The sequence below is a fragment of the Eptesicus fuscus genome, chromosome 23 (genome assembly GCF_027574615.1).
Source record: "Eptesicus fuscus isolate TK198812 chromosome 23, DD_ASM_mEF_20220401, whole genome shotgun sequence".
In the NCBI taxonomy this organism is placed as follows: Eukaryota; Metazoa; Chordata; class Mammalia; order Chiroptera; family Vespertilionidae; genus Eptesicus; species Eptesicus fuscus.
In genome coordinates this window covers 12,108,954-12,355,140 of record NC_072495.1, presented here as the reverse complement: position 1 = coordinate 12,355,140, position 246,187 = coordinate 12,108,954, and the positions used below count along the sequence as shown (strand labels likewise).

At 49.3% G+C, this 246,187-nt stretch overlaps 7 protein-coding genes, 1 non-coding gene and 1 pseudogene across 19 annotated transcripts; 4 read left to right on the top strand and 5 right to left on the bottom strand.

The window, feature by feature from the left end:
• The first annotated feature begins 5,085 nt into the window (after nt 1-5,085).
• LOC114231898 (uncharacterized) lies at nt 5,086-12,504 on the top strand. Of its 2 annotated transcripts, none has more exons than XM_028147067.2 (6): nt 5,086-5,419; nt 5,726-5,849; nt 8,409-8,626; nt 9,246-9,316; nt 9,579-9,683; nt 12,273-12,504. In XM_028147067.2, exons 1-6 carry the CDS (start codon nt 5,255-5,257, stop codon nt 12,445-12,447), a joined length of 858 nt encoding a protein of 285 aa, XP_028002868.2. In that variant the 5' UTR covers nt 5,086-5,254; the 3' UTR covers nt 12,448-12,504. The 2 variants fall into 2 exon arrangements, with proteins under 2 accessions (XP_028002868.2, XP_028002867.2); XM_028147066.2 differs by having other exon boundaries at nt 5,086-5,476.
• Nucleotides 12,505-14,375: 1,871 nt separating this feature from the next.
• On the top strand, nt 14,376-42,714 carry PPIL2 (peptidylprolyl isomerase like 2). 4 transcript variants are annotated; one of them, XM_054712362.1, is made up of 22 exons: nt 14,376-14,431; nt 16,535-16,584; nt 22,848-22,893; nt 25,146-25,208; nt 25,936-25,987; nt 28,585-28,636; nt 31,471-31,562; nt 32,375-32,464; nt 33,424-33,499; nt 34,237-34,397; nt 36,143-36,218; nt 36,760-36,866; nt 37,250-37,339; nt 37,660-37,693; nt 38,276-38,393; nt 39,671-39,727; nt 40,276-40,348; nt 40,442-40,504; nt 40,593-40,732; nt 40,929-41,021; nt 41,847-41,972; nt 42,138-42,714. In XM_054712362.1, the coding sequence occupies exons 1-22, from the start codon at nt 14,400-14,402 to the stop codon at nt 42,712-42,714; spliced, it is 2,268 nt and encodes a 755-aa protein (XP_054568337.1). In that variant the 5' UTR covers nt 14,376-14,399. The 4 variants fall into 4 exon arrangements, with proteins under 4 accessions (XP_054568337.1, XP_054568338.1, XP_054568340.1 ...); XM_054712363.1 differs by lacking the exon at nt 41,847-41,972 and having other exon boundaries at nt 40,929-41,050; nt 42,138-42,203; XM_054712365.1 differs by lacking the exon at nt 41,847-41,972 and having other exon boundaries at nt 42,138-42,202.
• Nucleotides 42,715-43,119: 405 nt separating this feature from the next.
• Nucleotides 43,120-62,216, bottom strand: YPEL1 (yippee like 1). 4 transcript variants are annotated; one of them, XR_008555243.1, is made up of 6 exons: nt 62,031-62,216; nt 50,397-50,679; nt 46,829-46,872; nt 46,284-46,392; nt 45,280-45,503; nt 43,120-43,176 (listed from the first exon to the last, which is right to left on the bottom strand). XR_008555243.1 is itself a non-coding variant. In XM_008142645.3 (5 exons), exons 2-5 carry the CDS (start codon nt 50,511-50,513, stop codon nt 45,414-45,416), a joined length of 360 nt encoding a protein of 119 aa, XP_008140867.1. In that variant the 5' UTR covers nt 50,514-50,679; nt 62,031-62,216; the 3' UTR covers nt 43,592-45,413. The 4 variants fall into 4 exon arrangements, 2 of the variants coding, with proteins under 2 accessions (XP_008140867.1, XP_054568341.1); XR_008555242.1 differs by lacking the exon at nt 43,120-43,176 and adding an exon at nt 43,592-45,198; XM_008142645.3 differs by lacking the exon at nt 43,120-43,176 and having other exon boundaries at nt 43,592-45,503.
• A 7,278-nt stretch (nt 62,217-69,494) lies between these two features.
• Nucleotides 69,495-156,110, bottom strand: MAPK1 (mitogen-activated protein kinase 1). Of its 3 annotated transcripts, none has more exons than XM_054712691.1 (9): nt 155,763-156,110; nt 121,449-121,631; nt 115,928-116,117; nt 109,327-109,443; nt 107,175-107,289; nt 106,750-106,881; nt 85,749-85,858; nt 82,233-82,358; nt 69,495-69,584 (listed from the first exon to the last, which is right to left on the bottom strand). In XM_054712691.1, the coding sequence occupies exons 1-8, from the start codon at nt 155,879-155,881 to the stop codon at nt 82,242-82,244; spliced, it is 1,083 nt and encodes a 360-aa protein (XP_054568666.1). In that variant the 5' UTR covers nt 155,882-156,110; the 3' UTR covers nt 69,495-69,584; nt 82,233-82,241. The 3 variants fall into 3 exon arrangements, with proteins under 3 accessions (XP_054568666.1, XP_008140865.1, XP_028002869.1); XM_008142643.3 differs by lacking the exon at nt 69,495-69,584 and adding an exon at nt 76,096-80,022; XM_028147068.2 differs by lacking the exons at nt 69,495-69,584; nt 155,763-156,110 and adding exons at nt 76,096-80,022; nt 130,075-130,128.
• Nucleotides 118,309-119,163, top strand: LOC103287000 (dehydrodolichyl diphosphate synthase complex subunit NUS1-like; annotated as a pseudogene).
• An 11,886-nt stretch (nt 156,111-167,996) lies between the features above and the next one.
• PPM1F (protein phosphatase, Mg2+/Mn2+ dependent 1F) lies at nt 167,997-194,745 on the bottom strand. 3 transcript variants are annotated; one of them, XM_008142642.3, is made up of 8 exons: nt 194,699-194,745; nt 188,624-188,871; nt 183,708-183,853; nt 178,571-178,773; nt 177,921-178,109; nt 175,982-176,125; nt 173,336-173,429; nt 167,997-172,065 (listed from the first exon to the last, which is right to left on the bottom strand). In XM_008142642.3, exons 2-8 carry the CDS (start codon nt 188,818-188,820, stop codon nt 171,686-171,688), a joined length of 1,353 nt encoding a protein of 450 aa, XP_008140864.2. In that variant the 5' UTR covers nt 188,821-188,871; nt 194,699-194,745; the 3' UTR covers nt 167,997-171,685. The 3 variants fall into 3 exon arrangements, with proteins under 3 accessions (XP_008140864.2, XP_054568664.1, XP_054568665.1); XM_054712689.1 differs by lacking the exon at nt 194,699-194,745 and adding an exon at nt 194,620-194,670; XM_054712690.1 differs by lacking the exon at nt 194,699-194,745 and adding an exon at nt 194,631-194,665.
• A 12,848-nt stretch (nt 194,746-207,593) lies between these two features.
• Nucleotides 207,594-207,679, bottom strand: MIR9304 (microRNA mir-9304). Its single transcript, NR_129047.2, is given in 1 exon segment — nt 207,594-207,679. It is a non-coding gene; the product is annotated as a microRNA mir-9304 (primary transcript).
• Nucleotides 207,680-222,955: 15,276 nt separating this feature from the next.
• TOP3B (DNA topoisomerase III beta) lies at nt 222,956-243,195 on the bottom strand. The gene is made up of 18 exons (XM_008142640.3): nt 243,149-243,195; nt 238,645-238,795; nt 237,195-237,326; nt 235,607-235,713; nt 234,899-234,973; nt 233,361-233,557; nt 232,778-232,934; nt 231,474-231,587; nt 229,900-229,990; nt 228,430-228,584; nt 228,145-228,250; nt 227,316-227,462; nt 227,030-227,203; nt 226,679-226,807; nt 226,055-226,204; nt 225,395-225,495; nt 224,517-224,718; nt 222,956-223,520 (listed from the first exon to the last, which is right to left on the bottom strand). The coding sequence occupies exons 2-18, from the start codon at nt 238,712-238,714 to the stop codon at nt 223,039-223,041; spliced, it is 2,589 nt and encodes an 862-aa protein (XP_008140862.2). The 5' UTR covers nt 238,715-238,795; nt 243,149-243,195; the 3' UTR covers nt 222,956-223,038.
• A 1,686-nt stretch (nt 243,196-244,881) lies between these two features.
• Nucleotides 244,882-245,425, top strand: LOC103287211 (immunoglobulin iota chain-like). Its single transcript, XM_008142890.3, has 2 exons — nt 244,882-244,927; nt 245,013-245,425. The coding sequence occupies exons 1-2, from the start codon at nt 244,882-244,884 to the stop codon at nt 245,423-245,425; spliced, it is 459 nt and encodes a 152-aa protein (XP_008141112.1).
• Nucleotides 245,426-246,187: the final 762 nt, after the last annotated feature.

Here is a 246,187-nt window from a genome sequence, read left to right as displayed (position 1 = left end):
TAGGCCCATCACTCCCCACCCTCTCCCCTATGAGCGCCTGCTCTGCTCAAACAGACCCCTCCTGGCTGACCTCTCCACTGCCAAACCTCTGAAGCACTGTCTACAAGTCTGCGTTCCTCTCCCATCACTCGCTGACCCGAGGCAGGATTGGCGTCCAGGCCAATTTCAGTGGGGTCACTGTGAGAGAAGGAAAGGCAGCCGGTGAAGGTTGCATTGTCGAGCAAGTTACCCTTGTGGGCAACTGGAGCTCAATTCTATGGGGAGTTCTGGGACTCAGTGTGGAAGAAGCATCAACGTTACCCAACCAACGTATCTGCCCGCATTGGCTGAGGCTGCTGGTGGGTGGGGATTATTCTGCAGTATTTCCCACTTGCCCTGGACACTGGGAAGTTTACCTGAGGGCTCTATTCTACAGCCAGAATAAAGTCCCCGGCAAGAGTCTGACAGGGAGCATCCTTTCTGTGGTGGTAATTGCCAAGGGGCTGTGGGCCAGGCACCAATAGTGTGGACCACACTTTGCCCATCCAAGGGGGCACTCTGGTCCATCCCTGGCCCCTCCTGCCTCTGAGAGTCCCCTTCTGCCTCTGCTTATTACCTCCTTACCACCGCACAGACGTAAGTGCAGAATATTAATTAAGAGCAGAATCAAAATGCACACAACATATAGTAATCCTTGGGAAACCAAGGTGGGAGCAGGTAAGGTCGCTCTGGGCAGAATTCAGGACAAGACCCAAAATGAACAGCGCAGCAGCAGCAGAGTTCTCATTTATTGAACACTAAATGCCAGACGCTGGGCCCACGAATATTGTCTGATTATTGTCTTAATTTTGCAGAGGAGGCAACCGAGGTTTGCAAAAATTCACACCTAGCTCTGCCTGCCTCTAAAACATTTGCTCTCAGCCACTGGGTTGGGAAAATAAAACAGGAGGGGGTCTAAGCACCCTGCCTCCTCCCTGCTGCCCCCCTCCCCTCCCACTGCAGCTATGTGAGGCAGTCGGGGTAGTATATCTTTCCAGGCCATCAGCCCAGGGGCGGCACTTAATGGATGCTTATTCACAAAGCGGATCGCAATCACGCAGGGATCCAAGCCGACACCCCCTTCCCCCGTACCTCCCCCAGGTCCACAAGGCTCCACGGGCTCCAGGACCCGGTCTCCCGCAGCCTAAGCCAACCCGGGTGGCGTCGGGCAAATTCCACTTGGGTCAAACCAGGCGGTGCGAGGGGGTGGTGGGAGGGGGCTATCCCAGCCAGAAAGACCCCCGCAGCCGAGGATCCCGTCTGCGAGGCGCAGAGAGCAATGTCGGCCCGCAGAACGAAGCGCACCTGCAGCTCTGCGCCCCCGCAGGGATTTTCCAAGGGTGGCAGACCCCTCCTCCGGGGGCTCAGCCGCGCGGCTGGCGCCCCCCACCGACTTCCCTGTGTTCTTGTCCCCGCAGCTAGAAAACTCGCCGACAGTGGAGCTAAGAAAAGGCGGGCGAGGTTCCTTTTGATAAGTTGTGAATGGGTGGGAAGTGTTTGTAGGACTCATTGTTAAAACCACGGAGCCCGGGGCTCGCCGCCGCCCCGCCAATCCGGGCCCGGAGGCTGTTTTGAAATCGCTCCCGCATCAGCCAATAGGTGTGCGGGAGGCGCAGCGCCGGCGCCGGCCAATGAGCGCGGCGTTAGGCTAAGAAGCTGGGGGCTCGGCGGAGACGACTGTCAGCGGGTTAAAGATGGAGCTGGTGGGCGAGAGGGCGCCACGAGGTGCGGGGTCGGCCTGGTGGAGACGACAGGGACGGACGACTACCGGGACGCCTCTCCCGCTAACCTGCCGCGTCCTGCCCCGGCCAGGGGCGGAAGGGGTGTCCCGTCCCGTGAGTAGCAGGGTCCCACGCGAGGGGAGCGGGCCGGGCGCCCCGACCCGGCGAAACTCTGCGGAGGGGCGCAGCCCAGACTCCAGGCGCTCTCTCCGGGCTGGGGACTCCAGAGGGCGGGAACCCCCCCCCCCCGGGCGGGAACCTCACCCCCCTCCGTTCCTCTGCGCCGCGCTGGGCCTCGGGGCAGCGAATCTTTTAGGACAGAACGCGGAGCCCAAGTGGGGGCCAGGGGCCAGGGATGGGGGCCTGAGCTGGCAGGGGCGTGTCGGACCTAAGTGGGGCCACCCTTATCCCGGGCCGCGGGCTGGTGAGGGCGCAGGGTCGTCGGGCTGAACCACCCTCGCTTCGAGCGCCAGTGGGCTTCGGACTGTGGTGGAGCACGGGCCCGTCTTTGTGTGTAAGCCCCCTCCCCTGTCCGCTCCCGCTCCGGATTTGGAGCTACCCCTTCCTTAGTTTGGGGGTCTCTCGTCCACCCCTATCTGGAGCGGGCTGAGTAAGGTTCGGGTGCCCTGGGATCCTGAGGACCCCGAGGACTGAGGACTGCAGTCCCGCTGAAATCCCCCCTCCCAGCCCTGAGGTCCAGGACAGGCCTCTGACCCCACCCTCCCACGACTGAGCTTCCACCCTACCCATATTGGGGGAGGGGGTCCCCCCCTGCTGGCCCCAGGTGCTCTGACGAGGTTGCACTACTGTGCTCTGAGAAGCAGTGCAATGATATTGTCAAAGCATCTGGGACCAACCTTGGGGGCCCCCATCCCCCACACCTCCACCTCCTCCTTCCAGGCCGGTCCCCTTGGGCCCGCAGGTTCTCCCCTCCCCCCTGCCCTGCTGGCTCCCTTCTCCATGGAAACTTGAGATCCTGGCCAGGCCTGGGCCTCTGGGGTCAGAGGGCACCCTTCCCCCAGGCAGAGGCCCCGCCCCAGTGGGCCTGCATTCCTGGTCTGAGATCCCCACCGACAGACCACCGGGAGAGGCTAGGCAGGCGCTGGCAGGCCTGCCTGACACTCTTTCCCTGTTGCACTACTGTGGGCTGCTGGGAAGCAGTGCAATGATGAAAGGGCATCAGTCAGGTCTAGTCCACCACACACAGCAGCTGGGGGGAGGGAGTTTTGCTGCCTCAGTCCACTTCCCAGTATTAGGTCGTCGTTCAGGGCTGGCCTGGACCTTCCATCAGAGGATTAGGTGAGTGCAGAGCTGGGGAATTGCCCCACAAACTCTCCACCTGCTGGCTGGATAGGTGCAGAGCCAGAGGCCCTGATTAAGAAAAGCTCTGGTTTGAAGAGGATCTTTCATCCTAGCACCCTGGGTAAGACTGGGTCAGGGTCTTGTAGAAAAATCGAGGCCACTGCTTTGCATGGAAGGTCTTTCTGGGCCTGGCTCAGACCCAGCTCACCCTTGACCACGTGGAGGCGAATTGGAACAAGCCCTCCTTGAAGGCTTGGGGAGGACCAGTCTCTGGAGAGAATGATCTCCTGGGTTCTCAGCAGGAAAAGCGCTATTTGGGGTGGGTGGGTATCCTTGGGATATGAAGCCCACAGGTGATGGCCACCAACTGCACCATCTTGTTCTCTTACAGGGAAATATGCTGCCCTGAGCCTGCAGGAGGGACTATGAGGTGCCTGGCATGCCCACCCTCACAGCTGGAATTGGGGGGATTGGAGCTGAACTGCCAAGGAGCCTGGCCCATGCTGGCAGGGCCATCTCCACCGTCAGGACCTGACACAATGCACAATGACAGTCATGTGCCCTAGGACTGTTACTCAAGCCCATCTCCTTAAGAGGAAGCCCAGGTTCCAGATGGGTGTTTGGGAGTTCCTCTCAACCCTAGCTGAGTACATTGGGGTACCGGTTTCACCCCCATCCTGGGGGTAGAAGCCCTTGCATCCAGGGGGAGGATGAGGGGCTATAACACATGGAGGAAGCAAGTCGTGGAAGAAGTGAGCCAGCTGGGCTGCATGGACTCAGGAAGCAAGTTACAGAGACAAAAGAAGGACCCTTGGAGCTTAGGAGAAAGGCAAAGAAAATGCTCCTGGGGGAGGGAAGGGGGGAAAGCAAGGTGTGCTCTAGAGAGAAAGCTTGAGCTGGGTCCTTCATCATATATATATATATTTCAGAGAGGAAGCGAGAGATAGAAATATCAATGATGTGCCCTAACTGGGAATTGGTTCATAGGTCAACATTCAACCACTGAGCCACACCAGCCTGGTGGGTCCTTCTAATTAAGGGCTTTTATTTGGAGGTTTCAGGGAAGGATCTCAATAGAATATCAGGAGTGTCCTTAGGGTCCTGGTCTCCACTGATTGGTCGGCCCCCACCATTCGTCAATAAAGCCAGTCCTCGGCCAGGTTTGGCTGCATTTCTGGGCCTGGAACTGAAACACAACTGAGGCCTAGATTTTATCCCTAGTTTGATGGAAACTCTTGTCTCTGGTCCACAGACCCCAGGCTTTGTTCCTAAGATTATTTGATTCAGGTCTTCTCATTGTCTTGAGGGATTAATGCTTAAGGAAGTGGTCATGCAAGGTCTTGTATGGGAGTCCACTCTCCACCCTCTTTTCCTCCTCTAAGGGAGTCTACCACATGACTAGCCACATGCATAACCAGCTGCATAACCAACAATACGCTAGGAGAAGAAAGGTCACCCTGGGGGTGAGGTTCCACCCCACAACTGTCTTTTCTAGGCACCTGGGACTTTCCACTCTGGGGACCTTGTGTACCTGGCCTATCCTTCCTACTCTGCTCATGTCTAGCTGCCTACCATTTAGGGTGAGAGGACAAGCTGGAGAAGGGTGGGTTTCATGCCGGAGAGGAAGAGGAAGCGGGTGAAAAGTGCGGGGCTGGAGTCGGGGCAGAGTGAAGTCCTCCGGCAGTTGTCTGCAGAAGAAGCAAGGCTCCGGCTGGAGGCCTGGGAGGCTACACACTATGAGAAGGGGGCGCAGCTGAGATGGGGTGGGGCTGGAAGCTGCCCAGCGGGTGTGGGCCTTAAAGAAGTCGGAGGGTTCCTGCGCTTACCACGTTCTTGGTGTGGCCCTAGGCCAGCCCTGACCCAAGCCCTGCCGCCCGCATGGGGATCGGGGTCTAGTCCAGCGCCGTGGCGTTCGCACCCTCGAAAGTGCAAGAGCGCATGCCCAGAGCTGCGGGTATTGTCACGTGCGGCCCTCGCGCGACTTGGCCCGTCAGCGATCTCGGAGGGGATTGGCTGGAGGGGGTGGGCGCGGCGCTGAGGCTGTCGGGAAGAGAGCGGATGTGTTCCGAGGCCCCCACCGAGACCTGAGCGCGGGCCTTGGGAGCGGCCCTTCTCCCCCAGCCTGCAGCGGGTGGGGTCGGCGTGCCTGGACCCTCGGTGACCCCGCCCCGACGGCCGCCGGAAGCCCCGGGCCAGCCCGCAGCCCCACCCGGATGGAGATCCTGGACGAGTTCGACAACGAGTTCCCCCAGAGTGTGATCTTTTGCCAGCGCATATCCGAGGAGGCCTTCGAGAGGCAGGCCGCGACCTACACGGAGCGCGCCCTGCGCCGCCTCTTCCGCAGCCTCGACCGTAACCCGGCGCTGGCCGAGCGGGTGGTGCGAAAGGGCAAGCAGGCCGAGTGCGAGCAGCGCGGGCTCCTCTCCTTCCTCTGGGTGCGGGATGCAGGGGGGGCTGCGGGAGGGTGGGGTGGAAGTCACTGGGTGGGAAGTCCTGCTGCCCTCTAGGGCGGAACTCTGGGCTTGGTGGGCGGGGAAGGAGGGAGGGTTTGGGCCTAGCTGGGTTTGCAGAGTTGGGTCTTGGAGAAGCCTGAGGCAACCCAGCTTGGGGAGTGCGGCAGGCAGGCAGGCGTCTCACCGGTCCAGCTTCCTTCCTCTTGCCCTACCTCTCCCGCTGTGTCGCAGGCGAAGTTCTTCTGTGCAGTCCAGGGGGAGCTGAACTTTTGCAACAGCATGGGCGCCCTGGAGATGCACCAACGCCTGGACCACCTGAAGAGGAGCATCCAACGTGTGCACCTCTACTCCCAGAGTGAGGCTCAACCTTTGTCTGCCCCAAGTAACCCAGAAAATCTGACGCAGGACCCATTGTCCCTGAAGTCCTCATTATGAAAATGAACATACGCAAAACTAGAGACTACGGTGAACACTTTAGTACCCGTCACCTAGCTTCAGCAACTCTCCCTGTCTTGCCATGCTTGTTTTACTCTCTATACCTCCTTTAAGGGAAATCTCAGACATCACTGTATTCCTGAATATTTTTATTTATTTTACTTTTTTATATATTTTATTGATTTCTTACAGAGAGGACAGGAGAGGGATAGAGAGTTAGAAACATCGATGAGAGAGAAACATCCATCAGCTGCCTCCTGCACGCCCCCCACGGGGTATGTGCTGGCAACCAAGGTACATGCCCTTGACCGGAATTGAACCAGGGACCCTTCAGTCTGCAGGCCGACCCTCTAGCCACTGAGCCAAACCAGTCAGATTCCTGAATATTTTTTAATGTTTCTTTTTTTTTTTTTTTTCTTTAAATATATTTTATTGACTTTTTACAGAGAGGAAGGGAGAGGGATAGAGAGTTAGAAACATCGATGAGAGCCAAAACCAGTTTGGCTCAATGGATAGAGCGTCGGTCTGCGGACTGAAAGGTCCCAGGTTCGATTCCGGTCAAGGGCATGTACATTGGCTGCGGGCACATCCCTGGTAGGGGGTGTGCAGGAGGCAGCTGGTCGATGATTCTCTCTCATCGATGTTTCTAGCTCTCTATCCCTCTCCCTTCCTCTCTGTAAAAAATCAATAAAATATATTAAAAAAAAAAAAAAAGAAAGAAACATCGATGAGAGAGACACATCCATCACCTGCCTCTTGCACACCCCCTACTGGGGATGTACCCGAAACCAAGGTACATGCCCTTGACCGGAATCGAACCTGGGACCCTTGAGTCCGAAGGCTGACGCTCTATCCACTGAGCCAAACCGGATAGGCTTTTTAATGTTTCTTAGTTAAAAAAAAAAAAAAAAAAGACAGCTCCTGACATAATCACAGCGTCAATCCTGATACAATTAACAACAGTTCCCTAATATTAACTAATACTTAGTCCATAATAAGGTCTCCCAGAAGGTCCGTAAAAGCCTTCCTACACTTGCTCTGTCATTTTAGAACCCAAGAAGGCCCACACATTGGCTTGGTTGTTAGCTCTCTTAGGTTCCTTTTCACTAGGGTGACCATCTAATTTGTGTCCACATTGGGGCACTTGAGAGGGTAGAATGAGGGGGTACCATATTACTGACCACACAGGGATGGCAAATGAGGGTGGGTGGCCACTGCTGCTGAAGTCCCCTTGGAGGTGGAAGGGAAGCCCTACTCCCTCCCCTCCCGGCTATGGGCTTGAAGAACAACAGTGTTGTCCTTTGGGGTATCCCCCATCATGGGTTTATATCTGTTGTCTTGGTCATCCGCGATGTTTGTCCCCCTCTGCCTTTGTTCCTTGGACAGTCCCTCTAGCGCCTTGTTTGATTTGGGTTCAGTTTTTGGGGTGTGTTTGTATTCAGCACTAGACTGTGCTGGTGGTGGGGCTACTTTCTTCTGCGTCACCTGGCTGTTTCCCTTTCCGTGATGCTGAGCGTGAGTGCTCCGTGACACCATTTCATCTGACGGCAGGATGCCCAGCATGTGTACCTTTTACCACAGCCTCCTGAGGTAGCGTGGATGTTATTTTATCCTTGTTTTTACGGAAGAGGAAACAGGTCCAGGGAGGCTAGGTCACATAGTAAGTCATGGAGTCTGGACTTGAACTCAGGTCTGGATTGTTCCGGGGTACAGGCTCTTAGCCTCCAGGACAATGCTCCCTGGTATTGGTTATCCTCATTCTAGATGATCTGATCTGATGGGCGGTCTGGGGAGCTTGTTAACCCTCACTTTGCTGATAGTCTTCAACTTTGAACAGTAAATATAGCCAGACTTGTTGAAGTAGGAAGACCTAACATGGAGAGAGGAGAGGGATCAGACCCCAAGTTCCTTCCCCTCAAAGATTTCCTCCCTGAGCCCCTTCTGCAAGACCGCCTCCTTGTGGGTTTTCTCATAGAAGGGTCTTTTGCACACCCCAGGACAGCCCTGGGGCTGGGTATAGTCCGTGGGCTCATTTTCCAGGGCCTGGATCCCCAAGGGTACTGGTGGATTCAAGGACTTTCCTCTTGCCCTACCTGTTGGGGGTTGGGGAAGCAGCAGACCAACTTGCCCAGGTCAAGCCCAGCCCTTCTTGGCAGTGATACTCGATCCCTTCCCATGAGATTCTGCCCTTGAAGTCGGGCAGCCTGATCGTGGATCCTGCCTGTGCCTTGTACAGTTGGAGTTTCTGGTTCCTCTTGAAGGTGGAGACAAAAGTACCCTTTCCATGAGGCAGTTGTGGTGTCAATGAGATGGTGCATGTTGGTGCCTGTCAACAGTGGGTCTAGGCATTGCTCTGACCCACCCTTTGGGGGCCTGCCTCCCCTCTCTGTTGGAGAAACTGAAAACACCATCGTGTTTGGCCCCACTCGACCCTGTCCTGGCTGAGGGGTAGGCACCCACTGGTACCTTTTTGTCACAGGTGCCAAGAAGAAGAGAAGGAAACCAAAAGTAAAGAAACTAGAACCCATCCTCTTGCGCAACCGGTCAACCTCCCCCTGCCTGCCACCAACACTGCTGCCACCTCCACCACTGCCACCACCTGTCACCACCATGTCCTCTGTGGTGGTCCGGTCGTCACCCTCTGTCTACACTATGCCCAGGGTCTTTGGCCCCTTTCCTCCGCTGCCTAGCAAGTCGGTCAGTGGGTGTATTGCCCCCCCCCCCGCCCCCTTACAATCCTGGGAGGGGCAGCCACTCCCACAGCTCTCGGGCCCACAGCAGTGATTCTCAGAACTTTGTTTTTAAGCTGCAGAGCCCCTTTTTAAGAATATAGGCAAAGTCTTGGGTGGAACAGCAGTGGATAAAGCAATAAAAGGGGGGCTACTCTGATTGAATGATTGGGGTAGGAGTTGAAGGCTACCTGCTTGGCTTCAGCTGAGCAAGGCGACCCCAAATGCACCGGGCAGAATCCTAGGGCTGCCAGAGGACAAGTGGAGGACCACAGGCCCCCCTGCCATGACTCTCTGAGGCTGTTCTCCTGTAGTGCCCTTCCTTACCTTCTACCCCCACCTGACTCCCACTTATCCCACACACTCTCTCCAGCAAGCCCCTCCCCTTAGGACCTTCTCAGTTGGCTCCTAGCCCCTATTTCCTGTCTCCCTAGCACCAAGTTCAAGATGAGCACAGAGGATGAGCCTGACATATTTGCTGATTAAATGAAAGTCACATAGTTTTCATAGTTCTCGTATAGGTAATTTTTTTTTTTTCACGGTCGAGGCCCTCACACTTGTCCTGACATTGCCTTTGTTTCCTACAGACGGAGAAATTGGAAGTTTCAAGTTCTGAAGTGAAATTAAACTGGCCTGGCCTATCATCGAACCCAAAGAGGTAAAAGGAATTTATTTTGGGCTTGAGGTAAGTGACCCAGGGAGTTTTGGAGAGCATGCTTTGTGCCAGGCTGAGCTATTATTTCCTCCCCACCTCTAAGTTAACCCTCGCCACAGTCCCGAGTGGTTATTCTCATTGTTCAAGGAAGGAGTCTGGGCTCAGCAGTCCCTGTCCCCAGGTCAGAGTGGTGCCCACCAAGACTGGAGACGCCCCGCTTAGGAGGATCCCAGAGCTGACAATGACTCTCTGCTCTGTCTTGCAGACGCATGGTTGATCTGACCCCCTTGGTCCTCACTCCTGGAGGCTTCCATTTCTCGTACCTGCCCAGAAACAGTGTGCACAAGCTCCACTACCCTGGCTTCCCCTGGTAAGAGTGCTTCTGAGCCGCCCCGGGCCAGTCACCATTCTGGCTCAGCCGCTGCTTTGCTTCTGACCAGCATTGTGGTGGCGTGGCCAAGGGCTAGACAAATGGTCTTTATGACGATGCCTTCCACTTCCAGGAAGGACCCTTATGTAATCAGGAGTGCTGGAAAAGTCACTCCCTACTGTGTGTATTGGTGAGAAATTAGAAACAGCCCAGAGGCCAAGCGAAAGGGAAGGATTACATCAACCGTGGGCAGTCCTGTCTATGATTTATATACATGCTTGTTTTGCAAAGCAGGGTTTTAAAAATCACCTGTGTTTTCACTTAGGGATATTAAGTATTTCCTATATCATTGAGTGTTATTCTAAAATATGATTTAGACTGTCTGTTTCATTGCATCCGATAACTTTTTAAAAATATATATTTATTGGTTTTAGAGAGGAAGGAAGAGGGAGAGAGAGATAGAAACATCAATGATGAGAGAGAACCATTGATTGGCTGCCTCCTGCATGCCCCCCACTGGGGATGGAGCCTGCAACCCAGACATGTGCCCTTGGCCAGAATCGAACCTGGAATCCTTCAGTCCTCAGGCCGACACTTCATCCACTGAGCCAAACCAGCTAGGGCCAGATAAATTTTTTAACAGCCTTATTGATATATTATTACTTACATATTACACTAGAGGCCTGGTGCATGAAATTCATGCATGGCAAAAAATAAAAAAATTCATGCATGGCGGGGGATGTGTGTCCCTCAGCCCAGCCTGCACCCTCTCCAATCTGGGGCCCCTTGAGGGATGTCTGACTGCCCGTTTAGGCCTGATCCTGCCTGGATCGGGCCTAAACGGGCAGTCAGACATCCCTCTCACAATCCAGGACTGCTGGCTCCCAGCTGCTCGCCTGCCTGCCTTCCTGATTGTCCCTAACCGCTTCTGCCTGCCAGCCTAATCACCCCCTAACCACTTCCCTGCCAGCCTGATTGATGCCTACCTGCTCCCCTGCCAGCATGTTTGCCCCTAACTGCCCTCCCCTGCAGGCATGGTCACCCCCAACTGCTCTCCCCTGAAGGCCTGGGTCCCCCCAACTGCCCTTTCCTGCAGGCCTGGTCACCCCCATCTTCCTTCCTCTGCTGGCCTGGTCACCCTTAACTGCCCTCCCCTGCAGGCTTGATCATCCCCAACTGCCCTTCCTTGCAGGCCTGGTCCCTCCCAACTGCCCTCCCCTTCTGGCCTGATCACCCACAACTGCCCTCCCCTGCTGGCCATCTTGTGGCCATCTTGTGGTGGCCATCTTGTGTCCACATGGGGGCAGCCATCTTGTGTGTTGGAGTGATGGTCAATTTGCATAATACTCTTTTATTAGATGGATAATTAACTTATATTAAAGTATACAATTCAGATCCAGCCGGTTTTGCTCAGTGGATAGAGCATCAGCCCTTGGACTGAAGGGTCCCAGGTTTGATTCTGATCAAGAGCACGTACTTGGGTTGCAAGCTTCATCCCGACCCTGGTTGGGGCACATGCGGGAGGCAACCAATTGATGTGTCTCTCTCACATTTATGTTTCTCTCTCTCTGTCTCTCCCCTTCCCTTCCACACACTTTCTAAAGATCAATGCAAAAAAATATCCTTTAGTGACGATAAAAAACACACACACACCCACCTTTAAATTCACCAATAATAATAGATGCAAATACTCCATTGTATGGATGGAACATCATTTACTGAACCATTCTTTTAAAAAAATAAAGATTTTTATTGATTTTTAGAAAGAGAAGGAGAGGGAAACATCTATCTGCTACCTCCTGCACATCCCCTACTGGGGATAGAGCCCGAAACCCAGGCACGTGCCCTGAGAGGGGAATCCAACCAGCAACCTTCCAGTGCATGGGGCACCAATGCCCAACCAACTGAGCCACACTGGCCAGGGCTCAACCATTCTTGCTTGTTGAAATATTTCACTAATGGGGACAATTTTTAGGCTCTTGTTAACGTATTGATTTCTGAGTGAGCTGTGCTCTCATGATGCCACCACCAAAAATAAGTTATTTTTAATTGGTTTGAAAATTTCACAAAAGCAGAACATATTCCATGGGGAAAAGTTAACAATACAGAAACGCATACACAAAATATGAGTCCCATGTTGATAAAAGTCCTGCTGCTAAGAGTTTCATGTGTACCCCTTCAACACACACACACACACACACACACACACACACACTCAGGTTAATTTTAAACCAAAGCAGGGTTGCATTTTATGTACTTCTCAGCAACTTGCTTTTTTCCATTACTGTAGCATTGGGGTGTCTTCACTTGTTGGGATATACAGACCTTCCTCATTCCTTTAACGGCCCCAGAATAGTCCACTGCATGGCTGTACCTTGTTCCCTAATGGATGTTTAGATTGTTTCCAGGTTTTCACAATCACAACATTGCTGCAGGGAGCAGCCATGAACAAACATTCTTGGGAGAGATTTTTGGAAGTATAAATGTATTTAGAGTCATCCTACCACTTGGGAAGGGGGTTTGTCATGTGTACCCCTGATGTTGTTGATGTCCCATCTCATGGACATATCTTGGCTGTCTCCTGCACAGGACTTCAGCCTGTAATGACTCCCCCAACACCAAGGAGACACCATCCCCTCCTGTGGAGACCCCCGTTTTCACTCCACCTGTCCTGCTCAAGTTCCAGCCTGTGCCCAGACCTAAAGATGACTCAGAGACTGACCATGGCAGTGCAGAGTCTGTGCCCCACGAGCGGGGCCCATAACCTCTTCCCTGCAGACTGTGGCGGAGGAATGAATAAAGTTCTCATGGAGGTGCCTTTCTCAGGCTGGGCTTCTTAGGGGCTGTGCAATCCCATGGGCTCCCTGCACCCCGAAGAGGTTGTCAGGGAAGTGCCATCCTGAGGCCTTGAGGCCTGAGCTTACTTTCATTAGGTGGTCAGGTCAGTGCTACTGCGAACTCCCCTCGCTTGCAGTCTAACATGGGAATTCAGCCACGTGCATCTTGAAAGAGAAATGAGTGAGGAGAGAGTGATGCCTTTCCCTGCAGTGACTCTGTGGCCCCTCACTTGACCCCACTGACTTGCAAGTCTACCTTTTTTCTTCCTACACCTGGCCCCTAAACACAAGCCTCATCTGGGTACAAGTTTAGAAACAGTGATCTCTTCCCTCCCTAGAGTAAAATGAGCTGGTGAGTCAGTTTCCAACTTGGCACCTTCCTAAGGAATTTCAAAGATAGTGACTCTAATTGTTGCTTCACACCCTGACCTCAGAAACAAACCTGCATGTGAGATGTGAGCCTTCACAAATGCTTGATGACTGATGGGCATTAGCAGATGTGCATTGAGCCTTTGTGTATGTTCCACAACTTGCTTGGGACTGGAGATAATAAACCAAGCAGGGGCCCCTTCCCTTAAGGAACTTACACCCATCCCATCCTCCGTGAGTGTGTGTGTGTGTGTGTGTGTGTGTGTGTGTGTGTGAGTGAGTGAAGGGGCCAGCCATGAGATGAGATAAGGGCAAGGACAACTGGGTTTGGGTAACTAGGTGGAGATTGGTATGGTGGGGGAGAGTGGAGACAGGGGGTGAGAGATGGAGTATTCTGCTTTGAGGAGACGTTAAATTGGAAATCAGTGGGTACCCAAGTAGAAATCGGGAGTCTGGAGCACTGGCAATTTAGTGTTGGGAGTCAGGGGTTACAAGTGGTACTTAAAACCACGAGACTGGGCAAGGTCACCCAGTACTTGAGTGTAGACAGATGTCTGGGGCTCTGGGTGGGGCACATAAACGTGATCTGGCCAAGGGAAGGGTGGGTCAGAAGATACTCAAGGGATCAGTGAGGGCTTTGGACCTTCTGGCTTGGGTAAGGTGACCAGATCGTCCCGCTTTTGGCGGGACAGTCCCGATCCTAACCCGCCAAAAGCGGGACGATCTGGTCACTTTAGGCTTGGGCCACTCAGAAGGCCCTGGAGGCTGTGGAAACCAAATGGGTGGAGAGAATGGGAGGTGAGTGGGTACATAGCAAATGTGGACGTCGCTTTGGAGACATCTGTCAAAAACCCATTGAGGGGAGCAAAAATGGAGCGGAGGCTGGTGGAACTTTAGGCTCCAGGCGGGCTACTTAAAAGAGCTGAGGCCTGGCTGGTGTGGTTCAGTGGTTGAGTGTCCACCTATGAACCAGGAGGTCACAGTTCCATTCCCTGTAGGGGCTCATGGCTGAATTGCTGGCTCCAGCCCCAGTGGGATCTTGTGGGAGGCAGCCAATTGGTGGTTAGCTCTCATGGTTGATGTTTTTGTCTCTCCTCCCTTTCTGAAATCAATAAAAATACATTAAAAAATCCCCAAAAAACCTGAGGACCCAGGTCAAACCAAGATGGGTTTGAGTGGGGAGGGCACTGAGTCGGGCTGGCGAGGCGCTTGGGAGAAGACTGAGTCAGAGGCAGCTCAGCTCTGACGGAACAAGAGCCCAATTGGGAAACGTCTTAGGCGCCGGCTGCGATAGCGGACTGGCGCGCTTGCCTCCAGGGACCACAATTCCCGGCATGCTCAGCGCCCGCTTCCGTGGCGGGACCCGGAAGTACTTAAGGATCTCGGCTGGGAAGCGGCGGACGCGGCTGACTGGGTCGTGTGTTGACGACTTTCCGCGTTCGCTGGTCCTGCCGCCGCCACCGCCACCGCCACCGCCACCGCCACCGCCACCGCCACCGCCACCGCCACCATGGGGAAGAGACAGCACCAGAAAGACAAGATGTAAGTTGAACCGCAGCCAGGCGTTCCTGGCTCTGCCTGAACCCCCCCTCTGCCTCAGTCTCCGCCTGTTCTGCGCTCTGCGGTGTCTCCCGCTCCCGCTTTCAGAGTGGACCCCGGAACCCCCTCAGGTGTCGCATCCTCCCAGAAGCTTCCGTCCCCTCAGGTGGAGTAATACCTTCCCTTCCCCCAGCCGCCCAAATCTCCCGCTTTGGAGGCGTCTGCTCTAATAGACCGTAAGTGCCCTCACCTGGGCGCGGCCTTCCCACCGCCTCGGCGCTCCTCGGACACAGCCCCCTCGACTTCGCTTTGGCCTTGCCCACTCGCGAGCTCTGCTCCTGAGTTAGCCCCTCTCCTGCGCCTCCTGTCTCCCCCAGTGTGCTGGTTCCTGCCCATCAGCTTACACATGAACAGAAGCTTCCAGTTGAAAGCAAACCCACCTTACCCATATTTCCCTTCAGCTGCCACCGTGTTTCTTACGTGCAAGAGCTGTGTCTGCTGGCTCTTTTCTGCTGTCTCTTGAAACTACTTCGACTTCAGTCAGGCTTTCGTCTCCAGCACTGCTCTTGTCAGGAACCCAGTAACTTCCATGTTGCTAAATCTCGTGGTCAATTCCCAACCCTCATTGTGTTGTGCTCCTCAACAGCATATGACACAACTGACCACCTCTCTCCTTCTAAGCCCTTCTTGGGGATCCTCCTCCCCATCTCCCAGTGGGTGATCTGTCTAGTCTTGCAGTAGTCAGCTGCTTACTCGACAGCTTCACTTGGAAGTCTAATGGAAATCTCACATTTAGTATGCTTCAAAGGGAACCTTGTTTTTCAGTGCCTGAGCCTGCTCCTCCCCCATTTTCCCTAACTCAGTTTGCTCAGGTCAGAAGTCTGGGGAGTTAGCCTTGGTACCTCTTTCCCTCAGCAGTTTTTTTTTTTCTCCAGCCCATCAGCAAGTCCTGCTGGCAATTTCAGGCACTGACCACTCTCTCGCCCACCAGTTCCCACAAAGGGGAGTTTATGTCAACTCCTTGGACCTTTGTAGTTCTCTCCTGATTGGATTTCTGCTGCCTCTCTTGCTTGTCCCGCTATAAGCAACCAGAGTGATGCTTTGAGGACTTACGTTAGGCATGTCAGAGCTCTGCTCCAAACCCTCCAACAGCGTTCCATCCTGCTTACAGCAAATCCGGAGTCCTCACGTGGCCTGCAAGGCCCCTGGTGCTCGGACCAGCGTCTGTGTCTCCTTCATCTGCTGCCACAGGGCTCCACGCAGTTTGTCAGTGGCTTCACCCTTTTTTTAAAAAAAATATATTTTTATTGATTTCAGAGAGGAAGGGAGAGGGAAGAGAGATAGAAACATCAATGATGAGAGGGAATCACTGATCGGCTGCCTCCTGCACGCCCCCTACTGGGGGTCGAGCCCGAAACCCAGGCATGTGCCCTTGGCTGGAGTCGAACCTGGGACCATTCAGTCCACAGGCGGATGCTCTATCCACTGAGCCAAACCAGCTAGGGCGGCTTCACCCTTTTTTGGGAACACAACAGCTTTTCCTGCTTCGTGGCTTTTATATGTGACATGCCTGCTTGGTCCTTCTGCCTGGAAAGCTCTTCCCCCAGATCTTCATAGGCTAGCTCCTTCTCATCATCAAGCCTCTGTTAAGTTCAGTTCATTTTCTTCAGAGCAAAGCAGGACTGTTTGTATTTTTTAAAAAATATATATTTTATTGATTTTTTACAGAGAGGGAGAGAGAGGGATAGAGAGTTAGAAACATCGATGAGAGAGAAACATCAATCAGCTGCCTCCTGCACACCCCCCACTGGGGATGTGCCCGCAACCAAGGTACATGCCCCCGACCGGAATCGAACCCGGGACCCTTGAGTCCGCAGGCCGACGCTCTATCCACTGAGCCAAACCGGTTTCGGCTGGACTGTTTGTATTTGTTACTTGTTTGTGTATCCCCATGCCTATTGTGTTTATCAGTATGTGCCTTTCACATAGTAGGTATTTAACAAACATTTGCCGACTGAGTAAAATGATTCAGTCATCCATTACTTCCAGAGACTCTGTCCTCTTTACAAAGGGGGTGGAAGTAAGATTTCTCTTTCTCTCCTTCAGGTACATTACCTGTGCTGAATATACTCACTTCTATGGTGGCAAGAAACCAGGTAAGGCATGAACTCTTCCTCTTCCCCTTGGTATGTGTGGGGGTGTAATTAAGGAATGATGTCTTTGCTACAATGAGCCTGTAAAAAATAATGGCCCTAGCCGGTTTGGTTCAGTGGATTAGAGAGTCGGCCTGCAGACTAAAGCATCCCAGGTTCGATTCCGGTCAAAGGCACATGCTGGGTTGTGGGCTTGATTCCCAGTAGGGGGTATGCAGGAGGCAGCCGATCAATGATTCTCTCTCATCATTGATGTTTCTATCTCCCCCTCTCTCTTCCTCTCTAAAATCAATAAAAATATATTAAAATAATAATAACAATGAACAAGAACATGGAAACTTAGAGTAGACAAATGGGCTGAGGACACAGACAAGTCAGAAAAGAGCAAGATATATGAGAAAGTGTCTAATACTGGTGTGTGTGTGTGTTTTTTAAATATGTTTTTATCGCCTGACTGGTATAGCTCAGTGGATTGAGCATCATCCCATGGAACAAGAGGTCCGGGTTGGATTCCCGATCAGGGCACATGTCCAGGTTTTGGGCTCAATCCCAGTAGGTGGCGTGCAGGAGGCAGCCAGTCAATGTATCTCTCTCATCAGATGTTTCTGTCTCCTCTCTTCCTCTCTGAAATCAATAAAAATATATATTTCTTTATTTATGTTTAAACTCTTTATTGTTGCAAATATTACATATGTCACCCTTTCCCCCCATTCACCCCCTGCAGCCCACCCCACCACCATAAAATTGCATACGGCAATTTTAGTTGATTACCTTCCACCCACCCTCCCCGCCTTCCCTCTGAGATTCCGCACTCTGTTCCATGCTTCCATGTCTCTGGATCCACTCTGTTCATAAGTTTATTTTGTTAATTAGATTCCATATATGAGTGAGATCATGTGATTCTTGTCTTTCTCTGAATGACTTATTTCACTTAGCATGATGCTGTCCAGGTCCCTCCATGCTGTCTCAAAGAGATTCTTCTTTTTTACTGCTGCATAGTACATGGTGTAAATGTACCACAGTTTTTTTATCCACTCATCTACTGATGGGCACTTGGGCTGTTTCCAGATCTTAGCTATTGTAAATAGTGCTACTATGAACATAGGAATGCATACATTCTTTCTGATTGGTGTTTTGGGTTTCTTAGGATATATTTCTAGAAGTGGGATCACCAGGTCAAATGGCAGTTCCATATTTAATTTTTTGAGGAAACTCCATACTGTTTTCCATAATGGTTGCACCAGTCTGCATTCCCACCAGCAGTGTACTAGGATTCCCTTTTTTCCACATGCTCGCTAGCACTTGTCATTTGTTGATTTGTTGATGGCAGCCATTCTGACAGGTGTGAGATGATACCTCATTGTCGTTTTAATTTGCATTTCTGATGATCATTGACTTCGAGCATTTTTTTCATATGTCTCTTGACCATCTGTATATCCTCTTTGCCAAGTGTCTATTTAGGTCCTTTGCCCATTTTTTAATTGGATTGTTTGTCTTCCTTTTGTTAAGTTGTTCATTATATATGTTGGATATTAATCCTTTATCAGATGTAGCATTGCCAAATATGTTCTCCCATATAGTGGGCTCCCTTCTCATTTTGTTGATTTTTTTTTCTGCTGTGCAGAAGCTTTGTTTTGATGTAGTCCCATTTGTTTATTTTCTTCTTAGTTTCCTTTGCCCTAGGACCGTGGTTGGCAAACTGTGGCTTGTGAGCCACATGCAGCTCTTTGGCCCCTTGAGTGTGGCTCTTCCACAAAATACCACGGCCTGGATGAGTCTATTTTGAAGAAGTGGCGTTAGAAGAAGTTTAAGTTTAAAAAATTTGGCTCTCAAAAGAAATTTCAATCATTGTACTGTTGATATTTGGCTCTGTTGACTAATGAGTTTGCCGACCTCTGCCCTAGGAGATATGTAAACATATTGCTATGAGAGATGTCTGAGATTTTACTGCCTATGGTTTCCTTCTAGGATTTTTATGGTTTCCCGACTTACATTTAGGTCTTTTATCCATTTTGAGTTTATTTTTGTGTATGGTGTAAGTTGGTGGTCTAGTTTCATTTTTTTGCATGTATCTGTCCAATTTTCCCAGCACCATTTATTGAAGAGGCTGTCTTGACTCCATTGTATACTCTTGCCTCCTTTGTCAAATACTAATTGAGCGTAATGGCTTGAGTCGATTTCTGAGGTCTCTTTTCTGTTCCATTGATCTATATGCCTGTTCTTGTGCCAGTACCAGGCTGTTTTGATTATGGTGGCTTTGTAGTATAACTTGAAATCTGGTATTGTGATTCCTCCAACTTTGTTCTTTCTCAAGATTGCTGCAGTTATTCGGGGTCTTTTTTGGTTTCATAGAAATTTTTGGAGTATTTGTTCTAGATCTGTGAAATATGCCGTTGGTATTTTAATAGGGATTACATTGGATCTGTAGATTGTCTTGGGTAGTATGGACATTTTAATGATGTTGATTTCTGCCAATCCATGAATATGGAATATTCTTCCACTTGTTTATATTTTCTCTTTTTTTTTTCAACATCCTGTAGTTTTCCGAGTACAAGTCTTTCTCCTCCTTGGTTAAGTTTATTCCTAAGTATCTTAATTTTTTTGTTGCAATGGTAAATGGGATTGTTTTAGTTTCTCTTTCTGAGAATTCATTATTGGTGTTTTAAAAAAAAAAACCATTGCCGAAACCGGTTTGGCTCAGTGGATAGAGCGTCGGCCTGCGGACTCAAGGGTCCCAGGTTCGATTCCGGTCAAGGGCATGTACCTTGGTTGCGGGCACATCCCCAGTAGGGGGTGTGCAAGAGGCAGCTGATCGATGTCTCTCTCTCATCGATGTTTCTAACTCTCTATCCCTCTCTCTTCCTCTCTGTAAAAAATCAATAAAATATACTTAAAAAAAACACACACAAAAAAAACCCATTGATTTTTGGGTGTTGATTTTGTATCCTGCTACATTGCCAAATTGATTTATTAAATCTAGTAGTTTTTTGGTGGAGTCTTTAGAGTTTTCTATGTATAATATGATGTCATCTGTGAATAATGAGAGTTTTACTTCTCCTTTCTAATTTGGATTAAAAAATCAGTAAGTATTTTATTGATTTCAGAGAGGAAGGGAGAGAGAGAGAGAGAAACATCAATGATGACAGAGAATCATGGATCGGCTGCCTCCTCCATGCCCCACACTGGGGATCAAGCCTGTAACCCGGCATGTGCCCTGACCTGGAATCGAACCGTGACCTCCTGGTTCATAGGTTGATGCTCAACCACTGAGCCACACCGGCTGGGCGGATAAAATATTTTTTAAGAAATATGTTTTTATCGATTTTTAGAGAGAGAGGAAGAGAGAGGGATAGAGAGATAGAAAGAAACATCATGGATTAGTTGTCTCCTGCATGCCCCCTACCAGGAATTGAACCAGCAACCTTTTGGTTCTTGGGTTAACACTAAATCACACCGGCTGGGCAATCTTGGTGTGTTTTATTAATGTAGGTTAAAATAACCTTTTTTTTCTCTATCAAGATAATAAGGTCAGGCATACCTCATTTTATTGCTCTTCACTTTATTGCACTTTGCAGACATTATTTTTTGAGCAAGTCTGGGGGTGAGTTTTCCAACAGCATTTGTTCACTTTGTATCTCTGTGTCCCATTTTGGTAATCCTTGCAATATTTCAGACTTTTTTAAAATTATATTTGTTATGGTGACTTGGGCTTTTGTTTGTTTGCTTTTTTTTTTTTCATAGATTGTTTTAATACATTAGCTCATCTTTCCTTTGAGAAAAATCATTGTCTTGGTTTCTATAATTGAAAACAATAATATCTTCTGTTGGGTCAGTAATATCTTCTGAAGGCTAAGTGTGCTAAGGTCTCTGAAAGTTCAATGTGAGTATGAATCACCTGTAGATCTTGTTAAAATGATGCAGACTATAATTCAGAAGGTCTGGGACTGCATGTCCAACCAGCTTCCAGGTGATGGCAGTGCTATTACTTGACACACCATACTTACATTGGAAAAAAATGCCATCTAGAATTTTAATAGGCAGAGAGGAAAAGTCAGTGTCTGGCTTCAAAGCTTCAAAGGTCAGGCTGATTCTGTTTTTAGGGACTAATGCAGCTGTTGACTTGAAATTGAAGCTAATGCTCATTTACCATTCTGAAAGTCCAAGGGTCCTTAAGAATTATTCCACATCTACTCTGCCTGTGCTCTGTGAATGGAACGGCAAAGCCTGGATGACAGCACATATGCTTACAACACAGCTTACTAAAGATTTAAAGTCTACTGTGAGTCCTTCAGAAAAAAAGTTTCCTTTCAAAATATCACTACTCATTGATAATGCACCTGGTTACCCAAGAGGTCTGATGGAGATATACAATGGCATTAATGTTGTTTTAATGCCTGCGAACAGAACCTTCATTCTGCAGCCCATGGACCAAGAAAGTAATTTTGCCTTTCAAGTCATTATTTAAGAAATACAAGTCATAAGGTTATAGTTGCTGTAGATGGTGATTCCTCTGATGGATTTGGGCAAAGTAAATTGAAAACCTTCTGGAAAGAATTCACCATTCCAGATGCCATTAAGAATACTCATGATTCATGGGAAGAAGCCAAAATATCAACATTAACAGGCATTTGGAAGAAGTTGATTCCAGCCCTCCTGGATGACTTTGAGGGCTTCAGGACTTCAGTGGAGGAAGTAGCTGCACATGTGGTAGAGAGAGCAAGAGAACTAGAATTAGAAGTGGAGCCTGAAAATGTGACTGAATTGCTGCAATCTCATAATAAGACTTTATGGATGAGGAATTGCTTCTTGTGGATGAACCAAGAAAGTGGTGTTTAAAGTGACAACAGGATTTAGAATATTACATGCCTTTAGTTGATAAAGCGGTGGCAGGGTTTACGAGGATTAATTTCAATTTTGAGAGAAGTTATGTGGGTAAATGCTGTCAAATAGCATTGCAAGTTACAGAGAAATCGTCATGAAAGGAAGAGTCAGTTGATGAGGCACACTTCACTGTTGTTTTATTTTAAGAAATTGTTACTGCCACCCCAACCTTCGGCTACCACCACCCTGATCAGTCAGCAGCCATCAACATCAAGACAAGACCCTTGCCGGAACCGGTTTGGCTCAGTGGATAGAGCGTCGGTCTGCGGACTGGAAGGTCCCAGGTTCGATTCCGGTCAAGGGCATGTACATTGGTTGCGGGCACATCCCCCGTGGGGGATGTGCAGGAGGCAGCTGGTCGATGTCTCTCTCTCATCAATGTTTCTGGCTCTCTATCCCTCTCCCTTCCTCTCGGTGAAAAATCAATAAAATATATTAAAAAAAAAAAAAAAAAGACAAGACCCTTTACCCGGTAAAAGATTATGACACGCTGAAGGCTCAGATGATGGTTAGTAATTTTAGCAATAAAGTATGTTTTAATTAAGGTATATATATCTACAGTACATTTTGCTATTATACACTTAATTGACTAGTATAGTATAAACATAACTTTTATAAGCACTGGGAAACCAAAAACTTTGAATCCCTTTATTACAATATTCGCTTTATTGTGGTGGTCTGGAATCGAACTCGCAGTGTCTCTGAGGTATGCAGTGTGTACTTTTATCTCTTTTTTTTTTCTTAAATATATTTTATTGATTTTTTACAGAGAGGAAGGGAGAGTGATAGAGAGTTAGAAACATTGATGAGAGAGAAACATCTATCAGCTGCCTCCTGCACACTCCCCACTGGGTATGTGCCTGCAACCAAGGTACATGCCCTTGACTGGAATCGAACCTGGGACCCTTGAGTCCGCAGGCTGATGCTCTATCCACTGAGCCAAACCGGTTAGGGCACTTTTTTCTCTTAAGTTCTTTCCTGATGTGTCCCATGTGCTTTGGTTCTATCTATTGAAAGTTTTTAATCCGAAGCAATTGCTGCAGTAGGTAAATTACATGAATTTTTTCTTTTTTAAAAAATATATTTTTATTGATTTTAGAGAGGAAGGGAGAAGGAGAGAGAGAAACATCAATGATGAGAGAGAATCATTGATTGGCTGCCTCCTGCACACACCCCCACTGGGGATTGAGCCTGCAACCTGGGCATGTGCCCTGACTGAGACTTGAACTGTGACCTCCTGATTCATAGGTCAACACCCAACCACTGAGCCACGCAGGCTGGGCTACATGAACTTTTTCTTAAAATGTAATTGAATTGTTGATAGGGATACATAGGTGAAATTTTTACAGAATAAATTTTCTGTCTCTTATTTTTGTTTTAAACAGATATCCCACAAACAAATTTTCGTCGTTTACCTTTTGACCACTGCAGGTAAGAGTTTTGAGAGTTTACTCTTTCCCTTGTAATAGTTCTCCGATACTCAGTTATTTGACAGTGAATCTGATCCTTGGAGATGCAGCTGTGGGTTTTGTCTGTGTCCCTCCGCCTCCCTCTCCCCAGATCGTCCCTGAACTGGGAGAAGGTGACTCAACAATGATAAGAACTAATGATTCTTTTCTGTTTATTCTGTGTCTGTGTTTACAAGTACAGTGTTACCTTCCAAGGTGGGCAGGCTCTGTTGTTAAGCCTGTTTTACAGTTGAGAGAATCAGTGCTTAGAAGAGCGAAGTGCCTTGCCCAGGTGTCACATCCAGGCAGTGGTGCCACTGAGGCGTGAGCCCAGTGGTCTACTGTGGACCTGTGCCTCTCACACTTTACCTTTGGTTCAGAGTCCAAGTGGTAACGACAGCTGCAATAGTCATGATACTGTGAGCCCCTTTCCCCTTCCCTGGGGAATGCAGGTCACTGGTGGGAGTGGGGAGGGACCCAGCTTTAGAGCCACTCAGAGGCTTCTTCCCACCCCAGTTGGTATGTGTATGAACAGAAGCTGGGTGTGCTGAAACAATGGGACTAGGATTGTTGAACCCCAGCACATTGGGGGCTGTGGGGTGGGCAGGTCTGGTGGTCCTCTTGGGCCTGCGTTTCCTAAATTCGAGCCATGGTCATCTCTGCTCTGGACACATGCATGTCTGCACAGTATTCCTCCTCATCCCCCGAGTTCTGATTCCATAGGACAGAGTGATCCTTGAGAGCTGATAAAGCTCTCCTGGTGATCCCCGTGCCCAGTTGAGGCAGGTCAGCCAGACACCACAGGGTGCCAGGAAGGTCCAGGGATGCAGCCGCTGGGTGTGCCCAGGGCCCCCCAGGAGGCTCCCATGCTGTGGTGAGTGAGGGCTTTTCCCGCTCATAGCACTTACTCAGGAGGGTGAACAAGTGAGACCCAGGTATCTTTGGCTGCATTTCTCTCCCAACCCACCAGATTTTGTCATCAGCCCATGAGAATGTCTTACTCAGATTGGGTGTGAATTGGTTTTATGGAAATGCTTTCATCCTTGGTTCCCAGTTCCTGTAAGAGGTCTCTGATCTGTGTCGCGCTCATTTTTAACTACATTGGGTTCTGGGTAAAAATGCGCTTTGAGAATGTGCCTTTAGGTTGTGTCTGGGCGAAGCTGTATGTACATTTCGGGCTGCTGGGAGCTTGATTTGGTGTCAGGTCCTGCTCTGGTCAGCCCCCAGCAGCACCGGCAGCACCATAGCTCGAATTTAGAAAACTCAGGCCCAAGGGGACCACCAGACCTGCCCACCCCACAGCCCCCTATGTGCGGGGTTCAACAGTCCTAGTCCCACTAGGTTAGAGTAGACTTTTGGGCCAGAGAGAAAGGGGTGAGATTACCCCATGAGGGCTTCTGGGGCAATATCCATGGAGGTATCCCCCATGCTGCCAGGCTGACTAGGTCCTGGGGGCCGCTGTGCTGACCAAACTTACAGGTGACCAGTGTGTAAACAAGCCAGGGCTTTTGATGGCTAGTGACAGAAATCCCATGCAGGAAAAAGGGTATTGGCCCAAGGAAGTCCACCAGGTGTGGTCTCCCTTCATCGGTGGGCTCTGCTTTTCTTAAGGAGACCCTCCTGGAGGTGGCAAATGGCCTGTGGTAGTCTGGGCCTCTGCAGGCCCCTCTACCCCACATCCACATATTAGAACTTACCCTGGGCTCCTGGGGCCTCAGGTCTTGCCTGAATCATGTGAAATATGGGGAGAACTGTGTGCACAGTCTGTGGTCAGGAGCAGGCAGGCATCCCCAGATCATGAGAGCCCACCAGAGCTTCTTGGGATGGGAGAGGGCAGTTCTCAGTAGGAAAGTGTGGCCTGCCTATGGCTGCTATTCCAGTCCTGCCTCTCCCAGGACACCTCCAGGGAGCTCCTTTGGGGTTGAACATGATCTCACGTGTATGACATCACAGCACAGGGTGTGGAGAGCACTAGGCTGCAGTTCTCCCTAAACCCTCTCCTCAACTGCTGAAATTCTGGCTTTGTACTTACTGGTTTGTCCTGGGAGCTTCTGAGGGGCAGAGATGTGGGGGTCTCCTCTGTGCTGGCACCTATCCCAGGCTGTGCAGAGGAGCACCCGAGTTGGTGGAGGAATGACCGAAGGAAGGAGAGGCAAAGGGAGAAGTCATAGGAGCCATGTGGGAGTGGCCCGGCCAGTCCATTGCATGACCAGGAGTGACCATGTCCTTTCTCAGTCTCTCTCTGCAGCCCTTCAGCTACCCGGTCTGCACCCCTGAAGGCGTCGTCTTTGACTTGCTGTGAGTTCTCCCTTGACTTTTGAGCTAACAAATGGGGTGAGGTTGTTGATATCTGCTCAGGTAGGGGATGTGGGGCCAGCTGGGGGTTTATGGTTCCAGGCAATGCAAGGCAGGCCACGCTGAGGTCCTGGGGGTTTGGGGGGCCTGGGCAGGTCTATTGGGGACCCAGGAGGGACTGCCAGGGCCTCAGAGATGAAGCAGCAATGCTGCTGTGACCCCTGGCAGGCACCTTTGTTGGCAGGTGCTCCTGTCTTCCTGGAGTGGCACTGACCTCTCCCCTTCCCCCCAAGTGAGGTCCTAGTGTTGTAGTTGCCACTCATGTACTTGTTTTGGAATATTAATGAACTAAATCCTTTTCACTTATCGAACCTGGACCTTTCAGTCCGCAGGCCGATGCTCTGTCCACTGAGCCAAACCAGGTAGGGCTGGAAATTATAATTTTGATGGTGGTCCAGTATCTCATTTTATGGACCTATCAACATATGTGTACATCTTTGTTTGCTAGTTGTGTTGTTTATATATAACTGCAGTAAAAACCCTGAATGTACTCTGAACCACATTTCCAGAAATAGCCCCTGTTTCCTTTGATGAGGCAAGGCGCTCCTCTCCTTGGCTTCTGCCCCAGAAGTGAGCGGAGCAAAGCCCCTTCGCAGCCGTCCCCAGAAGCAGCCTCCTGGCTGTGCTGTACCTGCCCATCACGCCGATGCTCTCTGTTCTCTTCCCTCAGGAACATCATTCCTTGGCTTAAGAAGTACGGGACCAACCCCAGCAACGGCGAGGTAAGGGTCGTGCAGGAATTTAAGTGATGCCAGTGGACGCTGTCCTATCGCCTGTCCTTTGATTCTGTGGTTTTCATATACACACAGGTGAGGTAGAGGACGATGGAGGGGGCACAGTGAGGGACTGTGCTTCTCCCTGTACACGCATTCCTTTCCAGAAATGTTTCCTACATGCACACACGTGTGTACAGGTGTACATCTTTCTTTGGGCCATGGGTGCGCTCACAGGCGTGAGTTCCTCTGTACCTTGCTTTCTCATCCTGCAGTGTGTTGGGGATCTGAGTGTGTCAGTGCATAAAGCCCTGCCTTGTTCTGTGGTGGCTGTGTTGTCCTCATGCGGGGGTACTGCAGGGATTTGAGGTCACCTGCTGTTGTAAACAGTGGTCAGGGCCACCCTTATGCATGCTTCTTTGGGCATACACATGAGTGTTGTCTTGGGACTGCTGGGTCATGGGGTGGATGCATTTTCTGTTTTTGTAGCTACTGGCAAATTTCTTTCCAGAATTGCACCATTTTATTTTTATTTTTTGTATTTTAATGTTTTTATTGATTTTTTAAATATATTTTTATTGATTTCAGAGAGGAAGGGAGAGAGGGGAGAGAGAAACATCAGTGATGAGAGAGAATCATTGATTGGCTGCCTCCTTCATGCCCCCTACTGGGGATCGAGCCCGTAACCCTGGCATGTGCCTTTGACCAGAATTGAACTTGGGACCCTTCAGTCCACAGGCTGACACTCTATCCACTGAGCCAAACCAGTTAGGGCTGTTTTTGTTGATTTTTATAGAGAGAGGAAGAGGGAGGGATAGAGAGAAAGAAACATCCATGAGAGAGGAACATCATCTGAATGGCTGCCTCCAGCATGCCTCCTACTGGGGGATGGAGCTACGCTGACCAAGTGAGAAGGGCTATCTTATCTGGTGGGAGCAGCCTTGGAGCAAGCACCCCATCATCTGTCCTGGAGTCTAATGCTCACCTGCACAGGTGTGTGGGAGTCAATATATATATATATATGTATATGTATATGTATATGTATATGTATATGTATATGTATATGCCTAATATGCAAAGTGACCCCTCGGGAGTTCGACCGACCAGGAGTTTGATCGTTTGCTATGACGTGCGCTGACCACCAGGGTGTGGCGTGGAACGAAGGAAGGCCCCAGCCGGCAGCCAGGGAAGGGAGGCCCCTGCCCACAGCCGGCAGCCACTAGGGACCCTACCCATGCATGAATTTCGTGCACTGGGCCTCTAGTAGTTGAATAAAAGAGGTGTGATGCTGGTGGACTGGCCACTGTAGGAGAGGGAGGACACAGGGTTGGAGCTTGGCTCAGGGGCCCAGTCCTGGAACACCCACCCAGTGTCTCGTTTGGGACCTGTGCAGGGCTGGGCCCACCCCACCTGGGTGACAGTGGCTACAGGAACATGAGCCTTGAGTTAGGTGCTTCCAAGGGGCAGCTTTGCCTGTCTGTTCCAGGGTCTCTCCACAGCCCCCTTCAGTACCCCAGCTGAGGCCTACCCCCCAGGGCTGCTGCTTTCCTCTGGCTGCCTGGACTTTGTTTTATTGTGAAGTTTCCTGTAGAAGAGGCAAACTGTAGACACACAGAAATGTTAAAAAATGGAACATCCCACCAGTCCTGGGTGGTTCAGTTGGTTGGAGTGTCATCCCATACACCAGGAAGGTTTTGGGTTTGATCCCTGGTCAGGGCATGTATGGGAGGCAACCGGTGGATGTCTGTCTGTCTGTCTGTCTGTCTCTCTCTCTCTCTCTGTAGAATCAATAAACATCGGTGAGGATTAAACAAAAATAGAGATCCCATCACAACTGCTCTTAGCATTTGGGTATATTTATTCTTTTTCCCTACTTTTTAAAATATTTCATCTTTCTTAAATAGTTACACAACAGGAGAATAAGGTAAACACCACCCAGCTGAAAACAAACTAACATTTGTGTGTTTTTTAATCCTCACCCAAGGATTTTTTCCCTCCATTGATTGTTAGAGAGACTGGTAGGGAAGAAGAGAGGAAGGGGAGACAGAGAGAAAGAAACATCGATGTGAGAGAGACACGTAGATTGGTTGCCTCCTGCCCACGCCCCAATCGGGCCGGGGATCAAACCAACCCAGGTACGTGCTCTTGACTGGGAATGAACCCATGACCCTTTGGTGCAGGGGCCAACACTCTAACCACTTAGCACCACTGGCCAAGACAAAATAATTCCATTTCAGAAATAATCAGTGCTTGCCATGAAACTGTCTAAACCTCACAGAGTGTAAAGAAACCTGCCCCTCAGGCTCGGCCTCCAGGCTGGATGTCGGCCCCTTGGCTTGGGGCCGGTTTGCTGGCTCAGAGGCTGGGCTTCCACTGTGCAGCCCCCTTCTCTGGGTTAGTCACTGTGTCCTGGGGCCCTCGGTCAGCACCTGTGCCTTTTCCTCTTCTGAAGGCTTGGATGGTCAGACGTTTCCAGTCTGTCTGTGTCACCTAGCCTCAGCAGTGACCCCTGGCAGGCAGCTGTGTTGGCAGGTGCCACTGTCTTTCTGGAGTGGCATTCATATCAGCCACTTATTATTATTAATTATGAATTCTACTTCTTCCAGAAACTGGATGTGCGGTCCCTGATCAAACTGAACTTTGCAAAGAACAGTGAAGGTAAGAGACCTCTCACAGCCAGCTCAAGGACCGGCCGCAGAACCTGGCCGCTGCCTCACGCCGCGTTCTCTGCACAACCCGTCATTCCCTTCTGGTCAGGCTAGACACTTGCTTTTAGTTTCTGAGGCAACATAATTTTTTCCTTTTTATTTATTTTTTTATCCTCACCTGAGGATATTTTCCATTGATTTTTAGAGAGTGAGGAGGGGAGGGGGAGAGAAAGAGAGAGAGAGCAACATCGATGTGAGAGAGACACACAGATTGGTTGCCTCCTGCACGTGCCCCGACCGGGACCAGAGATTGAACCTGAAACCAAGCTACATGCCCTTGACTGGAGATCGAACCCTCAACCCTTCGGTGCACAGGCTGATGCTCTAACCACAGAAAAACCAGCCAGGGCTAACATTTTTTCTTTTTCTTTTTTTAAAAAAATATTTTATTGATTTCAGAGAGGAAGAGGGAGGGAGAGAGAGATAGAAATATCAATAATGAGAGAGAATCATTGATCGGCTGCCTCCTGCACACTCCACACTAGGGATTGAGCCCACAACCTGGGCATGTGCCCTGACTGGGAATCGACGCTCAACCACTGAGCCTCACCGGCTGGGCTAACACAATTTTTTCTTAAAGGTCCAGGTAGCTTTTAAAGCTCAGGGTGAAGGAGTGAAACCTTGGGTTTTGGGTATTTCTTCCCACAGAGGCAGTTGGGCCAGGGGGGCCTCTGGGGGCCTTTGTGGGCACAGATGGGCCCTGTGTATCAGGTCTGCTCATGGCTGGAGGCAGAAGCTGCGCAGGCTGAGAGGCCAGGGAAGGCCGCTGGGCAGGGCTGTGCGGGTCTGACAGGTTTGTTGAATGGCTCTTAGGCTGAGCTGCTCACCACTGGTCGTAAAGCCCAGCCCAGCCAGGACCCTCCTGCTTTATCTCGCTACACACCCTCTCACTGGCCAGATGCCCTCGCTGAGGCAACCCCTGAGGGCACTGACCTTGCTCTCGGTTCTTGGTTGGCCTGGCATGGTTCTTTTGGCCCATGCAGATGCCATGGTCAAGGCTGGTGCCCATGCTCACTGGGTGTGTACATTCTAGAGAGATGCTGAAGTAGCTGAGGCTGGGGCCCGTTTGACACTCTCTGACCCTAGAGCCTGGCTTATAGTAGATGCTGGTTCACAGTGATGAGTGAAAGGCCTTGGGAAAACAGAAGCTTAGCGATTCAGGGACAGTCCCTGGGGTCAGAGAGCTCCGTCCTGATGGCGGCGTGTTGTGGGCCTCCCTGCTCAGAGATCAGCTGATCTGGGGAGGTCTACAGTGTATCTCATTCAGCAACTATTTACTGAGTGCCTGCTTAGGTGATTTTTATTTACTTATTTATTTAAAAAAAAAATATATATATTTTTTTAATCCTCACCTGAGGATATTTCTCCATTGATTTTTATTATTTTAAAAAATATTTTTATTGATTTCAGAGAGGAAGGGAGAAGGAGAGATAGAAACATCAATGATGAGAGGGAATCATCGATAGCCCAAAACCTGGGCATGTGATTAGTAATCGAATTGGTGACCTTTTGGTTCGTGGATTGATGCTCAACTGCTGAGTCACAACTGGCTGGGTTCCATTGATTTTTAGAAAGATTGGAAGAGAGAGGGAAAGGCAGAAATATATATAAATGTGAGAGAAACACATCAATTAGTTGCCTCCTGCACGAGCTGCAACCAGAGCCCGGGCCAGGGAGGAGCCTGCAACTGAGGTGTGTGTCCTTGACCGGAATCGAACCTGGGACCCTTCAGCCCACAGGCCAACGCTCTATCCACTGAGCCAAACCAGCAAGGGCTAAAATATATTTTTGTTGATTTCAGAGAGGAAGGGAGAGAGAGAGAGAGAGAAATACCAGTGATCTGTTGCCTCCTATACGCCCCACACTGGGGATTGGGACTGCAACCCGGGCATGCATCCTGACCGGGAATCGAACCGTGACCTCCTAGTTCATAGGTCCATGCTCAACCACTGAGCCATGCTAGCCAGGCTACTTAGGTGATTCTAAAACAAATTTGAGACATTGTATCATTTCATGCTTAAATACTTAAGTCTGAAAGATAAGGACTTAAAAAAATAGTTATCACAATACTATCCTAACTACTCTAACGTCTAAAAAATTAACAAGCCCTAACCGGTTTGGCTCAGTGGATAGAAGACTGAAGGGCCCCAGGTTCGATATCCGTCAAGGGCATGTACCTTGGTTGCGGGCACATCCCCAGTAGGGGGCGTGCAGGAGTCAGCTGATCGATGTTTCTCTCTCATCGATGTTTCTAACTCTATCCTTCTCCCTTCCTCTCTGTAAAAAATCAATAAAATATATTTAAAAAATAAAGTAATTAACAAGAATTCCTTAATATTATTGACTGTCTAGCCAGTGATCAAATTTCCAGAATGCTCTCATAATTATTTTCATATAGTTTTCAAATCAAGATTTTTAAAAAGTTCACACAAATAGGTAGTTGATAATCTCTAAGTCTCTTAATCTAGAAGTCTTCCTCCCCGCCTCTTTGCAGTTTATTTGTTGGGACTTATTTGGACAGGCTCCTGGCTACCTGTAGGGAGTTGGTGGGGCAGTGGAGCAGCAGGAGTTTGTTGCAATATCCCAGGCGACAGGGTGAGGGACGTGGCAGTGTCTGCAGTGGAGGAGGAGGCCAGGGCAATGTTGCCAGTGGTGGCCTGGGCTGATGAGGCAGATACCTCTGAGGAAGGCCATGTGGGGATTGGAGGAGGGGGGTTAAGCAGCTGGCCAGCCCTCTGGGCCCCACTCTGGGCATACTGATGCAGGCTTCTGCCTTCTCCCTAGAGAAGTACCACTGTCCAGTGCTGTACACCGTGTTCACCAACAACACCCACATCGTGGCCATCAGAACCACCGGCAATGTCTATGCCTACGAGGTAGGTTCTCGGGAACTGTGTCCCCTACCGGCTCTTTAGGTGTCTGCTCCTGGGAACCCTGGTCTGGGCTCGGGGATTGCACAGCCTTTCCCTGTGGTGCCGACACTCTGAGAGCCATCAGCACAGCCTGGAAAAGGCAGGCCTTCCTGTGGCCTCTGGACCTGATGCCTGGGAAGTTCTTTGTACCCAGGGGTCTTCCCCACAGTCGTCTTCAGCAGACTCTTACTGGTCAGGCCCTGGGAGGGACCCTGTGCTCTGAGGGCACTCCAGGGCTTCGAGGGGGTCTTGAGCCCCCCGCCCCAGTTCCTGGAGGAGTCCCCAAGAGGAGCAGATGTGGCTGGTGGGCAGGTGTGGGGAGAGGAGGCCCTGCGTGCCAGCAGAGCACAGACGCAGGGCTGTGGGCTCCACGTAGCAGGGAGGCCTCTCAGCTGTTGTCATGCCTGTCCCTGGCCGCTGGCAGGGTCCAGGTGGCCAGCGTGGCTCTAGGGACTCTGGGTGTGACACCTTGTCCGAGTGCTCCGATTTGAGGGGCTTGGTACAGATGGGTGGCCTTGCTGAACCTGTTTGCTGATGTGTAAGACGTGTCACGAGAGAGTCCTGTGAGGTATCTTGCTCAGAGGGTAGTCTTCGAGTTTCTGGGGCTCAACAAGCTTCCCCCTCAGTGGCAGGGCCATGGCTCTGAGCCCGTGGGGGGTGCCTGGTGGTTCTGTCCTTTTCCTCATGCTGGATGGTGCCGTCGTCCGGGCGGGCTGTAGGCTCCTGATGCCGGGCTGGGGACAGGCACGGTAACAGCCGCTTCCTTTTGGCCACAGGCAGTGGAGCAGCTCAATATCAAGGCCAAGAACTTCCGAGACCTGCTGACTGACGAGCCCTTCTCCCGGCAGGACATCATCACCCTCCAGGTGCGGTCCCATCCCCTGTGTTTTCAGGAGGGGCCAGAGAACCTGGGCACGGCTGCCCTCTGCCAGCCCCACCTCTCCACCCAGGTTCAGTGGCTTCCTCCTTGCTACCTGTCTGGTCGAGGTTCCCAGCTGCCACTGACAGTGCCCCCACCTCCTGCCCTCCTCACCCTCAGTCACATGGGCCTTCGCACACGCCGCTTCCTCAGTCTGGTTCCCACTTCTCCTCTGATGCCTGTCCCTGCTGTCAGGGCCCCCAGAGCCATCTCGGCACAGAGTGGCCTCTTTGCAGGCCTCGCTCTCCACCTGCCCTCTTGAGAGTGGGGGCAGGTGTGTGCTTTGTACCTCAGCATTGGGCACAAGGCACCTCTGTGGTGTCAGAGAATCCTGGGTGAGTTCATGAAAAACATGGACTTAGAAAATCCAGGAGTGACTTAGATGGCGACAATCCCTTCTGTGGCTTGTCCCATTCTAATTGGAGGTCAGTACACATTGCTTCCAATGTAGTGGGCTCACTGTCCCCAAGGCCCGAGCTCTGTGGGGTCTGTCTGGCAGCCAGGCTGAAGGGAGTACGGGGTAGCATGTGGGAGTCCTGGAGGTGGGCACGGCATATCTGCTCACCTTCCTCCGAGAAGACCCCATCCGTCTTGTGGCTGTCTAACAGCAAAGGGTGCTTGTCAGCCTTGTGCCAGAGAGATGCAGATGCAGTTTGGGGAGCAGCCAGCCATTTGTTGCAGTTTCCACCCCACCCCTGTTCATGGCCCTGCCCGGGACAGAGCCCTCTCCCTGGCTCCCTTGTTCCCTGCTTGACCCCCAGGCTTCCGGGCAGCCACAGGCCTCTTCCCTCCTGGCCCCAGGACCCTCATGCCACTCACCTGTCCTTTGCTGCCTGTTGTGGCCACATGGCCACAGCCTGGAACCCAGCTGGGCTCACTCTGCTGCACGTGTTCTTTTTGCTCTAGGACCCTACAAATTTGGACAAATTCAACGTCTCCAACTTCTTTCATGTTAAGAATAACATGAAAATAACAGACCCAGGTATGAACATCCAGGGGTGGTCTGGGTGCCAGGGGTTAGGGGAAATAGGTCCATGCTCCCTGGCCAAAGCCCCCGCCCTCCTGGGGCCAGAGTCTTGATCGAGCTGAGGCAAGTTTGGAATTTCTCAAGCTGGCGTTCAGCTTCTCCTGCGCTGAGATTGGCAGGATCACCTTGGCCCACGCCTGCCCACAGGGCCTGATGTGGTGGGTGCCAGCCAGGCCTTACGCCTGAGTGCCCACAGCCTCCTGCGGGAGAGGCCCACACACCTGGGCCTCCCCTCTCAAGACTCTGCTCCAGGGCCCTCGGGGCTGCTTCCTCGCCCAGGCCCTCAGGTGCCTGGATGGGGCCGTCTTTGCTCCTTAGAAGTTGTCTCTGTTCTCACTCCAGGGACAGGAGGTCAGGCAGGTAGGTGGTACTGCTGAGCTAGCTGGTCACCAGCTGTGGTGTGGGCTCTTTCTGAACACCATTGGGACCAAGGCTGGGCCAGGGACAGACCACGGCCGACTCCAGCAGAAGCCCGGCGGGTGGTGCTGCCCTTCTGGGCTGTTCCTTCACTCTCTGCCTACACTACCTCCCTGGGTTTGCAGCGGCTACGAAGATGTCACTGTGAGGGAGGCTTGGCCTGTGTCCTGGTCCGGGACCTGCTGGGGTAGCCAGCTCTGGCCTTTTCTCCCATCACGCACATCTGGGGACATTCCTGGGGCTCAGCTGCTCAGGGCCACCATGCTGTTTTGTAGATGAAGAAAAGGCCAAACAGGACCCATCTTATTATTTGAAAAATACCAATGCCGAGACCCGAGAAACACTGCAGGAGCTCTACAAGGAGTTCAAGGGGGATGAGGTCCTGGCGGCCACCATGAAAGTCCCAGAGAAGAAGAAGGTGGACAAGCTGAATGCGGTGAGTAGGTGGCGGGGCGCGCAGCTGCCAGCTCAAGCCACCCGCCCATCAGAGCACCTAGGAGTGGTTCTGGATACAGTCGGAGGGGAAGCAGCTGGGACCCCGAGCCAAGGCACCCCTGGAGGCCCAGAGGACAGCAGCACTGAGGAGGCTGGGGCCGACAGATGTGGGTACTGGGAGCCGTGCAGGGAAGGTGTCCCCCAGCCATGTAGGGTCTATTTCTTTTTCTATATATATTTTTATTGATTTCAGCAAGGAAGGGAGAGAGAAACATCAATGATGAGAGAGAATCATTGGTCAGCTGCCTCCTGCATGCCCCCTACTGGGGACAGAGCCCACAACCTGGGCATGTGCCCTTGACTGGAATCGAACCCAGGACCCGTCAGTCCGCAGGCTGATGCTCTATCCACTGAGCCAAACCAGCGGGGCCATGTAGGGTCTATTTCATGCTCTAGCCCAAGCTGGGGATCCTGGGACAGACATGCTGGTGGACAGTGCCTGGGGCTTTGGTGCACATGACACAGTAGCCTCAGGCATGCAGGCCTGTGGGAGGGGATGCCCCGTGGGGTGCGGAGTCACTGCCCTACAGAGCTGGTCCTTGGTGCCCAGAGCAAACCCAGGGAGAGAGGGCGGGTGTTTCTGGGGCACTGTAGTGCTGAGGTAGGGACAAGTGGTGCGGTGCCCGTCCCTCCTGGGCAGTCGGGTTTGCTTCTTACAATACCCAGTAGTTGGCTCTGAGGTGCTCACTTGGCAGTGATGGCACCAGGATTTGTGCCACGGTCTGTCAGGCCCCAAAGCTGCCTCTTCCCCTCTTCATTTTGGAGAGCTGGGGCTGTGGCGGTGGGGAGGTGGGGCTCTGAGGCTCCCTCCTTAAAGAAGTATTTGGGAAACTTTGCAAAAGAAAAGTTTGTTGTTCATAATTCCACCACGCACACACAAGCTCTTAGCATTTTGGTGTACTTCCTTCTGATGGGGAGAAATCCCTCTTTTTATTTTTCCCTTCTGCCTAGGATGAAAAAATATTTATTGAGGCTTATGTTTTCCTGATTTAAAATGTGTTTATTGTAGACACTGAAAACTATTTTTTAAAACATATTTTTTATTGATTTTAGAGAAGAGGGGAGAGGGAGAGAGAGAAACATCAATGATGCGAAAGAATCATTGATTGGCTGCCTCCTGCACGCCTCCTACTGGGGATCAAGTGCACAACCCAGGCATGTGCCCTTCATCAGAATCGAACCTGGGACCCTTCAGTCTGGAGGCTGACGCTCTATCCACTGGCCATACCGGCTAGGGCAGCGGTCGGCAAACTCATTAGTCAACAGAGCCAAATATCAACAGTAGAACGATTAAAATTTCTTTTGAGAGCCAAATTTTTTAAACTTAAACTCCTAACGCCACTTCTTCAAAATAGACTCGCCCAGGCCGTGGTATTTTGTGGAAGAGCCACACTCAAGGGGCCAAAGAGCCGCATGTGGCTCACGAGCCGCAGTTTGCCAACCACGGGGCTAGGGCAACACTGAAAACTTTTAAAAGGAAAGTAGAGTCCCTCGTTCCTTGGGGCCTTAGGGAAAGGCCAATTCGGGCTGGGCCACCCTGTCCCCAGGAGGTTCCTGGTGTATCTGGGTGGTGGCCACGGACGCCTTCCTGGAGGAGAGGCACGAGCAGGGGCCTAAGCTGCTCCCACGTCCTCGGCCTCCGGGCCTCCCAGGCGCTGCTGATGCGCCCGCGTGTTTTCTCCGCAGGCCCACTATTCCACTGGGAAGGTTAGCGCCTCCTTCACCTCCACTGCCATGGTTCCAGAGACCACCCACGAAGCAGGTAGCTGCCTTCCCTCCTCTGTCACCAGTGCTGCCTCATAGTGGCCGAGGCGGGTGCCCTCCCTTCCTGTCCTCGGCATCGCTCCGTGGTGTCTGGGTTTTGTGGGCTCTTAGGCAGCTCAGGAATGGTCAGGGCACAGGCCCTTTTGAAGGTGTGCTTGTGTCTGCAATGGGGGACGCTGTAGTAAGAGCTAGGCCTGTGGCAGGAACCCTCTCCATGCCGTGTCCTGCCTGTGAGCGAGCCCCCCCCCCCCCTTTTCCTCTTCCCAGGCTGCCCATGGGCATCCTAGCCCTCCACCAAGCTCTCTTCCTCTTATATTTTCAGGTCAGGTCCCCAACCCTCTCGTCTCCACCCCCCTCCCGCCCTGGGTCCAGGCCTTCCCAGCGTCCCCGCCTTAACTGCTCAGCCTCCCCGTGCTCAGCCAGGGCACCCCCTTGGGCTTTCCTCGGAGCTGGGCCAGTTCCAGGCCTTGTGCCTGGCGTGGGGTGCGGGTCTTCAGGGCGAGGGAAGGCACAGAGCTTGGGCCTCTGCTTGATTGCAGCCGCCATTGACGAGGACGTGTTGCGCTACCAGTTTGTGAAGAAGAAGGGCTACGTGCGGCTGCACACCAACAGGGGCGACCTCAACCTGGAGCTGCACTGCGACATGGTGGGTGTGGCAGCCGTCCCTCCCCTGCCCAGGGTTGTCCCCGGCTCTTAAGCATGGAGCTGCACTCTGGGTGTGCTCGCAGTAGAAAATTCTGTGCTCTAGGGGTGTGCCCCATTGCCCTCCCCAGAAGGGACCCTGTCTGTGTGCTGCGTTTCCTCAGCCCCAGTCTGGGCGGTGAACACACACCTGGCACCCCCCGCCCCCGCCCCTGCTGCTCTGCTGGCGTCTCCCTGTGGGCCTCGCACTCAGGCTGGGCAGCTTGGTCCTTACTGTGTTCACGCTGGGCAGCTAACCCTCTGCCACTGCATGGTCAGGGCTTGGGGGGCATTGGCGAGCCCCATTGGCTGCTTCATGCCTCACAGAAGTATCTGGTTATTTTGCAGACTCCAAAAACCTGCGAAAACTTCATCAAGCTCTGCAAGAAGCAGTATTACGACGGCACCATCTTCCACAGGTCCATCAGGAATTTCGTGGTGAGTGACCTGGGTCAGCACTGGCCTCCGAGGCCAGATGCATCCTGGAGGTGACTTCTGCCATACGTGGGAGCCCCTTCTCAGAGACCGGGAAACGGCAGACTCACCCCTTGAGCACCCAGCCTGGCCACACTGGGCTTGTGCAGAGACAGGCCCTGGCAGGGCCTCTGCCCTCACCAAGAGCTCAGACACCTCTCAGTCCATCTGGCCGGTGGGGAGTTGCTTCCGGCTGTGGGCAGTGGGGGCTGTGGGCAGTGGGGGCTGTGGAAGGGCCAGCGGGGTCGCGGGCATGGCTTGCTCACTGGCTTTTGTTCTTGCAGATCCAGGGAGGTGACCCCACTGGCACAGGCACGGGTAGGTACGGGTGCTGGGGTTCCCTGGGCAGCTGGCTGCCCCATCGGCCATGAGGGGGTAGGTGGGTGGGACATGCTGAGTTCCAGATGTGGCGTAGGTGGCCTTGGGCACGTTCCTGTTTTCTCATTGAGATGGAGGGGAGCATGTTGCCTCCTCCACAGGCCTCTAGGCACCCGTCTTTGTCAGTGGACCAAGGGATGCTTCAGGGGGCCCACGGCAGAGGGAGGTTATCCCCCTAGTCCCCAGGTGTCTGGTTGCTCTCTCAAAGGTCTCCCCCCCACATACACTCTCAGCTTGTCAGCTGCTGGGGCTCAGGCCCACTCCCTTGCCCATGGCCTTCACCCTTTACTTCATTCTCAGGGCCAGAACCCACGTAGAGGTTTCAAGGGCCCTGGGGGCTGGTGATGAGGGGCCCTCAGCGCCAGGGCTGCCCTCTAAGGTGCCCCAGATCCAGACCCAGTCCCAGCAGTGCCCAGTGCCCCTGCAACTGGCATAGATTTCTGGAGCTGGGCTGTGTCCTGCTGGCTGCACCCAGCTAGGCCCCAGCCGTGCTTGCTGCCAACCATGCTCCTCCTCTTCCAGGCGGGGAGTCTTACTGGGGAAAACCCTTCAAAGACGAGTTCCGGCCCAACCTCTCGCACACGGGCCGGGGCATCCTCAGCATGGCCAACTCGGGGCCCAACACCAACAAGTCTCAGTTGTGAGTTGCTGGGTGGCTAGGGGATGGGCCGGGGAGGCGGCTCGGGCTCCCTGCAGGTTCCCCCTCAGCCCTGCCCTGAATCCAACCAGGGAGGTGTGCAGCACCCCACTGGGGAGGTGGCCTTCCACCAGGCCTGCCATTATCCTGGTCCCCAAGCCTCTCGGTTTTCTCTGGGGAGTGGCTTCGTGCACTGTAAGCAGCCCTGGAACACTCTGCCTCATGTCTTGTCTGATGTCTTCTTCCATCTTTTACTTTTAACCTTTCAGCTTGAAGTTTTAAGGCTTTTTAAGGCACACACCTAGATTTTGGTTTAATTTAACCTGAGAATCTTAAGTACTTAACTTTCCAGTTATACTGCTAATATCTGTGTGCTTTCTGATGACCCTTTTAAAATTTTTTATTTCTTCCTTTCCCCTTTCTCCTGGTTTGAAGTTAGATGTTTTACTTCTAGCCTTAAATCAAGTACATCTATTTAAAGTCTAAAGTTATTAGTTCATATCTCCACCTCACTCCCAGACAAGACCCTTCTAGTCACATCCTCCCCCCACCATCCATGTTAGTGTAGTTGGGAATTTAATTCCACCCATTAAAAACGTTTTTTAAATCCATTTGTTGATTTTAGAGAGAGGGAGGAAGGGGGGAAAGAGAGAAACATAGATTTGTTGTTCCATTTGTCTGTGCGTTGGTTGATTCTTGTGAGTACCCTGAGATAGCAGGATGATGCTCTAACCAACTAGCAACCCGGCCAGGGCCTAATTCTACCCATTTTAAAAAAAATTACCTTTATTATTGAAAGTGTTACAGATGTCCCCTTTTTAATTCCACCCATTTGTATGCCAGGTCGGAAGTGAAATGTTCTAGGTCAGTGTTGTTTTATGTGCACCTGCGTCTCTCTTGACTCCCTGTCCTGCTCGTTGCCCCCTTCCTGCTGGTTCAGAGTCCTTGGTCCTCTGGTCTCTCGGTGGATGGGCTCTGGTCTTCTCCTTGCGCCGTCTCCAGCGCAGCCTCTGCCTCCAGGCTCTGGACATCGTGCCTGGGCCTGAGCCTCCCCTGCCCCTTCCTGGCGGCTGTGCACTGGGATCTCTCCCCAGTCGCCTGGTGGCACCGTGGTGGACAGCCTGCCCTAGATAGGCAGGTAGGGGGCCGTGCACACAAGTGAGCAGCTTCCAGAGCAGGCTTGGGGCAGGGTGTGTGTGTGTGGCCTGGTTTGTGCCCAGCGGCCTTGGGGGCCAAGTGGGGAAGCTCTCTCTTCCTGACCTTCCTGTCCTCTTTCCCAGCTTTATCACCTTTCGCTCCTGCGCTTACCTCGACAAGAAGCACACCATCTTCGGGCGGTAAGAGAAGTTACTGATGAGGTCGGGGGTGCTGGGAGGGCGGCTCCTTCCCCAGCTGGAGCCTCTCACTGCCTTTTCCCAAGGCCTGGCCCTGCCAAGGTCACAGCCATGCAGAACTGGGACTTGGGGCTTGTGTTGGCCAGGGGACCTTGGCTAAGGAGAGCGCAGCTCCAGCCCTGCCGGTGGCTGTCCTGCCCAGTCAGCCCCTCAGGCTCCTTTGGAGATCCCGAATCACAGGTCTGGGCACCACCTTTCTCCCCATCCTGTAAGGCCCAGGTGGAGCTTCCAGCGTGGTGACCTTACGGTCTGTCTCACTCCTCACTCAGCTTTGTGGTTGTAGCAAAGAGCAGCCACGCAGTGTGGAAGCAGCGGGGGCTGTGTCCTAGTAAAGCCTCACCTCTCAGGCCCGCGGGTCTTCCTGAATCGGCGCCCTTGCCCGTGAGGCCGTCATGGGCCTGCAGCCCCTCTTCCTGGCACGCTGTGGGGACTTGGCCTTTGGGGGTGCCCTGAGCAGGGCATATTCAGAGGCACCCTTCCCTCTGCTGCAGGGTTGTTGGGGGCTTTGACACACTAACAGCCATGGAGAATGTGGAGAGTGACCCTAAAACTGACCGCCCTAAGGTATGTGTGCCCTAGGAGAACAGAGAGGCTGGGCCGGGCAGGCATGGGGTCCTGTCTCCTGCCAGCCCTGCTCACGGGTTCCCTTTGCTGTAGGAGGAGATCCGCATCGACTCCACCACGGTGTTTGTGGACCCCTACGAGGAGGCCGATGTTCAGGTGAGGAGAGTGGCCCCATGGGGAGGGCTTCGGGGAGCCCTATGCAGCCTGAGGGGCTCCGGGTCAGCCACATCCCGCTCCACCACAGATCGCTGAGGAGCGGAAGAAGACACAGCTCGCGGAGGCAGCCCCCGAAAGCACAGCCAAGAAAAGCCAGTCCAAGCCTGGGAGCCAGGGCCCCCCCACATACCGCCAGGGGGTGGGCAAGTACATCAACCCGGCAGCCACGTGAGTGGGGGGAGCTGGTGTCCGTTTCCTGGGTGCGTCCATGTGCTTGCGATCGGGGATTGAGCAGTGAGCGGGAGCTGGGAGGCCTCGGTGCAGCCGAAGAGATCAGACTCGGGGTGGGGGTGATGTGGAACACGTGGCTCCCAGCTCGGGCCTGGCCCCCACAGCAGCTGGCGCCTGCCTCTTCCCTCCCCAGGAAACGTGGAGCTGATGAGGAGCCATCCACCAGCGCAGCCGTCCCCGTGGCCAAGAAGAAGCCCAGCGGAGGCTTCAAGGACTTCAGCACATGGTAGCCGCAGGCCTGCTGCTCGGACCCCGGTAGGGACGCAGGCTGGGCTGCTTTCCACCCTGAGGTTTCTGCCCGCACACGCCGGCCCCTGCCTGTTGCTTGGGTTCCCTTTCCTGCCCCAGGAGCCCATGGGCCTCCTCATCCCTCACCAATGCAGTGTCCTGGCCCCGGCCAGAGCCCACATCTGGGACCACTGGGTCTGGGTCGGGAAGGGCTGTTGTCTCCTGATCCCAGTTTTCTTACCATCACCTCCCACTTCCATCATCTTCTCGGGACTATTTTTACTCCATGTGGTCCCCGCCAAGCGGCCTCACCCCGAACCTTGGTAGAGGCTGACCCGGAAGCGGGGCTCGGCTCTGAGATCTGTGTCCATGGGGGCTTCTGATGCCGGTGATTTGAGGACCCTGGACTGGAGCCTAGATTTTATGTCCAAACACCTTTCTACCCCTCTTGCTTGGGTTTGCTGGGTCCAGCTCAGCAAGGACCATGGGCAGTCACAGCCATGCCCAAGGCACGCCGGCTCTGGGTTCTACCCCAGGACTGCACACCTCTCTGTCTCAGGCTGGTGACAAGACCACACCTGGGTGAGGGCAGCTGGCTCCTGAAGGACGTGCAGAAGACCCCAGCCAGCTGCTGTGCCCATGCCCCCACCTCCTCCCACCCTCACGGCCCATCCTTGAACTCAAACCTGGCCATCGGTCCCAGCTCTTAGGGCTTCCGGGCAGCCGTACCAGCATCTCCTAACCTAAAGGTCCCTTCCCTGACCCTGTTTTTCCAAAAAGCTTCCTCTTGCCCACCCACCCTTGTTTTCTGTTCATTCTGCAGCCTGTGCTCGCCCGGCTTCCCTTCTCCTGACCTTGACACTACCTCAGCTCTCCTCAAGTGCCTGCAGAAGCCGGGGACAGCTGCCTCCTCCCGGGAGCCGTCTCCTCTACCCTGGGGCTCTGAAAGGTCCCTGTTCCCCTCACCTCTTCTCAATGCTGAGGTCCTCGGGTCGGCACAGCCCACCACCACCACCTCCCGCTCAGCATGCTGAAATTCTGACTCCCTTCCATCCTTGGTTTCTCACCCTAAACCTCAATTCCGTCAGTAAGTCTCGACGGTTCTTACTTCCAGAATGCACCCTGGCTCTTCCCCGAGCTCTGATGCTGAACACCAGGCCCAAGCTGTGTCTCACCTGCCTCATCTGGCCCTCGTGCACGGCCACACCGACGCCGAGTCACCTTCCCACAGCTGCTGGCCTGACGGTGGCTCCACTGTGCCCGTCCCTCTGCGGTCTCCCTGCCCGTCAGCTGTCTCGCTCCTCTGCGCCTTTGGTCACAGTGGTCCCTCGCTTCTTCACGACCCCTTCACCCCACCCTCCGAGCTACAGACGTCTGCGAACTCACTCGGGAAAGGCCGCACCAGCATGGTCCCCAGGAGGCGGCAGCGGCAGGTGGGGTGTGGCAGGAGCACAGGGCCCGAGCTGCCTGAGACCCTGTGCTGTGGCAGCGGCGTGGCCCCAGGCCTGTCCCTCAGCACCTGCTACTGCAAAGGAGACACCGGACATGGAAGCTTTATTTCTGAGCCTCACACAGACACAGGCGGAGGGGCTGTGTGCTCGCGCCTGGCGGTCCAGCTCCGAGGGGGGACTCCGGGCGAGGCCGGGCTGCGGCCCCACGGAGCGGCCCCCAGGTCGGCCCAGAGCCTTTGACAAATGAGGTTTACATTCTGTAGGTTATTTTGGAGCTTAAATTGTAGTTTTCCAGAAATTAAAAGCACTTGGATTTTTTAAGTACCTGGTGAGGTCATCAGGTAAATTAAAGGACTTTTGAAAAATTCCCATTTCTGATCCTTGCTAATATCTGACAGATGCCATCAAGAATAAGTGTTAAGGTATAAAAATATTATATATGTATATATAAAATGGCAACAAGACTAAACCACGTTTCTAAAGCAAATGTACTGAGCCAGAGGACATGGCACAGTTTTAAGTTAAATGCATTTATAATCCTGGCATCACCTCCCACTCAGGGAAAAAATACTTTAAATAAATAAAAGTCGGGATGACATTTACTGTTGAGGCATTTGAGAGGGTGGAACATACCAGCACGTAGTTGTGGCTCGTGGATGTCCTTCCCGGAAGCCAGCTCAGTTCATTTGGTTTCAAAAGGAGCTTGGGTTTTGCAGAAGACCAACAAAAAAGTGGTGAGAATATTTGTACCAATTATATTTTTAAAAAAACAACGAAGAAAAAAAAAAGTCATAAGACGACCAAGAAAAAGGTTTCGATGCCATCAAAAAGACGATACAAAACCAAAGTGCTCAAATCGAAGGAGCAGTAAAATTGCCCAGAACATATAAAAGCTTTAAATATAAGTTTTGTATATACAAAAACTGCTCAGAAGAACTTTAGATTCAGTTGCAGCCAAGACCTGGAGACGCGCAAGAGCCGCTGCCCGGGCCAGCGGTGGGGGCCCGGCGCCGCCCACTTCCCCGGCCCGCGGAGCCTCAGGTGCAGCAGAGGCTTGTAGAGGAACCAAAACGAGAAGGCGTGTCCGTTTCGGCCCGATTTTCACAGGAGGACTCACTCGGAAGGCTCCCTCGGTCCCTCCATGGGTCCCCTAAGGACCAGCTGCAGGTGTTTGCCGTTTCACGTGCCACTGCTCGCGGGAGGCCTGAGGCTGCACAGCCGAACCCCGTCCTTGGGTGCACGGCCGTGCTGGGCCGCCGAGACCTCTGGGCGCCAGCTCAGAAGCAGCGCCAGCTGGAGCACCTGCGCGTGCAGAGGCTTCCACAGCTGGACCAGGACCGTCCTTCGGCCGAAGCTACGCGGCAGAGGCTCCTCGGGCATCGGCCACCCTGCTGTCCGGCTGCCACGTTCCCCGTGTTCCAAGGCTTCGAGACTCAGGCAGAGATGGCGCCCAAAGGGAAGCTCCAGGTGAGCAGCTGAACCAGAACCGGGCAGGGAGCCCGGTGCCTGCACGGCCAGGGCTCTGGGCTAAGGGGAGGCTGGCGTCGGGGCAGGGCTCATGCTCGCTGCCACTGGACTAACCATGCCTACAGGCCGAGAAGCGCCCGGGCACACGGCTCTCCTCTCCCTGCTGCCCCGGGCCCCTTTCCTGCCCTTGGCGCCGGGATGCGGTGAGCCTCAGCCACGGTGCCACACAGGCCGCCCGCACCCCTGAGCAGCAGGCGGCCCGCAGGCTGCAGTCGGGTTTGAACATGGAAACAGAAAACTTATTTGGGAACATTTTTGACCCAAATTCTTTACAAACTGGCCAAAACCTGTGCAGTGCCCACTCCTTGCAGAAGCATGGGTGGGTCAAAACTTAAAACCAGTGGCGGCTCCTCAGGACCTAGGACACTGCCCAGGCCCTTCTGTGACAGCCCATGGGACAGAGCCAGGCAAGGCAGGGTGACCCGCTGAGCAAACCAAACATCTCATTTACAAAGTTTAAACCTGTCTTGCAACTTTAACCTTTTTTGAAAACATTAAAAACAGTCTACCAAATCTCAAGTTTGAAAGTTTATCCTGTTAGTTCGGGCCTCTTTCATATGCAAAAATAATTATTTTTCTTCAAGTACATCAGAGTAGAAAAGGAAGTCCGATTTACTCGGTCCAGTGTGTTAAACTGGTACTCCATGGACCAGCGCTCAGTGCCTGCCTCACGTCGGCCCCACCTCCGGAGCCTGGGTCCGGGACTTGGCCCTGGCACAGCTGCCCGCAGGCCCTGGGTCAGTCTCTGCTAACAACTGGTTCACTTGCTTCCTAGATAAGGAGGCTATTGGCTTAAACAAACAGGATGTTCCATTAAACACATTTCTCTATTTCTAGCTTACGTAAAATGTTACCCATGGTGTCTTCTGGTTTTGAGCAAGGCTAAAAAAACACCCTCGGTGTATAGATTTGACTGCTTCTGGAATGTTCTGAAATGAGCACTGCGACTGAACAGCTCATTTGCAAGAGAAATAACCAATTTGTAATTTTGCAAATTAGAAAGAAGTGGGCTGTAACACTGTCCTTCTCAACAACAGGGTGAACCTGCTCTCCAAAGAGACCCTGTCCCTGTGGTCTGTAGATTCGGCTTGTTTCTGTCAAATGTGAAAGAGCAGCCAAACTTGGTCTTAAAGTCAGAGTTAAAGAAGGTATTAACTAGACAGATCAGCCATCGGTTGGTTAATTCTTTCTCTGGAACTTGACACGAGAAAAAGGTCATTGGAACATTTCTGAAACGACCACATACATGAAGAGGACATAGACCAAATGGAGCCTTACCCACGGGAGCGGCCGGAAGAGGCAGGCTTGCAAGGTTCAAGTTCAAGAAATAGTCATCCAGGACGCTCCTATGTTTCCATTCCATTCAAGTCTCTCGCAAAACAGGATTCGGAAGAGAACAGGAAGTCTTCGCTTTACTCCCAGCCATTGTCTTTGATCATGTGGGCAAGCTCAATGATAAATTTCCCTTCCTTATACTTCTGACTGCTCTCGAAGGCGTGTTCCTTGGGGGGAAAGTAGAAACAGAAGGTTTCAGGAAAGACTGTTTCATTTTCAACTTCGTTGTACTCTGAGCAGAGAAAGTAAGCAAGTGTATGGTAGCCTGTCTCCCCAGAAGCCCCCTGCACCGCTCGCGGCTGGGGGCTGTCTCGGGGACAAGCGCATTGAGGGCAGTGCAAGGCTGCCGTGCGCGTGTCATCAGGTGACAGTTAACTTGTAGGGAAATAGGAATTCCGATTTGTTACTGGGCACCTGCCACGTGCAGGGCAATTCGGAAGGAGGAAGAGGAGCGAGATGCCCCTTCCAGGGACTCCAGGTGCAAGGAGGGTGAAGGTGACGGCACTGGGAGCCCGGGCGTAGGTCAGAGATGCTGTAGGGACCTCGGGTGGGGAAGGACGGGGCCGGGGGGAGGATGTGGAGGCCTCACTAAGCTCGTCTCTGTGAGCTGGGCACTGTGTCTCCTATCTGATGGGGACGTGGGACACAGCAATGATCGAGAATTCCAGGAGGGAGAGCTGGTCGGTGCCCTGACGAAGAAAACCAGAACGGCATGCAGGAGGCAGCCAGCCAGTCAATCATTCTTATCACTGACGCTTCTACCTCTCTCCCCCTCTCCCTTTCTCTCTGAAGTCAATAAAAACGTATTTTAAAAAATGAACTCTGATAGGATTATACTTCCGGGGGAGATCTACGCCTTTGCAAATTTTGTTTCCATTTGTAAATGTTTTATTGGTCATAGTACCTCTGCGTGTTCTCTGGAATGTCAGAACAAGGTGGTCACTCACATATTTCCACCCGAGCGTGGTTTTGCAGTTCTCACAGTAGATGTCTGCCACAGCGTGCAGGCCGGTGAGAAGGACCCTCTCCTCGGCAGGGCCGCAGCCCACGTTCACCCTGCAGGGAGGGAGGAGCAGGTGCTGGAGACCTGCCCCCGAGGGCCTCCGGCAGCAGCCTTCCCCCCACCACACACCGCCCCCCACCATCACCACCACCACCACCTAGATGTGACCGTCCGCCTTCCCCAGCCCTGCCCACCGCCTCCTCTCAGGAGAAGGCACCACCTTTTATCTCCCCGGACCGCGGGCTCTGGGCGGGGAGCACTGCTGCTGCGGCAAAACTCACCCCGCCCCGCCCCCCAAATGGGAAGGAATCCACAGCACGTGTGCAGCGAATCCCTCGCTCAGTGAAGAGCCTATGCCTTCCCGAAACTCTTAAGACTAGAGAGAGTTCATTCTAGACCCGGGAGCACTCAATTCAATGGGCACAGACGAGACCCCTGGGATCTGACACCGAGCACAGCCGTCTCCAGGCGAGTGGCCGCGATACTCACACAGAATTGAAGAGGTAGGCGCGCCCCTGGCTTCCCTGAAAGGACTGAGAGAAGAGCAGAGTGTTACCGATGAGGGTGACGCGTTTGGGATGGAAGTGGGGGCTCTGTGCTTCAGGTCACGGGTCTGCACACGAGCTGCAGGGCTGCCTTGCAGAGTGTGAGGGGCTGCGCTCAGGGCCCGGAGCAGGACAAGATCTTCCCAAAAGTAGGGGCGGGAGTCACGGCCGCCGAGAGCCCCACAGGGGCACCAGGGTCCTCACATGCACCACGTCTGTCCGATATCAGGGGCAAGGGGACGCTCTCATGCTTTTCCACTGAAATAAAGTCACAAGATGCCCCCCCCCGCCCCCCCGGGAGGAAAGGACAGCTCACCCCAGGAGTGTTACAAGCTAAGGAGCGGCTCGCAGCATGTTTATGCACCCTAAGATGACTTAAGCGGAGTGGGTATCCGTGCCTCCCGGATACAATCAGGTCAGTCCCAGACTCCGCTTGAGGTTCGTCTGCTCTGGTGCCAGGCTCAAATGACCCAACAGAACAGATGGACCACAAAAGTAATCAGCGAAATGCAAACCCAAGCAAGAACAGGTCTTGGTTTCTCTGCCTGTCACTCGGCACTCATTCAAAAGACTGAGGAAGGTTGACTGCAGCACAAGTTGACAACATCAAGATGTGGAAGGCACATACCGAATGGCCCAGCAATCCCCTTCTCAGGACGGACTGTAAAGAACAGATCAGCTTGAGTGTGCAAGGAAATGTGACAAGAATGGTCACCATCACCGTGTGTGTAATTGCAAAAAAAAAAAAAAAAAAGAAACCCCACCAATAAGCGAGCAAACAAATGAATTCATTTCACACCCGGGCTCATGCACTTTAAAAGGGTGACAGGAACAGATCGGGATGAGTGGGCTGGAAAGTAGTCATAGAATACTGTTAAGCAAAGAAAGAGCTGTGAAATGACGTGTCGTGAGCTCTATTTTAAAGTGAAAATGTGTTGTCATGGACACACACACAACAAAGAAAAACAAAACCACCCCCCCCCAAAAAAAAAAACCAAAAACCAGACAACAATACATACCAAATTACTAAGTGATTACTCTAAGGAATGGAGTTGGGATAGGAAGGAGGAAAAAGAAATTCTCTTTTTTTACTTTATCCATACACATCACTTTAATGTGTGATTACAGAGTCCTGGCTGGCCCATGAACACCTCACCTGAGCAAGAAATAAACCCTCCTTTAGCCCTGGCTGGGGGCCTCAGTGGGTTGGAGTGTCCCGTTCACTAAAGGATGGTGGGCTCAATTCCCAGTCAGTGCGCATACCCAGGTTGTGGGTTCAATCTCCGAGTGCACAGGGGAGGCAACCAATTAACGTCTCTCTCTCCCTTCCTTTCTAAAATCAATAAAAAAACGTATCCTCAGGTGAGGATTAAAAAATAATAATTCTTCATTTTAAGCCACAGATTTGGGGTTGTTACTGAAGCAAAACTGAGCCTGAGACTAGCAGTTTTGATTTAAATATACAGCTTTCAGACTTAACAAGGGGTCTTCCCTTAAGTAGCTTCTTAGAATGAGGAATATTATTTATGTCCAATTAAAGATTCATCAGACAAACTTTTCACACATCCCTATCGGCTTTCAATTTTCTAGACTGATTTCTGAATTTTCACCTATTCTGTGAATCCTCATTTTTTAAAAAATACTATCCTCAACCTGACTGGTTTGGCTCAGTGGATAGAGCGTCGGCCTGTGGACTGAAGGGTCCCAGGTTCGATTCCGGTCAAGGGCATGTGCCTTGGTTGCTGGCACGTCCCCAGTGGGAGGTGTGCAGGAGGCAGCTGATTGGTGTTTCTCTCTCATCGATGTTTCTAACTCTCTATCCCTCTCCCTTCCTCTCTGTAAAAAAATCAATAAAATATGTTTAAAAAATAAAAATAAAAATAAAAATACTATCCTCTTGTTTTTTTTTTTTAAAAAATAGATATTATTGATTTCAGAGAGGAAGGGAAAAGGAGAGAGATAAAACATCAATGATAAGAGAGAATCATCGATCAACTACCTCTCCCCCCTCCCCCACTGGGGATTGAGCCCCAACCCAGGCATGTGCCCTTGACCGGAATCAAACCTGGGACCCATTAGTCTGCAGGCCGATGCCCTATCCACTGAGCCAAACCAGCTAGGGCTGAAGCCTCATTTTTGACACAGGATTTGGATCAAAGGTGTGATCAGATCTGTGGTTCAAATTAAAGCCACAGTCTAACTACAGCAGGACTCTGCAAACTGCTGTAAATTAGAGCCAGATAAATATTTCGGGCTTTGGGGGCCATACACACTCTGTCGCAACTACTGTGTGGTGGCACCAAAGTAGCCGCAGATGACACGTAAAACCTGACGAAAGCAGTGCTCTGCCCGCCCGATGTGGCTGCAGACGGGGTTGCCTTCTGACAACCGGACCTGCCTCCCCGGGAGGCTTCCCGGGCCGCGTTGCTTGTGAGCGCACAGAGGGACCCAGAGGCTGTGACCCTGCAGGACCGCCCTCCAGCCTCGGGGGAATTCGGTTCTGCTCCATGTGACCAGTGCCACGGAATAACATGTAAGACAGCGACGTCCAACCGTGTGCGGCAAGGACTGTTAAAACACGCAGCACGCCGAAACCGGTTTGGCTCAGTGGATAGAGCGTCGGCCTGCGGACTCAAGGGTCCCAGGTTTGATTCCGGTCAAGGGCATGTACCTTGGTTGCGGGCACATCCCCAGTAGGGAGTATGCAGGAGGCAGCTGATTGATGTTTCTCTCTCATCGATGTTTCTTTTTTTAAATATATTTTGTTGATTTTTTACAGAGAGGAAGGGAGAGGGATAGAGAGTTAGAAACATCCATGAGAGAGAAACATCGATCAGCTGCCGCCCGCACCCTCCCCCACCTCCCCACTGGGGATGTGCCCGCAACCAAAGTACATGCCGTTGACCGGAATCAAACCTGGGACCCTTCAGTCTGCAGGCCGACGCTCTATCCACTGAGCCAAACCAGTCAGGGCTGATTGATGTTTCTAACTCTCTATCCCTCTCCCCTCCTCTCTGTAAAAAAAATCAATAAAATATGTATGGCTGATCTTGTCACACCTCCCCGGCCTCTCGGGTCCTGCAGAGGGCGCCAGAGCTCCCCTCCTGGGCATCTTCCTGAAAGATCCCACCTCCCGCACGGCATCCTCTTCTCTTCTTAACCACTCTAACTTTTAAAAAAGTCTTACTTCTCTTTTTATTAAACTGTTCCCACAGGTTTTCCGGACTTCCTTTGCTCCCTCAATGCGTCTGGTTTCACACCGAGTTCACTGCTCTGACAAGGGACTCATCTTGGTCTTGGTGATCCCGGGAGTCCCAGCTGTCGGCCTTCCCACCCGCCCGCCCACGGCGTGAAGACCACGAGCCCGTGGCGTAGCCACACAATCACGCACAGACCCGCCATCAACGCCGCCCTGCAGGCTCCGACTGCCGGGACACAGCACACCCAGGAGGCCATGTGACGGCCGGTGCCCGCGGCGCAGGGACCCACCCACCTCCACGCGCAGCACTTGCCTTGGAGATGAGCTCGTCGTGGTTGGCCAGGTGGGCTCTGCAGTGGACACAGCTGTACGTCCGGTGGCAGCTGGGCAGGTAGGCTTGGAAAGTTTTGGACTTGGTCATCTTCACCATGTCTGCGGGGCTCTCCTCGCTCAGCGCGGGGCTGGCGCCGAAGGCGCGGCGGCTCTGCGGGGCTCTCTCACAGAAGCAGCACTGGAACACGCACGCCAGAGCCGTGGTGGGTCAGGAGGCGTGTGGCACTGTCCACACAGCCGGGACCAGAGAAAAACGCCGCAACCTGGCAAAAGTCAGGACACGCGGTGCGTTAGGGAGCGAGTGGAACACAGCAAGGAGGTGTGTTCACGATGATGCATTCGGAGGGATGGGGGACGGCCCTCGCCCGTTTGGCTCAGGGGATAGAGCAGTGATGGGCAACCTTTTGAGCTTGGTGTGTCAAACTTCGCCAAAAAACTGAGCATAACTCGGGTAGTGTGTCACTTTGAGGAAAAAACATTATTTCGCAAATGTTTCATCCTCAGAAGCAGCAAATGTTTCATCCTCGGCATGCGGCCGCCTCAGCGGCTGCGTGTCATCAGAAATGGCTACACGTGTCAGTGCTGACACGTGTGTCATAGGTTCGCCATCACTGGGATAGAGCATCGTCCTATACACTGAAGGGTCCCGGGTTCCATTCTAGTCAAGGGCACATGCCCCGGTTGTGGGCTCGATCCCCAGTTGGGGGCGTGCAGGAGGCAGCCGATCAGTGATTCTCTCTCATCATTGATGTCTCTCTCTCTCTCTCTCCCTCCCTCTCCGAAATCAATAAAAATATATTTTAAAAAAAGAATGGGGGACGGGCAGGACCAGAAGTTGAAGATCTAGTCCTGCCATATTAATTGTACATAAAAAGAATACTAAGCCCGGCCGGCCTGGCTCAGTGGGTGAGTGTTGATCTATGAACCAAGTGGTCACGGTTCGATTCCTGGTTGGGCCACATTTCCAGGTTGCGGGCTCGATCTCCTGTGTGGGGCGTGCGGGAGGCAGCTGATCCATGATTCTCTCTCATCATGGATGTTCCTGTCTGTCTCTCCCTCTCCCTTCCCCTCTGAAATCAATAAAAAAATATTTTAAAAGATACTAATACTTAATCACTGTTTGATCATTCTAAATTGAGTTGAGTGGCAGGTGAACTACTCTGACACACAAAACACTTGAGGAAAACAGCTCTACTGTGTTTGCTTCAGGAAAAGTGAGAAAACAGCAGCCACCTAGGTTCCCGTCCGAGTGAGGCGACAGCAGGAACCATCTTGTCCCAAATCCCGGAATGAATGACGCAAAGCACCCCGACATATATGAATAAATGATGGACCCACTGTTTTTTAAAAATATCTTTAAAATTAACTTTTAGAGAGAGAGGAAAGGAGAGAGGGCGGGAGAGAGAAACATCAATGTGAGAGTGAGACTCTGACCGGCTGCCTCCTGCACCAGCCCTGCCGGGGATCGAGCCTGCAACCCGGGTCCGTGCCCTGACGGGGAATCACACCAGCACCCTGCAGCGCACAGGAGGGCGCCCCGCTGGCCAGGGCTGGAGCCACCAGGCATTCGTCTGCATCCGTCCAGAAGGAAACCGTGAATACGGTCAATGACTTTCGACAAGGACGCCAAGACCGTTCAGTGGGGGAAAGACGGTCTTTTCAACAAATGCGCTGGGGAAACTGGACACCACACACAAAAGAACGAGGTTAAACCCTCCCCTTACACTGTATACAAAAATGAACTCAAAGGACGTCAAAGACAGAAATGTAAGCCCTAGCTGGCTTGGCTCAGTGGATTAAGCATCGGCCTGCAAACTGAAAGGTCCCAGGTTCGATTCCAGTCAGGGCACATGCCTGGATTGTGGGCTCAATCCCCAGTGGGGGACTTGCAGGAGGCAGCCAATCCAGTGATTCTCTCTCATCATGGATGTTTCTATCTCTCCCTCTTCCTTCCTCTCTGAAATCAATAAAAATTAAAAAAAGACATACATGTAAGAAATAAAACTGTGAAACTCTTAGAATAAAATATAGCAAGAATTTTTATGACATTGGATTTGGCACTGACTTCTCGGATGACACCCAAAGCACAGACATGCCTGAGGATTTACAGAAAGTAAAGTGAGAAGAAATGGGGCAGAGGCGTTACGTGTGAACAGGGAAAGATGGAGGATTTTTCAGAATTGAAGACACCAAACCACAGACCAGAAGTCCAATAATTCCAAGTAGAATAAAAATAAAGGCACATCTGGCCACATAATAAAACTGCAGAAACCCAAAGAAAAAGGAAAAGAAAAGCCTTATTAGTATCCAGAAGAGGAGGGAAAATTACTTTTCAGCAGAACAACTTCCCAGAGAAACCCATGGAGCCAGGAGGCAGCAGGGAAAGGGGCCTTTAAGGGTCTGAAAGGTACCTGCAATCCCAGAATTCCACATCCAGCGAAATCATCTTTCAAGGATTTGGGAAATGACATCTTCCGACAACTAAAAAGCTTGACCTCAGCAAAATATCACTAAAGAAGTTCAAGGATGTGCTTCAGACAGAAGGAAAACAACTCTAAAAGAAGGAATGCCAAGTATACAGACCGTTAAACCTCCGAGGGCGGGGGGTGGTGGGGTGGGGAGATCAACCAAAGGACTTGTGTGCATGCAGGTAAGCGGAACCAGTGGACACGGACAGTAGGGGGTGAGGGCCTGTGCTGGGGGGGGGGGGGCGGTGGGGAGAGGTCAATGGGGGGAAGGAGACATATGTAATACTTTCAACAATAAACAATTTACATTAAAAAAAAAAACTAAAAAAAATTTTCTGTTGTTTAAGTCACCCCCTCCCCCCACCAAAAAAGGAAAAGTGTAAACATGTGGGTAAACAGAACAATGACTTGGGGAGCTTCAAAAAGATAGGATTATGATACATGACAACAGTCAGAGGAAAATGCTCCCGAGTCCTTGTACTGCCCCCCAAAATACTTTAGATTCCAGTAAATTCAGGAGAAATGTAATTTCTGATGAAACTTCTAGAAGAACAAAAGTGTCTTCTAACTTCCAAACCTGTGAAGGGAAATACGAGGGAACGAGAACACGTGAACCTCAGGGAGGCAGGAAGAGCGGGAAGCCCCGAGGAGGGAGCGAGAGCCCCCCACCCCCCCGACCCCTGGTGCAGCGCTCACGGGAACCAAGTGCACCAGGGGTCAGGGGTCAGGTTCAGACCGAGCAGAAAACAACTCACCCCGAGGCTGCTCGCAAGGGACACACGTTAGACACCAGGACAGGAGAAGGAGGGAAAGGTAAGGCTGGACTGCGGGGGTGGATCACCCACAGATGAACGGTCTGTGAGTCTCTGCTAACAGGGTACTGTTTTATGGATTTCTTATATCTATGTGATTCACAGCAAAGAAGTTAAAGCAGTGGCCCCGGCCAGGCAGCTCAGTTGGTCAGAGCGGCGTACCGATACGCCGAGGTTGCAGGTTCGATCCCCGGTCAGGGCACATATAAGATGTAACCAATGGCCGAAACCGGTTTGGCTCAGTGGATAGAGCGTCGGCCTGGGTCCCAGGTTCGATTCCAGTCAAGGGCATGTACATTGGTTGCGGGCACATCCCCAGTAGGGGGTGTGCAGGAGGCAGCTGGTTGATGTTTCTCTCTCATCAATGTTTCTAGCTCTCTATCCCTCTCCCTTCCTCTCTGTAAAAAAATCAATAAAATATATTAAAAAAAAAAAGATGTAACCAATGAACGGCTAAGTGGAACAAATCCATGTTTTTCTCTCTCTCAAATCAGTCAATTAAAAAAAAAAGTTAAAGTAGTAAAAGCAGAGAAAGATATACAGGGTGGGGCAAAAGTAGGTTTACAGTTGTGAGTACACAGAACAGTTTATTCTGTATCAGTTATTAATTATTGTGTTATTTGTCCTGCACCCATCATATCAAAAGGCCAGAACCGGTGAAGAGCAAGGTGGACGGGAGCATGTTCTCTACCAGAGTCGGCCAGAGAGCCAGGCTGTCACTTCCCAGCAGAGTCATCAGGAGTGTGGTCCTGGCCCCGGCCGGCGGCTCAGGCGGGTGGAACGTCATCCCGTCTCGTCCACCGAAAGGTTGTGGATTCAGTTCCTGGTCAGGGCACATACCTAGGTTGCAGGTTTGAGTCCCAGTCAATTCCCAGTTGGGACGTGTACAGGGGGCAACTGATCAATGTTTGCTTTTCTCTCTCTCTCTCCCCCTTCCTTCTCTCTCTCAAAATCAATAAAGAACTATCCTCGGGTGAGGGTTAAAAAAAAAAAAAGAAGAGTGTGATACTGGCTTGGGTTAGTTAGAGCATTGTCCCAATACACCAAGGTTGTGGGTTCAATCCCTAGTCAGGGCACATACAAGAAGCAAACAATGAATGCATAAAAAAGTGGAACAAATCCATGTTTCTCTCTGCCTCTCCCTCTCTCTCTAAAATTAAAAAAAAGAAAGTATGTGATACCAGAGGCCTGGTGCCTGACATTCGTGCACTGGCGGGGGGGGGGGGGGGTCCCTCAGCCCAGCCTGCGCCCTCTCGCAGTCCAGGACCCCCGAGGGCTCCTTAGTGCTGCCCAGGAGGCGGGAGAGGCTCCCGCCCCCGCCACTGTGCTCGCCAGCTGCAAGCCCGGCTTCTGGCTGAGCGGCACTCCCCCTGTGGGAGCGCACTGACCACCAGGGGGCAGCTCCTGCGCTGAGCGTCTGCCCCCTGGTGGTCAGTGTGTGTCATAGCAACCAGTCGTTCTGCTGCTCTTTGGTTGATATTAGGGGTTTCATTATATAGGATTGGCTCAGGACAAAACCAGGTCATGTGACATAAAAGAAAGCTCAGAAGCAGATCTATGTATATCCTAGAAGGACACCAGCTATAGCAGAAGGGACACTGTGGCTCACTGGGAAAGAACAGATTTAAAAAATGGTGCTGGACAATTGTGTATCTAGGAAAAGAAAAAGTTAGATCCCAATTCATGCCCTAATAAAAAATTAATAGCTTATCGCTCTTTCCAACAGAGAAAACCAGCTAACAAGACGGCAGTGGAGGAAATTCCCACACAAGGGCTCATGCCCACACCCACACCCACCCTCTAAGATGAAGCCTGTTACACCGGCCGGTGTGGCTCAGCGTCATCGCCTGTGAGCCAGCAGGCTACGACTCGATTCCCGGTCAGGGCACATGCCCGGGTTGTGGGCTCAATCCCGTGTGGGGCGTGCAGGAGGCAGCCAATCAATGATGTTTCTATCTCTCTCTCCCTCTCCCTTCCTCTCTGAAATCAATAAAAATATATTAAAAAAGAAAATAAGCCGAAACCAGTTTGGCTCAGTGGATAGAGCGTCAGCCTGCGGGCTCAAGGGTCCCAGGTTCGATTCTGGTCAAGGGCATGTACCTTGGTTGTGGGCGCATCCCGAGTGGGGCGTGTGCAGGAGGCAGCTGATCGATGTTTCTCTCTCATCGATGTTTCTAACTCTCTATCCCTCTCCCTTCCTCTCTGTGAAAAATCAATAAAATATATTTTTTTAAAAAAAGAAAAGAAAATGAAGCCTGTTTCCTTCTCCAATATATGGGCTTCACAACCAAGTTAAGGTATTTCTGAGCAATCCTAATTTACATTGGATATTCCCAATTAGTAATTCCAAAAAACACTCCCCATCCTTCCACCCCATTGGCTGCCATTGACTCAGGTGCCCTTCCTGAACTTTTCCCTTGGGTTTCTCAAGAATCAAGGACAAGGTGTTACCAACTCAAGGGGTTCACCACTTGGGGTGTCCTAGTGAAGAAGGAAACCTGGCCCGGCTGGTGTGGCTCAGTTGGTTGAGCATCGACCTATGAACCAGGAGATCACAGTTCGAATCCTGGTCAGGACACTTGCCCGGGTTGCTGGCTCGATCCCTCATCATTGATGTTTCTATCTCTTTCTCCCCCTCCCTTTCTCTCTGAAATCAATAAAATAAAAAAATATATATATATTTTTTAAATTTTTTAAAAAAATATACTTTATTGATTCTTTACAGAGAGGAAGAGAGAGGGAGAGAGAGTTAGAAACATCGATGAGATAGAAACATCAATCAGCTGCCTCCTGCACACTCCCCACTGGGGATGTGCCCGCAACCAAGGCACATGCCCTTGACCGGAATCGAACCCGGGACCCTTCAGTCCGCAGGCCGACGCTCCATCCGCTGAGCCACACCGGTCAGGGCCAATAAAAATATATTTAACCCTTTGCACTCGCTTGCTTTTTTCTCGATTCCTTTATTCTAATGCTAACCGTGTCACCAGGCAGTTTTATTACTGCACTTGCAGCAAATGAAGGTCGCGGGATTCATATCCAAACCTGTCCCGCCAAGGGAGGCTGAGCCATCGCTTATTCATACTATTTGGCTAATCACACATGGATTTCTTCTCTGCCGTTGGCTACATTAATCTGTTAGGTTCCTGTCCAGCTCATCCTGTTTACAGCTGGTCTGCAAAATACTGCACTACGTTAAAATACTGTTACATCCTAACATTTCGCAAGAGTGACACTGAGTAATAACACTTAGAACTGCCCAGACCTTGAGATCTTCTTCTAACATAAGCCCCAACACATCTGATCAGATTTTCTCTGCTGCTCCAGCCCACGGACCCGTTATGGATTCTCTCCGACCAGCTCCCGAGGGCCCCCGGGAGGGCACAAAGGTAAGCGTCACCTCGGACACCATCTGCCCCAGCCCCGCTGGCGAAGCCCCAGCCACCCTCCGCCCGCCCCCCCCGTGTGCCCACTGTCCACGCGGACACTTAAGTCCACCCCCGCTCCACCGCCAGTGTGCCCAGTGAGGAAGGAGCAAACTTGTTCTGACTTCACTTCTTTTTTTAAAATATATTTTTATTGATTTCAGAGAGGAAGGGAGAGGGAGAAACACCAATGGTGAGAGAGAATCACTGATTGGCTGCCTCCTGCACGCCCCGCACTGGGGATCGAACCCGCAACCCAGGCATGTGCCCTCGACCCTCCAGTCCACAGGCCGACGCTCTATCCACTGAGCCCAACCGGCCAGGGCGGACTTCCCTTCTTAGTGAACTCGTGTCAAGTCCGTTTTAACATCCTCACCCAAGTTCTTCTTTCTAAGGAAAGGAGCCTTAAGTACTCAGCTGTTTGACCCCCTCCTTTCCTCACCTCCTCCCACAGCCGGAGGTGAGGGGCCGAGAGGCAGGGATCTGGGCTCAGCCAAAGGCGCCCCCTCGGGTCCCGGACCCTCTGGTGGCAAACTCTGCTCCTGGCTTTGGAACCAGCGCCTCCCTCCCGGGCTCGGGCCGCCGGCACGTAACCGAGGGCCAGCCCAGGACCGGACGCCGTGCAGGGGGGGAGCCCCCCGCCCCCCAAAGAGATCCGTGTGGGGTCAATTTTTAGAGCAAAAACAATATTCTGCTTCCAGAAGTTTCTCTCCGAAAACAAGCAGGTAGAAATATCTTAAGAGAACGTGAGTCAGGCCTGTGTCCATTGTGCCGTCACCAAACTTCCAAAGACAAAAACACTGAGAAATGAGCCAAACCACGGAGCTCTGGCAATTCCAGGACAGAATGGAGGTGCCCACGGGCTGAGGGCTCCCTTCCCTCCCTCCACCTGCCAGGTCCTCACGCCCATAGGACACAGGCCCCAAGGCCCCCCATCTCTCTATTCCCCCCCCCCAGGCCCTGAGGCCCCCCATCTCTCTATCCCCCCCCCACAGGCCCCGAGGCCCCCCATCTCTCTATCCCCCCGCCACAGGCCCCGAGGCCCCCCATCTCTCTATTCCCCCCGCATTTACTCCTCCTGCCAGCACAGCGTCACCAGGCCCGGCAGGTGAGGGGCCCCAGGCCTCCACCTCCCCGTGAGCAGGAGGAGGCGCCAGGCAAGGAAGCGGGCTCGGGGAGCGGAGACACGGTGCTGCCCGCCTCCCCCCTCCCCCCCCCCCGCCCGGCTGCGGAGTCCGGCAGAGCCCAGCCCGGGGAAGCAGAGCGCCAGGCCAGGCCGGTGCACGCGTGGAGATCACACCCGTCACCGAAAAGGAAACGCAGACTCCCCGCAAGAGCCTCCGGGCCAAGGCCAGCCCCATCCTAAGCAGATGACTTCACGGAAACCAAATGAATTAACAGCAGCCCGAAGAGATGAGTGTTCTCAGTCCCACTCCGCAGCCAGGGAAACTGAGGCCCAACGGGGCCCCGTAAGCAAGCGGAGGGGCTGGGTTCAAAGCCAGTCTACCCCCTGGACCACAGAGCCCTAGACAGGTGTGAGCTCTCCTCATCGATGCAAACCAAAGGCACCTGGCACTGCCTTCCCACCCGGTAGAACAGGCTGCGATGCAGCCAGCTGGGTGCTCCCGGCACACCCCCGCGCCCGGTGTCCCCCCGGCATTCACCTCCGGCCGGGCACGCCTGCAATACAACCGGGTAACGGTGCTGCTGAACACGAACCAGGAACAGATGCAGAGTGGGGCTCAGGCTGGGGGCAGGGAGGGCAGGGACGGCGACTTCCTTTCCCCTGTCTCCTCTCGTAACTTCTGGTTTTTAAAAAAATACATTTTTATTGATTTCAGAGAGGAAGGGAGAGGGAGAGAGAGAGAGAAACATCCGTGATGAGAGAGAATCACTGACTGGCTCCCTCCTGCACGGCCCCCACTGGGGATGGAGCCCGCAACCCGGGCAGGTGCCCTGACCAGGAATCGAACTGTGACCTCCTGGTTCATAGGTCGACGCTCAACCACGGAGCCACGCCGGCTGGGCTGGTAACTTGTGATTTTGATACCAAGTGTATACACTGAACTCACAGGCCTGGGAAGGCCGGGAAGGATTTACATCAAAAGGTGCAGACAGCACAGGCACCGCTCGCCTTTGGTGCAGACTCCCTTCCTCCTTGTTGTGGATAAAAAGCTTTTCTCCACATTCCAGGAGCCAGCGCCTTGGACCCCTGGGCCGGGGGAGGGAGAGGACGCCTCCTCCAGTCCTCCCACCTCCGCGCTGTCCTCAGATACAGCCCCTCAGCACCCGCTGCCCCGGCCTCTCCCGGACCGAGGGGCGGGGTCCCTGCAGCCCCCAGCTCTCCTCCCACCGTGGTCGGGTCCTGTCTCCCCATCTCCCACGAGACTATGATTCACGAGTTTGCACTGAGCCTTCCTTTTGGAAGAACCTTCAATACATTCCCTTCCATCCTCCCGCTAGTAACAAAGTTTCCCATCACGGCCTCGGGTCATTCCAGCAAAGGCTGCTCGTGTCCTTGCGAAGAAGGGGGGATGCAGGGACTAGGCCTGGAAGGCTGGACTGAAGCGAGAGGAAAGAGGCTGGTAATCGTGCACTATCAGTCACAGGCTAAATAAAACCCAAACACCCAAAGCCCTGCGTTGTGCCAGGGACGGGGAAAACCAAAAATGCAAGGAGGGATGGGAAGGGGGCGGTGCTTGGGGGAGAGTGTGCTGGCTGGGGGGGTGGGGGTGGGGGGGGACGGACAGGTGGCATCCAGGGAGCCAGCAGGTGAGGTTTGGCGCTGGGGCCTGGGGGGTGGGGGCAAGGCTGAAAGAAGGCTCCACTCAAACTGTGGCACGAATTTGGTGGCCAAGCTGCTGCCTCACCTGTGAAACGGGGTTACTATGCACTTCCCACCAGGGGGTCCAGAGAATCCCACAAGCTTGGCAGAGTCAGCAAGCCCGGCTCAACACCTCACACCCCACAGGGAACCCTGGCTCTGGGGTCCCTTCCCCGGGCAGTGGGGTCGGTTGGCTCCAGGATTTCCATTTTACTCTCAGCCGTGGCCAGGTTTTCCACAGTGCCCCCCCCCCACCCCCTCCTCCCCGGTCTCTGTCACAATGTCTCCCAGCAGCCCCCAGTCCATCTCACCCTCTTGACTCCTTTCCAGACCCGAACTCACGCTGCCCTCCCCGGAACCCTTGGCCCCCCAGTGACTTGGCTGTTGGGAACTTTCTCCAACCTCCGCTGAAATCTCTTGTCAAATTCCCACTCTCGAGAGGTTTTGCTGATTAACAGATCTAACTACGTTCCTAAAATTCAAAACCAAATGAACCTGGGTGAAGAGTGTCAGAGAACCGCTCGAAAGCAGGCAGACTCCTCTTATCCGTCTCCCGGGGAGAAAAGCCACGGGAGGGCCCCTGCCCTCCGCACTCCTGCCCCTTGACACACGGTCCCCGGGGGGGCTGCGTGAGGACAGACACACGGTCCCGGGGGAACCGCGTGAGGACGGACACGGGATCACTGCTCTCCTCACAAGGAGCTCTGCACACCTCAGTGCTTGGAAAACAGAAAGACTGAATGTCTGGAATTGACTTAACGCACCCGTGTCAGTGGCTAATCGTGGCAAATGTACCCTGGCCATGGAGGATGGTAACACTGGGTGTGGGGCACATTGGGATTGTCTGTACTATTTTTGCAACTTTTATGTAAATCTAAAATGATTCCAAAACGAGAAGTTCATGTAAAAAGCAGAAAGACCATTGCTAAGATTACTAAGTTGTGTGTGTGTGTGTGTGTGTGTGTGTGTTTTAAGTGCCCAACGCAGGCCAGACCCAGTGCTACACGGTCGTTTTAAGACATGGGTTTGCCCGGGTCCTAGCTCTGAGGGGTTCCCACAGGGAGAGCCCCCTGACCCTGCGATGCAAGGGGCGGCGGCACCAAGGTCCAGGAGAGCGGCGGGCCGCAGCCGGGGCTGGGGAAGCCAGTGCGGGATGGCGCAGCTCAGCCGCCCCGGGATCACGCACAGCACCTGGCTCCGCCAACACCCACCAGAGCAGGGGCGGGAGGGCGCACAGGTGAGCGGGGAGAGGCAGCCGGGGCAGGTGAAGCCACTGAAAGGGTCCCCAGGGGAGGCAAGCCTTGCTCGGAGGCTTGGGGACTTGAGGTGAGGGCCTGGTTGGTGGAAAAAAGAAAATAACATTCTTGGCAAAGGCAGCATCGGCAGGTTAAGGTGTGTGTTTTGGATACAAAGAGAAAGAAGCAATGCAACAGAACGGGAAAGGCTTGGGGGTGGGAAACGGATGTGTTCCCGGGCCACCGTCCACCTAAAACGGAATTTGCCTTCTTTCCATCCTAGAACTCGGCACACAACGTGGACAGCAGACGATGCCAATCGCAGGCCGGGCTGGGGGAGGGGGACCCTGCCGAGCAGGTTTCCGAAGCGAAGGCGTTTGCGAGCTCGGCTGGGGAGCCTCGTGCCACAAGTGGGGAGCTGACGCGGAGCCACGATCTTTGTGTGCGCAACTTGAAAACGCCCCCCTTTTCAGCCAACCTCGGGACCTCTTTGTCCTCCCTTTCCTCCCCAACGGCGACTTATTTTTTTTTAAAAAAGAGGGAAAAGCCTATTATGATGCGGTCCATTCCCTCTGCACATATTTTCCTGGCTGGGGTGGCTGGGGAGGGGGGAGCGCGGGGGCCAAATCCAAGATTAGGCTTCTTGGTCTGCTCCAAAGCGGAGCGAACCAAACACCGAGAAACCCAACAATCCAATCGGAGGGAAAACACCGGCAGGTGCGGCCGTTCGCACCCCGTCTGCCCGCCTGGACGCCCAACAGGTGCTCCGGACCCTGCCCGCAGCCGCAGGCTCCTCGGGTCGCCACAAGCAGCCGCCCGCGCCACGGAGTCCAGGCCCGCCCGTACTCACGGCCGCTCGGCGGTCCGCGCCCCAGCCCGCAGCGCCCATCCGGCCCGGGCCTCGGTCAGCGCGGGCTCGGTTCTCACGCGGCCCCGGCGCGACCCGGGGCGCGCCGCGGCCGTTGGCACCTCCGCAGGGCGCGAGGCATCCTCCCGCCGCCGCCGCCCCGCGGGCCGCCAGCCCTTTGTTTTGGAGCCCCGGCCCCGCCGCGCCGCCGTTAACGGCCTCGGAACGCGGTGCGGGCCAATCAGCACGTAGCCCCGCCCGCGCCCCGCCCGCACCCCGCCCCGCCAGCGCGCCCCCGCCCCGCGCGCTCTGCGCCCGGGAGCTCGGCGGCTCGCGCTCGGCCCCAGCTGGGCAGGGGCGCACGTGCCGCGGGGCGCGCCGCGCTTCCATTGGCCGGTCCTGCGAGCGCGGCCGCGGAGCCCGCCCGTGAAGGCGGGGGGCGCAGGGGCGGGTCGTGCGGGGCGGGGCGGGGCGGGACTCGGGCGAGCTCCGCGGTGAGCGCCGCGCGCAGGCGCCTGCGGGCCCGGCCTGGGCGCCTCCCCGCTGGACTCTCTGGCCGCGTGGAGCTGCGCCCCAGGAAGTCCACTTTCTCCGCACGCGTGGATCGGCCGTGGGCGTGATGGGCTCACAGCTCCCGGGGCCGACGTGGGGCGTGCGGGCCGGGGCGTGGTGCCCGGTTTTTCCTGGCCAGACCTCCCTTGGCCTTGTCCGCAGAGGACGGGGTCTTGCGCGCTCCCCTGTCCCCCTGATCCTCCTCCTAGAACTCTCCAAGCCATTCTGCCTCTGGATCTGCACCTGGCCCCTAACTCTGTTCTGGAGCCCCCAAATCGGACCCACAGCGCTCTCGGCCCCCCAGGCAGCCCGCCCTCTCGCGCTGTCCACACTTTGTTCCCCAACTCCTATCGTGTCATTATTTTGTTGGTCCCATAGCCGTTCTCTATAGATTGGTTTGTCAATCACATAGCACTTTTAAAACCCCACACTGTTGAGGTCACAGTGTATACATTTTTATATGTTGGCATCCTTTAGCTCTTGCTTCTTTTTTTTTTTTTTTAATATATATATATTTTATTGATATTTTACAGAGAGGAAGGGAGAGGGAGAGGAGAGTTAGAAACATCGATGAGAGAGAAACATCGATCAGCTGCCTCCTGCACACCCCCTACTGGGGATGTGCCCGCAGCCAAGGTACATGCCCTTGACCAGAATCGAACCTGGGACCCTTGAGTCCACAGGCCGACGCTCTATCCACTGAGCCAAACCGGTCAGAGCAGATCTTGCTTCTTTTGTGCCATGCACTGTAAAGATCTGTCTTTGGGTGTCACCGGGTTTATTACGTAGAAGGCAGCTGGATATCGCCTCTTAAACATTTGTGGGAAGGTCGCCATTCTTCTAACGATGTCCTCCGCGTTTTCCAGAGATGTGTTAGCCTCTCCATTAACTATTAAGCCTTGCCCTGGCTGGTTTGGCTCAATGGATAGAGCGTCAGTCTGCGGACTGAAAGGTCCCAGGTTCCATTCCGGTCAAGGGCACATGCCTGGGTTGCAGTCTCGATTCCCAGTAGGAGGCGTGCAGGAGGCAGCGGATCAATGATTATCTCTTATTGATGTTTCTATCTCTGTCCCTCACCCTTCCTCTCTGAAATCAATAAAAATATATTTAAGAAAAACACAAAATATTAAGCCTTTCAGGCCTCCTTCAATTTCCAACTAGGTTTCCTTTTTCTTGGGAATTGTCAGGATTACTTTGTCTTAAATATTAAGCTTTCCTTGTTTTTGCTATTGCAAATATCTTTTCTCAGCTAGTTCTTTGTGTGTGTGTGTGTTTTAATTTTTATTTTTATTGATTCCAGAGAGAGAGAGGAGGGGAGAGGGATAAAAATATAATGAGAATGATTGGTCAGTTGCCTCCTGCACGCCCCCTTCTGGTCATGAGCATGCAACCCCACCTTGTGCCCTGACCAGGAATCCAACCCTGACCTCCTGGTTCATAGGTCTGCACTTAACCACTGGGCCACACGGGCTGAGCTCAGCTAGTCCTTTGTTAAAAGCAACTTAAAATTCTGATATGAACCAGTTTACATACTTTTGTATTCTGCTGTTTTTTAAAAAAATATTTTTTATTGATTTCTTACAGAGAGGAAGGGAGAGGGATAGAGAGTTAGAAACATCAATCAGCTGCCTCCTGCACACCCCCCACCAGGGATGTGCCCGCAACCAAGGTGCATGCCCTTGACCGGAATCGAACCTGGGACCCTTCAGTCCGCAGGCCGACGCCCCATCCACTGAGCCAAACTGGTTTCGGCTGTATTCTGCTTTTTGAAGGGGAATTTTTCTGTTGTTGCAGTTTTTTATAAATATTTTTTAGTGGCTGCACAGTATTAAACCTACCTGCATATCTGTGTGTGGTGGTTGGGCACTTCGATTATTTCTGCTCTATTTCTGCAGAGCCCTTCATTCTCTGAAAATCTTAGCACCAGACTCACTATTGTTCTTTGCACCATGGTTCCTGGCTTCATTCTTGGAGACACCGCTTTCCGTTAAAATGTAAGTGATTGCAGTATGTATGTGAACTGTAGGTGACCTTCCGGCATCCTGGCCTGTCAGCTCCCTGGCCCCTGTCCTGCCAGGATCTTGTCCCCTGCATGGCCACACATATGAACCGCTCCTGACCACGGACCAGCGCCTTTCCAACTACGACTCCAGTATAAGATACAGCTTATGGGTATGAAGTTTCTGTTTGGGATAATGATCATTTTGGGACTAGACATAGTGATGGTTGCACAGCAATGTGAATGTACTTAATGCTACTTTATTATACACTTAAAAATGGTTAAAATAGCCCTGAGTGGCGGGGCTCGGTTGGTTGGAGAGTCATCCCGTGCCCTGAAGGGTTGCCTGTTCAATTCCCGGTTAGGGCACATACCTAGGTTGCTGGTTAGATCGCTGGTCGTTGGAGCACTTATGGAAGGCAGCCAATCAGTGTTCCTTTCTCCCTCTCTCTAAAATCAATAAAACATATATATATATATTTTTATATATATTTTATTGATTCTTTACAGAGAGGAAGGGAGAGGGATAGAGAGCTAGAAACATCGATGATGAGAGAGAAACATCGACTAGCTGCCTCCTGCACACCCCCTACCGGGGATGTGCCCGCAACCAAGATACATGCCCTTGACTGGAATCGAACCTGGGACCTTTCAGTCTGCAGACCGACGCTCTATCCACCGAGCCAAACCTGTTTCGGCAATAAAACATTTTTTAAAAAATGGCTTAAATGGCAAATTTTATGTTATTGTGTTTTACCACAATAAAAAACAGTAATGGCTCAGTGGATAGAGTGTAGGCCTGCAGACCTAAGGGTCCCCAGTTTGATTCCAGTCAAGAGCACATGCTCAGTTGCAGGCTCGATCCCCAGTAGGGGGCGTGAAGGAGGCAGCCAATAAACGATTCTCACTCATCATTGATGTTTCTATCTCTCTCTCCCTCTCCCTCTCTGAAATCAATAAATTTTTTTTTAAATAGTAAAAAAAAAAAAAAAAAAAAAAAAAGCCCTGGACCGTGTTGCTCAGTTGGTTGAGCGTCATCCCATGCACCAAGAGGTTGCTGGTTTGAGTGCCAGTCAGGGCACATGCCCGGTTGCAGGCTTGACCCCCCGTGTGCAGGGGGGTGTGCAGGAGGCAGCTGATTGATGTTTCTATCCCTCTCCCTTCATCTCTCTAAAATCAATCAAAATGTAGTTTTTAAAAGCAGTAAAAAAAAATATTTTTTTTTCATGATGATCCAGCATACACAGTTTCATGATTTAAAACATACTTATTTTATGCAATGCCCTGATGTTTTCTATACTTCCGTTTATTCTTATTAACGACTCCATGTGGTTTCACAAGGCACCGTCCGTAGCCTGTGGTCTGCCACGCATCCCTGTCCTCACCTCACAGCCTCAGGGCTGCGGCCTGGGCTCCCCCGCCCCCACTGGGAGCCACAGTGCACTGTCCCCTCCGCCGACCTGCTGGCTGTCCCCCCTCCCACGCTCACCTCCTCCCGAAGCCCCTTTCTCCCACCGCGCACTTGCCCGGCAGGCCCCGTCCCGGGGAGCGGCTGTGAGGCCGGAGAAGGGCTTTACCCGTGGAGGCTCGTTTCCAGGGCAGCGCAGTCCCCGTGGCAACCCTGCACCTGCTCCACCTCTGGTGTCCATTCAGTTTCCCACTTTCCTGGAAGACGATCCTACACCTCCGCCCCCGCGGGCTCTGTGTCCTACTTTACTGCAAACTTCCACACCAACAGGAAGTCTGATGGCTCCTCTCCCACCGCTGACCTTCCTTCTGCCCGCCCCCCCAGGAGGACTCCTAGGTCACTGATGTCCTCTCCAAGGCCCCGAGGGCCACTCGTCCATGTGGTCCACCCCTGTGCACGCTGAAGGGTCACTTCAGTCACGGCGTCCTCGTTCTTCTGCACCTGCAGTCCGCTCTGTACCGGCCGCTCCATCGAACGAGCCCGCTGTCATCTCAGGACGCTCTGTGCACTGGAGGCAGCACTGAGAGGTGTCACACGGCTGGGGCCTCCCTCGGGCCAGCATGGGTGAATGGAGCAGGTCACACATTTCCAAAGCGGACGAGAAGATGGAATCCCGGGCCTTGCAGGTGGTGCCATGGGCCGAGACTGCAGCCCCCGCAGCGCCATGGCGTGTGCCGGCTGGCACGTGCTGGAGCCAGGCCCACCTGGGGCTCACGCACAGAGATGGATGCCTGAGGGCTAGGCCAGTCATCCCCGAGGACGAGCCGGGGTGGGTGGTACAGGCTGAATTGTGTCCCCCCAAACGTGACTAGATTTGGAGATGGGGGTCTTCGAAGAGATGATTAAATTAAAATGAGGCTGTTAGGGTGGGCTCTGATCCAGTCTGACCGGTGTCCTTGTGAGAAAAGACACAGCGAGAGGACACAGGGAGATGGCTGCTGCAAGCCTGGGAGGGAGGCCTCCGGAGAAACCAGCCCTGCTGATACCTTGCTCGGGAACGCCCAGCCTGCAGAACTGGCAAGAAAAAACTCTGGCCCTAGCCGGTTTGGCTCAGGGGATACGACCCACAGGTTGAGAACCGCTAGCAGGGTCGCCTAAGACCATCGGAAAACACAGATATTTTTTTTTTTTAAATGTATTTTATTGATTTTTTACAGAGAGGAAGAGAGAGGGATAAGTTAGAAACATCGATGATAGAGAAACATTGATCAGCTGCCTCCTGCACACCCCCTTCCGGGGATGTGCCCGCAACCAAGGTACATGCCCCCGACCGGAATCGAACCTGGGACCCTTCAGTCCGTAGGCCGATGCTCTATCCACTGAGCCAAACCGGTCAGGGCAACACAGATATTTACATTACGATTCGTAACAGTAGCAAAATTACAATTATGAAGTAGCAACGAAAATAATTTAATGGTTGGGGGTCACCACCACATGAGGAACTGTATTCAAGGGTCGCGGCATCAGGAAGGTTGAGAACCATGGGATAGAGCCTCAGCCTGAGGACTGAAAGGTCCCGGGTTCGATTCCTGTCAAGGGCACATGCTGCAGGAGGCAGCCAATCAATGCTTCTCTCTCGTCGTTGATCTTTCTTTCTTTCTCTCCCTCTCCCTTCCTCTCTGAAGTCAATAAAAATAGATACATTTTTAAAAAAGTTTTTTATAAAAAAAAAAAATTCTGCCGAGCTATCCAGCCTGTGGTACTTCGTTTATTGATTTCAGAAAAGAAGGGAGAGGGAGAGAGAGATAGGAACATTAGTGATGAGAGCAAATCATTGATCAGCTGCCTCCTGCACACCCCACACTGGGGATCGAGCCTGAAACTCAGACATGCCCTGACCGGGAATCGAACCCTGGTTCATAGGTCAATGCTCAACCACTGAGCCACGCCGGCTGGGTGCCTGTGTCCTGGCAGGCCCAGCAAGCGAATACACTGGGTTTAGTGTAGGTGTCACCGAAAGCAAGTCTCCTAAAGGGTCTGCCAGGCGGCCTCTGTCCACATATTCTCCCTAAAACCCTCTGGGTGGGGAGAACAAGCAGCCGGCAGGCAGGGACTCCCGCCCTGGGCCGGGGGCTCCGCCTGGCCACGTCAGGGATGAAGGCTCTTGGTGGCCCCTGGGCGTCTGAGTTCCTGTGAGTTGCTAAGTTTCCTTTATGACAGTCAGGCCCATTAGGAAGTGTGCCGTTACTGTAGGCATAGCAACCACAAGCCATTTTATGTTCTTTCCAAATTAAAACATTTCCAGCTTCAGGATTAAGGAGAGAAAGATGGAAAAGCAGAGATGAAATTAAGTTACTGATGGAAGCGGTTGCCATGGCATCATGCTGCCCTTGGAGCCTGCCAGCTGCCACTGTGATTTCTCCCTTCATCCCACAAATGAAAGAGAAGAGAAATAGAAAAATAAAATATGTCTTAATTAGAATTAGTAACTAAAGACGGGAATTCATATTTTAATAGTAACTATATACCAACATATGGCGTTTCTCAAAATTTAAACAAATCCCCTGGCATCTTATTAAAATGATGTTGAAATGCATGTATGAGGTGGGGCCCGAGATTCTGCATTTTAATTTTTTTTTTAATTTATGAATTTATGTATTTATTTCTTCTATTATACAGGAATACCTGCTTATTTACATACACATATTTCTCTAACTGGAAGACACTTGGTAAATGGAGCTTCCTAAGTCAAAATATCTTGGGAAGTATTTTTAGTTTTTAACATAAAAGTTGCAAGCTATGGAAAACATTGCTGTGGTACAGAGATAGGAGGGACTTGCCCAAGGTCACATTGTTAATATGTGGGGGCCCAGGATCCAGACCTAGGCAGTCTGGCATCAGAGTTCATCTGCTTAACCAGTGTGCTAAATAACCTACTTGTGCATGCATTTTAATTTTTAATTGTAACAAAATATACATAAGATTTACCATCTTAAACCACAGATGCTGCATTCTCAATGGGCTCTGGGTGATGCTGATACAGGGGTTCCCTGGCCCACATCCTGTGCGTCAGGCTTTAAGAGCCTTTCTTTGTACGGGAGCCGAGGTAGGTGGTGCGCATGTCAAGGTGAGCAGGCCACACGGCGTGCTTTCCAGGAATTTCCTGGCAGGGGGGCCAGAGAAGGGGCAAGGTCACGCCAGAGGAGTGGACAGAAACGTGCCTGCTTCAGAAGTGTGGCTGGGATCTGCGTGCTGAGGATGGAAGCTGGAGGAGGTAACAGTGAGACACTTAAAACTCGGCCAGTGCCGGACTGACCATTCCCCGGTGCTGGGCTCGGCCGAGGCTGCTCTCCCTCGCTGTTGCCATCACAAAGGATGCTGGTGCAAACGCTCTGTACACGTGGCTGTTTTCTCTACAATTCTTGTCGAGGGGGGAAAAAGGCCCAGTAATGGAATTACTGAGTCAAAACACATCTTCTGATTGGCTCCAGTCCCTCCAGATTCCACTGTATTAATTTAAAGCACTACTGGCAATGCCTAAGGCGACGTACTTCCTTATAACTTCACATGGGGCTTTTATATGGTAATTTTGCTTTTGCTGAAAAACCCCCAGAAAGTAGGGTATGCACAAAATGGCATCTTTTTTTTTTTAAAAAATCTTCACCAGAGGATGGATACACATACACACACATATATATCTGAGTGTGTATGTACATATATGTGTGTGTGTGTGCGTATAAACTTCAGAGAGGAAGAGAGAGAGAAACATCAATCGGTTGCCTCCCACATACGCACACTGAAGGGGGATCAAACCTGCAAGTGGCGCATGGAACCGGTCACCTTTTGGTGCGTGGGACAACGCTCCAATCCACTGAGCCACACTGGTCAGGGCTCTTCATTTTAATCTGCATTTCCTTATTTATTAATGGCCCCAGGGTTTTCCCTCATGGAAGCAGACAACATTCTTTGATTGGCTATCAGTTGGGAATGAGGCAAAGTGTCTGTACTTTTGTGATTCATTTTTTTAAAAACAGACTTAAAAAGTGTATTTTTATTGATTTCAGAGAGGAAGGGAGAGAGAGAGAGAGAAACATCAATGATGAGAGAATCATTGATGGGCTGCCTCCTGCACACCCCACACTGGGGACTGAGCCCACAACCTGGGCATGCGCCCTGACCGGGAATCGAACGGTGACCTCCTGGTTCATAGGTGGACGGTCAACCATTGAGCCATATGGACTGGGCAAAAATAGACTTTTATGATGGGTCACCCACGGCAGATGTGCCTCCCACTCCGCTGTTGTTCATATTGGCCTGTGTTGAAAGTAGATGAGAAGATAGTTCCCTCCAGTCCTCCAGTTTGTTCAAGTCACTGGATTTAACTAGCTTTCTCCAACCACACCTGCCGAGCTAACACCTGCCCTTCTAGATGCATTCGTTAGGAACGGCCTAGATAGGTAGCAAGCATAACAAGAGGGGTGACTCATTTTATCTTCAAGATGTAAAGAACTTCGAAGTCATCACTCAAGAAAAAAGATGATTAAACTAGAAATCAGTGACTTCCTGGATCCATCAGAGGATTGAGGTCACAGGACAAACCCCACACCCACAATTGCATGGGTTTTATCTCCAGGGAGCTCAACAGGTCCTCACAGTGACGATGGGAGCAAAATGCCCTTGGTTTTGACTATGGGGAGAGGAAGAGCTAGCATCTGAAATATGCCCAGGTTGTTCATTCTCCATAACGAAGGCCGGCCAGCAAGGGAGCTGACCTCCACAGAGCTCAGCCACCGGGGAAAGAGCTGGCCGGACGCCAGCCCCTCGAGCCTGCCTGTCTTACTGAGCGGGCCGAGTCCCAGAGGAGCACTATGAAGGCCACAGCCCAGCGCCACAGGCCCCCTCGAAGACGGAGACCCACTCGTCAGTAAACAGAAGGCACCAATGGGAACAGGTAAAAATGAAAGATTTTTGTGTCCTGGAATTCTCAGGCCTACATGCAGCCTCCCCACTTTGTGATATGACATCTCCCATAAAATGCTTGTTAGTTCTAATGATTCCTTTACCGCAGGAATACCAAGTTTTAAACCTCTTGACATCCCTGTCTGTCAACTGCACTATAGAAGTTCCCGGGTACCAGGACGTACCTGGCTCTGGGGACTCCGGGACCGACCCCCAGGCCCACCCGAGCGGCAGGGCTGCCAGCGGTGGGGGCCTCTGGCCTCCCCTCCATCCTCGTTTGCTCTGCACTGGAGCCTGAACACCAGCGGCAAACCCACCCTCAGGATGGGTGCGAAGGGCCGAGCCCAGGACATGGGGGGAGTGGGCTGTAGCCGCGGGTGGGGAGCGAGGCCAGGGCCGCCCACAGGGAGATGGCTGTGACCTGACCTGGCGATTCGATTGCCTGTGGCTGCTGCCCAGGAGGGACACAGGTGGGGACGTGGTGCAAGGCCCAGAGAGTGGTGGTGAGTGGGGGCTCCCTTAGAGGCCTGACAAGACATCCAGAACCAGAAATGTGCATCTATTACCTCCAAGGAAAAACAAAACGCAAGGCCAACACACAGAAAGCAAACGCACTGTTTGCACATCGCAGGCGAGTAGCTACGTATCTTTTCCGGGAATGAACTTTGCCGGCCCAGCCCGTCCTGCAACTCCTCCTTGCCCTGTGTGCCCCTTGCACAGGCCACCGCCCGGCCTTCCGGGGTTGGGACCTGCACACACTGTCCCTGCGGCTCTATTTTGCTGGGGAGACCATCAGGGAGAGATCCACTCTCCTTTCTGAAACCTGCTGCGGCCCAGCATTTCCTTCTTAACCGAGACAGTCGCACTAATGCGGCGTTAGGCAAGGCCAGGCCGGGTCCCAGTGATCGCCCTGTGAAGCCCCGGGGTGGCCCTGGCCTCGCTGGCAGGGACAGTGCCTTTTCTAAAGCCACAGCAGTGGTGCCTTAAGCACCTGGCACGTCGCACGTCTGTGTAACTATTCACTGAATGCACCATCCCTTCCAGTTACCAGCACCCCGCGGGCAGTCCTGTTCCGTTTAGGGCGACGCCCACAGCATGCAGTGGCGCCTGACACTCGCCCCCTACAAGCATCATACTGAATCGCCTTAGAAGTTCATCCTTGTTGTTGTGAATCCTCACCCGAGAATTTTCCCCGTTGATTTTTAGAGGAAGTGGAAGGGAGGGCGGAGACAGAGAAACAAACATTGATGTGAGAGAAACACATTGATTCATTGCGTCCCACACGTGCCCCGCCCGACCAGGGCTGGGGATCAAGCCTGCAACCGAGGTTCGTGCCCTTGACCAGAATCAAACCCAGGACCCTTCAGTCCACAGGCCGACGGGCATAAGTTCATCTTTCTTAAGTACCATCTGTTGCCCCACCCCGACCTCTACTTGCACGACGTCTCCACTGGGTTTTTCCTGGACCTTAAAACCGGGAGGAGGACCTTACCTAACGCACCCTCAGGGCCCACGCTGCGGCCCCTCCCTGGGCCCATCCTGAGGTGTGAACAGTCACCTGTTCTCTTCGAGGCAGGCATCTGCTCTTCGGCGGTTTCTCCGATCACTTTTTGGATTTCCTGGGGCAGAAGCTTTGTGTTCTTCTGTGGGAGGCGGCGGGTGGGGTGCTGGGCTGCCCCACCTGTGCTTACTCAGAGCAGGAGAACTTTTACTGATTTCATTTCTTTAAAGGGCACTGGTGATAGAAATATTTGAAAAATTGAAAACTACTGCTGTGTGGGATGTGCACATGCGGCAAAGATTTTCAAAGGCGATCTTTAGAAACCGTCATTCTTTACCAGAAACCGGCGTGGCTCTTTGGTGCCGCACGTCCCCATGGCGGTCCCTTCCCGTGGCCTCGCACTAGCGCCTCCTCCCCACTGGGAGCTGGTTAACCCTCAGGAACCCACCTCTCCTCGCCTAGGAAGCCAGCCAGCTGCTCATGCTCACAGACGGGAGTACTTTGGTGGACGCAATGGCGACTCTGGGACGTCAAGCACTGTCAGGGCTTCAGAGGAAACACGAAAGGGGGGCAGATTCCCGGGAATGGCGGTGTGGCCACTGGTCCTGGCCTGACTCTCCACACTGGCCTCAGCATCAGCTTCGGTGGCCCCTGCGAGGGGACAGCCAACTCGTGTCTATCGCCTCCGGTGCTGAAAGCTCTGGCCCTGGTGCCCCAGCCCCTGCACACCCTCTTCCCACCACACGTGCCTCCCTCGCCCTCCCCCAGCTAAGAGCGGCTGCTGGTACCTGTTGGTCTTATTAAAAAAGGGGGCATTGGCTCCCCTGCTCCTCTGGCCAAGAAATTCAAGAACAATCCTCTCCAACTCCCATCCAATTAGGTGCTTCCCTTCCCTGACACTATGACCCCCACCCCTACCCTACCCCACCCCACCCCCGTTTCTTTCCCAAGCCAGTGGGCCACAGCGTGGCTGCCAGGGTTATGGAGCTTAACCAGCCGGGCTTTCTGCCCTGGGACGGGCCAGCACATCACAGGCGGACGCTCTGAACCAGCCGGCTCAGTGGAAAGCTTCTCCACACCCAATGTGTGAGTGCAGGACATTATTATAGAGACACGTCTTACACTCTCACGTTTAGAAATTAGGACACGCAAGATGAAGGGGCAGAAGGAAACAGGAAGTAATCCTTCCAGGCGTTAGCGAGTAATAATGCCTTTCACTTCAGAATAAGGAGGTGCCTCGGAGTTCTCCAGGCCCAGGGGAGGGAGTGGCACAGGGCCTTCCTGACCCCCTCAGGAGACAGACCGTGGCTTCTAGATGAGAAGAGCTTTTCATGATCCTGCTGTCATCTCTCAGCCTTTGAATCCATACACTGTGGACCCCACAGAAATGCTATGGCAAAGCCCCTGGACACAGTTCAGCTGGAAGGTTCCCTCCCTGCCGTCGGAGATCCGCAACATGAGGGACTGCCTCCCGGAGCCCAGGGCTGGCTTGGCAGCAGGTTTATGAGGCAGCAGGTACTCAGTCTACAGATCTGATCGAGGGCGGATTAGTGAATCAGCATGGAGTCAAGCAAAAGGAAACCCACACAACTGATTTCTTCCACTGGGTGATTTGCAACTGAAAGTGGACAGGTGCTCGCTACTGACCAATTCAGTAACTTCAAAACCCCCAGCATGACAAAGCCCTCTGTGGGCCCGCGGTTTTCTGAATGGCCCTCGTCTGATGAACTGAACCCGAGGAGGGGGTGTGGGAACCCCTGATCTATATATATAGCCCGTTGGTCAGAAGCCCAGGGACAACCTGGGCTTGTGACTGGCATCTGAAGTGGGGGAGCGGAAGGCAGTCTCACGGGACTGCCCTGACCTGTGGGACCTGACACTATCTCGGTGTAGACAGCATCATAATGAAGCTGAATTCTTGGACGTCCAGTTGTTGTCCCAAGAATTGCTTGTTGCTTGTTGTATGGAAAAGCTACCCACCAACATTGGTAACTTGGGTACCAGAACCCATACATTTTCGAAGAGCATGACGGGTTCTGACCCCTGCCTCCTGCTTTTCAACATCTCCCACCACATCCCCTGCACGCTAGGGCTCCCCTCCACAACTGCACGCCAGCCCTGGAGGTCTGCCACCTTGCCTCTCCCCCAGCCACTCCTATCCCCCCCTCCCCGCCCCTGTGTGACCCAGCTAATGACCTCATTCACGAGAAAAACACTGCAGCTCCCCAGATGTGCTCCATCACACACAGTCAGGCCCCAGTGCTGGGCATTCCCACTTCGGCTTCTATTGGTGGCTCTTGCAGACTCTGTTTCCCACTTCACCTGAAAAAGACATGCCCTGGGGGACAACCTCACTCCACTGTTTCCTCTCCACCTGGAAAATGACCTGTCTTCAGCCCCCCTTGGCCCCAGATTCAGAAAGAGCCTCCACATCCCAAGTCCATCTAGACCCCCCCTTTACCTGTTCTCAGCCCTGCAAGGCCCAACTCCACCATCCCCTTTCACTGTCCCTCCCTCCTTACTTAGATTCAAACAGTCACGCCGGTCCCCCAAGAAAACCAATTTCTTTATTGCTCTCCTCCCTCCACACAGGGCTCAGAGGGTCTATACCTCGCCTCCACCAGCTCTGGGTTTGGTTTCTGCTCTTCTCAGAGAACCGGTTCTGATTAAATGCAGCAAACTGGGCCACCCAGGGTGCTGGTGTGCATCACCAGCTGGAATGGCCACCTTACTGCTAAGGCAAGGAACTCATTGGAATTAAAGTGGAAAAGAATGATTATTAGAGTCCTGTGCTGAATAAGGACGATGATTATTTTGGCTGCTTTCTATAGGATTTGGACAACAAGGAGTGTTATTCTCAAAGGTAAAGCAAATGCCATTCTCCTGTGAGTGTTTCAAATACTTGTCAAACTCCGGGTTCGGTGGGATGAGCCCACTTCCCTGGAGCCAGCTGTGGACAGGTTTTCCTCTCAGATTATCAGAAAGCAGTTAGTTCAATTAGCAGACATTTTAGTACCACCTTAACAAAAAAATTGAAAGAAAAAAGCATTTAGGAAGATTTGCTGCTTACTGAGTAACTGTTTTGGTTTTTTTTTGAGGTCCTTTCCTAGACAGTTAAGATACACTTTCATAATCCTACCACATGCAAGAGAAGGATACTGGTTCCACTTTCCAGTGAGGGACAGACGCGCAGAGCAGCAGTGACCCGCCGAAAGCCAGCGTAGCTATAAGCAGAGGCCAGTTATGGGCCTAAAACCTGTGGTCTTTCTATACGAAACCAGAAACATTTCCGATATGCTGTCTTGTAAATATCCTACTGCATGATGCCCAGTGTTGACAAGAACCGCATGTCCGTCCAGAGTCCCTAAAGGATTCATGAGTTCTTGGTCTGGAAACAGGCTGCCAATGACACCTGCCCGGGGCAGAGGTGGGAAGACACACACGTGGGCGCTGCGCCAGGACCCCCGCACTGACTTCCTCCCCTCCAGCCAGCGGTCTGAAGAACAATCTGCAGAACCCAATGGAGGCCCGGAAAACCACTGAACCCAGAGCCCAGCCCGTGCTTCTATCACTAATCACTATCAGCAAAGTCGGATTAGGAAGATACACTTATTTGGGAAACGTTCTAATAAAGGACCAGACAAGTTCATATTTTCACACATAAAATTCCAATTAAACTATACATGCACAGTACTATGTTATTTTGGTAACACAGGGACACAATTTAATGATTCTAATTTTTTTGTAGTTTTTTTTTTTTACAAGTCAGGTGCCATGACATTCAAATAATCCATCTTTTAAAAAGTACGTTTACAACATCAAAAGAATTAAGATGAAATATAAACCTTTCTACTTACAATTTTTATACAGATTAATCAAATCACAGATACCACAAATAAATGTTAAATGGTAACAATATAATGAATAAACATTCAGATTCTTAATAAAATCTTCCTTTAACTTTTTTTTAAAACTTACCATTATACTAAATAATCTATGCAGAGTTTTGGGGTACAATACCAAGAAGGCACCAACAGTACAAAGCAGATACAAAGCAGTTTCAGGACTTTCTTGAGTGCTCTAAACGGATCAACAGCACGAAAAAGGCAACGAGCTTTAGGGTAAACCTGGTGCAACCCCAGAGAATTGGCTCTGGATTCCCAGTCGTTTCTGACCCACCTGCCGCTGGGTTACGGCGAGGGAAACCACAGATTCACTCTACTGCTCCATGCTTCTCATCTGCACTATGGGGAATATCATATTTCAAACACCAGCATCACAATTTTAAAGCACAAATGCTTTAAAAATGTATAAGCAAAAGAATTGCTCTGATTTTCAAAACCACTACATTTACAAAAATATTTCCCTTAAACTTGGGATTGCTCCAAAACATTGATTTACAAATATAAAAGTATTATGGAAGGACCCAAAGCATGTGTGCATATGTATGTGTATATTAACATACCGTTACCATACTATATAAAAGTTACCAATTTAAAAACTGTATTAACATATAAGCAAATAAAGGTAAAACAGTCTCCTCTGAATGGTCTGAATATTACGTGGCACGCGGCGTGGGCAGTATACCTGTGACTCCTTAGAGACAACCGCTGATAAACCATGTGTGGGTCCTGAAAGCTAGCAGCTACCTCCACACCATCACCTACGCCTGCAGCAGAAGGAATCACTGTGCACACATCAAGCACTGTACTGCACACAGACACAAAGACATTCTTCACCCCGTGCATCAAAATGGTCTGCGTGTGTCTGTCAGCTCTGAAGACCCGAGTCAGCAGAGTCATCATAAGTTCTCTCAAGTCCACCCCACTGGCCTATTAGGTATTTTATTTCACACTAAATGAAAGAATTGGAATGTTTCAACAGGAATTTTTTGCTTACATTTTAGACACCAAAAAAGCCATTAGTCTGAAAGCATACCGATAATGAAAGTGTTCATTCTCACCAATATAAATTTATGACCTAATCTATACATTTTTAGAGATGCAGGAAGATCCAAATGTTGAGTCTATCGCACATAACAGCTAGTACCTTTCCCAGGTACCTTGGTTATGATAATTCTCTGAACTATGAAACCAAGTTTGGCATGATTAATTAAAAGCACACAACATATGGCTGCAGTGATTCTAGAATGCAGTTAGTGGTTTCATGCCAATCTGACTCCAGCAAAGATGGGAAGAGCCCAGTTCCCAGGGATTAGTAACCGAGACTATGGCTTTCTATTTAGAGGACTGCAGATTAACCTCATAGTATTTCTAACATTCCACTTAGGGTCCACAGAAACACGAGTAATAAAACTGTCAAAGCTCCTTTTAAAATGAAAACTGACTTATCAATGTATCAAGTAACAGTCAGATCTATATCCTGTCAATGCTGTGTGGACCTTGACATGCAGCTCTGAGCGTGGAGCTGAAGATCATGTATTTTAGGGCAAGAATCTAGATGCAGTTCCAATGACTGAGGATGAGTCAGCCATCCTTCGTTAGCCCATGAGGTATGAGCCTCAGGACCCTGGGCCGGGTGGGGGCCGAGGGATGCTGAGCAGCCTTTCCCAGTGCTCAGCTGTGCCTAGCAGCAGCTCTGGGGCACACAGGCAAGCCCTCTTTAGAAAGAACCAGAGAATCCAACCTGAGACGTTTGGACTTCTTCATCAGAGTTTGAGATTATTTTAGACCTATGATTTGAATAAAGCAACAGGTCAGAATTTATTTCTCTGTGCAAGTAGGAAAAATAGGGAAAAAATGCTTTCTAAGTCATTTCATGTAAACCGAAGTGTTGGGCAGTGCCCAGTGGGAAGGTGAGGCCTGTAAGCATTTCTGTTCTAAGCACAAACTGAGCCTGACTGTCCCTTCGGACATGCTGATCCAGAGGAAATCAACACTGAATCTTAACATGAATATGAAGATAGAAGATGTACATTTATTTCCATGAGTTACAAGTGCATTTCTTTTCATATTAGCAGGCAATCTTCATAAAACCCATTTTCCATTGCTGTCAAAAATCAAACAAGAAATAAAGGACAGCTGAGAAATGAAAAGCTAAAAATAGAATTATTCCTAAGTGATCTGCTGAATAGCATTTTCCGTGGAACACAACTCAGAGGTAACAATAGATTTTTCATTTCATCATAGGCATGTGGCACTTGGACAGTCATCTCTGCACAGAAAGCTGTAACAGTCATGCGAGGGTACAGTAATTATTGAACAAGGCAAATATCTCACCACAGAGAGCAGTGGGGGAGTCAAGAGGAGGCACCGCACGGGGAGAGAACACCAGGTCAGTGCCACAGTGCACAGTGGCGGGAACAAATACTTAAAGAGATCAGGAAAATACGGGATTGCGCTCCAAACGTGACTTAGTGCTAGCTTTTTCTGATGGTCTTAGCTCGGCATTATCAGAAACAGTTGAGAGTACTTGGTACTTGAGACAGAACAGTGCTTCATGTCGTGAGCTCATGAAGGCTCTATTACAAACTGTTATATTGTAGGCTGAAAATGAACTTGAAATGCTGACATGCTGTAGGAGGAAAAAATTGTACACTTTCTCATTTAAAGACGCAGTGTTTACCCTCTGCTAAATCCTCAGGCATCGGAGGTGGCACACCATGGGAAGTAGCTTGGGGTATGCGTACCTGGGCGGCCCCAGTGACAGCAGGCAGCCTACTGGCCACTTCTCCAGGTACTTTCCTCAGCACCTGCTGTGACCTTTGTACATCTCTCACTAAATCCAGAGTGAAGCTGCCACTTTAAAGGTTTTTGCATAAGTCTTGCAAACACTCTGTTCTGCATATAACACATTTTGGCAAGTGTTATACCTCTATAAATTGTACAAGTAACCACAGTAAATCTACAGAGTAAAACTGCTGAGTGCAGTACATTATTCTTTTATTTAGAAAAATGTACTCAGTTTTCTAAAAGCTGGGCAAATAGCACATACCTTAAATGTTAGTGACTAACATGATATGAGAAAAGATGCTGACAAGTGCCCCCAAAGATTCCCGGGATAGGAGCACTTGCTGCAGGCGGCAACGTCACCCCAGGTGTTTCCACGAGTCCCTGCTCTGGGGAAACAATTATGGTGAAAAGGTGAAGTGCAAATAAGGGGCTGTCACTGACTTAAAGTGCCCTAGGTAGTAGCCTTCCCTATCATAAAGTGAGACGCCAGTGACGAGAGCCAACTCGGAAAAAACTATCTCTGGTGTGACTGCATGGTCAGCAGGGCGTCGTGTAAGAAAGGATTCAGGAGAGGGAGGAACCACTGCATCTTTCAAACCAGAAAGTGATTAGTGACTAAAGCAACGGTAAGCAGTAGGTGCACTGAAAGTACATACTGCCACAGGTCACCGGTGGGTGACACACACAGGGGTGCCAGGAACAGTTCTCTGGACTGAAGGAATTCTTTGAAAGCATAAAAGCCACAACTACCAGAAACCGCTCCTCCGAATGGCTCAAAGGAGTCAAGGTGGATAAGCCGAGACGGGCTGAAGACAGGACCAGGGTCAAGAACTGGGAAGAAGAACACCGATGTCTGAGCACATCCAGTCCTCTGATCCCTCGTCCTATCGAAAAACAAACAAACAAACCTGAGTTAAAAACGCATCACATTTGCCCTGGCCGGTGTGGCTCAGTAGTGAGAGCGTCGGCCCAAACATAGAAGGGTTTCAGGTTCAATTCCCGGTCAAGGGCATGTACCTCAGTAGCAGGTTTGATCTCCAGCCCCGGTCTGGGCACATTTGGGAGGCAACCAATTTATGTGTCTCTCTCACATTGATGTTTCTCTCTCCCCTTCCTCCATCCCTTCATCCCTCCCACTCTCTCTAGAAATCAATGAAAAAAATATCTCCTCAGGTAAGGATAAAAAAAAAAAAAAAAAAAAGAATGAATCACATTAAAACATCAGCAGCAGCATTAGAAAAGTGTTAAAATGAAAAGAATAAGCCATATTAAAACATTACCAACAGCAACATCATGAAAAAACAAAAAGTGAAAAAGGGAAAAAAACCTGCAAAAAGGTCACTTCGCTTGGAACACTTGGGCATGTGAAACATGGCAGCTCTGAAGGGCGGGGGGCTCTGTCTTCGAAGGCACCTCTCTTCAGATGGGGGACGCACGGATACACACACACTTGCTCACAGGCTGGCTGGCTTCAGTAGACTCAAGATGCCTTTTATTAACTCACCGCGATAATGGTCAAAATCAGAGTCTGAGGGTCTTTGTAAAAAAACTCTTCTCCCTCTCCCTCTTCTTAGCAAGTCTCTTTCTCTCTGGATGATCAGGTAGGACAAAATCAACTACACAGGCAGCAGGAAGTGTGTTGTTACTAACGCTCTGACTATGGTGCAGAAGAACAGCAAAACAAAGTGCTGGTTGGAAGAGGATGGCGGCCTGATTCTGGAGAGTAGGGAACTGTGGCCTAGATCCCACAGGCAGCAGCGGGTTCTCATCATCCAGGTCGAGGGGAGCTGACCTCTGAGAGCACCCTGAAAGGCAGCTGGTGGCAACTTGCTGACAGCCTTCACTCATTTTCTGTACGTGACAAGGTTCACCTGGCTCTCCAGATGTTTGCAAATGGGTCACCTCCAAAAGTACAAGGAGCACATTTCCCCCTCCTTTATCCCAAAGTCTCTATTTCACTTGGAGGAATTATATTTCTCAAAGTGCACTTCCTGTGAGCACTTAATAAACGAACAGGGAGCAACTGATTTCATTACGAGTATCCATCTAAGCTTAACCCAGAATAATTTTCAAATGTTTTAAGGCATTGAAAGTTAAGAATCACAAATGGGTCAAATCTACTCTAACCACTTACAGGCTAGTGTTTCTCAACCATGAGTGTCAGAATCCTCTGGAAGACATATTAAAACACAGATTTCTGGGGGTGGGGGGAGCGATGGGGAGACGGACCGACACAGACCACACTTCTGAGAATCACTGCTTAAAGCAGCCACTGTATGTAATGAATTAATTTCACCCCTCGGTTTCTCTTAGTTTTGTACCTCCCTTGGGAGAAGTGAAAACACTGCCACTGAAATCCTTGGCCTGAGCCATTGTCCTCAGACCTCAGTATCTATAATAATCTATAATAATAAAAGCATAATATGTTAATTAGACCAGACGTCCTTCCGGACAAAGCCGGGGCTGCGAGGGAAGCTCAGGTCCCGGGTGCCACAGAGGGAAGCCAGTACAGGCAGCTGGGGAAAGGAAGGTCTACTCTTGCTCGAATTTCGAGCATCGGGGCCTCTAGTATGAAAATTAAAAGGCATGAGAGAATGCGATACAGACCCAGGTAAGAAACCCCCAAATGTCTACCACTTGCAGAATCTGCTCTTCCAATGCCACCAGGTGGCTTCCTATTCTAATACAAGCATAGCACCCCCTGGGCCACTTGTTTGCACGCTGCACAGGATACTGCTGCTTGCCAAAGGACACCTCCAGCCCCTCCATGACAGTCTGTCCGGAGCATTTCCACAGCAAATGCTTCAACCCTTGGTTGTAATTCTTTATTTCACCATTCACTTCTATAGGGTTCTAATACAAGCCCTATTCTCCCTCTTCCATACATTCTCTAAAATCAAGATTTGCATTTCCTTTTTTTGAGCACTTGCTTTTTAAAAATCTACCAATATCACTATTGCCCACCATATCTTATAATCTAAACTCATGAAGCTTCCATGCAGGTCTACAGAGATCCTACTTTCTTTTAGATAACTTTTAATTTATATTCTCTTTCCCTCACTAGGGCTTATTGTATGGTCAAAGCTTCAGGTACCTGACAAATTTAAGATCTATATCCAGGCTGGAATCTAGCAGTCTCTTCAAAAATGAGTTCTTTGAGCTTCTCCTTAGGCAAGTCATCCAATTCCATGTCAAACTTGAATGGTGCTTCAGCGATGGGCTTTAAGAGAAAACAAAGTATTTAGTAGACAACAGTTGTTATGGTTAGGGGTCTCTGAAACTTACACAAGACTGACATCTACTAAAGACCAAGAGCTATGGTAAGTATCTATGTACTTGTGCCCCACATGCCTCAAAGTGCACTTCCTATGAGCACTTAATAAACGAACAGGGAGCCACTGAATTCATTACGAGTATCCATCTGAATTCATCCCAGAATAATTTTCAAATGTTTTAAGGCACTGAAAGTTAAGAGTCACAGAAACTTGTAGGGGTGATGGTATGTTTATACAATCAAAACCCAAGATACTCAAATAGATGTATTTGATTAAATACATTATAATATCTTTATAGGAAGAAATATTATGGAGTGTTAAAAATGAAGTTACAGCCCTAGCCGGTTTGGCTCAGTGGATAGAGCATCGGTCTGCGGACTGAAAGATCCCGGGTTCGATTCTGGTCAAGGGCACATGCCCAGGTTGTGGGCTCAATCCTCAGTAAGGGGCTTGCAAGAGGCAGCCGATCAAGATTCTCTTTCATCATTGATGTTTCTATCTCTCTCTCCCTTCCTCTCTGAAATCAATTTAAAAATTATATATATATATAATGAAGCTACAAGAAAGATTAGTACAGTAAACCCTCGATTTTGCAGACCTTGATATAACGGACTTTGGATTTAATGGACAAAGTTTCAGGTCTGTATGTCATATGTGAAAATAAATGCCCTGTTAATTTTAAAATGCTTTTAACCAATATTTGCTCATAATTAAATTAATAGGTTATTTTCTTATTAACTCACTGTTATTTTTTTAAATATATATTTTATTGATTTTTTACAGAGAGGAAGGGAGAGGGAGAGAGTTAGAAACATCGATGAGAGAGAAACATCGATCAGCTGCCTCCAGCACACCCACTACTGGGGATGTGCCTGCAACCAAGGTACATGCCCTTGACCGGAATCGAACCTGGGACCCTTGAGCCCGCAGGCTGACGCTCTGTCTACTGAGCCAAACCGGTTAGGGCTACTCACTGTTATTTTTAACGAATTTTAGCCAATAGGCCATATGTTGGGAAAAAAACACTGCAATAATTTCACCCACGTAAACATTACGTATCTATAACTATAGTCTACATATTTAAATCGGAGAGTCATCGGTCATAAATAATGCTCAGCGAATGACTAGTATGTGATCACACTGCATCTCGAAGGGCAATTGGCTCTGCTGTCGAGTGGGGTGATTTTGCAGCAGTTTCAACGCCTGCCTGCCGATGTCCCACAGTGTGCTAAGCCAGGCTCTAGCCGTAGGCCTCCGTCTCCTCTCGGTGACTGGTGAATGCACGCATTTACTAGACCTAGTCAGTATAAATCTAAAATGACTGTAATACACATAGAAAACTTTTCTGTGAAATGAAACTTTTCATACATACTTAATTTTAATTACACAAATGTATCTATATAAGTAAAAACAGGTAAACTATTTTGTCAATTTTTTTTTTTTTTAACACATAACTAGCAAGAATCTCTTCTCTTTTTTTAAATATATTTTATTGACTTTTCACAGAGAGGAAAGGAGAGGGACAGAGAGCTAGAAACATCCATGAGAGAGAAACATCGATCAGCTGCCTCCTGCACACCCCCCACCGGGGATGTGCCCACAACCAATGCACATGCCCTTGACCGGAACCGAACCCGGGACCCTTCAGTCCGCAGACCGACGCTCTATCCACTGAGCCAAACCGGTTTCGGCATATTTTGTCAATTTTTTAACATATGCATTCGGAAAACCTACTTTATTACATGATGGACTTTCGGTTTTAACTGACATCCCCTCTCCCAAATTAATCCTTTATATTGAGGTTTTACTGTGTCATGGGAAAATAACCATGTTTATGTTAAACAGAATAAACCCTATTTTATTTTTAAAATTTAGATACAGAAATGTAAGTTGGGCAGGAAATACTCCAAAACTTTAATAATAATACTGTAAAAAGACTACAAAGTGACCTTTCTTGTATTTTTCCTGCAAATTTTCTTTTAACTCTCTTTAACTAGACAGCTATTTAAGTATAGATTAAAACTATCTATGTAAAAAAAACAACTCATACATTATCAATGACAAAAAAACAAAATTAGTCAATATTATTTATATTTTTATTTTTAAGTGCCCCCACTAACACTATGTTATAGAACTAATCTAATGATGATACCAGTTGTCAATCATTTGATGCCTATTCACATATTCCTCACACCAGACCTTACAGAAAGAAAATATGGGCCCCAAAATCTACACTAAGCTTTGGCCTCTTGAAAGGGGGAAAAGAATTTGTGTCCATGAAGAAGTAAACAAGTAGCTAGCTCTCCCTGAGGGATGGCTCTGTGTGGGATCACACTGGGTGTCCTACCTACGCCATCCTAATCCTCCCAACCCCCTCCCGGGTACAGGTGGCAACCAGCTTGTGATGAGGACACGGGCTTTGGAAATCTAGCTCACAGGGTTACCGAGGGCTCCAAAAGGTACACTCCCTCACCTAGTTCCCTGTTATTTACTGTGTGGTAGGTATCTTTGCAAGATGTCTTGTTTCTGGAGGAGGGGATAAAGGTGGAAGGGGAAGCTGCTTAATAAATACTTCCTCTTGATTTCTTTCTTTTTTTTTCTTTCATTTATCAGCTTTTAGCTGATATAGCTTTTCCTCTCCTCTTCCATTTTCCCCTTTAATTTTAATACCCTCCACCCCTTGGCTCTCCCTCTTTCAAAAACAGGAGTGTGAAGGCTTGTTTTCTACACATATGGCCTCAACTAGAAAGATCCCAACATTGGTTCATATTGCATTTTTCTCTATCTTTAGTTGGATCTCCAGAATGCTCTGGAGACCTGACACATTAACCTGTGGACTCATCATTTCTCACCACATTTCTCACAACAATAGGCTCTTGTGTTCCCATCTTCAGGGAGGTACACCATACTTGAAGTCACCAAGCTCTAGGGGAACTGTCCAGGCTGACCTCCCCACCCCCTTAATCTACATGACACCCATCCCCAAGCAGGCAACCTCCTCTCTATCCTCAGGACAGGCACTTTGGTTCAGGTGTCTCTACCTGCCACAGACCATGACAATGGTCTCCAATCTTGGACCCCTTCCTTATCTGTGCTCCCCTTTATCCAACTATGTCCCAGCCCCACCCCTGCTAGAAGTTTTCTAAGATAAAGGGCCTGAAGAGGATGGGGAAGGGTTTCAAGCTGTGCTGACAGAATTAGGCCTCCAGGCAGAGGAGGCAGGCACTGTGGGAGGACCAGGCACAGCACCAAGCATCTCTCAGAACAATCCACAAAGGCCTCTGGGCCCCTCCGGGCTGGGCCCTGCAGAAGCAGCAAGGAGCACAGGCGCTTACCTCATCACTTGGGTCATAATACTGCTCCAGATACGGGTGGGCTAGCGCTTGTTCCACTTCAATCCTCTTGTGAGGGTTGAAGGTCAACATTTTGTCCAGTAAATCCAGAGCTACAAAGAGAAAGTTTTGCAGTGGTGAGAAACCAAAGGAATAATCACTGAAATCCTTTCCATTTCCTGTTTAAGTAAAGTGACTCACAAACAAATGAGCTAAGCATCGCCTTGGGAAGAAGAGTCAGCATACTGGGTGTCTATGATGTCTCTGAGCTTCCTGAGACTGTGACCATCTGACACTTGCAGACCCAGACTTAGAAAGGGGACGCTCAGCCAAAGGCTGAAAGTGGAAGACGACAATTCAAACCCAAGTCTGTCTGCCACACCTGGACTTTTCCTAAATCACTACTCTGCTCTGTAGATGTCAAAAGCAACAGTTTTATGTATGTACTTCTCTTAAGTCAACTCCAAAGTGATTTCTGCAATGGTCAACTTATCTTTCAACATACAGGAGAGACCTCCAAGGAAATAGAAGAAAATGGCCACTTGTCCTCCTATGTGGTTTCAGTCCACTTCTTCCAGGTCCTGGCCAAGGTTCATGTGTGAAGCAAAAATGCCCCGTCTGTTCTGCAGCTTGGCATCTTTCTCCAAGGCCCCAAACTAAAAGTATCCTCTCGATCTGACCATAGTTAGCAGCTGAACATTTCTTTCACGATGAGAGTGTAACAGTAGGAAGCAAGTGTGGGATCAACAGGAATGAGATGGGGGAGAGGGGGTTAATGACAGTTTATCCTGATGGACTCCTCCATACCTAGTATCCAGGGAACTTCTCAAATCATGAGGATAGCCAAAGGGCATGGCAAACTCCAGCTGGGACAAGGGTTAAGGGAAGTGTGACAGAACACTTCCTGGATTTAGTATCAGAAGTAGATGTCAATGAGAAACAATAAGTGTCAGAAAATACATTATTGTTCTGATAAAGCGGTAGCAAAGGGGACTTCTTTTTTGAAAGATCTAAAATTAAAAAAAAATTTTTTTAGAGAGAGGGAGTGACAGATATAGATATGAGATGTGAGAGATATACACTGATCGGTTGCCTCCCATACACATCCATAACTGTAAACAGAACAAAAACCTTGGGTATGTGCCCTTACCGGGAATCAAACCCACCACCCCTTGGTGTACTGGACAATGCTTCTACCAACTGAGCGACACCAGCTGGGGGGTAGGAGGCTTCTTTTAAAAATGTCTCTTATTTAATGACGCTCAAACCAGCGGTTTTCAATTTAAGTGGCAGGTCCTTTCTTTAAATCCTAAGAGGAGACAAAAAGCTATCCAAGCCTCTCCTAAGTCCTAACGAATATAGTGACACTTAACCCAACAAAAAACCCACAGTGGCATCTACTTAATGAAGCAGTGATAATTTATTAGGTTATCAACCTCATCCACATGCCATTAAGCTCTAAGTGTAGAATGGTAGAGGAGAATAATTTTACTCATTCATTTAATCCTTGAGAGCAACAGGCCAATGCACCTTCTGAAGTGACTGCTTATGTGCTAGGAAGTCAAACTCCAGACAGCAGGTGGAGGGCTGAAGAGGCACCTAACTGCCTGAGGTCACTATAAGGGCGTGTGTTTGTTAATGTGTGTGCATGCTTTTTGCATGCTCATCTAACGCCAACTAGTGACTCCCCTAGTTGCATGCCACCCATCTTGATCTTCAAGACAATTAAGAGAAAATAAATGTGGTAAACCACAAGTTGGGCATAATGAAAAATTCCACATAGCAAAGAATTTTTCTCACATCCCTAAGGGGAAATGTAAAAGTTTTTTAAAGCACATATAATGAATTTTTGCCTCTACAATAATTGTTTTAACACACACGAGTTTACCTTAGGATATCAGGGAACAATGACATTTTGTTCTACAGGTTAGAAGACTTGTCAGAGCAGAGGAGGCTCTTGGGCATCTAGACATGTTAGGATTTGACTGAAGCAGTCAGGGCAGCAGAGGAGGTGTCATTTCTGCAGCTGAGGTGTCATTTCTGAGGTGTCATTTCTGTCATTTCTGTGACATAGGGTCTCAGCCTACATCTGGCTTGGTTTCAGAGGAGGCTCTCTCAAGGGTCAGGACAGTGCAGCATGATGGTCAAGAACTGAGGCACCTCCTGCTCACATCTGAGTCCCATGGAATACCAGACAGATATATGTACACATGACACAATCCTTGCTGAGTAAGTTTTAGAGTCTTATCTGTAACACAGGTAATAAAATCTACCTTACCTACTCCCCACCACCCCTCCCCCTCTCAAAAGAGCTCAGACATTTCCCCAAGAACTTCGCTGAGATTAGAAGTCATTTGTCCTTTTGCCAATTAGACACCATCTGTGTCAGAAAACGTCCAGGTCAGCCTAGCCACAGTCTCATTCTAAAGCACTATTTCTAAATAGTTCCCACTTCAAGGCACCTGGCAGTTTAAGCATTTCTAAAACAGATCTCTTAGTTCCTTCAAGTTAAAAAATTCTAGGCCCTTCATCTTCCAGGTAACAATTTCCAAGGAAGGTAACTTTATTTTGCTACTTGAAAAATAATTGGATCTCTAGCCTCCTTTTACTGCAAGTGATATTTCTAGCATTAATCACAACTACAGAAGGGGAAGAGGAGAGAATGGGAAGCAGCTGGCAGGTGCTGATCCCACAGTTAGAGTGCCCAGCCTCCCCCTCCCACACCACACAGCAATCCGCTGGCACCATTCAGATGGCATGAATCACGCTGCCTGTGCATATGTTTCCTTGGACACAGGTCTTATTTCTCCTAAGAGACTGAAGTCCCTCCAGGGCTGACCGTGATCTCTGACCCTCTCTGGTGCCCTCTCAGAACTCACACCTTCTCTTTAGTTGAGTGGGTGCTTAGCAATATAACCCCACCCTTCTGGCCCATCGCAGGCTTCCCCCACCTCGCAGCCTAGACCCCATGGTGGGTCATCAGACTGGCTCTCCATCGCATGGCTTTGGGGCCATCTCATCTACTCAAAAAATGATCCCGGATCAAGGCTGCAACCTGTCACTTCCATCCTCAACCCGAGTTTCTTAATGGGGACCAAGAAAATGACCTACCTGTGCAAACTGTCCTACCACAACTTTCTGACCACAGAACTCTACCCTTAAAAATGATGGAGGATCGTCCTGGCCAGTGTTCTAAGTGGTTAGAGCGTTGGCCCATACACCGAAGGGTCACAGGTTTTATTACCAAGGAAGGGCACATACCTGGGTTGCAGGTTGGATCTCCAGCCCTGGTCGGGGCGTGTGCAGGAGGCAACCAATCGACATGTCTCTCTCACATCGATGTTTCTCTCTCTCTCCCTTCCCCCGCTCCCTGCTACTCTCTCTCTAAAAAAAATAAACAAATGAAGTGAAAAAATATCCTCAGATGAGGATTAAGAAAAACAAACAAAATGCCCCAAACTTTTGAGGATTAATTTTAAAAAGCAGCTAATTCAGCTCAAAATTCAAACTGCACAAGTGCTTTTCCTTGAGAAAACCAGGGCAATCATATGTGGCAGACATGTTCTATGTGTACTTCCCATTTTGCCACATAGAACATTAAAAAGACATATATGAAGGGTGGGTTTAATAAAGAGTATTTCTTATTGCTTCAACAAGAACATTCTGACTGCAGTTGGCATTGGTTTTTTAGCTGTGAGGGCATGGCACTGTCACCACCTTGTCTTGGGTTGAGGTGCGGGCAGTCTTGCTCACCACTGCTTCTGAAACAAGAGTGCAGATGGCAGCAGAGAAAAGTGTAAAAAATGCCTTCTATTATAAAAATAGTTTTATCCTCACAGACACCCTGGAAGGACTTTGGGACCTCAGAGGTGTAAGGAGTATGCTATTGAGAACTCCTATGGTACAAAATTGCAAGCTTCTTTCCTTTTTTTAAAATCTCATGAAGGCCCCCCAACTGCTCTGGAAAATCCTGGTCTGCCCCTTCTCTATTCTATGAGTCTTCTCAGCTCCTACAGCTTGAAGCATAACCTTCCTATCAACTGGACCTCATTACTCTCAGCAGATCTCACTGAGGGTGCTACTGAGAAAACTGAGATGCCCAGGAGTGACATTCCTGGATGTCCCTCCACCCAAATTCACACATATCCTTATTGTGGAAAGAGGAGATCCTCTCCCTAATTAAAGCCAAATCTCTGCGACACGTGGCCTGATCACAACCAGCTCTCCCTCATCTGAACCACTAATTTCTCTCCACTTTCCATTTCAAACTTCTCACACTAATGCTTTAACTGGTCTTATGAGGTCACAATGACCCCTTAATTAGAAGCCTCTCTGCTGCCTGGAGACTGCTGAACATGTCTTCTTTCTTATAATGCCACCTTCTGCTTCTGTAAAATACTGAACTAGTTAATTTCTTTGTCCATTCTTTCTAGTTTTCAAGAGTTCCTATTCCATTGCCCACCGAAGGTTCATGTTATCCAGCTTCTTTTAAAAAAATATATATATTTTATTGATTTTTTACAGAGAGGAAGGGAGAGGGTAGAGAACTAGAAACATAGATGAGAGAGAAACATGGATCAGCTGCCTCCTGCACAAGCACCAACGGGGATGTGCCCACAACTAAGTTACATGCCCTTGACCGGAATCGAACCTGGGACCCCGCAGTCTGAAGTCCGACGCTCTATCCACTGAGCCAAACCAGTCAGGGCATCTAGCTTCTTATACATCTCATTCTTCTATCCTCTGAACCGCTTGCATGATTTCAAATGCCATGTGTAAAATAACTCCCAGATCTATTTTTAGCCTAGAACTCTCACCCAAGCTTCAGATGAATAAATGTAACTCTCTGTCGGGAATAAAAAAGGACATAGCTTATGGTCACATTTACAACATATATATATTTGTAGGGACAATAACAAAGTCTAGAAGCTTTTCAAACAGTAGGTTATCTGAGAAATGGAGAGACTTATTGCATAAACTACATTTTTTTAAATTTAAAAAATAAAAGTTGGGGAGAAAGAACAGAATTCCTCAACTTTTTTCATGCAGAATTCCTCGTCTCTTCTTGTCTGTTGGTTTTGCTTACCAGTGTCCACTGCCCTCTAACCACATGAGCTGCTCTAACCATGGGGGAGCACTCAGGCTTGCCCACCCACCCACCCTGGCTGTGCTGTGGGAGTGGTGACAGTGGCTTAGCCAATCACCTGGGTGGGTTCCCTTGGCCAAAATGACTAGTCTGGGGTGGGTCCAAAGAGACAATGAGTGCCAGCCCTAAGCTGAAACTATCAGGAGACCTGTCAGTGTGTGCCTGAAGCTGCTAGTGGCCATCTTGTCACCACCACCACGAGACTAAAAATAAAGATAGTGCAAGAGGAAGGCCATGCCAGAAGAAAAAAAGCCCAGGTTCCAGTCAAAGTGACTGTGTCTGGGAATCTCAACACTACGGCCCTGTCTTTTATGAGAGCCGGTGAAGTCCTTCTTCAGGCTTAAGTCAGTTGACAGGTTCTCATTACGTAGAAGTGAGAAGGCCTCCAATAGCTGACCCTCTAATCTGTGTGAATGACTCACCCAAGATCGTTCAACTCCAGACCCACAGCCCCATCATTCAAAGGTAAGCACTGCTAATGTTTTTTTCTTTTTAACCTTTTGCACTCGGATGTTGAGTGTGGCGGTTATTGAATATATCAATAATTTGAAATATAAAAAAAATCCAAATAAATAAGTTTGTATGAAAAGAAACTCCAGTTTTTTTTTTAAATATATTTTATTGATTTTTTATAGAGAGGAAGAGAGAGGGATAGAGAGTTAGAAACATCAATCAGCTGCCTCCTGCACACCCCCTACTGGGGATGTGCCCGCAACCAAGGTACATGCCCTTGACCGGAATCGAACCTGGGACCTTTCAGTCCATAGGCCGACGCTCTATCCACTGAGCCAAACTGGTTTTGGCAAGAAACTCCAGTTTTTTATTCTACTGCCGTGCTTTATAAAATCTGGGGTATTTAAAAAATTAAATCCCGAGTAGAATAAAGGAATCGAGAAAAAAGCAAATGAGTGCAAAGGGTTAAGATATAAGGAACACAATAGGAAACTGGGGGCAGATGATATAGGACCCTGGGCCTTAGGTTTAATATTGTGTGATGGAAAGCCATTTAATGGTCTCTACCCTATCTAATAAAAGAGTAATATGTAAATTAACCATCACTTGGCTACACCAACAAACCACGCCCCCCAGCCAATCAGGAGCAAGTATGCAAATTAACCAAACAAAGATGGCCGCAGCCATGGAGAGAGCAGGATGCTTGGGTTTCCCCGGTAATGGAGGAAGCCAAGCTTTCCACACACCCTGGCCCGACTAGGCCTCCACTCAAGGCTACAAAGTTTCAATTATAGAAGATAAATAAATCCCAACAAAAATGGCTGCGGCCACGAAGAAAGCAAGAGGCTTGGCTCCGCTCAAGGTTACAAAGTTTCAATTATAGAAAATAAATAAATCCAAGATACCAGGGCCTCCACTTGGGTCACTGGGGGGCATGGCCATCCTGCAAACCACCACAGGACCCTCACACAGGCCACCCCACACCCCAAGGGAACCCCCACCCTGATCCTGGACACCCTTCAGGGCAAACCAGCTGCCCCCCACCCATGCACCAGGCCTCTATCCTATCTAATAAAAGAGTAATATGCAAATTGACCATCACTCCAACACACAAGATGGCTGCCCCCATGTGGACACAAGATAGCCAGCAGGGGAGGGCACTTGGGAGGGACCAGGCCTGCAAGGGAGGGCAGTTGTGGGCAATCAGGCCAGCAGGGGAGCAGTTGGGAGGGACCAGGCCTGCAAGGGAAGGCAGTTGGGGGCGATCAAGCCTGCAGGGGAGGGCAGTTAGGGGTGACCAGGCCAGCAGAGGAGGGAAGTTGGGGGCGACCGGCCCTGCAGGGAAGGGCAGTTGTGGGGGACCAGGCCTGCAGGGGAGGGCAGTTAGGGGCAAACCGACTGGCAGGGGAGCAGTTAGGCATCAATCAGACTGGCAGGGGAGTGGTTAGGGGGTAATCAGGCTGGCAGGCAGAAGCGGTTAGGGGCAATCAGGAAGGCAGGCAGGCGAGCAGTTGGGAGCCAGCAGTCCTGGATTGTGAGAGGGATCCCAGATTGGAGAGGGTGCAGGCTGGGCTGAAGGACACCCTCCCCCACACCCACCCCCCCCCGGTGTACAAATTTTGTGCACCGGGCCTCTAGTAAGTAATATAACTCCATCTGGGTTCTAAATATACATAAACCATAGGGAGACAAGAGTAGAAGCCATATGACCAGTTAGGAAGCTATCCTAGTAATCCAAGCAAGAGATGAAAGATGCTTGATAAGGTAGAGGTAGGTCTGATGAGACATGATTAGATGCTGGTTATAATTTGAAGACAGAGCTGATAGCATTTGCTGATGGACTAAAAAAGAACTCAAATTTTGTTTCTTTCTTTTTAAAAAAAGTATACTGATTTCAGGGAGGAAGGGAAAGGAAAAGAGAGAATCATTGATCGGCTGCCTCCTGCACACACCACACACTGGGAATTGAGCCTGCAACCTGGGCATGTGCCCTTGACTGGAATCGAACCTAGGACCCTTCAGACTGCAGGCAGACGCTCTATCCAGTAAGCCAAACCGGCTTGGGCTGTGGTTGGCAAACTGTGGCTCACGAGCCACATGCAGCTCTTTGGAACCTTGAATGTGGCTCTTCCACAAAAATACCACAGCCTGTGTGAGTCTATTTTGAAGAAGTGGTGTTAGAAGAAGTTTAAGTTTAAAAAATTTGGCTCTCAAAAGAAATTTCAATAGTTGTTCTGTTGATATTTGGCTCTGTTGACTGACTAATGAGTTTGCCGACCACTGGGCTAGGGCAAGTTTTGTTTCTTTATGTGTTTGTTTTTCAGAGTAATTGCAGACCCCAGGTTTCATTTACTAGTACTATGGCATAAAACGCCACAGAAAAGAGCAGATTTGGGGGAAAAGTAAAGAGTAATATTTGCTATATTAAGTTTGTGATGCCTATTAAACATGCTACTTGAGGTATTTAACCCTTTGCACTTGCTTGCTTTTTTCTCGAGCTGCTACCGATGCTAACCGTGTCGAGTCACACTTGACATCCGAGTGCAAAAGGTTAAGTCTGGAGTTTAGAGGAGAGGTAGGGCAGGAGATGCGAATATGGGAGTCACTAATTTATAGTTATTTAAAGTCAAGTGATTGCAATTGACCCCCTAGGAAGCAGGAGACAGAAGCAAAGAGAAGAGGCCGAAGAAGAGAGTCCGGCTTACTCCAGCAGTTAGAGAATGGGAAGAGAAGTGTCTATATATGGAGGTTGAGAAGGTGTATCCAGTGATTTCCTGAAAGCCAAATAAAGAAAATGTCTGAGCCCAGCCAGAGTGGGTAAATTGGTTGAGCATTGAGCATTGTCTTGTGCACCAAAAGGTTGCTGGGCGAATTCCCTGGTCAGGGCTCATACCTGGGTTGTGGGTTCGAGCCCTAGTCGGGGAGCATATGGAAGGCAACTGATCTCACATTGATGTTTCTCTCTCCCTTCCTTTCTCTCACCACTGCTAATGTTTTGATATATTTTGTAGAATTTTTGTATGCATTTCCTTGTACATAAGTGAGATCATACTATCCTACCTTATAATAGAGAAACATGCAAATTGACCGCACCTCTGCTATGCCCATGATTGGGCCTGCGAGAGGCTGGGGGCGGGACTCCAGGTGGCCTATCCGGCCGTTGAGAAGACCAAGATGGCGGCGCCCAATCCTCTTAGTTCCAGGGGTCCGGGGGCGTTCGCCAACCTAGGGGGGTGTGACCGGGCCGCGACAGCAGCTCCCGGGGGTCCCGGGGGCGATCGCCACCCTGGGGGGGCGTGGCCGGGCCGAGCCATTCGCTCCCGGGGGTCCCAGGGGCAATCGCCACCCTGGGGGGGCGTGGCAGGACTCGCCAAGCCCCTCCCAGGGTCCCTGGGAACATTGCAGGCATGTGGTTGCTGAGACCCAGACCAGGCCTCTGGCCACAGATTCATAGCTTTGCGGAGACCTAGGGCAGGGATCTCCCTCATCTGCAGAGAGACAGAGGTTCTGCAGTGCCCCCAAGACGTGGGTGGGCCCAGCCAGGGATCAAGGGGCATGGAAGGACTCCTGGCAGAGGGGCAAGGACCCTCACCCCTGAGGCGGGGGTTGAGGGTTGGAGCCACCTCAGTGAAGGGGTGCTGCACTGCAGGGTACTGGACTGACTGACATGGTTCAGAGAAGCTCCCAGTGCTAATGGGCCTTGCTCAGGCGGCCTTCACACTTCAGAGGCAGTGACTCCTGCTCCTGCCTTGACCCAAAAGCAAGCTCGCTACACCCTGCCCCATAGCAGAGCATGCCTAGGCAGTGAGTGGGAAGCCTTCCACCTGCTTCGGAGAAGCGGGGGCAGTAAAGAATGGGGGGAGAGGAAAGAATGTGGAGCATCCGCAATGAAGAGGTGCTTGAGAAAGAGGCTGGGAAGCCTGACTTGAAGGTTTGTTCTGTTTGCTGGGCCGCTGCCCCTTAGGAAGCGCAAAGAGCATGGCTCTGAGGGCTTCCTGTGTGCTGAGTCAAGTTCCACAGCCAACTGGAATTGGCCTCAGTTTCCTGGTCTGTAAAATGGATGAAGCGTGTCCCAATGCCTTCACTGAGCTTTGATGGCCAATTGAGATACTATATAAAGAAAATGAGGGAAGAAGTGAGAAAGAAAAGGAAGGACAAAAAACACAAAAGAAAGACTGAAAGGAACCTGTAAACCCATTGTCACTTAATAGGGAATATAGTCAGTAGTGTTGTAATGATGGTATGATGCCAGGTGGGTACTAGAAATATCGGGGAACACTTTGTAAAGTATATGATTGTCTAACCACTATTCTGTAACTAATATAAAACCTGAAACCAATACAAAATAATGTTGAATGTAAAGAAATGAAAATTGGAGTGAAATTTTTATAAATTTCAAAGTTTAAATAAAAGCTGTAAAGGAAGGAAGGGGAGAATAAAAAGTGTTTTTCATTTTGCCACTTCATTAAAAAGACAGTTGTCTTTATATGGTGCTTTTATACTTTTCTAAGTCATTATCTCATTTTAATTTCCGGGCAACTTAAAGACAAGATAAGTATTCCCTCCACTATTCAAAGAAAGGAAATCTTGGTGTCTGGTCCTAATGATTCAATCGTCAAGCTGTAATTGTAAAGCAGGGTTAGTAAAATTTTCTGTGCAGGGTCATATCTATACTAATAAAAGCCTTGTGGGTGATCAGGCCAGCAGGGGAGGGTATTTGGGGGCAATCAGGCCCGCAGAGGAGCAGTTAGGGGGCAATCAGGCCAGCAAGGAAGCAGTTAGGGGGCAATCAGGCAGGTAGGTGAGCGGTTAGGAGCTAGCGGTCCCGGATTGTGAGAGGGATGTCCAACTGCAGGATTAGGCCCGATTCCTGTGGGGCCTAATGTTGGACATCCCCCGAGGGGTCCCATATTAGAGAGGGTGCAAGCTGGGCTGAGGGACACCCTCCCCAGTGCACGAATTTCATGCACTGGGCCTCTAGTATGTAATAAATGCTGTATTATTTCCCTAGTACCGTGGTCAGCAAACTGCGGCTCGCGAGCCACATGCAGCTCTTTGGCCCCTTGAGTGTGGCTCTTCCACAAAATACCACGGCCTGGGCGAGTCTATTTTGAAGAAGTGGTGTTAGAAGAAGTTTAAAAAATTTGGCTCTCAAAAGAAATTTCAATCGTTGTACTGTTGATATTTGGCTCTGTTGACTAATGAGTTTGCTGACCACTGCCCTAGTAGATATTGCTAATTAGTATTTTCCCATGCTGTAAAACGTTTTACAAAAAAGACCCCCACAAAAACTTTTAATGACTTTCAATATTCCTTTAAGTAGATGCATCCTAATTTACTCAACCATTCAATAAACATTCGGCATTTAGTTTGTTTCTACTGTCTAACAGGTGTCTTAAATTCAACATGGCACAAACTAGATTCTTACATGCTAACTGCCGAACTGTTGCTCCTAATTTCAAAATTTCTTAATTATGATCCTGTAAATTTGTTATTTTTATAGATTGTGTTCTTTTCCTTTGCTCATTTATTTATCCACTGATTTCTCTGCATTTTATACACTGATAATATTAATGATGAGTCTAACATTAAAAACTAATAATTTACTTAACCTTCCTGAATTACCCCATGAGGGGGGAAATGCCATTTCCCCTAATTTGAGATGAAGAAATTGTGAAAGAGAGAGGTTTAATAACTTGCCCAAAGTGAAAGACTTGAGGTGGTGGAGTTTGTTTGAACTCAGGAGCCTGACTCCAGAGCACACAGCTTAACCACTATGCTGTGCTGCCTTCAAAATGACAGGACAGGGCTCCTTTAAGGCTTATTCAGTTTACAACATTTTATACCTGTTGTCCACACCTGTTCCATCTAATCTACTTTAAGTTTTAAAACTTTTATGTGATCAAATCTACTATCTTTCCTTTATGTTTTTTTTTTTTTTTTTTTTTTTTTAGGAAGATAGTCATTCTCCATGCAGAGACGAGAAAAAAATATTGAATACTCTAAATACTTGTCAGTTTCTAATGGTATGATTTTTAGAAAAAAGTATTTAATCATTATTTTTTTGGATTTATTTTGATGTGTAATAATTTAAACTGATTTTCTTCCAAGTAGCTATTCAACTAGCCCAGCACCATCTGTTGAATATTATTTCTTCCCCCTCAGATTTGAGAGAACCTGAAGCTCGATCCCTTTGAAGAAAAATCTGTAATACTGCTGGTTCAAGGGATTCAACAACCAGAAATTTCTAACAAACATGTGAAAAAATATTCATTCTCACTCTTAATTAAAGAAAAAACAAATTAAAATGCCACTTCTCCCCATTTGGTTGGCAGACCCAAAAGTTCAATACCCAGCCAGAATTGCTGGAACAAAAGACATGTGACAGAATTGCCAAATTGTCCTCCAGAGAGAATCAACCAAATTACACCCCACCAGCTGTCTCTGAGAACATCGTTTCCCCACAGCCTTGACCACACAGTAGGCTATCAAACTTATTGATGCTTATTACTGTGATGTGAGGAAAAATGGAATTAATGACTTTTCTTTCTTTTCTTTTTGCCAGACTAGATTTTTTAAAATCCAAGTAAATGTTCTTTATAATATAAGAACACAAACACTGAAAGTAAAATCATGAGAATGAAATATGCCAAGCAAGTACTAACTAAAAGAAAGATGGTGTGTCCATACTAATTCAAACTAAATAAATTGTGAAGCAAAGCATTAACTAGACAGAAAAAGGGTTAATTACTACACAGTGATAGTTTCAAATCACAGGAAAGACACAAGACTTCTAAATACCATCTAGGGCAACCACTGAAAGAATAAACATATAAGACAATTTTCAAACGAGTAAAAGGAAAAATGAAAGAATAAATGTATAAAAAAAGTACTTCCATCTAATGATGGATATGTCATTATATATTTGACCAAACCCATGGAATGTACAACACTGAGAGTGAAACATAATGTAAACTATGGACTTTGCATGCTTAAGATGTGTCAATGTAGGTTCATCAATTGTAATAAATGTACTGCCCTGGTAGGGGATGTGGATAATGGGGGAGGCTAGGCATGTGTGTGTGTGTGTGGGGGGGGGGGGGGGGGGGGGAGGGGCAAAGGGAGAGGTATGTGAAAAACCTCTCTCCCTCAATTTTGCTGTGAACTTTAAACAGCTCTAAAAAAAGATAAAGGTTTAATCTAAATAAATAATAAACCAGAGATAAAAGACAAAAAAATAGGAAATATACCTAAATAATGTGTATAAAACAAAAACCACAAGAATAAAATAGCAGGGGAAAAATAGCACTAAAATCAATCCAAAAGATGGCAAGAAAGGAGAAATGAATGAGAAATAGGAAAATAGAAAGTACAAAATACAATTTATTTAGAAATAAATCTAAATACATTAGCAATCACAGTAAATACGAAGCCTGAAGGAACTGCTAGAAGAACCGATAAATCCATCCTCAGGTAGGCGATTTTGACATACTTCTCTAAGTTATTGATATATCCAGCAGACAAAATTATTAGAGAGCCTTGAAAAACACAATTAAAAGATTGATCTAGCCCTAGCTGGTTTGGCTCAGTGGATAGAGCGTTGGCTCTTGTATGGAAGGGTCCCAAGTTCCATTCTGGTCAAGGGCACCTTGGTTTGTAGGTTCCCCGGTCCTGGTTGGGGTACCTGCAAGAGGCAACCAATTGATGTATCTTTCACACTGATGATTGTCTGTCTCTCATTCTCCCTTCCATTCTCTAAAACAATGAAAAAATATCCTCGAGTAAGGATTAACAACAAAAAAAATAAAGAAAAACATTGAGCTAATGAACACACACAGAATATTGCATCCCCTGAATGGGGAATATACTCTTTTCAGACACCCATGGAATATTTACAAAAAATTGATTAGTTGCTAGGCTGTAAAGCAAGTCTCAAGAAATAGTAGTTTTGTATGATCAATTTTCCTGACAATTATGCAAGTTGGAAATTAGTAACAAAAATGGAACCAGTAAAAAAGCACATGTTTGGAAAATGAAAACACATTTCTAAACAATTCATGGATCAAATAAAAATAATGAAAATGAAAATTTAGAAATGATGGATAACAAATGAGAATATTAAAACACACACACACACACACACACACACACATACACACACAGTAGAAGGAAAAGAATGATTTCCAGGGTGACCCTGTACTAGAGAATTGACATCTGATGAATATTTTAAAGTCACCTATTTCCTCTCCTAGAGTAGGTCTTGGGAGTCCCCTCTTCAACACCAATGCACTGGGAAGATAGGGGAGGGTGGGGGAAAGGAGGAGAGATCAACCAAAGGACTTGCATGCATAATATAAGCCTAACCAATGGACACGAACACCAAAGGGGTGAGGGCATGAGTGGGGAGGGTTTGGGGGGTTAATGGAGGAATGAGGACACATATGTAATACCTTAATCAATAAAGAAATTAAAAAACAAAACAAAACAAAAAAAACAACATCAATGCACTAAGGGTTGTATGGCCCATGCAGGTTGCAGAGTGGACATCAGAAGTATTAACCCTGCAGTGGGTGGATTTAAGGGCTTAAAAAGGAAGGTGCCTGGTGCACTCACAGGTCTTTCTGTCCCTGGCAGGTGAAGCAGTTATAGGTGTGACAGCTGCATGAGCTGGCTGATCCTCTGGCCTGGGAGTATATAATGTACCCTCTGCAAATTAGGCCAAAGCAAGAAAAGAAGAGCATTTCTTGAGTCTCTTTACTTTCTGCTTTTTTCTTTTCTTTAAACTCCGTCTCAAGACAGGCAGAGAATAAGGAGAAAGGCACCAATCAAAGTGGGTGAGTGTGCATGAAGCAGAGCGCCTATTTGGGGGCCCAAGGTCAATGATGACCCATTTGAACTCTGTGGAGACCATTTGTCAGGGGAAGGGAAACAAAAAGAACATGGAACCTCAGATTCCCAGACAAAGAGCTCTGCAGTTTCTATGGACCAGAGAGAAGAGAATTGTTCTCGCAGAGGCTGACCCAGCAGGAACCAAGGGTATCCGTCCCCTCCATCTGCAGGGGAGTAGTATCCCCTCTTGCGCTCATTCCAATAACAAGTCTCTGCAGAATTCATTCAAGTATTTTAAAACCAGTGGAGAAAAATTAGTCCCTGTGTTTAGACTAACCATGCACGCAAACCAAGAAATAAATATAAAGGAAGCGGAAGTAGAGAACAAAACAACAAAATTAACCTTTGAGTGCATGTCTAATAAACTTGACATTTTAAACAGGCACAATTTCCATGTGCTGGTGATAATGATAATAATTGAATGCATAAGAGATAAAAGTCTATTAAAAATAGTAACTAAATCTGTTGAGAGCTTTAAAATTCAGATTTTTGTTTTAAATTCAAGGTTTGTGGCCCCTCCTCACTTAGCTCACTGCAGCCCTGCATCTGGTGAGGCTATGGAGGGGCCCAGCTGGGAAGCCTACCAAACCCCCGCTGGGGCCTGGGCCACAGGTATCAGGCTCCCTAGAGGCAGGCCCTTTTGGTTTTAGGGAGCTCTTCCGTAAGAGAGCCCCCCTGTTTGTGAGGCCCAGAAGCAGTCACATAGAGCTCCCTTTTCCAGTCCAGGGCAGGAAGGAAATATAAAGTCCTTTTTTTGGTTAGAGGTTTAATTCACATAACATAAAATTTGCCATCTTAAAGCATACATCTCATTGGCATTCAGTGCATTCACAATGTTATGCAATTACCTGATATATCAAGTTCCAAACTGTGTCTTGTTTTTTTTTTTTTAATTATTTTATTATTTATCTATTTGTTTTTCAACACTTTTTTTAATCCTCACCCGAGGGCATTTTTCCATTGATTTTTAGAGAGAGTGGAAGAGAGAGGGAAAGACAGAGAGAAATACTGATGTGAGAGAAACATCAATTGGTTGCCTCCTGCACTCGCCCTGGAGCCTGCAACTGAGGTATGACCGGAATCGAACCCAGGACCTTCAGTCTGCAGTCCGACGCTCTGTCCACTGAGCCAAACTGGCTAGGGCCCAAACTGTGTTTTATTATCCCCAAAAGAACACCCTGTGCCCATTCAACAGCCACTCCCACTCTCTCCACCCCCCAGCCCCTGGCAACCACCATTCTGCATCCTATTTCTATGGATTGACCTATTCTGGATATTTCATATAAATTTATTCATGTAATATGTGATCTTTCATGTTTGGCTTCTTTCATATAACATGTTTTCAAGGTTAATCCATGCTATCACATGTATCAGTACTTCATTCTTTTTTATGCCTTAGTATTATATTGTAGGTGAATACTACATTTTGTTTATCCATTCATCCTTTGATGGGTCAAAGGTGCTTTGGGGAGGTGTCCTGGGCTCACATTCTTTAAGTGGCTAGGAGATTATGAACGTAATTTAGTGCCAGCTATATAATAACAACCATCCAACCAGAAATCCTGGTTCAGAACTCTAGCTTTTTAAAAAAAATTTATTTATTGTTGAAAGTATTACATATATCTGTCTCCTTTCCCCCCCACTGATTTCTCTCAGCCCACCCCCGCCCCCCAGCACAGAATTCTAGCTTTTCAAGTTTAGGAAAGGATTGTTGGATGGAGGGATGGACAGATGGGTGGGTAAATGGCTCAGTAGATGGAAAAGGTGAGTGGTTACATTTATTAAAGGGAAGAGCACTAAACTTAAAGATTCCAGCTTCATGTTTGCCACAGAATAGCTCTGTTGCATATAATCACTTCATCTCTGTGGGCCTTCATTTGCTCACATGAAAAGCTAATCTCTTAGACCAGATGGTTTCTTGTGATCCCAGGAGATCCCCCTCTGCAATAACCTCCTGGGATAGTGGGGAATACTGGCTGGTTGTGCTGAAGTATAGGTAGTGTTACACAGAAGCAAAAAAATAGACAAGCTGATTTCAAGACAGATTCGTCTGACCTGGGTATTCTACTATTGCTTCCCAATTTGAGTTGGGTTCATCAAAGGCTTTCTTCCTTACCTCATTGAGCCCCTTATCTTCCCATACCTAATTCCTACTACACCCCAGGCCTGCCTTATTGTGATATAATGTCCGTTAGATATTCTGCTCCAGTTGTTCCTACTAAAAGCTTTATTTCCCCAAATTTATGACTTTTTCTCTGGTAAAGCAATTGGACTCCCAAGGCCAGGCTCTGGAGCTGGGAAGCTGCGAGGCTGACTTGCTTCACAGCCCAAGTTCCACAGAGGCCAGCACAGGTGCCTGAGCTGACTGTTAGTGGAGGCCATTTCCCCACCCAATTACCACCAACTTGTGGGTTATTTTCTCCATAAACATGTGTGCAGCAAGTTGACATAGAAATTAAAGTGATTTGTTGGCATTGGGATCCTGAAAATAAAGTGTGAGCCAAGCTTAAAAAAAACAGAGATAAGGGAGGGATAGGGCTATCAAGGGACATATGAAAGACTTTTTTCATGAAAGGTGGAGGAGGAATTATGGAAAAGCATCTCCATGATGGAGATGGTGCTGAAGAGAGGGGACAAGGCCTCTAGATACTGGACTTGACCCCACCAAGGCTGGCATTCATTGTCTGGTATGGGGACAAGAAACTCTTGAGGCTCTCTGTCCACTATTTCCTCCCCACTAATGAAGATTAACAACAATTAAGTTAGGCCATGTAATCTGACCCATTAGTATGCATCTTCCTCAGATCAGAGGGCGGTTATGCTGGGCCATGAGTTGGCCTCATAGATCACCATGATAGTAACAAGCTAGGGGTGGCAACTGCTTTGACTTCAAATAATTTTCTTTTTCTTTTTGTGCCTAAGCTAGTCCTGAAGGACTGACCCTATTTCCGGAGAGCCTAGCCTAGTCCCAAAGGGCCCAGCCCAGGCTGCAGGGAGGAGTCTCGTCCTGAAGAGCCCAGCCTAGCTCCAAAGAGAAGAGCCTAGCCTAGCCTAGGCCAGAAGAGCGAACCTAGGCCCGAACAGCCAAACCCAGTCCGGAAGGGCAGAGCCTAGCCCGGAAAGGTGAAGTTTAGCCCATAAAAGCCCAGCCAAGGCCTAAGGGCCGAATCTAGTCCCAAAGGGTGGAGCCTAGTGCTCCCCACAAACCCCGAATTAATGACTTTTCAATGTTCATATCTCACATAATGAATAAAAATGAGTACCTTTCATTTCTCTATATTTATGAGACATTTCACATTTCCTTTTTGTGAACTATCATTAACTAGACTTAAAAGTGCTAATGTTTCAGCTGGAAAAGTTTTAATTTCTTGAGTTCCCTGAGAGCTTCCATTCATTTCTTTATGTCATTTTCATATAAATCTAGACTCTTAATCTGTCTTACTGCTGTTTTATGTCCAAGGCCTTAGAACCCTTGATGGCACAAATAGGCACTTAGATCTATTTATTAGATAAACAAATGTATGTATGTTATAGTAAAAAAACTAGAAACAATCTGTAGGCAGATTAAATATGGCCACAAATTATTTATAGCCCCTCCCATCAATAGGTAGATTTATTTCCTCATCCCTTGAATCTGTGGTAACCTTGTGATTTGCTCTGACCATTATACTGTACAGAAGTGTCTGCTCTTCTGAGACCTGACCTTGAGAAACCTTACAGCTTCTGCTCTGGCTCCTTTAGAATATTTCCACCATCATGAAGAGCCCACTCCGGTCTACTATAGGATGAGAGGCGAACCAAATGCAAGATGTTATAAGGCCACCTTAGACTATGCAAGTTGAGGTGAAGAGGGCAGACCCACCCACGTGTGTACGCCCAGCCAAATGGTCTTATAAACATACTAGAGGCCCGATGCACGAAGATTCGTGCAAGAATGGGCCTTCCTTTCCCTGGCTGCCAGCACCGCCTTTGCTCCAGCCAGAGCTGCCTTTCTGCCTTCACTCAGGCCTGGAGCCACCTTTCCGCCTTCCCATGCTGCCCAGAGGCCCGGAGGTGCTAGGGCGGTACGGAACGCATGCATCCTCCCCGCTGCCAGCCACTCGGTGCCTACCTACGCAAATTAACCCGTCATCTTTGTTGGGTTAATTTGCATACTCACTCCTGATTGGCTGGTGGGCATCATGAAGGTATGGTCAATTTGCATATTTCTCTTTTATTAGTGTAGATATGTGGTGGTTGTCTTAAGGCCCCAAGTTGTGGTGTGGAGTGGTTTGTTATGCAGCAATAGATACTGATGTAAATTTCAATGTCCAATATGTAACTGGCTAAAGACATGGGTCATTCCTATTTAATAAAGAGGGAATATGCTAATTGACTGTCACACCCTCACAAAGATGGCGCCTACAGCCAATAAGGAGGGACTATGCTAACTGAATGCCACACCCTCAAAGATGGTGGCGTCCAGTCCCCTCAGCCCCACCAGGGCAGCAGGCGCACGGCACAGCCGGGCCTGCCCCAGGTGCTCTGCGCACCTGCCTCCGGAGTCCCCCAGTCCCCTGAGTCCCCCAGCCCCCCAGGGCCGGCCCGAGGCACAGGCAAGCCTCAGATGGCGGCTGCCTAGCCGCCCAGGGCTGGCTGAGACTTGCGCTGCCGGCAGTGGCAGCAGCAGAGGTGTGATGGGGGCGTCGCCTCCCCCTGATCGCTGGGTCACCTCCCATCCCTGAGAGCTCCCGCACTGTGAGAGGGGGCAGGCCAGGCTGATGGAACCCCCCTGTCCAGTGCATGAATTTTCATGCACTGGGCCTCTAGTCCTATCTAATAAAAGAGCAATATGCAAATTGACCGTAACTCCACTATACCCACAAGCCACACCCACCGGCCAATCAGGAGAGAGTATGCAAATTAATCCAACCAAGATGGCTGCAGCCACGGAGAGAGCAGGAGGGTTGGGTTTCCCCGGCAATGGAGGAAGCCAATTTTTCCACCTGCCCTGGCCTGCCTTGGCCTCCGCTCAAGGCTACAAAGTTTCAATTATAGAAGATAAATAAATCCCAGATACCAGGGCTTCCTCTTGGGTCGCTGGGGGGTGTGGCAAGCCTGCAAACCACCACAGGCCCCTCGCTCAGGCCGCCCCATGTCCCAAGGGAACCCCCACCCTGATCTGGGACACCCTTCAGGGCAAACCAGCTGGCCCCCACCCATGCACCAGGCCTCTATCCTATCTAATAAAAGAATAACATGCAAATTGACCGTCACTCCAACTCACAAGATGGCTGCCCCCATGTGGTCAAAGATGACTGCCCCCATGTGGACACAAGATGGCCATCAGGGGAGGGCAGTTGGGAGGGACCAGGCCTGCAAGGGAGGGCAGTTGTGGGCGATCAGGCCAGCAGGGGAGGGCAGTTGGGAGGGACCAGGCCTGCAAGGGAGGGCAGTTGAGGGGGACCAGGCCTGCAGGGGAGGGCAGTTGAGGGGGACCAGGCCTGCAGGGGAGGGCAGTTAGGGGTGACCAGGCCTGCAGGGGACGGTAGTTATGGGCAAACAGGCTGGCAGAGGAGCAGTTAGGCATCAATCAGGCTGGCAGGGGAGTAGGGGGTGATCACGCTGGCAGGCATAAGCGGTTGGGGCAATCAGGAAGGCAGGCAGGCGAGCAGCTGGGAGCCAGCAGTCCTGGATTGTGAGAGGGATGTCCAACTGCCAGTTTAGGCCTGATCCCGGTAGGGCAGTCGGACATCCCTCGAGGGGTCCCAGATTGGAGAGGGTGCAGGCTGGGCTGAGGGACATCCTCCCCCCCCCCATGCACGAATTTCGTGCACCGGGCCTCTAGTGTAATTATAACTACAGATTTGGAAAGACATCCAAGATACATAAATAAAAAAGTTTCAGTCTTGAGATCTCAGAATTTAGACCTACAAATGCCAGTGGTCTAGCAATTTGCACAACCCTATTACTAATATAATACAGGTACTATTACTAATCCTATTTTATAAATGGGAATACTGAATCCCAGAGAGGTTAAGTAGTTGTCCAAAGTTCAGATAGCTAGTTAAGTTGCTGAGCTATGGATTGAACCCATAGGCTGCAAAGCCTGTGCTCTTAACACAAGATGCTGTACTGTTTACTCTAGCATTGACAACTTCCTATCTCCACTTTATTGTATTTATAGTCTTTCCCTGCTTCATTGTATTAATCCAAAACCTGCATTTCAACATTAATTTTCTGAATTTTAGTGGTGTCAATTATTATCTGAGCAGACCAATCTCAGAAGTTTATAACCTTAACATAAGGAAAATCAGCTAAAAAAAAAAAAAAAGCCTTACAAATATTCTTATATAAAACATGTCTATAGGAAAGAGTAAGAAAACAAACAGGAGGGAAGCCTGAGAGCAACAAATAGGCATTACCCAGTAGCCATAGGCTAACTTTACAGGCTAGTGACCTAATGATTTAACAAATAAAACAAACACAAAAACAAGAACTAAACCTAAGAAAAATAATCAACAAAACAATATTTACCTTTGGAATCAGCATTTGGGAACAGCCTGTTCCATGGCACCTTATTTTTGTGTGGGAGAGAAAGCAAATAGTTTCTAGCTTTTAGATTGATTATGCAGTTCAGGTCTTCCTGTGATGGGGATCCAAGAATACCTATTAGATAAAATAATTACCTGTTAATTATCAACACCAAAGTAAACTGACCACACACCATCAGCTGTAGGGCAGAATGGGCCTTGATAATGAATGTCTTCTCACACCACCTGCCAATGCTTACCTTTCTTATTAACACGTTTTTTTACAAGGATCCTTATCATTTTGAATCAAGGACCATTAAAAACTCATGTTTGTCATAGGTTAAAGAGCTGTTAAAATTCTTAATTTAATGAAATGACTCTGATATAAACTGATGAAATGAATAAATCTAGTCCCTAATGAGCTCTTACCCAGAATGTGGTTCAGCTGGTCAAGGTAATGCTTCCCTGGGAAGATGGGCCTGTTGGAGAGCATCTCTGCCAGAATGCAGCCTACAGACCAAATATCAATGGACTTGGTATAGCCCTGCAATAGAAAGGGAGAAAAGATAGGAAATGTTATCTGGCGTTACAAGACAAAATGAGATCTTCTAGCCTCTCCTTTGGCTCTATAATTCAAAAATAAATAAAAAAGACAGAGAAACCAATAATAATTTTGTTTTCTTAAAGGATGTTGAACCACCAAGACTACTTAATCTTATTGATCTTCAAAGTTGATTGTGTTATTATGAAATAAGAATTTCCAAAGTATACTTCATTCTTTTCAAATAATTTGAGAGAAAAAATTAGCATCCTTAGAAATTGAAGCTAGAAGTAAGAAAAAGCAATCACACCTATTAGTTTAGAACATTTGTAGACTATTAACTCATTTTGGAAACCTGGAAACTAACTCAAAAGAAGGGGCACTATTATACTTCCAGAATATTTTTATCCATTTTGCAAATCATTTTTTAAAAAGTCAAGCTTTTTAAGCCCGGCCAGTGTGGCTCAGTGGTTGAGCATTGCCATGAACCAGGAGGTCAACGGTTCGATTACCAGTCAGGGCAAATGCCCAGGTTGTGGGCTCAATCCCCCAATAGGAGGCATGCAGGAGACAGCCGATCAGTGATTCTCTCATCATTGATGTTTCTATCCCTCTCTCCCTCTCCTTTCCGCTCTCTGAAATCAATAAAAAAATCCCAAAACCCCACAACCCCCGCTACCCCGTGAATCTCAATCTCCACAGAAGCTCTCAATGCTTGCCACCTGTTTCATAAGCCTAACAAAGGTATCATACTTCCCTTTTTCTTGCTTTTATGTATTTATTCAATTATTTTTTTCTGACCAAGATTCAGACTTATAAGAAGAGTTTGCCTGCGAACTGGATGCATTTTCACAGCCACTTGGAGATCAGAGGAACACATGTCATTTGGAAACAGGATTATCATATAATTTTAAAGAATCCATAGCAGTTCTTATTCTTTCCACACCTATGTTTTCTCCAAATTATATAATAATTTTGCTGAGGAGTCATTCTTTTTTTTTTTTTTTTTTATAAATATATTTTTTATTGATTTCAGAGAGTAAGGGGGAGAGATAGAAACATCAATGACAAGAGAGAATCATTGACTGGCTGCCTCCTGCACGCCCCCTACGGGGGATCCAGCCCACAACCCAGGCATGTGCCCCTGACAGGAATCAAACCCAGGACCCTTCAGTCCGCAAGCTGACCCTCCATCCACTGAGCCAAACCAGCCAGGGCGAGTCATTCTTTTTTTTTTTTTTTTAATTATTGTTTTTTTACAGAGAGGAAGAGAGAGGGACAGAGAGTTAGAAACATTGATCAGCTGCCTCCTGCACACCCCCCACTGGGGATGTGCCCACAACCAAGGCACATGCCCTTGACCAGAATCGAACCTGGGACCTTTCAGGCCGACGCTCTATCCACTGAGCCAAACCGGTCTCGGCGAGAGTCATTCTTTTTTATCAGCTAAATCTGATAACCTCTAACACCAACCCAGCCTACATCCAGCAGTGGCAGCAGCAGGTGTAAAAGCTGTCACAGCCCTAGCCGGTTTGGCTCAGTGGATAGAGCATCGGCCTGTGGATTGAAGGGTCCTGGGTTCGATTCCAGTCAAGGGCACATACCTTGATTGCAGGCTCCTCCCCGGCCTGGGCCCTGGTTGGGGCTCATGCAGGAGGCAACCAATCAATTTGTTTCTCTCACATCAATGTTTCTGTCTTTCTCTCTCTCTTCCACTCTCCCTAAAAGTCAATGGAAAAATATCCTCAGGTGAGGATTAACAACAACAACAAAAAAAAAGCTGCCACAGGTGGAACATCAGTAGAGCTGGGCAAGGACAAAGACCATTTATTGTAACAGTGACCAGAGAGGCACACTCTCCAACTCTGTAACATGTCAGCACTACTCCAGCTGAGGCCAAAATCCAGGGCCCAGAGTTCAATGCTGAACAGATTATGATAGCACCTTGGTTCTGCCCAAAGAGGCCAAGACTGAACCCAAGTGGAAACAGGTATACTGAGAGGGAGGCTTATTTTCTTTATATGCAAACTTGCTCCTTACCTTGGAATTCAACATAATCTCTGGAGCCCTGTACCAACGTGTGGCTACATACTCTGTCAAGAACCCTGTGTGATCATGGTCTGGATCTGCAACGCGGGCCAAGCCAAAATCACAGATCTAAGAGAGAGAGAAAAAAAAAATGGACACCTTAGAGATTCTAACCAATTTAATATTAAAATATCATAAAATAAAAAAGACAATAGCAATAATGTCAGTAATAAGTAGTTACTACGTGGCAGGTACTTTGCTGGGAATTCTACATACTCATTCTTATTTCATTCTCACAAGTATCTAGTTGATTGATATATGGCCATAAGTGTTTAAGGGGGATCATAAGTTTTAACTTTGGCTTGACTTCTTTTGAGACTTTCATGTACCTGCTGCACCCTATTAGTTTCTTTTAGAGCCTTTTCTACCAATACCTGTGAAACAAATTGCAGGAAGCCACCTCAGTACTTGTACCCACGAGGTTCACTAGCAACATGATCCCATTTGGCATGATTTCCAACTTAGAGAAGCAATGAATGATTGATTTCTTCTTACATATGAAGGAGTCCTCTATGCTATTCAGAGCCCTCACCTACCATGCTGGACTACCACCGACCCATTTCAATTATGTGTGGCTCGAACTTCTTAATACATCTGTGACCCATCGTTTCTCTTTTTTAGAGCTAACACTTTATCTTCTAACTCAGCCTGCTTTCTGTAGTGTAAATGGATACCTGAAGCCACATTCTGAATTGTGCAGAGGAGAAATACTGCATCTTGTCAGCAGCAAAAAACTAGCATAAGTCTGAGATCATGACCACAGATACTACGCTAGCATCACACAGACTGGATGGATCTAGACTTGATACACAGCTTTCTGTGGGTCTGTTGAATCACAAAACAAATCCCAGATAGGTTTTCTTAAAACCAGAAAAGAAATTCACAGACCAATGAGGTTATAAGTGTCACCACACTCCTCTGGACTTAGCAAAAGCTAGTCTCCCTGCATGCAATCTAATTCATCCTCTAAATCTTACCTAAGTGTCATTTCCAAAATGTAAGTCACCTCTGGCTCAAAAACCTTTTAACTTTGCCTACTGAATGAAGCCCATATTCTTTAAGCATGACTTTCAAGGCCATTCACTGTCTTTATCTCATCTCTCCCACAGCCATCTTTGTCTCAGACCTGCTTCTATTTACTCCAGACCATACTGACCATACGATGCCCTTTCAACTGTGTGCCCTACCTATGCCATTCCTACCCTAAATACCCAGCTTGAAAGTTACTCTTCTGAGAAGTTTCCCAGGAGTCAGCACCACTTCCAAGAATTGCTCACTTTTCTGAACTCTTCTAATATTTTGTTAGACGTTTATTTAAGTACACAACCATAATCCATGATAGTTGTGCATATCCCTGTCTCCCAAAAAAGAATGTAAGTTGCTAGAAAAAGGCAATACTTGACTTACTTTTTATTCCCAAGTGTCTTATACATAGTGAGCTCTCAACATTTGATGAACAAATGCCTTACTTTAAATGTTTTAACAAGTGTAACAACTGGGGTGAATTAATTGGCAGACATTCTATTTCAGCAGGTCCTTGAATAACATCATTTTGTTATAATGTTGATAAGAAATTTAACTCTTGCTTATATCAATTAGACTATGGTAAAACTGGTTTCATTACATGTCATTTTGCATAAATTTGAAGAAACCATCAATGACATTAAGTGAGGGTTTACTGTATTTTCACAATAATGGAATTATTAACAAGCTCTTAAAAATAAAAATCAGGGTAAAAGTTACCAGGCTAAAATATTAAATTAATAATCTTGTTAATAAAATGACAGTGTTCAAAGTGGCAATATTAAGGAAGAAAGAAAAATTAAAAATTGGAATTAGCATTCCTTCACTAGGAAAGACAACTGAACATATCACTATGCTGTAATACATGTTTCTTTAAACTTAAAAACAAGGGTACAGTTGCTCCTCCTCATCCTTTCCTTCCAGGAAATCCAGTCCAAAAGCTACTAGGTGGGATCAGGTGACCTAATTATCTCTGTGGGGTGGGGAGAACTACAGCAGCCCAGTGGGATAGGTAGCATCCAGGTGGAGTTAAGAGTGGGCTCCGGATTGAGACATGGTCTAGGTGTGAGATGAAGAGGGAATCCATGTGGGTAGGTAGTGGCAGCCCACCCAGGGGATTAGTCTGAGGAGGGTGAACAATGGATCCATGGATTATAGTGCACAAATCAACATTAGAGGTTGCAAAACGTAATTTTTTAAATTTTATTATTCCTTCTGCATTTATTGACTGGCATTCTCTTTAAAAATACACATATTTATTAATTTCAGAAAGAAAGGGAGGAGGAGAGACAGAAACATCAATGATGAGAGAATATTTGATGATCAGCTGCCTCCTGCACGCCCCCTACTAGGGATGGAGCTTACAACCTGGGTATATGCCCTGACCAGGAATCACATGAGTGACCTCCTGGTTCCTGGGTCGACTCTCAACTGCTGACCAACATCCGGCTGGGCCAATTTTAGAACATTTTTATAACTGCAAAAAGAAAGCTTGAATCCATTAGCAGTCTCTTCCCTATCCCACTGGCCCTAGGCAACCATCTAACCTTTCTAGATTTTTCTGTTCTAGACATTTCATATAAATGGAACTATACAATATGTGGCCTTTTATGATTGGCTTCTTTCACTTAAAAAATAATGTTCATCCATGTTGTAGCATGTATCTGTGCTTCACTCCCTTGTATTCAATGTATGAATCTACCTCATTTTATCCAGCATTTGGACATTCTAACTGTTTCTATATTTAGGCTATTTTGCTATGAATCTTTGTGTACTTTTTGTGTGGTCATGTTTCATTTCACTTAGGCATAAACATAGGAGTGAAATCCTCAAACACTTACTGACTTTTTAATTACAGCTATCCTACTTAGATATAGGATATATGATGTGCTATTTTATTGTGGTTTTGATTTGCATTTCCCTACTGACTAACATATTTATTGGACATTTGTATATTTTCTTTAGAGAGATATCTATTCAGATACTTTGCCCATTTTTAAACTTGGTTATTTATCTTTTTGTGTTTTTTTTTTTTTGTTATCTTTTAATTTTTGAGTTGTAAGGGTTTATCATGTAGTCCAGGTATGTCTTATTGAAATACATGATTTACAAACATTTTTTTCTCATTTTGTGGGTTGTCTTTTTACTTTTTTGACAGTTTACTTTGTAGCACAAGTTCCTAAACTTTTTAAAAAATTATTATTATGGCTTTTTTAATTTTAGAAAGAGGGGAAGAGAGAAACATCGATCGATTGCCTCTTGTACGCATCCCAACTGGGAACTAAACCCACAATGGGAGCATGTGCCCTAGCTGGGAATGAAACCGGCGCCCTTACTGTGCATGGGACAATGCTTAGTCCACTGAGCCACACCAGCCAGGCACAAGTTCCTAATCTTGATGAAATCCATTTTTTTCTTTTGTTGCTTGTGCTTTTGGTGCCAATGTCTAAGAGGCTCTGCCTAATGCAAAATTGCAAAGATTTACTTCTAATTTTTCTAAATGTATTCTAGTTGTAGCTCTTAAATTTAGGTCTTTGATCCATTTTGAGTTAATTTTTGCACATGATGTGAGGCGGGGCCCAATCTCATTCTTTTGCGTATGGCTATCCAATTGCTCAAGGACCATTTGTTGAATTATTCTTTCCCCAATGAATGATCTTAGCATTCTCGTCAAAAATCAGTTGATCATAAGCCTATGGGTTTATTTATTGACTCTCAATTCTATTCCACTGATGTGTATGATTACTCTTATGCCAACATCACACTTTTTTTTTTATTACTCTATCTTTTTAGTAAGGCTTGAAATCAGTAAGTGTCTTTCAACTTTATTCTTTTGTAAGGTTGTTTTCGTTATTCTGGATCTCTTGAATTTCCACATGCATTTCAGGAACAACCTGTTCTTTTCTGCACAAAAGCCAGCTGGGGCTTTGATAGGGACTGCATTAAATCTATAGGTCAATTTGGGGAATATTAATATCTTAAAAATAGTAAGTCTTCCAATCTATGAACATGGTATATCTTTCCATTTATCTTCTTTTTTATTTTTTTGCAGGTAGGAAACACCTTTATTATTAGCCTTAATTCATTCATCATGTAGTGTACAACATGGATCCCATGTCCAGAGGAGCTGTATCAATCTTTCCTGGCTATGGCTTGCCCCTCCAGTCCAGATGCCAGGCTTCTGTCCATCATACCAGGGAAGCAAACCCTCCCTTCCCAGGAGTTCCTGGAGTGCTGAGGGTCAAGACTGTCCCAGGATTGTGTAAGACTGTCCTAGGATTAGAACTTCAGTCTCTCCATCTTGGCTAGGGTTCTGGGGAAGACAAGGCAGGAGCCTGGATGATCAGTCATTGTTTTCATGATCATTTAAAAAACAAAAAAGACAACCATTTCACAGTTAAAAAAAAAAAAAAATGGGAGTCTCAGAAGAGAAGCTTGGGTCCTTGGTCTGGGGAATCCCCTTGAGGCCCAAGCAGCTGTGTTTCCTTGAATTCTGCAGAGCAGGCCATGGTGCCCCAATGTCCTGTCCAGTCACTGGCTGGTGCTATAGGGTCAACTGAAGGTACATCCTTTCGAACAGCAGCATGTTTCGGATCAGAGTCTTACCCACCAGATGTATGAAGAACAGAGGGAGATGAGGGAGACGGTGACAGTGCGCAAGGTGGGAAGCCAGAGCAACAGGTGCCGAGAGCACTGGGGCTGGGACAGGTACTGGGCCTGCATGTACTTGGTGAGGACCACCTGAGCCTTCTGAAGGTTTTCCATGTGCACTGGGTCTGAGAGGCCCACAGCACTGGGTGTGAACAGCGTGATGGCCTTGAGGCAGAGGTACTTGGCTGAATCGACCTGCAGGCAGTCCAGCTTGTCTGCCTTTTCTGGAAGGTGCACATCCAGTCCACGAAGGCTACAGGGCCATGGGCATGGCATGCAGACCAGCCATGGCCACTGTGTGCAAGGGCAGCACAGCCTGTGATGCATTCACTGTAGCTCAGGTGCAGCAGCGCCACCTGGTGGGCCACCAGGTCAGGGAAGAAGGGCCTATGGCGCAGCCAACTCCATCTTGCTGAATAGCAACTCCATTGCCTGCTCACACACTTGTTCAGGCCCAGTACCACATCCACCCCTGCTGCTGCCAGCACAGAGACCAGAGCCCAGGAGTCTTCCTGAAGGTATCTAGGTCTTCTTCTTTTAAAAAAATTTTTTTATTGATTTCAGAGAGGAAGGGAGAGGGAGAAATAGAAATATCAACAATGACAGAGAACCACCAAAGGCTGCCTACTGCACAGGATTGAGTCTGCAACCTTGGCATGTGTCCTGACCGGGAATCGAACTGTGACCTCCTGGTTCATAGGTCGACACTCAACCACTGAGCCATGCCAACCAGGCTCTAGGTTTTCTTGAATGCACATTAATTTTTGTCAGACTGAATCCACATTCCTTCTTCTTATCTAAAACATCTGTAGATTTCCCTACTTATTTAGCTTTGCTACCTATCAAAATAGAAATATATATATATAGATATGCTACCATATTCAAGAGAATTCTAAGGACTGTAAAGGATCTAGAGTTTTCCTGCTTACTGGAAATGCCTTATTTGGGCATTTCCAGGTCATTGAGGTTTCCTGAGTATTCTTCTTATAAAATTAAAGAAAACAGTCAACAATGAAACAGATGATTATGTTAACTTACACATAATGCACATGATCCTAGTTTTATATCCTCCTATATAATAAAAGTCTAATATGCAAATTGACCAAATGGAGGAATGGGAATAACTGGTCGCTATGACACACACTGACCACTAGGGGGCAGAAGCTCAATGCAGGAGCTGCCCCCTGGTGGTCAGTGCACTCCCACAGGGGTAGCGCCACTCAGCCAGAAGCCGGGCTCATGGCTGGTGAGCACAGCGGGGGTAGCCTCTCCCGCCTCCACAGCCCGCTCCCAGGCCTAAGCCGGCAGTCGGACATCTCCCAAGGGCTCCTGGACTGCAAGAGGGCACAGGCTGGGCTGAGGGACCCCCCCCACCCCGAGTGCACGAATTTCATGCACTGGGCCTCTAGTATAAGTATAAAAGTACACATTATGGCCCGGCCCTTGTGGCTCAGTGGTTCGTCAACCTAGGAACCAAGGGATCACAGTTTGATTCCCTGTCAGGGCACATGCCCAGGTTGCGAGCTTGATCCCCAGTAGGGGGCATGCAGGAGGCAGCCAATAGATGATGTTTCTATCTATCTCTCTCCCTAAAAACCAAGAAACATATTTTTTTTCAAGTACACATTATGTAAGAGCATAGAAAAAACTTTGGAAGAAAATACACCAATCTGGTAGAGTGGTTACCTCTGGAGAGGAAGGAACAATGGGATGGAAAAGAAGAGAACTAGCACTCTTGAATTTTTTTTTTTTTTTTTTTGCCATAAAAATGTTTTCACATATTTCTGGTATAATTTTAAATGAGTAACAATAAATAAAAACATGCCCAGTAGAAGTTTTTTCAATATGTATCATCCTAAAAGTAAAGAACCTGCCTGACCTTGAGATCACAGGTGGTGTTGAGCAGCAGGTTGGAAGGTTTGAGGTCACGGTGCAGTACGTTAGCTGAATGGATATATTTTAACCCTCTGAGGATCTGGTAAAGAAAATAGCAGATATGGTCGTTGCTGAGGTGTTGTGTCTTCAAGAGCTTGTAGAGATCTGTTTCCATGAGGTCCTGTACTATATATCTGTTTGGACAGGTTAAGGTAACACACCAAACAGCTGGTCACACTTAGCAAAGCACTGAAAACAAATGAACCCTTTCCCCAAGCAGTTCATTATTACATCATGAGGACCATGAGGGAAATGAGAAACTGATGAAAACTTAGTATTCCTTTATGGAAGGAATCTGAAGTAGTTAACTCTTTTTTAGATCCTGTGAGACAAACGGCATTATATTTGCTTGATAATGACCTACTATTTGCTTACATTAAGACCTGAAAAGGCTGTTATGGAAATATTTGCCAATCTTGAAATCCTAACCTCCTTGGTCTCTGAGTTATCCAACATCAAAAAGCACCTCCAACACTTGTTGGAAAGAGCTGAGTGAAGGTGGTGACCAGCAAGCATCATACACTCCTTTCTTTGGCCCAGCAACAACTTATAGTGTAAGTTACCTTCCTTCTTGTTCCCTTCTCCTCAAAAATCAACCATAAAACTTTTGGAAATACAGGCCTAAAACACACTGCTATTAAATTCAACCCTCAGTCTAGCTACTTGACTTTTTAATTAATGTTAAGATCCTAAATAAATAAGACTATGAGAAAGTCATACCAAGAAGGAGCTTGTGCTAGTTTTGCTTCTCTTGCTTTCTTGTCATGTATCTAGCATCTATAACCTTAGCTATGGTTAAATTCTTTACGGAAATTAAGTTATACAAGCCTTTAGCTTTTTTGTTGTTGTTTGTTAATCCTCACCTGAGGATATTTTTTCCATTGCTTTTTAGAGAGTAGAAAGGAGGGGTGGATGGGGAGGGAGAGAAAGAGAGAGAGAAAAACAGAGAAAACATCGATGTGAGAGAGACATCGGTTGGTTACCTCTTACACATGCCCCAACTGGGGCAGGGGATCAAACCGAGATCCTTTATTGCACAGGCTGACACCCTAACCAGTGACAAACACTGACTAAGGCAAGCCTTTTGCTTTTAACTTCACCATAATATAATTTCATTAGTAATTATTTTGCCACTTATTTTATTTATTTGTTGTTAATCCTCTCACGAGGCTATTTTTCCATTGATTTTTAGGGAGAGTCTAAGAGAAAGGGAAAGACAGAGAGAAACACATCGACTGGTTGCCTCCTGCATGAGCCCTGACCATGGTCTAGGCTGGAAGTATGTGCCCTTAACCGAAATGAACCCAGGACCCTTTGGTCCGCAGGCTGACGCTCTATCCACTGAGCCAAACTGGCTAGGGCTATTTTGCCTTTCCTTTATTCATTTCTATGTTCACATTAATGTATGTCTCCTACAGATTCATGTTAGATGAGACACGACATGGGATTCAAATGAAACCTACTTGCAAACTTGTCATCAGAGAGAGATTTGATTTTTATGGCAAAAGGTAAAATAGGATAACAGTTGGTAGGAGCAGAAGGTATTTCACTTAAAATATCACTACAACTTAGTAACAGAGCTATTTAAAAATGGAAAGGGCTGCCTAGAGATAGTGAGCTACCTCTCCCTGGAGGGGCAGAATGCAAATTAGGCAAGCTGGTAGGAATCCTGCACTAGCTGAAACTGTAACTTTTCTGGCAGATCCTCTTCACTATATTTAATGCCTTTATCTTCCAAATGTAGTCTGCCCAGGTAGCATCCTCTGGACCTCTTTAGTCCAGATTTCTAAATGTTGGTCCTAGTTAATTACATAATTTCAGAGGAGAGTCATCTTAAAGATCGTGAGGGGCTAGTACATTAATTTTAATGATGAGAAAATGGAGACCTAAAGGTAAAATGCCTTTGTCTAAGATTAGAACTATCTGGATTTGACCAGGTGATATCCAGAGTACCCTCTCTTTTTTTGTCTACAACTCTTTCTTTTCCGTTTCATCGTCTTAACAAACTGTATCTTTAATGAAGAAAGCATGATTGGAAATGGTTATTATCCAAGATTTTCCATAACTACACTTAAAGGAAATCTTTACTGAAAGTGACAAGAGAAAACAGTGAATTTGTCAAGACACTAAAAATGGGCCAGGGCCGGAGGAAGATTGGTGGCGGGGGCGAGGTGAGGCGCTGGCAGTAGAAAGGGATTCGGGCGCGGGGGGCCGGGGGACCGCGGGGCGATGGCTCGCGCCGCCCGCAGGGGTAGATAAGGAGCCGTGGCACCGTGGGTGTGGGAGGGAGGGAGGGAGGGGCGGACCGCCGGGCGCCAGGAGAGTATGACCAGGCTGTACGAGCTGGTGTGGCGGGTGCCGCATGCTCACCTACTGGCTAAGCGTTCGGTTCGGCACCTGGAACTGGATCTGGCGGCGCTGCTGCCGCGCCGCCTCCGCCACGGTCCTAGCGCCACTTGGTTTCACGCTCCGCAAGCCCCCGGCCGCAGGCAGAAATCGCCGGCCCACCGGCACCCGCGCGGGAGGCCGGGCCCGGGCGCCCCCCACCCGCGGCTGCGCTGGCGCGCGGACGGCCGGTCCCTGGAGAAGCTGCCGGTGCACATGGGTCTGGTGATCACCGAGGAGGAGCCGGAGACCAGCTTCTCGGACATCGCGAGCCTCGTGGGGTGGTGTATGGCCGTGGGCATCTCCTACATTAGCGTCTACGACCACCAAGGTATTTTCAAAAGAAATAATTCCAGATTGATGGATGAAATTTTAAAACAACAGCAGGAACTTCTGGGCTTAGATTGTTCCAAATACTCAACAGAGTTTGCGAATAGTAATGACAAAGATGATCAAGTTTTAAATTGCCAAGTGGCAGTGAAGGTCCTGTCCCCAGAAGATGGAAAAGCAGATATTGTACGTGCTGCTCAGGAATTTTGCCAGTTAGTAGCCCAGCAGCAAAGTAAATCCACAGATTTGGATGTGCATATGTTAGACAGTTTACTTAGTTCAAATGGTTTTCCTGATCCTGATGTAGTACTAAGTTTGGGCCTGGAGAGCACTTCAGGCTGCCTTCCCTGGCACATCAGGTTGACTGAGAGTATCTCCTTGCCTTCCCACCTAAACATCAGCTATGAGGACTTTTTCTCTGCCCTTCGTCAGCCTGCAGTGTGTGAACAGCGTCTGGGAAAGTAGTGACCCCTGGCTGCATCATTTGATTTCAGGCTTTTGGAGAAAAGGACCTAAGTGATTCTGATGTTTACAGAGCAACTATGAAACCCTGTACACACCTAGTTCATAACCCTCATAATTGATCAACAAACACAAAAAAGTGTCTTACTTGAGAGTAAGTGTGAGTGAGTGAGTGTGTGTGTGTGTGTGTGTGTGTATGTGTATGTGTATGGAAATAAACTTATAAATGGGAAGTGTTAGAGAAGGAAATACATGGACTTGCACCTCCGAGCAAGCAGCAGTAATGTTATAGGAGCTGAAATGTCAGTTTTAAAGCCTTCAGCCCCAACTACTTCCCTGTTTTTGTAGGGACATGAGTGGATGTTTAGAGCTGTTAGATTATTATTTGGGGGGGAGGGGGGATTTTTTTTTTTTTTTTCAGTCTCTCCTGGTGACCAAACCTTAATTTTTTTTTTTAAAATATATTTTATTGATTTTTTACAGAGAGGAAGGGAGAGGGATAGAGAGCTAGAAACATCGATGAGAGACAATCATCGACCAGCTGCCTCCTGCACACCCCCTACCAGGGATGTGCCCGCAGCCAATGTACATGCCCTTGACCGGAATCGAACCTGGGACCTTTCAGTCCACAGACCGACGCTCTATCCATTGAGCCAAACCAGTTTCGGCCAAACCTTAATTTTTAAGAATAATATATTGACTTATTAAATGGAAGCATTGTGAGTTTGAGGGATTTCCAGAGGAATGGAGATCTTTATTGCTCGCGTGTTAAAAACTTGCTCACCATTGAAGCCCAAGGAATACCTGTTTTCAGAAACCCGTCCTTTTCCATCTCATCGTTATCGTCAAACAATGTGACTGGAGAGTGTTGATCCGGTGTCTTTGTCCTGGGATGTGAAGATCACTTGAAAAGAACTTTTACAACATTGAAATGAAGAATTTAAAGAATTTTAGAAATTTAAGTATTAAGCAGCCCAGAAAAGGTGAAGAAGTTATAATCTGAAAAACCAGGTGGAAAGTTTCCTAAAAAAGAAAAGTTTGGATTTTTGTTGTTTGATGGATAGTGTGCTACATAGCATCCAAAGTTACGTTAAAAAAAGTATTTCCACTGTTTGTTTAAAATAAGCACTTGAGGGAAATTACACGGCAGCTCTTTTCCTCAAAAGGAACCTGTTCCTCTTTGGAATCACACGTTTAGGACCATGTTAGTACCCAGGGTTTTTGCTCAGTAAATCCTGATGGTGACTTTATGTAAAAGACCTTTAAGTGAGATTGAGGGCTGTGTAGGTAATAAAACATTACCAAAGGCTACAAAAGTAAATTAATTCTACATGTTCTCTTTCATGACAGAGAACAGCACTGGTTCTGTTATCTTTTTAAATAAATAAGTGATTTTTGATAGGTATTTAATATTTCTTTCCTCACTGCTGATCCTTGGACAGAAACTAATATTTCTTTCCTCACTGCTGATCCTTGGACAGATCCTTTTGATGGACTGTATTCAGAAAAATCTTAACAAATGTATAATAATTATCTAAAATTGTACATTTAGAATGGAGAAATTTAAATACTAGGTCTCAGAAGTCTGAAAAATAGCAGAGAAGACTGGATTTGGAAAGTAAGATCTGGAATTGCTTGTCAAATTCTGAAGGTATGAAGAATAAATGTTTCAACTTCAGATTACAAAACCCCATTTATGATTTTAAAAATGCACTTGAAATTATTAAACTAAATTTTGGTTTAGTGATATTGCTTTGCATTTCATTGTTCTTTGAACATTATAAGACTTTTTTTAAAGTCAGTTTATTGCTGAAAGTTTTATGTGAAGCTACAGCATATCTCTGAACTTGACCAGAGAATTTTTTATTTCTCTTCCCCTGTACAGTGATTCGTGTCCTAGTGAGGATTATCTTGCCTTAGTTTAAGACTGAATGTATGGCTTTTATAAACATGTGTCTGGAATATGTATAGCTTTAATGAATTAAATGTAATGGGCCCAGTTGAAGTGAAAAGATATATTTGTTAAAATGACATTAGTCAAATAAATTACCCACTGGTGTATAGCCAAAGTAAAAAAAAAAAAAAAGACACTAAAAATTGAACTGATAAAATGCATCAGAGAAAAATTTTATATAATGCAAGTGTTATAGTAAATGGCAAACATATTACAATTTCCCTTTAAATGTGCTCTATATACTTTTTCTTTAATCTGATAAGTCCAGGACATTTAAAATTACATTTACTCAACAAGGTACCAAGCAGTGGAGCCCAATGTCTGCAAAGGATACACATCTTTCATTTGCTCGATGGTTGGCGCTCGAATAATATCATTGATTCCAATGATGTTCTCGTGTCTGAAGCGCAGTAGGATTTTTATCTCCCTCAGGGTTCTCTGGCAGTAGGTCTGGTGTTCAAAAGGACTGATTTTCTTGATAGCTACTCGAACTTTGTTGACATTATCATAAGCAGAGCTAAAAAAAGGAAAAGGAGGGGGTAAGAGATAGCATTAAAACGACTTCTCAGAATATCCTGGTAGAAAGAATGCAAACTGGTAAAGTATTACGTGTTTAACACTCTGGTTAAATATTTGTTTAATACATGTGAAGGCAGCATGGATTTATGCACAAAAAGGCCCCAAACTATGGAAGATGCAGCTAGAAAAAGGGAGCAGAGGACCTGGTCCTGGTAACTGTGGATACTGTGGATGTCCATTTTTATAAACCTGGCAACATGGGTTTATGACACACACAAACATGCCCCAGTTTTTTTTGGAGGAGGAGGAGGATGAGGGGGAGGAGGAAGAAGGGGAGGAGGGGAGGGGGAAGAGGAGGAGAGAGAAGGAGGAGGAGGAAGAGGAAGAAGGGGGAGGGGGAGAGGGGGAGGGGAAGAGGGAGGGAGAGGGGGAGGGAGAGGGGGAGGGAGAGGGGGAACGGGAGGAGGAGGAAGAGATTGATTGAGATTGATTGTGGCTGCCTACCACAAGTGCCAGGCTGGGGATCAAACCTGCAACCCAGGTACATGCCCTTGAAGAGGAATCAAACCTGTGACCCTTCAATGAGCAGGCCAATGCTCTAACCACTGAACACACCAGCCAGGGCTTTCTCACTGTTTTTAACAGCAACTGCATTCTGGTAAGAGTAATCATTTTTGCCTCCAAAACAACTTCCTACTGTTATTTCAGATTCCTCTGACTCAGCCAAAACATTCACATGACCATCAACTACATCTTCATCCCTAACGAAGATGAAGGGACCCAAGGGGACACACCTTGAATGCTTTTTATCAAAATGACATGACTCTTTCTTTGCCCCAGGAAGAAATTTAACCAAGATATTTGGGTAGTCTTATAACAAAATCTATAAAGTATTTTTCAAAAAATACTTTCATAGCCCAGTTCAAAAAGGCTCAGTTCTTTCCAAGTTGTCACTAAGTCTGACCTAATAGAAATCCAAGCAGAAGCAATTATAACTATATCTTTAATTTTATGATAAATTTAAATCTTGAATATTACTACTATCTGTACAATCAGTATTCTTTTTTTGCAAGAACTTTTCATATTAATAAATATCAACATCTGGCCCATCAATTGAAGCAATGAAATAACACTGACAGGCAGTAAGACATTACTTCTTATTTCCTCAGGGTAGGTGCTAGAAATATAAAACAGTAAAATAAGTTTATTTCAAGTCTGTGCTTTTATAATGATATTTATCAATCTACTTATTCAGAGAATTATTTGATGCATTTGTCTGACTCTATCACAAAACTATGCTGCCTGCCTGCCTGGTCGCCCCTCACTGCCCCCCTCTGCCAGCCAGGTCACCCCCAACTGCCCCCTCTGCCAGCCTGGTTGCCCCACGCAGCCTGCTGTTCAGTCGTTAGGTCGTCCACAGTCGCTGGGGGACCTTATCTTACCCAGCTTCAATTCTCCCACAATACCATTAATATAGTGCACACCGGTGCCCCCAATACTTTGAAATCTACTTCCTTAAAAACAAGAAGCATTATTCAAATCTTATTTTGCCTTGGTTTGCTGAATGAAGACCTAAACCACTGATCTGAAGGTAGGTAGGCAAAGGGATATATTAAGCAAGCTTACTCAATATTGGGAATAAACTTTATTTTATTATTTTTTCTTTTCTTTTCTTAATCCTTAAGAGAGAGGGAAAGGTAGAGAAATATCGATGTAAGAGAAACACATTGACTGACTGCCTCCTGCATGAGCCCCGACCAGGGCCCTAGCCAAAGAGCTTGCAACCAAGGTACATGCCATTGACTGGAATTGAATCCAGGACCCTTCAGTCCGAAGGCCGATGCTCTATCCACTGAGCCAAACTGGCTAAGGCAAGGAAATATTTAAAAATATATATTTTTATTGATTTCAGAGAGGAAGGGAGAGGGAGAAAGATAGAAACATCAATGATTCATCACTGATCAGCTGCCTCCTGCACATCCCCCACCGGGATCGAGCCTGCGACCCAGGCATGTGCCCTTGACTGAAATCAAACCCAGGACCCTTCAGTCTGACACTCTATCCACTGAGCCAAACCAGCTAGGCAAGGGAATAAATATTTTTAGAAATTAAAACTCTTATAGGATAATTCAAATCATAGAAAGAGCTTAAGTTCAACAAAAGGGAATATAGATTAAAATAGTTGCAAAATATTGGTTTAAACTCAACATGTAAAATTCTAGTTTTACTGAAACACGGTAGTCAGACATGTCCATGGCCATAAACTTGCTTTCAAGAACAGGACTGTTAGGGGGAGGGGTTTATGGTTAGTGTGCCCCTCCAATTGCATCAACACTTTCTGTTTTAAGCGAGAAGGTATGAGATCATTCTCATTTAGTTCTCACTTGAAAAGAAGGTGTGACCCTATCTATGGAATTGGGTCTGTTCTTGTCTATTCTCCATTTTGCTGTCTTTTTGGATTACACAATCTGTTGTAGAACCAAATCACAGTTTACACTCTTCCACAATACTCTGTATTTTCTCAATTCTCCTTGGATTTCTCAGTTTTGTTTTATATATTTACTAGAGGCCTGGTGCACGAAATTCGTGCATGGGGGGTGGGGGTCCCCTCAGCCCAGCCTGCACCCTCTCCAACCTGGGGATTGGGCCTAAACCAGCAGTTGGACATCCCTCTCATAATCCTGGACCGCTGGCTCCTAATCACTCACCTGCCTGCCTGCCTGGTCGCCCCTCACTGCCCCCCTCTGCCAGCTAGGTCGCCCCCAACTGCCCCCTCTGCCAGCCTGGTTGCCCCACGCAGCCTGCTGTTCAGTCGTTAGGTCATCCATCACTAACTCCCCTGCCAGCCTGGTCGCCCCACGCAGCCTGTTTGTTCAGTCGTCCCTCACTAACCCCCCTGCCAGCCTGGTCATAGGCAGCCATCATGTGAGGGTCAGTTTGCATATTACCTCTTTATTATATAGGAGGATTGTTCTGATAATTAACAAATATATTTTATCAGTATACCTTCTACTATGGATTATTTTGTATCTCTTAATATGTGTTAGTTTTTTGTTGTTAATCCTCACCCAAGGACATTTTTCGTTGATTTTTGGAGTGGGAGGGAGGGGGAGAGAGAAAGAAACACTGATGTGGGAGAGACACATCAATTAGTTGCTTCCTGCATGAGCCCTGACTGAGGCCAGGGATTGAGTCTACAACCGAGGTATGTGCCCTTGACTGGAATAAAATCTGAGACCCTTTTAGTCCTTGGGGTGACGCCCTATCCACTGAGCCAAACTGACTAGGGCAATAGTGTTAGTTTTAAAATCACTTTGGTATTATCAACCCCATTTTCTTTTTTTTCCTCTAAGAATTTAATCCTTGCTCATCTCCCTTCTCCCAACTATTGCTATATATGCTACAGCTTTGCTTTAACCAGTTAACTGCCACGCGTCCAAAAGGAAACCATCCCCCCCACACGCCACAATATTTTGAATTTAATTTAAAAAATCAATTTGCAATGAATATTATAAAAATAAATATATTACAATTCGGATGTTCTTGAATATTTTCAGCTGAAAATTCTCACGAAAAATGATTTTAAAGTTGGTCACGGCCACTTAGGGAAAACATTTTTTTTAATAGATGTGCGTGGCACGTGGGAGGGTCCACCGTTTGCATCTACAGACACTTATGGCGTACAATGGGTTAAATGCGAGTTCTGTAAACAACTTAAGGTTGCAGTTTGGGATCTTAATCCAATCTATGACTATACAGTCTTTGGGTGGATTAATTTTAGATATTCATATTTCTCTTTTAGCTGATAAACTTGCTATTTTCAAAAATAAAAATTCAAGGTTAAATAAATTTATCAAGATTAGGAGAATGAAGAGTTTCCTAACTCATCACTGTATGGTGAATGGGAAGGGCTCAAGGTGAATATACTAATATAAACACAGATGAATCTTAACATAAGTATACTGAGTGAAACTAGACCAAAAGAAAATTACTTGCATTCATATAAAATGCAAACTAATCTATGGGGATAGAAAATAGATCAACAGAGTTGCCTGGGGCTGGTAGGAGGGACACATAAATTGAAACTAGATAACTTTTGGAGGTGATGAGTATGTTTATTATTTTCATTGTGTTGACAATTTCATGGGAATATATGTCAAACTTATCAAACTGTACACTTTAAATATGTGCAGTATACACAGTATTCTATATCAATTACTTCTTCAGGGAGCACTCAGAAAAGGAACCAGGGTTCCTTGGATGCGTGGTTTATTCCCAGGCCTGGTGCGTGGGAACAGATTCCAGAAATGTATTTGATCAGTAAATGTGAAAGTAGATGCCCACAAAATTCTGGAGATTATTTAACATGTTTTGTGATCACTTAGGGAAGAAAGGGGAACCAGAATGAGTCAATTATGAACAAATCATCCTAAACTAACTTCATTTCCTGTTTTGATAGGGTTACCACAACAACACGAGAGTGATGCCAGAGTTGTGGTAGATTCAAACCTCACTTGTTAAGCACTTCCCATTTGTGAGACTTCATGTTAGGACTGGTGGCAAAAACAAATAATGATCCCAACTCTTAAGAAGCTTGCAATTTAATGAGGGAAGGAGACAGGAACAGACAACATACATACATACTGCCTTTATCATAGTAAAGCACATCTGAAACACAGGAAAAGCTGGGTAGATTAAGTCCAAATAAGGGTATTAAGGAGAGGATTAAAAGATGAAAGGCAAGCAGGCTTTCAAAAGAGGAGCAAGGCTATAAATATAAAGAAAGGCAAGGGCCAACTCATGGAGAGGAAAATGAGCAGAACATATATGGGAATGACTGGCCCTCACCCAGCCATGCCCCTCCTCATGAGGTAGTTTATGGGATCCGGGGAAGATGCCATTAAGGAGCTCAAGAATCCAGCTGTCTCTCAAATCTGCTTCCAAGGCTGTGTGTACCTCCTGCACAATGGCTCTGCTGAGAGCAGAATGCTCCTCCAGTGTGTGCACAAGGAGTAACCAAGGGGCAGCATTTGCAGGGAGTGCATTGCACCTGGAATATCATGTTGTGTGCCCATGCCCACAAGCTCAAGCTCACGAAGGAGACTGCTGGGGCTGAGAATAGAAGAGGGCTATGCTGGAGATCTGCTCGGTTTGAACTGTTGGCACCAAACTCTAAATAGGCTCTCAAATATCAATTTAAACCTGACATTCCAGGTCTTTAGGTTTATTGGTCATGGTAGGGAGGGAGAATATATTAAATGTTTCTTAGTTTAATTTATATGGTATGTAGGGCTCCATTGTAGTCCTGATCCAGGCTAGCTTATACTGCAAACTTTTAATACTCTCTACTCTTGATCACATCACCTTTCAAGATCTTATTTACTACCTTGTAAAAAGCAACAACAGTTAACAGTTGATGCCATACCTTCAAGTTTTGTTTCCCTCATGTCAAGACTTCTGTTTTTGGTATATATTATATATGAGGCAGATGAGTACTCAGCAGCAAAGTACATTAAAATATTTAAAAATCTTAGAATTCTTAGGAGCTTGAGGGTTTTGTTTTATAATAAATGATTGATAGCACTCTAAATCTATCATATCTATAAGAATTATTGGTGGTTTTTGTGATGACTAAGTTAGGATCAGAAATGTCCAGGTTTATTAAGTAACTTTCTCATTGTGCAGATGTAAACTGAATAAACATTCAAACTGAGATCAAAACAATCCTAAATAGTAATTATTTATGTATTCACTGTATATTATTGATACATTGCTTTGCCTTGTTTCCTATACACTGAGTGGCCAGATTATTATGATCTCTGAACGCATAATAATTTGGCCACTCAGTGTGTGTGTGTGTGTGTGTGTGTGTGTGTGTGTGTGTGTTTTAGAGGCCCGGTGCATGAATTCGTGCATGGGTGGGGTCCAGCCAGCCTGGCCAGGGGGAGGGGACATGTGTGGTTGGCCGGCCTGCCTGCTGGTTGAATTCCTGGTCGAGGGGACAATTTGCATATTAGCCTTTTATTATACAGGATATACACTGAGTGGCCAGATTATTATGATCTCTGAAAGCATAATAATTTGGCCACTCAGTGTGTGTGTGTGTGTGTGTGTGTGTGTGTGTGTGTGTGTTTTAGAGGCCCGGTGCATGAATTCGTGCATGGGTGGGGTCCAGCCAGCCTGGCCAGGGGGAGGGGACATGTGCGGTTGGCCGGCCTGCCTGCTGGTCGAATTCCTGGTCGAGAGGACAATTTGCATATTAGCCTTTTATTATATAGGATATACACTGAGTGGCCATATTATTAGGCATTCAGAGATCATAATAATCTGGCCACTCAGTGTATAATTCAAGTCTGTGCATGAAAGCTGTGACTCTACAGCTAATTAAAAAAGAAAAAGAAAAAAAAAGACCTATTTTATTTAAACAAGCTATTTTCCATAAATATTATTGAGTCTCTGCTGTGAAATGACTATAATGACAGGGGGCTGGGGAGGACAGGGAGAAAATCTGAACATACCAGAAATTTTATATTCATATCAAAGCTTTAGAAAATGACTATGAAAGGCTGGGCACTTATTCTAATGATAACTTAAGAGAATCTGACTTGTCAAGTCAGTGTGGAGTTCATGACTACTCCGCCTTATGATTTGGGAGAAAGTTTAAGGGCGTATTTCTCTAGGGTTCATTTCCTTCACATACTAGGACTTTATACATTAAAGTAGATATCTTATCATGCACAAGCACCACATATTGTACCCGGTGTTAAGCAACTAAAATGCTACCTATCAGCCGTGAATGAGTTATTTTTAAAGAAAGCTATTAAGCTGTTCTCTAAGCTATCCATTTTGGTGAACTTTAATTATCTGAACACAAAACTACAGTATTTCGTTTCACAGATAAAAATTAACTTGTCTTCAGAGGTAAGTAAGTTAGACTGATCTAAATTAATGTTCCAAAAATAAGTATGTAGATAATAATATATTTCTTACTTTAAGCTTGATTCTCTCATAATTTACTAACCAAGAAAGCCAGTGCAAAGTTTTCTTTAAGAGGGTGCAAATGATTAACGTGAGCAAATAAAAGCTAGTCAAAAGTCATTTTAGCTATAAAATCATCATAATTTTACATTATTTTAAGAATCAATGCTCCAACATAGTATAGATATCACAGCTTAAAACTGATGTCATTAGCATGTATGCAACCTGACTAGATAAGGTGCACAGCCCAGAGCTTGAACAAATTTGTCTACAAATGCATTTTTTAATCTCTTCAAGTAATAAAACAGGGCCAAATAGTCAGATACTAGTAAATTGCAAAATTGCAATTCTGGCCCTTATCCCTTACTAGCTGAGACATCTCTTAGCAACCATTTGCTTGGCTCACAAATTAGGAAAGCTAAAAAAAAAAAAGAGGGTAAGCTCAAGGACTGTGAAGAGTGTAGAATGGCAGATACAAAGACTGAAAGATATTAGGCCTTCTCCCCCAAAGTGGTACAGTCATTTTTATTACTTTATTTATTATTACTATTAATTATATTTATCACACGAGACCCTAAAAAGAAAGAAATATCAGACCTCAAATCAGGAGGTGTGAGTTTTAGACCCAACTTGGCTCTACCCTATATGTTTGCTCTGTTAGCACTGGTCAAGTTACAAAAAGGAGAAGGTTCCATTACTCTGTCAGACTTCTTCCAGACATTGGAAGTATAAAACAAAACAAACGATCAAAGCATAATATTTATACAAGAGAATGGGGAAAACACCTTCATACCCAGTTATGTGGTTGAATGTATATACATATGCATGCATAGATATAAACATAGGAAGATGAAGACTTGTAGTGACTCAGTTAAGGTCCCACAAATTTTAGGTGGACTGAAGTACACAAATTATTTTTTTTTTTAAGCGTAAAAAACTTAACATCTCTCTCCACACCAACAGGAAAAATTAGTATATGTTACTAGATCTAAGATTGCTTATCAGGATTTAGCATTGTGACTATCAACATCCTAAAAACCCACAACCAAGAAATTTTGTTTTATTTGAAGCATGCTAGGGTAGCACAAAGTCAGTTATCATTCTTTGCAACATAAAAACTCTCATCAAGCCAAAACCGGTTTGGCTCAGTGGATAGAGCGTCGGTCTGCGGACTGAAAGGTCCCGGGTTCGATTCCAGTTAAGGGCATGTACATTGGTTGCGGGCACATCCCCGGTAGGGGGTGTGCAGGAGGCAGCTGGTTGATGTTTCTCTCTCATCGATGTTTCTAGCTCTCTGTCCCTCTCCTTTCCTCTCTGTAAAAAAATCAATAAAATATATTTTAAAAATAAATAAATAAAAACTCTCATCAAAGCAGTGCTACTTAGAAGTGACCTTTGTAATTTGTGCTCTGAACTTGTCATGAGAAAGAGAGAGACCCTGATGAAGGAGATGGGTTACTCACTTTTTTATCATTCCCCTACATTTCTTTGCTCTTCAGCTATTCCCTCCCACGCTCACTGGGCAAGAATTTTGGAATGGTCCAGGTCAGGCTGGCTAGCAGTGAGCTATGATTACAGCTAGAGATAAGCAACAAAGACTAAGAGCATCAAGTCTCCCCCAATGCCAAGCATTCAAGGGTAGCAGCATAAGCAGCTCCATGTGCCTCTGGACCTGAAGTAGATAAGAGTAAGAAATGAGAAGGGACTTCATTAATCATAATGACCATAGTTTATTGAGCACTTAGCAGTGATAAGAGCTTTAGAAAAATCCTCATATAGTGTCTTCACCAGAACGCTTTGAAGCATAAAACTTCTATTTTATAGATGAACAAACTGAGGTAAAGGGGAGGAATCAATTAACCTGTCTGTGATTGCATAACTAGTAGCTAACAGAACTAGGATTCAAGACTAAGTGTGCTGATCTCTAAAACCCTTGTTCTCAGCCACTACACCATACAAGGGCCCTGGCCATGCTCTCTTGGTGGTGATGAGCCAAGATTAGGCTCATAATTGAGCCAGATTCTGACAGGTCAACTGAAACGATGCTGAAGAAGGCAGACAGTGATGACAAAAATAAAAATAATCATAATGATCATGCTACAGAATATGTTTTGCTTCCCAAAGTAGCCTACACATTTCAAGGGCTCTGGCTATTTAGATCTTCTTTCTCAGGATGAGCCAAAAGCTGTCACCTCTGAAACAAGAGGCAAATATGTGCTGTGAGTTGTCCAAGAGTAGATGTGAAGGCAGAAGATGTAAAGGCAAACCAGACATAAGGGGCATGAGAAAGGGGCCTGAATGAGAACAAGTAAAAAGATCATGTTGAGCTTGGCCAGCATGGCTCAGTGGTTGAGCATCTACCTATGAACCAAGAGGTCACGGTTCGATTCCCAGTCAGGGCACATGCCCGGGGTTGTGAGCTCGATCCCCAGTGTGGGGCGTGTGGGAATTCTCTCTCATCATGGATGTTTCTATCTCTCACTCCCTCTCTGAAATATATATGATCATGTTGAACACTAGTGGAAATCAGTATCCAGAGATTTTTTTAGTGATGTCTGTCAATCATGACAATAAAGTAATTTCCTCCAGCATATATAATCAAGCTGTAAGCAAGGTCAGACAAAATAAGTTTGGTTTCTTGTAGAATGGGAGGAAAGAGATTAAGAGAGAGTGAGATTCTGTTTAGTCAGCAGACAGAATCCATGTCAAGGCCAGACAAGACCAGTAGACTAGGAAAACCATTAAGGTGAAGGTCTCAAGTCAGGGGGAAACAGGGGAGAGAGGGGATGAGGGTAGGGAGTTACAGTCTGAAAACAGAATGATCTACTTCATATAAGGCTGGACCCTTGCACACCTTTGTAAGCTGTACCCAAAGAGGTCAAGGGGAAGAGGCTCAGATGACTGTCCACATTACTAAAACGTAAAGGAGTCAAGAAATTCAAGTCTCGCCGAAACCGGTTTGGCTCAGTGGATAGAGCGTCGGCCTGCGGACTGAAAGGTCCCAGGTTCGATTCCGGTCAAGGGCATGTACCTTGGTTGCGGGCACATCCCCAGTAGGGGTTGTGCAAGAGGCAGCTGATCGATGTTTCTCTATCATCAATGTTTCTAACTCTCTGTCCCTCTCTCTTCCTCTCTGTAAAAAATCAATAAAATATATTAAAAAAAAAAAAAAGAAATTCAAGTCTCTTATGAACTGCCTCATTGTCAGAAATATTAAACACCTGCCTCCAACATGTGGAAAATGACTCTCTAAGATGAGGAAAATGTTAAACTTGCCTGCACAATTAAGCAGGCAGTGAGATATTATATAACAGATGATAAACTAGGTGAAGTAGAAAAATGTGACATAATTATAATTCTAAATGCCAGAAAGAAAATCTCTAGGCAGCTCTGAAAAACTATTTTTTACTTCTTATTTCCATTAAAAAAGTTTCTGCAGTTAAAAAAAATTTTTTTTTGCAAATCATCATGATAGAAGAGGACGTAAACAAGGTAAGAAAGACCCTGAACAAAACCTGATAATCATTCACACGTATGTGAAGTTACAAAATATATGCAAGTAACTCTCATATATTGCTGGTGGGAATGCAAATTATACAATCCTTCTCGAGGGTAATCTGGCAATACCTAACAAAATTATATATCTATGCATCTATCTTTTGATCCAGCAATCCCAACTCTAAGAATCTACTACAATGAAAAACTCCAATAACATGAAAATACATATGCACAAGGCATTATCTATAATTGCAAGACACTGGAAACAATCTAAATGGCCATACATTAGAGGGAGGTTGAATAAGCTATGGTACACATCCATATGATGGAGTCCTTACTATGCAGGTGTAAAAATGAATGAGAAAAATCTCGAAGAACTGCTATGGAGTGGTTTCCAAGATATACTGTTAAGTGAGGGGGAAAGAGAAAGGTTTAAAAGATTTATATGTTGTTTTTTTAAAAAATTCTATATTTATTGATTTCAGAGAAGGGAGAGGGATAAAGGGACTAAAACATCAATGATGACAGAGAATCATTGATTGGCTGCCTCCTGCACACCTGCTACCAGGGATCAAGGCCGTAACCCGGGCAATGTGCCCTTGACTGGAATCAAACCCAGGACCTTCAGTCTGCAGGCCAATGCTCTTATCCACTAAGCCAAACCAGCTATGGCTATATTATCCTTCACATCCTATATAATAAAAGGCTAATATGCAAATAGACCAAATGGTGGAACAACCGGAATAACCAAACAACCGGTTGCTATGACGTGTGCTGACCACCAGGGGGCGTGCGCAGAGCATGGCAGGTGTTGGCTGCGGCGGGATGTGAGTAGGTGAGCTGGGGGGGAGGGGTACCCAACCAAGGTGGGGCACCAGTCGCTGTCATCGGGGCAAGCCTCTGGTGGTTACTGAAAATTCTTTGCTCCTGCACGCCGGTCCCAGCTCCTGCACGCCGTACCCACTGCCAGTGCTGGAGCTGCCACTCGCACCCACTGCCAGAGTCCGGCACTGGTCCCAATCGCCCCTCAGGGCATCTCTACCTCCCCCTGCTCCTGAGGGGCGATCAGGGCAGCAGCCGTCGGTCACACCCACTGACGGCACCAGCCCTGCTTGCACCCGCTGCTAGCGCCAGCCCCAATTACTCTGCACCGTCAGTGGGTGTGAGCAGGGCTGGCGCCTGCAGCGCATGGGAGTGGTGGCAGCGGAAGCGGGGCTGCCAGCAGAGAGGGGACTGGGGGCTGCAGCAGGAGGAGCCAGGCATGGGCGTGGAGGATGGGCCAAGACCCACCCCTGTGTCTACCGCAGCCTCGTGGCCCACAGTTCAAGGTACATGAATTCGTGCACAAGGCCCGTAGTAAGAAAATATAAATGTATATGCTTATATGTACAACAGAAATATAGAAAGGATAAGCTGGAAACTAAAGAGACTGGCTACCACAAGGGAGTGGGTAGTAGAGGGTAGAATGGGAACAGCTGGTAGGGATGAATAGGGAGTGATATTTCTGAGTATAGCTTGTGTATAGCTCTTACCCTTAGAATCATAGTAATGTATCACCATACTCAAAAATTTAAATGAAGAATTAAAACCAACCTAATGTGGAAAGAATACAAAATGCAACACAAACAGTAACAAATGAACCTAACTACGAGAATAACAGAATCACACACTGGAGGGCATTAGCAAGAAACCAGCCTAAGTAACTTTAGAAAACAGTATTTTAACTGGATACTATATAAAGCTAGTATCACAAAGAACTATAGGTAAATCCTGTAATGCAGTTAGTAAAATTTGTTTCTCACAAGGATATTGGTTAGCAATTCTGAAACTACTTTATGTATAGAATGGGATTGAACAAATATGTAAACAAATGGAAGATGAGAGCCAGGTTAGTGAAAAAATTACAAACAATAAGGAAGGCTAAAATAAACCACATGCTGTTGGATTAGAATCAGAGATTATCAGTATGAACTCATAGTTTTAAACATATATAGTACACAGATACAGAAATAAATATAGATGTGTGAATAAGCGTGGGTTGATATACATACATCTATTTTCCTAGAGTTATTTGGTGAGGAGACCTAGAAGCAACAATATCCCAGTAGCAATGACCAAACTTTGCACCTCAGAAGATACTAAAAAAAAGGGTGGGATTTGTTGAAAGGACCTAAGAATCCATCTGAAGGAGCAAAGGTCAAAGCTGCAACACTTTGAACAAGATAAACAATGGCAACATTGGATTGTAACCTACAGAATAAAACAAATAGCCATGAGTTCATACTGATATAAATGAGTAAATAAATGGAGAAGAAACAGCTTTCTTTTTTTAATCCTCACCCGAGGATATGTTTTTATTGATTTTAGAGAGAAAAGGAAGAGGGGTTGGAGAGAGACAGAGAAACATCAATCGATTGCCTTCTGTACACACCCTGACCAGAAATCAAACTCGCAACCTTTTGGGGACAATGCTCCAACCTAGTTACCCAGCCAGGGTGGGACAGCTCTTTCTTACAGAAGCACTCCAATTAATAATTATGAGGGAAATAAAAAAATAATCACTCAGCAAATACCACAATAATTTTTTCAGACAAGATCCATAGATGGCTGCTTATATTAGTAAGTGAAAATCTAAGAAGAAACAGGATATCTCACTCAGTCTTAAAGTACATTCCCAAAGATAGTTATTAATTACCAGTATGAAGGAATAGGCAGACACCATCTTAACCAAGTGACTGAAGTTAACATATCCAGGAATAAGACCTACTGACATCATGAACTCTGGTATAAAACATTGAGAAAGGTACAATATCACTTTTTAAAATATATACTTTTGCCCTAGCCGGTTTGGCTCAGTGGATAGAGCGTCGCCATCGGACTGAAAGGTCCCAGGTTCGATTCCAGTAAAGGGCACTTGGTTGTGGGCACATCCCCAGTGGGAGGTGTGCAGGAGGCAGCTGATCGATGTTTCTCTCTCATCAATGTTTCTAACTCTCTATCCCTCTCCCTTCCTCTCTGTAAAAAAAATCAATAAAATATATTTAAAATATATACTTTTTTACTGATTTCAGAGAGCAAGGAAGAGGGAGAGATAGAAACATCAATGATGAGAAAGAATCATTGCTTGGCTGCCTCTTGCATGCCCCCAACTGGGGATTCAAGCCTGCAACCCAGGCATGTGCCCTTGACCAGAATTGAACCTGGGACCCTTCAGTCCACAGGCCTATGCTCTATCCACTGAGCCAAACCAGCTAGGGCCAATATCACTTTAAAAAATATATATTTTTATTGATTTAAGGGAGAAAGGGAGAGGAATAGATAGATAGAAACACTCAATGATGAGCCTTAGCCAGTTTGGCTCAGTGGATAGAGCATTGGCCTGCAGACTGAACGGTCCCAGATAAGATTCTGGTCAAGGACACGTACCTCAGCTGCAGGCTCCTCCCTGGCCCGGACCCTGGTCGGGGCTTGTGCCGGAGGCAATCAATCGATGTGATTGTCTCACATGGATATTTCTCTCTGTCTTTCCCTCTCTCTTCCACTCTCTCTAAAAATAAATGGAAAAATATCCCCAGGTAAGGATTAAAAAGAGACAAACATAAAAACCATCTATGATGAGAGAGAATCATTGATCGACTGCCTCCTGCATGCCCCCTACTGGGGATTGACCTGGCAACTAGGCATGTGCCCTCCTGATTCATATGTCAATGTTCAACCACTGAGCCACACTGGCCAGGCTACAATATCACTTTTATAGCTTTTGTGTAAAAAATGCATCATCTTATTCTACTCATGAGAAAACATCAGACAAATGCAAGTTGAGAGACAGTCTACAAAATCAATCCAGTGCTCTTCAAAAGTGTCACAGTTATGAAAGACAGGAAGACTGAAGAAATGTTACGTTTGGGGGAAACTAAGGAGATACAACAATTCAATGCAACATGGACCCTAAAAGAAAAAATGACATTAGTGGGAAAATAGGGAAGTCCAAATAAGATCTGTATCTACTTAATAGTACTGTACCAGTTTAAATTTCCTAGTTTTGATAATTTTAGATATATAAAATGTTAACATTAGGAGAAGGTGGATATATGGGACTCTGAAGACTATTTTCGCAACTTTTTGTAAGTCTAAAATTATCTCAAAATTAAAACTTTAAAAATTATATGCTTGTTAAAAATGATATATGTGTGTGGTTGTGTGTAACAAAAATTTTAAAAAGAAAAGAATGAGAAGGATTAGAAAAGAGGAAAAATAGATTAGACTTAAAAGGAACAAAGGTAACTAGTGATAAAGAAAGTAACAATGAGACAAAATGTGAAGGAATAAATTAAGTAAATGGAAAAATATTCAATAGTATATGGCACAAAGTAAAGGTTCAATACATATTTATTCATACATTAAAATTTTAAAAGAAATAAAAAAGGAAAACAAGGCCATGATGTTAAGTCTTTTGTTGCTCTAGTCCAGTGGCTCTCAATCTTGGCTACAACACACTGGAATGATATGTGGAACTTTTTAAAAATGCATGGTTTCACACCCAGAAATTGATTGAATTGGTCTAGGGTGCAGTCTGGGCACTGGGGTTTATTTTTTTTAAAGGATCTCAGGCATATAAAAATAAACAAGTAAGTAGAACCCCAGATGATTCTAATGTGTAACTGTAATGAGAATTATTGTTCCATCCTTCTCAGCCCACTTTGTCCTGGGCCTGTATCTCATGGTTTTAGGTCTACTGTGGAAGAACTCTCCCTACAGATCAGAGCTAGGCAAGAGAACGCAAATTCTTCACTTTCCTTTTGTAGGTTATCCCCTTCTCCTGCCTACAAGCATTGACTTCTATAGAATTATGCTGATGAGGGAAAAATAATTATATTCAAACAATACCAGAAATACCAGAAACAGGGTGACACCTCGGTATCCTCAATGTTGAGTTTTGGTCCTGGTGGAGAGGCTCAATTGGTTGGAGCGTTGTCCTGTACACTAAAAAGATTATGGGTTCAATCCCCAGTTGGGGTGAGTACTGGAGGCAACCAATCCGTTTTTCTCTCTCTCTCTCCCCTTCCTCTCTCTAAAATATATGCTCAGGTGAGGATTAAAAAAATAATAATAGCCCTAACCAGTTTGGCTCAGTGGATAGAGAGTAGGCCTGAGGACTGAAGGGTCCCAGGTTCGATTCCGGTCAAGGGCATGTACCTTGGTTGCGGGTACATCCCCAGTGGGGGCATGTGCAGGAGGCAGCTGATCAATGTTTCTCTCTCATCGAGGTTTCTAACTTTCTATCCCTCTCCCTTCCTCTCTGTAAAACATCAATAAAATAAATTTTAAAAAAATAATGAGGGTTTTGCTTTCTAATTGTTAGGCTGAAGATTTCTCTAAATGTTTAAATAAAATTTTTTTGAAAGAGAGATATCTTGCTCCCATCCTTGTCTTCATCCATCCCTACCCCATAAGCATTTTATTAGTTTCTTATTTATCCTTCTATTAATTCCTTATGTGAATACATATTGGTTTATGTGCATTTGAGTAAAGTGATTTCCAAATCTGAAAATCACTGTTATTATCATTGTGGGAGCTTTTTAAAAGTGTGGGCACTCAGTCGAAGCTGGTTTGGCTCAGTGAATAGAGGGTTGGCCTGAAGGGTCCTGGGTTCAATTTCAGTCAAGGGCACATGCCTGGGTGCGGGCTCAATCCCCAGTGGGGGGCGTGCAGGGGGCAGCCAATCAATGATTTTCTCTCATCATTGATGTTTCTATCTCTCTCTCCCTCTCCCTTCCTTTCTGAAATTAATAAAAATATATTAAAGTGGGCACCCAGTTTCTATTCCATACCTATTGACTGAATAAAACCTCTGGGGAACAAAGCCTGGAACTCTTTACAAAGTTCCCCAGGTGACTTTCTGTGACAGACACATCACCTTTACTCACAGAGATTTGCTCCATCATCTTGTCTGTGTTCCTTGAGAGTAATGCTTCTGACCATGGCTCATGAGTTCACCCAGCACAGGGAGCATCCGTACAAAGGCTGAGCTGGGCCAACTAGCTTCTCTTCTCAGAGAACACAGAGCTGGGACACAGAGGACCTAAGATACCTGCCGGGCCAACCTGGTACAGGAATGTTTGGAGGACTGAGAATGCTGGAATGGGCCACATATCCAGTTAATTCTGCACGGGAATATGAAACAGAGAATGACAGAGGCACTACCTTCATTCCTGATGACTTCCCAACTCCTCCATAATTCAGGTTATAGCCTGAGTTCCTGTGTTCAATAATCCAACAGTGTACACAAAGAGTACCCAAAGGACTTCAGAGACCTACAAGAATTCCGTAGAATACTGGTCAGCAGAATTATGATTTTTTGTAAAGTTACTCAAAATTTTCTTGGCTCAAGTTACTGTGGGAATTTTAGCTCTGAAATCAATTCCTTTTCTTTTCCTCCTCACTTCCATCCTTGAACAATAAATACATCTGTTTCCAAATACAATCAAACACCTAGACTGAGAAGTACTGCCAGAAATGGTGGCTGCCCCAGATAACCCACAACACTGACTTGTGAATGGCACATTCAGAATAACTGATGATTCCCAGGGCAACTGCTGAAACTCATGCCTTTTACTCACTCCAGAAAACCGACTGAAGTGATAGAGTGTCATATACTGAAGAAATAACCTTAAAACGACTCAACCTTTATTTTGGGTCATGCTACAAAGTCCTAATCTTGGAAGTCCTGAAATCTGAATTCAAGTTTTTGCACTGTCACAACTCTGTGCTTATATAACCTTGGGCAATTCTCTTAACCTTGCTAAACCTCAATCTTTCCCTGTAAAATGGAAAGATTATTTATCTCTCACATATAGGGTTATCTGGAAGAATAAGTATGTGCAAACTCATATCATATATACAATACAAATGCAAACAATATTATTGCTGATAGGTGTGAAGGATGAAACAGAGGGCTGGAGACCAGGGACCAGGATGCAGGCTTTATTGGAGGACATGACCCTGCTGGCTACCTTCCAGAGGGAAAAGAGAGCATGCCAGGGTGAAAGCTCCTCTTGAGGGGAGGAAAGGAAGGGAAGGGGCTTAGGGCACTCAGCACACACTGATTGGTGGTTTCTTGTAAAGCACATGATTAGGGACCTAGGGACTTAGGAATCGGGGGCCTAGGGTATTTGGTAGGTGCTGATTGGTGGTTCAATGTACAGTCCATATAAGGTGCCTGGTTAGGTGCTCAGGAATGTCTATGCTGCAGGTACAGGTTACGTCATACTCCGTCCATCAGTTGGGGGAAGGGAGGATGTATCAATTGCGACGCAAAAGAAAATAATTTTAGCAAGGTCTCAACCCCAACAATGTCATATTTTATTTTATCACTTAAAATTAATCATAAAAATCATTTTAAATAATTATTATATAAATTTTCTATTGACCATTGTAAATGCTGCATTATTTTAATGTTCCTTATATTTTATTACATATATAAGTTATGCTAATTTTTAAGAACACCATAACTATATAAAACTTTAAAAGAGTTAAAGTACTGCCACAGAGTCTAAGTGCCTTGGCTAGCCAAAGCAGTCCAATGAGAGGGCTAGGATCAACTCTTGGTCTTTCTTCTGAAATCTGTGTTCTTTCCATTATACAAGAATGTGATCAGAAAGTCTTACACAAAAGAATTCTGGGAAGCTTTAAGTGAGAAATGACACAGAATCCTCTTCTTCAAAACCAAACAAAATAAAGAAACATGTTATAAACAAAGAACAAAGATAAACTCAACTGAAGGAACACAGCAAGCAAATTTTAAAGGGCAACCCAGGAGCTGGGAGTGGTTAACTAGAGCCTACAAGGAAGAAAAAGCAGGCTTGGCAAAGAGAGTCAAGTCTATTAACAATAGAGATAAAGACAGAATGGAGCTCATTAACAACATTTACAGTGTTATATATAAAAAGAATGCTAAATAAGAACAGACCAGAGAATATACTTCAGAACCATGACTATTACAAAATAATTTAAAACAAAAAAGATGTCTGTGAACAGCAGAAACAGGATTTAAAAAAAAATGAGCCAAACAAAATGTAAATTGTAAGATGATAATTTATAATAAATTCAGGCAGTTAAATAGAAGACAATGCAGGTGAAACCACCAGAACTATAAAACAGATTTAAAAAGAAAGAATTAATCTACAATAATGAGGCCCGCAGGAAGAGTTAAGATTAACTATTTAGAAATTCCTAAGAAAAGAATTAAATAATATTTTGTGAATTTGAAATAAAACAGAAGACAAAGGGTATCATTGGCAAGAAAGAAAAAACAAAGTATGCCTACTAATCAGTTAAACCTAATAGACTCAAAAATGGGAAGAATAACAAAGCTAAATAGTGGGGAGGATAAAAAAGATCTGAGAATACAGAAATAGAACTAGAAGATGACACACACGTGGGCCCAACTAAGAAAATTAAAAATAAGTAAAGAGATTATTCTCTAAATTGATGTTATGAGTCAATGCCAAATAAAAAACAATGTCTCTGAGAAGTAAATCCTTGACAGTTTAAAATAGTAAAATGCATGTGGAAAGATAAAGAAAGAATGCAAAAGGATACAAGCACACTCAGACAAAGGGCTCCACATTGGCAGGGGTTAAGAAGACAAGGGTTGGTTACTAGGAGAGAAAATGGGAGTGATTGGTAATGGGTGCAGGGTTTCTTTTTAGGGTGAAGATGTCCTGGAATTAGATATCTTAAAAAAAAAAAAAAAAAGCAAGCATGGTCTCATTTTTTAAAAAAATCTTTCTTTTTACAGATCACTGTATCTGAATAGCTAATAGAACCAATATAAGGCACAGGAAACATGAGCCTGGAGCAAGAAGACAAACTGTCTCTGAGTTTTTGGGGTAGGAAAGAGGGAGAAAAAGGCATCTTGATATTTTTTTTATCTTAGCCAAACCACTTCACCAGGGTATGGGATTTAACAAGGACTCAAGGTAGATGCCCTGCTGAGAAATTAAAAAGTAAATTTCTGGGAAAAACAAAAAAGTAAAAAGCTTATAATGCCAGGTATAGTTAAAAATAATAGCTAAATCAATGAACAACTAGATTCCAGAAAGACCTAAGTAAATATCTGTATGTTTAATATGAAAACTCATGTGAAATTAGACAAAGTGAAAAGTAATTTATAAATACTGATAAAACCTAAACTATTGATATGGAATAAGATAAATAAAATTAAGTATTTAAATGTAGCACTCTCTGCCCTAGCTGGTTTGGCTCAGTGGATAGTGTTTGCCCGAGGACTGAAGGGTCCCAGGTTCAATTACACTCAAGGGCACATGTCCGGGTTGTGGGCTCCACCCCCAGTAGGGGGCGTGGAGGAGGCAGCCAATCAATGATTCTCTCTCATCATTGATGTTTGTATCTCTCTCTCCCTCTCCCTTCTTCTTTGAAATCAATAAATATATATTAAATGTAGTACTCTTCTTCCACAATAATTTCCACACAGGTTAAAAGGCTAAATTTAAAGGTTAAAAATCTTAGTGTATTTTACCAATTCTGATGCAATAAAATAACATAGCCAATAATTAATGAATCTGATCACATATTTTTAAAGCTTTCAGAAAGTACACATTAATACCCAGCTTCTAGTACATAAATGGTCCAATATTTAAATACAGTTCAAACATCAGATAAATAGGTAAAACTTAGAAAAAAGTTTAGCCTTACATATAAACCAAAAACAAGGCACCTATAAAGTTCTACCTTACTTCTATTCAATTATAAATAAAAGAATAAGGCCGTATTGTCACAGCAAAAGGGAACAGGTGGAACAAAGAGGGGCCTTTAGAGATTAATAGTAAGAAAAAAAAAGATTAACAGTAGTAGCAGAAATTCAAATGCTGTTTCTGAAGAACAATCTGGCCACACACTACTTTTGTCCTAGTCATCTCATTTTTGAGAAATAGGTTCCAAGAAAATTACTCACAGGGGGTGGGGAGCCTGTTTGTACTAAAAATGTTTATAGCTATATCACTTTAGAAGTTAAAAACTGAAGCAATTCAAATGCCCAACAAGTGGGGAACTGCTATATAAACTACCTGTTTTTAATAAAAGTTATTATTATGTTGACATTCCATGTTGGAGTCACAGATACATGGAAAAGGGGGAAATAAGACACAATAGTATCCTACCTAATAATAGACAAATATGCAAATTGACCACACCTTCGCTACACCCAAGCCACGCCCACCAGCCAATCATGATGGGTATGCAAATTACCCCACAAAGATGGCAGCTAATTTGCATATCAAGACAGCTTAGAAAGAAGCCAAGAGCTGCAGAAGGGAGCAAAGCTGCGGAAAGGCAAGCAAGCGGGGGGGGGGGGGGGGGGGGGAGGAGGAGCGGAGGCGGGGCCAGGGGAGAAGGGAAAAGCAGGTGGGCTGGTGGAGAAGGCGGGCCGGGGTACAAGGGAGGAGCAGGAAACCCTATTGCAGGATTTTTCCTGCAACGGGAACGCTAGTATAGTATAAGTATTTAGTAGAGTTAAGGAAAAAAAAAAAAAGAGCTTGCTGAGAACAATCCAGCAGAGATGAAGCTGAAGGGCAGAACAGTGGGTAAGAACTGGAAGAGACAACTATGTCAGCAGCTGGGAGGGTACTGGGGGTTGGCCTTTTTGTTTGTTTTAGGAGAGAAGTTTTCAGGAGGTAGGAATTTGGATGAGGTCATCCAGAGAAATTGCACTGAACATGAGAGCCCAAGAACTAAGGACAAAGGGTCAAAGACTTGGAAAACCAGGTGTGTTTCAGCGAAGTGGATGAAACGTTTAAAAAAGAAAATGGTTTATAACATCAAATCTCCAGAACGATCAAAATCATTTTTTTGACGGGGGGGGGGGGGGGGGGGTGGAGGGATAGGGAGGCTGTGAAGGTCCCCGTCAGAAAAAAGCCACCAAAAATTGAGAAAGACACAAAAAATTATCAGAGCATCAGTTCTGAGTGAAGTGCTGGGTCTGCAATCTGGCTGCAGTGAGTGCAGAAGGCAAGCTCAGGAGCAAAGGGAGCAGTACAAATCATTCCTGAGAGAATCTGGCTGTAGGGAGAGGAGTGAAAGGTTCTCTTTCCCCCTCTTTCAGATTCTGGAGCAAAGCACAGAAAAGTTCAAGACTAAATTAAACAATGAAAAAACATTGGCTAGAATTACAAAAACTGGTATTTTCTTTAAATATATTTTATTGATTTTTTACAGAGAGGAAGGGAGAGGGATAGAGAGCTAGAAACATCGATGAGAGAGAATCATCGACCAGCTGCCTCCTGCACACCCCCTACCAGGGATGTGCCCGCAGCCAATGTACATGCCCTTGACCGGAATTGAACCTGGGACCTTTCAGTCCGCAGACCGACGCTCTATCCACTGAGCCAAACCGGTTTTGGCAAAACTGGTATTTTCAATAAGAGTTTTACAGCAAAAGGCTTGTTTTGTTGATTTAAAAAAATTTTCATTATCAACCTACCTGGGTGGCTCAGTTGGTTGGAACGTTGAAACATCAATGATGAGAGAGCATCATTGATCAACTAACTCCTGCACACCCCCCACTGGGGATGGAGCCCATAACCCAGGCATGTGCCCTGACGAGGAATCGAACTGTGACCTCCTAGTTCATAGACTGATGCTCAACCACTGGGCCACACTGGGCAGGCTCACCTTAACATTTTTGAAGAGCACAAGCTAGTTCTTTTGTAGAATATCCCTAAACTCAGGTTTGTCTGGTGCTGTCTCATAATTAGATTCGAATTAGGCTTCAAATTCTTGGCTATCCTTATTCTAAAGAAAAACATGGAGAATGCTAAACTACATATATCAAAACTGAATCAGTTTTAAATGGAAAGAGGATATGAATAGACACATCAACAAACAAGATATACAATTGGTTAATAAGCAGATAAAGAGATGCTCATCATCAAGTCATCAAGGAAATGCAAAGTGAAACTCATTAATTATATCAAATGGGATATAATTAAAAAGATTGACTAAACCAAGTGTTGGTAAGAATGTGAAGTACTGGAATGCCTTATACATTGATGATGGAAATGTAAAATTGTACAGCTACTTTTGAAAATAGTTTGCTGGTTTCTTAAACAGTTAAAACAGACCAATTTTCAAGTGTCAATGCATTAATGCAAAAAAAAATCTGAGGACCTGCTCCAGCATGAAGGAGACCAAAGAGAAAGGACAACTAAATGCAACATGTGATTATTGAACAGGGTCTAAAGAGTAGGAATTAGGAAGGTGTCAGTGTTAACTTCCTGATGGTGACGACTGCACTATTATGTAGGAGAGAGTCCTTGTCTGGTGAAATAACATTAAAGTGTTCTGTTGAGGTGGGTCATTTTTATCAGCAATTTACTCTCAAAAGATTCGTGGTAAAAATTTGCACTTGTCCTTGTAATACTTCCATATATTTAAAAAATGTTAAATGTGTAGCATTAAAAATGTTATAAAATTACAGGGAAAAGCCCTCCCCCTTCCACTCTCTACCCTTACCCCATTTTAGTTTTCTTCATAGCACTTATCGGCAAGCAAAATATTAAGTTCCTGTGGTAGTTTATCTTCACTGAAAATTAACCTTCTCTAGAGCTGGTACTATATTCACCTCTCTATTCTCAGTGCCTAAAACAGTGGCCAGTTCATAGGGTATTTGTTCAATAAATTAATCTAGTTTTACTACAGTTTAAAATAAAATCACTTTACCATCTCCTCCCCTGCCAAACACACATAAATCATTTATGACACAGCAACTCCAACTCCTAAATACCTAAAAGAAATGAAAACATATGTCCACACAATAACTTACAAATGAATGTTCCTCGCACCATTATTTATAACAGACAAAAACTGGAAACATTTCAGATGTCCATGACACGATATCACCATCCAAATGAATCACTATTTGATGACAAAAAGATACAAGCTACTGATCCTGGCAACAACATGGATGAACCTCAAAACACTGTAAGTGAAGAAAACACCAGATACAAAAAAACTATTATCTTGCATGATTCCATTTACATGAAAGTTCTAGAGCAGGCAAATCAGAGAGCAGATCAGGGTTGCCTGGGGGTGGGAACTGACTATAAATGACAAGAGAAAATTTTTTGGAATGATGGAAATGTCCTAAAACTGGAATTGTGGTAATGGTTGCACAATGTTGTAAATTTACTGAAAAAATAATTAAACTGAATACTTAAAATGTTATAAATTTTGCCCTGGCCAGTTTGGCTCAGTGAATAGAGCATCAGCCTGTGGACTAAAGGGTCCTGGGTTCGATTCCAGTCAAAGGCACGTATCTCAGTTGCAGGCTCGATCCTCAGCCCCGGTCGGGTCACTTGTGGAAGGCAACTGATTGATTTATCTCTCACATCGATATTTCACTCTATCTTTCCTCCTCCCTTCCACTCTCTCTAAAAATCAATATAAAATATCCTCAGGTGAAGATTAACTAAACAAACAATAATTTCATGGTATGCCCATATAGCTATTTTAAAATAACAGGTGGAAAGCTACAGACAGCCTCCTTTTGCTTGCTACTTGGTTAATTGTTTTTTGAAAAATTACTATAGTATAAAGGGATGAATGAGGCTTCAACACCATAAGGAGAATGAGCATTTTAAAATAGCTTGTTGTCCTGGTCTGTGTGCTCAGTGGTTAGAGCATTGGTCCGAGCACCAAAGGGTCGAGGGTTCAATTCCCAGTCAATGACATATACCTGGATTGTAGGTTTTATCCCCGGCCCAGTCAGAGCGTGTATGGGAGGCAACCAATCGATTTCTCTCTCTCATATCGATGAGAGATGTTTCTCTCTCTCTTTTCCCCTCCCTTCGTCCCTCCCTTTCACTCTCTAAAAATCAATGGGGAAAAAACCTTCTGGTGAGAATTAACAACACAAAAAGCTTGTTAACCCAAATTAAGGTTCAATCTGCAAAATGTGGTACCCTAATAATTGGTAGGAGCTGCTGTCTTCATATTCTCTCCATTTGGCCTTAAAGGGAATTCTCAGAATCTGCATTAGACTCATACCTCAGCTATGCCTCTAGCACCTGGGCAAAAGGCTCTGAGGGTACAAACCCATCAATGCTAGTTATTAAAAAACAGCATTGCATATTAGAGCAACAATGTTTGAATTTGTGTAGAGGATCCTGACTGGCTGAGAAAAAAACTACTCATTTCCTTGGTTAGGCTGTCCCACTAACTTTTTAATAAAACACAATTTTATTTCTTATAATAAAATATAAATCTTGAGTTGGGGCAATTATGACATGGCTTGAAATTCTCAATGTTTTAGGGGACATATGTATGAAAAAGGAAAACAAATATCATCTGCTTACTATAGAAACTGCTCAGAAATGCTTTATGTTCATTTAGTAAAAACAGAAGTCACCCACTTAAAAAGACTTTTGTACGCCCCTGGCCTGTGTGGCTCAGTTGGTAGGAGCTTCTTTCTGTACACCAAAAGGTCTTGGGATCCATTCCTGGTCAGGGCACAAACCTACTAGTAGATTGCGGGTTTGATTCCGGGCCCTAGTCACACATTGATATTTCTCTCTTTCCCCCTCCTCCTCTCTCTAAAAATAAATGAAAATGTCCTCGAGTTAGGATTTAAAGAGAGAGAGAAAAAAAAGTTTTGTGCATAAGCCACCTTTTTCAGTTTTCCAAATGCAGAAACGGGAGGAACATTTAAAATTAAATGACATATCAATAGACTTTGAAAAAAGTATTTAAGACCCATGTTTGTGCCGAAACCGGTTTGGCTCAGTGGATAAAGCGTCGGTCTGCGGACTGAAAGGTCCCAGGTTCGATTCCGGTCAAGGGCATGTACATTGGTTGCGGGCACATCCCCGGTAGGGGGTGTGCAAGAGGCAGCTGGTCAATGTTTCTCTCTCATCGATGTTTCTAGCTCTCTATCCCTCTCCTTTCCTCTCTGTAAAAAATCAATAAAAAAAAAAAAAAAAGACCCATGTTTGTGATAAGTGTTATAGAGAGAAATAAAAGGAAAACTCATTAGAAGGTACTTAAAGCCAGGGCCCTGATCAAGCCTTTCTAATCTCTTTAAGCCTCTCCCACTGGCCAAGCATCTGACAGTAAGCTCTCTGAGATGGTTTATCTGCACAACCATAATGTGTCTAGTACATACACAATTTGTTTAATTAATTTATAACTAGAAAGCCCAGGTGGAGTTAGCTGCTCTGTCCAGAATGATCTCATGAGTGTTTTTACCATGTTACACAGTAATTTATTTCCTTATCAGTCTGTCCCCAACACTACACTGCAAATTCTTGAGGGAGGGCAGGAACATGGCCCAGGGCCTGGCACAGAAGATGCTCTAACTGTTAAATCAAAGGATGAGAGTGAGATCACAAGATCACATAATTGGAACTCAACACACAACCTGTGTGACCCCAAGTCTAATATTTTTATTTCTGCACTTTCCCCTTTACACGCCAAGACAGTATTCTGAGAAACTGAGGTAAGAGAGGATCGGGTCTTGCCAAATCCATTTACTTGGAGGGAATAACAACAATTAGAGCATTAACCAGAGATTGTGTGCCCAGCACTTCACCTACATATCTCAATCCTCACAACCCTGAGGTGTGTATCACTGTCCCCTTACTACATTAACAAGGCTCAAGTCCCATATACATAGTCAAAGCTCACGGTCAAGTACCATATACATAGTCAAAGCTCACGCTCATACCCACTCCAGAAAGAAGATAAAACTCTGGGGTGTGGACTGTGGCCAGGTTTCAGAATGATGGACTCAGTCAATCTGATTAAGAAGTCACCCAGTGGGTGATGAGGTCTTAGGTGTTTATTGTTAGGTTGCATAACTCACATGTATGTCACATGTTTTATATATAAAACTAAAGGCCGGGTGCATGAATTTATGCACGGGTGGGGTCCGGCCGCCCTGCCCCAATTGGGCCAACGGGGGGGGGGGAGCCCCCCCTTCGGGTGGTTGGCTGGCCGGCCCCGCCCCCTGGTTGAACTCCCGGTTGAACTCCTGGTCGAGGGGACAATTTGCATATTAGCCTTTTATTATATAGGATATGTATATATTATATATAAAAGATGCCGCCCAGTTTAGTTGCCACCCCCACACAGCCAGAGACGGGGAGACAGAAGAGCAGTCCAAAGCCCTTCTCCTGTCTCAATTACTCCCTCTCCTCTCCTTCCCTTCCTTACAGGCTCCAACAGCAGGGACCAATTCCAGCCTAGAGAAGAGCAGGGAAACAGCACCAGAACTTTAACCTGCCAAGCCAGTCATCAATGGGAAACATCTTTTGACTACCCCCAAGCCCACCGCTCATACCTTAGAGATGTCCAGCCTTATCAAATGACTCCACCTTGAGCCTCAGCTGACTGGACCAGAGGTGGGCACTATTTCAAGCTGGATCAGATTCTCTCCCCCCAGAAATCAGAGAATTAAAAACACATACCTTGGGGAAGCGTGGTCATCTCTCTGCTAAGTGCATCGGGAAGTAGTAAAAAAAGAAAAGGAAAACAAAAACAGCTGTGCAGAGATGCAGAGTGCAAGATTTTGTAAATGTAAATGAGAAGGGAGGTAGATGCCTTCATCTATTTTCTAGTTCCTAGCTGCAACCATACCTGAAGCTTTAACTGTACTTCCTTTCCCTTTGGTAGCATGAGAAAGACGCTGGATCTTTATTTTTTTTTAAATATATTTTATTATTATTTTTTTTTACAGAGAGGAATAGAGTTAGAAACATAGATGAGAGAGAAACATCCATCAGCTGCCTCCTGCACACACCCTACTGGGGATGTGCCCGCAACCAATGTACATGCCCTTGACTGTAATTGAACCCGGGACCCTTCAGACCGAAGGCCAGCGCTCTATCCACTGAGCCAAACCGGTTAGGGAGGACCCTGGATCTTAATCATAAACTCAGTATCTACAAGGTAGTGCCTGAAACACTCCAGCACTCTACCTTTCACTTAGCTAGCACCTAGTCATTCTCCAGGTCCCAGCTTAACACCACTTCCTCCAGGAAATCCTCCCAGATTTCTCATCAAACTTAGTCCACCTTTTATACCCTCCAGTAGCACTTTGCACCTCATCATACTCAGTTATTACTTTCCTGTTGGACTGTAAATACCAGTGTAAAAAACACTTTTGTTCACCACTTTGATTCTACCACCTAAGCCAGATAATGCTTAATAATATTAGTAAATTAATAAAAATCAAGAAACTAGTAGAGATGAGTAGGAGGAGTGAGAAGAAATCAACGCTACCTTCCTGATAAAAACTAAGTTGCTTTGACCCTACCGCCCTCATTCCTTCCAGGTATCCAGTTTCTCCCTCTTCACCCTCCTCAACAGGCTCAAGTCAACTATGACAACCATCATTTTATACTTTGGTGCCAATAAAGGAACACAGGCTATAAAAATGAAACATGTTTCCAGGTAGCTTGGAATAACAGAGGAAAACCTACAGTAGTTAAAAAAAACACACAAATCAGTGGGAGTGGCCGGGGAGAGGTCAATGGGGAATAAAGGAGACATATGTAATACTTTAAACAATAAAGATTTAAATTAAAAAAAAAATCACAGGTTTGGAGATCTAGACAAATCTCAGTTCTGCTATGTATTTATTGGCTGTGAACCTTGGACAAGTTTTCTAAGACCTGGTTTTCTTATCTGTAAAGTGAAAAAAAAAAAATCTGAAAGATGAGGATGAAGATGAATTTCACACCATATTACCTAAAGCAAGGCAGGCTTGCAGCAAATGTTGGTCAGTTGGTCATGGCATATCTCATGCAAACCCCGACCTCCACACACCACTTCCCAGCTCCTATACAGGCCATAGGTTTAGAATCCAGAGCCTGCCCTAAGACTGAGAATCTGAGAGGGACCTTGGAAGACATCTATCCTATTGGTTTTCTAATGTGTAGGAGCCCCAAGAAGTAACCGAGAAAAGAGAAGCAAAAAGGGTAAACAGCACCTCAGGTTTAGGCATATAGGTGGGTGAAGTAGACTTGATGTAAGGTAGAGTAGCTCTGTATATATATTGGCAAATAAGTTGTTTTTTTAACTTAGTAGGTGCATTATTTAAGTAAGGTGAGGAATAAGTTTTATGTATGGTTCCCGGAAAAACCCAACTTGGATACTTTTCATAAAAATATTTTTATAAATACTTGAGAATTGAGAACATTTACAAATTAAATTAATGGGAATGGTGTATCAGTTATAGCTAACCACTAGGAGCACATTATTAGGGATGTTATAAATATCAAATTTAATTTTGTTCTGAGTTTTATTTGCACTCAAAACTGCTAGAAACACTGGATTTTTTGTTGCTCATGTAAGTTGGTCTCCTCACATCTTTGAGCTCCAAAAAGCATACAAGAGACTACTTTATTTATATTTAAATTTAACAGTTAACAAGCAAAACTAAGAATCTGAATCCAGATCTGTTTCCAAGTCTTGAGCTTTTGTAGATAATACTACTACTGCTGGCCCTGCCTTTCAAACAGGTGGTATAAATACCCAGTTCCAGGGAGGGAGGAAGGGAGTGGTATAGCAGGGAGTAATAAAGGCAAGTTTACAGAGCAGATGAGCCTAAAAGAAAGGAAGGAAGGCAGGATTTGAATAGGGCCCAGTGCGTCTTGAAGGTGAGTTGGAGGGGTATACTAAATAGTATCTTGACAGGACGATTCTCTAGCGGAAGGACTGTACCATGCATTGCAAGTTGTTTAGTATGCCTACCTCCACCACCAAAGGCCAATAACAACCCCCTAATCAATGTAACAACAACAACAACAAAAGTCCACAATGCCCACATGTTTCAAAATACCCCTGGGGGGGGGGGGAGGGGACACCCAGAATACTCTTCGATAAGCAGAAAGAAAAGAGTAGCACAATGGGCAGAGAGACAAAGGGGAACATAATTCACAATATTTGATGAGAAAAAGAGCCATGCTTTAATGACTCTCACCTATAAAATCAAGTCCAAACTCCTCGGTACACAATGTCCTTCAGGATTTGGCCCTGCCCATCCCAGCTATCTCAACTCCAGCTTTCTGCTTAAGGCACCCTATACTCCTGCCCTCCCAACTTGTGGTTTTCTTGACCTGATGTGCTGTTTTCAAATTTCTGTGCCTTTGCACATACGTTTTTCTCTACCTAGCAAAGCTCTTAGTCATACATTAACATCCAGCTCAGAAGTATGTGAAGCCACACAAAGACAGCCCCATGCCACGCAGGCCTTCTTTTCTCACAGCACTTCACACATTCCTGTATAGCACTGGTATATTCTCTACATTATTGCCCCACTATTTGGACTAAGAGCTACTAAAGGACAGGAATCATGTGAATCCTGGCACATAAAAAGGTGCTCAATAAGTATTTTCTGAGTGAATGGCCTTGCATTAAAGGTTTGTAGAAAGACTAAAAAGTGATACCAGCAAAAGCAGACAACAGCTATTTTCTATTACTGAAAGCATGTATTTTTCAACTCTGATCTTTGGTTGAGTGTCACTTAGGAACCAGACAGACTGGGATGCTCTATTTCTTCCTAATTGTGTGTCCTTGGGCAAGTTAACTACTAATCTTTGTTTCATTTCCTCACTTACAAAGAAACCATCTTTGCAGTGTGGATATGAGGATTAACTAATATATGTTAAAAAAAAAAGTGGTGACTACATGGTAGGTGTACTAGTTTGTCATAATCACAAAAAGCTTAATAGATCAGGATATTGTACTATTGGGAATGTGATCACAATGAAATTTTGGTTGGAACCATCTGTTTTTTTTTTGGGGAGGGAGTTGAAAGTCAACAAATCCTATACGTATTCTGATCCAATACTAATCCCTTAATGACCACTATCTCCCTTGGCTCCTCTGATATTGTGCACTCAGGGTTCTCTGGTCTCTCTGACCACACTTTCTCCGTCCTCTTCTGTAACTTGCCCTCTATTGATACCTAAAGTCAGGCATACCTTTGGCTAAGTTTTTACATTTTTCCTCATCTTGTCCACTCCCAAGGTTTCAATAAGTATCTCTATGGAGATAACCCTATAATCTTTCAGTCATATTCAGAAAGTGTTTCAAATTTAACTTACTCAAAGTAGATTTATCTTAATTAGATCAAACATACAGCTTCAATTTCTCCTCTCATACCCTTTCTTTTTTCATGACTCTTATGCATCTCACCAGTCCTCAGGTTCCTCTTCCTTTGCCTACCTCTTCAAGTAATTGTTTGCCAGAATTACCTCTTTAATCTTTCTATTCTACCTCAGTGGCTCTTAATCTTTCTGGGATAATGGACCCCTTTGAAAATCTATTGAATGCTATGGATTGCTTACTAAACAGATGAACATACCCAACATCTGTTTGCAATTTCACCTACCCAATGACCTCAAATAAGAATCTGTGCCCATCCACGCAATACTAAAACTTATACAAGTTTTCATCTCCAGGTTCTACCTTTCCTGTTATAAATTTCAAGATGCCTCTGGACATAGCCTAAATGGCCAACAGGCACCACAACCTTAATCTGAACCAGAGCTCACTATTTTTCCCTAACAAACCTGCCTGCTCTACCTCTGATATTCCTTCTTGAATAATGGCACCACCATCCTCCAAGGGTCCCACGCTAGAAGCAGTGAAATTACAACTATGCCCATACTCAGTTAATCACCAAGCCTTGTCTCAGAAATCACTCTCAAATCCAAATCCCACCTCTCTCAGCCTCTTACCCTTTAAGATCTCATCATTTGCTTCTTCCCAAACTTGCCATGATTAAGTCTTTGTACTACCACTCTTCTGACAAGAGCCCGTTACTAATTCTATCTTTATAAGGTCTTACTAAAGTCTCTCACTTCCATCTGCTACCTTCCACTGCCACTAGAGTTACAATAGCCTAATGGATTTCCCCACCTCAGTCTTTTTCTTATTTCCACCTGTGTTGACCTACCTTCCCCTAAAATTTTAAATTGACCATGTGACTGCTTCTTTACAAAAACACTGATGCTTCTCCATTGCACAAATATACAAGCTCAGTTTTGCCTTTACAGTCCTCTACAGTTTGCCATCTAATCCAGGATCAGATTCCACTGTTTACACTGTCACTTGTGCCTACCATCTATCAAAATCACACCCACTCTTCAAGGCCCAATTCAAGCTCCACTCTCCATCTTTATATCCTCCACATAATGATTAGGAAAGAGCTCTGCACAGAAAAGGCAAATTCCTAATGAACTGATTCAGGAAAAGAAAAAAACAAAACGCTAAAAGCTTGAAAATCCTTAAAACCTTCTGGAAGCATGATGTTTTTAAAAATATTACTATTCAAATATTAACATTTCAATTAAGAAGCCCTCCATACACCCAGCATTGCTAATCAACATTTATTAAATGATAAAATATGAAACATAATTAAAGTCTTGCTAGGGTCTATCATCAACCTGAAGATAAAAAGCTACAATATGGATCCAGAGTTTTAATTCCAATTATATTTGTATTTTACTTAAGAAAGAAAAATTAAAGTAAGAGGATCTGGCATTTCACCTGATACTTAGGTCAAATAAGTTTACAGCAGTGATAGAAATAGTTACCAGATCTAAATTATTTTCAGACTAGGAAAAATCCTGTCGAACAGGAAAAAGAAAAAAACTTTCAATTAAAATATCCTAAACCTAGCCCTGGCGCATGCAGGTCAGTGGTTAGTGTGTCAGCACCGGTGGGTCACAGGTTCAATTCCCAGTCAAGGGCACATACATTGGTTGCAGGTTTGATCCCTGGCCCAGTAGGGCGTGTTTGGGAGGCAATCGATGGTTGTCTCTCTCACATCAATGTTTCTCTCTCCCCCTCCCTTCCACTCTCTCTAAAAATCAATGGAAAAAATATCCTCAGGTAAGGATAAACAACAACAAAAACTGTGCTAAACCTAAAGATTATTTCAGTATCTATTTTAGATGCTAATTTCTTTTAAAAAGGGACGAAGGACTTGATGGGCAATTCTGAGCCTCTCATAATGAAGCACTTACTGGCATACTTACCAGCAGGTGCAACAGCCATCAGATATATGACAGAGAAGTGGTGCTGCAGGCAGTACTTTCTCTTCATTACTTTCTAGTGCCTTATGTCTTTTAGGCCTGACCTAATTTAATTTCTCTTTTGGCTCCTAAGCCTCTGAGTTCATGTTAATTTCCACAGTTGTATACTGTGAACCATTTTGCTCATAAAGAGAATGAGAATACTCAATATTGAATTAAAGTGGGGTTTTTTAAAAATAGAATTTAAACTAGTCTTTCTGACTAGCTAACATACTTGATAAAATTATGCCCTCTATGACATTTCTAAAATTATGATCACTCAAATTTGAATGTTCCTGAAATACATTTGCTTACAACAGTAAAATACGCTAAAATTGTGAAATTATTAGTAACCCTATTTAAGGATGACAGCAGGGTGTAATGGAAAGAACTGCAGCATTTGAAACAGGATCTTAGTCTACAATCTCCTGTCTGACTCCTTAGTTGTGACCTCAGGAATTGGCTTCACACTGAAATACTTTCTCACCTGAAAGAGATGGTATCACCACCCTTCCCTCCCTCCCTCAAGGTGGATGTTCAAATAAAATGAGGTAATAATGTACCTAGCACCGTACTTGCCACGAAGTACTCAATAAATATTAGCTTGTTCCTTCATTCAACACAAGACACAGTCACAAGATTTAGATGTAAAGGAGCCTACGTTTCCACAAGTCTTCATCAGCACAATACGCGACAGGGAGGTAGTGCTAATAAAAACAATACTGTCACCAAACCTTCCTGAGGAATCTGGATTAAGAAGAGGGAGCCTGCCTGCGACTGCAAGCACTCCATTAAGGCTGCATATATATTGGCCATTAAAACATTAACAGTGAAAGTCCACAGTCATTGTGCTATGACGTCTGGATGCCTTTTTGCTGGGAAGAGAGTTCACTCGGGGGGGGGGGGGGGGGAGGAAAAAAAAGAAGAAAGAGTCAAATTAGGCCCCACTCCAAACGACTTTTTAATAAATGAAGAGAGCGACGCTGACTTATCCTCCCTGAAACGTCAACAGTACGATATTAAAATCCATTTAAAAACTGCAAGGTTGAAATATCCCACAACTAACACGGGTGCCACTAATGGTTTTTAGAAAGCCTGCGCAGGAGAGCACTATCAGCACCACTGAAGACATTTAATGAAAGCCGTTCGCGGAAAACACAGGCGAGGTCAGGAAAAGAGACGATCATTTCTGCACACAAACCGAGGCGAACCGCTTTCAGGACCAAGGCCCCCGCCGCCGCCACCACCAAGCATCTGGGGGCACTCCTGGCTTTATAGTCGGCCGTCAAAAAGACCACCAGACTAGCAAATTGGGGGGTGGGGTTCCGTTCCCTTCCCGGGGGTCCTGGCCTCCGCCCTCGGCGCCCCTCTACCAGGCAGGGGCCCGCCCGCGAAGCGCCGCGATCAACCCCCAAACCGCGATGGGCCCAGGGCATGCCCGGCAGAGGGGCGCGGGAGGCCCGAGGCGCGGACGAGGCCGCGGCAGCGTCCGCTGCGGCCCCGAGAGGTGGGGTGGGCGGGCGCAGCCAGGCCTGCGGGCGGACGTGGACACTCACCACACCATGCCGTAGGCGCCCTCGCCAATGTACGAGAGGTTGGTGTAGCGCGGCCCCACGTCGAACACCTGCCCGCGGACCATCTCCGGGCCCGCGCCCGCCGCCGCCGCCGCCGCCATGTTGGTTGCCGGGCCGCCGCCGCCGCCGCCGCCTCCGCCGCGCTGGGCTTGACGCTCTGTGGCCGTCTCTCGGCCCACGCCGCACCTCCCGTAGGGACCGCGCCGCCGCCGGTGCAGCCGCCGCCGTTAAGCGGGAAGGAGCAAGGAGGGCGTCGCTCTGGAAAGCTTGAGAGCCCAAAGCAACTAGGACCGACTGCCCGTCTGACTGACTGACTGACGGGCGGGCCGGCGGGCGGGCGGAGGGCGGGGCGTACGCTGAGGAGGGCGCTGGGGCGGGGCCAAGCAGCGTGCGCGTGGATTGGTTCTCCGAGGCCTGGGGGCGGGGTTATGCGGTCCGGCGGAAGTAGCGAACTCTGGGCGGAACACGGCGGCGGCACCGCCCTACGCGGTCACGTGCGTTAGCCAGGAGGTGGCTCTTGAGACGTAGGAGGTCTCCGAGGCGTCAGGAAAGAACCCTTAGGACGGATCCTGAAAGACGGTTAGGGACAGGGAAAGCCCTGAAGTGTGGTCCTGACTCAGCCATGGAGTGACCCGCGACTGCATCTGAGGGACAACGACGCGCCGCACACGGGCTTCGGGCCTGGGCCAGGCCTATGAGAGTCCGTGGTCCCCACACCAACCTAGAAACATTGAGACCAGGGCAGAAACCGAAAGGCATGACCGAGACTGAGAAAGGTATTTGCATACAGAGAAAGTGTGAAACACAAAAGGTGGGAGGAACCTCTAATCAGACCAGAGGTTCCTTCAACAAGTGTTTGTTGAGCACCTACCAAGTTCCTGGACGTTTTCCGTGACAGAAACAGGGAAGAGATGGACAAATCAATATATACTAGAAGCCTGGTGCATGAAATTGGTGCAGGCATGGGGGGAGGTCCCTCAGCTGGGCCTGCACCCTCCCCAATCTGGGACATCCCTCTTGCACCTCTGGAAACCCGGTACCGTTGCCTCCTAATTGCTCACCTGCCCAATTGCTCCCTAACCTTTTGCACTCGGATGTCGAGTGTGACTCGACACGGTTAGCATCGGTAGCAGCTCGAGAAAAAAGCAAGCGAGTGCAAAGGGCTAACTGCCTTTTCCTCAGCCCGGCGCCACTGTGGTTTTGTCCCGAAGGACATCCTGTCTAATTAGCATATTACCCTTTTATTAGTATAGATAATGCTCAAGTTGTGGTAAGTACTGTGAACTGTAAAGGATTAGAGAGTACAGTATAATAAGTCTTCACTTAACAATGTGGAAAGATTCTGAGACCTCAAGTGAAAGAAGGTATAAGGAAATCAATTTTACCACAGGCTAAGTTGATATAAACAAGAATTATGTTCCTGCAGCATCTCATCAATCCCTATAACCAACCCACCATATTTGAAGACCTGCTGAAGTAGGTTCAGACATTAGAGAACTACATTAAGATTCAGAGACTGACGCCTGTGGACCAAAGCACCCCGGGTTTGATTCTGGTGACTTAGAGGACATACTGATATGTAACACAAAAATGGAAAGGCTAAACAAAAGCGTCAAGATCTAGAGAATATGAGACATACACACTGAGGCTAAAAATAGTCATAAACGACAAAGGTTGAAAAAGAAAAACTGGAATCCTGAAGCAGGTGAATGCCAAAAATAGCTAAGACAAGACAGAAAAGATTCAGCCACTGCTTCTGAACCATTTCACAGGCCATCTTTATAGGGGAGTAAGAGTGGAAAACCCTGCATCCTGATTGTCCAGCGCTGTGATCTTGAAAGCAGTCAACTCTGGACTTGCAGACAACCGAAAAGATCAACTAGTTAATCTGTTAAAGAGCCCTGTGGGAAAAACATATGTGGCACATGAGAAAAGAAGTGCTACAGCCAAAAATTACTCCTTTGAAATATATTTAGTCCATGAAGCAGAATCCAGTTTTAGAAAACACCTAATTCTTATTCTTGGCTAGAAGAGGACATTGCACCTTTTAAAAACAGGCCAAGATAAATGGAGAGTACTGTGAAATTAACACCACAATAGTCAAAGTAAAATTCACTGGTCAAAGCACTAAAAAACATTTCACAATGTAGAAGAGCAAATCAGCAATATGGAAGATAAACAATTAAGTGATGGAATTCTTTAATATATTTTATTGATTTTTTACAGAGAGGAAGGGAGAGGGATAGAGAGCTAGAAACATCGATGAGAGAGGAACATCGACCAGCTGCCTCCTGCACACCCCACACCAGGGATGTGCCTGCAACCAATGTACATGCCCTTGACCGGAACCGAACCTGGGACCTTTCAGTCCCCAGGCCGATGCTCTATCCACTGAGCCAAACCGGTTTCGGCAAAGTGATGGAATTCTTTAAAAGAGAAGAAAATGGATAGAACATCATGGAGATTTAAACTATAGGCATCTCCCAAAAGGAGACAACAAATCAATTAGAGGCGATAATTAAAATTACAATAAAAGAACGCTATAATAATAGGTCTAAAAATATCTGAGGTGGAGGTGGAAAATGGAATGAGTTCATTGGGATCCAGAAACATTAATAAGCACAAACCAACTTCAAGACATAAGCTGGAAAAATTCTTAAAGTTCAGGGATAAAGAACTAACAGTATCCAATCAGAAAAAAATTATTTACAAAAAAAGCTAAAAACTTTTTTCCAGTTTCCTCCTCTATAATAATTAAATGCCCAAAGGAATATGGAACAAGATAGACAGAACTCAGGGGTCAAGCTGTAATCCACAGATGGCTTAATTCCCTCCAGTGCCTTAATTTCTCCCTCATCTGAGGACATGCTTAGAGAGGTGGAGAGAGAGAAACATCAATGTGAGAGAGAAACATCAATCCATTGCCTTCTGTATGTGCCCAGCTTGACATTTCCAGACCACGTATACTGCAGTCACACTGCCAGAGGGTTTGAATCTTGACTGCTCCATTTACTACCTGTATGACCTTGTTCCTCAGTTTCCTCCTCTTCAAAGTATAAATTTGTTGTACAGAAAAAATAAGAGAACTTATGTAAAGAGCCTGGCACATAGTAAGTACCCAATACATGTTATCTGTTATTATTATCTACCCCGCCCAAACCTGTTCTTCATCTTGTATCTGTGGATAGCATCACCTTCATTCAGATACTCAAAATGGAAGTTTGGATATGATCCTTAGCAACTTATTTTACCTCCTTACCAACCCCTTCCCTACCCAACCAATCATAAACTCTTGTAATTCTATTTCTTTACTTTCTGAAATCATTGCTTCTGAAAACATCTTCTCCAGACCACCAGCAGCAGCATTATGTGGGAGTTTGTTAGGAATACAGGCAGTCCTCGGGTTATATCTGACTTGACGTACGTCGTTTCATGGTTACGTCGCCATCTCCCATTTATTTATATAAAAAAAAGTTCTGTCATTTCGACGTATGTACATATGTGCTTTATGTTTTTTTTTGTTTGTGTGTGTGTGTGTGCTTTATGTTTTTTATTATTTATTTGCCACAAGTAAAGGTCAGGAATTGTTATCTTTTAAATTTTTTTTACTGTTTCACTTCATTACTGCTGTGTATGTGTTCCATGTGAGTGACGTAGGTGCTTATATAGGTGGGTTCCGACATACAGGGAAAATCGAGTTACGTCGCACCATAGGAACACCATAGGAACAGATCTCCGACGTAACCTGAGGACTGCCTTTACAGCATCTCAGACCCCACCTCAGACCTACTGAATTAAGACTGCATTTTAACAAGATCTAAATGGTTCTTATTAAACTTTGGAAAGCACTATTTTAAGTGTATTCACTTTATTTCCACTGCCATTCTGTTGCTTAAAGTCTGCTGCATCAACTCTTTTACCTGGACTGTCATAGTAGCCTTACCTGTTCTATCTTCATGTTGCCCATCTCCAGTGGCTTCTCTTTATTTATACCCAATCTTTCCATAATAAAACTTACCATGTCATTCCCCTTCCTAAAGCAAGTCAGTGGCTCCCAATGCTCTCGGAGTGAGGCCATGACTGACCATCCCTCCACTCCAATTCCTTTTACTCTGCCCTTCCATGGTCCAGCCAGACTAAACTACTCTCAGTTTCCTCTTGTCTTTCAGTCTTAGCACATACCAATCCCTCTCCACTCTCCCAGCATTTGAGGACATTTTAGAGCTACCACACTATCGTGGCATGATGCACCTGACAACTGATTTTCTCCAGAGAACTTCTCTTGCCTGGTTCCATATACTTAGAGATTGGCTTCACTTATACTTAGAGATTGGCTTCACTTGTGGTTTTCTGACAGAGAAAGTACACTTACCAGAAGACACCCTTCTTCAGGTCCTGTGGCAATTATTGTTCATTCAAAGATGGGTTTTAGTTGTACATCAGTCTCTACTGAGTCAGGTTAGCATGAGCCAGTCCAGAGGGGAAAATTATCTAGCCACAGTGACAACACATTTCTGGAAACACAAAGGTGAGAACTAGGCTCTGGACCACTGAAACCAAACCAAGCACCATCCAAGCATAAGACCCTACTTGGATGACTAGCTGGCCACCTGAACGTCTTCCTTATTGTCTTTCTAGGGTGGTGACAATTCACAGATCTGTAGAAACTTAGAAAACAATGGACATCTGTTACTTTTACCTGCACAGCATCGACTCTTCCTCTCTCTGGTAGCACAACCCAATTTTCCATTGGTGAACGGTTTCTTCTACACACTCAAGAGTGAGCATGTGATCAGGGCTCCCCATTCAGAGTCGCAGACATGAGTTCAAAGGATGGGCATGTGACCTGATCCAGGACAATGACACTCAGCCCAGACTTTGAAAGAAACAGTTGGGGAAGGGAGTGTTCTCTTTCTGCTGGGGAGCTAAGGCAGTGAGGATGAGTCTGGGGCCAAACATACCATGTTGTGAGAAATGCTCTCATAGAATGACGGTGATACAGGAAAAGCAGAGTCCATTTTCTGATGACATAGTTTGATACTATATTCAGCTGAGCTTGGACTTTACAGGCTCAGCTGAATATATTCTCTTTTTTTACTGAAGTCACCTTGACTTAGGTTTCTGACTAGTACTTTATCCGGTTAACTCCCTTTTCTGCAAAAACTGTTCAGAATTGTACAACAAATCACCAAGACATGAATCAGAACCTCATGAATGATGAAATGAGAGAAAAGAACTGGCGATGAGCCTTGAAACGAGCTAAAGAGAGAGAATTGAATAAAAACACCACTCGGTATACACTGTTTGAGGCTGATAGGTTGAAATAATTGTTGCTATGGTAACAAATAAAACACAAAAGAAAAAATTGAGAGGGGTTTTTTAAATAGCAGGGTTTTTAACCTTAAATTAATGCCATGAAAACCAGAGAGGGAGAAAGGTGGTAGAAAAAGCAAGGCACACTAGGTCTTGTTTCACATAAAGATAAAATTTATTTTAAAAGTATAAATTTATGTGGGTTTTTTTTTCAGTGTAAAAAGCTTTTTTGTGGCATAAAAAGTTTTATGTCTACTTTATAAATTATGACAAAATATAAAGGGGAAAATGTAATTCATATAGCAAATCAAGATATGCGCTGGTCACTTTCCTAACATTATAAATGGAAAAGAAATGGTGCCCTGGCCAGTTGCTCAGTGGTTAGAGTTTCAGACCTCGGACTGAAGGGTTGCAGGTGTGATTCTGGTCAGGGGCAAGTACCTCGGTTGCAGGCTCAATCCCTGGCCCCAATTGGGGCACAAGCATGCAAGAGGCAACCAATCAATGTGTCTCTCTCACATTGATGTTTCTCTCTTTATGTCTCTCCCCCTCCCTTCCACTCTCTCTGAAAATCAATGGGAAAAAATATTGGGTGAGGATTAACAAAGAAAAAAAGAAAGGAAAAAAGGAAATGACAAAGAATCATAAAAACAGTATCAAAATACCAGAAAATTAGATGGTGGCAAGTTAGACTAGGTGTAACAAACAAGTGTAAATGAGAAAACATAAATAACTAAGATTCCTATATAAAAAAATGAAAATCTCAGATCAGTCCGAAGGGCAAAGTCTGAAGATGTACTGTTGTTAAAAAAAAAGGTGTGCCCAAAACACATATAATAAAAAGGCATTGTGAAATCAAATGCATCAAATGACATAGCAACATAAAACAGTAAACAAAAATCTTTAGAAATATAATAAAACTAATTAAAACACAGTTATAGTAAAATATATTACCACTACCAGACTATGATATATAAAGTAAGCAAAAATATGAGTTAAGCAACAGGATGAATAAGACATAAAAATAGCCCTAACCGGTTTGGCTCAGTGGATAGAGTGTTGGCCTCTGGACTGAAAGGTCCCAGGTTCGATTTTGGTCAAGGGCATGTACCTTGGTTTCAGGCACATCCCCAGTAGGAGGTGTGCAGGAAGTGGCTGATATATGTTTCTCTCTCATTGATGTTTCTAACTCTCTATTCCTCTCTCTTCCTCTCTGTAAAAAATCAATAAAATATATATTTTTAAAAAGATATAGCCCTAACCCAGTGGTCGGCAAACTGCGGCTCGCGAGCCACATACGGCTCTTTGGCCCCTTGAGTGTGGCTCTTCCACAAAATACCACGTGCGGGCGCGCACATACAGTGCGATTGAAACTTCGTGGCCCATGTGCAGAAGTCGGATTTTGGCTCCCAAAAGAAATTTCAATCTTTGTACTGTTGATATTTGGCTCTGTTGACTAATGAGTTTGCCGACCACTGCCCTAGCCGGTATGGCCAGTGGATAGAGCGTCAGCCTCCAGACTGAAGGGTCCCAGGTTCGATTCTGATCAAGGGTATGTACCTTGGTTGCGGGCACATCCCCAGTTGGGGGTGTGCAGGGAGGCAGCTGATCGATGTTTCTCTCTCATCGATGTTTCTAACTCTATCCCTCTCCCTTCCTCTCTGTAAAAAATCAATCAAATTTTTTTTTAAAAAGTGAAAACTTAAGTAAAAAAAAAAAATACATAAAAATACATGCTGAGTTTTACACCTATATAAAATACAAAAGTATACTGAACCACAAAAAGTTTTAACAAATTGAAATAAGCAAATATTATTTCAAGTCAAAACCTCTAATAACAGCACAATTTAACAAATAATCATACAAACTTAAATTTTAAAATCCCTAGCCACTGGGAAATTAACAAAAAGTCTAACTAATGTTTTAGTCAGGGAGGAAATATGAATGCAGTAACACCCTAGAAAATCAAGAAAGCTTAGAAGGCAATTTCTTTAGTATTAGGTTGAAGGCTGGGCTGGTTGCTGGCACCAGCTGTTTTTCATCTCCTTTTCTAGATTCCTTTTATCTGTCCATTCCTTGAATTTCGGTGTCTTCCACTTGCCAGTTAGAAGTTTTCAAACAGGGCCAGGACTAGGATAAGGCAAGTAAGGGAGGCGCCTAGGGTGCAACATTTAAGGAAACATTCACCCTCAGGGTTATGTAAGCACAGCATTAACATCCAAGAGCAAGCGCCTCCTTAAATATTGCATCCTAGGCTCCTCAGTTGCCTCACCCTAACTCGTCCTTGCCAAACCAAGTCTCATGCATTAGCTCCAAACCCAAGTGCACAACCTTTCATTACAGATCTCCACTGAACTCACCTGCCCACTATTGACCTTACCCAGGAGCCCCTCCATCTTCCCTGCTCCCCGAGCCAAAAAGTAAACATATTCCTAAACCTCATTCTTTACTAACCCCAACATCTAATTCGTGCCCAAATCCTGCTCACTGAACTGCATATTTTTTATTTATTTATTTATTTTAATTATATTTTTATTGATTTCAGATAGGAAGGGAGAGGGAGAGAGTGATAAAAACATCAATGATGAGAATCATTGATCAGCTGCCTCCTGCACACTCCCTACTGGGGATCGAGCCCGCAACCCGAGCATGTGTCCTTGACCGGAATCAAACCTGGGGCCCTTTAGTCCGCAGACCGAAGCTCTATTCACTGAGCCAAACTAGCTAGGGCTGCATAAATATTTTTTAGATTTACAGAAAAATTGCAAAGATAGTACAGAGTCCGAAATACCCCACATTAGGTTTCCCCTATTATTAAGATCTCATATTAGTATGGTACATTTGTATTATTAATGAACCAGTACTGATACATTATAATTAACTAAAGTTCATATTTTAGTCAAATTTCCTTACTATTTTTTTAGATTCATATTTATTGAAAAAAGAGAGAGAGAGAGAGAGAGAGAGAGAGAGAGAGAGATCAATCCATTGCTCCACTTACTTATGCATCCATTGGCTGCTTCTTGTATGTGCCCCGACCAGGGATGGCATATCAGATAAGCCATCTGAGCTACCTGGCCAGGACCAGATTCCCTTAGTTTTCACCTCGGGTCCTTTTTCTGTTCTAGGCTCCTCTTGGTTTTGCCAGTTTCTCAGACGTCCTGTTTTTGATGACCTTGACAGTTTTGGGGGATACTGGTCAAGTATTTTGTAGACTGTCCCTCACTTGGGATTTGTCTAATGATATTCTCATAATACATCTGGGTATGTGGATTTGGGGGAGGAAGACCATATAGTTAAAGTACTTTTTTTTTTTTATCACAACATATCAAGGCTACTATTTTTTTAAAATATATTTTTATTGATTTCAGAGAGGAAGGGAGAGAGAGATGGAAACATCAATGATGAGAATCATTGATCAGCTTCCTCCTGCACGCCCCCCTACTGGGGATTGAGCCCGCAACCCGGGCATATGCCCTTGACTGGTATTGAACCCGGGCCCTTTCAGACCGCAGGCCAATGCTCTATCCACTGAGCCAAACTGGCTAGGACAAGGCTACTTACTATTAATGTGACATCACTGTTGATGTTGATCTTGATCATCTGGCTGAAGTAGTGTTTGTCAGATTTCTCCCCTGTAGGGTTACTCTTTTTCCCCCCTTCCCATACTGTACTCTTCGGGAGGAAGTCACTATGCAATACTCATTCTTAAGGAGTGAGGAGTTATGCTTCACCTCCTTGAGAGTAGTATTTCTACAGAAATTATTTGAAATTTATTTTTAGGTCTAATATATATTTTTTAAAATATATTTTTATTGGTTTCAGAGAGAGGAAAGGAGAGGGTAGAAACATCAATGATGAGTGAATCATTGATCGGCTGCCTCCTGCATGCCCCCTACTAGAGGTTGAGCCTGCAACCCGGGCATGTGCCCTGACTGGCAATTGAACCATGATCTCCTGGTTCATAGGTCGATGCTCAACCACTGAGCCATGCCGGCTGGGCAAGGGGCCTGTATTTTGATTTGCACTTGGCCTTGTAAATTCCATAGCCAGTCTGTCCCAGCAGTTTCACTCCTTGGTATGCCCAAGAAATTCTTGTATATGGGTGCTGGGAGACCTGTTGAAAATGTTCACAGAAGCTCTGTTCCTGCAAAAAGCTAGAAACCCACACAGCACAGGTGAATCCAGAACTCTGAGTGATGAAAAACATGATATAGAACACATACAGCAAAAACATTTTTAAAGTCTTTTCATGTTTTTCATTTTCAGTATTTTTCTATCTTTTCATAAAAAGACAAGCAAATTGAGCATTATTTACAATAGCCAAGATACCGAAGCAACCCAGTGCCTATCAATAGACAAGTGGATAAAAAAGTGGTGGTCCATATATACAATGGAATATTACTTGGTCATAAAAAAGAATGAAATCTTACCATTTGTAACAGCATGATGGACCTAAAGGGTATTATGCTAAGTGAAATAAGTCAGTCAGAGAAAGAAAAAAAATACCATATTATTTCACTTATATGTGGAATGTAAACAACAAAACAAGCGAACAAAATTGCAATAGACTCAGAGAGAGCAAACTGGTGGTTGTCAGAGGGGAGGAGGGTTTGGAGAACTGGGTGAAAGAGGTGAAGGGATTAAGAAGTACAAATTGGTAGTTACAGAATAGTCATGGGGATTAGGTAAAGCACAGGGACTGTAGTCAATAATATTGCAATGACTATGTATGGCATCAGTTGGGATACTGGAAATGCCAAGGTATATGATTGTCTAACCACTATGCATACACCTGAAACCAATACAAAATAAAATTTTTAAAAAGACAAGCAAAATAAAATGTATAAGGAGATACACGTATGTGGTAAATCTATAAAGAAGTCATCTCTAAAGGTGATGCAGATGGCGAACACTATTGGCAAGACGATGTTTTGAGTTGGTTGGTGGGTCTGTGATTATTATGCTTCATATCTGATCTCTGACATTGATGCTCAATGTATTTATGTCAAATACTTCATATTTTAAAAACGGAAGACCCAGCCCAGATGTGCTATACTGTGGGGATCAGAAATGGAGAAATGGATGGCATGAGGCAGGAGCGGGTGCCTGTCACCTGGGCCGAGTCTGAAGGCCAGGAGAGGCCGCTGGGGAAGGGGAACGTTCTCTGAGAACCAGCTTCGTGAAGTGAGGCTTCAATTCTCAAACATGATGCTACAGACATTGAATGTACCAAATTGCAGCCAATGAAATACATCCATACAGTTGTGACTCTAAAATACATAGCTGTTACCAATATATTTAATCTGTCTCCTCTCCACCGACTATACACTAATGCTTTAGTCGCTCTGGGCAAAAGGTGCCTTTCATTTCAAGAAGTTTTATTTTTAAACTATATTGCTAAACACTTACCTTGCTTCTTTTGTTATTTTGTTCCATACCCAAAACCAAATCTTGATTTTCTCTCTTTTCCAAGTTTTGTCATGTTGTCGTGTTGCTTTTATAATTTAAGGAAGGAGGTAGGGGGGCAGGGAAGAGGAGAAGAGGAAGGAGGTACAAGAGGAGGAGAAGGTGGTCTCCCCTGCCATAGCCAGAATGCTGACAGTGGTCTAAGGGGGGGCCTGCCTGTGGTGGGCAGTGGCGCCCCTATGGGCCCCTGTGCTGTGCCTGGCAGACCCTATCCAGACTTGACCTCTGGTGCAGATTTGTCTCCTTGCTGGCAGAGAACCCGGCTGATGTTCTGGCCCCCCAGGGGTCACTCAGTCCCTGCTTGCAGTGTGCCCAGTCCTTCAGGCTTCCCCCTGCCCCCAGCCAGTGGCCTCAGAGAGAATGCTCTCCTGGGCTCCAAGCTCCGTGGCGGTGGTGGAGGGGGGAGTGCGGAACCACCATCTGGCTCTAGTGATGAGGTTCAGACACATGAGGCGACTCATTAGGGAACAATCAAGACAGCATATACTTAAGACCAAGGATCTGCTTGGCAGATTCTGCGGGAGCTTTGAAGGAGGCGGAGGGGGCGAGGGAGGCAGAAGGCAGATGGGTGAGTAGGTGGGGCTGGGGGAGGGGCAGGGCCTGGTTGGGAGCCCCAGCAACCCCCCCAACGCCCCCACTCCAAATGATAGGAAGGAGAGATCATGCTGCCTCCCTTGCAGTGTGGTCTGGAGGGCGGGAGACTGATGCCCAGGCGGCCTGGAGCAGGAGGGGGTGCTAAAAGCCCTCAGGGGTGATTTGGGAAGGACTGTGGGAAATGAGGCTCACCAGACCTGAAAGTGGCCAAGAGGGAGGGTCCCACAGGCAAGGAGCGGGCAAAGGATTGGTGTCTGGGCTGACAGGGAGGGAGCGACACAGCAACCCACGGCTAGCTGGCCCCCACCAGCCTGAAGGCACAAGCTACCCCACCCCATGTTTTGGGGAGAGGTTCAGGCAGCATCCGGGGCCCTGGCTCGGCAGCTTCTGTATGGAGTATTTTGGATGCTGTCCATGTTCCCTAGGGGTCTGAATTCAGCCAGGAGCTCAAGGAAGAACAGCCCATTGGGCCATGGACCTGCTCTCTCCCGGGCGAGTGTTGTGCAGGCAGGGTCTCCATCCTCAGTGGCTCGTGTACACCACGGACTCCTGCGGGCTCCCCAGAGGTGTATGCCTGCCTCTCTCCTGCCACCCCTGCACATGCCCACAGTGAAGGTGACTTCCTGCTGCTGGCGAGGCTGGGCTGGGAGCCCAGGGATGTGAACCAGGCTGGGCAGGATCGCTGGAGAGGTAGGGCTCCCTCCAGAATTCAACTGCTCCCCTTCCAAGGGGATTTGTAGATGGTCCCCATTCACCCCAGGAGCTTCCAAACACCCCGGACTCCCAGGGGAACCAGGAATTCAGAGGTGAGAGAAGGCAGAATTCAGGACGCGACGCAGGTTTCAGACTCGTGGTTTATTGACACTTGAGCGCAACAGCCCTGGGAGGAGGCTGCCTTTCTGGCCTCCCACCTGGGACTTGTCCCTGCAGTCAGGTCAGGGCAGACAGACATCCTGTCTTGGAACCTCCCCCGCCCCCCCCCCCTCCCCTGCCACAGAACCTCACTGAAATGTGCACAGATAAATCCTTGGCAAGGCTGGCACAGCACGTGAACGGCAAAGCTCAGCGAATTTGGCAAAGTTGTGGAGCCTTGGGAAAGGCCCCCAGGCAGCTGCCCCTTTGGGCTACAGGCAGAATCAAACCAAATGGCTCATTTTGCACAAACCCACCTCGTTTCCGTGTAGCTGGCACGGGAGCCAGGCCTAGGAGCTGTCAGAACTGTGCCCCTGGCCCCGGGAATACTGCTGAGGTAGCTGGGGAAGGGGCAAGGCCAGGGACTACGTGTGGGCCAGGGAGGACAGGAGACAGGGCTATGGCCAAAGGCAGGGGGCGGCCAAAAGCTGACCCAGTACCTCAGTGAGCACCCTGTTGCTGTCTCCCTAAAACACACCCATTTCCAGGCCCTGGGTGCTGAGCACAGGCTGGGCCAGGGAGGCTGTGCAACCGCCTCAGGGTTTCAGCGGGTTGGGAGTTTGACCAGCCGCCCTGGGGAGCCCGACTGCGCCGCCTCTCCCCCAGCCCTCCCACTCAGCTGCCTGCCTCTCCCACCCCTGCTGGCTCCGGATCAGCTCTACCTGTAAAAGCAAGGCTGGAATTCTCCAGCTTTTGTATTCCTTATAAGGCGCTGGCATCAGTAGCTCAATTCTTTTCCAACCCACTTCATTTTAAGAATAGACACTAGTAAAACTTATTCACCCCCTCCCTGCTGGCGGTGGGGGAAGGGCCCTCGGCACTGGCAGCATCTCCGCAGGATGTGCTGGGTTCACCCACGTACCCCCTGCACCTCCAGAATTCCTGGAGCTGCTGCAGACTCAGTGCAACCCTGTGCCCTACAAAGGGGAAACTGAGTCCCAGGGAAATGCAACGACTTGCTCAGCTTGCATAATAAATAAGCTAGTGGCAAAGCTGGGGCTTGAGAAGGGGACCAGTGTCTCAGCCAGGAGCCCTCTTGGGACTGTGTCCTGGAGAGGAAGTGGACCAGGATGCTCGGTGGTTGAAGATGCCCAGTGGCTCCCAGTGCAGCCCAGTCAAGATGGAAAAGACCTGCTCTGTGCCTAGGCGCTTGCAGAGGCCAGCCCCCGAGCAGCAGGATAACGAGGACTCCCTGGGCTAACAGCCACACCAGACAGCAATGCCTGGCTCAGGGCCTCTGCTGGGGGTGAGGGGGTGGACTCCAGCAGCCTGGCTCGGGTTGGAGAGGTGCCAGGACAAGCCTGGAGAAATGTCCTGGTGGAGCCTCAGATCGAGGCCCAAATCAGGCCACCAAGTGGTGGAATCCAGACTCCACGCACTGAAGCTCCTCTCTTGGCAGCAATCAACGGAGTAAGATGAGCAAAGAAGAGAAAAACAAGCCCATTGCTCCCTCCCTCCATGAAGGTCATGCCCTCAGGAGGCCAGGCTGGTAGGGAAGGGTGGGGACACAGCCGGCTTGCTGCCAGCCTTGTGCTGGGAGGGGCCGACGAGGAGGCTTCTGGCCCCCAGAAGGCAGCGGGCCTTCAAGTTAAATGGGGTAACACATGGTCATGTTGGCTGCCAAGCATTCTCTGAATTGCAGTGACCACGTTTAAGATGCTTTTTATCATGAGGCCCTGAGCAAGGCACTGACTACGTGGCCTCAGCGTCTTCATCCTGCTGCGGGGGTGGGATAAACTCAGAGCCTGCCTCTCCCTAAAACATCTCTCATCATCCCCGCCACTTCCCCGGGACTCCCCTCAATGCCACTGGGGTCAGGGGGCTCCCCAGGCAGATCTTCCTGGGGCTCTGCAGCTGTGGGTGGACTCAGAATGCCTCTACAGGACTCCTGGCCTTGGGGACCCGGCACCAAGCTTCCTCCCACGGCCCAGCCCCCTGGCAACCTTCTGTTGAAGCCTCAGTTAAGCAACTCACTGCCCTTCCCAGACTTGCCATCCTCTGCCTGCAGCAGCCCTGCCCACCCCTGCATGCCCACTGGACACCCGCCTCCCCCAGGCCTGACCTCTGCCTGGAGCCCTCACCCAGCCCTGCCACCTTCAATCCACACAGCAGTTGCAGCGCTCACTTGATGTGAGCAAACGAAGTCACCTGAGCCTCACCTTCCCAGGGCAGCCGGGACCGGACGAGCTCTCCCACAGGCAGTCAGGGCAGCAGAGGCTGCCAGCTATTGGCAGGAAGAGGGGCATCAGTCGGGCGGGTGGGACAGACTCCCAGCCACATCCCTGCTGCCTCCAAACAGACCCACAGGCTACATCAGGCTTGCCAGAGCCTCCGAGAATGTGTTTCCGAATGAAACCAATCCAACTACCAACACACAAGACATTCTGGAACATTCCAAACAGCAGCAAGGGCGTGCCTGCTCACGGAGCTCGGGCCCTCAGCTTAGGGTCCAGCCAGATACCAAGTGGCAGAACCAAAGAAGGTGGAGATCAGGCTCCTGGGGCCCTGAGTCCGGCCCGGGCCCCGCGGAACAGCCATGCTCTTACTGACTGTCAGTGGCACATCTCAGAGAGGCAGAAAGAACTCTTCCGGGAGAATTCTAGCCTAAACCACCCTCTGTAACAAAATAAATCCTTCTTGTGGAAACTTAAACATGCCTATTGGAACTCATCATAGGCCCGGCAGATCTAGCCTTCCCTAAAACTGTTTAAGGCACTTGAATGGCTTATTAACACTACCTGGAATGGTTTTTATTTCAATCTTGATTTAAGAAAAAAATTCAGTAATACTGCAAAAGAAGTTTCCCCTAAAAAACCAACAACAACCAATACGTAAGTTTCTAAGGATTAAAATAAATGCTAAGCTCTGCTTAAGTTATTTGACACAACAGGTCACTTTGGCACTGACAGAACAGAGAGAAAACCGGAAATACTGCTTCTGAATTAGACTTTTCCCTGGAAAACAACAATAACACAAAAGACAAGTGCAGCATCTCTGAGCTTCCCCTTCCCCTTCGGGGGACGAGAGGGACCAGTGAGGCCAGGGCCACACGTGTCCCGGCTGCCTTGATGCAGGCGGGCGACCACTGCAGACGCAATCCTAGACCCTCTCCCGTTTGGGAAGCGAGCTCGGCCAGCTAAGCGCAGCCAGGTGCGTCTGCCGACATGAACCCTCCCAGCTGTGGCCTATGAGGAATGAAGGTTAAAACCCTACGCTGGGCGCCCAGGACGTGTTTGCAAATACCCACGGCTCTGGGTCCCCCACAGCGCGCCACTGCCTCCCCCACATGCCGGTGTCTTTGGTCTGGCTGCAGCCAGTGACTGTGGCCTCTGGTTCCACCCCCACCTCGTGGGGATCAAGAGCCAGTCCAGTTCCCAGGTCATCTTCTCTTTGGCAAGGCTTCCTCTGTCCCACTGCCTGTCACGAGCAAGGTGTGATGCCCACGCCCCACGCAGTTCCACAGCCATCAGGAGGGACCGATGCGAGCGGCACAGGGCTCGGGGATCCCAGGGAAAAGCACTGCTTGGGTGGTGCCGCCTGCCCACCCCTGCCTATTGGGTCCTTAGGCATCTGAGGGGAAGGGTCACAGGGTGGGGACCACCGGGGCGCTGGACCTCCTAGCTTCTCCATGGAGTGTTGTTCTCTGGCTCCGAGAGGGCAGAGGGCAAGTCCTGGCTTCTCCTGTCAGCCTGGGATTCCCCGGCCCCCTGGGCCCACCCCTCCAGCAGGTCTCGGGGGTCCCTGAGGAAGACCACCATGACCGTGATGTTGTCACGGGAGCCCCGCTCCCTGGCTGCGGCCACCAGCTCCTCGGCGACATGCAGCCCGCTGCCCTGCTGCTTGGCCAGGCAGCTTTGCACAAGGCCGGCCACCTCCTGGTGGGAGACGACGTCAAAGAAGCCATCACAAGCCAGCAGCAGGTAGTCCTCAGAGCCGGTCAGCTCCCGGGAGGCCACGTCTGCCTCCCCAGACACACAGGGCTTCTGGAAGATATCCCCTGGCATGGGAGAGAAGTGCCTGGAGTCAGAGGACGGGCTGTCCGTCTCGCCAGGCCTGGCCGCTATGGCCTGCCCTCCTCCAATACCCGCTCACAGGCAAGGACACGGGGTGAAAAGATAACCTCCCACGGAGGGGAAGTAACAGATTATTCTGGTGTTCCTGAGGGAAGAACCAGAACCCAGCAGGGCCAGAGTTCAGCTCCAACACACAGCTTTCTCACTCCGGGGAGCGGGGCCCAGAGGGAGTGGCCCAGGACATCGCCTGGGCTATGGCCCTGGCCCTCCTGAGCTCCCGACAGCTCCCGTCAGACACCGGACAGGCACTCAACTGAGCTCGCTCTTCCTCCCCCCACACCTGCTCTTCCAGTCTCCTCAGCGTGGAAAACAGCACCAGAATCTGAGGGTTCCCTCTGATTCTCACACCCCACATCTAACCTGTTAGCAGGTCCTACTGGCTTTACCTTCAAAATGCAGCTCCAACTCCGCCCCCCCTTCGCCCGTCCCCTCCTGGTTTGGACAGCTCACACCACCCCAGCCCCCTCAGAGCTTCCTGCCGGCCCTCCTTCTGCTCTTGGCCTGACAGTCACTTGCCCAAGGACCGTGAACTAGACCCCGTCGTCCCTCATGCCCAGCTTCCCAGAGCTCCCCTCTCCTTGGAAGGGAGCCTGGCCCCTCAGCTTCCACAGAGGCCTGCCCCGCCTCCCTGCCCTGGTGTGTCCAGAGACGCAAGGGCAGAAGCCACAAGGAGAAGGGCTATAAAGAAGGCAACACGTTTGGCAAGAGGGGGACGTTCAGGAGGCTGGAGGGACAGATGTCCCATCACTGGGGTTAGCAGGAAGGAGGTGGCTCCTAAGATTCTGAAGAAGAGACATGGCTGTCGAGCCTCCGAGTGAGGCCTGGCAGCGACAGGCTGCTGAGAAAATAGAATGAGGTGGGTGGGGATGCTTATACTTCAGATTTTAAGACAGAAAAAGGAATCATCAGCATGAATGGGGGGAGGGGGGATAAATCTCACTTATGGAACATTTAACACTTATCTCCCAGCTAACCAAGGGGAACAGGCCTAGATTTTTCTGAGGAAGTGTTTTAACAAAGAGATAATGACATGTAACTTGAACCGCAGTTCTCTGTGCAAGGTGTCTGACAGTCACTTTCCAATCGGCCTTATTAAGGGCAGGCACCTTTCCAGCACATGACACTGCCGTCCCCAACGGCTGGGCCCAGAGGCCTAGCCCTGGGCAGCCTTTCTCTCGCCACTCGCCTCCTTACCGATGGCTCTGGAGACGGCCAGGGTCCCGTTGACTCTCCAGCAGTCCATGTAAGACACGAAGCCACCCAGCGCTTCGATGCGCTCCTTCTCGTCCTGCGGAAGACAGCCAGAGTGGGGGCCTCGGCGCTCCCGCAGGCAGGGCATCCGGCACTGCCAGCCGGGAGGAGCTGAGCTGGTTTCTAAGACAGCGCTGGGAGCCACAGCTCTGGAAAGATGCCCAAATGAGGCATCAGTAACACAGTGAGGGATTATAAATAACCTCATCGTCCTCCAGGTGCAGGGATGGCTAAATAGGTTGTGGTGCAAATGCAGACGGGCCGCTCACAGCCACCGACCAGCAGCCTGGCCCCGAGCAGCCCTTCAGGGCCGGGGAGATGCTCACGAGGCAACAGAAAGAGCGCGAGCCCCGGGGTCAGACGGCAGGCCCCTCAGCTGTCTCCCTTTCCAGGCAGGACACCGTCCCTTCTCCGTAAGCTGCTGGGAGGACACCAAGCGTGTGTGACATGCGGCCACTTGGCAGGGCTGGATGAAACCTGAACCAGGCCCTGGAAAGCCCTGTGGCCCTGGGTCCTCATCCTTCTCCTCCACCCACAGGCCCCGTCCGGCTCCCCAAAGGACTGCGGTGCTCCAGGCCAGAGAGGACAGGACAGAGGCCCAGTCCAGCCGTGAGTCCTAAAAGGTCTTTGGTTCGATACATTCCCCTGGAAGGAGGTTTCCAGACCTGAGCCTATTGCCTGAAGGTGGTGACAACAGTGTCTGCCGTTTGATGATGAGCCTGAGGCTTGGAAGGGGTGGAGCCAGGCCCAGGCATGGACATCTGTCCTTGCTCTTTGCATGGTCCACTCTGCTGAGCTCAGGCAGTGTTTGGGAAATGCTGCCTGCAAAAAGTGCCCAGCGGGCTCAGAGGAGGTGCTGATCACTGAGCTTACGTGGGTGCAGAACCGGGACCTCAAGCACAGGTTTGTATGTAGACCTAACTTGGGCCACATGTCACCTGGCTGCTTGTCCTGGGGTTGGAGGGTCCATCCGAGAGCAGGCACTGGAGGCCCCAGAGTGACAGAGAATACCTACCCTTTCCTGGCTGTGTGTTTTGGGCAAGTTACTTAACCCCTCTGGGCTTCAGTTCCCTCTATACAATGGGGAGAGCATATGTAGGATGCTGAGCACAGGCTGTGAGGCTAAGGAACGCTGTCGTTCCTGGCTGCTATGCAGTGCTTTCTAAAAGCCACAAAAGAAAAGACAGTTTCACACAATTACATAAAACCAACACTTCCATATGGAAAAGCCCATAAAGAAAGACAAAAGAATTTGCAAATCGCTGCACAGATAGGGAGCCAACCTCCCTAAAGTATATAAGATGCCTACAGATCGATAAGAAAAATAGCAACAGTTCAGGACAAAAATAGGCAAAAGACAGGAACGGCGTGTTCTCAGGAAAGGTGACGGAAATGATCCTCAGTCTGGAAAAGACGCTTAAGCTGGTTTTGTAACAGAAATGCACACTAAACGAAGGCCTCTCACCTCTCAGACCGCCTGAGGGGGCAGTCTGCAAATCTGTGCACTCTGACCGAGCTACTGCACTTCTAGGGACGTGCCCTTTAGATGTACCTGACCCTGAACACGGAAATGCTGTACTCAGCTGCCTGTTTCTAGTACCAAAAGACTGAAAAAAAAACCATGTCCATAGAGCAGGGATGGAAATGAATGGGACTCCACCAGCCCTGGGAGAGGGTGGGAGCACCCCATGTGTATGTACTGACGTGGAGCACCCACCAGGCGCACGAGTAGGTGAAAAAGCCAGTGCAGAGCAGCATGTGGGGCCTAGAGGCACCCCCCCAGTTGTGCAAACTCTCGCTCTCCCGCCTTAGGAGACAGAACGGACACTTCTGTGAGATATGGTCTGAGTAAGGAATAGTCATCGTTGCTTCCAGGTGAAAACCCTGAAGCTCAGGGGGGTGAGTGACCTCAGGGTCGCAGCGTAGCTTCTGCCTAAGGAAGCCCAAGCCTGGCTCCTTCCAGCCCAGCATCACCTCCTCCTGCCCTCATTCCCAGAGCCCAGGTGAGCCGCTCCTAGTCTGCGTGCATGACAAGACGCTGCACATTGACCCCACTTCCTGGCTGCCTGCTGGGCACATAGCTCAGCTCTCCCCTGCAGCTCTGGGCTCCGTGTTGCTGTGACACTGGCTGTTCATGTCCCAAGCTTTAGGGGACCCCTGGCCACTGGAGTCAGACAGGGGAGCTCTCCCTGTGGAGGAGTGCCAAGGGTTTCCTGGGAAGATGGCCCAAGGTCCCTTTTTAAAAAAATATTTTTAATTGATTTTTTACAGAGAGGAAGAGAGAGGGATAGAGAGTTAGATACATCGATGAGAGAGAAACATCAATCAGCTGCCTCCTGCACACTCCCAACTGGGGATGTGCCCACAACCAAGGTACATGCCCTTGACTGGAATCGAACCTGGGACCTTTCAGTCCGCAGGCCGACGCTCTATCCACTGAGCCAAACCGATTAGGGCGCAGGGTCCCTTTTACTTCCTAACCTGTCCCAGCAATGCCTGGCCAGGGCTCCCTGACCATCTGCTTCCCTGACAGGCCCAGCACAATGGGGCCAGGGATGTCCCAGGGCGTGGGTGGAGGGAGCCCCTCACCTGTCGCTCGGGTTTATGTGGCTCCATCATCTTCACCACCTGTCCCTGCTGCACCAGGATGACCTGCGAGTCCCCCAGCCAGGCGATGTGCAGGGTCTTTCCCGTGATGAGTGCACACACGCCTGTGGTTCCACTTTGCAGTCGCTGTGGGAGGAGAAGGCCGAGCGGGTGAGGGTGGGCACCTGCCCCGGAGGCACACGCAGTCCAGAGGGAAGAACTGTTGGAGGAGTGCTCAGAGAGAGGACAGGGCTGCCGATGCACGACGGCACCGTGACGACTTCCATTCTGTGCTTAGAGCGTCTGCTGATGGTGCAGCCCCACCCCAAATCTCCTCACCAGCCGTGTCAACTGGGGCAGGTCCACCGGGCCTCAGTTTCCCGAGGTCTAAAATGGCCATATCTTTGTATCGACCCCACAGGCTGCGGGAGAACCCACTGACGAGAACACAGGTAAGGTTCAGCGTTGGGTTGAGGGGAGGACGGGTTCTTTCTTCTTTCAGAAACAGACGCCTCATCCCTGTGTGGCTCTCACTCCCGAGGAAAGAGCACTCCCAGCGGGACACCAGCTCCTGCTGAGACCCTGCCCAGGAGAGCAAGGGGAAGTGTGGCTGCATATTAACCATGCGTTCTGTTTTCTGTATTTTTCTTAACTATATTTTTATTGATTTAGAGAGGAAGGGAGAGGGAGAGATAGAAGCATCAATGATGAGAATCATTGATTGGCTGCCTCCTGCACGCCCCACACTGGGGATCAAGCCCACAACCCAGGCATGTGCCCTGACAGGGAATCAAACCCTGACCTCCTGGGTTCATAGGTCAATGCTCAACCACTGAGCCGCGCTGGCCGATTGTTTTCTGTATTTTATGATGATTTATACTTTATGATGATTTTGTTTTCTGTATTTTATGATCATTTGTATTGGCCTTGCTAATCCTGGAGAGAATGCCCCACTCCCCACCCCTGGGCCAGCTAATTCCTAAAGACACCAAACGTCTCCCCCAAGAGACCCTTTCATGCACAAGCCAGCGGGACAGGAGCCCATGTCTTCAGCCACTTGCTCTGCCCCTCATGCTGGGCCAACGTTTCGCTGGCTCCGATAGCCGGGGACTGCCCTGCAGCCCAGAGCCTGTAGAGGTGATTCCAACTCTCCGGTCCTAAGCTTGCTGTGACTTGCTGGCCCTGCCTCACCCATGCTTCCTGCAGAGGCCACAGCCAGGCTCTCCTCTCCCGCTGCTTCCTGACCCACGTGGTGCTTCCCCCGTGGCACTGTGTGGCACGGTGCATCCTCGTGGGAACTGTAAGTAACGAACTCCTCTAGGTAATAAACTCTTCTTTCAGGACAAATGTCCTGTCATTTTACCATGCTTGATTAAAACAAAATCCTGGGCCCTCTCCGGTTTGGTTCAGTGATTAGAGCATCGGCCCATGGACTGAAGGGTCGCAGGTTAGATTCCGGTCAAGGGCAAGTACCTCAGCTGAAGGTTCAATCCCTGGTCCCGGTTGCTTGGGGCGTGTGTGGGAGGCAACCAATCAAAGTGTCTCTCTCACGTTGATGTTTCTCTCTCTCTGCCTCTCCCCCTTCCTTTCACTCTCTCTAAAAATTCTTTGGAAAAAATATCCTCAGGTGAGGATTATAAAAATATAATAATAAATAAAAGAAAACAGGATCCTGCGCCTGCACACCCGCTGCAGTGGGGCAGGTCCACACGGCAGCAGGGCCAGGCTGCACCAGCGGCAAGCGGCAAGCTTTATGTGGCTTCTGTTCAAATGAAAACACGCCCCGTTGGCTGTAAGAACACAATGACGCGACTGCCAGCAGCATTTAGTGAGAACCTTCCAGCACCGCTAAATTCCTATCCCTCCGCAGGGCTGGGCCTCTCCGATGCTAATGGCTGGCTACTAGCCCCCCACTGCACAGGACTGGCCCGCCTGTCCTCACCTCTCGCTTGGCTTTCCAGAGGAACATCTCATCGGTGCGCCGGAAAGCTTCTCTGAGGGCTCCCTCGGGGTGGGTGGGCAGCTCCGGCTGGCGAGCAGCATTGGCGTGTACGTGCACAGCGGCGTACCTCGCGGCATCCACTCCCCCGTGACCGTCAAACACTGCAAAGTAGGCGCGATCCACGGGGTCCTGATGGGAACGCAGTGGGAGTTACCGCCCTGGTGACCTCATGCCCGGCCGAGGCTGTGACCCAGCCAAAGGCTCTCATCAGGCGCTGGCTAGAAGGGTCAGGCGCTGACTGGAGGGGTCAGGTGCTGACTGGAGGGGTCAGGCGCTGGCTAGAAGGGTCAGGCGCTGACTGGAGGGGTCAGGCGCTGACTGGAGGGGTCAGGCGCTGACTGGAAGGGTCAGGTGCTGACTGGAGGGGTCAGGCGCTGACTGGAGGGGTCAGGCGCTGGCTAGAAGGGTCAGGCGCTGACTGGAAGAGCTTTGAGAGATGTCCAGCACCTCGGCCTGCAGACGGAAGCTGTAGGCATCATTCCTGCCTCGGCCCTGGTGGGAAGGTCTGCTCGGCACCCGGAGTGGTTTCCCACTGGCCTCATGAGCCGCCCTGGGCCCGGGAGGTGGAGCCCTGGCGGTGGAGCACTCACGGACAGGCCGAAGAGCTGGTTGAAGGCAGGAAGGCACACATGCCGGTCCTCCATCCTGCGGCGAGTGTTCCGTATGGCATGAATGGAGACCAGCCACTGCCGCTGCGGAGCCCGGGCAGTCAGGGGCACCTGCTTCTGCCACTGGCTGCATACTTCCCAGAGCCGGTTGAAGAAGCTCAGCGCCAGGCCCTTGGCATCCAGCACTAATGGGTAAGATGGAGGGTGGTTAGGAAGCACCAACGCAGGCCAGCCAGCGCTCTGCTCGCTCTCCCTGCCCCCCTTCCTGTGGTCTCTGCAGCTCTCCAGACAGCCCCGTCACAGGCCTGCACAGGCCCGTCCAGCCCATCACCCCGGGGCACACGGCCTGATAAACAGTGTGTGATAACCTGTGTCATCAGCAGCGAGAAGTGTCTGGGTTGGCCCCGGGGTGGAACACGTCCACTCATGGAGCACCCCCACCCAAAGAAATAGCCAGAAATGCAGGTGATTTAAGGACAGAGTACAGAATCGCTTATAATTTTGCACTAATTAGAAACAATATACATTCATGACGGAGTAAATTATGGTCTGTTCTCTTGGTGAATTAAGCTGCTATTAAAAATGATTTTTGCAAATTAACATGTAATTTGCCATTGACCCAGCAACTGCACCCCTGGGCATTTATCCCAGAGAAATTAAGACGATGTTCACACACAACTTGTGCCTGACTGCTCACTGCTCATACAGCTTTACATGTGCTAGGTGAAAACCGATTAGGCGCAGGTGTCCTTCCGGGCGTGGACAGCTGAACAAACTTGGGTACCTCATGCCATGGAAGACCACTCGGCAGGAGGAGGGAGGGGCGACTGACACACTCAGAAACCTGGGTGAATCTCCAGGGAATTATGCTGAATGAAAAGAGCCAATCCTCAAAAGTTACATACCGTGTGATTCCATTTATATGCATTCTTGAAATGACAAAATTATAGGAATAGAGATGATTAGTGGTTGCCAGGGGTTGTGTGTGTGTGTGTGTGTGTGTGGGGGGGTGGTGGTGTTAGGGTGGCATACATGGGAACTTGAGGGAGTCTTGTGGGATGAAACTGTCCAGGATCTTGACTATGTCAGGATCCTGGCCATGATATTTCAGGAGTTTTGTAAAGACGTTACCATTGGGAGGAACTGGGTAAAGGATGCCTGGGATCCCGATGTGTTATTTCTTACAACTGCATGTGAGGCTATGGTTCTCTCAAATAAAGTTTAATTAAAAAAAAAAAAAACTAAAGGGGAAAACAAAAATGGACTTTTACAGAGTTTGTAAGCCCGTAAAATGCTTACGTCCTGATACTCAGAAAAAAAACACTGATATTAAGGAAAATGTTGTGGAAAAAAGATAGAAAATTCCATATCGTGAGTATGTGGAAAAGCCTTCTACCACCTGAGCCCAGAAATAAAAGGCAGGGAAGGCACACAGCCACAATGCCAGCAGAGGCTGACTACGGGGGTGGTTTATGGGTGATGTTTTTTCTTAAGTACACCTTTCTAGTGCTTTCCCAATTTATCGTTACAGGTGTTAGTCCCAGGTGATGGCTTTAAAATCCATCTATAAATGCCTCAATACTACTTCCTTCAAGAGTGGGGGAGCTCAATTCCCTCCCCTTCAGTGTGTAACTGAGTGACCTGCTTCCGATGAAGATGGTAAAACCAAAGTGAGCATGAGTGGCCTCAGACCCCAGGTCCTAAGAGGCACAGCAGCTTCCACCCTGTGTGCCCTGTCTTTCTCACTGTCACTCTCTCTTCCTCTCTGTCTCCCTTGTGAATCACTGGCTCGGAGGGAAGCCAGCTGCCATGTCACGAGGATGCTCAAGCAGCCCTGTGGCGAGTCCACATCGCACGGAACTGAGACTTCCTGCCAACAGCCGTGCGACTGAACCATCTTGGAAGCAGAGCCTCTGCCTGCACTGGCCTTCGTCCGACCTCATGAGAGACCCTGGGCAAGAACCACCCGCTCAGTTGTTCCCAAATTCCAGACCCACAGAAACTATCCTGTATAATAAAGAGGTAATATGCAAATTGACCCTCATGCCATCACACAAGATGGCCGCCCCCATGTGGTCAAAGATGGCCACCACAAGATGGCCAGCAGGGGAGGGTAGTTGTGGGCGACCAGGCCTGCAAGGGAGGGCAGTTAGGGGCAACCAGGCTGGCAGGGGAGGGCAGTTGGGGGCAATTGGGCCGGCAGGGGAGCAGTTAGGCGTCGATCAGGCTGACAAGGGAGTGGTTAGGGGGTGATCAGGCTGGCAGGCAGGCGAGCAATTGGGAGCCAGCAATCCCAGACTGTGAGAGGGATCAGGCCTAAACTGGCAGTTGGACATCCCCCAAGGGGTCCCAGATAGGAGAGGGTGCAGGCTGGGCTGAGGGACACGCGCGCGCGCGCACACACACACACACACACACACACACAGTGCACGAATTTCGTGCACCGGGCCTCTAGTGGGATAATAAATGTCTATTGTTTAAAGTCACTAATTTTGGAGCAATGTTATGCAGCAACAGGTAACAGCACCTACAATATAGATTTTTTTTTTAATGTATTTTATTGATTTTTTTTACAGAGGAAGGGAGAGGGATAGAGAGTTAGAAACATTAATGAGAGAGAAACATCGATCAGCTGCCTCTTGCACACTCCCTACTGGGTATGTGCCCGCAACCAAGGTACATGCCCTTGACTGGAATCGAACCTGGGACCCTTCAGTTCTCAGGCCGACGCTCTATCCACTGAGCCAAACTAGTCAGGGCTACAATATAGATTTTAAAACAAAAATCCAAATCCTACCTAAGCCTGGCTCTAAGGAAAAAACGAACAAGGAGCAGGTCCAAAGGAAACCTCAGGTGCTTCACTTCAGAGACCCAGTTCATTCTGCTATACAAATCCCTCCTGAGACTCCTGCTGGCCCAGGGGCTGGTGGCAGGCACACCTAAGAGGGTGGCCCCAGGGCAAGTCACTGGAAACAGGGCAGACTCAGGAGTGTCACAGGCCACACTCGAAGGATTTGGGGAGCTGGAGAAGATAAGCTCGTGCCTAAAGGCAGTGGCTACAGAAGGAAAGAAGAAGGGCTGAGGCCAGGGGAAGATATGTCCCAGGAAATCCACACATTGGGGGTGCCTAGAATTGGCCACTGCCACCACACCCAGAACTTGGTGGCCATTCAGCATCTGTCAAGAACTGGGCTGTATCAGGTCTGAAACACCCAGGGAGACACAGCACCGTTTACTCTCTTGCCTTAGGTCACACTAGTGTTTTCGTCAACGTGTTGAAACTTGAATCTTGGCTCCAGCAAAGGGCAATTACCAATAAGAATGATAAGCTGTGGGGAGGCTCACCTGGCCCACACACTCTTACGCTGCTCACAGGACTGCCTGCTTTCCTGGCACCCACAGGCACTGCTCCCTGGGGTGAGAGGTCTCCCTGTCGCACAGAGGTCTCAGTCACATCTCTGCCCTTGGGTGATGACTCTCCTAACACCCACAGATAGACTGTAAGTCCCACTCCCATGACAGGGACGGCGGATTCAGGCAGGGACACCAGGCCTGCATGGGAGCAGGAGCCCCCACGTGGAGGTCTCTGCCATTGTCAGCCACTGTACTGCTCCTTCCCCGCCAACAGGTGGCGCTGACTTCCTGCCGGAACTCGGGCAAGGCGGGGCCTGCAGGCTCTGCAGAGGACAATGGCTGCCTGTCTCCTGCCTCTGGTGGGGACCAGAGGAGGTGGTGCTGGGATGGCTGGGGGCAGGGAACCTGGGAAAAGAGCCGGGGACCAGGACAGAAGGGCCCGGCACCTATTGCAGGGACAGGCTGTCTGTTTTCCTCTCTTTTCCTGGCCTGTCCCTGGCTCTGCCCTCAGTGCTCCCACTCATGCTGAGAAGGTCGGATGATACAGGCATACCTTGTTTTGTTATGCTTCGCTTTATTGTGTGCTTGACAAATGTTGCATTTTTTTATAAACCGAAGGCAAGATCACCCCCTAACCCCAGAAAAAGATTATGACTTGCTTTATAGGGGTGGCCTGGAGACGAATCCTCCGTGTCTCGGAGGTATGCCTGTAATTAAGTGATGTGAGGGAGGTGCTGGTGAAAGCACTACGTAAATGAACCAAATCAACACACTGTACGCCTTAAGCTTACACAGTGTGATATGTCAATTATATCTCAACTAAAAACTAATAAAATAACACAGTCAGGTAGGAAATGGCGAAGGAAGAAGAGTCTGCGGAGGCTCCCACTGCGCTGACGGCCAGGCCGGGCCCAGAACCCACTCTGTCTTCTGCATCCCGACTGGCCTCCGGCTCTGCCTGCGGCCGGAGCTGCCCCTTTCACCACTAAGCGTGGAGCCACCGAGAGCTGGCCCCCAGCCTGGCCCACCGCACAGCCCGCCACAGGCCATGGCCGGCCAACCCTTGCCTGCTGTAGTTCTGGTCTGACCCGAACGGGTACTTTGGTGAAATGTGATAGAAAGGAATGACTAGGACAATGAAAGGAAGACATGCAAAGGAAGAGCCCCGCCTCTTCAGGGGAAGGCTCACTCTCTGCTTCGGGTCCCTCTTACTGCAGGGCTTGGGCCGCCCCGCTGACCACTGTCCAGGAGTAGGCTGCCTCCCCAAGCTCTCACGGGAACCCCCTGCATCTCCACCTGACGGGGCCGAGGCGGCCCAGGCCAGGGGCCAAGCTCTGGCATTTCCTCTCCGCTGGACATCAAGGCTGCCTCTGGGAACCACTCCCACGTCACCGCAGGGTGACTGACGTTGGTGAGGCAGAACAGAAGCGTGACCGAGAAGCGGGACCTTGGTGTCCTCCCCTGTAACATGGCCACACACACATCGCTCACCCCGGCTGTTCGGAAGCCCAGCGATGGCTGCTGAGCTCCCGTGCTGCCGTCAGGCTGGGAGTGCTCTCTGCATCCTGGTGCCCCTGCCCCGTCCTGAGCACACGCACACAGCCACGTGCTGCCACGCCGCCTTCCCACCAGCAAACGGCAAAGGCCTGGAGGCCAGGTGAGCCCTGCCTTCTCCCTCTCTGGTGCTCGCCGGCAGCCTGTCCCTGTCTGGCTGGCAAGCCAGTTGCCTGCTAAGCCTGGGGTCCCAATAAAGAGGAGAACTCACGGGTCACAGGGGCCTTTTCCTCCTCCACTTCCTCGCTGTCCTCCTCCTCCTGCCTGGGCAGCTTCGTGAACTCGGAAAGGTCCGTCTGCAGCAGCTGGGAAACGGCTTCATGGGCCAGAGATGCAGCCAGCGGTGGCGGAGCGTTCCTGGGACGGGAAGGAAGTGAGCTGGGCTGGCGCCTCGGCAGAAGCCAACGTCAGAGGGACCCCTCAGGCCCCTTCCACCCAGGGACGCCCCTCAGGAGGTAGCCATGACTACTTGCACCCCAACCTGGGGCCCCACGAGCAGGTCAATCTCTTGTCCTTGGGGAGCCGACGTCCACACGACGCCATTTCCTGGGGCCAGTGCCGCTCCCGACGTGGGCTGGGGCCGGTGGGGCGGGGGTGTCACAGACTTGGGGGCGGTGTCCACTGGCCTCCACGGCCAGGCCAGACAAACTGTCCAACGTTCAGCCTGATGACAGGTGCCTGGTCACCAAGACCAGCTGGGGACCTCTGGGAGGTGGGGAGCTTATGGATTGAACTGTGGCCTTCAAAATACACATATTGAGTTCTAATCCCCAGTGCCTCAGAATGTGATCTTGTTTGGAAATAAGCTGGTTGCAGATATAATTAGTTAAGATGAGGTCACCCTGGAGTAGGATGGGCCCCTAATCCAATAACATTGGTGTCCTTATCGAAAGGGGAAATTCGGACACAGACACACACACACACACACACACACACACACACACACACAGAATGGTGTGAGGATGAAGGCAGGGACTGGAGTGATGAACCTACAAGCCAAGGGCGGCCAACAACCACCAGAAGGAACCAGCCTTGCCTGCACCTTGATCTTGGACTTCCAGCCTCCAGAACTGAGACAATACATTACTGTTGGTTAAGGCGCCAAGCCCGTGGTCCTTCATCACGGCCACCCCAGAAAACAACAAACAAAGGGAGTGTGGGACCCTTGGGCTGTGCTTAGAAGGCTGGGCTGTGCATGGCCCACGGGGTCCCTGGTCCATCAGAGCAGCTGGTACAAGGGGAGGCTGGGGGTAGGGAGGCAGGTGTCAGAAAATGGGGAGCCATGACCTTGGTGGGCTTGGAAGAGGGACGTGACATGATGGGATAGGCTTCTCCCTGGCCTCCCCCTTCAGGGTGGACTGAAGGGTAAATGCTGCAAGGAGGCCAAGGCCCTAGCGGAACAGCACCTGGCGGTGGACAGGAGGGGACAGAGCAGGCACTGAACAGGGGTCTGGACAGGTTCCTTGTCCACAGTGAGTCTCAGGTTTGGCTGAGGTCTGAACTGGAGATGGGGCCTCTAAATGAATGGGGGTGAGGGCTCGAGCGTGAAGGAGCTCGCCTGGGCAGACAGCAGCTGGAGGGCCGGGATAGCTGGAGAGGTGGCTGCCCAGGGCCGTGGAGGAACAGTTCTGGAAAGCAAGACTTGTTGAGTGCTTCGAAGATCCCAGCCAGGCCACCCAGAACAGAACTGTGGGGTTGGCGTGGGCAGGAGTGGGAAAGCAAACGGAGGGAGGAGATGGGACTTTGAGCTCAGGAAGAGGGACGAGTAAGTGGCAGCTCTTAGGAAGTCGTGGGGATGAAGAGACTGAGGCCAGTCGGGAAGGACTAAATTCTGCCACAAGACACTTTCCCATGCCTCGCTTGCCTGCCTGCCCAGCCTCCAGCCTTGGGGCCAGCTCCCACACCATGTTCCTGGCTCCCCCAGGCACAGGGGTTGCTACCCCTGGTACCCCACAGCCTTAAGAATATATCTTGCCCTAGCCGGTTGCTCAGTGTTTAGAGCATCGGCCCAAGGACTGAAGGGTCATGGGTTCGATTCCAGTCAAGGGCACGTACCTTGGTTGCAGGTTCGATCCCCTGGCCCCATTTGGGGCACATGCGGGAGGCAGCCAATCGATGTTTCTCTCTCATATCAGTGTCTCTCTTCCTCTCTCTCTCTCCCCCACCCTTCCACTCTCTCTAAAAATCAATGGGGAAAAAAAAAACCAAAACACCCTCGGGTGAGGATTAACGAAACAAAGTAAAGAATATATCCTGACCCCAGAATCGGCCTCCTCACCAGTGGGGGCCCCTTACAGGCTGGAGGACGTGTGTTCACGCCCCCGTGCCTTTCCCTGAGGACTGGGGACCCCGGTCCAGGGTGGGCGGCCTGTGGTTCTCTGCTGGGCTGACAACACTGGGCTTCACCCGGAGGGCAAGGACCGCCCACAGCCTGGCGGACGGGCCATGTCCCTTTGGGCCTAGGCACCTGTGGTGTCTACAGATGCCCTTGGGAATCTGCTGGGATGAATGAGAGGGTGGCTCAGGGGGAGAAGCCTCTGGCACTGCCTTTGAAAAACAACCAGTCAAGACATGAGAAATGACTTCCCCTGCTATTTGGGGATTTCCTGCCCACCACTGGGTTTTCCTTTTTCACAGCAGGGAGAAGGGGCGGCTGCTCCCCGGGTAGGTCGAGCTGTGTCTTCCTGCAGGCCCTCTGAAGTCCCACTGCGGAGGCCACCGAGCTTCCTTCCGGCCGTGGGGACCCAGACAATGCCTGGCTTCGGGCCACAGGCTTGCTTCCTGGATGCCCCTCCCGCCTCATCCAGGGGTTCCCGCCCACCACACTCTCAAGGCACTCAGGCCCCACGTCAGTCCGTCAGTCCGGGGCTGCTCAAGTGGCCACAAGATGCAGTGAAGGGACAGGTGTGGGTGCAAGGCCCAGGGACCCGACAATCGCTTTAGTCCCGCCCACCTCGGGATTTTCAAGGAGTTTCTAGTTTATTTTTATTTTTTTAAAAAATATATTTTGGTGTTTTTTTTTTAACAGAGAGAGGAAGGGAGAGGGACAGAGAGTCAGAAACATCGATGAGAGAGAAACATCGACCAGCTGCCTCCTGCATACCCCCCACTGGGTATGTGCTCGCAACCAAGGTACATGCCCTTGACTGGAATCGAACCTGGGACCTTTCAGTCCGCAGGCTGACGCTCTATCCACTGAGCCACACCGGTCAGGGCTAGAGTTTCTAGTTTAGCAGCAGAGATGAAAAGGCACATAAATAATACAGTGTAAGGTACACACTGCTTGGGGACCTGAGATGTAACATGGAACTGCTAACAACAGGGGAAAGACAGGATAGATATTGTCACACCCTTGAACTCAGGGATCTGACTTCCAGTCAGTGTCGCAAAAGAGACCACTGACAATCTGAACAAACTCCATGGACCAATATGCTCGGGGCCCCTTTCACCCACGAGCCCGCACGCTCGAGCTCCAGGAACGGGAGCCCCGGTGGGATGCTCCTGACAGTCACACGCAGTGTAGACAACATGTCAGCATCTGCATCTACATAGGAAAGAACAACTAGAAAAAGACAACTATAACTATAAATCCTGATCCCAGAATATAAATCCACTAAGATGGCTGAAAAATATCAGACTTTAAAATATTACACTTTGCCCTGGCTGGTTTGGCTCAGTGGATAGAGCATCAAAGGGTCCCGGGTTCGATTCCGGTCCAGGGCACATGCCCGGGCTGTGGGTTCCATCCCCAAGAGGGGGGCGTGCAGGAGGCAGACAATCAATGATTCTCTTCATCACTCTCTCTCCCTTTCCCTTCCTCTCTGAAATCAATAAAAATATATTTTTTAAAAAGTTTGATACATTTAAAGAAAAAATAATAAATAAAATATTACACTTTAAGGTGCTCTGAGGTGGATTCTCAGAGGCCGGCACCACCCCTGAAGCCAAACAACTGGCAACCCCCTCTACACACGCCATCCCAAGGGACACCGTCCCTGGGCATTTTCTCCTAAGCTCTGTGGGACTGTGGGGGATGCTGGGATGGATGTGGCCTGGAAGCCGGCCCACAACAGGGGCCTTTGTGCTCAGCGACCCAGGCTCCCATACAGCAGAGCGGGTGGTTCTGCTGGGGGACCGGGAGGGCGCGTGGGAATGGAGCTGACCTGTCACACAGGAAGCACATGGAGGCCAGGGCCGGGTCCTGATTTTAGGAGTGATGCAGTCACTAGGGACTCTAGGTGTGGTCCCTCAAAGAAGGATGAGGGTCACAGGCCATGAGCCTCCCCCTATAACCCCCGAGATCTGCTAACCTGGTTGTGCTCCCTTTCTGTGGCTCCGCTTCCTCGTCTGTGAAACGGGGGAAGCACCACCACACTGCTCGGCGGGGCAGCGTGGCCTGCATGCTGGGCACATGGCCAGGCCCTGCCTCAACATGGAGGCCCTGGCCAGTCTCCTAGCCTGTCTGGCCTCTGTCTCCCCATCTGTAAAACGGGACAGAAATAGGGCCTGCTGCTTAGCACCTGTCACGAATTGAATCGTGCCCTCCAAAATGATAAGCTGAAGTCCCAACCTGCAGTGGTTCACAATGTGACCTTATTTGGAATTAGGGTCTTTGCAGGTCAGACTGGAGCAGGGTGGGCCCCACATCCAGTAGGACTGGCATCCTTACAAGAAGGGGATGCACAGAAAGACAGGGAGAGACGCCACGTGAAGACAGACACACGGGAAGATGCCATGTGACAACGAGAGCCAGACTGGAGTGGTGTGTCTCCAGGCCAAGGCACACGAAGGACTGGATGACACCAGGAGCCAAGAGAAGGGTCTGGAGCAGATCCTGCCAGACAGCCTTTGTCTGAGAACATTCCCTGCTGACACACTGATCTCTCACTCCAGCCTCCAGAGCTGAGACAATACATCTGTGTTGCTCTGAGCCACGGAGCCTGTGGTGCTCTGACATGGCTGCCCTTGGAAACAACACAGCGTTGTCACGGGGATTCACACAGGGAACATGATTTGCACAGGGAAGGATGTGGGGGGTAAATGCCAGGTTCAAGGCTGGCCTGTGGCACGTGCCATGCCCCTTCCTCCTGTCCTGTGCTGTCCCCTCCCGGTGGGTGCACGGCCTACCTGCTGCTCAGGAAGCCCACTGCCAACTCGGCCAGCTCGCCCTCCACCTCCTCCTGGCTCAGCACCGTCCCTGGGATCTTCCATGGCAAAGGGCTCTCCGCGCTCAGTGGGGCTGGGAAGTCGCGGAGAAACTCGTCCAGGAAGCTGGGGGTCTCCTCTGCCATCTGGCTGCTCTGCTCTGGGGCTCCAGAGGCCATGCCCAGATCATCCCGGGGGGCCTGCTGCCAGGATTCCAGGCAGGCTTCACTCTAGGGAGAGACAGGAGGGTGAGCAAAAACAGGAAGCATTTGGTGCCCTGCTGTGGGGTCTTCGGGCCCTGCAGTGCTGACTGCCAGGTCTCCGGCACCTCCAAGCATCATACAGCAGGTGTCACACCAAGCCCGGAGCTCAGGGCAGAAGGGCAGGGCCACCCAGTTTCACACACAGCTCAGGGGGCCCAAGTAAGTGGGAGGCACAACCCTGGCTGGTCTGATCTGAGAGGGATGGGGAAGCGGCTTCAGGAGAGGGAACCAGGAGCAGCAACTGCATGGGTGTCCTAAGGAAGCTGCGTTACTGGCAGAGATGGGCAGCATGGCCAGTGGTGGGCAGGAGAGGGAACTAGGGCCAGGCCACCGAGGCAGGTGAATGAGGCAGGTGAGGGGGTTCAACTTGACCCAGGACCTGGGCATCCAGGAGGTGAGGAAGTGATGGCAGCAGGTCTGTGAGCCTAAAGGTGGTACCCAGAGGGGTGGGTGAAGGGTCACCTGTTGGGGAAGGAAGAAAAGGGCCTGGACAGGATGGTGGCAGAGCCCACATGCAGGAGAGAGCTGGCCCTGGGCTATTGCAGAAGGCACCAGGCTGTGGGGTGCCCAAGGGCGTGGCAGGAGGGAAGAGAGGGTTAACCCAGGACGATCAGGGGAGTTTGGGATGTGGTCAAGCCTAATAAGTTCTCTCCATCGGGAGGAGTCCAGGCCTCGTGAGGCCCGGCTGGAAGGCAGGCACAGGCCACCGACCCGACTGTCCCGGGCATAGCGCCAGCCTCCAGGGCTCTTCCTCCCAGCAACCCTTGGAAGGCAGAGGGCTTACTAGCTGCCAGCCCCAGTGCATTACCTGACACACTCCTGGGAGCCAGGACGAGCCCCCATTTCACAGATGGGAACCCTGAAGCTTGGGGAGGGGCAGTCCTTTGCCCGAGAACAGATGGCGTCATGGGGGGATTCTGGAGCCCAAGCTCATCATGCCTCCCTTCCCTCACCCCACTTCTCACATCTGGAAGGTGTCACTCACCCCCATCTTTCACCCCAATGAGGGACTCCAGTTCCTCTCCCCCAGCTGAGAACCACCCTCTCCACCTCAAACCCGGCCCCTCCCTCCCCAGCCTGTCTGGCTCAGTTTGTATGCCAGCAAAGGCCCTGTCTGTCAGACAACCCATGGCCCCAAGGGTGCACTGAACTCCCACCTCCTACTCACAGCCCTCCAGAACCAAACAATCCCACAGGTCTTCCCTTCACTGCCCCTCAGGGTTAGCCTCTGCCCCTCCCGTCATAACACACACACCTGGGTAGTCACCTCCCATCGCCACCTGCTGACAGGCTCCTCACTCTTGTCCCTTGCTCTCTTCCTCTCCATAGCATCCAGGCTGGGAGACTTTCTTTGAGAATGAATTCCACAAATTTATCCCCCAGAAAAATAGTATTTCTTTTTTTTTAATGTATTAATTTTGAGAGAGAGAAAGGGAGACATTGATGTGAGAGAGAAACATCGATTGGTTGCCTCCTGCACACGCCCAACCAGGGATTGAACCCACACCTGGTATGTGCCCTGACCGGGAATTGAACCTGCTACCTTTCAGCGCACGGGGCGACACTCACACCAGCCTGGGCAAAAGTTAATTTTTAAAAGCAGACACACAGAAATAATGTAGAGCCCTAACCAGTTTGGCTCAGTGGATAGAGCTTCGGCCTGCGGACTGAAAGGTCCCAGGTTCGATTCCGGTCAAGGGCATGTACCTTGGTTGTGGGCACATCCCCAGTAGGGAGTGTGCAGGAGGCAGCTGATCGATGTTTCTCTCTCATCGATGTTTCTAACTCTCTATCCCTCTCCCTTCATCTCTGTAAAAAAAATCAATAAAATATATTTAAAAAAAGAAAGAAAGAATGTAGAAATGGGGCCACGAGTGGAGTGATAGGACATGGGGACAGACTTAGGTTCATTGTTATCCTTCCATTTACTCATAAGGAGAAGCGAATACAATGCAACCCCAGATTACAAAGGCAAAGGGTTAAAAGCTCAAGAATGTAAAATAAAGAAGGGAAACCACTGCATTGCAACCACCAGGGTAAGACTGTGAAACGGGGAGATCAGGAAAGTCTGGGATCAGGAAAGTGGGGTGGTGAGGGTCAGCTTGGGAGGAGGACGGCCAGCCAGGCCCCACCAGGGCCACAGATACAAGAATCAAGCCAAAGACAACAACAAGATGACAGCAAGAATTTCCCAGCAGGCTGGACACCCTGGGGCAGAAAGTTCCAGCCTCCTGTTGCTTAGAGAAGAGAGATGTAATGCCACGCTGCCCCCAGCAGCACTGAGTGTCCCAGGTCGGGTTGGGAAAGGCTGAGAGCAGAAACCCATACTCCACAGGCACTGAAACCTCAGGGTCCAAACAGAAAGGCAGCGTCCTCACTGACCTCCCCAGAAGGCACGGGAGGGCCCCAGTTTGAGAGCCCTGGCCTGGCCCACAGAATAAAGGACAGAGTTCAAGGCCCTTTGCCTTCGACCTCACTTGCTGGTGGTGGCGCTGCTGGACATTCTGTAATGCGGAAGCCTCCTAGCCTTGGGATGCTGTTTTCTATGCCAGGAGGCCCTCCCCTTCCAAGAGAGCCAGTTTCCCTTGGGGTTCAGGGGCCCTTCTCTGCACTGCAGACCTGGTCTCTGCCACGGCCCTGCTCACCACGCAGGGGGCTGCAGTCGTGCGCCCTGTGCCCAGTGCCCCACTTCCAGGGTCCAGTGTGGGCCTGGACGGCAGCCTGAGTGGGACCCGTGTGCCTTGGGGGGTCCAGAGGGCGAGGCAGCAGAGGTGACAGGGTTGGCCTGCAGCCTGGGGTGCAGGCTGGCTTACTCTCAAGGCCTGCACCAGCTCCGCTCCTCCGCCACGCAGGTGGGTGGCCCCGAGCCGCCCTGCCTGCTGTTTCTGCATCACCGAGAGGAGGTGAGACGCAAGGAGAGGAACCAGGACATGGTTTCCGTTCTCTGGGGCCCCGCTGGTTTATGACATACGAGTAATTTCCTTCCCTGCCCTTCCTTTTTTCAACAAACTCCCGACGTGGTGCTGGAGTCACATGGATATGAGCAAAACAATCCCAGCCCTTGGGAGCCTGGGGCCTAGAGATAAAGGATGAAGAGGGGAGGGAGGAGTGAGGGGCTGGGTGTCAAGGAATTCCTAACGCAAAGGGGGACCCAGAGTGGCCCTGGGGACAATGCTGTGGCCCTGAGCTCTCACGGGACCAACTGAGGAGACAGTCTCCGGAACCATCCAGGCCCAGGCCCAGGCCCAGGCAGCACAGGATGAGGCGGCGCTGAGGCTGGTGCAGGGATGTTCCAACGGGAGGGACTTGGGCATGGGTGTGTGCAAGTCACCAAAGACCTGGGGTGAGTCTGGGAGGATACTGAGCCTCCGGCCCCCAAAGCCACCTGCCTCAAACAGTCTGGCTACACCGGGCTCCTGGAATGACGCCCCTCTGCACGGGCAGCCAGAGTGACCGAATGACAGAGCTGCCAGCTAACATCTGCCAGGGGCCCACAGGTGCCATCACTGCTTTGAGTACTCTTCCTGGATCACCTCTTTCACCTCCCAACACCCTGCTGTCCCTGCTTTATTTATACAGGTGGGGGCTGCAGCGTAAGGGCCAACTAACTTGCCCAATGTCCCTCGATGGGGTTCATGACTACTGGCCCCTGAGTGCAACGGGAACCCCACCCATCCTGCATCGGCCAGCAGCCCCGATTCAGCCTCTCTCATGGCCCCGTTTTTTCATTTCTGTGCCCCTTGCGCTGGCACCGCCGTCACCTCCGTGCTCCTGGGCCTTGCTGGAGGGTGGCATTCCATTTTGCCTCGAGACCTCTCTAACCCAAGCCCCACAACACCATTGAGGCCCAGCCTTCTGTCTTCTGTGGCTCTAGAACACGTTTGCTGGCACCTGGCTTGTAAAAAGTCCGTTTTCCCCCCGTTTAAAATACCGACTTTCCTCTAGTTCACTAGTTTTAACCCATAAGCTCAACTAACGCTTATTTGTACAATTGCATTTTTCTAGGTCTGGACAAAATACTTGTTGAGTCCTGTTTGACTTCAGAAACCTCGTGGAAAAAAAAAAGATCGCAATCCTCAGAAAGGGGAACCGAATCACTGTTACAAAACTACTGTATTCACTGTTTAAAATTTTTCTACAAAAGGAGAATCTTCTTTCTTTACTTCTGAAAAACTACTGGAGTTTGTAAATGCATCCAGATCTTTTCATATAGATTATACACACACACACACACGTGTATATGTACATAAATATATATAACTTGTATATATACATATATAAATGTTGTGCTAAAACATACACAACATACAATTGACCATTCTACCCATTTTTAAGGGCACAGTTTTGTTGAGCAACCACCACATTCACATGCTTGACCTTCTCACTAGATTGTAAGCTCCCTGAGGTCAGGAAGCCCACCCCTGGCCCCTCAGGTGTTAACACTGCCTCTGTGCACGGCAGCCCGCAGGCCTGATGGCAGAGGGCGGGGCTGGCTTCCTTCCACCACCAGTGGGTGGGTGGTGTGGGCTGAGAGGTGCAGCCTGAGGTGGGGAACCTCCGAAGAGAAAGCGAAAACACTCTGGGGAACACAGCGGGCAGCAGAGAAAGGCTTTGAGGGCAGGGCTGGCAGCAGGCGAGATCTCAAAGGCATTCTCAGAAGGAACCTGTGTGGAGGTTGATTGCTTTCAAAGTGGCATCTTTGTTTGTTTGCCTCTGACAACTAAGCAGAAAGCACATGCTGTTCGGCCACGTGGCCGGTGGAGAAATAGGCTCAGGGGTGGCGAACAGCCCACCTAAGGTCACTGGGCTCAAACAGGATCTCCAGGTGCCCTTATTAATTATTATAGTTCCACCTCGGTTGCAGGAAGAGGAGAGTGAAACCTGACAACAGGCCGGACATAAGCATAAAGGCCAGAAGTGAGCTGGCGATGACCTCAGAGTCTCTCTGGCGAAGTGGGAGCACAGCTCCACCCAAAGACCGGGCCCCAGGGAATGCCATGAGGACGTGTGTCACTCAGGACCTGTGCCTGGCTGGGGGGATGCTGGGGGAGGAGTCCATCACCATCCACTGGGCCCCACCCTGCCAGGCCCTGCATGAAAATCCCTACAACCAGGTGCCGTTTCTCCCTACTGCACAGAGGGGCCAAGGGGCTCGCCTGAGGTCGCACAGCTGCAGTGGCGGGTCCCCGGTTCTACCTCACACGTGTCCCGCTAAAGCTGCTGCAGCCCAGGCACCGGCTTTCGGCAAAGCCGCTGAAATACACCTGGGGGAGGGCCGAGGGCGGCAGCAGGCCATGGGTGCGGGCACTTGGGCAGACACGCAGTCCTGCAAAGGTGCAGGGGCCGGTGAGGTAGGGGTCTGGGCAGTGGGCGCGGCCCAAACACTCCAGAGGGAGCGGCGAGGCGGGGAGGGGCCGCACTCCGGACACACGGGGGCGGTTCACCCCTCAGCACCCCATTCTTCTTTGGCCCTCAGTCCCCACCTGGCCCTGGCTCGGCCACACCCCCGCCAGGCCGTTCTGCACCCTTGGCTGCTCAGCCCCCCCAATTCCCCGCCTCAGGTTCCTCAGCAGCTCCTCCCGCTCTTCAGCCCCCCACTCGGCCCCCTGACCCTTTTGGGTCTCTATCTCGGCCTCCCCGCCTCCGCAGCACCCCGTTCCGCCCCTTCTGGTCCTCAGCGCCCCCAATTCACCCCTGCACAGCTAGAGCCCCCACCTGAGCCTCACCCCAGCGCCGTCAGCACCGCAGTCCCGCGCCCCGGGTTCCCTCTCCCCCAGGTCCCCGCGGGCCTCACCTGCCACTCAGCCGCTCGGCGCTCCGCGAGCCGCTCCGGCCGGCCCCGCCCACTTCCCGTCCCCCGGCGCCGCGGGCGTCGCGCAGGCGCGGTCAGGCCTGGGCGGGCGCGGGGGTGGGGGAGGAGGCCTCTGCTGCCCCCTGGCGGCCTCCAGGCTCGTGACCGCGGCCCTTTCATTTCAGGGGAAGAGCGGCCCCTCCTGGGTCCTGGCTGCTCACTGGGACTTGCTTCACTTCCCTGGCCTTTGAATGGGGACAAGCAGTCCCTATTTCACAGCGCCCAGAAGTTAAGCAAGTTGTGCAGTCAACAGCCGTTTAGTGGCAGCGCACGGATACGCACCCAGACTGTCCAGGGCCCGCCATCCATCAGGAAAGGAGGCCCAGGCCACCATGCTTTTAGAGACTTATACACTGAGTGGCCAGATTATTATGATCTCTGAACGCCTAATAATCTGGCCACTCAGTATATATATATTATATATTATATGTATATGTATAATATATAGAGGCCCGGTGCATGAAATCATGCATGGGTGGGGTCCGGCCAGCCTGGCCAGGGGGAGGGGACATGGGCAGTTGGTGGCCTGCCTGCTGGTCGAACTCCTGGTCGAGGGGACAATTTGCATATTAGCCTTTTATTACATAGGATATACACTGAGTGGCCAGATTATTAGGCGTTCAGAGATCATAATAATCTGGCCACTCAGTGTATAAGTCTCTGCTGCTACGACAATTACCACAAACTTGCACAAATTTATTGACAATCTGGAGGCCGGAAGTCCACAAGGTCTCAATGGGCTAAGTTCAAGGTGTCAGCAGGTGCGTTCCTTTCTGGGGGCGTTGGTGGGAATCCGTTTCCTCACTTTTCCAGCTTCTAAAGACTGCCCCACTCCTCTGCCTGTGGTCTTTCCACCTTCAAAGTAAAGACCCTTGTGATGACATTGGGCCACCCAGATAATCCGGATCATCTCCCTCTTTTAAAGTCAGATGATGGCAATCTTACTGGTAATTCCATCTGCAATCGTGATTCCTTTTTGCCACATAGAGGCCAGAAAGATCTAGACATCTTTAGCGGCCACTTTTTTTGCTACGGCAGAGGCCCACAAAAGTGATTTAACACCAAAAGAAACAGATGAACTTTTCGGTGAAAGACAAATCTTTTAGTATATATTACTGATATATTCATCTTCATATCAATGCAGTTGTAAAGTATAACTTTTAAAATCTATTTTATGGAGGAGTGGTGGCCCTGCCCACCTGACCTGTGTCCGCACACCGGCCTGTGTCCTTCCTTCCCAGGAATTAAGGTCTCTGGGATGCTTCACTAACAGGAACGTTTTAGGGAAGCCAGGAACCTGGAGAACTACAGTTGGCCAATTTGAAAGGAAACCGCCCGGGATGGGGGTGGGTCTGGAAGGCGGGGGGGTGGGGGGAGTGTCTGGGCAGATAAAACAGGGTGAAGGGGGGGTGCTGCCTTATCCCATCCTCCTACTCACACCCCCCTCGATCCTCTTGTCAGCAAGGCCTGAGGCTGCTTCTTATAACCTGTGACCTTGGACATGTTTTTTTAGGTTCCCTCAAGCCTCAGTCTCTCCCCCAGAAAAATGGGGGACAAGAGCAACCACCCTATCTCACAGAGTTGTTGTGAGAACCCGCATCAGCATTTCTCAAACTATGTCTGGACCACCTGCAACAGAATGACCGCGGGGGGGAGTTTGAGAACCACAGTGTCGGTGAGGTGGCACGCGGGACAGGATCTCCCACACTGTGCAGTGGGGTGCCCGTGAAAGCGGATGTATCTGCAGCCTCCTCAGCTGGGGCCCACATGTATTAGAGCAGATTCCCTTCAAGGCTGGCGGCTTGGAGAGGAGGCAAAGCAAGGCACTGCCCCTTGGCTAGGAGCATGCCCCTTCCTGGCTCTGGGCCCCGGGCATGCCTGTGAGATGACTTGTGCCCTGTGGCTTCCGTCAACCTCTCCCTGTCTGCATTCCATCACACCACAGCTCCTGGCTCCCCACTTCCATGCCGTGAAAGGAATCTCTCAGTGAGGCCCACCCCACCCAGGCAGAGCCTCTTTGTTCTCACAAAGCTGTGCCCCCGGCACGACACGGGGGAGCAGCACTGGGGGCTCCCAAAGAGCTCAGCCTGGGTTTTCCTCCTGTCTCTGCCCCGCTGACCGAACTCTCTCCTGGTCTCCAAATGTCTCCTGTTCTGGAACCCCCACCTTGAGCCTTCTGCTTCCCCCCACCCCGCGCCCCATCCGCAGGTGGTTATAACACCTCCCTCCTCCGGCTCTTCCACTCCCTGTGCCCTCACACATTGCCAGGCTCACTGCAGAGATGGGATCATACTGGTCCCGGGCTTTCAAACCATCACTGAGCTGTGACCTTGGGAAGGAGGTGCAAACCCTCATCCCTATACGCCAGGCCACTTGCAGTGGGGTGTCCACTGTCTACGTGGCCTACACCCCCATGTGCAATGTACTACCCAACGGATCCCCTTTACCACCCAGATGAACCAGAGTGCCCTGATGTAACTGCATGTTTGTGCTACCAAAGGCCACATTTACAGAACGAGTGTTTCTTTTGTATTGCTCGGTGGGATCTTGGTCCTCATGTTAAATTTGATAAATGTTCTAAATGTAATTAATGGGTAACAGAGTATTACATTTGCTTATTCCTTTTTTTTAAAAGAGTCATCTTTTAAAAATATATGTATATATATTTTTATTGATTTCAGAGAGGAAGGGAGAGGGAGTGATAGAAACATCAATGATGAATCATTGATCGGATCAAGCACGCAACCTGGGCATGTGCCCTTGACTGGACTCGAACCCTAGACCCTTCAGTCTGCAGGCCGATGCTCTATCCACTGAGCCAATCCAGCTAGGGCCATTTGCTTAATCTTTTCACTACTTAATTCTGAAAACCACTTCTTTTGGAATTTAAGGAGTATAATAAATATCATACTGCGCTATGCTGCACCCAAATTTGTAACAAAATCGGGGGGAAAAATAAACTAATGGAGAATTAAATATTGCATTTGTTAGAAATAAATAATAATGATCATAGGAAGTTTCTGTCCTTTGAGTAAACTTAAGACTGGATGCAGCTTTCTTCCCTGGCACCCCAGATATAAAAAGCTCCTGTGATCCATGAGCCCATCTGAGCTTTTTTTTTTTTTTTTTAATATATTTTTATTGATTTCAGAGAGGAAGGGAGAGGGAGAGAGAGAGACGGAAACAACAATGATGAGAGAGAATCGCTGATCAGCTGCCTCCTGCTCGATCGGCATGTGCCCTTGACCTGAACCGAACCCGGGACCCTTCAGTCCGCAGGCCGCCGCTCTATCCACTGAGCCAAACCAGCCAGGGCCCAACTGAGCTTCGTCTTGCCTAAATATATGACCAATTCTGATGATGGTCAGGGACGGGTCTCCCTAGTTTGCCTACCTTTAAACGGGAGAGTGTTCACAGCTCGGCGGGCTTCTGGGTGCCTGTGGAAAACGGGCTGATGGGAGGTAACGTGAGTTCGGCATTTCCGAGGGAGATCAGGAGGAAACCAATGAATGTGACCCAGTTCCAAGAGCGGATTCCAAGAAGGAAATCCTAGCATTTCAAGGAGGAAGGACCTTGAACTACTGACACTCACCTCTCCACTCCATTCCGGATGTCATTTCCTTTTCTGTCCAGCCTGGACACCAGGGCCAAGCCTACCAGCCACTCACCGGTCAATGTCTTCATCATTCTTACCCATTGGCTTGCACAGTCTGTTCAATCTTGGGCCATCAAGGGCCCTTTTTGTTGCAAGTGACAGGGACCAGATTCAATGTAGTTTAACCAAGAACAGGAAGGACGTAATGGCCCACAAGGGTCCGTGGGTACTGACGCCAGGCGCAGCTGGCTCCAGCAGTCCACACGATGCCCGCAGCCGTGTCCGTGTACGCCGCACAACAAACCACCCCTCGAGCACCCACCCACTTGCTCCTGGTTCTGGGATTCGGCTGAGCCGTGTTTCTGGTCTGGACCGGCTCACCTGAAACTGAAGGTCGGCAGCACCTTCCCTCACATGTCTGGCAATTGGCTCAGCGTCAGCTGGAAAATCAAATGCCTCGGCCATGTCTTTCTCGTGTTCCCACGGGCTCGTCTGAGCTTGTTCACATGGTTCCTGGGTTCTAACAGCAGCAAGAGAAAGGGCACGGCCCGGGAGCCACACCCTCTTTAAGCCTTTGCTCCCGTCACGCTTGCTAATGTCTCCTTGGTCGAAGCAAGGCACGCGCCCGGCTTCCAGTGATGGGAAAATAGGACCCGCCTCCCAATGGAAGGAACTGCAAAGCCAGCCTTGCGGAGGGGGCTGCAAGCCGGGATGGGGAAAGGTCGAGAGCACCGTTTCAGATTTTATGGGGTGATCTCTCCCTGCCCCCCACCAGGGTACTCCCTGCTGGCCCCTCGGAAACACCTGTGGGCCCCATTCAGCCGTTGCATGCGTGGGCAAACAGGGGTGTCCTACAGCCCACAGCCCTAGAGTTAACACCCCAGGGAGCAACCCTTGGCCAATGGGAAGACAGGAACCAGTGGATGCGTTCTCCTCTCTTCCACCTCCCGAGAGAGGCGCATGGCACACGGCTCCTCACAGGGTCCCCAGTGGGAGCAGACCCAGGCGACACACAGTAGCGATCAATTCAATAATGGTCCTTGGAATGGTGTCTCCTCCTTGTCAATCACAGCTGTCCCTTGGGATCACTGGCCAAAGCATGCAAGCCCTTGTCTCACGCTCTGCTTTTAGGAAAACTCGAGCTAAGGCAACACCGGACGAGGGGGAAGCTGGGAACCAACCGCAGGAACAAAGGAAGAACAACAGATGAGTGGTAAGGACCTGGATCAGTGTGGGGGCTTATTTCTCCGTCACTTGGAGACTGGAAGGGGGAAAAAGAGCACGCCACAGTGTCAAGTCCCTGGAAAGGCCACATACGACAACTACAGCAGGGGAAGGGAAGAGAGTCCGCATGGCTGTGAGGCTTCTACCTTTTACTTCACCGGTAAAATATGAACTCCGATCAGAGTGTGAAACGATGCGTATACTTCGTGTTCTTCCCAGAACAACTGAAGAATAATGACAAATGCACTCAAGACGAGCCGGACAACGTCAAGAGTCCTCTGTCTAGTAGTTGTGGATAAAATAGCTAAACGATTCGCACACAGGTTTTTGTGAGAACATTGACTTTTATTTCTCTGGGCCAATTGCCCACAGTTGGAATTTTAGTTAAGTATACCCCTCCCCGCCCGCAGTCTTCAGGTGTCACCCGAGCGGGATCTGAGTGGCCGGGGCACTTTCAGTCTTAGTGGCCCTCCCCCTCCTCCTCTCCAGTTTACTCAGGGGAAAGGGCAGGAGGAATCACAGGTGGGCGGCTGGGCCAGGACCTCTACCCCCCCCCCCCGCCGCTCCCGGAGTCTCCCCTCAGCCTGACAGAGCACCTCGCCCTTTGGTGCTTCACGGTTACCCCCTCTAAGGCTGACGAGGGCACAGGGACAGGGGCCTCTGTCCATAGGCTCCTGGCCCTCAAGCCAGTGCCTCCAGCCCTCAGCGGATCAGGCACCCGAGGTCCGGGTGGATCCGCACCTTTGCTGGCCCTGGTTCTCCCGGGTCCCCTGCACTCGCCTCTCGCCCCAGAACCCCCGTGCCTGGCACTTCTGCAGCTGGCGCCCATTGCTGGCCGGTGCGTTCCACATGCATCCCGGCAACAGGCCCAGCAGCGAGCTCTTGGCTGTCAGCAGCGTTGGCAGCGGAAAGAGCTCGCTGGGAGCCCGCTCTCTGTTCAAGGACAGACCTCTCCCAAGTGCCCAGTGGGCTGTTACCGGGCAGGCTCTGACCCTGCCTCCAGCCCTGCGGGGGGGGGGGGGCCAGCATCACGTTCACTGCCCCCCCCCCAACGTGTTCCCTGGGTCCACCGCCATCTACTCACAGGCCATCCTGTAAGGGGCTGCTGAGTTGACTTCCAAGCTGTGTCACAGTGTCTCTCACTGCGCTCTGCGCTGGGGATCCTCACCGCCTCCATCTGCAGGAGTGGCCATCACAGGACAAAGCTGCTGTCTGCTCCCAACGCCAAGAAGCCCTGCAGCTCGGTGTCTGCAGGGGGCAAAGTCACTCTCCGCGCCGCACTAGAGCAGGCAGCGGTCCCCATGCCGCTCACAACACCCAGGCGAGTCCCAGAGGCCTGCCCAGAGCAGATGGTCCTGAGAGCCCTCGGAGAGAGCGGGGAAAGAGATGGCCAAGCAGGAGGGAAGAGGCCGCACAGTCCTAGAGAGGCCGGCCGCTCAGGGAAGAGACCCTGGTTGCTCTGGGAAGCACAATCTGCATTTAGGCTTTTGGGGGCCCGAGGCGGCGGTTGGGGGGGGGGGCGGGGGAGGCCTCTCTTCCTTTGTGCCCAGGCCTGGGCCTCTGCAGAGAATCCTCCAATCTTAGAACCAAGGAGATGCCTGTAACCAGAAGTTCCGGGCGTCACTAAAGAAACGCCATCACCAGCTCCTGCAGCTCCTTTCGAGGTTTCCTGCCAGTGCAGAGGAGGGGGTGGCGCCAGGCTGGCTCAGAGGTCCTCAAAGACAGTGAGACAGGAGGGCCCTCAGGCTGCGCCTAAGCTTCCCTGTTTTCCCAGAGGAAGAGCCAGCGCGAAAAGGACGAAGATGCAGCCGGGGGGTGGGGGTAAGGGTGGATGGGGGGGGGGACCCTGAACAATCCCCAAAGAAGAGCTCCACGGCCTCTGACAGTTCTAGGTCCAGAAAACGCAAGCTTCCCTGTTGCCGCGCAGGCCAGGCGAGGGCCCCCGCTCCCGAGCTGGGCTTCTGCGTCATTGCCAAGCACCTGGATGCAGAGAAGGAAGCCGTGTTCCTGGGCACCAGTGGCGCTTTTCAGGGCGAGACCCAGGCCACCTCGGGCTGCGGGGCTCAGAGCCTTCGCATCCCTGCCCGCTAGCCGGCTGCAGGGCCCGATCCTGCGCCGGCTGCCCCTCCAGCCCCTGGCGTGAGCCCACAGCCGGCGCGAGGCGCGAGGGAGCAGGACGCCCAGGCCCAGTGGCCATCCCGGAATCTGCTGGAGGGGACACCGCGGTGCATCCTTTGTATCCCAGGAGGCACAGCTCACCGCCCCCGCTTCTCCCTGTCGGAGCCCCTGCCCACCACTCTTCACACTCACTGCCCCAGCCCTGGTGCCTGATGACCCCCTGCTTCCTCCCAGGTCTCAGCAGGGCTGACTTGTGTGTGTGTGGGGGGGTGGGGTGAGGGGGGCAGGCAGTGGGGTGTGCAGGCCTTACGCCCATGCTCCCTCCCCGCAGCAGGCATGGGCAGTGCAAACCCAACTCAACCGCTGCCTGGCCCACTCCTGCAGCTACTGGGCATCCGCTCCTCACTTCCTGTTGAAGCCCCCACTGGATGGGAGGGGGAGGTCTTTTGCAGCCCTAGGCATCAATCTCAGCTGCCGGATGCACAGGTTCTACTCCCCACTCCCCCCGCCCCCCCCCCCCCCGCCCGCTGCTCCCACCATGGAGTCCCCCACCCCCATGTCTGTAGATACTCCCGTCTCCTCACAAAGCCATGCTCCCATCCCTGTTCCCAGTGCCCCTCCCTCCGCCAGTTGGCCAATGCCTTCTTCCTCAGTGCCGCAGGTCAACCAGCACACCCTCAGGCTTGGCGCCTCTGGCAGTGAGTTCAGCACCATGGACACCACCCACCTACCTAGTCTCTCCTCTGGGGGGGGGGGGGGGGGCACCCCCTGGGTTTCTTCCCGCCTTCCCAGGCCCTTCAGGGGCCTTCCAGTGACAGTCCAGCCGTGGTCACGGGGCCTCCAGCCTGCCTGCACTGTTTCTGCAGCCCCACCTCAACTCTGACACTGCCCATGAACCCTGGAGCCACCGCACAGACCCTGTTGGGGCCCCTGATGGGCAGCAGCTCAAAGCCAGCACCTGGGACAGCTCTGCCCAGAGTGGAAAGCGGGGAGCCCCAGCCCCAGCCCCAGCCCAGGCTCCAGCCTCTGCTCCTGGCCGGCTAGCCTTGGGCAGCAGCACCCAGACGACTCTTGCAGGCTCATTATCCCCTTGGGCACCCACGCCAGCACCCGGCCAGTCTTTGCTGCCAACCCAGATGTAGTCCTCTCTGGTATAACACAGCCTCTGTCACAACCACAGCCTCTGGCATAACCACAGCCTCTGCCACAACCACAGCCTCTGGTATAACACAGCCTCTGTCACAACCACAACCTCTGGCATAACCCCTGCCTCTGGCTTTGCAGCTGCCACTCACAGGCGCGGTGGTGTCACTGATGCCGGACCAAAGGTAGCGCAGCCCAAGCTCCGCCCACTTTTGGTTCAGGGGGGTTTGGGCAGCACCTGCGGGCCCTGGGCGCAGAGCCGCTCCCCCAGGTCTGAGCTGCACGCACCTTTGCAACACTCAGCATGACTGCGGAAGCTAGTGGGGCCCCGGCACCACCCACCACCCTGGGGGAGCTTGGGCAAGAGCTCTCTGGGGCGGCCCTCCCCAGAGCTCCCCTTGGTGGCCATGAGCCCCAGCACCAAGAACCGCCATGTGTTTGGAGGCGCTCCAGCTTCCCCCTTAAGTCCCATCCTCGGAGGTGCCCCCGGGAAGAGCCCCCTCCTTCCAGCCCGGGCCCAGCACCACTGCCAACAAGGCTGCCTCAAGCGGGGGGGTGTCCGCCCCGGCCTCCACCCCCCACAGCCCTGCCTCTGCGGTGGGCACACTAAGGAAGAGCCTTGCTGTTAGGCAGGGCCCTCGCGTCGCCGCCTGGCCAGGGGTTGGTTGGACACAAAACCGTTGAGCCATCAACCGAGTCGTTTTCCTCTACGTCCAAGCAGCAAATGCTGGCCTGAAAAAACAGCTTTCTCCAGACGCAGCCCTGCCCCCTGCCTGCCAGGCTGGGCTGTGTGTAGATGTGGGTGTGTGTGGAGGCACGAGGTGGGGTGTGCAGGCCTTCCACCCATGCCTTCCGAGCTGGGCTTCTGAGTCATTGCCAAGGACCTGGATGAAGAGAAGGAAGCCGTGTTCCTGGGCACCAGCGGCGCTTTTCAGGGCGAGACCCAGGCCACCTCGGGCTGCGGGGCTCAGAGCCTTCGCATCCCTGCCCGCTAGCCGGCTGCAGGGCCCGATCCTGCACCAGCTGCCCCTCCAGCCACCGGCGTGAGCCCACAGCTGGCGCGAGGCGCGAGGGAGCAGTTTGCTAGGCCTTCTGAAATCCAGGAGCAACCCGGCGCCCAGAGATAGAGCATCCCATTGCCAGCCCTGCCCTGCCCTGCCGTTTCCCCCAGAGCCAGGGGTTTGAGGCTGGTGTCCCATCACAGCGGTCTGAGCCTCAGGACAGTTGACAGAGTTCTTAGCCAGCCTCCCTGCGGTCCTCGAGCAGGTGGGAACCCTCACATACCCCCCCCGCCCCGCCCCCCACCCCCCGCCACCCCATCCTGCCTACAGCTGACTGTGCCCCTCTCCCCATTTACTGCCCAGAACTCTTTTGTCTTCTCCGTAAGTTGTAATAAAGTCTGTCTTGTTTCTCTGCATACGCCCGCGTGCCTGTGTCTGGAGCGCCGACCCGTCCACAAGCGGCCGTGTGGGAAAGCCAGGCCTGTGTGCAGGGCCCCGTGGCCCGGCCGGTGGGGAACGGCGAGTGGCACAGCTCGGTGGCTAAGGGGACAGACCCCGGGAAATGAAAAGTGAGTTTTGAGCTTCAGCGCTGCAGCCCGGGACTCCAGGGGCCCCCGGGGCGGGGGAGACCAGGGAGGGTCACCCTTGCGTGTTGTGGATGCTGCTTCTTCCCCACACCTCTGACCTGGCGTGAGCTGGACCAGCCTGGTGGACGCCCCGGGTCCACACTCCACACAGTCCAGTCTTCTCTAATGTAACTATTTCACCGGCTTTTTTTTTTTTTTTAAGTCTTAGGTAAATCACCTACATACACATCTCACCTAATTTGTAAATAAATCAAATAGAATTGATTTCATGTCATTTTAAACAGCAGTGTCTTCTGTAATCTTCCCACATGGGAAAACATTAAACCATACAACTTATTTTTTTTTTTTCAATTACCAGAGCATAATGGTTTTTAAATGGAAAGAACGGGCAAAGGGTGAGGCTATTTGGGGGTGTGAGGGAGGGGGTTATTAGGGGGAAATACAAACGCTCCAGGTCTCTGTTCATTTTTACTGTGAAGGTCTCATGACTGGGTCCTACTGAGTGTGGGGTGGAGGGGTCCTGTCACCAGACCTGCTCCTCGCAGGGCTCAGGGGAGAGGAACTCAGCTTTCCCCCACCCCCCTGGAGTCTTAGAACCCCCCCTTTCTCGGCATCAACTTTACTGTCCAGGAGAGCGGCCACCGGAAGGCTGCCCAGCCAAATGCTCAGGTCCAATCACTCCTGTAAGAACATTTATAGACACTCAGCAGACAGACAGCACCGGCAGCAGCGGAGAGAGAGCAGCCAAAAGGCCCCAGGGCCTGTGGCTCGGGCCCCTGGGGACCTCAGGGCCTAAGGTCACTCCTGGGACCTCAGGAAGGTCCCCACTCCAGGGAGGCCCTTCTGCATCTGTCTCTGCGCCTCCCCAGGGGGTTCTCCCCTGCATCTGAGGTGCAGGCTCTTCGTGATACCTCTGAATGCTGGGACCCGGGGGCGGCCTCAGCCTGGGCCTCCAGGCCATGGAGCTCACACACGGTCGGTCGGGAAGGTTAAATGAGGTGAGAGCCCAAGAATCAAGAGCCGCCTCGATGCAGCTCCTCTCCCAAGTCAGGTCATTTGCTGCCAGTTATTTTGTTGCCACGTCGGGGGGGGGGGGGGGGGGGCGGGGGGCGGGTTTGTGTATGGTTCATGGTTTATGGCCTCTGTAAAATGTGAGCATTCCGGTCACAGGTCTTGCAAGACCAGATTGTGGAGAAAGGGGCAGTGACTTAACGATACTGGCACAGATTCAGATTGCTAGCCCCGCCCCCCCCCCAAAAACAAACAAACAAACATCAGGGTGACATTGGAATTAGCCTTTTAGCCTTCTCAGTTTCATTGTGTGCATTGTATAGACTTAGGCTCAGAGAGAGGTTTTACGTTAAACATTTATCTCCTACTACCGGCAGTTTTATTTTTTAAACATTTTGATGTTGAGAAAATCCATCGGGAGCCGAAAACCAGGATTGCAGGCTTTATGAGGGGAAAGAGACCTGCCGGGCTGGCGACGCGTGCAGAGGTGAACACGCCTCCCGAGGGGAGGAATGGGAAGGGATGGGGGCTTAGTGTACTCGGCCGGCCGTGCGCCAATGGGTGGCTTAATGTAAGGTCCATATAGGAACAAGGGCTTAGGGTATTTGGCAGGTGCTGATTGGTGGTTCAGTGTACAGTCCATATAAGGTGCCTGGTTAGGCACTCAGGTGTGTCCAGGCCGCAGGTAATGTCACACTCCGCCCCCCAGTTGGGGGAAGGGAGGATCTATCAGATGTAAAATAACACACAAATACGGAAGGCACCCTTAACGGAGGGGCCGGCAGGGGGTTATCACGGGAGGCACCGCACTTTGTGCAGCAGCAGTTTTCCACGGTCAAAGCCCAAATGCTTCTGGAAGTGTCTTCTTGGCCCTGCCCCCCCACCCTCACCCCCACCCTCACCCCCACTTCCATAGCCAGTCCCTAAGGGCGTCCTCGGGCTTCCCTAGCTCTCTAGCTTTGAGGGGTGCTGCCACACCTCACATGGCAGGAATGAGGTGCATTGTGCTTGGAATAGACACGGAGTAACTGATTTCATTCTTGTAACCTAAGAAGTTAGGCCTTATCTTATTTCGCTCCACAGGAAGCTGCCAGGGTCCTTGGAGACCCTCGGCAGGTCGAACTGGGTGTTGACAACAAACGTGTTTGTGTTGACAGGAAACCATAAAGCTTTACACTTCAGATTTGGGTGCTTTACAATAAGTAAATATCAATTTAAGAAAACACAGACAAGAAATGCAACCCTGGCCAGTGTTGCTCAGTGTGTTAGAGTGTTGAGCGCGCGCCGCCCGCCCCCCCCCCCCCCCCCACTCGCCCCCTCTCAGCACCCAACGACGGGTCGCGGTTCTGCGGTGAGAACAACAACAATAAAAATGCAAAAGGAAAATCCCTCCCTCCCCCACAAAGTCAACTTCAGGCCCAGGTAGCTTTCTCTGATTTCTACCAAGTATTTCAGAAATAAGGCCAGTCTCCTACACAGTCTTCCAGAGAATGGCTGCAGAGGGACACCCCCCCTCTCCCGCCCCCCTCCCCCCCCCCCTCCCCGCCCCAAACCAGGCAGGCAGCCCTCCTGCTGTGAATGTCAAAATCGCAAAGCAAACGCCACAGTCTACTATAGACCCAGGGGTCTCGGGGGTCTCCTGGCAGGACTTCTATGGGTGGATGTGCCCGGGACCGCCGGGTGCTGGGGTGCTGCCCGGGAGAGGGGTGAGGAAGCACAGTGCCCTCGGGAAGGCGGGGTACACACTTGGTAAGAGGTTGGGTGATGATCAGAGGGGGTCCTGAGCTGGGGTCACCGGCTGTGGGTGAGGAGGGTCCCTCTATGAGAACATGGGTCTCTGTCCCCGGCCACTGCAGGGTCCAGGGAGGGATGAGAGGTCTGGATTGTAGTGAGGCAGGAATGAGCGGGGGAGGTGCCCGCTCCCGGCCGGGTCTCGGCCCAGGCTGCTCGCTCGGTGGCTGCTCACTGCATCGGCGGTCAGCAGGGAGTGGCCCAGCAGCTCCCCTCCTCGTGAATTAGCATGAACTGCTCATCGGGGCTGGCCACTGAAGGCCGAGCTCATCCCTTCGAGAGCTGTCATGGGGACAGCTGGCTGGAAAGGCCTGGGCCCGCAGCCCCAGGGAGCTGAGCAAACACTGGTCACCCCCAGGAAGTGCGCCTTCAGGTGCTGACGCCGCGAAGACGCCGGGGGAGGAGGGACACAGGTTGGACCCCCCTGGCCCTTCAAGGGGCTTCAATTCCCAACTTGTGGGTCTGGAATCGAAACGTACGGGTGGAAGCTGGGTGAGGCATGGGCCCTTCCCTCGGCTCAGACACCACCTGTCTCCCCCTTGTAAACTTGGGGGCAGGAGGATGTGGGGGACGGAGGGAGGGTGGCCCTTTTTTTTTGAGGAGCCCGGGACTTGATGTAGAAGATTTGGGGGACTCAGGGGGTCTCTGTCCCCAGGTATCCCACTACATTCCTGTCCTAGATCCACCTGTCACCCGTATTGTGACCCTAAGTTAAGTCACTTAAAACCTCCAAACTTTAGTGCCAGGACCCTAGAAATAGGGGTCCCAACCCCTCCTCTTCCCCCCCCCCAGCAGGGTTAACTGGATCCTCACAGTAAATGACAGGTGCTCTCTGTGAGCTGTGACACAGCATCACACCCCAGTGTGGACTTCAACGTGCCCTGCCCGGGAGCCACCCGCCTGCCCTCCCTGGAGGCAGCCGCTGCCACGCGTCATGCTGATTCTTCCAGACCTTTCGTATTGGCACACCCAAATGGCACCCGTGAAGAACCAGTCATTTTACTGCAGCCGTTTTTCTGCCTGCGTTTCCTTATATTGAGTCTCCTAGTGCGAGGTAGGCCCCATGTCAGAGAGAACGGGGAGCGGAGGACCAAGAGGGTGAAGTGGCTTCCCGGATGACCCGAGACAGGCCATCATCAGACGCCAGCTCTTATGCTCAGTCACTGTGCTGGGCTGGCTTTCCACATCGTCTCACCCACGTAAAGTCACGCCCCTGCGAGATCAGGGAGCTGGGGGTGTTTTCAATCCACACCCCACTGCAGCATCCCTTTTCTAAGCCCAACTCAGAATCCGCTGTCCTCCCCCTGCCCCGTCCCCCGGGGGGCAGCTGGCCAACAAGGGGGAAAGGGAGCGCCCTCTGGAAACGCATGAGCTATTCAACATGGCCTTCTGCTAGCAACATGTCAGGAGTCCTTCATTCATGTTGAATGAAATTTCCAGGATCATGACTCAGATTATAAAAAGGATGATAGAAGGGATTCATACAGAGGACTTGACAGGAATCATCTGTGGGTAAGAGGATCCCCTGGGGTCCCCCAGCCTCGGTGCAGCGGCATGAAAATGGGCACCCTTGTTCCCCCCACCGCCCACTCCCCCGAAGGTGCTGTGGAAATAACGGCGGCAGAGTCCAGTCTCTGGACTGGAGTTTGCACAGCGGAGACTAACTAGGTTTTGATGAAAATGGACCCTGCAACACTCAGAGCCCATGTGGCCACTGCCCACGCGCAGCCAGGCCCAAGCGCAGGCTGCTCAGTTCGATCGTCAGCGAGACCCTGGGGACAGGGAGACGTCACCCGTGGAGCCACTCGAGCCCCAGCCCCGCGGGTAGTAACTGTTATTCAATGTTAACTGCTCATTGTCCATGTTTGGCCAGTTGGAGATGAAGCCAGTTCTTTGTGCCAGACAGTTAGTTCTTAGGGCAGTTGGTTTGGGAAGCCCTGGGCTGAGACAGTGGGGAGTCACACAGATGGCTGGTCGGTCACTCAGGGTAGTCATTTGAGCGCCAGGAAGACTCTGTTAGTATGAAGATGCTGAGGGAGGCGGGGGACAGACTGGATTTAGATGGCCTTTGATTGGGGAAACGGCACAGTTTTGGAGGCAGGGATTTAAAAGTAGAGGCAGGGGGTGAGTCAGGCATGTACCCTTCCTTCTCTTGGGTCTGGTACCCCCTCTTCTGGGCACTAGCCATTTCCCCGAAGCAATGGGGCAGGAGGATGGGGGAAAGGGAGGGAGCTGTTGGATCAGTGGTTCAAGGCACCATCTCTTGGTCTTAGGTGTTCAGGCTTCTCTGTCCCCAGGGAGCCAACTACATTCCTGTCTCAGATCCATCACTCATCAGGGTTGTGACAATGCGCAAGTCAATCAACGCCTCTAAATCCCAGTGCCCTGAACCATAAAGTGTGGGTCACAGCCTCCTCTGCCCACCCCGCAGGGCTCATGTGGAGTCCGCAGATTATGAGATACTTTCCATGAGCTGCTACAAAGCATCACACCCACATCTAGATTGAAAAGTAACTCCCCACCCTCCCCTGTCCTGTAGCCACCCAGGTGCCCGCTCTGGAGGCAGCTACTGTCTCATTTCATGCTTCTTCTCCCAGACATTCAATATTTGAACACTTGTATAGCAACTAGGAAGCACCAACCACTTTTTTTTTTTTTTCAGATCCTATCTGAATTTTCTTATAATTAGCCTCTTAGTACTGAGGGAGGCCCCATGTTACAGAACAGAGACCTGCGGACCAGGGGGCGTTACGCCGCTTTCCCAGGTTCCTGTGGTTTCCAGGATGATTTGATCCAGGTCATCAGACACCAGCTCCTCAGTTCAATAGCGAGCCCCTTGGGGCATGAACATGAGGGATTCGTACAAAGGATTAGATAGGAAACCATCTGCAGGTACGGACATCTACTGGCGTCCCCAGCAGTGGCCCAGCAGCATGAAAATTGGCATCTATCCAAACGACGGGTAGAGGCCCAAATATGTCTTCCCTGAACCCGCTCCATTGAAGGTGCCGTGGGAATCACAGCGGTAGGATCTAGTCTGTGGACTGGCGTTTGTACAGCAGGGGCTGGGTTTTGATGAAAAAGGCCCTTGCAGCCCAGCCCACATGTCTCAGTGGTTGAGCATCCACCCATGAACCAAGAGGGCACCGGTTCGATTCCCGGTGAGGGCTCGATCCCCAGTAGGGGGCCCCGTGCAGGAGGCTGCCGATGGATGATGTTTCTCTCTATTCCTCTCCCTTCCTCTCTTTCTATAAGAAATCAATAAAAACATATTTTTAAAAAAGATTTCTTTTTACAAAGGAAAGAAAGAAAAAGGACTCTGCACACTTAGAACCACCACCACCCACGCTCAGCCAGGCCTAAGTGCTAACTGCTCCTGGTCCGGGTTTGGTCCGTTGAAGAAACGGTCACGTGGGCAGTTGGTTTGGAATGTCCTGGGTTCTGAGCCAGTTGGGGGCCAAACAGTTACTGGTCATTCAGGGTGGTCACCTGACCACCAGGAAGTCTCACTGCAAGGCAGCTCATAGAATCAAGTGCTGGGGTGGGGAGGGGGAGAGGAGACAAGTAAGGGGACATGGACACATGCTTGGACCCCACCCCCCCGCCCCAGTCCATCGAGGGGGTCGGTCTTCTTTTGGAGGAAAGGCATTGTATTTCCAGTCAAGGATTGAAACAGGCAGGAGCTGATAGATACAGAGGCAGTGAAGCGCCGAACAGACAGTCAAATGACAGCGGGAAGGCTGGGGAGTGCTGGGGAGGGGGGGAAAGAGATCAACCGAAAGACTTGTATGCATGCATATAAATAAGCACAACCAATGGCCACAAGACACTGGGGAGGTGAGGGGGGGTAGCGGCGAGGGCATGTGCCAGCGGGTAGGGGAGGCTGGGGGAAGGTCAATGGGGGGGAAAAAAGGAGATCTATGTACTACTATTTGTAATACTTTAAACAATAAAATAAGATAAAATAATAAAAAAAAGAAACAGGCAGGAGCTGTGTCTGGATTTGAGCCATTCTCTTGGGCGAGGCACCCGCTCCAGGCACCAGCTGTCTCCCTCAGCAACGTGAGAGCAGGAGGATGTAGGGGGTGAGGAGGGCGCTGGGTGTGGGTGTCCGGGATACAATCTCAAGTCCAGGTGTTCAGGGGTCTCTGTCCTCAGGGAACAATCTATAGCCCCCGCCTGAGATCCATCACTCATCAGTGTTGTGACTGATACGGAGCAAGGGCTTCACGCACAGCACGCACAGAAGCCGATACTTTAGCACTGGCTTTTGAGAAAAGAAGAGGCTTTTATTGCTAAGTGAACAGCAAGGAGACAGGAGGCAGGGCTGAAACCTGTCTCCCTGAGGGAGGGTTTGGGGGCTACATTTAAAGAAGGAAGTGGGGGAGGCTGTGCGTATGCTATAGAGTTACATTGCTTCAATGAGAGCTTAGTGCACAGATGCTTGGGGATGGAGGCTTTTCTTGGATGGCATGTTTGGATTTGGGGGGAGGGTGTCAGTATGGAGTCATGGTGGATTTTTGTCTCAGTGAGTTGAAAGGTTATTCTAGAGAGAATTCCTCTCGAGGGCGCATGTCTAACTGTCCCACTTGTTGATTCACGGGCTCCTTCTGCTGTCTTTGAAGAACAGCTTACCGTCGTATCTCATTAGGAACAGGACAAGGCCCTTTTAGATCAGTTCTGGAGTTACAACTCTGGGCAAGTCACTGAATCTAAGTTTCAGGGCCTGAACCATGGAATGTGGGTCACAGCCCCCACTCTGCCCACCTCACAGGGCTGATGTGAGCATCACAAGAAATAACATTCTCAAAAAAAAAAAAATAAAAATAACATTCTCTCCGCGAATGAAAATTGAGTCGTAAAGCATCCAGCTATTATGGTCGAGGGGTCTGTTTCTCTCTTCCAGTCTGTCAGCTTGCTTTGCATAGTTGGGAGGTCTCTTGTTAATTGGAAAGTGTGTGTCATTATCTCCTTGAAGGAAAGACCCTTTTGTCACTATCAAAAGTCCTTATAGGTCTCTGGGGGGAAATGGCCCAAGTTTGTCTTATAATAATAACTAGAGGCCCAGTGCACCACGAATTCGTGCACAGCCAGGGGGAGGGGATGCGGAAGGTTGGCCGGCTGGCTCCGCCCCTGATCAGGGTGGGGGGCTGATAGGGCGCTGGGCTGGCCGGGGGGGAGGGGCCCGATCAGGCCGGTTGGCCGCTGCAGTGCGCGTCATAGCGACTGGTTGTTCCGTCATCTGGTCACTTGGCTTTTATATATATAGACTAGAGGCCCGGTGCACGAAATTCGTGCATGGAGGGGGGTTGTCCCTCAGCCCAGCCTGTACCCTTGCCAATATGGGACCCCTCAAGGGATGTCCGACTGCCCATTTAGGCCCAATCCCACCTAAACAGGCAGTCGGACATCCCTCTCACAATCCAGGACTGCTGGCTCCCAACTGCTTGCCTGCCTGCCTTCCTGATTGCCCCTAACCGCTTCTGCCTGCCAGCCTGATCACCCCCTAACCACTCTGCTGCCAGCCTGTTTGCCCCCAACTTCCCTCCTCTGCCGGCCTGGTCACCCCTAACTGCCCTCTCCTGCAGGGTTGATCACCTCCAACTGCCTTCCCTTGCAGGCTTGGTCCCTCTCAACTGCCCTCCCTTGCAGGCCGGGTGCCTCCCAACTGCCCTCTCCTGCTGGCCATCTTGTGGTGGCCATCTTGTGTCCACATGGGGGCAGGATCTTTGACCACATGGGGGCAGCGATATTGTGTGTTGCAGTGATGATCAATCTGCAGATTACTCTTTTATTAGATAGGATAGAGGCCTGGTACAGGGGTGGGGGCCAGCTGGTTTGCCCTGAAGGGCGTCCTGGATCAGGTGGGGGTTCCCTTGGGGTGTGGGGTGGCCTGAGCGAGAGGCCTGTGTTGGTTTGCAGGCGGGCCACGCCCCCTGGCAATGCAAGCGGAGGCCCTGGTATCTGGAATTTATTTTCCTTTTACAATTGAAACTTTGTAGCCTGGAGCGGAGCCAAGCCTGGGGCTCCCTCCGAGGCGGCAGCCAGTTGTGTTGGGGTTATAATTGAAACTTTGTTGCCTTAAGCGGGTGGGCCCGGCCAGGGTGTGCAGAAAGCTTTGCTTCCCCTGTTGCCGGCAGCAACCCTGGCCTGCTCTCTCAAGCTCCATTCTGCTGCCATTTGTTTGAATTTGTTTACCTTCTATAATTGAAACTTTGTAGCTTGAGTGGAGGCTTAGGCCTGGCCAGGGCAGGCAGAAAGCTTGGCTTCCTCTGTTACCTAGGAAACCTTGCTCTCTGTGGCTGTAGCCATCTTGGTTTGGGTTAATTTGCATACTCGCTCTGATTGCATGGTGGGCGTGGCTTGTGGGTGTGTCGGAGGTATGGTCAATTTGCATATTTGTCTATTATTAGATAGGATAGCAGTCTAGTTCTCTTTTGGTTAATACTTGTGTGGCATATATTTTCCCACTCTGTTACTTTCAGCCTCTTCGTGTCTTGAATTTAAAGGGTGGTTCTTGCCCTGGCAAGGTAGCTCAGTTGGTTAGAGCATCATCCTGATATGCCAAGGTTGTGGGTTTGAGCTCCAGTCAGGGCACATACGAGAGGCAATCGATGGGTGTGTGAATAGGTGGAACAACAAACTGATGTCTCTCTCTCTCTCTGTAACTCTTCCTCTCTCTCTAAAATCAATTTAAAAAATTAAACTGTGACTCTGGTAGACAGCATATAGATCATAGTTTGTTTATTTTTTTAATCCATCCTGCCAATATGTTTAAAGAAAGAAGCCTGTCATTTGTTTTCTATATGTGTTATATCTTTTATTCTAATACTAGAGGCCCTATGCACAAAATTTGTGCAAGAGTAGGCCTTTTCCCTGGCTGCCGGCACCAGCTTCCCTCTGACACCCGGGCTTCCCTCCAGCACCCGGGACCTGGACTTCCCTCCGGCCACCAGCAGGCACTCGAGACCCAGGCTTCCCTCACAGCCCCAGCTTCATCTGGAAGGACGTAGAATTAGCATATTGCGCTTTTATTATTATAGATTTCTCCATTACTGTTTTTTATTCTTAGCTATTTTCTAGTGAATCAACTTAATTCCCATGTTGTTTTTTAGTATATATTCTGGATTATATTCTTACTACTTTTCCTGGAGATTACAATTAACATCTTCATTTATAACATTCTAATTTGGATTAATACCAGATTAATTAATTTCAATTCCATACGGAAATGTTATTTTCAGGTAGATCTGTTCCATGTCCCCTCCCTTTTGCCATTATTGTCTTACAAAGTACATCTTTATACATTGTGTGCTCATCAAAAAAGATTTATATTTTATGGAGAGATCAACCAAAGGACTTGCATGAATGCATATAAGCCTAACAAATGGACACAGACACCAGGGGGGTGAGGGCATGAGTAGGGGGGGGGGGCAATGGGGGAATAGGACACATGTAATACCTTAATCAATAAAGAAAAAAAAAGATTTATATTTCATGTATTGTTCTTTTAAGTTGGGAGAAAATAGTATATGTTTATACATTTCTATTATACACTTTATATACTTAAGCATTTATACTTTTACTAGAGGCCCAGTGCACAAAATTTGTGCACTCGGGAGGGGGGGGTCCCTCAGCCCAGCCTGCGCCCTCTCGCAGTCTGGGAGCCCTCAGGGGATGTCCGACTGCTGGCTTAGTCCCATTTGGACATCCTTAGCGCTACTGTGGAGGTGGGAGAGGCTCGTGAGCCAGGCTTCTGGCTGAGCAGCGATCCCCCTGTGGGAGCGCACTGACCACCAAGGGGCAGCTCCTGTGTTGAGCATCTGCCCCCTGGTGGTCAGTGCACATCATAGCGACCGGTCACTCATCCATTTGGTCGATTTGCATATTAGCCATTTATTATATAGGATATTTGTCTATGTAACTTCTTTATGTCGATTTGAGTTATCCGGTGTCTTATTTCAACATGGACTCCACTTAGTATTTCTTCTAAGGCTGGTGATAGCAATGGATTTTCTAAGATTTTATCTGGGAATGTGTTAAGGTTTCCATTATTGAAAGACATTTTTGCCAGATATAGCACTTTTTAAAAAAATATATATATATTTTATTGATTTTTTACAGAAAGGAAGAGAGAGGGATAGAGAGTTAGAAACATCGATGAGAGAGAAACATCGATCAGCTGCCTCTTGCACACACCCCCACTGGGGATGTGTCCGCAACCAAGGTACATGCCCTTGACCGGAATCGAACCTAGGACCTTTCAGTCTGCAGGCCAACGCTCTCTCCACTGAGCCAAACCGGTTTCGGCCAGATATAGCACTTTAATATGTCATCCCACTGCCTTCTGGCCTCCATGATGAAAATCAGCTATTAATCTTAGTGGGTACAAGATTGTTCACTTCTAGCCTTGTTGCTTTCATGATTCTGTCTTTGGCCTTGAACCATTTTATTATGATGTCAGTTTATTCTACTTGGTGTTCATTTAACTTCTTGAATATTTTGATTAAGGTTCTTTTCATCAAATTTGGTGAGATTTTGGCTATTATTTCACATATCCTACTGTCTCTTTCCCTCTCTTATATCTTTCTGAAACTCTTTATGCATATGTCGGTATGTTAGATAGTATTACTCAGATCTCTGAGGCTCTGTTTGTTTTTCTCCCCAACTCTTTTATTTAAACATACTGTTCATCGGACTGCATTGACTTAGCTTCAACTTTGCTGTTATCTCTTGCTCAAGTCTGCTCTTCTGCCCTGTTGCAGGTTAAATTGTGTCCCCCCAAATATACATTACGGCTCTAACTCCACATTATCTTACTTGAAAATGAGGCCTTTGCAGGTACACTCAAGTTAAGAGGAGGTCATACCGGATGAGGGTGGGCCCTCCTCCAATGACGATTGTCCTTACAAGAGCACAAAGCTTGGACCGAGACACAGAGGGAGGAGGCCATGTGATGATGGAGGCATAGATTGGAGGGATGGCAGCTGCAAGCCAAGGAAAACCAAGGGTTTCCAGAAAATACTAAAAGCTAGAAAGAAGCCAGGAAGTCTAATGCGCTAGATCTTTCATAGGGAGCACATCCCACCTGCAGCTTGACTTCAGACTCCCAGCCTTCAGAAGTGTGAAACAATGCATTGCTGTTATTTTACGCTCTGTGTTTGTAGTGCTTTGTTACAGCAGCCCTGGGAAATGAATAAAAGCCCCTGTGTCGAATTTCTCAGTTGTTACTGTATTTTCCATCCTCAGAAACTCTATTTGGTTCTCTTTTATATTTATTTTGTTATTTTCTACTTGGAGAAACATAATACTCATACTATCATTTAGTTCTTTAAATATGATTTCTTTGCCTGGCGGTGTGGCTCAGTGGCTGAGCATCAAGCTATGAACCAGAGGTCAGGTATGAGTCCCAGTCGGGGCACATGCCCAGGTTGCAGGCTTGATCCCAGTGTGGGGTGTGCAGGAGGAGGCTGATCAATGATTCTCATCACTGATGTTTCTCTCTTTCTCTCTCCCCGTTGCCCTTTCTCTCTGAAATCAATAAAAATATATTAAAAGAAAAAATGTATCTTCTTTAACTCATTGAACATATTTAAATTAGCTGCTAATAAGTCCAGTGTCTGGACTTTTCTCAGGAACAGTGTGTATTGGTTATTTAATTTTTTTCTTATGTACCAGCCTGTGTTGGGGGGCTAACAGCCCCCAGGTTCTGTGATTCCCTAGGAGGAATCACTGAACTCAGTAAACAGTCATGTTCATTGCTACGATTTACTACAGTAAAAGCACACTGAGCAAAATAAGCAAAGGGAAAGGGAGATGCATGAAGGGAGATCCAGAGGAAACCAGGCAGAAGCTTTCTAGAATTCTGTTCCAATGGAGTCACACAGGTACACTTAATTCCTCAGCAACAACTTGTGAAAACGTGTGAAATGCTGTCTGCCAGGGAAGCTCATCAGAGACTGCGACCAGAGGTTTTGTCAGGCACTGGTCCTTTAGGCACCCTCTGCCTAGCACATACCTAAATTCACGAATTCCAGAAGAAAAGAGGGATTCCACAGACTAAGAGTGTTTACAGGAAGTCTAGGCGCAGCGAGTCAGCCACTCTTGTCAGAGAATAGTAGCGCCCCTTCCAATGTCAAGTTCTCAGACTTAGCCAAGGACCAATCTAGCAGACAGACCTTCCTGAGGAAAGCTGTCTGTCCCGTTATGTTAACTCTTTTCTGCACAGTTACGCTTTCTTTACTCCTTGCAGGTCTCTTACTTTTGTTGTTGTTGTAAACTGGACATTTATAACTAGAGGCCCGGTGCATGAAATTTGTGCACGGGCAGGGGTCCCTCAGCCTGGCCTGCACTCTCTCTAATCTGGGACCCATCAGAGGATGTCCAACTGCTGGTCCCTGTGAGACCACTGGCTTCTAACCGCTCACCTGCCTACCTGCTTCATCGCCCCTAACTGCCTCTGCTTGCCGGCCTGGTCGCCCCCTAACTGACCCCCTGCCGGCCTGGCTGCCTCTTAACTGCCCCCCTGCCAGCCTGGCCGCCTCCTAACTGCCCTCTGGCTGACTTGACTGCCCCCTAACTGCCCCCCTGCTGCCCTGATCGCCCCCTAACTGCTTCCCTGCCGGCCTGGTTGCCCCCTAACTGCTCTCCTGCTGGCCTGATCATCCCTAACCACCTCTGCCTCGGCCACTGCCACCGTAGCTTTGTCTGGAAGGATGTCCGGTCTAATTAGCATATTACCCTTTTATTAGTATAGATATGGCAACTCTGGGAATCACATCCTCTCCCCACCCCATGATTTATTGTTTTTGCTATTTTTTGTAGCTATTTCATTGTTACTGGCTTTTCTAAACTCATTTTCTACTGTACTAGTATTGTGTGCGACCACATAGTCCCTTCTCCGTTACTTGTGGTCAACTATTCATAGAGATTTCAGTAACAACCTGGAATCAAGAAGTCGCCAGTCTTTACAGAGGGGTTCTATGAGCATGTTGCATCAAGTCTTCAACACTCAGCCAAGCAGCTGGAAACTCTGGCATAGCCTTCACTTCCTACTTTTGGAGAACATCAGCTCAGCCAGAAGTGAGAACTTGGGCCTTCTCAGACCTTTCCTGAGCACGTACACAGCCCTGAGTATGCCCACAGCCCTGCACTTCTGCATGTTCTTTTAGATTCCCAGGAGTAATAGAGAGCTTTGCAAAGCCCCCATGGACATCTTATTTTTAAAAATATGTTTATATTGATTTTTTTTAGAGAGAGAGGAGGGAGAGGAAGAGAAAAACATCAATGTGAGAAACACTGACTGTTTGTCTCCTGTACACACCTGGACTGGGGACCGAACCTGAAACCTGGGCATGTGCCATGACCAGGAATCCTATCAGTGACCTTTGGTGCACAGGACGACGCTCTGAGCCACACTGGCCAGAGCTCCCAGCTCTCTCTCTCTCTCTTTTTATTAATCCTCACTAAGGATACTTATTCCATTGATATTTTAGAGAACATAGGGAAGAGGAAAGGGAGGGAGAGGGAAAGGGAGGGAGGGAGGAGGGAGAGAGAGAGAGAGAGCGAGAGAGAGAGAGAGAGAGAGAGAGAGAGAGGGAGGGAGAGAGAGAGAGAAACACTGACTGGTTGCCTCCCACACACAAACCTGCAACCCAGGACATGCCCCTGACCAGGAAATGAACCTGTGACCTTTCAGTGCTTGGGCTAACTCTCCAACCACTGAGCCACACCGGCCAGGGCCCAGCTCTCCTTTAAGTTTTTGTTAGTCTATTGTTTACTCCAACAGTCATTCACCACTGTTTGTGTGGGCAAGGTTAAAGTCAGTAGAAGTAGGGTCTTACAGAGACCTACCAGGTAAGTCAATTAATGATCATTCTCTAGGATTGACAAATTTACATTATGTGCCTCCTGATATGATGAAAAGAACATAATATCACTTCTGTGCTGTTCCTGCCCAAAATACAAAACATAAATTTAATTGAGAATCTGTCAGCTCTGTGACAGCTTTAAAAATATATGGTTTTCTAGCAAAAGGCCTGTCCAAAATGTTGATAGAAACTTTATTAATAAAGAAAATTTTGAAATAACCCAATTGACCATATATCAATTAGAGAATAAATTATGGTCTTTACACAAAATGGAATACTACATAGAAATAAAAAAATAACTATATGCAAACACATCATAGAGGATCTCATGGAAATAAGTGAAAGAAACCAGCCACAAAGATTGTATGCCCTATTAACCCATTAATAACAGGCAAAATAATGTGTTGATAAAAGTAAAAATGATAATTACTGCTCAGCCAGTTTGTCTCAGTGGTTAGAGGTTGGCCCACAGACCAAAGGGTCACAGGTTCAATTCCCAGTCAAGGGCACGTACCTCAGTTCCAGGCCTAATCCCTCACCTGGGTCAGGGCACGGGCAGGAGGCAACCAATCAGTTTCTCACAGCGATGTTTCTCTCTCTCTCTCTCTCTCCTTCCCCCCCTCCCTCCCTTTCACTCTATCTAAAAATCAATGGAAAAATATCTTTGGGTGAAGATTAAAAAAAAAAAAGGTACTTCAAGGAATAGGTATTGAACGGAAACGTGTCTTCTGCAATGTTGGAAGTATTCTACAACTGATCTGTAAGTTGCTAAATAGGTATTATATAAACTTTGTATACTTGTATATTGAAGGTTTGTGTATATGGTTTTGTTGCCTAACCCATATATTCTCTTTGTTACAGTGGAAGCAAGAGTCTCCAGCAACTTTCTAGAAACTAACCAATATAAGAGTCCCATCCAGCCAGTATGGTTAAGTGGTTAAGTGTCGACCAATGAACCAGGAAGTCAAAGTTCAATTCCTGATCAGGACACATGTCCAGGTTGTGGGCTCAATGCCCACAGATCCCCAGTGTGGGTGTGCAGGAGGTAGCCAATCAATGATTCTCATCATTGATGTTTCTCTCTCTTCTTCCCTTCCTCTCTGAAATCAATAAAAATATATTTAAAAAATTTTAAAATATTTTAAAATATTAGTAACACTTTAAAAAAAGTCTTCTCCATCTCTTTCTTTTTTTATCCTCATCCAAAGATTTTTCCCATTGACTTTGAGAGATAGAAACATCGATTGATTGCCTCTCACACGTAGTCTGATCAGGGTCGGGACTAAGCCTGAAACTGAGGTACATGCCCTTGACGAGAATCAGACCTGGGACCCTTTAATCTGTGGGCCAGCGTTCTATCCACTGAGCCAAACCAGCTAGGGCTACAGGTTAATTGTTGAAACTTAATTGTTAATTGGTGATGGTATATGGAGGTTCATTTTATTTATTTTTATTGATTTTAGAGAGAGGAAGAAACATCCATTTGTTGTTCCACTTATTTATGCATTCATTGGTTGATTCTTATATGTACCCAGACAGGGGATTGGACCTGCAACCTTGGCGTATAGTATGATGCTCTCTAGTGGTCGGCAAACTCATTAGTCAACAGAGCCAAACATCAACACAACAATTGAAATTTCTTTTGAGAGCCAAATTTTTTAACTTAAACTTCTTCTAATGCAACTTCTTCAAAATAGACTCGCCCAGGCCGTGGTATTTTGTGGAAGAGCCACACTCAAGGGGCCCAAGAGCCGCATGTTGCTCACGAGCTGCAGTTTGCCGACCACGGCTCTAACCAACTGAATTAATGGGCCGGGACCTGGAAGTTCATTTTATTCCACTTTTTTTATGTTTGAAATTTTCCACAATAAAAACATAATAAATCACCCTTCATACCTTCACAACCACCACCTTGATCCAAGCTGCCACATCTCGTCTGGACTTTGCAGTAGCTCCTTAACTGCACTGCCATCCTCACAGGCAGGAGGTAGAGTCCCAAGGAGCACAGTGGGCGGTTCTGGCCTAAAGCAGACCTCGTCTCTTGTTCTTCTTGCTTCTGCAGCTTCACTGCAAGTGTCAGGGGCGGGGCGGGGGGGGGGGGGGGGGGTCTTGGATGCTGTTGGGTATGTGAGGTGAATGGTTCCTGAAGCAGAGTTCAGCTTTGAAGGCCAAGGGTCTCAAAGATTCATCAACAAAGGACAAGTGCAGCCGTAGCTGGTTTGGCTCAGTGGATAGAGCATCAGCCTGTGGACTGAAAGGTCCTGGGTTCGATTCCAGTCAAGGGCACATGCCTGGGTTGTGGGTTAGATCCCCAGTAGGGGGAGTGCAGGAGGCAGCCGATCGATGATTCTCTTTCATCATTGATGTTTCTCTCTCTCTCTCCCTCTCCATTCCTCTCTGAAATAAAAATATATTTAAAAAAACAAAACAAACAAAACAAAACTAAGGCCAAGTGCAGAGAAAAAGACATGAACCCTTTATGATGAGCCCTGCTTGAGGCTGGAACCTCAGGGCAGAATCCTGGTAAGGAATGGGTGCTTTGGGTTTGAGGCTTCTCCCCCGGCTGTCTCACTAGAGGGGTCCTAGAACATCAGGAGAAGGCCCCGACTCTGCTCGCGATGTGACGGGCCTATGTGGTGGCCAAGCGGTCACAGCCCTGCACCAGGGACCTACCCACTCGCAGATGTGGCCTTGTCAGTGCTCCAGAATCAGGCCACCACAGCACAGCTTCCCAGCAAGCCTGCTTGCAGAAGCAGCCTTTCAAAAGCTTCTAGTTTCCCAAACTGTGTTCCATGGAACACCACATTGGCTTGCTGGAGCCTCCAGAAAGAGGGAGCCTGGGGTGCAGCTCCTCTGAAATGCCAGGTGAAGCCACAGGTTGTTACGGAGCTTTTCTCAGGGCCTTGTATGTTCTAGGTCAGTGGTCGGCAAACTCATTAGTCAGCAGAGCCAAACACCAACAGTACGACGATTGAAATTTCTTTTGAGAGCCAAATTTTTTAAACTTAAACTTCTTCTAACGCCACTTCTCCAACATAGACTCGCCCAGGCCGTGGTGTTTTGTGGAAGAGCCACACTCAAGGGGCCAAAGAGCCGCAGGTGGCTCGCGAGCCGCAGTCTGCCGACCACGGGTCTAGTGTGAACTGCGAACCTACCAAACGGGGCCCTTGTGAAACACTGATCTGCTCCTTGTACAAATGTCCCACTGCACAGCCCGGAGCTCCTGCTGCCCATGGCCAGGGGAGTAGCCAAAGCTCAGGACTGTGGCTGCCTAAGCAGGTGCTCCTCCTCGGGGCTGGAGTCGGGGTGCAGGGAGCGCAGGCGGGCAAGCAGCCTACTGCCTGCAGCCGGCCCCTGTGGCTGATGGGCCATTTTCTATGCCTGGCATGTGAATGGCTCACCATGGCACCCCTGCCCCCCTTCCTCCCCAGTAAGTTACTGGCTGCCTCTGTCTGAGACGATCAGGGCTTGTTTGAGAACTGGAATCAGAACAGGGCCCAGGGACTGTCAGGTGCCTGAGGCATCACACAGACCTGCTCAGAGCCGCTGAGCCTGGAGTGTGGGTCTCGCCCTCACAGAGGGCTGGGTCCAGAGAGCACTTCTCCCAGCCGGATCTCCCCGGCTCCCTCCTACACCAGCCTGCCTCTCCCAACAGGCATCGGGGCACCTCCTGCCGTGCACAAAGCTGCCATTTCCACGCGAGGTATCCTCCTTGGAGGCACCGCTGGGTGTGGGAAGAGCAGGCACTTAGGAGGTTTGCAAGGGAGAGGCAAGGGGACAGGGATGGGAGGGGTGATGAGGAGATGGGTGGGGAGGACACAGCAACCCTGACACCAGCAAAAGGTCCCCAGTTGCTTGCTCTGGAGAAGACAGAATCCATTTTAATGATTTCTGTGGCCCAAAGGACAACCGCCTGGAGCCTGGGTGAGGAACAACGGGGCCGTCATACAAAGTAGGCAGCCAGGGCTGACATCTTGTCCTTTGGTCGCCTGGCACCGGGCTTCCCGGCAGGCCGGCGGCCCCGGGCCCGCCCTCGGCCCTGCCTCCTCCCTGGCCCGCCCCGGTGCATGGGGTGGCAGGAGGCCGCGTGCCGCAGCTCCACGAGCTCCTGGAAGACGGGGTCGCAGAACACACAGCCCGTGTGCTGCGTCTCATCGCCCAGGAGTGGGGACTTGGCCTTGTTGAAGTCCACGTCGAGCAGGGCAGCCTCACAGGAGCTGCAGGTCTCGGGGGACACCCGCACGCGGTGGGCGTTCTCGAAGCAGTGAGCCACCACGTTGCACTTGTTGCAGGCCACCTTCCACTTGGGGCCCGAGGTGGGGTCCAGCACCAGCACCCCGCTCTCGCACTCCACGCACTGGCCGATGCCCAGCATGCTCAGGGAGTGCTGGCAGGTGGGGTGCGTGCACTCATTGCAGCCCATGCCTGGTGGGGAGAGGGCAGCCTGTGAGGCACAGCTGATGGTCACCCGGTGCTGCCCGCCCCTCCCAGGCCCGCTCAGTGCTTGGCAGTCCAGCGTCCCCGCGTCCCAGCAAAGTGCTCCTCTCGGCTTTGCTCACTGGCCTGGGCCCGGAGCGCTCCCGTGCTCTGCTTATCGGGAACCCCTCACCCGTTGCGGCCCCCTCTCCCTGGGCTCACATCATTTCCAGCAGGCCTTCCTGGTGGCCTCCTGCCAGTCCCTGCCCTTCACTTTGCTTCCGCAGCCTATTATAGGCAGCTCTGTGCGGCCTCATTCTAGTCGCCACATGGGGCCATCGGCTGCCCTGGAAGCTGTTGGAGGGCAGGGATGAGCCTGTGTCTGCCCCATAGGCCAGGCCTGAGTCAGGAGGGGTAAACTAAGATATTGAGGGCCCCCCAGAACCCCTGGGATGTGGGCGGATGCCTCACTCTCGCTATGTCTCATTCCTGCCTGTGGTATGGGGTGATGACACCCCAGGGCCTGGGTGAGGTGGTAAGGAGACAGCACAGCTGAGGGTGAGCACCGAGTCCCAGGCCCTCCTCAGGCTCCCGGCTCGGTCTCAGCCCCACCTGGATACATGCTCTCCTTTCTCCAGGAATAAGCATGAGGATGGAGAACTCTGATGGTGCTGACCCAGGGCACCCCCACCTGCTGCATCCTCCCACTCACCCAGCCCAGGAGAGGGCGCAGCCACCACTGCCAGATCCTGAGTGAGCTTACCACAGTCACCGGCACAATGACGACAAGAGTGGCAGGTGGTCTGGCCGATGCCTGAGCACTGCCCAGGTACACCGAGGTCTCCTATCTTAGCACCAGTAGCATGGGACGGCCCAGGGTAGGGATACCCACAAAGACCAGTGTGATGTCAGGCAGGGGGTGGTGCTGAACAGAGACCACAGACACCCGGGGGGACGGGGCAGCCCAGCCGGGAGGGCGCCGAGCCCAGGGAGAGGCGCTCTCACCTTTCTTCATGTCCCGGAAGGGCGGGTGGTTGTAGCAATAGGGGCACAGAGGGTAGCTCTTGCCCCGAGAGCCCGAGGACCACAGGACCAGCTCGAAGTCGTCCAGCGGGCACCGGAGCTCCTTGTAGAGCTTGATGGTGCCATTCTGGGGGAGGGTGTAGGTCTCATCGCAGTGGGAGCAGTGCAGGCGACTCGGCTTGGCCTGCAGCAATGCCAGGGGAGAGGCACAGGGGGGCTGGGGCCAGCTGACTCTCCAAACCACCCTCACTCTCCCCATAATAGAGAATCATAAATGTAGCATGTAACATATAACACACATGTCCAATGTAATACACAATATGTAACACATAAAATATAGTAGATAATACACACTAATACATATGTACACACATGTACATAATACTATGTAACATGTAATGGATAATCTGTACATCACACTTACTACACATATAGAATATGTAATGTGTAATACATAATACATGACATGTAATACATAATATGTAATGTGTTGCTAGGCAAGGAACCAGGCCACGAGTCTCAGGACACTTGCTCTACACATGAAGAAAGGCAGTTCTAAAATCCCAGCATGTATGTTAATGCCCACGATAGCAAGGACGTGTGGACAGGAAACACAGACATGTGACACGTGTTTAAGTGGCCTAACAGCTGATGTGCTCCTGGGGCCCTAGGGTCACTGGGTGTCTGCTGGCAAGGCTGCTCTAGGCCTCTCAGTCATCCCTGGGTGGCAACTGGGACCAAGAAGACGCTGTGTGACTGAGGATAAGGCGGGGCCTTCAGAGGTGACAAGACTTGCCCGAGTCTGTGCACAGGGCACTGCAGGCCAGCAGGAGCGGGCGCGGCCCTCAGCCGCCACCTACCTGGATGTACTTCATGAACCGGTGGCACTTCCCGCAGCGGGAGAGGGGCTTGCCTGTGGCTGCCAGAGGTGAAAAGGACACCTCCATCAGCTCATCCATGCCTGAAAGGAAGCAGTGCAGCAGGGTCACCTCCCTGCAGGGGCCGCCGGGCGGGCTGCAGGGGAGGCCACCACATGAGGCAGAGGATCTGTGAGTGGAAACATCCCTGGCCCTGAGGGTGGTGGGGTTTCCATGTCAGTGACGGGAACGGCAGGGCTGCAGCCCCATTTGTCACCCGAGGGTATATGTTTCCAGTGCTTTTCAGAGAGAATGGAAGGGAGGGCAGGAAGGGGAGAGAGAGATACATCGAGGCGAGAGAGATATCGACTGGAGGCGGGGAATGAACCTGCAACTAAGGTATGTGCCCTTGACCAGGAATCGAACCCGCGACCCTTTGGTGCACAGGCTGACACTCTACCCATTGAGCATACCAGGCAGGGCTGCGTGTGGTATTAATACACTGGCCTTTAATTCTGACAAGGGCTCAGTGATGACTCATCATCACCCCATCCTCCAACAGAGGCCTGGAGCCCAGATCTCAGGGCTGGTCTCACATGGGGGCACTTGGCACCCCGAGTGGCGGCGGCCCTGACCCAGGGGAAGAGAAGAGGCAGACCTTACCTGCGATGGAGTCCACGAAGTAGTGGAACTTCCTCTTGAAGATGTCCAGGGTGTGGCCCAGGACCTGGCGGTAGTCGGCCTTGCCCTGAGCAATGAGGTTCAGCTGCTTCTCCACGGCGCTGCGGATGGTGGGGAGCACCAGCTCCGCATCTGGGGGGGCAGCCGCTGTGAGCACTCTCACCTGAGGCTCACGGTCCCGGTGGCAGCTCCGGCACGTGGCTGACCCCCACACCCCAAGACCTTTCCTGATTTCCCACCCACAAAATCCTGTGTGGAGCCACCAGGGACCCCTGTCTCTAGAACGCATCACAGATGTGCTCATGGCAGTCCCTGGGCCACCTCTCTGTCCCTCGGGCCTCGAGGGGACAGAGCAGCCAGCACTGCAGGGAGGATCAAGGCCTGGCTGGTGGCTGGTCTGTGGGGAAGAGCCCTCGCCTCCCCTTTTGGATCCTTCGCACTTGTCCGTTCACCACCCCCCGTGCCGAGCCCCTGCTGGGGCAGGTCCTGGGTGGTCAGTGCAGCACCTTGCTGCGGGAGCGGGGGCTCACCGCAGGGTGTTGTTGGGGAGGCTCTGGGCTGACAAAGGCAGAGCTGCAGCCCAGGGAGCACCGGGGCTGAACTCACCGATCTTGTAGTAGCCGTGCACCAGGACGATGCCAAGGTTGGTGGGCTTGAGCCGCCGCCCACTCTCCACGACCACATAGTTGCGCTGGCAGATGTTGTTGATGTGCACGGGGATGCTGGCGTCCGTCCCTGCAACGCACAGCAAGGCCCGTGTCCCTTGGCCTGCCGACACTCCCCTCGGACCGTGGGCTCCCCTTCACCCCCACCTGTCACGGGCCCCTGGTTCCAGCCAGCACTGTGCCAGGCACCGCACCACATGCCATTCACGCATGGGCAGCTCCGGAAGCATTGCTTCCTGGGCGGGTCTTGGGATGGGAACCCTCCGGCCTGGGTCCCGGCGGGTGCACCCACCGATGCCATGCTTCTCCATGAGCGTGATGAGCTCGGCCTCCGTCAGGTAGTCAGGGGGGCTCGTCTGCTTCTCCAGCAGCTTCACCTCGCCCACGGGGAAGGTGTCGCCCCTCTGGCAGGTGGGCAGGCTCTCCTCCAGGGGCACGCTCTGCCAGGGCATGATCTCTGTAAAGCCTGGAGAGACAGGGCGCTGCCTCAGACCCTGGGCCTGCACCCCAGGTCCCATGGAGGACGTTCCAGCTACCTGTGGGGGTGAGGAGGAGCGAGGCCGGGCCTGCAGGTTTACCTGGTGAGATGACAGTCTTCACGGTGCAGGTGAAGTGCTCGGGCCCGATCCGGAAGGAAATGGTGTTCTGGAGGTACTTGCAGTCATAGCTCACCGTGGCAATGAAGTGCCTCGTGATGTACTCATAGAGCCGCCACGCCTCGCCCCCTGCGTAAGCATAGACTCTGGCTCTAGGGCCCCCTGGCTCCTGCTCAGGCAGCAGAGCCACAGGATGCGGAGAAACGAGGAGCGCACAGCAAGGAAAGCGAGTCTCCTGCGCCCTGGTGGTTCCCTCACAGCCGTGGCTCCCATCTCCCGCCCTGCCTCCGGGTGGACTGCTGTTCAGGCACGTGGCCTGTCCCTCTCTGGCGATATGCCACCATCACTTCACACAAGTAGCTCTTGCCTCCACCCACATGGCTCCCCCGCCCTCTGCCCTCTCCTGCCAGGTGGCCACCAGCACTGCATCGGCCCGATGACTGAGCCTGTCACTCTGTCTCAGGGTCATCCTGTTCTGTCCATAGCCACCCACCCACTCACCTCCCCTGCCACCTCCTGCCTGGTCCTCTCTGTTCGAGGGCCTCCCACAATAGTGCCTGCACCCTGCACCGAGACACACTGCTGTCACCACTCACTCCTGTCCTGTCCCATGGGGAGGGAGCACACTTTCTGGTGACCTCCTGTGCCACAGCCAGGGGCAGATGGGGGCAGGAGGGAGTCCCCACATTGCCACTGGGGCCCGAAACCATGCACAAGTACCATGTTACCCTTCCCTCCCCCAGGAGCTTGAAGTGTGTATGTGTGCATGAATGCGAGTGTGAGAATGGTGGGGGAGGGAATCACCTGATACCTAATTCGGCCTCTGTGGCAGACCTCATGGGGGTGATGGGGGGATGGTCACCAGCATCGTGACCTTTCCGTGGCCGGTTGATACCTTCTGCGAGCAACTGCTTCACCTGAGGGAGAGAGACCAAGCAGAGCGTGAGTCTGGGCATGGCTGCCCACCCACCTGCAGGGAGCTGCTGCCAGTCCTGGATTTGGCCAGTCCTGAGCTGGGTCCCCAGACCTTGGCAACAGGGTGTATGGGGGGTTTGGGGGGGGGGGGAGGGCGCGGGCAGGGCCTGGCTCTGCTCACCGTGTCGGCCCAGTAGGGGTGGTTGGCCTGCTGCCGTAGAGGGCCCTTCAGGTCAAAGTTCTCGGGGTAGTGGGTGGTCTCGGTTCGCGGGTAGCTGATGTAGCCTTGGGTGTAGAGCCGCTCAGCGGTCTGCATGGCATGCTGTGGCCCCATGCCTGCGAGAGACAGGAGGCTCAGTTGGCCCGGAATGCCTGGGCACTCAGGCTCCCCGAAGGCAGACAGGGCCTCCTGGGGGTGACGATGAACCTGAGCAGGCAAGGCCCAGAGCAGAGTTGCTGACCAGGTGCCTGTGCCATATCCAAGGCTGAGGTCCTCAGCCTATGAGGACGGACGCAGGACAGGGATGCTGTGTCACCCTCCTGATGTTGGTAGGCCTTCAGACGGCCTGCCTCTCACCCTCTGGCATGGAACCACACTAAACCTCAGGGTCTGCTGATAGCTTGCTGTGACAGAATGAGCACATGCCCTCCCTCCGATGTGAGCCCCTTGGATGTTTCTGTCCTTACATCGCTCCAGGGCCACTGGGAGGGCTCGCCTTCCTGCTCCTCCCTGATCAGCAGAGGCTGGCACTCGGCTACTGGTCACTCAATGTCATTGTTGCCCTCCAAGGACCTCTGAAAACACTCGAGAGCACACTGCTCATGGTTTCCAGAGGCCGCTGATGCATCACCAATGCCTTGAGGCCACCAACTTTCCAGCCCAACCCCCTTCTTGCTGCTATGGAAACAAGGCTCAGACAGACTACACACCTGTCCCAGGCAGGAGAGATGGGTCTTGACCTCTCCCTGCAGCAGGGAAGCTGCTCTGGGACGCTGATGTCAGCATGTCCCTCTCGGGTGGTGACAATCATCACCACTGCTATTGTTAGGATGTGCTATTTCAATCACTTAATCCTTACAACAACCCAGAGAAATAGGTACTAACCATGGTCACCCTCCTTTCCCATGAGGAAATTGAGGCTCTGGGACAGGAAGGATGTGATGAGCTGGGATTTGGACCGGAGTCTGTACCTGGAGCTTGAACTCCGTGGTTTAATGCTTCTGAGGGGCATGAGGGCCTGCCCTGTGGGTGGCCCTGCTGATGGCCTTCCATGTGTTCCATCCTATCAGGGGCTCCTCAGACATTTGGTAAAATGACATGGTCTGTGTTTTCCCCACATAAATGCAGAGAAGCTGTTGAGTACTAACCAACAATCCTGTGAAATGGAATCCTCAGATTCCCTCTAAGCCTCGGGTAACGCTGAACGGAAAGAGGGTGCCAGCACAGGCGAGCAAGTGGAGGGGGTGGTGCTGGCACAGGTGAGCACATGGGAGGGGGTGCATACTGACACAGGTGAACAGAGGGGGAAATGCTGGCAAGGTTAAGAAGGTTGGCACTGTCCTACACCCCCAGGTACTCTGGGGTTGAACGGGGTAGCTGCACGCCTGCCCCAAGAAGTCTCCTGGGGGCTTTAGAGAAACTCCCTCCTACCCAGGGAAGAGCTGGCCACACGAAGCATCTCCACAGTGTTCAGGGCCAGGGGCCTCTGCTTGGCCTTCTCTTTTTTGCTTGTGGCTTCCACCTAGAAAACAGAACGCATTCAGTGATGTGAAGGTAGGGGAAGGAGAAAGACAGCAAAGCAGAATCAGGATAGGTGGGCAAAGGGTCTGGTTTCATACATTTGGTCTCAAGTTCCCTTCTCACAGTGCACTTAAGACTTGAATATTTATTCAGGCCCAAGAAGGAAAAAAGATGATAATTTTCTAAGGAATTTTCTAGGGAGAGAAAAACTGGAGGAATGGGGAACAGGCAAGAGAAGGAACTGCAAATTCACAATCAGACGGGAGCCGGCGTCAGCGAGGCCCTGGGGGGTGGCAGTGGGAGCAGGAGGCCCGGGGTGCAGGTTGCCTCGGGGCAGCTGCTTGCCCCTCAGTGAGCCTGAGTACTCCACACGGGCCTGCTAGTACTGCCCTATCTTCTGATTTGTCAAGAAAAGCTGGAAATCAGGCTTTTACTATAAAAACCTCATAATTTTTAAATGTTGGTAACTATTTTGAAACTTTTGTAACACCATGCAGTTTAAATAAAATTCTGGTGAGCGATTACTTTCAACCTCTAAATGGAACAGCTGTCAGAAGCGATGGCTCTGCTTTGCCTGTGGCAGAAATAACCCAAACAACTCAACCCGACAGCTCATCCCTGAATTCCATGTAGACCTGGCCAGGGCAGGGCCCTCTGACTCCAGACAGACAAGGTGGGGTGAACTCTGAGGCTAGCTTGTCATGTGCAGCCATGAACGCTGGATCACTAGGCTGAGAGCCTGAGACAGCAGCAATGGTGTCTCTGCAGGAACGTGATCAAAGAGAAAGGCATGGCGCAGCTTTAGAAGCTCTGGAAGCCTGAGTCACCTGCACGGGTGGGGGAGAGGGCACCTACGAAGGCTCGAGAAGGACAAGAGAAGGCCCCTCAGTGGCTCTGTCACAGCTGCAGGGCATTTGCTGCAATGCCTTGGGCCCGCCCCCACCCCCACTCCCACTGAATCCAGCCCCTTTCCACGTGGCATCACCTCCTTCCTAAGGGCCAAGCAGCACGTCCTTCCAATTCATAAAACCACAAGTAAGAAACACAGCCCCACTAAGGCCATGGAAGCTGTCTGGCATTGGGCTCTCAGACCCGTCTGTGCTAGACCTTGGGCAGGCTCATGGCCATGCACATAGAGCTCTCTGGAGTTGTCAGCTTTAGACGTCACAGAAAAGGAACATCTGTGTGAAATGAAGTCCTGCCAAAGGAGATGATGCCCACAGGGTCACGTGGAAAGGGAAGTGTGGAAGGGGCCTGGAGGGTCAGTGCACAATAGAGAGCACACGTGCAGCGCGCTGCAGTTACTGCAGGGGGCAGAACTATTCCAGTGGGAGTGCGTGCGTAACTGTTCTTTCCCAAAAATGTCATTTTCAGAAAGGGGGAAAAAGACGTGACCTAGGTCACAAGCTACTCCTCCAGCCAGAGGTATCCCACTCCTACCCCGACCCAGGCGAAGGTGACCGATGTGGGTGGAGCAGGCCCACCTGGGCTTCCTTCTCCAGCTTGGTCATGTTTAAAAACATCTGCGCAATCTCCCGGTCAAACACGCGCACGCGGTCCCAGTCCAAAAGGAGAGATCTGTCTTTATCAGCGTTAACCTGCAGGAAGGACAAAAGGCAAGGAGCCAGGTGAATCTGTTGCCAGAGAAGAGAACTGGGGCAGATGAAGCTGGTCCTTGCCTGGGAGCAAAATGGCCCTGGCTCTGAAGTCTCACAGCCATGCCCTGGCCCGCATTGCCCAGCTGGCTGGGCTCATCGCATGCACCGAAAGGTTGCCAGTTCAATTCGTCAGGGCTGGATCCCTGGGAGGGGGCGTGTAAGAGGCAGTGGATTGATGTTTTGCCCTCACATTGGTGTTTCTCTCTTCCTCTCCCTTTTCCACCCTCTCTCTAAAAGTCAATAAAAAAATAAAGTCTCACAGCCGTACCCGGGCAGGTGTGCCGATACGCAGCCCCTCCCCAAGTGGAAGCTGCTCGGACAGCTGGCCTCCCCCGAGATTAGGCAGATGGTCTCACGCGGAGAGCACAAAGCTGAGGCTGATGTGTCCTTAAGGAGTGTTCGAGCCTCCACCTCTCACACCCTCCCTGCCCATGTCCTAATGCCTGGCCAACACCCTAAGGTGTGGCCTCACCCTGGGGCCCCTGGCCCATGTCAACTGGAGCAGCTCTGCATTATGTTTTAAATCTGACAAGCGCCCAGCCAGGTGTGGCTCAGTGGTTGAGCCTCTACCCAGGAGCCAAGAGGTCACCGGTTCGATTCCCGGTCAGAGCGTATGCCCGGGTTGCAAGCTCAATCCCCAGTGTGGGGCGGGTAGGAGGCTGCCAATCAATGATTCTCTCTCATCAGTGATGTTTCTATCTCTCTCTTCCTCTCCCTCTCTGAAATCAATTAAAAACAACAACAATTTAAATCTTACAAGAAGCTTCAATGGAGTCTTTATTTGGAGAAGGGGTTCTAAAACCTTAAAAGTCTGAAAGTCAATCCTTGGATATGACTGTGGCCGCTGATGGCCCCAAGGGATGACCTCACCCCACCCCACCCCACCAAAGCTGAGTTCATTTCCAATGATTGAAATTCAGTGCCTCCAGGCCGAGCCTCACCCTGCCTCTCCATGAAAGCTGAGGTCCCTCCTTAGGGCCCCCGCAGACCCCTCTCTGGCCTCTCTTCACAGCTGTGCCCTAGACCTCAGGGGCCTGGAGGACTATGATGAAGACAGTGATGATGATGGGAACGCTCAGAATCCACACCCACACCTGAAAAGATCCATCGAAAGAGAAGGGAAAGAGAACCTTGGCCTGCAGCACCCAGTAGGTCTCTGGTTTGAAGGACTGGATTTTGTCATGTCTCTCCACGCAGAAGCCCAGGGTAGGGGTCTGACATGGCCCAAAGGAGATGAGAGAGCTGTCTAAATCGCCATATTTCCCCTGGAAGTACTTAGTCTGAAACCTGCAAGGAGGGGTAGGGAGAGAAAGATATTTCAGTCATGCATTTGCTCAAGAAACCATCATTAAGCCCTGGTGGAGTCTGGGATGGGTTAGCTGGTTGGCGCAGGGAGGAGGCCAAGGTGGCTGGCTGCTCCCGGCTCAGGAGACAGGGTCAGAGGACATGCTCAGCACGGGGCCAGGGAGGTGTGTGTGCACACGTAACAGAGAAGAGCAGACATCTCACCACGCCAGGCCAGGAAGCCCCTCTATTACATTCCATCCCCTCCCCCTTCCCCCCAGGACACTGCTTTTCACGCGGTGGTCTACTTAGACAGTTATCTTTAGGGTTTTTAAAATGTTGACCACTGGGGTGGCTAATCAGGCCCAGGAACCAAGGATGGGGACCAGCAAGGGTGAGGGCTCTGGCCAAAGGGCGGGCAGCCAGCACCTGGTGAAGGCACAGCCAATGCGCAGGTCTAGCTCCTGCCGGGCATCCACCGAGAGTGCCTCGTTGTGGTCAGGCTCGCCCAGGCGGGCCATGGCATTGCAGATGTCTGTGTCCGTGATGGAGCTGAACCTGGCCCGGAACACTGTCTTCTCACCGCCACGGGCCGGATTCATGGCGGGCAGCACGGCATCCAAGACCTGGGGGAGGTGGCTGGCTGTGATCCCATCCAACTCCCAAGGTCTCCACCTCCTGCTCTACACCCCACCTGTGGCCCAACTCCTCTCCAGGACTGAGCCTCCCCGCCATGTGTTCGATCCCCTCTTCACTCTAGCCAGACCCTCCTCTGTCTCTCTCCCCTCCAGAAGCCTCCAACATACTCCTGCCACATGGCTTCCTGCCTTTTGTCTACAAACTTATTCAAACACCCCTTCTTATTACCGTCCTGCAAGCTGCCACCCTCTCTTATCTCCTCCTTCCATCCTCACCAAACCAAGAGATGCTACTGCCAAGGACACAGGGAACTCAGAGTTGCCAAATCACCCCACTTGACCATTTCCCCTCCTCCTAGAGGAGGGAGTGCTAGGAGGGGTGGGTGGGATTTCTAAGAGACTGGAGAAAAGACAGGGAGGGAAAACGGATGAAGAGGAAAAGGCAACGGGCAGGAGTGGGAAGGCCCTGATGACCTCCCCTGCGGGGGACGTGGGTGGCTCAGGGTCAGGCACAGCAGGGGTCCTGGAGACTCACTAAGAAGGCCGTGCAGTGGGAGGGGAGTCATGCTGGAGCCTGGCATGCAGCTTCGTTACAGGGAAGAGGTGGCTTCCATTCTGAAGGGAGAAAGCCCCATGAGCTGCCACCATTTTTTACCCCCAGCCGCAAAGGTCCCCCCGGGAGGAGCAAGCCGGCAGGGGAGGAGCAGGAGAGGGGTATCTGGAAGGGATAGCCCTTCAGTGCTGGAAGGCGGGTGTCCCGAGTGCCCCTCTCGTGCTAGAAGCACTTCCTGAGCCCTGAGGCATGCCAGGCTCTGGGTGCAGAGGCAGAAGGGCAACCTATAGAGAGTCGAGTCACAGCCTGAGGGGCACAAGGTGACACCTGTAGCTGCACCCAGTGCGAGGGCACCATGGCCAAGGCAGCGCATTCTGCCTGAAGGTGGGAGATGAGAAGAATGAGGCACCGGAAAGGAGGAGGGTCGCCAGGTGTCAACCAGCATTGACCTAAGGTCCCTGAGAGGTGCCGAGGGGCCCGAAATGCTGAAGCCAACTCTCTCCTTGAGACAGCCCCATGCTGAGACTCAAGTCCTCCTAGAAAAGCTGCCCTTTTACCGCTGCGCACACAATGGGCCCCCAGCAGGCGAAGACACACTCCATGACCCTCAGTAGTGTCTATGTATTTTAAAGTGTCCAGATAATTTCCAAAATAAAGGAGAATAAAAGGCATTTTTAAGCCCATGTATGTAGTGGATTCCCTACTCTGGGCTCAGGAATGGATTGGGGCAGATGGCAGGAAGGCAAAAAGTGAGGCCACAGTGGGGTCACCCTCACCTCGAAGCAGATGTTCTCCCCTTCCTTGTCGCAGTCCAGCCAGAGCACGATGTAGTCGCAGCCTTTGCCCTCCACCTGCCACAGAGCACAGGTGCCTAGTACCTCCCACAGCCCAGCCTGCAGTGCCCATGGCGCTCCCACCCGGCTCAGGGAGCAGAGCAGTCGTCCCCCCTCCCCCTCCCCACTCCCAGCTGTTTAGGAGCCTGGTGCCCAGAGCAGGGGCCCAGGCAAAGCAGAAGAACTAGTTAGACTGGCCTAGCCAGTCAGAAAAGAATTTACGTCAGAACTACTGTTTGTGGACAAAAAAATGTTAAAAATGCAGTAAGATCTTAATTGCACAGAAAAAGGACAGAAATGAAATAGCCCTAAATGTCAATAGTGTTTATCTTGGGTAGTGTGATTATAAGCAATTTTCCTTCTTTATACTTATTTATATATTCTAATTTTCCATAATGTATATGCATTTGTTTTAAAATTAGAAAAACAACTACCACCACCAAACTATTTTTTTTTTTTAATTCCAGTGGCTGACAGTGTAGTGGGGGGAGGAGCAAGACTGAAAGGTGCCTCCTGGGTCAGCTGGGGTTGCTTACAGAGAAGGCGTGAGGCCTGCCCCAGGGCTGGTCAAATGCCATCTTGTTGGGGAGGGAGGGGCAGGGCGCCGGAGGAAGGGCCCCCTGCCTGCCTGTGCCCCCCGGCCCCACACACCTGCAGGAACTTCACCATGTTCAGCTTGGGGTTGGCTTCCTTCTTCTCCGTCGGGGCCTGGCTGAACAGCTCTGCGGGGTCCACTTTGTCCCATTTGTTGTACTTTCCTATAAACCACAGGCACAATGACATCTGAACCACGTTTCAGAGCTTGGCCGCCATGATCGTCATACTGTGGTCTTGTCTCACAAATAGGGAGGGGAAGGCTAGTTAAAGGATTTGCCCAGGGCCTTCCTCCTCCTGACTGCTGAGTTGACACCACACCTCGGCCACCCACGGGAGCCCCAAAGGGCAGGGGCCACCCACGGGAGCCCCACAGGGCAGGGGCCACCACGGGAGCCCCACAGGGCAGGGCCCACCCACGGGAGCCCCACAGGGCAGGGGCCACCCACGGGAGCCCCACAGGGCAGGGGCCACCACGGGAGCCCCACAGGGCAGGGCCCACCCACGGGAGCCCCACAGGGCAGGGGCCACCCACGGGAGCCCCACAGGGCAGGGCCCACCCACGGGAGCCCCACAGGGCAGGGCCGCTGCTCTAGCCTGGCTTCCAGGGCAGTCCCTATGCCAGAAGCACCACTCCCCGCTGGCTCGCTGCCAGAGCCCTGAACCACCACACATGCCCTCGTCTTCTCTCCCAGCCTGGATGCTGTGACCCTCTCCCCACGCTCAGCATTGACCAGGCACACGATGGGCGCTCAGCTGATGCCAGGGGAGAATCAATCTCTTTGCGCCTCATGTGGGACACATCCACCTACTTCATGGTTCAGGGCTTGGTGCTCACATGTTCAGCGCTCGGGCTTTCCTTTAGGCCCCATTTCCTGCAGCCTGGGGTCAGACAGAGCCAAGTTCAAATCCCAGCTCCCCACCTGCAGGCTGGTGGTAAAACTCAGGGTCTGAATGCTCAGCCACATGAGTGAATCGATGTCCCTGAGCAGCGAGAAGTACTAAGGCTTTGCTATGCGCCCGGCCCTGCTAAGCACTCTACCATCACTGCCACATTCAGTCCACAGACAGTCCTGGAAGTGGGTGGCCCTGTCAGAAGACTCATTTCTCACATGAGGGGCAGAAACTCATGGAGGCCCGGTCACTGCCCCAGTCCCAGCCTGTGAGCCAGCGGAGTGTAGTTAAGAGCACGGCCCGGCACCTCGCCCCAGTGTGACACTCATGCTGGCCATTCCAAGATGACGGATAATAACAAGGAATAATAACAAGGAGGAAGATGACAGCCACCAAGTGACCACTGGACGACACGACACTCACCAGGAACAGCAGCCCTCTCCCAAGGACCTGCTCAGGCCAGGCCCCCTGAGGTGGGCACCGGCTCCAGTCTGCACAGGAGGGTACACAGCGCATGCAGTGACTAAGCGCTGCTAGAATGGGAATCCACGGGTGTTGACCTCCAAAACCCGAGTTCTGGGTGCCTCACCCAGGGACCCCAGGTCGCTCCTCCACGACCTGCTGACGTCAGGACTCATGGGTTCTGGACTCTGTGCCTGGAGCCCTCCCCTGGTTCCAACTGGACCCTGGGAAGCACCATGCAGGGCTCCCCTCAGTAGGATGGAGGGTGGGCAGGGGGTGGGGGACTCACCCAGGAAATCCAGGGTCATCACATGACCACAGACGGACGTCATCTTGAAGCGGACCGGCTGGCCAGCAAAGGTCCCTGTGTACTCGTGCACGGAGCACGTGCCATTCAGCCCTTTGTGTGAGGACATGTTCCCTGCACAGAAGCACAGTGATGGCTGCTCGGGTCACAGGGAAAACAGCACTGGTAACCACCCAGCACAGAGCGCCCACCACACAGAGTGCCCACCACACAGAGCCCCGGGGGGTTGGGGGTCGGGAGCTCCCTCTGAACTCTCTTTCTCTGCGTTTCTGTGTTCACTCTTGATTTGATTTCTGCCTCGCTCCTCTCGACTGTACTCAAGTCCCCAGGAACCTCCTAGTTAGTGAATCCCACAGTGTCGTCTCACACTCCCCACTGATGGCCTCTCGGCCAAACTTTCCCAGCCCCTGGGACCAAGCACTGCTCTGGGGTCGGTCCACCCTCCTCTTCAGACCGGGACCTCTTAGTCCAGTGTCTCTCTCTCTCTCTTTTTTTTTTTTAATACATTTTATTGATTTTTTACAGAGAGGAAGGGGGAGAGAGAGAGAGTTAGAAACATCGATGAGAGAGAAACATTGATCAGCTGCCTACTGCACACCCCCTACTGGGGATGCGCCCGCAACCAAGGTACATGCCCATGACCGGAATCGAACCTGGGACCCTTCAGTCCGCAGGCCGATGCTCTATTCACTGAGCCAAACCGGTTAGGGTGTCTCAGGGTCTCTTCCTCCTTCAGCCTTGGGAGCAAGGGGAGGTCAGGGTGGACGTATGCCATTTCTGGGTCCCCAGCATCCAAATACCCTTCCTCTTTGGAGGGAATTCAGAGACAGGAGGGGAAGCAGCACCGATCACCTCAGTAGCCAGAGAGGGGGTGAGGGCAGATGCTCCGTTTCCCAGCGCTCTGCTGTCCTGGGAGGGCCAAGGCTCAGCTAGTGGCTGCTCTTGAGTGGCATGAGGCTGTGGGCTGAGGCTGCAGCAGTCAGGGGTCAAGGGTAGTAACAAGGGTCTTGTGGTGATGCTGCCTGTGGCATGGCCTTATCAGACTTAGACTGGGGTGTGGTTCTGGCTATGTCTTCCTCCTTCCAGTAAATTCCATTTTGGTGTAAGTTACCAAGGCTGGTTCCTGCTGCTTGTGACCAACAACCCTGGCCAGCACAGCGCTCTCCCAGTGGCCTGTCTGCACCTGCTGCTACACTGTGAACAGTGCTTGTGCCTTCTGGGAGCCCCCGCCCTGGCTCATGCTGGCTGCGGCAGTAAATGCATCCCACAGGGACCAACACCAAGGTGCTTTGTGAACGCCTGCTGTCCTGAACCGAGTCTACTCCAGCAGGCTGGAGTCACACTTTGGAAAAAGAAAGAAGCGATGTGTAAAATAGGAATGACCATGCTTACAAATATAAGCCAGACAGACATCAGGGTTGGTTTTCCCTACCTCGAGAGAGGATTTTGGCAATGGACTGGGCCAAAGATGGCTTTTCTGCAACCATGAGCACAGTCTTCATCTTGTCTTAAAGTTGGCGCCAGTTTCAGGGAAATGGCGATGAAGAAGTTCAGCAGCCCAACACTACTATCAATGCTGACTCCTAAAGAGAAAAAAAGACACAGAAAATAGCAATGCTTCCAATGGGACCTATACTGCTTGCTAACAAGGAAACTCACTTTAAAAAGACAAAAAAATCACCCAGCTGGTGTGGCTCAGTGGTTGAGTGTCAACCTATGAACCAGGAGGTCACAGTTCGATTCCTGGTCAAGGCACATGGCCGGGTTTTGGGCTCAATCCCCAGTAGGAAGTGTGCAGGAGGCAGCCGATCAGTGATTCTCTCTCATCATTGATATTTATCTCTCTCTCTTGCTCTCTGAAATCAATCCATATATATATATATATAAAAGTCTAATATGCTAAGTGTCCTTCCCTCCATCCGGGTAATGACATCAAGTAGCAATACCCGCTTCCTCTCCCTAGTGACTAGCCTCCTTGAAGTTTCTTCAGCCCAGAAACACTTTAGCCAGGTACAAACATTTCACACTGTAACCAAATGTCTGTGAAGCGTTTTCCCGTGCCTCATCTCATTTGATCCTCACGGAAGTCCTGGAGTAGGTAGATAGGAGACTCGGTGGAATCCTATTTTCTTTTCATTAGCCGTAAAACGGAGATTTAGAAAGCTGAGAAACTTGACCCGACTGAAAAGAAGTAAGAAATGGTGGACCTTGAAAATGACTTCAGGTTTTCTCACTGCACAGAATACAGTCAAACACTGCTGCAGTTAAATATTTTACCCTTTGTTCTCCCTGCGTGATCTACAATAATAACCTGCTTTGTGTTGATATTTACTGCTGTGTTGCTGACAATTACCTGAAAGAGAAATTGGGGTGCTTCACTGGGCTGTAAAAAGTTTAGCTAAATCAGAAAGCAGGTCTAATTAAGCAAGTTTGTTCTATAAAATGCTAAGTTGACTCTCTCATGCGCAATACATATAAAGTTCTTACTGGCACCTATCGCATGCGTGTTTCGATCTGTCATTGTCAATCGTGAATTTGGTTGACACTTCTATTATAGAGAAAGGGTGAATAGCGATATTAAAATATTTCTTCTAATTAATTTCCTTGCACTGGGCCACTAGTAAAAATATATTTGAAAAAAAGCAAACCCCAGCCCTAGCGGATTTGGCTCAGTGGGCCTACTGACTAAAGCAGTGGTTCTCAACCTTTCCGTTGCCACGACTCTTTAATACAGTTCCTCATGTTGTGGTGACCCCCAACCATTAAATTATTTTCGTTGCTACTTCATAACTGTAATTTTGCTACTGTTATGAATCATAATGTAAATATCTGTGTTTTCCGATGGTCTTAGGCTCTACAGCAGCGGTTCTCAACCTGTGGGTCTCGACCCACAGGTTAAGAACTGCTAGCAGGGTCGCCTAAGACCATCGGAAAACACAAATACTAAACCACTGGACTAAAGGGTCCCGGGTTTGATTCAGGTCAAGGGCACGTACCTCGTACCTCCGTTGCAGGCTCCTCCCTAGCCCAGGCCCTGGTCAGGGCACATGCAGGAGGCAACCAATTGATGTGTTTCTCTCACATTGATGCTTCTCTGTCTTTCTCTCTCTCTTCACTCTCTCTCAAATCAATGGAAAAATATCCTCGGGTGAGGACTTAAAAAAAAAAAAAAAAAAAAAAGCAAGCCCCAGTCAGGACTGTGCAATTGCTAATCTACTTTTGACATGTGCTGATCTTCAGCAGCTCTGGCTCCGAAGCAGGGATGGGGAACGTCCGGCCATGGGCCATATAAAGCCCTGGAAATCCTTTGGTCTGGCCCTGCTAAGGCATTAGGGGTGAGTTAATTAAATGTTTGACCAAATATGGCAGGCTAATTTTTAAGTTGATCATTGATGTTATAAATATCCAAATGGCCCTTGGCAGGAAAAAGGTTCCCCATCCCTGCTCTAAAGAAACACATATTCTACTTCAACAGTTTATACCTCAATATTGCATAAGCACTTTGTAATGTTCTGAGTATCACTCAGATTTTAGTAGGAAAAAGAATATGACTTCCTTTCAGGATGTGAAATCCTGGGGAAAGGGCATTGGTGATGATCTGGTAAAATCATCTCAAGTGGGAAGAACAAACTAAGACTCAGAGAAAGGATTTTCCAAAGATACCCAAGGAAGTTGGTTGAGATGGGATGAAACTCATGCTTCCTTATTTCCAGCTGGGAACATTTTTTTAAAACATTTTTTATTGACTTTTTACAGAGAGGGAGGGAGAGGTATAGAGAGCCAGAAACATCGATGAGAGAGAAACATCGATCAGCCACCTCCTGCACACCTCCTACTGGGTATGTGCCCGCAACCAAGGTACATGCCCCTGACCGGAATCGAACCTGGGACCCTTGAGTCCGCAGGCCAACACTCTATCCACTGAGCCAAACCAGCCAGGGCAAGCTGAGAACATTTTTTAAAAACAACATCAGGTTCCTTCCAACTCTTAAGAGATTTCAGCAGTCCCATCGGTGACTAATTTTCTGTTATTTGTCTTAGGGCTTCCCTATTTTTCCATTAAGGCACATCTCCAATTTCAAAACGGAAGCCAATTAGAACAAAAGCTCAAAGCAATGGTTTGCAAACTTCATTTATAAACCAACCTAATATTTAAAAAAAATTTTTTTTAATTTAATTCAGAGAGGCAGGGATAGGAAGAGAGATAGAAACATCAATGATGAGAGAGAATCATTGATCGGCTGCCTCCTGCACGCCCCCTACCAGGGATCGAGCCCACAACCCAGGCATGTGCCCTTGACCAGAATCGAACCCAGGACCCTCCAATCCACAGGCCGACGCTCTATCCACTGAGCCCAACCAGCTGGGGCTACCATCCTAATGCTTTTGCCTTACTGGCAAAACATTATTGTTCACTTACATTTTGCTTTTTAAAAAAAGTTTAAATAGATACAAAAAAGGGACATTTTATAGCCCCATAGGAACTAACGGTTGTAATCAATGGCCAGAACTAGGTTTTTTTCCAGTAACCTACGTGGTATATCAAGTTTAATTTTGTTGCCTGCCAAAGCTCTGAGCCTGATGCTTGTCCTTTTATTTTAAAAAGGGAGATTAGCAAGTGCTAAAGGGGGTGTTGACAGCAAACTCTCCAACTTGAGGCTGTAATTAGAAAGGCTGAAAGTGCAAGGGAGTAGCAGGCCAGCCTGTTATTACCCTGTCAACTCTCACCAGCAATACCACAATGGGATGTGTCCTCTGGGAGACACTGTTTTATTTTTTTTTTTAATATATTTTATTGACTTTAGAGAGGAAGGAAGAGGGAGAGAGTGATAGAAACATCAATGATGAGAATCATTGGCTACCTCCTGCACGCCACCTACTGGGGGGATGCGCCCGCAACCCAGGCACGTGCCCTTGGCCGGAATGGAACCTGGGACCCTTCAGTCCGCAGGCCAGCGCTCTATCCACTGAGCCAAACCAGCTAGGGCGAGAGACAGTGTTTTAGAGAAAGTCTTTTCCTGTCAGTGTCTTATAGACAAGTGGACAGAGCTTGGGAGCGAAGGCCTAGCAGTGGTCTGAACAGCAGTTAGAGCGCTAGGATTTCCCACCTTCGTAACCTCACCGAACACCTGTGGAGTCAGAAAAAAGAGAGAAAGAAATAACCGTTTCTTAAGCTCCTTCCCTGTACTACGCCCACCATTGCTATAAACACTTTATTTGCTCCTGCTAACAACTCTACGAGGCTGACGGTGTAACTTTTTAAATGACGAGTAAACTGAGGTTCAGACTAGTGTCCGATGACCTTTGCAAAGGCTCTAGGAACCCCAGGGCTCACTGGCCATTCGTCCACATTGGCCTGACTTCTCGCGTGCTGTTCCCAAAGGCTGGGTGATAAAAAGGTAAGACAAGGCTACTTTCTTTTTTTTTTGCACCTTCCTTTGCACCTGGATTCTAGTTCATTTGTTCGAGTTAAAGTACTCTCCTGCATCTAATGAGCAACTCCCAGAACTCCCAGACGCCCTCAAGACTTGAGTGGGGGCCCAGGTAGTTGCGAGTAGAACCCGCCTTTGAGTGGAGCCCAGCCGACCCGGGCCCAACTCCGGCCGGACTGCTGCACAGCAGACCCAACCTGAAGAACCGCAGGCGGGTTCCATGAAGAAGATAACTAACTGCAGCGCCGGCTCCTCCAGACCCCTGGCTAAACGCTGGCCCATCCCACCTCCCCGACCTCCCACAACACGCCCCGGGGTAGGGGGTCCATCCCCTCCAGGGAAGAGGCGGAGAGACTTCAAAGAGCCCGGCCCGGGACCCTCTCTCCAGCCGTGAGGCTGGGGCCCCTCGGTGCCCGGCCAGCATTCGGGGAACACGCTCAAGAAAGGCCCGCGCTCCCCACATCCCTGAGCCGCCCAGCGCAGCACCCGCCGCCTGCCTCTCACCCGCGGCCCCGAGCGGCTCCCGCTTCAGTCCCGCTCCCAGGGCGGCCACTTGCAACCCCTACTTCCGGGTCCGGCAGCTGCCGGCGTCCCTGCGCCTGCCCTCCGGCACCCGCACGTCTCCCTCCATGGGTTCCGTGCTTTGTGCGTTCCGGCCCCGGGAGGTGGTCTTAGACACCGCACATCTCCTGGCGGTTCGCATTCTTTCCCGCCGTGGGGAAGACAATAATGACAATGATCATGACAATAATTATGAAAAAACTGGATGATAAGCATGAAAACATCTATGCTGTTAATAATTACAATAATTAAAACTACGCATGTGTGTATAGCAGGCTTCTTTCAATACTATAAACATTTGTGGAATGAATGAATGAACTGCGTAAAATATATCTGGAAGATGAATTGGAAAATAAAAGTAATTTTTTGTGTGTGTTAGAGCACTAGGGTTATGTAAAAATTAAAATAACTTTCATGACCATATTTTAATATATTTTAAACAATAGCATATACACATTTCCTTTGGGCTATGAGGCGACTTTCCTAACTTGCTTTTTTTGGAATACTAGCCCTGATAGATGATCTGGAAGAAAAAAAAGTCCAATGTTCAAACTAAGGCTGGGAAATGCCAAAAATTAAGAATCACAATGAGATTTCCCGTTCAAAACAGAACTTCTGATTCTGAACCTACTCCTTGGCAGGCTCTCTATCTCCAAAACTGAAACTCCATCTTCCCATTGGCTCAAAACCTATGCCTTGAAAGCATTCTGGATCCCGCCCCCCCTCTCACTCGCTATCCATCACTGTCTTAAAAATATATCTGAGACCCAATCAATTCTCTCTGCCTCAGCTGCCACTACACTGATCCCCCGCTGGCCTCCACCCTGCCACCCTAGGGTCTGTTCTCCACGCAGCCCCCAGTTGTATCTAGCGGCCATGACTTAGGTTGGATCTTGCAACCAGTTGGCAGAGAAGCAAAACCAGAACCCCACTGCTCATTTAATCCAGCTCAGGAGTTCGTTCTGCATAGCAGGAGGAAGCCTGAGGGTCTCAAGAGTGTTCTCAGCCAGTCCTCTCTGCCCTGAGAGCTCTGCGGCTGAGCCCTCCACACAGGCCTCCCTGGGAACGGTGGGTCAGCCCTCCTGTGGACCCTTAGGTTGACTGTGGTGGAGAGGAGCAGTCAGCAGGGCTGGGGTGGGGCCCGGGTTGGACAGTGGTGAGGGCGAGAGTTGCTCCAGGTTTGTGGGTAGCGAGTGCTCGGAGTGTGGAAGGGAACAATGTCTCACTCACCATCAGGGCCCAACATTGTCTGTTGCTCAGAGCAGGTGTTTCACCACCTTCAGGATGTGTCCTCTTCCCAGTTCACCAGGCGTGTAAATTTGGACAAGAATCTTGTTTCTGTGGGGCTCGGCTTTCTCAAGGGGACGTTGAGGTCACTCTCCCTCAGGGACCCAAGCTTGCAGGCTGGCCTGCTGGGCACTGGAGTGTGAGCTTCCAGCAGGTGTTTCCTCCCTGAATGCTTCTGTGAGGACAAGGCAAGAGCCACAAAGGCCACCCTGGGACCATTCCCCTAACTGATGCTGCAAACCCAAGAAAGTCTGGGATGACGGTGGCTGGAACTGGGTGTGCAATGGCCCCACCCCTGGGAGGGTGGAGGAGGATGCTGCCCAGACCCCAGAGAGCCCCAGGAGTGGTGGCTGCACAATTCAGGAGGCAGAGCTCGGCACGTCTGCAACATGTCCTGGGCTCCTGTCCTGCTGGCGCTCCTCGCCTACCTCACAGGTGAGAACTCCCCAGAGCTCACAGCCGCGGGCCCCTTCCCTTGCCCTGCCCTGCCCCGGGTGTCCATGTTCTTCTATGTCCCCAGGTTGTGGCCCTCAGCCAGTGCTGGATCAGCCACCTTCTGTGTCCTCGCCCCTTGGAACCACAGTCCGTCTGGCCTGCACGTTGAGCAGGGACCATGATGTCAGCATTTATAGCATCTTCTGGTACCAGCAGAGGCCCGGACACCCTCCCAGATTCTTGCTGAGATATTTCTCCCATTCAGACAAGAAACAGGGCCCCAAGGTCCCTCCACGCTTCTCTGGATCCAAAGATGTGGCCGAGAACACGGGGTATTTGAGCATCTCTGAGCTGCAGCCTGAGGATGAGGCTCTGTACTACTGTGCTGTGGGCACCCAGAGATGGGAGAGGGAGAAGATGGAGATGGAGAACGAGGAAGAGAAGGAGCCTGCTGCTTCAGTGTCCCAGGCACCCCCGGACACACTCACCGTGAACTGAAGACAGAAGGGCGTGCATCCCCACAGAGAGGGCGAGGAGGAGGGTGGGCCGTGGGTGGTGCAGAGCGAAGGAGTCGCTCCTTGTCCAGCTGGGCCCTGTTGGAGACTGGATTGGGGAATTAAAGCTGCTTGTGTCTTGGGAAGTTGTTTGGTCTGACTGGTGTGCTGAATTATACTAAGGTGGCCCCAGGGGTTCTGTGTAAGGTCAACATGGGTAGGATGCACCCAAGAACTAACGAAGGTACCAAGAGACGTACTCCTGTGGGTTAGGGGGGCAGGGGGCTGACACAGCACTTTTAGGGGGACTCTCTGGCCAAGGACAGGGCCCTCTGCTGTCACCCGGTTATTCGCAGAAGTTACAGGGTAAGCCAGTTTAGCGGGGCCTTCAATGGGCCTCTGGGGAGAGTGGATGCTGAGTGATAGGTCTGGGGCGGGGGCTCCACTGCAGTGCTATTGACTTTGGGGCCAGACGGTCTTTTGTCGGGGGCCGTCCTGTGCACTGTAGGAAGTTGAGCAGCATCCCTGGCCTCTGCCCACTAAATGCCAGCCCCTGCGCCTTCACGCCCATAGTTATGACAACGAAAATGTCTCCAGGCGTTGCCAGATGTCCCCAGCGTGGCAAAATCACCCCAGCTGAGAACCACTGGTCAGGGTGAGAGAAATGCATTTACTCTTCTGTGCAGGAGAACAGCAGGGCTGGCCATTATATTTCCTGTAAAGGGCCAGGGAGTAAATAATTTTGGTTTTCGGGGCCAATGATGAT

Coding starts and splice junctions, on each gene's coding strand:
- PPM1F (XM_008142642.3), bottom strand. CDS start 188,820: ATGGCCTCTGGAGCCCCAGAGCAGAGCAGCCAGATGGCAGAGGAGACC. Junction 178,110..178,570: donor ACCAGCTCTTCGGCCTGTCC/GTGAGTGCTCCA, acceptor CGTTCCCATCAG/GACCCCGTGGATCGCGCCTA. Junction 172,066..173,335: donor GGCCGTCTCCAGAGCCATCG/GTAAGGAGGCGA, acceptor CTCCCATGCCAG/GGGATATCTTCCAGAAGCCC.
- YPEL1 (XM_008142645.3), bottom strand. CDS start 50,513: ATGGTGAAGATGACCAAGTCCAAAACTTTCCAAGCCTACCTGCCCAGC. Junction 46,393..46,828: donor GCCTACCTCTTCAATTCTGT/GTGAGTATCGCG, acceptor CCCTCCCTGCAG/GGTGAACGTGGGCTGCGGCC. Junction 45,504..46,283: donor CCACGCTCGGGTGGAAATAT/GTGAGTGACCAC, acceptor TTTCCCCCCAAG/GAACACGCCTTCGAGAGCAG.
- LOC114231898 (XM_028147066.2), top strand. CDS start 5,255: ATGGAGATCCTGGACGAGTTCGACAACGAGTTCCCCCAGAGTGTGATC. Junction 5,477..5,725: donor GGCTCCTCTCCTTCCTCTGG/GTGCGGGATGCA, acceptor GCTGTGTCGCAG/GCGAAGTTCTTCTGTGCAGT. Junction 5,850..8,408: donor TGTGCACCTCTACTCCCAGA/GTGAGGCTCAAC, acceptor TTTTTGTCACAG/GTGCCAAGAAGAAGAGAAGG.
- TOP3B (XM_008142640.3), bottom strand. CDS start 238,714: ATGAAGACTGTGCTCATGGTTGCAGAAAAGCCATCTTTGGCCCAGTCC. Junction 226,808..227,029: donor CATGGAGAAGCATGGCATCG/GTGGGTGCACCC, acceptor TGTGCGTTGCAG/GGACGGACGCCAGCATCCCC. Junction 224,719..225,394: donor GGTTCATGAAGTACATCCAG/GTAGGTGGCGGC, acceptor GCATTGCTGCAG/GCCAAGCCGAGTCGCCTGCA.
- MAPK1 (XM_054712691.1), bottom strand. CDS start 155,881: ATGGCGGCGGCGGCGGCGGCGGGCGCGGGCCCGGAGATGGTCCGCGGG. Junction 107,290..109,326: donor AGATTATGTTGAATTCCAAG/GTAAGGAGCAAG, acceptor TTTCTATTGCAG/GGCTATACCAAGTCCATTGA. Junction 82,359..85,748: donor ATTATGACCCAAGTGATGAG/GTAAGCGCCTGT, acceptor TTTCTCTTAAAG/CCCATCGCTGAAGCACCATT.
- PPIL2 (XM_054712362.1), top strand. CDS start 14,400: ATGGGGAAGAGACAGCACCAGAAAGACAAGAT. Junction 16,585..22,847: donor CTATGGTGGCAAGAAACCAG/GTAAGGCATGAA, acceptor TGTTTTAAACAG/ATATCCCACAAACAAATTTT. Junction 25,988..28,584: donor CCAACCCCAGCAACGGCGAG/GTAAGGGTCGTG, acceptor TACTTCTTCCAG/AAACTGGATGTGCGGTCCCT.
- LOC103287211 (XM_008142890.3), top strand. CDS start 244,882: ATGTCCTGGGCTCCTGTCCTGCTGGCGCTCCTCGCCTACCTCACAG. Junction 244,928..245,012: donor GCTCCTCGCCTACCTCACAG/GTGAGAACTCCC, acceptor CTATGTCCCCAG/GTTGTGGCCCTCAGCCAGTG.